The following is a 281896-nucleotide window of genomic DNA, read 5'->3' as shown; positions in this document are numbered from 1 at the left end:
TTCTCATCTTCAACAGCAGTGCAAGCACAGCTGTTTGCTTTCCTCTTTGTTTTTTGTGGTTTTTTTTTTAACCAAACATTGGTGTTTTATGCAATTCTCTATGGTGCATGATTTTGCTCAATTTTTAAACATCTCAGAAAAGGGAGAAAATAATGAGTGGGTAGTAGGACAGGTACAGTGCGGACATTAACAGCATCTGAAAAGCTACATGGTGTTGCAGGAAATGTCCCTGAAGAGTCCAATATCGCCCCAGCTCTGTCCCTTTCCTCCTCCACCGAGGCAGCCCCAGGAGCTGGCCGGCCAGGCATCCCTCAGGATGGGTGTCCTGGGAAGTTCCCCTGGCCAGGCCCTGTCTCCCCACGCAGCTGCTGCCACCTCCCAGCCAGCTCAGGAATCCTTTCAGCTTCTCTCCCGGGGCAGGACCGGCCCAGGGTGGAGAAGGGGCCTGGATCAGCAAGATTCCTGAGACATGTGCTTTAATTGCAGGCTACAGACTGAAGGAGTCTCATTGTGCCCAGCTGGAAACTGGACAGAGCAGGAGAAGGTGAAACAGAGCTGATTGTTCAAATGTTCCCTCACCCTCCTCCAGGAACATTCCTGGTGGAATCTTCCCAGCCGCCTGTTCCCATCTCTCTGGCCGGACCTGCAGGTGTTTGTTTGACAAATGCTTGTGTGACGGCTCTATTTGTGGACTGACTGTGTGTACTCAGGAATCTGGTGGTTGCCTATTGTTCTGTTTAAGTAACATTATTCAAAATACAAATTTGCATTTGTGTTTGTACAGGAGTGATACATGTTGTGGTAGAAACCTTGTCTGCAAGTGCCGAAAAACTAACTCAGGTTGGACTGGGAAAAAAGAAATAAATTTCAGCTCCAATAACCAGCAATGCTTCAGGGATGGCTGGATCCAGAGACTGAAGTGATAAGATCATAACTCTCACCTCCAGCCTCTCCCCTGTGCTGTCCTCTGTGTTAACTCCCTTCTCGGGCACAACCCCCCTTACACGGGGCTAACGGATGCTGGGAGCCCCACACATATATCCCATCGCTCAGCACCCCCAAAAGAAAGAGAGCTTCTCTCTTACAACTGTTTTTCTAAAAAAAGTTATCTCATGGGCTCGCATTGGACATACTTGGGTTAAGTGTCTTTTCTTGAAACAATAGCCGTGGCCAAAGGGATAAAACAGATCTGGCCAGATCAGGACCATGTGCTTATTTCTGCATTGGGGGAGCCGCCTCCCCTCCGAAAGAAACCCCTACGTTGATAGCGGGGTAAGGAGTGATTGCCCACAAGCCACCAGAGGATTGCTACCACAAAAGGAGCAATATGCTCGTTCTGCACAAACAACAGAAACCTGCTACACACTGCAGCAAATCAGAAAATCTCAGAAGAGCGCACAGAAGAAAATAAAGACCAGCCTCTACATCACATTGACAGGCTGCCTCAATAGATCTTCTGGGTTCTCCTTTCAGACGTAAGGGAACTCAGTCAAGCTCAGAAGGTGCTCCAAACCAGCAACATGACCGCTATTTCAGCAAGAACGTGAGAAAGAGAAGAAAAGCAAAGGGGTCTTTGGTGAGACAGTGGGACTAGCTACCCCATGGTTCCTTGCCAACCTCCCACAGGCAGGCAGTCCCCAGGTCCCCACCAACCCCAGAACAAATTTCTGCCTCCTAGAATACCTCCAGTTACCCATCTATCCATTGTCAACTCATTCGTCCATCCACCACCCACCCATTTAATAAGCTCCGAGGTCAGACTGCCTGGTCCTGGGACCTGGTTCAAATCCAGGTCCCAACAATTACCAGCTGGGTGACTCTGGGCAAGTACATAACCAATCCCTGCCTCACTCTCCTCGTTTGTAAGGAGGGGCTAATAACAGTTTCTACTCTCTGACATTCTTGAGGAGAAAATGAGATAAGGCAGATACTAAGTGCTTAGCTGAGGACTGGCTCACCGAAGATTCCCAGTAGGGTTTTCTAGGGTTGGGTTTCTGTTGTTTTCACAACATTTGGTGTTTACCACGAACATTCTCCAGGCTGCCCACAGGTAGCTGAATGGGCTAAGGTCGACCAAGCACTGCCAACTACTTTTCCCTCTTTGCTGCCCTAGGGGCAGGTTCTGGCTACAAAGAACTGTGAGGGCCACCGGAAAATGTCCTCCGGGACTTACTGATAAAAGAAGCTGCCTACCTTTTTTTCTTTTCTTTTCTTTTTTTCTTAGAGAGAGAGGGAGTGCATGCATTGGGGGCGGGGGTCAAGAGGAACAAAGGGAGAGGGAAAGAGAATCCTTAGTGGGCTCCACGTCCAGCACAGAGCCTAACACCAGGCTCAATCTCAGGGCCCTGAGATCATGATCCAAGCCAAAATCAAGACTTGGACACTTAACTGACTGAGCCACCAAGGCGCCCAAAAGCTGTTGTATCCTTAAAAAAAAAAAAAAAAAAAAAAAGGCAGCTCAGGCTTTGCAACTCCTGAAGGTTCTCAAGGCAGTTGTCCAGCCCCGGGATCAGCTATTGCTGACTTACACTTCCTGGCTTACAGCTGGACACCTGAGAAATCACCAAATTGGACCATCGGAGAATCCCATTTTAATGCAGATCTGGGGAGAGGGACAGACAAGTGCCACCCCCCCTTCATATCCTTGGTGGACAGTTTATGGAAATGGACAGGCTTACAGAACACCTTGGGAACCAAGAGAGTGTCCTCAACACTTCCTCCCCCTGGGGTAGAGATGTCCAGAGAGAGGGGCAGATTTGGGAGGTCACTAGCTGGTTCTCCAGATGGAAAACTGCATTTGGATTTCTGGGCCAATACTTGAGATCTTGAAACAATGTCCTAGGCCCTCACAAGTGATGGCTGCAGCTCAGGAAATAGGGGGAGGTCGCGGAGGCCCTGAGACAGCCAGCCTCCTCCGAAGACTTGACACTGAGTCTGAAAAGAGGGGAAAAGAACAGGATCAGGACTTGGCAAGGGCCCCGAGTCAAGGGTCATCTCAGGGCCAGAGGAGGGCCCAGCCCATAGTCAGAGTCAGGAGTCAATCTGTGGTCAGGATCAGGGTTCAACCCACAGTAGGGCCAGGCCCAGCTAGTGACCAGCCTTTGCTTATCAGGCTCTTGGTGGAGGCTGCTCCCTTGCTGGCAGGCATTTCTGGAGGTGCTCCTGACATTCTCCTGGACCCTCTCTGCTAGGTCCATGCCTTTCCTTATTGCCCTCCTCCTCTGAGGCTCCAGGCCCCTGACTCACCGCCCTCCTTCATCCTTGTCCACATCACCCGCCATCACCCAGGGCCCTGTTGCCTTTCCCTGACAATGTCAGCACCTGCTGCCTTGTTTTCTTCTTGTAGTTACGCTTTCTCAGTTGTGACAGATACTCCACTGGCTTCAGCAAAGGAGCCGAATATTTGCACTTACTGAAATGAGCCCTGTGGATGCGACCAGCCTTGGGCACGGATGCACCCAGTCATTGGGGCTTCCTCCATCCCTCTCCCCCGTTGCCCTGATCTCCTTACCTTTATTCTCAAGACCACTTCTCTCCGTACAGCAGGAAGATGGCCTCTGACATTCACCCCCCACCCCTGCAAGCCTATATTGCCTATATTGCTTTGACTCATTCACATCTAAAAAAATGAGATTCTCCTTGCCCAACTTACATAGATCAAACTCACCAAGAGATTTTGATTGGTCCTGCATAGGTCACATGCTCAGTTCTGAGCCAATCACTGTGGCCGGAAGATGAAGCGCTCTTGCTAGCGGCCTCTGGCTCACATACCCATCCCTGATTAGGGTGAGTTCCACCGAAACACAGGGATCCCCGAAGAATGGTGGCTGAACAGACACGCACAAATCCTCACCTTGAGCAACTGGAACTGGAACTAGGAATGACCCACTCCATCGGGAGGCCTCCCAACTCCATGAGCGCCTCCACTCCGATTGCTTCCATCTCCATTCCGCTATAGCAGCCCACGCCCAAGATGACGCCTTGGACATGAACTTCCTTCCCATCCGTCCACCCTTCCTACTCTGTATTCCCTCCACCCCAGCTTCTTGACCCAATCCAGCTTTCTTGACCCCCTTCAGCCTTCCCTAGACTCCCAGCTCATCAGTCCTCCTCCTCACCTTCTTTCCATCCTAGACCCCATGCTCAAACCTTTCAACAGCCATCATCTTACTCTTTCCACCCTCTCTACCCTGTTCAGTCCAAATAGGAGTTCTTCCTTCAGGCTAGTGAGCTCATCACCAGCGACAGTCATGTAATTGCCGTCCATTGTACATATGGATGGCAATGGGGATTACTTAGCATAACACTTCTACAACTTTGATGTGCCCATGGTTCACTTAGGGATCACATTTAAAACGCAGCTGCTGATTTCTTGGGTCTGGAGTGTGCAGTTCTAAGCGGCTCCCAGTTCTAAGCAGCTCCCAAGTGAGGCCATCTGCTGCTGGTCCTCAAAGCACACTTTGAGCAGACAGCTTTTAACAATTCTTTCTTTACTTTGGTGTTCTTCCTACTTCCCTCTGGGGAAGAGCCTCCCCGGGCACTTGTTAAATATAGAGATTATCAGGTCTCTCCCTAGGAATTTCTGATTAAGTAGGCATGAATTGAAGGCCTAGGGACTTCATGATTTTAACACATTCCAAGTGACTCTTATCTCCTTGGGTGATTGGGAAAGACTGCTGTCTCACAGTCATTTGGGTTGAACGTACATTTTGGCTTCCGTGACTTCTCTGGCCTCTACAAGGTCCACACCTTCCCCACTCCCCTCACTTTCAACAGGTGAGTTGTCCCCTACCTCCCAACGAAAACCCAGGTGCGTTGGCATCAGCTCTTCTGCCAATAAGCTTGAGTTATACCCCTTCCTCTCTTTGTTCTTTTCTCTCCAGTCTTGGAGAAAGAGGCACCTTGTCCACCTCAGCCCATCCCACCTGCCTGCCTCAGCCACCTTGCTCTACTGCAGCTCCCTTTCTTGCTTCTCCGCGGTTCTCCTGACCCCTTCGCTGCCTGTGGAAATGGTATTGTCCTAAAACCCCTCTCTATTCACACCCTATCTTCCTCCTCCCTTTACCACCAAGCTCTTTGTGTGTGTGTGTGGGGGGGGTCACATCTATCTATATCCTACAGTGCAGTAATTTTAAAAGTGATATTTTTGCCAGTAAACTTATTTTTTAACACATTTTAAAGAGAATTTTTATTTCTAAATCATTTTAGATTTATAGATAAGTCAAAAAAATAGTACAGAGTTCCAAGACACCCTTCATCCAGCTTCCCCTAATGTTAGTGTCTTGCAGAGCCATGGCACATTTGTCAAAACGAAGAAATGGACATTGGTACCATGCTGTGAGCTAAACTACAAACTGCATCCTATTTCTCCAGTTTTTCCTCTGGTGTCCAAAACCAGTATATTTTTAGTCAGACAAGGCCTTCATTCTTTTAAAAATTAGGTGGCACAAATATGAAGAGAAAAAATCATGGTAACCAAAGCCAACATCTAGACACAGATATATCTAACATTACATTCTTCCCCTGCCATGTTTTATCCACATAAATCTTTAAGATTTTATTTTAATTAAATTTATTTATTTGTTTATTTATTTATTTATAGAGCAGGGAGGGGGCAAAGGGAGAGGGAGAGAGCACATCTCAAGCAGACTCCATGCTGAGCACAGAGCCCAACACAGGGCTTGATCTCACAACCCCGAGATTATGACCTGAGCTGAAGTCAAGAGTCAGAAACTTAACTGACTGAGCCACTCAGCACCCCAAATCTTTTTCTTTTTTAAATATGCTCACACTCCTCTTCAGTGTACTTTTCCCCCTAAATACTGTATTACAAATGGCCCTCCATGTTAGTAATTATAGCTCCAGATTATAATTTTTGTTTTATTGAAATTTTTCTTTTAACTTTTTGATAGGTAGTTAATTCTCATGGTTCAAAATTCAGAAGGTAGAAAAGAGTACTTAGCAAAAATAAAGATCTCCTATTTCCCACTCACCCAATCCTTTCCTCTCCCAGATCATTGCGTAGCTCACAAAATGTCGAAGGCTGGAAGTAAATTCTGTGTTGAATACAGCATTATTTTACTTAGTCCCTTCTGGCTTGATACATAGGCTGTTTCCACTGGTTTATATCATAAATGACACTTTGGGGGTGCCTGGGTGGCTCAGTTGGTTAAGTGTCTGCCTTCAGCTCAGGTCATGATCCTGGGGTCCCGGGATCGAGCCCCACGTAGGACTCTCTGCTCAGACGGGAGCCTGCTTCTCCCTCTCCCTCTGTCTGCTGCTCCCCCTGCTTGTGCTCTCTCTCTTTCAAATCTTTTAAAAAAGTAAATGACACTTAGATTTAACAACCTGATGACTCCACCTATGCCCAGTTGTCCAATTATTTCCTTAGGATAAATTCCTAGTGGAGTGGCCAGGTTGATAGTCGACATTTCAGGGGTGGGGGTGGGGGGTGGTGAGGTCTTTTGATTTCAAATTGCCTTCTACAAAGACTACACACCACTTAACTACACCGAGGCTCGCCCAGGCTATCAGATGGGCCACAGCAGTGTTGTTTTAATCCGCATTTCTTTTGTAAGCAGACAGGTTGGGTTGTGTCTATTGGATATCTAGGTACAGATAAATTTCTTGGAAGATGACCTCAGATGGCCGCCTCCACTTCTTCACTCCCCCGTGACTCTCAAAGTCCTTATAATCTGGGACCCAACTTCATCCCTCCCTCACCAAGATGCTCCAGCAAAGGCTGCCACAGAAGCATCCAACCAAATGGGCCCTTCTCAGCCTCATCCTGTTTATTTTCCCTTTGTCACTGAATAGTACAGACTCAGCCATCCTTTAAAAAAAAATGTGGGGGTGCCTGAGTAGCTCAGTCAGTTAAGCGTCTTCCTTCAGCTCAGGTCATGATCCTGGGATCATGCCCCACATTGGGCTCCCGGCTCAGCTGGGAGCCTGCTTCTCCCTCTGCCTGCTGCTCCCCCCGCTTGTGCTCTCTCACTCTCTTTCTCTCTCTATCAAGTAAATGGATAAAATCTAAAAAAAAAAAAAAAAAAGAATCCATGCGATGATACATACTGTCATGTACCTGCCTCTAAAAAAAAAAAAAGAATTATGGGGGCGCCTGGGTGGCTCCGTCGTTAAGCGTCTGCCTTCGGCTCAGGGCATGATCCTGGAGTCCTGGGATCGAGCCCCACATCAGGCTCCTCTGCTGGGAGCCTGCTTCTTCCCCTCCCACTCCCCTGCCTGGGTTCCCTCTCTCGCTATCTCTCTCTCTCTCTGTCAAATAAATAAATAAAACCTTAAAAAAAATAAAAATAAAAAAAGAATTATGGTTGTTAGATTCAGCCTGTTTTTTTTAATCCAGCTTTGTCTATAGAATTCACAATTCTATGTATCTAATTCAAGTTTTGACAAACATACGGTCATGCCATCACCACCACCATCATGTTAGAATACTTCCATCATTTCAAAAAGTTACCTTGTGCTTCTTTCTAATCAATTCCTCCCCATCTGCAGTCCCTGGCAACCAAAAATTTGTTTTTTATTACATAGTTTTGCCTTTTCTTGAATTGATATATAAGTAGAATCAAATACTGTTTGGGTTTTTGTTTCTGGATTTTTTTTTTCACTTAGCAGAATGCTTTTAAGATTCATCAATGCTATAGTGTATGTCAGTAGTTCATTCCGTTCAAGGTGCATGCATATACCACCCTTGTTTATCCATTCCCAGCTTGATGGGCCTTTGGACTGTTTCCAACTGGGGGCTATTTTTTTTAAGTTTTTTTTATTTTATTTTATTTTTTAGTAATCTCTACACCCAACATGGGGCTCAACCTCACCACCCCGAGATCAAGAGTTACATGCTCTTTTGACTGAGTCAACCAGGCACCCCTGGGGCTATTTTGAATAAAGCCTCTAAGAAAAATCAAACACATGTTTTTCTGTGAACATAAGTTTTTCATTTCTCTTGGACAAATTCCTAGGAGTGGAACACTTTTTGGTATATATACTTCACTTTTTTTTTTTTTCAGATTTTTAAAAATTATTTATTTAACAGAAAGGCAGAGACAGAGCATGAGCAGGGGGCGCAGCAGACAGAGCGAGAAGGAGAAGCAGGCTCCCCACCAAGCAGACAGCCTGACACCTGCTTGACCCCAGGACCCCGAGATCATGGCCTGAGCCAAAGGCAGATGGCCAACTGACAGAACCACCCAGGCGCCTCTATACTTAGCTTAATAAGAAACTGCCAATCTATTTCCCAAAGTGGTCGTACCGTTTTACATTCCCACCAGCGGCGCACGTGACTTCCCATCACTCCACATCTTCACAGCACTTAGAATTGTCCAGCTTTATAACTTCAGCCATCTAATAAAGAGATATCTCATTGTGGTTTGAATGTGCATTTCCCTAATGACTAAAGAATTTGAGCATCTTTTCCACATGCTTATTTGCTACTCATGTATCTTCTTCAGTTAAAATTAAAATAAAAAATTGGCAAGACACGCCCAGGGTTTTAAAAAACTCAAAAAGTATAAAATGGAAGAGTAACCCCCCCCCCCCATATCACTGGTCACGCTATGAAGGCGGCAGCTGAGGAAACAGACACAGGTAACTTTCCTCCAGTTACAAAGCTGAAAATGGTGGCTCTGCGGTATAAACCAAGGCAGTCTGGCTCCAAAGCCACAACCTTCTCCATTTTTTGCATAAATCATAGCACATCCTGTCGTCTTCTGCTTCTGACTTTTTTCACTTCAAATATCTTGGATATTGTTCCACATTCGTACTTACTGATCTCCCTTATTTGTTTTAACAACCCCATACACTCCACTGAAATACTATTTGGTGACTCCCCGCTGATAGACTCTTAGGTTGTTTCCAGTCCTTTGCTACAACAAATAATGCTGCAGTGAATATCCTTGTACACACCTCTCTGAGAGCATGCGTAAGCCTATCTATCCAATGGATTCCTAGGCCAGGCAATGGAATTACTGGGCCAAGTGGTGTATGTCTTTACTCCTTTAGAGTGCCTATTTTCCCACATCCTCTCTCAACACAGAGTGAAACTTTCCCGTTCTCCGAACTGGTAGATTTTTTTTTTTCAAAATGGCTCCTCATTGTTTTATTGCCCATTTCTTTCTCTTATTTTCTTTTATTATTTTTTTCATTATGTGACGTTAGTCACCATACCGTACATCATTTGTTTTTGGTGCCCATTTCTTTCTTTATGAGTGAAGCCAAGTATGTTTCCATGTCTCGAAAATTCAGTCGTATTTCTTTTCCACTGAATCAGAAGTCTTCTTAAAATACCTGGTTGGGGGCACCTGGGTGGCTCAGTTGGTTAAGCATCTAACTTCAGCTCAGGCTGGGCTCTCTGCTTCTCCCTCTCCCTCTGCTGCTGCCCCTGCTTGTGCTCTCTCATGTGCATGCACACTCTCTCTCTCAAATAAATAAATAAAATTAAAAAAACAACTACAAAATGCCTGATGGCATCCCATCCAGTTCCTGGTTTTGCTCTTATTTCTCCAATCTTTCCTTCTTCCCCATTTTCATTCCTGGCTTCCCTTCTGCCATTTTCCCCTCTCCAACTGGCAGTTCTCCATGGTTTTCTCTTTGCTTCTCTTCTCATTTCACTTCATGCTTCTGGACTATCCCGTTCTCGCTCCATTGTAGCAGCCGTCATCCACTCCTTATTTGCTGGTCTAATTCTGTATCTTTATATAATTCTTTGGAAGCTCCAGATGCACACTTCTGGTTGCCTTCTGCCATTTCTACATCAGCACCCTTCAAACACCTCAAAAGTCTTTATGTTCAGGGGCACCTGGGTGGCTTAGTCAGTTGAGCGTCCAACTCTTGGTTTTGGTTCAGGTCAGGATCTCAGGGTCTTGGGATGGAGCCCTGCCTCGGGCTCAGCGCTCAGTGTGGAGTCTGCTTGAGATTCTCTCTCTCCCTCTGCGCCTCTTCACCTTCCCCTCCCTACACTCACGTGTGCACACTCTCCCTGTCTAAAAACAACAAACAAGCAAACAAAACCCTCTATGTTCAAACTCAACTTAGTCCCCTCCCCCGCCCCCAAATATGTTCATCTTCCCAAAATGTCATCTGGCGGCACTTTCATCTACCCAGTTAGTCAGGCGACACTACCTGGAAGTCACTTTGCCCCACCCCCACCCCCACCCGATCCAATCAGTTACCAAGCCCTAAATTATCAGCAGGCTTAAAAAGACAGTTGCCTCAATGCATTGGACCAGAGCCAAAACTTACGCTTCTGAACCTGGGGACAGAGGTCTTCATCAGAGTCTCTTTCAAACCTCCTTTAGCCTACGTTCCTCTTTACTTGGTCCTGGGATAGCCCTGCCATTTAGCCTTTTTCTCAATATCTGGGTAACACCTTTTATTTGGGACGTTTTACTGTGATTAGGTAGAGCTGCCGAGTGCTCCGATTTTTACCTTCTCACAGCAGCCTTAGGCCAGGCCTTACCTACAGAGGCCGCACGCCAGGGAAAACCCAGTTATTCTGCGCCACAACCCACAGAAGTCTGGGAAGGCCCAGGCCCAGGAGGGGGCCCTTCACTTGCTCCAGGCTGATGCATACCCGGGACTCTAACAGATAGCTGAAGCTATGCCTCCAGACTGGGGCAAAAGTTTTGCTTCTCCTATCTTCTCCAAATGCACTCCAGATAATAAAAGCAAGCCTAGATAGGAATCGTTAACATCAATAAAACTTTTACTATATGCCAGACGCCAGCGCTGCTGGGCCACACTCATAACAACCTCATTTAATCCCCACAGGGACGTACGAAACCAGTCGTACCCCCATTTTACAGAAAAGGAAACAGGCTCTGAGAGCTTAAGTAAGTTTCTTTGACTGAGAAGTCCACAGGTTTAGACACTTCCTACACTCTAGGTAGTGGCTCATGGGTGCAGGCCCCAGCCATGGGAAACTCAGCCACAGACATGCTGCTTTCCTTTGGCCTGGTGTTTCTTGTACATCATCGGAGCGTCTGCCCAGTTTTCAGCCCCTGCGCACTCCTTGCCACTGTCAGGCAGTTCCCCTTGCAGATCTCTAGACCTCAGGGCACCAGCCAGGCTAGGAGAGCTCAGTTCTCTCTACCCCAGGAGTTACTTTGCTCCCTGGAGCTGCAATGCAGCCCCACCCACCAGTGTTCCAACATTCCTGCTGATCACCGGCCACCATCTTTGGCCTGGTTCCCTGAAGCTGGCCATTCATCCTTTCAGTGAATATTTACTAAATGATCTGTGACAGGCACTGGGCAGGAGACAAGAACAGTGCCTAGCACCGTGGCTCCTATGTACTTGGCTCCCCATAAAAATTTTTTTTAAATGAATGAATAGGCACTGCCATGCTCCATAGACAACAGGCTACAGGGGAAGACAGATCAGTAAACAGAGTTAGAACCCCAGTGGTGAGTTCTATGACAGGCAGAATACAAGAATTTCTAAGAGCACGGCATAGAGTATCTACTTGGGAAGACTTCCGGGAACATTTCCTGGAGGAAGCGGGGTTTAAACAGAGGCCTGAGGCATGGCTTGGTGAGCCAAGTGAAGGAGGATGAGGCAAAGGGAGCATGAGGTTTATAATGAGGAAAAACTCCACCCCACAGATGGAATATAGGGAAGGACGCCATTTATGGCAGGCCAGAAGTATTCAGGAATTTCTGTAACATACACTGAGCTTCAGCCAGATGGAGGGTAAGGACTGTCAAGCTACGATTCATTCTAGGCAGTTGAAAAGCCCATTCAAGGAGCAGGTGGAAGGGGCCAAAAGATCCCCATGATCCCTGCTAGCTCCAAGTTCACCAGCTGGGGACAGCGGTGGGTGCAGTCTCTGATGATGATGGGGTCGGGGGGGGGGGGGACAGAATTTGATTCTGCTAACACGTCCAGCAATGCCCAAGAGATGTGCTAGAAAAACCGGGTTACCCCCGTACATGGCCCCCACTAAGACCAGCTGGGCTTATTTAAGAAATTGTCATTGTTCCAGTTAAATCTGAAGATCAAAGAGGCCACTTGGCACAAAAGCGAAATCCACAGGGCATCTGTCCTGGGCTGAAGCTCCCTCCCTATCTCCACAGGTTGCTAATGCTTTAACAGGACAAAGTAAAGCTACAGTAAATATAAACTTTTCCCTCCTCTCTTTGTCCAGGCCCAAAATATTCAAACAGACCTTGTAACCCATCTTGACGCCCAGTGTTGAACAAACATAGGCCTTCTATAAGAATGAGCAAACAGGGGATCATGACTTTCCGTCTACAGAGATCAAGCAGGTCAAAAGGATGCTGGTATGAGGGATTAGGGCAAATGTCCCAGGATAAGTCAACCGGATGGCCCAGAGGACAAAATGGAAGGGAGAAAACTTGCTAATTTGTACTCTTAAGATTAGAAGCTGTTGAATCTCTCAAATAATTGCTTTTTTAAGTAGGCTCCATGCCCTATGTGGGGCTTGAACTCACGACCCTGAGATCAAGACCTGAGCAGAGATCAAGAGTCAGATGCTTAACTGACTGAGCCACTCAGGCGTCCCTCAAACAATTCTTAATAAGAAAATAACCCTAGGGCATAAAACTATTCTGGAGATGAAGAATATCCCTACTGAGTTGTTGTTTTGTTTTTTTTTAAAGATTTTATTTATTTATTAGACAGAGATAGAGACAGCCAGCGAGAGAGGGAACACAAGCAGGAGGAGTGGGAGAGGAAGAAGCAGGCTCATAGCGGAGGAGCCTGACGTGGGGCTTGATCCCACAACGCCGGGATCACGCCCTGAGCCGAAGGCAGACGCTTAACCGCTGTGCCACCCAGGCGCCCCCCTACTGAGTTTTAAAAGGACCTAGAGGCAGTTAATGGAAGATTGGACATTGCACAAAATCAAGTCAATGACTCTGAAGAACAGATTAGAGGGCTCTAAAACTCAGAGGGAAAAAAATGAAGGAAAAACAAAAGATAAGCAGATAGGAGAAGAGATTCAAGGAATAAATGTGCATATAATTGAATCCCCAGAAGAACAGAACAGAGGAAAAAGATTCAAGGGAGTGACAGAAATTGTCACTGAACAGGGGAAATATTTGAATCCAGGGAGTAAAATGATTCCTTGACTATTAATTAAAATCGGTGAAAAAATTAATGAAAAATCTCCAAAATCTATATCTTTTAAAAAATTTTTTGGTGAAATTTTTAAAATTTGAAACATACAGAGAAATTCCTGCAAGATCCCAGGCAGAAAAAGCAAGTTACATATGAGTAAGGTTGTCAGCAGACTTCTAAGATTTAGACACCACAGTCATGCTACAGAAACATGCAAGATTGTGATCCATTTATATACTTGTGAAACAGAAAAAAAAAATCTAGGGGCACCTGGGTGTCTCAGTCAGTTAAGCCTCCAATTCTTGGCTTCAGCTCGGTTTATGATCTTGGGGTCCTGAGATCGAGCCCCATGTCGGGCTCTGTGCTCAGTGCGGAGTCTGCTGAGGTTTCTCTCTTCCTCTCCTTCTGCCCCTCCCCTCACTCACTCTCTCTCTCTTGCAAATAAATAAATAAACTTAAAAAGAAAAAAAGAAAAAAAAATCCGGCATACAAGAGTTCAGAAAAGATATCACCTGTATATACCTTTCCAAAACAAGTTTCATAACGAATTTCTCTTGCCTGGGAAACAATACCAAATAAAACTCCCAGGAACAGGAGTGACAACAAAAAAGCACATTAGGAAAAGAGAGATACAGAATGTGGATCTAAGAAAAAGTCAGGGAATTTAAACAATACTGATCAGGATTCAAAACCTTTATTTGTTATCTAATGCCACTTAACAAATTACCCTAGAACTTAGTGACTTAGCAGCATTTGAATTGGTAGATGGCCCTTCCCAAATATGAGGGGACATCATCCAATCCACTGAGGGCCAGAACAGAACAGAGGAAGGAGAATCCAATCACTCTGTCTGACTCTCTGTTGATCTGGAACATTGGACATTGATCTTCTCCTGGGCTTGGACTGGGACTGACACCATGTGATATATATATATATATATATATATATATATATATATATATATATATACACACACACATACATATATTTATATACATATATATCATATATATAATATATATTTATATACATATATATATATCAATACATCAGAGAGAGAGAGAGCACACATGGGTAGGGGGGAGGGGCAGAGGGAGAGGGAGAAGCAGACTCCCCACTGAGCAAAGAGCCTGATGTGGGGCTTGATCCCAGGATCCCAAGATCATGACCTGAGCTGAAGGCAGATGCTTAACCGACTGAGCCTCCAGGCGCCCCAGTAACTTATTCCTAATGAACAGAATGTGGCAGAAGTGATGGCATATGATCCCGAAAGTTACATTATAAAAGACGTTGCTGCTTCTGCCTTGTGCTTTCCTGGATGGCTTGCACTGGGGGCTAGTCAGCTGCTATGTTGTATGGAGATTCAAGCAGCCCCGGGGAGAGGTCCACGCGGGGAGGGCTCAGGCCCCTCACAAACAGTCGGCATGAAGGTGACAGCCATATGAATAAACCAGCCCAGAGATGGATCCTCCAGCCCCAACCAAGTCTTCAGATGACTGCAGCCCCAGCTGACATCTTGACTTCAACTTTGTGAGGAGCCCCGCCCTGGAACCGCCCACTTAAATTCACGATTCATGCAACCTAGGAATACGATCAATGTTTGTGGTGGTTTAAAGCCACTGAGTTTGGGGATAATTTGTCACATGACAATAGCTAGCTAACACTCTTATCACCCTGCGACATGCTCTTCCCCTCCATACTGTGTTTTCAGTGCCAGCCACATGGATGCATACAGTGCAGGTGAGTGCGACATGCTCTTCCCCTCCATACTGTGTTTTCAGTGCCAGCCACATGGGTGCATACAGTGCAGGTGAGTGCGACATGCTCTTCCCCTCCATACTGTGTTTTCAGTGCCAGCCACATGGGTGCATACAGTGCAGGTGAGTGCGACATGCTCTTCCCCTCCATACTGTGTTTTCAGTGCCAGCCACATGGGTGCATACAGTGCAGGTGAGTGCGACATGCTCTTCCCCTCCATACTGTGTTTTCAGTGCCAGCCACATGGACGCGTACAGTGCAGGTGAGTGCGACATGCTCTTCCCCTCCATACTGTGTTTTCAGTGCCAGCCACATGGACGCGTACAGTGCAGGTGAGTGCGACATGCTCTTCCCCTCCATACTGTGTTTTCAGTGCTAGCCACATGGGTGCATACAGTGCAGTTGAGTGCGACGTGCTCTTTCCCTCCATACTGTGTTTTCAGTGCCAGCCACATGGATGCATACAGTGCAGGTGAGTTATCTTGATGGCCGCAACCACATCTTAATCAGCCCTTCTCCTGCCACTGGATGTCTAGGTTGTTTCCAGTGTTTTCTGCCATTACGAACCATGCCCCAATGAACAAACCTGTACATGCTTCCTTGTGCACATGTGGAAAAGCTTTTTAGGCAACAGGCACTAAAATTTTTCTGGAGAGTGCTCATCTGTTTTCCAAAGTCAATATCCCCAGACAGTCTCCCACTCGCAGTGGGTGAGAGCTCCATTTCCCCCCGCATCGCACTGATACGTCAGACTGTTGAACTTGGCTTTGCCACTCTGAGGAGGGAAAAGAATCCCACTGTTTGAATTTGCATTTCTCTCATAAGCAGTGAGCATGCCCGCTCAGAGTCTCACGCTACTTGGCCACCCTCTCCCGGCGTTCGGGAAGCACACCTGGGACCAGAGTCCTCTCCAGCTCTGGGCAGAGAGCTCATCAAATCACCCTCAGGGACCTTCAGCTCCCAAGGGATCTCTCATGAGCCTCCATTTCCTGGGCAAATTCTCTTCTTTGTCACTGGCCTGATGGAATACCTAGAAGTGCCTCAGTCAACCAGCCATTTCCAGGAAAGAAGCAGACTTCAGATAGTGCTCTGGACTCACCCAGTTCCTGGACTGGGGGCTGGTGCACGCCCCCTCTTCCCCTCAGGAAGCGTGGCAGCCAATGACAAGGGGCAGCAGTCAGCCAGGCACTGAGCCAGAGTACAGAGCCTTCCACAAAAAAACACCCAAGAATTCTGCCCTCTGGAGGGTGGCCCAGTAGTGCAAAGGGGACCAGGGAGGGAAGAGACAACAGCAAGCTTCCCAGGGCAAGCATCAGGCACCTGCCAGGGCCCGCGTGCCCCTGCTTATACCCTGAGGACCTGGCCAGTGGGAACAGAGGAACAGGGACCTGGCCTCAGATTTCCCTCAGAGTTGGGCTGTCTTTCTGGGGCCCCAGAACCCTGTCTGCCCTCAGCCTGGTGCACACTACACTAGCTACCCAAGATAGCCCCCCACCGTGCTAGTTCTTTCCACAGCTTCAGGAACACTGTTCGGCATCTGCAGGAAGATACACTCTTTATCAGCATAAAGTCATCGGCAAGAACCTTCACAATTTTCGCACCCACGTGCCCCTGCACAATTATTTACCACCCACTGGCGATTTCCAATTTAAACACATTAATTGTAAGAGGAAGCTTTATATCCCTACCCAGCATCCGTTGCCAAAAAGAAAAGGCAACTGTAGACTATAACAAGAATAAACAATGTTAGTAAGCTCTATTAACACCATCATCTACTCTCTGGAAAACCGGAGAAATGTTACCGACCCACTAGCATCAAATCGAGATCTTTCTCGGTGATTCAAAATTGTTTGATGTCTCCAAGCCACTCTGTGAGAGCAACTGGTAGCTTCTCATCAGAATTTATTTCTATCTTCTACAGCAATAGGGTAGTGGCTGTCCTGGCCCATCTTGTGGTTTAGGGTGGCCTGGGCTCTTCTGAGGAGAATGTGAGCAGATGCCGCTTTCTACCAAAGATTTCTGGGTCTTTAGGTGCCTCTTTCTTGCTCCTTCCCCCTTCCAGCTCACCAGGCTGGTGAAGTCACATGTGGAAGACGACAGAGTCACTGCTCTGAAGGACCTCGGGGAAGAGCTGCCTCCATCCCTGCACGGCCATCAAAGAAATCAACTGAGCAAGAAATGCATTTTTCTTTCATCGGGTCTGTTTGTTGGCCATTTAGCCTGCTACAACCCCGAAACCTACAACCTCTGCTCTCAGTGACACTCATTCCACAAAAGGAAGCAGCGTATTACAATGATTAAGGGTGTGGCACTGGATGGGGCGTCTGGGTGGCTCAGCCAGTTAAGTGTCCGACTCTTGATCTCAGCTCAGGTCTTGATCTCAGGGTCACGAGTACAAGCCCCACGTTAGGCATGGAGACTACTTAAAAAGGAAAAAAAAAAGAGCATGGCATTGGATGTAGGTCACATCTGGGTTTAACAGCTGGCCCTGCTTCTTATAGATGTGTGATTTCAGCATGGTCAACTAGCCTCACTGAGCCTTATGCTGTAAAATGGATTGAACAGGGACGTCTGGGTGGCTCAGTCAGTTAAGTGTCTGCCTTCGGCTCAGGTTATGATCCCACGGTCCTGGGATTGGGCCCTGCATCGGGCTCCTTGTTCAGTGAGCCTGCTTTTCTCTCTGCCTCCCGCTCCCCCTGCTTGTGCTCTCTGACAAAAAAATAAATAAAATCTTTATAATCAATCAATCAGTAAATAAAATGGATCTAACAATCATGTCTATCACATAAAGTTTTTGTAAGAATTAAGTGAGAAAGTGTCTCATGTATTTTATTTCTTCAGCGTACCTCCGTTCTGCTCTGTTTGTACATTTTAAGGTTTCTAGGTGTCCTCTAATGGATGAACACATCTAGTATGATAACGTTTTCCTTTTCCTTTGTTCCCCCCCTTCTTTTCCTAGAAAGCAGTTGTTATATAAACGGTGTGGGTGGCATCTTGGAAGCAAGGAAATATGGTAAATAAAGGTCCCAATAAGTGTCCAATAAAGAGTAGCTATTGTTTTTTATTCTTACATATCCACCAGACAGTGCTTCCAGAATGATTCATTTGACCATTAACCCAGAGGTTGCAAACAGGAGGCCTGTCCACCAAATCTGGCCCAAGGGTGTGTTTTGATTGGCCCATTTCATTTGAAAAAATTGCTGAGCTGTGAAAATGGAAAGGTTTCACAGAGCAAACTGGATTTCTGAATTCTTTTTAAAAACAATTCCGGAAAATCTGACTTCACTGGGCCACATTCTGGAACGCATTGATCAGAAGCCAATTCCCCGCAGTACCCACCACTTCTTACGTGATAACTGGCCGTCTCATTTATTTAGGTACCCCACTTGGCTCCTGCTGGCATTTGACTGTGGGACCCCTGCGATAAATAGCAGTTATTGAGGGACTGACATCTGTTCTTTCGCCAGCTTGGTTGACTTGGGGCGGGGGCAGCATTGGTGCTGCTGAATACTTGATTCAGTGTAATAGACCTGAAGAGTCCAGATACAGCGGGCAGAGCCTTCCATTGTTAGGGGAGACGATGAAGAGGACCTGTTTTCTTAATCGCACGACTGGTGTGGCAGTCCCTTTTAAAAAAGCTTGGTTTTGGGGGCACCTGGGCAGCTCAGTCGGTTAAGCGTCTTTTTTTTTTTTTAAGATTTTATTTATTTATTTGACAGAGAGAGACAGCCAGCGAGAGAGGGAACACAAGCAGGGGGAGTGGGAGAGGAAGAAGCAGGCTCCCAGCGGAGGAGCCTGATGTGGGGCTCGATCCCAGAACGCCGGGATCACACCCTGAGCCAAAGGCAGATGCTTAACGACTGAGCCACCTAGGCGCCCCCAAGAGTCTAACTTTTGATTTCAGCTCAGGTCATGATCTCAGGGTGATGAGATAGAGCCCCTCAATGGGCTCTGTGCGTTTTTTTTTTTTAAAGATTTTTTTATTATTTTTATTTATTAGAGACAGCCAGCGAGAGAGAGAGAGAGAACACAAGCAGGGGGAGTGGGAGAGGAAGAAGCAGGCTCATAGCGGAGGAGCCTGATGTGGGGCTTGATCCCATAACACCGGGATCACGCCCTGAGCCGAAGGCAGACGCTTAACGACTGAGCCACCCAGGCGCCCCTAAGCGTCTAACTTTTGATTTCAGCTCAGGTCATGATCTCAGGGTGGTGAGATCGAGCCCCTCAACGGGCTCTGCGCTGTTTTAAGCTGTGTTTAATATTCTATCTCTCCCTCTGCCCCTCCATCCCCCCAAAGAAATTAAACATTAAAAAAAAGAACTTTTAGTTTTCTTCATTGAAGTATAATAACCTAGAAAAAGAAAAGCACGCACAGCATAACTATGCGACGTGATGGACTGCCACAGACGAACACAACTGTATGAGTAACACCCAGCTCAAGAAAGAGAACATTACCAGTACCCACCAGAAGTCTGCCTTTCTGTCCCCTTTCAGTCACTAACACCCCTCCTCCCCACCCTTTCCCCACCAAGAGTAACTACTACCTTGACTTTTAAAGCCATAGACTGGTTTCTATTTGGCTTCTTTCTTTAAAGGCATAGGCTGTTTCTGTATTTTACGTATATGTAAACATAGAGTGTATACTACACGACCTCTTTGCTCAACATCAGGTTTAAGGTCATACGTGTTGTTGCGTGCATTTGGAGAGGGGTCATTTTCATTGTTGATAGTATTTCCATGGATGAATATACCACAATTTTTTTTATGTGTTCTGTTAATAGGCATTTGGTAAACTCCACTTTGGAGTAATTACAAATGGTGCTGCTATGAATATTCTAACACATGGCACTCATTAAATACAGAAGTAAATACACACACCTATATTTGTACATATGTTTTTTCCTTTGCTGGGTATTTCTGCCGAAAGTGGAATTGCTGGGTCACAGACTGTGCATAAGGCCAGTAGACTAATGTGATTTTCCAAGCGACTGTACCAATTTTACTCCTGCCAGCAGGGTACGAGAGTCCTCGCTGCTCCACATCCTCACCCACAGCTGGTAATTCGTATCTTTCACTTAAGCCAGGCTGGAGGCTCTATAATGATAACTCGCTGTGGTTTTAATGGATATTTCCCTGACGACTAAAGATAGGGAGCACATTTTTTCATGTCCATAGACCATGCAGACACTCTTTTGTGGAGTGACTATTTTTCTGTTGCCTTATTCTTCTCTATTGGGTTATCCATCTTTTTATTATTAATGTGTAGATCTTCTGACTACAATTCCTTTGTCAACATCTTTTTTCCCAGTACTGTTTGCCTTTTCACTCTCTTTATGGTGTTATTTGATGGACAAAAGTTTTTAGTTTCAATGTGGTTCAATTTATTTATTTGGCTTTTTAAATCTTGGGGTGGTGGTGGTGGTACTTTTTGTGTTCTGGCAGACCCTTTCAATTGTCTGTAAATATCCATTTAAAAATATGTAAATATGTCATTTAAATATGTAAGTAGGCATTTAAATGTGTGATTATGTCATTTAAATATGTAGGTCTGTCACTTAAATATGTGGGTGTATGTTATTTGAATATGTAAATACACACAGAGCCAAATGTGTCATGTGAATATGTAAATGTGGCATTTAAATATGTAAATATGTCATTTTTCTGTTGAGATGAGCCCAGTTCCCTGCCTCCCTTACAGATAAAATGAACAGATGACACAGCTCTAACCACTGAGATATAAATATCTTCTGGGAGGGGGAGAGTTCTGGGAAGTTTATGCTCTCCTAATAAAATGAGTCAGCTGTGACTATACCTCCCCATCCCTCCATCTTGTGCCTTGAATGCAAATAGGATGTATGGAGCTGGAGCAGCCATCTTGCCACCATGAGGAAAAGGCCGAGAGAATGGTAATGACATCAACCCAACATCAATGAGCAGCTAAACCAACACTAGTCCCTGCTTTTCTGGACCTCTTGTTATGTGACATAAATAAACTCCTACTTAATCACTTTCTGGGAATTGTAGCCACATTTATTCCTAACTGATAACAACACAGTCCTCTATCTCTCCCTCTAAGCCTTCCCATTACCTCTGCCCAGCTGATCTTTTAAAAATCTGGCTGTGTGGCTGTTCTCCCTCCAATCAGATGCCTTTAGAGCTCTTTATCCTGGCTTTTAAGGACCTTCAAAAGCTGACCACAGCCTCTATCTTGAACTCTGTCTTCTTTTCTTTTCTTTTCTTTTCTTTCTTTCTTTCTTTCTTTCTTTCTTTCTTTCTTTCTTTCTTTCTTAATTTTTTAAAAGATTTTATTTATTAGAGAGAGAGAGCATGAGTGGGGAGCAGAGGCAGAGGGAGAGGGAGAAGCAAACTTCTCAGTGAGCAGGGAGCCCAATGCGGGACTTGATCCCAGGACCCCAAGATCATGACCTGAGCTGAAGGCAGATGCTTAATGGACTGAGCTACCCAGTCACCTCTCCATTCATTTCTGATTCACACAATTCACTACTTCTATTCTTTATTCTCCTTACTCAATCCCACTTTTTCTCCTCTGCCTGGAATGCCAAGAGCAACATCAAAGAGTGCTAAATTCTATAACCCACTGGAATATTATTCATATGTAAAGAGAACCAAGAGACATTTTCAAATATGGAAGAACTCAGGTATTAGAATACTGTGACTCATTCTGGAAAAATTTACTTGAGGACACACAATGCAGCCAACTGGAAGATAAACCAAAATGAAGAACAGATGCATGGGAGAACGTCTAGTGTGAAAGGACTGGTATAACACTATACTCCAATGAACACAGAACCAAGTCTACTACCAAAAACAGTGCAGTAACTGTTACAAAGAAAGAAACATCCCCATGGTAATTATTTAATTGTATTCAACTGGGAATATCACTCCTAAGATATGTCAAACAAAACAGATAATATATTTCATATACAAAGAGTTCTTACAAATCAATAAGAAATATATAAACAAACGAGGACATTCCAGAAAAAAAAAAAAAGACTAAAACATATACCAAAGATGTTCAACCTTATTAATAAATAAGTTTAAGTTAAAAGAAGCAATAATTTTTGTTCAATGTCACCTATTGAATTGGCAAAGAATAAAATCGGGTAAACCCAGTGTTTGTGAGGATGTAGAGGAATGAGCAGCATGATCGGCTGTTGGTGGTTCCATAAATGGGCATGACCTTTGTGGACCAGTCTGCACATTCTCTAATAAAATATAGAACATGCAAAGAAAAGCGCTTCAGACATCACCAGCCCGTGCCCATCAAAGAAAATGACATTTTTAGGGTACCTGGGTGGCTCAGTTCATTAAGCATCTGTCTTCAGCTCAGGTTGCTCTCTTTCTCTCTCTCTCTCAGAAATAAATAAATAAATAAATAATTTTTAAAAATCACATTTTTTAAACGTTCATAATACGATGACTACAATCCCCAGCTTTCCCAGATAGCAGAAAGTGCAGTTTTCCCTCACTTCCATCCTGGGCTCTCCAAGGAATGCTTGGAAGCTTCACTCCCACATCCCCTGCCACTTCCACCAGCTCGTCTCTTGCTCTGAACTACTGTCTACCCAGCACTTTGCCGTTCATCTTCAGCTGTCTGTTCTGTGGTCCCCACACCATTTTAATTACAGACACAGGCTTCACCTTAACTCTAACCTCCTTTCAAAGCCCAACAAAGATGTTTGAACCAAACTTAACTGAATGCTTGCAGAAAAGCAGAAACACAGCCCAGAAGGTGCCTGACACAGCCCCTCCACATAATTGTTCCTGGGGACCCCAAGCCCAAACCCAACGTGGGTGTTTTCTAGGTTCAACAAACTTCCATGGGGTGAGGCGCAGCCCAACCCCCTTCAAACAGATTTCCACTCCTCTCTCTTGAACAGAAGATACTTCTTTTCCTACCATGCACAGTCCTTCAAATGCTTGATTTGTTTTATGATGACAACGTTCTGCTTTACGATCAGAAAAACATATACACACATGATAAAATGGCATAAGAAAAAAAAATCTATCCAGAAATTATAGGTGGATCCAACTAATAAACACAGTCACGATTCTGATGGCCAGAACAGACAGTTCAGTCGAAGAACACCCCTCCTAGAGCACGCCTCGTTCCTGTCTGGGTGTGCCGCATGTTACCCTCAATAAATGTTTGTTGAATGAATAAATTAATGTTGATTCCCCCCCCTTCCCAATCACCTTATGAGATAAAGTCCAGACTCATTTGAATGGATTCCAAGTCTTCACATCCTGGCTTTGAAGTCTCATCATTCTAGTCTTGCCACTCTGCTGTATGCACTGGGTCCTTCCTGTGCCGTCTGAGGCTACTCTCCAGGCTCAGACTGACTCCCACTTCTGCCTGGAAGTCTGACCAGCCTCAGACATCCCTTGCCCCCCCCTGCCTACAGCCACCCCTCCTTCCTTGAGCCATATACCAGCTTACTCTTCATCACACTCATCTTCTGTCTCGGGTCTTTTTCTATACGTGTAAATCTTGTCTTCCTAAGAAGATACATCCCGGGGGGTGGGGGGCGAGGGTGGGGAGAGTCCTCTCCTGCTTCCTTCCTCCCACCCAGTTAGGGTTCAACAAATAGTGATTGATTCCTGAATTCATTATTTGTCTCCTTCTATTCATTGAATCATTGACCGTCTTAGGCTGGATTCCCCAGAAGCAGATCTTGGGACCTGAGATTAGGATTTGTGTGAAGGTGATTTATTAGGACGTGTCCCCAGGGGGTTGGGGGAATGTGTAAGAGAGTAGAGGAGTAGGATGGGGAGGGGAAGGGGGTCAGGCAAGGGTGTATAATCAAGTAAAGTCACACAGAGCTGAAAGGTGGCTCAACCCTCCAGGGGAGCTCTGGGGACAGTGTGGGTCACAGCTACAATTGTCACTTCAGGACAAAGGAGCTGGAGTATCCACCCCCCCTTTGGTCTTTGATTAAGGGCTGTCCCTGGGGCATGAAAACTTTTAAGCATTTCTGGTTCTCTAGAGTATGCAGGAAAAGCCAGTTCTGGCAGCCTCAGGGCAGCCCTCCAACAAAGAGAAAAAGGTACTGGCTGTTGGGACTGAAAAGACATAGGAACCTATAATGCACAAAAACATAAAATCATCCAAGGGGCATGGATGGCAGACCACATCCCCACATTGTGCCAACAGACATCAAGAGAATAGCTATTTACACTCTAGACACTGTACGGAAGTTGGTGAGACAAAGCCTTAGCCCTCAGGGGTCAAGTCTGGAGGTCCTGAAGGGGCGACTGTCACACATGAATCAGTCCTGTCTGGGTTCTGGAGAAGTGTGAGCGCAGAGGCAGGCAGGAGCCCAGAGAGGAGGTAGACGAACTACCCCTTGATTCCCGGGCCTGACTTCAGATCCTAAAGAATCAGTAAGGAGAGAAGAGGGTATTCCTAGCAAAAGGAACAGCGTGTCCAAAGCAGAGAAGCAAAAGGACACGTTTGTTTGGAAAGGGGGAGTAGTTTGCCATGGCTGGAACACAGGGTGTGGGAGAAAGGGAGCACTCTGGGGGCTGGGGTTGTTCAAGAGAGCCAAGCTGAGGGGGAAGAGTTTTTTCACCGTGCAAGGTGGACAGTGAGATTTTAAGATGTCTGGCTATGATTAGAGAGGTGTTTTAGGAAGAGGATGGGTGTATAAACCACATTCGGGACACAGGGTGTTCTAACAGCCCAGCATCCATGACTCCATGCAGAGGATTCCGTTTCGTACTGGTCCAGGACTAGCCGCACCAGACTAGGTGGGTGAATGAGTCGGGTCTGGAGCTGTGTGTCGGGGGAAGAGGGGACTGGAACAACAGACACACAAGAAAGAGCCAGGATATGAAGACACAAAGAAGGGTTTCTGAGGACATCGGCGCCTCTAATCCAGCAGGACACGTAAATATGAATATTCTCTGTTTATGAATATTGGTTAATTTCAGTAAATTCCCTTTTTCTGGCTTAAGCCAGTTTGAGTCAGGTTTTTGTCACATTAAGAGTCCCTACTAAGACAGAATGTATGTTTTATAAACCAAAATACGAACAGACAAACCCTTCCAGATACACAACCAAAAGAACTTCGTAAAATTCTTTTTTACGGCGGGGGGACTCTACCATTTATGTTGAATTTAAAGAGGTCTCAACCTCATGACATAAAACTCTGAAAAATATTGGACAGTTTGGACCAAGCTGAAAGGAATGCCACACACAGCCCTTCTTCCCCACTCCTGAGCTTCCCATAAATGGATTAACGCCCGAAAGTCCTGTCACTTGCTTGTTGGGGAAGAGAGCAGATGCTCAGAGAGGCTTTGAGAAGGACAGAAACATCCCACTTGATATCTGGTCCCTGCGACACTCATCAGTGGCGTTTGGATTAGAAGAGGAAGTCCCTGCAAAGTGGTTCCAGGTCCCCTACCTCATATCTCCCTAAAGGGGGGTGCAGAACAACACTCTGGGCACTTGAGGGGTGTGATTCAGAAAACAGATGGTTTTCTTCTTCTTTTTCTTTTCTTTTTTTGTAAAGTAGGCTACAGGCTCCATACCCAGCGTGGAGCCCAACGCAGGGCTTGAACTCATGACACTGAGATCAAGATTTGAGCTTAGATCAAGAGTTGGATTGGGGCACCTGGGTGGCACAGTCTGTTAAGCAGCTGACTCTTGGTTTCGGCTCATGTCACCATCTTAGGGTCTTGGGACCGAGCCCCACGTTGGGCTCTGCATGCCTGAGACTTTCTCCCTCTCGCTCAGCCCCTCCCCCCTCTAAAAATAAATAGAATATTAAAAAAAAAAAAGAGTTGGATGCTCAATCAACTAAGCCACCCAGGCGCCCCCAGATGATTTTCTAAATACAGGGGACTTTGCCACCCAAATGCCCATGAAGCCATCCACAGCTTTGGAGAATGTCACCAAGATGGTGTTCAGAGGAAGCCATCTAGCCTTAAATGCTTTTATTGATAAACAAGGAATTCTAAAATAACCGAACTATGCATTCAACTCAAGACATTAGGGAAAGTAAAACAAAAATCAAAAGAAAGCAGAAGGAAAAAATGTACAAAATTACAGAAGTTGGGGAAAGGAAAAGGAATAGAACAGAATTGGTAAAATCGGAAGAGCTGTTTATCTAAAAGGACTAGTCAATAAAATGATGCGAGTGTGCGTGGGCACAAACTCCTTCTCTCTGACCTACCCGAGGGGACACCCTCCGCAACAGTGGGGAGCGCACTGTTGAAAAACGCGACAACTTGGATGAATTTCAAAGAGAGTATGCTGAGTGACTAAAGCCAATCTCAAGAGCTTCCTAACTGTATGATTCCCTGTATATGACATTCTAGAAAAGACAAAACTACGTTGATGAAGAACAAATCGGTGGCCACTTCGTGAGTGGAGGGGAAAGACTAGAGAGGGGCTTCTGAGGGAGTTTGCGTGACAGAAGTGTTTTATTTGTGGTAATGGTCACATGAAGATGTGTATATATGTATGTGTGTGTGTATATATATATATATGTGTGTGTGTGTGTGTGTGTGTGTGTGTGTGTGTGTGTTACAATTCATAGATCTGTGTGCCCAAAGAGATGTACTTTCAAAATGTTTTAAAGATTTGTTCATTCATTTTTAGAGAGAAAGAGCAAGCAAGCACAGGGAAAGGGAAAGAGAGAATCTCTCAAGCAGACTCTGCATTGAGCGTGGAGCCCAACATGGGGCTTGATCCCAGAACCCCAAGACCATGACCCAAGCTGGAACCAAGCGTTGGACATCCAACCAACTGAGCCACTCAAGAGTCCCTTTTTATAAATTTTATAAACTTTACTTATATAATTTTTAAAATAAATAAGCAAAGCAGTAGAGTGGGTAGTGCAGTTCTAAACGAAAAGATGAATGGAACTGGAACCAGTCCAGATACACAAGGCTGTAAAAACACAAAAACATGGCCTCCCAGGAGACGGCTTGCACCACAGTGTGAACGCACTTAACACGACTGACCTGTACACTTCAGAACGGTTAAGATGCTAGATTTTATGTTACGTGTATTTTGCCACAATTTTTTAATAGGTGGCCTTACATTGACAAGTGTTAAAGTCGGGAGACAGGTATTGGGGGGATCATGATACCATGATACTACTTTTGCGTAATTTGATATTTTCCACAATAAAAAGTTTTTTTCTTTAAAAACATGGCTTTTCAGATCGGTGGTGAAATGCATTAAAAAAGCACAGAGACATTGACTTTTTGTTTAGGAAAAGTAACATCTCACCTCAAATATTTTAAAAGATTGGTCAGCTTCTGGGGCTCCTGGGTGTTGTAGTTAGTTGAGTGTCTGACTCCTGATTTCGGCTCAGGTCGTGGTTGGGTGGTGGGATCCAGCTCCACGTGCAGCCCCCCACTGGGCTCTGTGCTTGGCAGGGAGTCTGTGTGGGGTTCTGTCTCCCTCTCCCTCTGCCCTTCCTGCTCGTCCTCTTTCTCTCTGTAAAATAAACACATATAAAAATGAAATAAAATAAAATCAGTGGGAAAAAAAGATCAGTTAGCTTTAAAATTTTTTACATAGGAAAAATAAAACCATGAAAACAACTGGAGGGCAGTGGGAGGGGGCAGTCATGTGACCTGGGAGGGAGGAAGGACTTATAAAGCCTAGAAGGAAACCCAGAAAACATAAAAGAGGAAAAAGTGATGGATTTGGTGACAACAATTCAAGCTTACGTATGGTTAAAACACCGTCAACACCAACGTGTTATTAAAAGCTCAGCTGTAAACTGGGAAAAACTACTTCCCCGAGGCCCCGTCACCAATTACGGACTGTGCCTGGCCCCTAGAGGTTTCTGAGTTTGCTTCCTGTGGCAAAAATCTTCTGTTCAAGTCTTTACCTTTGCTTTTCAAGCCCCTAATCTGAGAGATAGGAGCTCATGATAATTAGGGATGAAAACCCCCAAATGTAGCACATGAAGAATGGAGGGAGACACCCCTGTTGCTGTTAATGACGTCAGGTGCAGACCCAGAAGAATAAAAGTGTGTATACTGGGGCTCTCCCAAGGAACGTCCCGCGCCTCAGTTTGTCCATCTGTACATGGGGCTGATGATGGAGCCTGCTCTGCCTGGTGGCCCGCAGCAGGGTCAGAATTAGAGAAACATTAGCTATGCATTTCGATGGGTGGCATATGGGTTTATGGATGACGGTGGTGGTCCCGGTGGGAATTTATTTTCTTCTGTGTTGATTTCTGTGATTCGCACTAGACAATGATGAGGATGACTATTATAATCAAGAAAATGTTACTTACACTTGGTTTTGTTTTTGTTTTTGTTTTTGTTTTTGTTTTTAAAGAGGTGACTCAGAGATGAACTGAATGTCTGGAAGAGAGTTCAAAGAAGGAAAAAACCAGGATGCTTGGGCTAGTTTGTAGTCTTTGGGAGTATGGTTCCCTCCCCGGATTCCTTATCCCAGGTGCATGTAGGGATGAGTAGGGTACCTGCCCCGTCTGCGGAGGTCTCCTCTATGAGGTGTCGGAGACAGAGGGGCCGGCAGCTTGATAGCGCACCAGGTAATGAGTGGCAGGACGCAGGGGAGTATAGAAAGTTACTACCTGAGTAACTAGGGAAGGTCGCCTAGAGGTGACATTTGAATTCACTCTTGAAGGGTGAGGAGGTGTTCCCAAGTAGGGGTGGGGGTGGGGAGGGAGGGTCCCGGAAGAGGAAACAGCATATGAAAACGCACACAGGCACAGGAGAGCATGGCCAAGTTGGGGAGAAGCAAGACATCCAAATGGATTCTTCCAGGAGTCGGGGAGCCGACGGGGCTAGAATGGTGGGGTGAGGGTTGTGAGGGTCTTCGAGGGGTTTTGATTCACCCTACGGTGAAACAAAGCCTGGGATTTATTGGTGCAGAGACACCTTTCGTTCATTCCATTTCACAAATATTTATTGACTGCCTCCTGTATTATTATCCCTTTTCCCAAGTGTTCTGTTGCTCCTGTAACAAACCGCCACAAACTTGGTGGCTTAAAGCGACACAGATTTATTATTTTACAGTTCTGGATGCCAGAAGTCTGAAATGGGTCTCCATGGGCTAAAGCCAGGCCGTGGGCAGGGTTCCGGAGGTATACAGGAGAATTCGTTTCCTTGCCTCCAGCTTCTGGAGGCTGCCTGAGTTTCTTGGTTCGTGCCTTCTTCCATGTTCAAAGCCAGCAACGCCCAGCAGAGTCTTTCTAATGAGGCGATCTCTCTGGTTCTGGACTCTTCTGTTACCCTCTTCCCCATTCGAGGCCACTCATAATTACACTGGGCCCACCCAGGGAATCCAGGATAATCGCCCCCATCTCAAGGTCCATTGATTAGCAACTTTAATTCCGTTCTCAACCTTAATTCCCCCCTGCGACGTGACATAACATATTCACCGGTCCCAGGGATTAAGACGTGAGATCTTTGGAAGCCGTAATTCTGTCTGCCACGCAGACCAGTCATGGGACGCTGTGGAAGAGGACCAACCAAGGACATGGATAGCAGAACGTGTGGATCACAGGGGGCCTTCGACACACACACCCTTAGATTTCCAGCTCGAGCCCCTTGGTTGGAGTTGATGGGAGAAACACTACCGCCTTGGCTCAGATGCCAGTGGAAAGTAAAGCTCAAGTTGGTTTTCTAGTCATTTCTATGGTCTGCTCACGATGCTTTGTTTCCATCTTCTTGTTTGCCAGCTACGCCAAGGTCCCCTCCAGAGTAAGATTCTCATGGTGCTGGGCATAGGGGTGGGGAGGTTTCGGTTTTGGGCAACTACACCACCACCATCTGGTGCTTTCTCATTACACCTGGCTTCTTAAAACCCAGGACAACTGGGAGAGTCCTAATGTGACATTGCTCTTCCCATCCCTCTCCCCCACCCCAGAGTGGGTAAATCTATCCTTTGTTCTGCACAGTGGACAAAACAAAATAGGACACAGAAAACAGGTGGTTTTTAAGGAACATCCAATGTTTGGGACAACTAAGGTGAGAGGGTTAGGGGGTGCCTGTTTCAAGGTGACAGGTCCTGGGTGTCTGATTTCTCATCCTCATGTCACCACTGGTCTCATGATGAGATGTGCCCTCCCGCCGAGGGACCAGAGGAATGTTTTCCACTCTTACCATCCATTTACGCCGGCTTCCAGCTGTATTTTCAACAGGAGGTTTCTGGTTGTGCAATAAGCATCTTAGGATGTAGAAACAGGTCAGGCAGCAGGTAAGGTCAGCTTAAGGTCATTTAAGCTGGTTGCAGGCAACTTCTGGGCTATTTGGTCCACACCAGAGCCCCAGCTATCAAAATAAAGAAATAAACAAATAAAAGTTTTTAGAGATTTTATGAAAAAATAAAAAAAAAGGTAGATTAAAAAAAAAAAACTTTGATACACTCCTTTACCCCACTGCCAATACCCCAGATCCATAATCAAAACCTGTCGCTTTAGTTCCCTAAACGGCCCTAGTATCTGTCCTCTCTCCACCCTCCCTGTTACCACCTACTCCCAGATGCCACCATCCTACCTGGACTCCAGCAAGATCCTCCCAGCCAGTGGCTCCACATCCTTTCTGCCCCTTCCCGACCTGTCGTGTTCACAGCAGCCTAAAGATCTTTTGAAAACACAAAGCTGCTTATGGACCTCCCCCTCCCCCAGTATAATGTTTTTCCACTGTTCTTAATCTAAGACTTCAGTCCTCACAAGGCCTGCAAGACCCTTTATGGTTGAGTTTCTTTCTCGCTTTCTTCTTCTCATTGCTCCACTCATGGAGGCCATCTGGGGGTGCACGCTCCACGCTTCCCGTCACGCCCCCCACTCCAGCGTGCATCTGCTGGCTTCCAGCTCCGGCTTGCTTTTTGCCTGAGTGCCTCCTCTGGTCTCTGAAACTGCTTGCCTACCTGTCTCCCACCCTCAGCGGCCCCCAGATAATGGCTGATGAGAGCGGGGTGTACATGCCCAGGATCGTCACCTGGGTGGATTGTTCTGAGGTGTGTGTGCCCCCAGTGTGTCCCAGCAGGATTAAACCCATGCCCCACAGTGATCCCCAGCTTGAGAGTTGTGATGATTAACTTCACGTGTCTATTATGGCCAGCCAGTGGTACCCAGTTATTCAATTAACTACCAATCGAAGTGTGGCTGTGAAGGTGTTTGGTAGATGTGATTAACAGTTGACTTTTTTTTTTTAAGATTGTATTTATTTATTTGAGAGAGAGAGAGACAGAGAAAGAGAGCACAGGTGGCAGTAGGGGCAGGGGGGAAGCAGACTCCCCACTGAGCAGCAAGCCCAACTTGGGGCTCGACCCTAGGACCCCGGGATCATGACCTGAGCAGACGCTTAACCAACTGAGCCACCCAGGTGCCCCAATCAGTTGACAGCCTAAAATGCAAAAACTGAGGTATCCCAAAAAAGAAATTCTGCCTCGAGCCCGCGGGAACTCCTGCCTGAGTCTCCAGCCTGCCAGCCCACCATACAGAGTTAGGACTCGCTAGCCCCATATTCGTGTGAGTTAATTCCTTCACATGAATATCTTTACATCTATATCCATCTCTATCTATCTATCTATCTATCTATCTATCTATCTATCTATCTATCTATCGTCTATCTGTCTATCATCTGTCATCTATCTCTCTCCTATGGGTTGTATTTATCTGGAGAATAAAAACCGATACAAGAGCGTACCTCGATTGGCTGCCTTCCCTCCTCTGTCTCATTTCCCCATTCCCCTACTCTTCCACCTCCCAAATAAACTACTTGCACCTGAATCCTCTTCCCAGGGTCTGCTTCTGAGGGCAATCACTCTAAGAACCTTCTTCAGTTTCCCGAAGGTGCCATGCAGGGTGACCAACCCATCCCAGTTTGCCCACGGGTTTCCCAGTATTAGTTATGAGGGTCCTGTGTCCCAGGAAGTACCTTCCCTCCTCCACCCATGCCCCCCATCCCTGGATAACTAGAATGCTTTGCCCATGAACTGTCCCACTCTCCAAACTGGAAATCTGGTGCCCACAACCCTCCCTCCCACCGACCCACTCAGCCTCTGATAAGCAGAATGGCCGGTTACCCCACGCCCTGGCTCCCATTGTGATGCCTTTGCACATGCTGTTCCCTCTGCCTGAAAAAACTTCCTCCACGTCTCTGGTTCATTTCTACCCATCATCCTTTCAGGTCTCCCGCACATGTCATCCCCCCAAGGAGACCTTCTCTGATGGCCACCCAGGCCAAATCTCCCTGTGGAGCTGCTCTGAGCACCACGAACTCCCTCACAGGTTTCCTATGGCATCACTTCACATTCATAGAAACAGCACTATCTTATCCACGTCGGTCTCATGCACTAGAGCGTGCACTCCCCTGGAGGAAGCTCTTACGTGAGGGGCAGTCCACTGTGGCCATAAGAGGGAACACAGGAGAGGCTTGGGAAAACAGATTTTATTCTGTCACAGTCCCAGAAAGAGCAGGCATGCCATGCCTCGAAAGGCTAAATGGGGAAGGCTCAGCATGGTCAGGAGACATAGGAGCAAGGGCAAGTCCGGCCAGGAGTGGCTAGTTTGAGTGGCCCTTACCTGTAGGCTTGATTCCTAGTTGCATGTATCTGGCCCTGGGGTGATTAAGGCCGAGGAATACTGCTTCCTGGGCTATATGGGCCGGATAGAGCAGATATGGCTTCAGATTCATTAGTTTGTATCTCAAAGGCATGCTTGGGGCTGAGCCCTTTGCTATGTCTAAGAATTGTCTAGCTCCACGAAGGGCAGTTATCCCCAGCCAGAAAGGCTTTCAAGATATCAAACCATCATAATATACCCCCCCAATATATATATATACATATATATATATATATATATATATATATATATATATGTAATATATATATATATATATATATATATATATATATATGTAATACAAAGTTGTATTGGGGGTTACTCTTCATTGATATTTGGCCCATGGTAGCCATGCAAAAAAATATGTGTTGAATGAATGAATTTCCAGGACAGTAAAAGGTCTAATCCATGTAACTTCCTTCCCGTGGCTCTCCTGTGAAGGGTGTTGATGATCTGGGTGGAGAAATGGAATCAGAAGGAAATACATGGGAAAGACCTCAGGAGGCAGAGGGGAGAGAGACCAGGAGGACAAATTTTTCGAAAATTTTTGCTCTTATACAGGTGATATTTCAGATAAACAAAAGACAGAAATTACTCAATCTGAACAAGAGAGAGAAAACAGACTGGAAAAAAAAAATGGGCAGAGTTCCAGAACTTAAAGGAGAATTAACACCAATTCTACATAATCTCTTCCAAAAAGTAAAAGAGGAGGGAATGCTTCCCGATTATTTTATGAAGTTAGTATTACCCTGATACCAAAACCAGAGAGAGACAGCACAATGAAAGACAACTACCCCTCATGAATACAGATGCCAAAAGAATGCAACAAAAGACCAGCAAAAGACTTCAACAATATGTAAAAATAGATACACGCTATGAACAACTGGGGCTTGTTCCAGAGATGCAGTCCTGGTTCAATATTCAAAAATCCAAGTAACCTACCGTACAAACAGGTTGAAGAAGATTAAAAAATCACATGATTTGTGGAATTGATGTGGAAAAAGCATTTGCAAAATTCAACACCCATTCATGATTTTAAAAAAATCTCAGAAAACGAGGTATACAGGGGAAATTTCTTAACTCGATAAAAGACATCTATAAAAACCTACAGCTCTCATTAAACTTAATGGTGAAATGCTGAATGCTTTCCCCCTGAGACCAGGCAAAGATGTCAGAATCATCGCTGTTGTTCAACATAGTACGTTGTAGACAGTGCAATAGGGCAAGAAAAGGAAATAGATCTCTAAGGGTAACACAAGGGATTTTTGTGGTGATGGAAATGTTCTCTATCTTGGTGGTCAATATCCTAGTTGAGATAGTGTAATATAGTTTTGCAAGATATTACCATCAAGGGAAACCAGGGTTTCTCTGTCTCATTGATTACAACTACATGTGAATCTACGATGATTTCCAAGTTAAAATTTTAACTTAACTCTAAAAAATACTAGTACCTGGGTCCTAGCTCAGACCAGTGGAATTACAGTCTGTGGCTATGGGTCCTAGGCATCGACATTTTTTTTTTTTAAGTTTCTCAGGTGATTCTAATATACAGCCAGGACTGAGAGCCACTGATTTAATGACACGTGATCAATATTTTTCTAGGTCAGATATTTCTATCCCATAATTTTTACTGGCAGCATTGCATTTCAGCATGTACCAGAGTTCGTCTAAACAATACCCTACTATTTGACAAATAGGTTGTTTCCAATGTATTGCTATTATAGATAAATATCCTTCTAGATTAATGTTTGGACACACCTATCATTTCCTTTACTAGCACATGAATGTGTTTAAGGCTTTCTGTCTATCTTGCTAAATTGCCACCCAGAAAGGTTGAACAATACCACTGGTTTATTGTGTATTTTTTCCCAAATACTTGACAATAAAAGGTGGCATCGTCCTTTAAAACCTATGCTAGATGAAAAATGTGTCTTTGATGCTTTAATTTACACTTTGGAGGTTGATTTTTTTTTCATATGTTTATAGTCTGCTTTGTGAATTACCTTTGTGAATTACTGGTTCACATACTTTCCCAGTTTTTCTATCAGAGTATGCCTCTTCTCCTATTTATAAGAGCTCTTACAGAGAGTAATGGAAAGATATTAACCCTTTTCTATCATTTATGCTGCAGGTATTTCCCCCAGTTTTTCAATAGCCACTTAATTGCAATAGTGGTACTTTTTCCCATGAGGAGGCTTGTAATTTTATGTAAACAAATCTATCAGTATTTCCCACAAATGTCCACATGCAAATTTTTTATGGCTTACTAGCAAAAATGTACAGGAAATCTTTTTTAACTAAGAAATTTTATTGAGAAGGATCAAGTTGTTGTTGTTTTTTTAAAGATTTAATTTATTTGACAGAGAGAAAGATAGCCAGTGAGAGAGGGAACACAACAGGGGGAGTGGGAGAGGAAGAAGCAGGCTTCCCAGCAGAGGAGCCCGATGTGGGGCTCGATCCCAGGACTCCAGGATCACGCCCTGAGCCGAAGGCAGATGCCTAACAACTGAGCCACCCAGGTGCCCCAAGATTTTTTTTTTTTTAAGTATGCTCTACACCCAACGTGGGGCTTGAACTCACAACCCTGAGATCAAGAACAGTATGCTCTACTGACTGAGCCAGCCAGGTGCCCCTGAGAAGGATCAAATAATGCTTGATGGAGAATCAGTCCATCTTGCTAAATAGAACACAAGAATTGTCAAAACATCCCCACTGTACAAAGATATGCCAAACAAAACTCCAAAAGAATTCTTATTTCAGAGCAGTAAGGATGCAGATTTGACCAAGAATCCAAAATTCATCTGGAAGACCAAAAAGATAAGCATGGACTAGAACAGTCCAAAGAATAAAAGTTGTGAAAGGGGCTTTGCCCTCTAGTAAAAACTTATTATTAACGACAATAATTAAATGGTGCAGTATTAGCACAGAAATAAAAGTCAGAGTAAGAGAGCAGATGGCCCAGAAACAGACACAAGTAGATTTAGGGATTTATCCTACAATCAAGTTGATGTGAAGACTCAGACAACAAGAACATGGGGTATACACGCCACGGCATCTTATTCAGCCAGGAGAACGAAAGAAACCTGATCCAAGTTCCCACAGTTAGTAATGGGGGCAGCAGTCTTGCCCCGGAGTCTGTCCTTCCTACCACAGGAGGTGGTGTTGAGGCTGGCAGGTCTGTCGTCATCGGGGGGACACGTCTGGGCCCCTGCTCTTGGCCAGGCTGCAAAGCCTGGGAGAACTACAGGACGGCCAGAGCTTCGTGGCAGGCTGGCCCTGGAAGGTTCGTGACCTCCACTTATTAAACCCTTATGGCATATCAGGCATGGGCGCTAGGTGCCTTCCGGACATGACCTCGTTCCATGTTCACGCCCTTTGAGGAAGGTTCTGTTAGTACCCATGTTCACCAGAGGAGGAAGAAGTTGAGGTTCAGAGGGATTAAGGAACTTGTCCAGAATCTCACGGTAGGAAGGGGTGGAACCAGGATAATCGTCCAGATCAGTTCTGCTAGAGCCCGAGTTTCCACACTGTTGCGGTCTTTTACGTTTTTCCTTATCTTCCACCCCTGGTAAACATCTTGTGATCATTGTGGACTTGTTGTGTTTGGTAGGTTCTCTTGCATGAACTTTCTCCCCTTCTATGTTTACCCACGTTCGCGGGGTGATTTTACATGGGGGTCATAAACGGAATCGTGTTGTGCATTTTTAGTGCAGTCTTTTCTATTCTTATTTTCTTGGTGCACCCACCCTCTCTCATCCTCCTCTTCCCTCTGGCCCCTCCCTGGTAATCTATAAAAATCAGCTGTGTGACCTTCTAGAGTTTTCTTCATTCTTATATAATCCTTCTCTCTCTCTTTTCACATACACGTGCACACACACGCACACCCCCTCACCCCACCACCCCGTTTCCAACGGCACCTCTACTTCCCTCATCCTGACTCTCCCGCCTTCCACTTACAAGGACTCTTGTGCTTACATTGAGCTCCCCCCCAGATAATCCAAGATAATCTTTCAAGTTAAGGTCCTTAACTGAATCACATCTCTAAAGTCCTTTTTGCCATGTAAGGTAATAGATTCTGGGAATTAGGATGTAGGCATCCTGGGGAGGGGGAGCCCTTATTCAGTCCACCACACAGAATAAACCGGTAAAAGATAACTCCCCTCTACCCAACTCCCAGGTCTCTACTCCCCACCCCTCTACCCCTGTCCTGTTTCCAGTTTTCTGATGTGTTTTGATTATTTTTTCGCAAATGTTTGCACAACATATACCCCTTTACATACCCCAATTTCTTTCTGCTAACAACATATCCTGGTGATTGTCCCTGTTGCCAGAGCCTCAGCATGCAACTGGGAGAGTTGAGAATTATAAGACTGGAGAGGAAATCCAGTCCGGCAGAATGGGATGTGACAGCCACGAGGCAGACAGCAGGCATGAGAAAACCAGGCCGCGTCAGGGATTCTGACAAGTGGGTGGAGGCCCAGGCCTGGGAACAGTGGCAATACGGGGAATTCCAGGAGGCAGACTGGCTTCAAGGGCTGTGTCATCTGGGAGCCCCAGCTACGGGACTGGTCCAGAGGCGGGTCCAGGGTGTCAGGAGAGGAGCCTGGCAAGATGCAGGAGGAATCCCAGTCCTGGGCAAGTGACCAAAATAGGCATTCAGGAACAGAGAACTCAACAACCATAAAGCAATTCCACAAATATTTATTTAGTGGCTGCAACAAGCCAGGTGCGGAGCTGAATGGCAGCTTACACCGAGGACGAGTCAGGCATGGGCCATCCCCATCTTCCCACAGCTCCTGGTTAGGTGAAGAGATGGCCAGGTGAGAGGCTGTTGCTTTTCACTCTGCTAAGTGCTGTGGTGGGAGGGAAAGAATTCTATGGGAGAATGGGGGTGGGGAGGGCAGAACAATTCACCCAACTGCATTTATCAGGCTAGGCTAACTGCGATAATAAACAACCCCTAAGTCTCAGTGACTCAGTACGATCAAGTTGATTTCTCACTCATGTTACAATTACGTGCTGGTTGGGGAGAGGGCAGGTGGGGCTCTGCTCCACACAGTCATTCAGGGATCCAGGCTCCACTGCCCTCCCATGGGGTGTCAGAGTTCTCCATGGGGTCGCCTGCATCCACCTGGCAGAGGAGGAAAAGAAAGACTGAAGGGAGGAGGGTGACCTAGGAGGTTTTTATTGATTAGGATTTGAATAGGTGTTCAAGCCGTGGCCATGAGTCACAAGGCCCCACTGTCCGCACGGGAGCCTGGGAGATACAGTCCAGCAATGAGCCCAATAAGTAAGAACCCCCCAGTTGAGTGAACACATAGCATTCTGTGCTGCACCAGACTTGGGAAGATAGGGAAAACTCCTGCAGGGCTGGTTTTTAAGCTGATACCTGGTGGGATGTTACATAAGAGCTACAAGATGAAGGGAAGAAATGAAGGAGATGAAGGAGAAATTGAGAAGGGCTGTGTTGCAGACCAGTATCACTGTCAGCAAGAATGCAGAGCCTGGCCGGCTCAGTCAGAGGAGCATGAAACTCTTGATCTCAGGGTCGTGAGTTTGCGTCCCACACCGGGTGCAGAAATTATAAATAAATAAACAAACTTTCGAAAGGAAGGAAGGCAGGCAGGCATAATTCTTATCTTCCTTTAAGAATGCATAGCATTGACAATCATGGCAGGTGGAAGGAAAGAAAGTTCTGCTTGTCTAGAGGGCAGAAGGCAAGCCATGGTGGGGCTGAACCAGGCAGGTCATCATAAGTAGGGTTAAGGAATTTACCCTAAGAGTAATCAAAGCCAGGGAAGGTTTCTCAACTGAGGATCAAGGTGGCATTCTAGAAAAATCTCTCTGGCTTCTGTGTGGAGAAGAGATTGGAAGGGGACCAGAAAAGATACCAGAAGAGCAGCGGTCTGAGGAAAGATGGCAATGTGAGCTACGGGAGTGGCTGTAGGAAGAAGGAGACGGTTCCAGACATGAGGAAGTGAGACTATTAGAATTCATGATGGATTAGATGTGCAACTAAGCAGAAGACTGGAATTGAGGACAAGGGCTGGATTTGCATCTCGGACAAGTGAATGGTCAGTGATTCCATGATTCCATTTGCCCAAGAAGGGCAACCCTGGCTGTTTGGAGGGTTTCTAAACATTGGGCTTGTTGAATTTTCGTGCCTAGGGGACATGTACAGAGGGATCCCTTGCAGGCAATTATCATTGGGTCTTCAGGCCCAATGGAAGAAATGAGCACACTGCATCGTGAAAATCAAGAAAAGAACTAGTTTCATGAAGGTGTGAGTGGTCCACAGGATAAAGGAAGAGCTGAAAACCATCCATCCGTCAGGGAAGTCGGTGACATTCACGACAGCCAGACTGCAGACGACTGATGAGAAGGTGGGGAGCGGGAGGCAGATGTGTGGGCAGCTCAGTCGGGGCATGGCTGAGGAGGGAAGGGATTCAGGACAGTGTCTGATGGGTCTTTGATATGTTAGCCAGCAGGTGCTCTTCATTTTGAGAAGGAAGGAAGGAAGACACCTTTCCTTGATTATCTTGGCCCTTTGTAAGTTCTTTGGAACTAAAACACTATTCTGGGGAAAAGAGTGGTGAACCCCAAATTCATTAATTTAACAAATAACTATTAAACACTTACTGTGTGACAGGCAAGCACCTGCTGGGGTTTAGGCAAACGGAATTACAGCAGTGTCCCCAGCGTCCCCAGATCCCTGTCCTACTGAACTTGCATTCTAATGGGGCAGTACTCCTAAGATCTGTTTCTACTCACAACACTTCTGACACCAAATGGACGGGAGTTTTTTTCCCCTACATCAACCCATTTTCCAAGTCTCTGGACACCTGCTGGCTGTCCTATCATTTAACTCGACTTGGGCACTAGCTACCTGGAATTAGCACAGACCCCACAGGTTAAGGACTCAGTTCCACAAGACTGCCCCACTTCAGATGCCTGTCATAAGTGATGGGTGTCCACAGTGCCCACATTTCTGTCCAATTTGGCTACAAAGTTGGGGATTCCTACAACTATCTGTCAGGTTTGATAACATCCTGGAACAGCTCACAAAACTCAGGGAAACGTTTTATTTCCATTTCCTAGTTTTTTATAAAGGATACAACTCTGACTAGGGCAAGGCATTGGGGGAGAACACTCGGAGCTTCCACGTCCTCTCAGAATGTGCCACCCCCCACCCCAGCATCTCTATGTGTTCACCAGCCCGGAAGCTCTCCAAACCCCATCTTTTGGGGGTTTTTATGGAGGTCCCATTATTTAGGCATGGTTGATTAAATCATTGGCCATTGAAGATTAATTCAATCCCCAGCCCTTGTCTCCTCCCACCAGGTGGAGGGAGGGAATAGGGCAGAGAGTTCCAATCCTCTAATTCCCTGATTGGTTTCCCCTGGCAACCAGCCCTGTTTGCCCACCAAGAGTCACCTCATTAGCATAAACTCAGGTCTGGTTGGAAAAGGCTAATTATGAATAAGAAAAAACACTCTTCTCACCCCATCACACTGGAAATTCCAGTGATGGAGAAGACATAGGAGCAGGGTTGGGAAGAAAAATCTGGTGTTCAGTTTTGGGTGATTATTCATTTGATGATTATTAAACATCCATGCGAGGCTGTCAAGCAGACAGAGAAATGTGTGCTTAGATTTCAGGGAAGATGCTGGAGATATTTATTTGGGAGTCTTCAGCATATAGCTAGCTCATCTTTAGACTTGGGATTGGTTGATATATAAGTTTCTGCTTCCTGGAAGAAGAAGCCAGAAAAAGAAATTACATTGTTACAGGAAAGTAAACAATCTTACCTGTTTCGCATCCAAGCTTGTGGAATGAAGTTCATAACTTCTCCATTAGAACTGGTTGCGGTTCTCTAAACCCATCCAGGCATGACCGAGCTGGAGCCAAGCAGGGTTAGGCTTGCTGGGAGGGCGGAGGAAGGCTGCAGAGCTTCCAGCTCTCTCCAGGCCTTCTGTGTAGCACCTGGAAATCAACAGCCCACTTTGTATCTTCAATAATGATTTGTCTGTCATGCCTGCTAGCATTGTTTTCGCCCTGCTGAGACTTGTCAGTCGAAAAGCCAAAAAGAACGCATCTGGCTGTTAGAGGAGCAAAACATTGCCAAACTAAGGGTATTTAGAACAAGTTTTCCATTGTTGGGGGTCATGGGTAATCAACTACGTCATCAACAAATAATACTAACAACTAATAATTAAGCCCTTCCTATGTGCCCAGCACTCTGCTAAGAGCTTTGTATTCATCGTCGCATTCTAACATTAAACCTGGGAAGTATTATTATATCCCCAGTTTTACATATATAAATAAGCACAGAAAGGTTAAGTGATTTGCATGAGGTCACACAGCAAGTAAATCAAGAAGGAGGAGGCAAACTCAAATGTGTCTGACTCCAAAGTCCTGTGCTTTGGAGGAATAAAAACAGGAAATATCAGAAGCCTCCCATTCCACCACTCTGCATGCAGTGGCTAGAGAAGGTATGCAGGTCTGGGTCCCCCAACACCAGCCTCCTCACTGGCCCTTAGCCCAGTGACTGGCATATCACTGGTGTCCAGAGCTTGCTGAATGAATGAATGATTGAATGAACAAGCACACAAAAGAATGATTAGCATCACCACATTGCATCGTGCTTAGCAATCAGCAAGCCTGTCTCTCCAGCTAGGCTGTGAGCTACTGGACGGAACAGACACATTTGTACATATTCTAACAAACGGCGTCAAACATACTGGGTGGAGTTTATATACAGTTAAAGGCCCTGGACTCTGAAGGCAGCTCGCTCAGTTGCCAACCATGCCCCCTCTTCTATACTCGCTGTGAAACCTTGAGCAACTTAGTCAACCTCTCCGTGCTTTTATTTCCTCCTCTGGAAAATGGGGAGATTAGTAATACCTATACCTTAAAGATATTTATCAAGATTAAACAAGACCTTGGTAATAGTAAGGTGCTCAATAAACATCAGATGTGTGTCTGAGATGCCAGACAGAAAGAAGTCCCTGGTTGTCCCCTGCTGGGGACAGGTACAGTTTGAACCCTGTAGCCTAGAGTAAGTAGCATTTCTGAAGGTGTATTATGTTCCAGGGACTGAGCTAAGCACCTTATATGCAGCATTGCATTTAATCCTTACAACAGGAATACAAGATGGGTACTATTATTATCCTGCACTCCTGATAAGGAAGATGGAGGCTGGGAGAGATTAAATTATTGGCGCAAGAGTCACAAAGCAAGTAAATGTAGATTAAGAAATTGGTATATGCTCCGTAAGGCTAGGAGCCAGGTCTATGGTACCGGAAAAACAGAAACGAACCAAGGCTTTCAATCAGAGGGAAATTCACACAAGGAATGGATTACACAAATGAGCCAACAGCTGAGAAGCCAAGGAGGGGATGGTGCCTGTCTTCACAGCAGGGGCACGGGGAGCAGGTGGCGTCCCTCTCTGGGGCCACTGAAGAAGAGGCACTAGAACCACAGCAGGGGCTGCCAGGTGAGAGGCTAAACAATAGAAGAGACTCACCGAACCTGGGAAGAGGGGAACAGCCTAGCTCCTCCCTTTGTCCCACCATCCCGTCTCCTGCCAGTCCCTCCTTCTGCCTCAACGTAGCTGGAAGTCAGCTGGCCAGTTGGTGGTGGCACCTCAGAAATGTCGTTTGCGAAAGATCAGGGAATGGATCTAAGATCAAACAGGTCGATGACCCACATATTGTCTTGTTTGCCATTCGAACCGCAGCGCCTCGCATGGCGGTCGGCACATAGGAGACACTTCCTACATACGAAGGAAAGACGGAAGGGAGGGGGGAAAGCAGATTGCTCTGAACCCGGAGGCAGCAACCTCAGATGCCTGCAGAATCCAGGCAGCTTACATAAAGGCACGGTGCAAACTGGTTATAGGATTATAGGATTGTGTCAAACTGGGGGGGCGTGCACACCCTTTCTAAATAAGACGGCCCTACAAGGCTGAAAGCTGGCACGCAGGGTCGGTGTTGCCAGATTGGCTGACTTTTCAGGAAAAACTGAAAATCCTCACCTGCCAGTTAAATGCACTTAGTAGATTTTTGTAAATGTCGGCAAAGAAATCAAATCCAGGTGAGCCTGGGACATCTCGTTGGGCCAGAAAGGAAAGGGGAGCTTATCAAAAACTATTTAGGGTCATGGTCAAGTCAAGAGGACACAGGGCCAGCCTGCCAGGGCTCCCACTTGATTGAATTGGGTCATTTTTAAGCATCAAAAAGAAAGAATGAATGAGTGACCCTAGAATGGATCCCGGAACAGAAAAAGGACATTAGTGGAAAAACCGAAGCCTAAATAAAACTCTGGTGTTAGGATAATAGTAATGTATCAGGGCACCTGGGTGCCTCCGTCAATAGAGCATGTGACTCTTGATCTCGGGGCTGTGAGTCTGAGCCCCATGTTGGAAGCAGAGATTACTGAAAAAATAAAATCTTTTTTTTTTTAAAAAGGTAACAGTAATATGTCAATATTGATTTCTCAGTTTTTTCAAAGGAACCATGTAACATTAAGATATTGTTAGGGTACCTGCATAAGAGCATATGGGAACTCTCTGTACTGTCTCTGCAACTTTTCTATAAATCTAAAATTATTCCACAACTCAAATTTATTTAAAAAAAAATAATGAACGCAACTGAATGAAACACCTTGATGGTCTTTTCAAAGATCACTGAGTTCATGATACTGAGAGAGAACAAGAAAGAATTTGTTAGGTGGCTGTTAGATCAAATCTTTACTCTGAAAAACAGGTATTAAAGGGGAAGAAAAATTTTTTTAAGTGGGCTCCACACCCAATACGGGGCTTTAACTCACAGCCTGAGATCAAGACCTGAGATCAAAAGTTGAAAGCTCCACTGACAGAGCCACCCAGGTGCCCCTGAAGGGAAAGACTTTATTCTGCCCTAGTCAGTGAGGGGAGGAAGCTCTTCTTGACAGAATGATGCCTCCTCATAAATGATGAAGGGAGAATAGCACTAGAGTTTTATAACCGCGGATGAAATAATTGACTCAGGCAACATTATCATTAGATGCTGAAACCATGAGGTGAAAGGTTCAAGGAAGGCTGAATAGTCACGTGGTGCCAAATCCTCGGCCCACAGAGCTCTTACTGGTTACAAGTGAAGAAATAACTTTACAATGCAGGGATCGGCTTTTCACCGCCTGAACCCACTAATCAATCTTAGCTTCGCTAATGCGACAGCTGGTGACTCTGAGCCTTCTGGGGTGATGCAACAGGACACACACAGCACCACCTAGGAAGAATTCTTGCCAAAAATGTCTGGCCAAAATCTGATCAGATCTTTAGATCTAGCTTCTAGTGTACTGGAAATACAGGAGCAAGAGGGTCAAGTTAAGTACATCGCAAGAAAGCAATCAGACAAAGCCAAGAAGGGAGGGCGTTCTACCAGTAAGACAATGGACTTCGTTTCTCCAACAAGTCAATGACCTGGAAAAAAGGGAGGAGGAGAGGGAGGAGCGGCGATTCTAGGCTTAAGGAGACTTATGAGATATGGTCAGACATAATTTGTGGACTTTCATTGGGCCTGGTTTGAATCAAGTGTAAAAGACATTTGGGGGAAATGTGGATATGGAGGGATTCGACGAGAGCACAGATTTGGGGTTTGTTTTGTTAGGTGTTACAGTGGTATCGTGGCTCAGTAAAGAAGGGTGTGATTTTTTTTAAAGGACGCATATTGAAATATTCAGGGATGAAATGGCATGTTGACTATAAATACTTTAAAATACTTCAGCCAAAAAAGAAAAAGGAGATAAAGCCAATATGGCAGAATGTTCACAGTTGCTTTATCTAAGTGACGTATATAAGGATGCTCATTATATGAATCTCTCTGCTTTTCTGTATGTTTGAAATTATTCACAATAAAGAACAAAAGACAAGTGTAGGCTGAACAAGCATTCATTTAGCTCACAAATATTTATTGAGCACCTACTATGTAACAAGCACAGATCTAGGCATTGGGGCTATAGTGATTGAAAAATGTTTTAAGTCCTTGCTTGCCTTCCTGGGATTATATCCAGTTGGAGAAGAAAGACAATCAAGAAATCAAGCAGGCAAACTATAACGTATGTCAAAGTAGAATGTATGACAAGTTCTACAGAGAAAAACAAGGGCAAGAAAATAAGGACAAGAAGAACATCGATATTGGGTAGATATCACTATTTTATGTGGGATAATCTAGAAGACCTGTCTGAGGGGTTGACATTTGAGCAGAGACCTAAAAGAACTGAGAAAGAGAGCCACTGGGGTACCTGGTCGAGGAGCAAAGGTTTAAAAGCCGTAGTAATAGCAAGTACATAGGCCCTAAAGTAGGAGCACGCTTCGGGGTATTCAGGAAGCAACAAGGAGGCCAATGAGTGTCACGTGGAATGAAAAGAGCGAGAACAGTAGGAGATGAGCTCAGAGAAGTAGTGACGAGGAAGGAGGGTCGAAATAATGGGGAAACTTACAGGCCATTCCAGCTCTTACTCTGAGCAAGATGGAAAACATGGAAGGAGGGACATGACTGGACTTAGGGGTTTTATTATTTTTTTTTTATGGAACATCTAAACATACAAAAGTAGAGAGAATAGTATATGAACACTCATATACCCATCACACAGTTTCATCACTGATTCATGCTGAGTCATCCATATCTTCCTCTCCACCCGAATAGATTATTTTGAAGTAAATCCCAGACATCTTGTAATTTCATTTGTATATATATATATACATATATATATATGTATATATATATATATCTTTAAAACATAAGGTTCCTTTTAGAAAACCCACAACAAAACCATCATCACACCTAAAAAAATGAGCAATAAATCCTGAATTTTGTAAACTATCTAGCGTTCAATTGTCCCAACTGTCTTACCAATAATTTTCATAGAGTTTATATGAATCAGCATCCAAATAAGAATAAAGAATCACAATTGTTAAAAGAGCTCTTGAATCTATTTTACTCTCTAGGATTCTCCTTCTTTGGTTTCACTTTTATTGAGATACAACGACATACAGCACTGTGTAAGTTTAAAGTGTAATCACAGCACAGCGATTGACATATATAAATCGTGAAATACTTACCACTGTAAATTAGTTAACATCCATCACCTCATATAAACAGATACAGAAAGAAAGAAAGAGAGAGAGAGAGAGAGAGAGAAAGAAAGAAAGAAAAAGAAAGATTTTATTTTCTTGTGATAAGAACTTTTAAGATTTACTCTCTTAGCACCTTTTAAATATACCTATGGCAGTGATAACTATAATCATCACATTGTACATTACATCTCTGGTATTTCTTTATCTTATAATTGGAAGTTTGTACCTTATGACTACCTTCCTCTATTTCCCCTACCCTCCACCCCCTGCCTTGTAATCACAAATCTGATCTCTTTTTCTAGGAGTTTGTTTTGATTTTTGTTTGTTTTTAGATTCCACATATAAGTGAAATCATACAGTTTTTGTCTTTCTCTGTCTGACTTATTTACTTAGCCTAATGCTCTCAAAGTCCATCCATGTTGTTGTAAATGGCAGGATTTCCTTCTTTTTTCACAGCTGAATAATATTCCATTGCACAACTTCTTTATCCATTCATCTGTCAATGGACACTTAGGTTGTTTTCATGTCCTGGCTACTGAAAATGATGCTGCTATGAACATAGGGGTGCAGATGTCCCTTTGATATAATGATTTCATTTCCTTTGGATTTATACCCAGTAGTGAAATTTCTGGATCACATGGTAGTTCTACTTTTAATTTTTTGAGGATCCAGGATTCTCCTTCAAATCTATTTTTCTGTTTTATTTTTCTATTGAAAAAACTGGGTCATTTGTCCTGTAGAGTTTCCTACCATCTGAATTTCGTTGCTTATATCCCCATGGTACTATTTAACATGTTCCTCTGGATTTTTTCATAAATTGGTAGTTATATCCAGAGACCTGATCAGATTCAAATTTACTTTTTTGGGGGGGAGGGGGCAAGATTATTTCATTGATAATGTTGGGCACTTTTGCTAGAAGATGTGTAATGTTTGATTGCCCCTCGTGTCATTATATAAGCAACCAAAAATGATTTTTGCCTACATCTATTAATTCTTTAGAAGTTTCAAAGTGTTGACATTTCATTTTTTCCTTCTTTCATTAGCTGGAATATATATATATTCACATACCTATTCATATATATATATTCATATACATATATATATATGAAAAGTTTCCTACATCAGCTATTTGATTACCCTGCATAGGACAGGCAGAATACATGCCTGGCTCTTTCCCTTTATAAATTTTCAAAATAATGAATTAATTCCCTAGTCCATTCCTTCTCTATTGCCGCGTAACAAATTGCCAACATAGTGGCTTAAAACAATGCACATTTATTATCTCACAGTTTCCGTGGCTGAGGAATCCCAGCCTGGTTAGCTGGGTCCTCTGCTGCAGTCTCTCACCAGGCTGTAATCAAGATGTTGGTGGGTTCTGTGGTCTCACAGAAAGTCTTGACTGGTGTAAAGATTTGGTTCTGAGCTCACGGACTTGGTCGGGGAGGGGATTACACAAGGGTGTTAACACTAAGAGGTGACCTGTGGGGGCCACCCTACGGTTGTCCTGCCACACCCAGCATCCTCCAGAGGTGACTGCTGAGTTTCTTTTGTTTGCTTAGTATGACCTGGATTACTTAAATCTTTTTTTTTTTTTTTTAAGTAGGCTCCACGCCCAACATGGGACTTGAACTCGTGACCCTGAGGTTAAGAGTCTCATGCTCTACTGACTTAGCCAGCCAGGCGCCCCAGTATGACCTCGATTATTAAAGCATAAAAGGATTATTCCTTGCTGCTATGTGGAAACTACAGGGCAGGGGAGCATGCCATAGGAATCCCCACAGCTTCATCGTTTGCTACCCCAATATTAAATAATATGTTTTAAACATCATAATGAGACAGAGACTGTGAGAACAAGCCCCAAGTGAAAAACATTACGCACCTGGAGCACTTTCTGTTGGCTGTTATTGTAAAACCGCATCTCCGACGGAGCGGAACCAGGATGCGGCCATGATGCGGCCCCCTGGCCAAGCGGGACTTAAAACAAGGGACCCTGGCTCCAAAAAGCACCAACGAGCTGCCTGACTTACCTGCCAATATCGACCAATCAAGAACGAGGCCCTTCCAACCAATCAGGACAAGGCTCTTCCAACCAATCAGAAGGAGGCATTCCCCCCCTTCCCCTCATTAGCATATTGGCGGGGAGTGGGATTCTGAGCGGGAACTTTCTCTAAATAAGCGGGGACTCCATGCTGTTGGTGCTGCGTCTTCTTCCAGCTGGAGCCCCAGTAAAGCCTGTGTCTTTGATTTTGGGGTCTGGTCTCGTTTCCGTCATTGTGGGGTCCCCAAATCTGACTCCAGTAACAGTACTATGTAAGAGTAGACATTTGGCTGCTGCCATTTTATTGTTGTTGAAATGGTTATTGTTCCATATGTGATTAAACTCTTAATTTTTAAGGCTACATAATTGCTGACTTTTTAAAAGCTGCCCGGCCTGTTGCCGCCTGTGGCCCCACACTAGCCAGAAGGGTTTTGTCTGTCAGTAGACTGAACCAAATGAAGGTCTCCTGTATTCTTTCCCAGCATGAACTGTGAGTTCAGGCCACTTCAGTAGCAATTAAGTAGCTTCAAAAGTGAATCTGACTCATTAAACACTCAGTTGTCTGAGAGGACTTGGTCCTAAATTGAACCCGCCCCTCCTATTCTTTTTTTTATTTTTTTTAAAAAGATTTTCTTTATTTATTTGTCAGGGAGAAGGCACAAGCAGGGAGAGCTGTGGGCAGAGGGAGTGGCAGGCAGAGGGAGAAGGGGGCTCCCCGCTGAGCAAGGAGCCCTATGCGGGACTCCATCCCAGGACCCTGGGATCATGACCTGAGCCACAGACAGATGCTTAACCCACCCACTGAGCCACCTAGGCGTACCTCCTATCCTTTTTTTTTTTTAAGTGTAAACAATGTTTATTAGGGTTTTTCAAGTTTTTATTTATTTTTTAGGGCTTTTCAAGTTTTCAATTACATGAGTGACATATGAAATACTTTTTTAAAGATTTACTTACTTTATAGAGAGAAAGCGGAAGCAGGAACAGCAGGGAGAGGGGGAGAGAACCTCAAGCAGACTCTGTACCACCACCCCCCCTCCAGAGCCCAACCCAGGACTTGATCCCATGACCCCAAGGTCACTACCTGAGCTGAAACCAAGAGTCGGATCCTCAACCGACTGCGCCACTCAGTAGCAGTGTTTCCTCCCTTTCATTCTAGAGGTAATCATGATGTACTGTATGGTGACTAACATAATATAATTAAAAAAATATTATTAAAAAAAAACAAACATTTCGGCATGTATTCTTGTAGAACTTTGTCTTGCATTTACATAAACATATACGTACTTGTTAAAATGAATTCTGTTGTTTTATATGGTTTCTATGTAAATAATGTTATATTTCAGGCAGTGTTCTGCAACTTGCTTCAATATCTTCAAAAGTGAGTGTGTCTGGGGAGGACAGGCACAGGACAGGGAATATAATCAATGATACTGGAATAGCATTGTATGGTGACAGACGGTAGTGGTGAGCACAGCATAACGTATATGGTTTTCAAATCGCTATATTGTACACCTGAAACTAATGTAACGTGTGTCAATTACACTTCAATAAAAAAAATAATCATTAAAAAAATAAAAGAGCATATAACAAAAAAAAGTGACTCTGACTCATTAAACACCCAATTGTTGGGGAAGACTTGGTCCTAAATTCTCTCACACCCAGCACATTATGTCAGCTACTCCTGAAAAATACACCCAGAACTTAACTACTTCTCACTACCTCCATGTCACTCACCCTAGTCCTTGCTTCAGCTCTTGCCTTCCTATGATCCATTCTCGACAATTCTTATAGAGTGAGTCTTTTCAAATTCTGGTCAGATATAGCCAAAATTACCAAGCAAGGTACTTGAGCAGATATTTGTACACCCATGTTCATTGTAGCATTATTCACAATAGCCAAAATGTGGAAACAATCCAAATGTCCATTAGCAGATGAATGGATAAGCAAAATATGTCATATATACATACAATGGAATATTACTCAGTCTTCAGAAGGAAGAAAGTTCTGGAGCACCTGAGTGGCTCAGTTGGTTAAGTGGCCAACTCTTGATTTTGGCTCAGGTCATGATCTCAGGGTCGTGGGATCAAGCCCCATGTCAGGCTCCATGCTCAGTGGCAGTCTGCTTCTCTCTCTCTCCCTTTGCTTCTCCCATGCTCTCTCACTCTCTCTCTAAGGTAAATAAATAAAATATTTTTTAAGAAAAGGAAGAAAGTTCTGTCACGTGCTACAGCATGGATGAACCTTGAAGACATTATGTTATGTGAAATAAGCCAGACATAAAAGCACACATAGTGTATGATCCCACACACATGAGGTACTTTGAGTGGTCACATTCATAGAGAGAGTAGAATATTGCTTACCAGGGCTGGAGGGACAGGGGCCTGGCTCATTATTGTTTAATAGGTATTGTTTCATGGGTACATTATTGTTTAATGAGTTTCAGTTTTGGAAGATGAAAATATTCTGGAGGTGGGTAGTGATAACGGTCAAGCAACAACATGAACGTTCTTGGTGTCACTGAACTGTACACTTAAAAATGCTTAAAGTGGCAAATTTCATGTACATATATTTTATCACAGTGAAAAAAAATACGTTAAAATTTTTTCACTTAAGTTATATCACCCCGAGCCCTCCAAAGGCCCTCCACCTCAACGATTCAAGACTGAAGTCCCTACACTGGCCCTCCTCCATGTTTTGTCCCCCCTCCTAGCTTCCTCAAAGCCCCTCTTCTCCTAGTTCACTTCCACTGCAGACTGACCTCCTTACTGCTCCTCAGACACATCAGGCTTTTTCTCTGCCTCAGGGCCATTGCACTTACTGTTCCTTCTGCCTGATACATTCTCCCAGATATCTGCAGGGTTAGCTCCCTCACTTCCTGTAGGCTAACCATCCTATTTAAAATTCAACCTCCATCCACTCTCCTTTGGCCTGCATTTTTCTCTCCAGAGCAGTTATTACCATGTAGAAAAAAACTTTATCTTATTTATTGTCTGTCTTCCCTCACTAGCATGTAAGAGTATTAGAGTGTTTTCAAGTCTCCAAACAACCTGACCTTTCTCAGGATTCCTGGATGCAACTGAAAACCTCAATGGCAAAGTTGTGAAGTTTGTTCCCAGATCTTCTTCCTTAGGTCAAGGCCTCCCGGGAGCTGATTAAATTTTTTCTCTGGGCCAGTACAGAGAGAAAAATGGAAAAGTATGTGCTCCAAGCGACCAGGTGAGCCCTGAGCGCCAGTCTGGCTGTGCCCCGTGGGATCTGGTCTCTGTGGTTAGATTTCTGGGAACTAAATGAAAACTGCCAGGCTTGGCAGTGACCAGAGGCTTTTGAGGCTGGATGGAGGGCGAGGCCAAGCAGGGACAGCCGCACTCATATGCCCACAGGGCAGAGACAAGTGGGCAGGCTGGCTGTGCCAACATTGGGCACCATGGGAGTGGTTCCACGGGGAACCAGGGCCCATTCGACTGCCATGCAGCTGCCGGTGGCCCAGGCCAAGCAGCAATGGAAGACCTGTGCCACCAGTCCTCCTGACTGCTTATTTTCCTGAGAATCAGGAAGTTGATTTTTATGTGCTATTTCCTGACTTTTAAACATTGGCTCAAAATTGTTTTAACGCCATGTGGTCTGACAAAACATGTTTGAAAACTGGATCTCCCCCATTCCCCACACACCCCAGTCTAGGACTACCAGTTCACAACTCCACAGTTTAGCAAAAGGTATGAGAACATGGACTTTGGTTGCAGAGGGGCCTGGTTTTTCCACAGTTTGGACAAATTCCTCAACATCTGCAAATCTGTTTCTTTATCTGTAAAATGGGAATGAAAATAGAACCTATCTCATAAGATGGTTTGGGAGGATGAAGGAAACTTAGCCTACATATGCCTGGCAGGTCGCACCACAGTTCAATAATGCTGGTTACAGTAATTGGGTTGGGGGGACAGAGGGCCTGGGGGAATATTGGGGAGAGATAGAGGAACAACAAAAAGGACAGCATGGTGTCAGCTGTGTGTTGTGGTCAGAGGCAGGGGGGCACCGAAGCATGCTATGGCCTGTGGGAAAGAGACTGGAGATCCAGAGACTCACCTTTGATCCATGGCTTCTGATAAAGATTATGCCAACCAAGTCAGAGCTCCTGTGCTCAGGGCCTCCAGACCTGCAGGTGGCGCTGCACCTCTTAGAAGCTCTCTGTCTCAGAGGGTGATACAAGTCCCAAGCCGCCACTTGGCATTCTGTACTTAAATATGGTGCTTGTCTGTTTGAGCCCAACTGTAGGACTTTACATCTGTGCTTGTCTTAGCTTATCTTCTTAGCTTGGGGCTAGACATTCCAGACTGTCAGGATTCAGTAAAAAAGATGTATTAACTGTCCCTCCTGGTACCTTTTGTAGTTTGGAAAACATTTTCACCAGAATCAGCAGTCTTTTGGTTGCGAGTAACAGAAACCCCAACCCAAGACGGCTTGAGAAACAAAGGGAAATCTATAGCTTCAGGCACGTGCAATGTCCAAGGGTAGGGCTAGCTTCAGGTTATGTTTGATGTGGGTCACAAGATGAAACTTGATGTGGGTCACATGATGGACCTAGATGACCTGTCATCTTTCCAGCTGGGATTCATTCTTCTTCAGCCTCTTCACAGCAGCAACCCCACATCTAAACAACTCAGAAGCCAGTGGTCCTCCAAAGGAAAAGTCCCCATATAGATTTTCATTGGCTATGGTTAATCTGACTTGGGTCATGTTTCCTCCCATGAATCAATCAACATCCCAAGAGGAATATAATGTGCTGATCACTGGGCTGGGGTTATATCAATCCCCAACGGGGTGGTGATGAATGAAATGAACATCTCAAAATATTTCAAAATACAGACTAGGGATGAGGAAGGGGTGATGACCCTAGAGTTAAATCAGGTGCAGCTGCCTGAAGTAGAAGGAGTGGATGATCAGTGCCTCACTCCTTCTGAAAAGAAAAAAAAAAATTACCTTATTTTTTATGCAAAGTATTGTTTAAATAGTGGTTATAAAGCACAACATCTAACACCCCATTGATCACCAGGGCTGGCTTGACTGATCTTGGATCACCTTTCCTATCTTATCATCTCCTAGAAGTGCATTAACCTGATTAAAGAAAGCAGAAAGACTGTTCTCCCACAATAGTATATAAATATTTTATATAATGGGGGGTATTGGTACTTAGAGACCTCCCAAACCAGTGATGAATCCATCCAGACATGAATTCATCTAACTGTGCCATAATTCAGCCCACAGGTCTTCAACTAGAAAAAAGTTGTGTGGGGGGGCGCCTGGGTGGCTCAGTCATTAAGCGTCTGCCTTCGGCTCAGGGCGTGATCCCGGCATTCTGGGATCGAGCCCCACATCGGGTTCCTCCGCTGGGAGCCTGCCTCTTCCTCTCCCACTCCCCCTGCTTGTGTTCCCTCTCTCACTGGCTTTCTCTCTCTGTCAAATAAATATATAAAATCTTTTAAAAAGACAGGAAAAGAAAAGAAAAAAGGGTGTGTGTGTGTTTTTTAATTTGGCCAAGTGATCCACAGTTCTAAACACCTGGCAAAAGCCCATGTAGACATTCTCTGACATCCTTAAGACCAGAGCTCCAATCAAGAAAGGGAAAGAAGCAAGTTCAGTCTTCACAAATTCAAGGCAACTCTGAGAGCATAACTCTCTTTGTCCACAATTGCTTATAATACATATCTTAAAATTGGTTAGCCTAACATCAACCAGTCCATAGTTCTTAGACACCCCCAATGCCATCTCCTCCCACACTGGACATCATGACTCAGACGAACACATGTCATCTGTACAAAGCCGCCCACAGCAATACAGTCCTGGAGAAGACACACCCCAATAATGTCCAACACCAGAAACTGGCCAGGAAAACCCAGGGTGTGAACCAAAAGAAAAACCCTCCCAAATGACCTGGATTGGGTTGAACCATATGAAATTGCCATTTTGTAGGTCAAAGAAAGTAAAATATTAACAATTTCATATGGTCACAACTGAATATACTAGGGCAATGGTTTTCAAAGTGTGGTCCCCTGACATATAGGTTTGGGGCAAAGACCCTGTCAAGAGAAACATGAGGTTGAAATTATTTTCATCACAATGCTAAGGTGTTATTTGCCTTTTTCTCCATGTTGACATTTGCATGGACAAAAAGCTGTGTTTGACAAAAGCATTGGTGGGTAAAATTATGTGAAACTATATTTCCTTCATTTATTTCAACTAAAAAACATAATGCAACAGAACAAACCAGAATCCAGCTGTCCTTTATTAATCCAGATATTAAAAGAGATTTGCAAAACTGTTAACCGATGCCATTCTCCCCACTAATATTTTTTTTTGTTATGGAAAATATTTTTCATAAGGGCATTTTAATTATGTTCACATGTAGTGGGTTTAGTATCTCTATATTTCAATGATTAAAATATTTTTTAAGTATCTGTTTTAATTTCTAATGGGGTAAGTATCAATAGATGTAAACTTTGTGAGCAAAAACTCTCTGGGGTCTTCAATAATTTTTAAAAGTGTGAAGGATTCCTGAGACCAAAATCTTTGAAAATTCCTATATGAGGATAATTTACAGAAAAACATGCATGAAACGAAGTGGAAACAATCAGCATAATAAGAAAACACATACAACTGTGGAGAGAGCACCGAGTTCAGAGACCACAGTATTTGTAAGAGAGACCAATTTTTTAATACAGCAAAGTACAAAGAATAATGAACCAATCACCCAGGGTCTCACCACCCATAACTAAAAGTTAACATTTTGTACTATTTGCTTTCAGTCTTTAAAAAAAAATTAATTAAACTTCCCAGCTCAAGGAGAATTCCTTTGGTCCCCATTCCATTTCTGAACTCTAAGGGAACCACTATCATGAATTCCAGTGGTTTTCTTCCAGTATATACAGTTATAAATTCCTTACAGTATTTTTTAAAATTTACTTGAAATAACTCAGACAGTACACATTAATCTGTGGCAGCTAAGTGCGCAGGCTCTGGGTTAAGACTGTCTGGGTTCAGCTCTGATGCTTCCTACTCGTGTGACCTCGAGCACTTACTGTACCTGTCTGTACCACTTTCCTCATCTGTAAAACAGGGATGATACGGGTACCTACCCCATGAGGTTTTTGCGAGTTTTCATAGAAGTGCCTGGAACCACACCTGGCACAGAATTAACACTATGAAAGTGTTTACTCTCTATTATTCCAGTTTTCTTGCTTTTTTCCACTCCCGATTTTGAAGTCTATGAACATCCATATACATAGAGAGACTATGTCCTTGTTAAGTGCTGTATAGTAATCCATCGAATGAACATGCCACATTTTATTTTATTTTTTCTCTACTACAAATGGCAATAATATACTTCTTTCTACTTGTAGAGGTTCACAGATTTATAGTGTCAAAAATCTTCTTGGTTGACAATTTCTTCAGCAGGGCTCAACCTCTAGAAAGCTCGGTCTCTCTGATAGACAGAACAAAGCTCTCCCAAAGATGCCTATGTCCTCATTCCCAGAACTTGTAAATCTGTTAAGTTACATGGCAAAGGGGAAGTAAGATTGCAGACTGAATTAAGTTTGGCAATCAGCTGGCCTAGAAATGGAGAGATTGTCCTATGTTATTCAGGGAGGCCAAATGCAATCACAAGGGTCTCTAGAAATGGAAGAGGGATGCAGAAAGGAGAGAACTAGGGGCGCCTGGGTGGCTCAGTTGGTTAAGCATCTGCCTTCGGCTCAGGTCATGATCTCAGGGTCCTGGGATAGAGCCCCTCAGGCTCTTCACTTAGCAGGAGACTGCTTCTCCTTCTCACTCTCCCTCTGTCCTCTCTCTCTCAAGTAAATAAATAAAATCTAGAAGGAAGGAAGGAAGGAAGGAAGGAAGGAAGGAAGGAAGGAAGGAAGGAAGGAAGGGAGGGAGGGAGGGAAGAAAGAAAGAAAGAAAGAAAGAAAGAAAGAAAGAAAGAAAAAGAAAGAAAGAAAGAAAGAAAGAAAGAAAGAAGAAAGAAGAAAAGAAAAGAAGGAAGGAAGGAGAGAACTAGACAGATGGTATGGGAGAAGGAGGCAGCCCCATATTGCTGGTTCTTAAAATAGAGGGAGGGGCCGCAGGCTAAGGAATGCAGGCAGTATTTACAAGCTAGAAAAGGCAAGGAAATAGATTCTCCCCTAGAGCCTCTAGAAGGAACACAGTCTTCCCAGTTCTTGATTTTAGGGGTGTTGGATCTCTGACCTCCAGAACTGTAAGATAATTTGTGTGTATTAAGCTGATACGTTTGTCGTGGTTTGTTACAGCGAGAGAAAAAGAATCCAGTCTCTCTCAATGGTGGGATGGAGAAGGCTGATTTTTGGAGTTTGCAATGGGTGTGTGAAATGAAAAGCCGCGCGTGGAGGTTATCGGTAGGAAAGTGGCTGAGAGGATCAGCCTTGGAACCTTGACCTGTTAAAGAGAAGAGAGGAGGAGAAGACGTGAGGACTGGAGAAAAGGGGAGGGCCTGGCAGTGAGCAAAGGCTAACGCAGGGGTGTAGTGGGAGTCAAGGGAGGAAGCCCCGAGGCCCCACCGGTTTGGTAGGCAGTTCGAATTTCTAACGCAGAGGCGGGGCCTTCAGGGAATGACTGGGATCTAAGAGTGACCTTGGAGGGAGAGGCTGAGTCAGAGAGAAGGAGAAGGTCAGTGGGAAAAAAGAGGCGAGCTAATTCCATCTCATAGGTCAGCTGAGGTTCAGGAACAGTTCGGGGAAATCAACTGCAGAAGCCTATCCCAGCAAATGGCCTAAAATCGCCACCTTGCCCAGAGGGCAATCTGCCCTGGAGGGGGGTGTGGAAGTGACAGGCGTGCAATTTGCACGCGTGTGTTGCGTCTAGGTACACCGCGGGGTAGGACCGAGTGGTTAGGGTGTATGCGGCATGTGACGTGCACCGGGACAGGGCAATGACAGTGGTTTGTGTGGGGGACACGCGGGGGTGGGGGTCCACCTGCACATATTGTGGTATATGTGGGTGCCTTGGGGGTCCGGACGTACGGAGGGGGAACACGGGGCGCAGGGTGCTGCGGGTACGTGGGTGTGGCACGTGAGTACGCGTAAGTGTGCAGGACCGGAGCTGGGTGGCCGGGTCCCTGGATGGTGCCGGTGCCTTGGCCCGCGGTCGGCGCCGCCAAGCTCCGCCTGCGGGCGCTCCCGGGCTTCCCGCCCCCTCGGCCTGCTCCCTCCCAGTCCCCGTGGCCGCGCGCGCTCCCAGCCCCAGCGCCACAGCCACCCGGCAGCCGCCGCCGTCACCGTCCGGAGACACCGCGGGAAACAGGTATGACGGCGACCCCGGGCGAGCACAGGGGCCGCCCTGCCGTGGCGCCTTCCCCCGCGCTCCGTCGGCCGCGCCTCAGTTTCCCTCGCGGGGGCGCCTGGGCGCTGGCGGCGGCTCCGTGGGGACCCGGCCTCGGGGTGCAAGGGGAGGACTGCGGGATGACAAAAGCCCCCGGAGCCGGAGGCGGGGGAGGGGCAAGTCCCGGGAGGGTCGCGGCGGTGGAGAGGGCCGCGGTGTCCTGAGCGCGGAGGGGCGGGGTGAGCTGTCGTCCAGGAGGGTGACACCCGCGAAACTCGAAAGCGCCAACTCTGGCCCGGTGTCGCCGAGCAGAACGGCCCGACTTGAGCCACACAGCATCCCGGGACGGTGGGCCTCCGTTGGGCTCCCATTTCATAGACGGGGAAACTGAAGGGGGGGGGAGCTTGCCTGCGTCCGGGTGACAATTACGAGCCCAGAAGTCTGAACCCAGAGCCTGCGTCCTGGCCTCTCCTGTCAGCCACCAGAGGGGACCCCGGGGGTGGGTTGGCCCCCCCTTAGTGGCCCCCTGCTGGGGAGGAGGCCAGATCCCAGCGCCCTGCTGCCTCTCCCTCAGAGGGGCTCTGGCCTGGAGGCGTGACCCCTGGCAGGGGACAGTTGGGAACAGTGAGTGTGTGCAGTGGCACGGAGCAGGCCCTCCCCACTGCAGTGTGGAGGGAGAAACTGAGGCACAGACAAGTTTAGGCAGGAAGCAGCAGAGCTTCTCCCATCCATGAGAGGCACAACAGCTCCCTCACCTCACCCCCACCAGGGAGCCAGGTCAGGACAGCCAATGCCCACATTTGTCTCTGACAGCAGAGCCCTCCAAGAGTCTACTGGGGGACTTGTAGAAATGTTCCCTGAGGCCTAAGCATCCCTGTGGCCCCCACCTGGCATCCACCAGTGACTCAACCTACCTACCCACTGAACTGTGATTTCAGGAGGACACAGGGATCCATCCACACCCCCTTTGGCTATATATAACCTTCCAACCCCTGCCCTCCCTGCTCACCGAAGGTAACCACCTTCATAACTTGGGATGTTCCTTCTAGACCTTTCCCACACCTATGCAGTCACATATATGCATACCCACAGAACATACGTAAAATGCATAGTGACGTTGTGGGCAGATATTTAACAGAAATGGTATAATCCATCCATATCCTGCACCCACACCCCCAGTCTCCGGCTATCATTCCTTTGTTATCCATGTTGTGCATATAAATCTAACTTGGTCATAAAAATTCAGGGGCTGTTTTTTAAGATTTATTAATTTTAGAGAGAGAGAGTGGGGGGACAGCCCCACCCCACGGGAGAGGGAGTGCAGAGGGAGAAACTTCAGCAGACTCAGCGCTGAGCTGAAGCCCAGAAGTGGGGCCTGATTCCACTCCCAGCCAAAAGCAAGAGCCTGATGCTTAACCGACTGCACCACCCAGATACTCCCCCTGGGGGGGGGGCTGTTTTTTATTTCAGCTTTTTCTGTAAATTGACATCTCTGGGTTAAGTAAGATTTTTGTTCTTTGTCCTAAACTAACTTCACAGGATCTGAATTTGTGGGACAATGTCCTCTCTTCTCCATTGCACACATGCACGAATGCACACGTGCACACACACTCGTGTACATGCATGCGCACGTGTACGTGCTTCCGTACAGGTCCACACATATACACGCGCACATGTTCACACGTGTGTGTACCACACACACAAGCACACAATGCACAGGTGCACATATGCACACTTCTGTCTGTGGGCAAGGACAAACACGCACCCCCTCTACCTGCCGTCTCTGCTGAGCCACACCACAAGCTCTGCCTGTCCAGGCTCTGGTGGGCAGAGTTCCCAAAAGGGACAGCCTCCAGGGATCCTCTCTGGATGCCCCCAGTGCCGCCCTCCCCTTCTAGTAGGAGCCAGGGTAATTAGGAAACGTGGCTGGCAGACGGGAGTGTCCTGGGTCCTATTTGTGTCCCACACACTTTCCAGGTCCAGTCTGGGGGATGAGTGTGTGCGTGTGCTGGAACACGTGCCAAGACCATCAACACTTTGGTGGAAAGCCTGAAAACAGCCAGCTGGGGAGAGGCTGGAATCAGGTGGTGCTTGCATTACCAGCCCAGGTCCACCGCTTCCTAGCTGGGGCAGTTCCCTCGCCCTGTGTGAGCCACAGCTTTCTCATCTGCACCAGGGGGGATGAGGACAGTGGCAACCACCCAAAACTGTGGAGGGCATCAATGGGATGATGAAACAAAACACTCACTCAGAGCACGTCAGCCCTCGGTAAGCAGGAAGTCTCATCCTGGACAGGGGAGACCTGGAGATGGTCCCTGGGTGGAGGTGACACTCCGAGTCACCACTGGGTCCGTCATACCTTGTGCACACCCCAATTCCAGGCTGATGATCCCGAGAGCTGAGTGGGCTGGAGGATGAGATTCCTGGGTGTTGAGGCCAAGCTCAGCTCAGAGGCATCCAGAAGCATCAGGGCATCTGCAACAGGTGAACTGTGTTCCTGGCCTGGAGCAAGGGTGCAGCCGTGAAGTGAGTCAAGGTCCCCACCTTTGAGATATCAGAGACAGCAGAAGTTGCAGAGGCCCACTCTCTGTTTTACATTTTAGATTACTATCAAATTTTAAAAAGTGGGCGATGCCACATAAAACTCCGTATCTCTGGATCCTCTTGAGAAATCAGAAAAGCAGACAACTCTGGACCCAACATTCGGCTGCCCTCTTCGATGGGATGGGCACCCTCCCCACAGTCCCCACCTGGCCCATCCTCATTTGTAAAGAACAGTATACCACGAAACTTAATAACCTAGACTCACAGCCGGCTTCTACATCTCAGCTCTGCCACGGATCAGTGGTGTGGTCTCGGGAAAATTATTTAGCATTTTTTGTGACTCCCTTTCCTCAAAAGGTTATTTTAGGCATTAAATGAGTCAACAACCTAAGCCTCTTAAAACAGTGTTGTGGCGTGTGGTCCGCAGTGTTGATGATGCTGGTGCTCGTGCTGGTAATGGTGATGTTAGCTGCCCGGTCCCCGTGATAGCATAACTTGTACTCCGAAGTGCACCTGCCATAAATAAATGCTGTGGAAACAAAGGGAGGGAGGAAGAAAGAAAGGAAAGGAATGCTTTGAGCCCCTTTTGCAAATAAGATGCTGCCATCCTAGATATTTTTTCTTCCCAAAGACAGGAAGAGGACAGGTTTTCAGGGAAAGATACAAAGACGAGGGGATTCTAAGGTGGGTTTGGACGGATAGATAGGAGCTTCTGTGGAGCCATAGATGAAGAAGGCTTTGCCCTACAGAGGAGACAGAAGAGGACCTTGAGATCACGATGAGGCTTATGGCACGAAAAGGGATGAACATTTTTTGCATACCTATTATGTGCAGGTGCTCTTAAAATCACCACCCCTGGGGGCCTCACAATGCGCCCAGGAACCAGGTCTGTGATCCCCATTTACTGATGAGTCAGAGGCTCAGGGAGGGTGAGCACTCAGAGAGGGTGGGTCAGTGGCAGAGCTGGGGTCAGACCCCAGATCTGTCTGATCCTAAAGCCCGTGCACCCTCTCTGAGCCTGGTTTCTCCTCGTAAAGTGGAGATAGTCCTACCAAAACCTACTGCACGGGTTTGTTGCGAGGATTAGATGAGAAAATTAATGCACAGACCTCAGCATGCGACCTGGCAGAGAGCAGTTGCTCTGTTATTTTCGTTGGAACAGAGCCTGTGTTTCTCCAGACCTCTCAGCCTCGCTCATACCAGATGGGGGAGCCCAGGGAGCGAATGAATGACCTGGGCCAGCGAATCTCAAAGTGTGGCCCGTGGACCACAGACATGGGCATTGGCATCAGCGGGAGCTGGTAAGAAACTCAGATTCTCAGACCCACCCCAGACCTACTGAACCAGAGACTGGGGCTGGGGCCCTGTATTTTTACAAGATCTGCAGGTGATTCTATGTGTGCTGAAAAAATTCAGGATCACTGGCCTAGAGAAAAACTTCAAATGACACCCTTCAGCCAGATGCATCCACCTCCCGCTAGATGGTGAAAATTTTCTCCGCCGGAAAGGCCAAAGCTGCCGGATGTGTCCTAAGACAGAAGCGTGTCCCCCTCCGCGCCAGCCAGTTCCTGAGGGGCCTAGTGGAGTTTCCGGGGTTTTTATTCTTTGGAACTTGCTCTCCTTTCTTGTCTTGCAGCCTCTAGTCTGACCACCTTGAGGGTCTGGGGCAAGATTTGACTTTCAGAGGAACTGAAAGTGAAGGATACCCCAGGCAGCTGAGGACCCACCCCCTCCCCATAAAAAGCCTGTTATTAGACACCCTTCTGTGCCTGGGGGCCTTGGTGGGCCGTCCCTTCCCCCTGGGCCCCCATGAGAACATACGCCCAGGCAAGAGTCCTGAGGTCCTGAGCAATAGGGAATGATCTCAAGACTCAGCAGAAAGAACCATTAAGGAGGTCCCAGGTCAAGTGACAAGGAAGTAAGTCCAGGCTGGGGACAGTAATATACTGCAGAGGACCTCCAGTAGAGAAGTAGGCCCCCTCCATGTGTCCTTTTCGAAGCCCTGATTAAGAGTTATACGCAACAAATGAATCATCGAACTTTACATCGGAAACCGGGGATGTACTGTATGGTGACTAACATAATATAATAAAAAACCATTAAAAAAAAAAAAGAGTGGAAGGCAGTACTGGGGCACCTGGGTGGCTCAGTCAGTTAAGTGTCTGCCTTCACCTCAGGTCATGCTCTCAGGGTCCTGGGATCAAGCCCCATGTCAGGCTCCCTGCTCAGTGGGCAGTCTTCTTCTCCCTTTTCTTCTGCCCCTCCCCCTACTCATGCACGTTCTCTCTCTCTCAAATAAATAAACTATTTTTAAAAAAGTGGGAGGCAGTATAGCCTAATGGGTGAAAGCGTGGTCTTGCCTTAAAGATCGAAGTTGCTAGGTCTGCCTACTTAAAAATTAGTATTTCCTGGGGCACCTGGGTGGCACAGCGGTTGAGCGGCTGCCTTCGGCTCAGGGCGTGATCCTGGCGTTATGGGATCGAGCCCCACATCAGGCTCCTCCGCTTTGAGCCTGCTTCTTCCTCTCCCACTCCCCCTGCTTGTGTTCCCTCTCTCGCTGGCTGTCTCTTTCTCTGTCAAAATAAATAAATAAAATCTTAAAAAAAAAATTAGTATTTCCTGTATGACCCAAACCAAAAGCACCCATAAGCCTACATATCAAATTAGTTAAAAAAAATATCTGTCCTTTCTATGGCAAAGAGTTAATTTCCTGGATAAAGAGCTCTTGCAAATCAAAGACCAAGCACCCCATCCAAAAATGAAAAAAAGAAGAGTAAAGGATATGATTTGGCTGTTCACATAAAAGAAAGTACGTAAAAAGAAGCATAAATTCAAACAGATGAGAAGGTGCTCAACCAGTGTTCAAAAAAAAAGAACTGCAGAGCCAGACCACCCTGATTCTGTTTTCCACCTGCCAGATCCCTGGGAAATACTCGGTGTTGGAAATGGGGGTGTGGGTAACCAGCACGCTTCAGTTCTGTCGGTGGGAGCACAAATTGGGGCACCCTCGGTGGGGGGAGTTAGGAAAACTGTCGATACTGAATAGGCCCATACCCCAGGGCTCTGCGATTTCACCTGCAGGAATTTACCCAGTGGATATCTTCGCGTTGGGCACCGCATGTTAGAACAAAGATCGTGAGTGTTGTGCGTAAGAGGAAACAATTGGAAAGTAAACACCCATCAGTGGGAACACCACACAAGAAAGAGAATATGATGTAGCCATTCAGAAGAAAGCAGTAGCTCTTTATGAATGGATGTGGAATCATCTCCCAGATATATTGTGAAAAGGAAAATGCAGGATATGGAACAGTATATAGTATTCTACCATCTCTGTACATAGAGTCCCTTTACAAAAGGACAAGATAAGCATATATATGTAGGTATTTGTATATGCGCATTAAACCCTGGGGACACTTGGGAAGCCTGTGATAGTGGTAGACTTTGGGGAGGGAAGCAAGACGTAACTTTTCATTGCATACATTTGGTACTCTTTAGTTTTCCCCCCAAACTTCCATTATATTAGAGCGATAAACTCCAGCCACACAGGTCTTCTTCATCCTTATTTAAAACAAGCATAACATTAGAGAGAAGGTGAACTCCCTTTTTGACCACTCCCCAAATTCTGTATGTTTCCAAATAAAAAATGAATTACTGTTTTTAAAAGTAGGGTCTTTGATCACAAAAGAGCAAGTATTGTATGATTGCACGTACATAAGATACTTAGAAGAGGCAAATTCTAAGTATTTGGAGACAGATTAGAGGTTACCAGGGCTGAGGGGCAGGGGGAGTGGGCGCTAGTGTTTCATTGGGTCTGGGATGGTGCAAAAGTTCTGGAGATGGATAGTGGTGACGGTTGCCTGACAGCAACCTACTTAATGCCACTGAAATGTACACTTAAAAGTGGTTAAAATGGCAGGGGCACCTGGGTGGCTCAGTCAGAAGAGCGTGTGACTCTTGATCTCGGGGTCTTGAGTTCAAGCCCCACGTTGGGTGTAGAGATTACTTAAATAAATAAAAACTTAAGAGAAAATGATTAAAATGGCAAATTTTATGTTGTGTAGTTTGCCCCAATAGAAAAATTTATAGATGACTCAAAAAAAAAATAAGTCAGGGCTTTGATATCAGATTGCTTGGGTTCTAGTCCGTGGTTCCACCACTTCTGAGCTGTGAATAATCAAGTGTGTGTACTTCTCTGAGCCTGAGTTTTCCACCTGCAAATGGGGCTGTCCAGGAGTCATGGTTCACAGGAATCCTGCAAGGATTAAATGACTTTGTCCACACAAAGTGCTTGTTCTTCATCTCAGGGACTATCATAGGAGGTCAGGATGGGGAGAATAGGGAGGCTAGAATCAGCCACTGGACCAAATATCAAGACCAGCAGGTTCAGATGGGGACAGTGTCTAAGGAGTGTGTAAAAGCATCATCCATATTTTTATTTTGCTTTGTATTTGCAAAGCTAAAAAATCCTGTGCTTCCATAAGGTAAATTACAAAATATAAATGCAGAAGAAATCTTCTTAGCTGGTGGGAATACACAAAAGATGCAGTGATTCTTAGCCTGGGCCTGCTAACCTCCAGAGAGCAGAATCCCGGCTCTGTGCTTCTCCACTGTGTGATCTCAGGCAAGTTACTTAACCTCTCTGTGCTTCAGTTTTCTCAACTGGAAACTGGAGATGATAATAAGGATTGTGGGGGCTGGGGAGTCGGGCGCCTCTGGTGCCCCTGCAACAAACAGAGCCCTTTCCTTGCAGACTTCTGGAACAACCCAGGCAGCCTTGCTTCCTCCTGATGTGCCAGGGAGCTCATTCCTGAGCCCAGGTCTGGAAGGAAGACTAAGATCAGGGAAGTCTGGTGCACCCTCCTGCAGCATCTGGCTCTGCGGACATTGGGGCTACAAGACAACCTCCCCAGACCAGCTCCCCCGCCCTCTGCAGGCTGATTCCTGAAATTCCACTGTGGGTCTCTCACCTCTGTCTCCGTGTGGCGTTTGTTGATTTTCCTGGTTGAAAGGCACCACTCCCCACCCCAGGTAGGATCACCTTTGTCCCTCCTCATGGTCTGTGCTGCACTGAGGAGCTGGATGAGGGCTTTGTTTAGTTTGGTGAGAGAGACCACAAAGAACCTTTGCGGTCTGCGTCTGTGGGCCCGAAGGCTGCCTTTCAAGGCTTTAGAGATGGGGCATGGGGGAGCTTGGCACATGGGAGGTGCTCCCTAACGGAAGGAGGGGCCGTGTACTGGGCCAGAGGAGTCCTGGTTTACGCCAGGCTGTTTGGGGAGACAGTTCCTGTCCTCAAAGGTCCTCGAAGCGTGACCACTGAGGTTTACCCAGAGTCCTCGAGAGGCAGTTTGTTTAAGGGTTGAGTTTGGAAGTCAGACAGTTTGGCATTGGAGCTGGGCTGTGTGTGACCTTGAGCTTGATACTTAGCCCCTGAGCCCCAGTACTGGCCTGTGGACTGGGGACAGTAGCAGCTCCCGTGAGGGCTCTCTGTAAGCTAAGTGCACAGCACCTTAGCTCAGGGCCTTCGGGTCCCCCCGTCACCCGCCTCACCCTTCTCACTGCTCCAGTGAACTCCAGAAAGGCTGCACCATTCTGCGGGGCTTCGAGAGTGGAGGAGGGTGGGGCTGTGGGAGGAGAGGCCAGCCCTGAGAGGCCAGGAGGAGCACCTTCAGCTGGAGAACTCAGGGAAAGTTGAAAGATCAGAACTGGGCCTGGCTGTGTGTATCCAGGGAGGGGTGATGTTCAAGTGGAGAGCAGACTGGTTCGTTGCAACTCGCAGGCTGTTGGAACAGAAGCTGGTCTGACGCCTCTGACGCTAGATGACATGGGTGGCAGCCTGGCCCCGGGATGCTGGGCCTGGTGAGCAGGTCTCCCCCCAACACACATACAGAGGGCAGAACCTGGAGGAGTAGCGTGGTGGTTGGGGGGCAGTGGGAGAACAACATCTCCCAGCATTTAGGGAGTGTTTCCTGAATGCTACTACATTCATCCACAGGGATTTAAACTCCTAGAGCGCAAGGTTTTGTCTGTTTTCTTTACTGCTTTGCCACTGCCGCGGCGGGCCAGGCATTGGACCTACAGTGCTGAGCAAGCTACATCTCCCAGCTCCCAGGACCCTCCTCTGAGACTCCCTCTCCATCCTCGTGCGGACTCCCGAACTCCCACTGGGGCCCACCATTGGCTCGACGGGTGGGGCCAACTTCTTGTCGATCTTATGATCTAGTTGGCTGAACACCCCAGCCTAAAGACCGCTCCCCAAAGTCAGACAGCTCTCCAGAGCTTGTTGTTCCCTCGAGGTGTTGCCACTCCATCCAGGAACCATGTTGCTTTGCTTGCCTTACACACGGGGATGAACTGGCTTCAGTTTCTCTTCCAACATGTGTACATTCCATGCCAGGCTCATGCATTATTTCACAGAATTCTTTGAGCAGCCATAAAGGGTAGGTACACATCTTCTTCCCATTTGACCCCTGGAGACACCAGGTCTCTCACTGCATGATCTCATTCTATCTTTGCCACAATCCAGTGAAACAGGATGTATCGTTGTCTGTATTTTGCAGATAAGAAAATGGGCTCAGAGAGGTTAAGTAACTTGCCCAAGGTCACACAGAACTAGCAAATGGTGGGGCTGGGATTCAAACCGAAACAAACGATCTGACCACAGAGCCCACTCCGCTTTCCCTATCCTGCCTCTCCTGGGCTTCCAGGTGTTATTTGAGAAGTGGGTGCGGAGGAGGAGTGGAAATTTTTACTCCATGACTTGGTTCTTGAAGCCCTTGGCTCACCTGCAGCCAAGTGTAAGGTTTCAGCTGTTTGCTTCCCAGGAACTACCCTGGGTCACCGTGCGGGTAAGGATTCAAATCCCTCCCAGCAGAGAGGGGCCGCCCAGAGCCTAGCTTGCGTGTGGCTTTGACTCTTGGAGAAGCAGCCCCTTACCTTCCTGGGCACCCAATTCATAGCCTCTAAATTTCCCTGGAGTCCTGGCTTCCTCCTGCCCAGGGGCTGGGCCTATGTCCCAATGACTCAGTTCCAAAGCTTGGGCCCAAGGCCCAGAACAGCACGCTGGATTTTAGAGGTTTGCAGGAAATGAAGACTTAGCTGGAGAAAGGGGGCCAAGGGCCCTTTCCCCCTTTCTTGTCTTTGATTCATGCCTTTCACCTAGTATTTGAGGAGGAAGATGCTCACTTCATAAACTCCAGTGCAGTGGACCCTACTTTGTGGATTCAGGGCACGGGGAGCTCAGCTGACCCAGCACTCATAGAGTGCTGACATAGGACAGGTACAGCGAGCCACGTTTGGCCTGACTTAGCTCATTTAATCTGCACAGTACCACTATCCAGTAAGTATATCATTGCCGTCACCATTGTTATCACTGTCATCACCTCCTTCATCGTCATCCCTGCCACCATTATCACCTTCATCACTGTCACCATCACCTTCATCACCATCATCTCCATCATCATCATCCCCATCATCCCCATCATCACCTTCATCATCATCCCCATCATCACCTTCAACACCTTCATGACCATCAACATCACCTTCATTACCATCATCATCATCCCCATCATCACCAGCAGCAACATCATGGTCACCCGCATGGCTTCGCAGACCCAAGGCCCAATATGCAGATGGGGAAACAGACCCAGAAGACATGACATATCCATCTCCTAGAAAGACGGTTAAGAGTTTGGGCTCCAAAGTCTGAAAGACCCAAATTTGATTCCTAGTTCTGACACCTAGTTGTGTGACTTTGAGCCAGATATCTAACCTCTCTGAACCTCAGAGTCCTTGTCTGTAAAACGAGGGTGATCACAGTTCCTGCCTCATGGGGTTGTGATGAATGTCACATGAGCTGGTGCAGGTAAGCCTTGGCACAGGTCCTGGCTCAGATCATAAAAGCAAAGCAAACATCGGGAAACACTCTGGTAAGGAGAGAGCTTGAGTGTTTGGCTAGGAGTTCCCAGCAGCCCTGGATGGTGAGGGGCAGGTGCTACCCAGCGTGAGAACGGGCAGTGGAGGGCCAGCTCAGGGCAACCTGGAGGCAGAACTGGAGGAGAATGGAGAAAGGAGGTCCTAGGAGGAACCAGCCACTTCCTGCTTCTGACCCAAAGCCTTCCCCAAAGCTGCCAGCCTGGCCCCTACCATCCATGGTGGCATATCCTGCTGGGCCCTAATCCCTTTTTGAAGATGTAGTTCTAGACTGCAGTAATAGTGAGCATCCAAGGTCAGTCCTGTGCCAAGCAACCGTGAGCATTTCCAAGGCTGCTGTGAACAGCTATGTGGGCTGTGTGCTCCACAACTCCATGGGTATCATTCACGTAGACTACACTATGATTGATGCCACCTAGAGTTGTGCAGTACACAACCTGCACAGCTGTCTGGGGGCAGCTCTCTGAGCCTCCTTCTTCCTGGAGAGGGTGCAGAATCTCTCTTGGGTGCCCCAGGTCTGGCTGCAATTCAAGGCAGAGAAGATTGAGTGGTATCTAGATGCCATTTGAGATACAGAGAGACCACATGTGCTGCCTAAGGCTTGTCCTTGATACGATTGTGTCAGGCATTGTGGTGACTGGTGATGGTGATGGTTATTTCTTTTTAAAAGATTTTATTTATTTATTCGACAGAGATAGAGACAGCCAGTGGGAGAGGGAACACAAGCAGGGGGAGTGGGAGAGGAAGAAGCAGGCTCATAGCAGAGGAGCCTGATGTGGGGCTCGATCCCATAACGCTGGGATCACGCCCTGAGCAGAAGGCAGATGCTCAACCGCTGTGCCACCCAGGCGCCCCGATGGTGATGGTTATTGATTGTCCTTAACATAGATTATTGGGAGCCCGTAAAGCAAAGTGGTTATGAAAGCAGGCTCTGGAGTCAGACAGACATGGGTTCAGTTCTGCTCTGCTACTCTCACTGTGTGACTTTGGGTGAATCATCTGACTTCTCTGTGCCTCAGTCTCCTCATCTAAAAAACAGATATATAAAAAAAATAAAAAACGGGTGTCTAATAACATACATAGGCATGTACTAGTTCTCTGGCACAGAGCTGCTGTGAGGACACAAGATGACGTGGGCCAAGCTCTCCGCACGGTGCCTGCCATGCAGTTAAGTTGGTCACTACATGTTAAAACTCAGTGATGGCACCAGCCGGGGGGTGGGGCTTGGAGTCGCCCATTGGAAGGCAGCTCCCTGAAATCCTGCCAGGGTGATGAAGGATTGGGGGCCCGATCTGAAGTCTGTGGCCCAGAGCCAGACCAAGCCAATACTTGACTGGGCCTTGTCAACACCACCTTTTCATAATCAAGTGCTCCTAAGGTTGCAGAGATTGTGTCGTCGGGGAGATCGTGTGGGAAAATGCCGGGAAGGAGAAGGCCTGCACTCCCGGCCTTCATGCCCTCCATTCATTCCTCTAGCCCAGGGGTCAGCCAACTATGGTCCCAAGACCTGGCTCGGCCCACCATCTGTCTCTGTGCAGCCCGTGACCTAAGAATGGTTTTTTTGTGGTTGAAAAAACCAAGAGAGGGGCACCTGGGTGGCTCAGTCGGTTAAGTGGCTATCTCCTGATTTCGGCTCAGGTCATGATCTCGGGGTCGTGGGATCGCGCCCCACATTAGGGTCCGTGCTCAGCAGGGAGTCTGCTTGTCTCTCTCCCTCCATTCCTCCCCCTACTTATGCATGCTCTCTCTCTCAAATAAATAAAATCTTTAAAAAAGAAAAAAATCAAGAGAAAAGTAATATTCTATCAACGTGCAAATTAAATGAAATTGAAAGTGCAGCATTCATAAATAAAGTGGTGTCGAAACACAGCCGCACTCAACCGTTTCCTCTTACCTCTGGCTGCTTTTGCATTATCGTGGCTGCGCGGGGTAATTGTGACAGACCGTGAGAGCTTGAGCTAGTACTGCCTGGCCCTTTACTGCTGCAGCCTGACCATTCCCTAACTCTTGCTGCACACTGGAATTACTTGGGGAGCTTTTTAAGAGCGCTGGGCTCATGCCCCAGACCAAGGCTCTCAGGCAGTCTGGGGATGGGAATCAGGTGTCAGCGTGTCTCAAAGATCTACAGGTGATTCTGTTATGCAGCCACGTTTGAGAACCTCTGTCCCAGCCCTTCTTGAGTCCCTACTGTGTGTGCGCCCTGTGCCATGCCTGGGAGGCCTGTGAGCACGTTTGCACGCTGGCGCACCATGGGTCTCAGGCTGTGTAACCCACACAGTAATTTTTAAATTAGGCAGTTTCACTTAGGCATCTGGGTTTCCAGACGCTCTTGGAAAATGGGAAGATCTGGGCCTCCTGAGCTCACATTTCCCAATGGCAATAATCAGCTGGATCTGATGTGACTTCATTTTTTGGGGCGTCACCTGCTTGGCCCCTGAAAGCATTTGAGCATGAGATTCCTTGGCTTACCGGTGGGGGACTCTGGCCAGCGCGTCTCAAATTTTAACACGCACGCACGTGCCCTGGGGTCTTGGCAAGTGCAGATTCTGATCCGGTACAGCAAGTGGGGCTGGAATGTTCATCTCTAACAAGCTGCTGGAGAATGCTGATCGGGGGTCCTGGCGCTGTACTTTGAGTAGGAGGCTGAAGGCCTCCAGTCTCAGACTTCAGCATGGCCCAGAGTCTCCTGGGCGGCTGATCAAACCCAGAGATTCTGATTCAGGAGGTCTGGGGTGGGGCGTGACGACTTGCCTTTCTAACCAGTTCCCAGGTGATTCGGCCGCCCCTGGTCTGGGACCAGACTCTAGGAGCCATTGTTCTCAGCTGTGCACTGTGTGGTGACCCATTGGTTCTCACCTGGGGTGAGGGTACTCCGAGGTCCCCCCGATGGCCGGATGTTTGTTCCCTCTGAGGTCAGACTCCTTGACACTCAGCTTTTGCCAAGGGAATAAGGTCTTTGCTGACTTCTTTAGTCAATTGTCTCGTTGACCAGACCCAAGTGGCTTCCTCAAGTTCAAACCCACTATTTAAAGACATAGTGGGGGACCTGGAGACGGGAGAACTTTCTGTCCATGTGTTGCAAACCTCTTCCCCATTCCAAGGCGTTCTGATCTGTGCATCTTACCACAAAGGCCGCCTTCAGGGAGGTCTTGAATTAGATACCACGGGAGGGGGAGCCCTGCTCAAGCAGATCGGAGCCCCAGATATGGGGTATTGGGTGGGCCCAGGCCTTTAGCTCCAGGCCTCTAGCCACAGGCTGTGGCTGCTGTTGCTTCAGGGACATGGGCAGGGCCCTCTCTCTGGTCAGGCTGGGCCCAGTGCCATCCGCCACGACTGCCTTGAACGAGAATGACCACCCAGGCCAGGGCCAGTTCCCTGAAGTCCTTGAACTTGAGAGGGCAGGCAGCCAGATCTGGATGGGTGAGCTTAAGAGGATGAGAGATTATGAATTATTTCACTCGCTTCCTGGACCCTCGAGAACAGGGACTCACTGACTGCAGGAGCTCTTTGCCTCCAGGAGCCAGAAACCCCTGCCTGCTGTCAGGCCCACGCAGAGCCTTCAAGTCCCATAGGACAGGACAGCACCCAGAGTGGCCCCTGCAGAGGGCAGGTGCACTGGGGAGCCTCAGACAGCCGCTGTGCAAACTCCAGCTCTCCACTCACCAGCCCGGCAACCTGGGGCAGTTGGCTGTGCTAAGGATGCTGCGATTCCTTGCAGGACTGACTTGAGGATTACAGGAGAAGGTGTGGGTAAAGTCCAGTGACCATTCCTGGCACACGTTAGGTGCTCAACCAAGGGGAGCTGCTATCATCAACATAATAGTAGATGTTAGTTGTGATCATTTAGTTATGTAAACCGTTCTGCCACTGTCTCCCTCCCATTTTCCTGCAGCCTGGCAGACAGAACCTTGCTTATGCTCAAACAAACAAAAAAAGCACCCATTTGGCAGCAACTGTATTCATTTTTACATTCATTTCCTATTTAAGTGCCTCCTGTGTGCGGCCACGGTTCCAGGTGGGTGCTGTCCAGTATAAATATAACACAAGCCACAAAATCTGAGCTACATAAACAACTTAAAAATTTTCTGAGAGCCATACTTTTTTAAAAAAGAAAAAAGACACAGGTGAAATTAATTTCTATATTTTATCAAGCCCATATATTCCAAGTATTGTCAACATGAACATGTCATCTGTATTTAGAATTACTAATGAGATTTTTAATTTAAAAAATTTTTTTTGAGATTTTATTTATTTATTTGACACAGAGAGAGAGGGGGGCAGGCAGAGGGAGAAGAAGGCTCCCGACTGAGCAGAGAGCCCAGTGTGGGGCTTGATCCCTGGACCCTGGGATCATGAGCTGAGCCAAAGGCAGACTTAACCGAGCCACACAGGCGCCCCTCATTTTTATGATTTAATCTGCACGCCAAACCCAATGATGTAGTACTAGTCTCTGATTGTTTTACAGTTGGGACAGTCAGGGCACAGAGAGAAGTCAGTGCTACAGGGTCCCGCAGCAAGAAAGTGACAGAGCTGGGATTCAAACCCAGGCTCTTAATGACCCCATGCTGGAGGGAAGCGAGGGGAATAAAAGGGAAGCAAGGGGAATAAAAGGAGACATGTAGGTCGGGGCCATATCGTAAGTCATCGTCAAAGCCGGCGGAGAGTTTAGCCCTCCTTGCACAGACACCTGGAGCCCTTGACAGTTTCTGACAGGAATGGGACACAGACAGCTGAGCCTCCAGGAAGTGCGGTCCCAAAATGGAATCATTCATTTACCAAGCGAGGGAAACTCCCCTTCTAGCCCCTGTTCTTTCTAAAGCAGCCTCGCAAATAAGAATGTAACCTTAGCAGCCAACCCCACGTTTTCATCTTTCTTTCCCCTCATAATAGCCAACATTTAGTCAACACCATACCAAGGGCTTTACCAGCATTAATCTCGTAATCCCCACGGAAAAAAAAGCCCAGTGAAGGCAACACTGCCGCTGGCCCCATTTACAGATGAGACAACAGAGGCTCAGAGAGGTGATAGGATGTGTCCAAGACACCACCCAAGTCCATGGCAGGCTCACTCCAAAGCCCACCCTTTTGATAATAATAGAATAATTTATGTGTCCCAAAGGGAACGAGAGAGAGCAGCTATAGAGCAGGACCTACTATGTGAGCCTCAAAATATTATCATATTGACATTACTTTGGGGACTATAGTTGGGAACACTGCATTTTATTCCCAGTGGAATAAGGAACCCCCACCTCCACCTCTACTCCCCGCACCCCTAGCACCTTCCAGGGCTGGGCGGGGACTGCCCACTCCAAGTTGCCTCCAGCCTTGGCAGGGAGAGAAGTAGGGAGCACATGAAACTGACCACATTCTTCCCTGCCAGCTGTCAACACACACCACCCACCCCGGGCAAGTGGCCACCGGCTTGGCTGTGGAGGGGCGGGGCTGTGGGCTCGTGGCCTCACCATTGGCACCCCCAAGTCATCCACCCCTTGGGACGAGGTGACACAGCTCCTGGCAGCCGGCCTGGTGGGAGAGGTGTTTTCTCATGTAACTGTGATCGTACAGGATAAAGGCTGGTGTAGCCAAGTCCTCAGCAATAAGGAAAGCAAACATAGCATTAAGACTCTGTCAACAAGAGTTTGGAAGACAGGAGCCATCCAGGATATGCAGGTTCTGAGGCTGCCACCTCCTCTAAAACCCATCTTTCGCTCACCCCCTCCCCAGGAGGAAAGGAAAGGTCTTCCTGTAGAACTTGGGGAAGAAAGGGTCAGGCTGCCAGAGACCCTGGGCAGATTTTCCTAATGGACAGAACAGCCCCCCCTTTGGGGGTTTATTCAATATTCTTGAATTAAAAAAAAAAAAACTATAAGAAACAATTTTGGAGAAGTTACAAATATTAGAACATAAGCTCAAGTGTACATCCAATCTGAACTTCCTAGCAAGCCTGCAGTGATCCCAACCAATCCAGAATCCCCCTCTCCTAGAGTTCCATCTACATTCTAGGAAGCCCACATTAAAAAAAGAAAAAAAAAAAAAAAAAAAACCTTCCCTAATTCCCAATGCCCTAATTACCACTTTTCCTGACAATCGATCTTTCCACATACACAAGGGTCCGGCTTCTCATTTTTCACCTTCACAAGGGTGCAAGAGTCAGACACATTCGGTAGAACCCGTACTTGGAATTTTGAGTGTGGACCTTGTGCCGGGCTGGTGATCCGCAGTGCGATGGTCTCTCGTGGGGCTGGGCCGGGGCGGTAGCCGCAGCTTCCCGTCAACCACGAGATCCCGAGAGCAAAGAGTCAATATGCTTCAACCATCTACACCCCCACGACCAGCCTGTTTCTCAATTTCAGCATGGTATCCAATCAAGTACACGAGATATTCAACACTTTGTCATAAACCAGGCTCTGTGTTAAACGGCTTTGCCGAATTGCAGGCTCATGTAGGTGTTCCGAGTACCAGTAAGGCAGGCTAGGCTGGACTGTGATATTCAGGAGGTTAGGAGTATGAAATGCATTTTTTTAAACCTTTTTGTTTTGCTTTATTTTTTTTAAAGATTTTATGTATTTATTTATTTGAGAGAGAGAGAAACAGCACGAGAGAGAGCGAGCACGAGCGGCTGTTGGGGCCAGAGGGAGAGGGAGAGGCAGGCTCTCCACTGAGCACGGAGACCAACATGGGGCTCAGTCCCAGGACCCCGAGGTCACGACCCTAGCTGAAGGCAGACACTTAACCCACTGAACCACCCAGGCCCCCCGAAGTGTATTAAATGAATTTTTGACTTAGAATATTTTCAACTTACCACGGGCTTATCAAGACGTATCCCCAGTGTAAGTCAAGAAAGATCTGTAGTTATCATGTCGCCTTTATCAAGTAACATTCTCTCACAAGCCTTTTCCCATGTTGCTACAAAAAAAAAATCATGTTCTCATTTATTATACAAGCAATATATGTTCATTATAAAAACATTGCAAAGCAGATTAAACTAAAAACATTCTTTTTTAATAACCCGGGCTCCTTCCACCCAAACATAATCACTGAAAACATTTTGGTTAATCTTATCCAAACTTTTTTTTCCTGTACACATAGTTACCATAATTAACCATCCTTAACAGCTCTCTAGTCTTTCATTGCGTGCCTGTACGGTAGTCTGTTCCATCCTTCTGCTCTGTTGTACATTTAGGTTTCCTTGCTGTGGGCATCTGTGTCCACACAGAGAAGCCAGGCAGTGAGAGTTTTGTCATTACAAAGGGTAATCCCCTTTGAAGCCCACCTGTGGCACCAGGTCACCAGGTGAGCAAGGAAATGACAAAGGAGGATCAGCAGGTCCTCCAAGATTTAGCATATTGGCCAAAGGCCAGATGAATGCTTGTTTCTCCTTTAAAAGGCCATTCAAGGGGGCGCGTGGGTGGCTCAGTCCGTTAAGGGTCTGCCTTCAGCTCAGGTCATGATCCTAGGATCCCAGGATCCCAGGTCCTGGGATCGAGTCCTGCATTGGGCTCCCCCATCTACTGTCTTAGAGTTTATGGTCTTCTGGTTGGAACGGCAGGACAAGTGTCAAGCTTCTTCTGGGATAGAGACCTTGTAGGAGAAACCTACAGAACGGGTTTTGTAAGAACACCCAACGCCTTGCACCACAGCTGGGGGGCTGTCTTTGAGTTGCAAACTGTGAGGTATTTTATCTAATCTGGTGAGTTTCCAGGCAAAGGAAGAGCCTTGCTGAGTCCGCCTCCCTGTGCAGTGTGGCGTGTGGAGATGGTTTTCAGATGGTGTGCCCACGAACATCTTTCATCTCAGCAGTAATTGTTTATGTTGAGGTGTATTAGAAAACATATATAATTAGTGACATCAGACCTGTGATTTTGTGGACACTCTGGCTTAGGACAAAGCTAAAGTAAGTGTTTAAGTAAAAACAAGAGTGAGTCAATGCTAAGAAAGATGGTGCCCAGGTACAAAGGCGGCACTCAACGCTTGAGCCCTTGTGCTTTGAGGAGTTCTTCCTGGGAACAGAGAGCCAGCCAGCCTTCCTCAGGTCCAGTTCTTGACCTGCCTTTGCTGCTAGAGCCTTCTGTCTTCAGAGACAGCTTTTCAGAGCTTTTTGATTCCTCCAGTGTAAGCTGGATCGAGAACCTGGAAGGTACTGGAAACAAATAGTCAGCACAGACGCATCATCCGAGTCCCTAAAACCCGCAAGCTAGTCTGGTCTGGTCACTTTGGAACATGGAAGTCCTGTCCTGCAACCTCATGGTAACTGCCTCTGATGGTTTTGTCATCCGCACTATAAGTCGAGCGTTTCTTTTGGAAGTGAGATTTTTAAATGGATCTGTGTATTGGAGATTTCTTTGGACTTCGCATTATCACGTTGCCATGTGAAGGGGTCCCAGGGGTCTCCCGACCATTGTTGACGATCTTATTTATGTATGTGGGAGTCTTTAAAAAAAAAAAAAAGGAATGTTTCTAGGCTTTTGACTCTAAGCTCTTGGCTGGAGCTGCTAAAGGGGACTCTTGGGAAGTGGGTGACAGATGGTCACCAGGAAGAAGGTCTCCAGGACTGGTCTGTGCCCTCAGGATGTACTGAAGTTCAAGGTTCCTCATCCTTGGGGCCATTTTCCTCTGTGACCTTTATAACTTTCACCATCAAAAATATGAGTTCCCATATCATTTGCATATCACCATGAAAAGTGGAATGCCGTTTGTGTGGTTGGCATCACAGGGCATACATTTACTTAATGGCTGCCATTTTCTTCCCATATTTGGAAAGCAATCATATTTTTTTCAGTTGCATGGGCCCTTGAAAGAATAGAAGCTTGTAAGAGCTGGTGCATTTAAGTTGCTGTGAACCAGGCATGGTTCTAGGCACCCTTGGAGGTAGGTGTCATACTGTCCCCAGTATTCAGACGAGAAAAGGGAGGCACAGACATGCCATGTAGCTTGCCCAAGTTTGCACAGTGCAGCTGGACTCAAACCCAAAGCTTGGCTCCAGCACCTATGTCCTGAGCCAGCAGCCTGTACAATCATCCCAGGTTCACTGATGGTTGGGGAGGAAAGCAGGTGTAAGCAGCCGTTCTTGGGGCCCTGGATGCCTTGTTACCACCATGAGTGTGGACAAAGCATTTCCTCCCAAATGCCTCTTTCTTTTGGAGGCTGTGATTGGTTTCTGTGTGGTGCCTAAGAGGCACGGGTGTATGGTGTGTGAGCTCTGAGCGGTGGGGTCTCTGGCGCCCTAGGCCTCCACAGAGCTGATGGGGGTGAGGGGTGCAGGGAGGACCTCAGTGATGGCTTCGGGTCTGGAGACCAGACCAGGTTTTCTAAGGACTCTGCTCCTTGCAAGGCGTGGCCCGTGTTCTGTACCAGCAGCAGCTCGAAGTGCTTATCTGACGCCATGACTCATCTTTCATCCCAGGACCAGCCAGACTGGCACAGCAAGGCCACTCGGAGCTGGCGGGTAGACAGGATGGAGGCTGGCATAGGGTTAGGGTGGAGAAGGTGGCAGGCCCTTGCCCCACACGCTTTGCCCACTCCCCAACGCTGGCTTCCATCCAGGGTCACTGCTCTGTTCTGAGCTCTCTTGGGCTGTGTTCAGTGCCTGCAACATCGGCCCACTGGGCTCCTCTCCTTTCCTAACACCCCAGAGCACAAGGTTCATGTCCTAATTGGTCTCTTCAGGAAAGATGGTTTCATTTTGCTTGGGGACACAGGGAGAGTGTCATCTGCAGGACACACATCCCGGAAGGTGTGGGGAGGAAACTGCATGGGGTGGGGTCCCCTGTCCCCCAGTTTGACGCAGCCGGCCTTCCACAGGGAGCCGCAGCCATTCTTTCCCAAGGTGGCTCAGAATTAGCAAGCAGGAAGGGATGCTGTATTCCAGGTCCAGGTTCGGCCTCTCCGCCTGCATCCTTGAGGGCAGGCACTGGCTCTGTGGAGGGTTGGAATGAATCTACACCACCACAAGGTCTGGGTTAAGCAAAGGGATTTATGGGGAAACCCACAAGGCCAAAGTCAGCAGAGCAGAAATGTTTATGATCCTGAGGTTCCCCACCATCATGCAGGGAGGCATGCCAGGGCCAAGGCGCCTGCTGAGGTAGGGAGGGCTCTGGTCCAGAGGAGGGGCCCCCAGCCCCCTGGATCTTCCTTCATATGGGACAAGTGTGGAACGTGGCCTCGTCAGTGGCTGTGTACATGGCTGGCCAGGCTGGATGTAGGTGCAGCTGTTACAGAAGTTGTCTGGAAAGCCACTTGCCAGCCGTTGGAGACTGTGGGGACCACTAGAAATCTGGGGACCGTGGGGTTTCCCTGCCAGGGAAGGACCCAGGCCCGCAAGAAGCCGTCTGAGTGCCACTTCTCCAGTGGGCCATTTCTCTACAAATGACAGGCCTAGCAACCCAGGACAGCAATAATAATTCTGCTCCTTAAAACAACAATGATAACGATAGTAATTACAGTCACCATGTTTCAAGACTCACTATGTGCCAAGCACATGTACTTCCCACGCATTATCTCATTGAATTCTGACAACAACCTAGTAGGCACGGGTACTGTTATCCCCATTTTACAGATGAGAAAATTAAGACTTCGAGGGCCAACCTAATTATTGTCATGGATCGAGGCCCTCCCTTGAGAGACAGCAGAACCAGGCCCTAGCTGGGGTCTGACTGCCCTAACATAGGTCAAACCCTATGCCATCCACCCCCTGATGGGAATCTAAGTCACTTCTGGGTCCTTAACATCCAGCGTTTGCTGGCCTCCCCAGGGCTGTGGGATGCGCTTATCTGTGCCGTCAATGGGGATTCCTCACTGCCCTTTGAGGGTGCTCCCTGCCCTGTGGAATCCATCACCCCATCACAGAGTGAAACTACGGGATACCTACCAACCTGCCCCCGTGTCACCCCCAGATGCCACCCCACAATGTGGAGCAGCGACCCAAGGGTTTGCACCCCACCCACTCCCCAGCAGCCTGTCACTGGGCCCAGGGGGTCGTTTCCAGTTTGGGGGGATTACAGGGTTGCAAGCACTATCATTACAGTGAGCACGCACGTACACACACACACGCGCGCGCGCGCACGCACGCATGAGCACACGCATACCCACACATTGCAGGCATGCACACCTGCATGCACCAAGAGTAGAACCACTGGGTCCCGGCTGTCACATTTTAAATGTTCTAGAGACTACCAAATACTCTCCAAATGACTACACCAGCTCCAACCCCAGTGACATGCAAAGGTGTGCTTTTCCCCAAAGCTTGGCTGATACACCTGGTGTTACAAAACACTTTAATCTCTGTGTATCTAATGCTGCCATACAGAATTTTTTTGACCGAACTCTAATCAGCATAAATTCTCAAATGTAATTGCTCTTTTTAATTTTTTTGGTTCTGTCCCTCTGGGCACGTAGGCTGTATAGAGGCAGGGATTAATTGATTTCTTTACTCGTTGTTTATTGCTAGAACAGTGCTGAGCACACAGTAGGGGCTTAGTAAATATTTATGGACTGAATAAACAAACAGGTGAAACATTGACGCGATCCAAAATACAAAAGATGCAGAAGGAGTAACTCTGATTTCAAAAGCCTCCTTTCCCTTCCTGTGCCCCCCCGCCCCCGCCACCCAGTTCCCCTTCTTGAAGGCAATTCATGTTACTGCTTTCTTCTGTAGCCTCTCCAGCATAGGCTATGTCCACCCCAGTAAATGTCTCTACACTTCTATTTCCCTTTTTTTTTTTTTTTTAACACAAATGCACATAGGCTTTATCTACTGTTCTGCCCTCTCTTTCTCACTTAACGATACACCTTGGGAGTATTCTCTGTCTCTGATCAGCTCAAATAAGACCATTGTGTCTCCTCTCCTGGAGGGGCCACTTTCTTATCCCCTCCATCAGTCACGCTGGTGTGATTTTATGGGAGGACCCCTAGATGTCGGTGTGCCGTAGCCTAGGGCAAATGGGGTGCATATGTACTCATGGAGGAGGCGGCCGGCCCCCCTGCTACGTTGCAAACTTCCTCAGCACCTGCCAGAGCGGGGGCAAGAAGTCAGGTGTCCCATCAACCCTGTCGGTAGAAGTGGCTGGAAGCCAGGTGACCTGGTTTCTGTATCCAGCTCTGCCTCTGACTGGCTTTGACGGTGCGTAAGTCCCTCTGGCTCTAGTTACCCTCTCTGTGAAATGGGCATAATTATGCCTGTCCCAACACACTTAAAAGGAGGGCATGAGGATATACGACAAAATCCTTCAGCCAGGTAGAAAACCACAGAGAATTTTCTAAAGGGTGATATGCAAGATGATTTTAAGTTCCTCTTTTGAGAGGGACTCTTTTTTAAAGAGCGAAATTATTTTAATAGGTATTAGGAAGATACAGCTAACACATCAAACTTATTTCACAAATACGGCATTGCAGTGGACTCATAGTATTGCTTAGGACAAGGCTGAATGTTTTTAAGCAAAAAAAAGTGAGTTCGGGTGATGTTATACGTTAAGTGAATAATGATCCTAGTGCTCCAGCAAGTTAGCAAACAGTGTGAGGGTGGGATGCAAATGGCTGATGTTCGGGAAATACTGAATTAACAAGTGGGGGGAGAAATAAAATCAAACTTACAGATACTTATATGGAGCCTGTTTTAAGGATGTCTTTCTACTTAATACAAACATATAGGACACAGTAAATCAGGTGCCAATAAACTTTTTCTGTAAAGGGCCTACTAGTTAATAGTTTACGTTTTGCTGGCCCTATATATAGTCTTTTTTTTTTTTTAACAACTCTTCAGAAACATAAAAACCATTCTTAGCCTCAGGTTCCATATAAAAACGGGCCTTGGGCTAGATTTTGAGCTGAAATTTGCAGATTCTTGCAGTAAATTAAGGAGCTTATGGAACATCATAGCTGCTAGGGCCCCCAATACAGGTAAAACAACCTGAATGGGACCCACGTATTAGTGACTCTTGTTTATTCATTTATTTTAAGATTTTACTTATTTGAGAGAGTGTGTGAGCAGGGGGAGGAGCAGAAGGACAAACAGACTCCCTGCTGAGCATGAAGCCTGACACAGGGCTCGAGCCCACAACCCTGAGATCATGACCTGAGCCAAAGGCAGACACTTTACCGACTGAGCCAGCCAGGCACCCTGACTCTTATTTATTAATAACATTAATGTTCTACTTACCTTCCCCCTTTTCCAGTGTTGTAATGAACTCATGGATTTTTATGCATTTAATATGTTTCAATTAATTGCATTTTTTAGAAGGTGCTCAAATTCTCCCATCTTTGCCAGTAAGGACCCCTTCAAGGAGTCCTTTTGACTGACCCCAGTAGTCTCTGAGACCTTCCTTTGCTTTCTGGTATAAAATATCCCAGGCTCAGCCTGTACGTTTGCTGCACCAAAACTGCCATCAGCCATTTCTCCCAGAAGCCCTGGTTCCTTTTCGTCGGAATGGTATTTAGAGACCAAAATCTGGGCGCCTGGAATGCACCTAATATTTGCATTTATAAATAGAAACGATGCCCAGGGTATGTCCTGGCCCCTGGAGAGATTCCAACTGCTCCCCTAAAAGACCCTTTTCACCGTCTCCAGCCCGGTACATTGAACCCCATCCATGACTCCGATCCTGGCCAGGTGTTCAAGAACAATGAGTCAGTCATGTTCTGGGGCTGCCTGCCCTAGTGGAGGCAGAAACATGAAAGATTTCAATAACCAGAGTCAAATCCATTTTCAGGCCAACCTGCAATTAACTATGAAAATCCAGCTACCCAGAACTCTTATTCCCTGATAACCTTGGATAATTGAGGTTTTACTGCAAAAAATAAGTGCAGGGGATTTTAATAAGAGCATCTGACCTACAATTTACAGGGGTCATAAAGTCAGATGTCCACATAAGCCAAAGCAGGGAATTTTAAAAATGAGTAAAGATGAGCTGAGGAAAAGAAAATAGAGAATGGGGGGGGGGATATGGGGTGGGCCAGGAAGCACATGCTCCATCTTAAGGAGGGAAGGGCTGCCACTATTCAGTTCGGGTAAAATGTTGCCACATGGGGACAACAGTCAGATATTTGTGATTTTTCAAAACATAAAAATCTAGATTTTTTAAGATATGAACTCTCATAATTGTGAAACAGCAATGGATTTAAGTGTTTCATTAGAACTTTAAATATGTTATATACAGTACCTCACCTCCATTTTAAATATAGTGTTTGAGGGACACCTGGGTGGCTCAGTCAGTTAAGCATCTGCCTTCTGCTCAGGTCATGATCCCGGGGTCCTGGGATCAAGTCCCATATCAGGCTTCTTGCTCAGCGGGGAGTCTGCTTCTCCCTCTGCCTGCCGCTCCCCCTGCTTGTGCTCTCTTTCTCTCTCTGTCAAATAAATAAATAAAATCTTTAAATATATATATACATAGTGTTTGAAAAAAAAGCAATGTTTGGTGAGTTTTTACAAATGTATACATCCAACTCACCACCTTCTCACCCAGGACAGAGAATAGTTTCAATTCCCAAAAGTTCGCTTGTGTGCTTTTCTAGTCAATCCAGTATTTACCCCAGACCCAGGAATCACCGATCTGCTTTCTGTCCCTAGAGATTAGTATGTCTTTTCTAGGGCTTCATAAAAATGGAATCAGATGGTATGTACTCTTCTATGTCGTGCTTTTTAAACTCAGCATATTTCCTTTTTTTCTATCCACCCGTGTTGGTGTATGGATCAATAGTCAGTTCCTTTTTACTGGTGACTAGTATCCCATTGTATGGATGTGCCACAATTTATTTATTCACCTGCCGGTGGCTGTTTGACTTCTTTCCAGTTTGGGGTTATTAATGAATAAGCCTGCTATGAATAAATATGTGCAAGTCTTTGTGTGAACGTGTTTACATTCTCTTGGATGATTAAAAGTGAAATTGGTGGGTCATACGATAAATGTCCATTTAGCTTTCTGAGAAACTGCCGAACTGTACCATTTTGCATCCCAACCAGTTGGGGAGGAGAGGTCTAAATGGCTCCATGTTCTCGCTAACACTGGGAATTGTCCGTCCTTCTAGGGGGTGGGAAATGGGGTCTCCCTGCGGTTTTGATTTACATTTCCCCATGACTAATTATGTTAACCATCTTTGCATGTGCTTATGGGCCATTCATGTATCTTCTTGTACGAAGCGTCTTTTCAAATGTTTTGTGCATTACTTTGTTAGGTTGTTTGTCTTCTTATTCGTTGTTAAGAATTCTTTATTCTGCGTACAAATTCTTTGTCAGACATACTACTTCAAGTGTTTTCTCCTAGAGTCCTGCTCTTTCGTTTTTTTAACAGTGTGTTTTGAAGAGCAGATTATTTTACTGTTTTAATAAAATACAACTTACAGGGTTTTTTTTTTCTTTCATGATTCATGATGTCAGTGTCCTATCTAAAAGAGCTTTGCCTACCCTAAGATTGCACAGATTTTCTCCTACACTTTGGATGTTTTATAGTTTTAGCTCTCGTGTTGAGGTCTCTGATCCATTTCAAGTTAATTTTTGTATGATGTGGGGTAGGAGTTGAGGTTCACTTTTTCTTACATGGACCTCCATTCACTCCAGCATCTCTTGTTGAAAAGACAATCCTTTCTGCATTGAGTCAGCTTGGCACTCTGTAAATCTATGTCCTTACTCTCTCTTCTATTCCATTGATCAAGATGTCCATCATGACACCAATATCACACTGTTCTGATTATTGTACTTTATGCTACGTCTTGATATCAGATAGTGTATGCCCTTCAACTTTGTTCTTCCTTTTCAAAACTGGGTTTTTTTCCCTATCGTAGTTCTTTTGCTTTTTCATATAAACTGGAGAATCAGCTTGTCAATTTCTGCAGAAAGTCGATGGTATTTTGATTAGGATTGAATCAATTCCAGAGATTAATTTAGGGTTGACATCTTAACAATATTGAGTCTTATGACCCATGAACATGGTATACCTTTCCATTAGGTTTTCTTTAATTTGAGTAATATTTTTTTTCTTTTTCTTTTTTTTGAGAGAGGGGGTGGGGAAGAGCAGAGGGAGAGAGAGAATTGTAAGCAGGCTCCACAGCCAGCTGAGAGCTTGACATGGGGCTTGATCTCACAACCCTGAGATCATGACCTGAGCTGAAATCAAGAGTCGGACCCTTAACTGAATGAGCCCCTCAAGCGCCCCTTAATTTGAGTAATATTTTTTTAAAACCACTAAGGATGACAAGACAATTAAATGGGGGAAAAGAATAGTCTTGCTGTTGGGACAAGTGGGTATCCACATGCCAAAGAATGAATTTGAACCTCACCCCGCTGACAAAAATTAATTCAAACTAGGGGCACCTGACTGGCTCAGTTGGAGGAGTGTGTGACTCATGATCTCTGGGTTGTGAGTTTGAGCCCCACATTGGGTGTAGAGATTACTTAAATAAATAAAACTTTTAAAAAATTAATTCAAATTGGATCAAAGACCTAAATAGAAGAGGTAAAATTATAAAACCCTTAGAATAAATCAAAGGAATAAATCTTTATGACCTTGGATTATGCAGTGGATTCTTAGAGATGACACCAAAGCATGAGCAATCAAAGAAACAGACAAATTGGGCAGCATCAAAATTAAAAACTTTTGTGCTTTAAAGGAGGTAAAAAGATAGCCTCAGAATTGAATATTTTTGCAAATCCTATATCCACTAGAGGACTTCCATGGAATATATAAATAATTCGTACCACCTAATAATAAAAACACAACCCAATTAAAATATGATCAAAGCACCTGAATAGATATTTTTCTAAAGATATATTGGCCATATAGTGGCTATATTGGCCAAGAGCACGTGAAAAGATGGGCAACATCATTGGCTGTCAGGAAAATGCAAATAAAACTAGAATAAGATGTCCCTTCACCCCCACTAGGATGGCTAGAATGATTTTTTTTTTTTTTAGTGAATGATAACAAATGTTGGAAGAGGATGTGGAGAAATTGGAATCCTCGTACACTGCTAGTGGAATCTGAAAATAGTGCAGGCACTTCCGAAAACAGTGTGTCAGTTCTTCAAAAGGTGAAAACAAAGAATTACCATACGATTCAGTAGGTATATCCACTTGTAGGTATCTACCCAAGAGACATGAAAACGTATGTCCACACAAAGACGTGTACAGGATTGCTTATAGCAGTATTACTCCAAATAGCCAAAAACTTAAAACAATATTGATGTCCATCAACTGATGCATGGATAAATAAAATGTGGTATATTCCATAATATGGAATATTCTTTGGCAATAAAAAGAAATGAAGTACGGATCCATGCTACAACATGGATGAACCTGAAAGGCATAATGCTAAGAGAAAAAGACCAGTCACAAAAGACCACGTTAGGTTTGGTTCCATTTATATGAAATGTCCTGAAGAGGCAAATCTATCGACACAGACTGACCTTGGGGCTGGGAAGGGTGGAGGGAGAAATGAGGAGTGACCCTAATGGATACAGAGTTTTTCTTGGGGGGAGGGAGATGAAAATGCTTTAAAATGTATTGGGATGGTGGAGCAACTCTGTGAATATACTAAAATCCACCGAATTCTACACTCTAAATGGATGAGTGATAGGGTATGTGAATTATAGCTCCACAAAGTTATTTCTAAATGAGAATAATAAAAATGAATACTGTGCCCACAATAAAAACCACTTTTGCAAACCCAAGACAGCTCCTAGGTCGCACGAGTTGCAACGTTTCATTCAGAAGGTTCAGAAGAACGGACCATAGGAAGAGCATTTGTGTGTCCCTTTGTCAAGATAATAGGTAAAGACATGCACCTGTGTTCCCAGTTGTCCTCTCACCAAGAGACTGAGTCAAATCTCAGGACAAACTTGTCTCCGAAAGCAAGTGTGTGTTTCCCCTTATAAGAAATCGGTTGTACACAACATTCATTGTTGTATTTGAGGCCAGGAACGTTTACCAACAGTTCGGGCCAAGGTGTTGACGCAGTCTGGGACTCTCTGAAGCATGACCGCCGCTTCCGAGTCCATGAGCGGACCCGATCTCCCCTTGGCTTGTTCGGATTGGTTTGAGCCGTAAGCGGAGTTAAAGCTTTCTGCACAAGCTGTGTATACATTCCAAACACAGACCATCTATCACCTTGGGGGTGAAATCTGATGGGAACAACATAAAATTGTTTGCAGCACTGATTGAGTTTTACTTGGTTAATGGCCCAAAGGACCAAACGAGGTAGGAGATAAGCCGGTATATTCCACAGACTTCTGTCGTTCATTACTTCTCTCACAGTGTTTGCTGCGTGGCGTACTATTGTTCACTGGATCTTTTTCCTTAAACACATTTCCCGTTTTGTTTTTTAACTTAAGTGTATTTGTGAGCGGAAAGCGAAGGCCAGTATCTCTTACCATGAATAGGAGATCCTTCTTAAAAAGAAACCCCATCAGGGCACCTGGGTGGCCCAGTCGGTTAAGTATCTGCCTTCAGCTCAGGTCATGATCTCAGGGTCCTGGGATCCTGGGGTTGAGTCCCGCGTCAGATGAACCTGAAAGACATAATGAGCTGAGCTCAGCTCCCTGCTGAGCAGGGAGCCTGTTTCTCCCTCTGCCCCTCCCCCCCTGCTCGTGCTCTCTCTCTCTCAAATAAATAAATAAAATCTTTACAAAAAAAGAAACCCAGTGAAAACAGAATGATGTGAATTCCATCTAGATACTATTGCCTGGTAAATTCTGAGCCTGGGGCCTCATTGTTAGTCTGGGAAACTAGCAGGGGTTAAATAGATGCTTAGGACCTGTCTGTACCAAGCCGACTTTCTCCTTGGCTGAACCAGAATGATTAAATGAGAATGGCAAAGGGGAGACATCAGAAAGGCCCTTTGTCTGGTTCTTCTGTGGCAGTTTATTGACGTCTCATGTGCTGCTCACCTATTAGGCCTTGGGGTGCTAGACTATAAAGACAGACAAAGCCCCAGTTCTTCCCAAATTTATAGTTGTGGATAATAATGTCTAAGAATGAAATAACAGACGCACCACCTTGCAGTTTCCCGATCATGGTAGTACTTTGATGGTGCCCTTAGAGTTGTTATTACTATGATCATTATAACTTTATTTTCCCAGAGTAGGGAATGGGCCCTCTAGGGAAAGATGGGGGTTGGGTTAATCTGTGAACGTCCATCTTAGAGCCATGATGGCCTGAGCAGGCACACGGAGCTTGATTTCCATCAGAGAGCAGAGGCCTTGGAGGGGAAAGCCTTTAATGCTTTGGCCAGGAAGGTGGGAGATATTATTGTGTCAGAAAACTAGGTCAGCAGTGAACATGCTTGAGCAAGTTTAAGATCTCTGTTTAGATATGAAGGTCTGGCATTATCCATTTGGCCATTCGGTGGAGTTTCCAGGCACTGTGCTGGGCTTGTCAGGAATACAGAGCTGCTACTCTCAAAGGGCTTATGATCTCTTAGGAATGAGAGGCCATAGGCCGAAATAGGTATGACACAGAGTAGAATGAGGTGAATTTCTTTCTTTGTTCAGATTCCAATGGTTGCAAATGACAGACACCCAATTTGCATCAGCATAAGAAAGAAAGAAAATGTATTGGTTCTTGTATCTGCTGAGTCCAGGAATAAATGGCTTCAGGAAGTGGCTGGATCCAGGTGTTCAAGGGTTGTCAGAAATCACTCTCTCCATCTTGCGGCCCTGCTTTCCTCTGTGTTGGCTTTAATTCTCAGGCAGTCTCCCTACTTGTGGTACCAAATACCACCGGCTTAGGGGTCTTTGTTAAAAAACGGGTCTCTGCCTCAATTATACCAGCATAAAGTCACGGAATTGAATCTCAACAATCCCCGCTGGGGTTAATGCGAGTACCCCTCAGACTAGGGGCTGAGTCAACCTGGCAGCTCAAACCAACTGAGACTGGGGGAGGGTCAGTTCCCCTGAGGACACACAGAGCCACCCTGAGAGGAGGGTGAGGGTCCCTCCAGCCAGGGAGTCAGGACAGCTGCAAGAAGGAGGTGGCCTTTGGCCAACTGTGGCTCCTGGGATGGAGCTGGGGTGCTCCAGCAGCAAGTTCTTTCTCTGTCTCAGGAGAAGGGGAGAAGAAACAGGTACTGTCGAGAAGCCAGCATGGGCCAGGCTCTGTGACATGTATCTGGGGTCCTCTTCAAAAGGACCCTGTCTTCTCATGCAGGTGAGAAACAGAGTCTCAGAAAGAAGGGTGAGACATTCCTCAACAACCCACAGCTAGCCCCCAAGGCGTCTGGACCCAGCCTCGCCCCTTCCAGCCCATGTCTTTCCAGATGGCTGATCAGACGGCATCATGCCTCCATGCCTCCCAATCCTGAACATGGCCCACAAGGTCCTGCTCACCTCTCCAGGCTCCCTCCTCCCACCCAGAGCCCCTGCTCCTGCCATCCCCCCCCCCAGCCCCCCTCCACTCCTCTTTACCTAGTTAACTCTGTGTTCTTTAACTCAGCTTCTCCGGGGAGTCTCAGAACTGGGGTGGGGGTGGGGGGTGCCAGGCATTCACCCACACGCTACATATTTTCATTCGGTCTTCACAACAACCTGTGAGGGAGAGGCGTTATAATCCCCACTTACAGACCAGGGCACTGAGGCACCGGGACAGTGATGGGCTCAAAGTCACACAGTTAGAAAGTGGCGGGGCTGAGATTCAAAGCAGCCATTTCAGCTCCAGAGTCCTGGCTTTTCCCCACCGCCCTTTACTGCCTCTGCGACCTCAGAGCCCAGGGTCCCAACCCTTCCTACCATGTTTCGTAACTACGCGTTTTGGATGGATTATTTGATGAACATCTGTCTCGCCTGCCAATAGCTTGTAATAAAGGTACCTGATGGGGCGCCTGGGTAGCTCTGTCGATTAAGCGTTGGACTCTTGATTTCGGCTCAGGTCATGGTCTCAGGGTTGTGAGATCGAGCTCCACGTCGATCTGAAGCCTGCTTGAGATTCTCTCTCCCACTCCCCCATGCCCTCTCTCTCTAAAAAATTAATTAAAAATAAAATAGAGGGGCACCTGGGTGGCTCAGTCGTTAAGCATCTGCCTTCAGCTGAGGGCGTGATCCCAGAGTCCTGGGATCGAGCCCCACATCCGGCTCCATCCTCCACTGGGAGCCTGCTTCTTCCTTTCCCACTCCCCCTGCTTGTGTTCCCTCTCGCTGGCTGTCTCTCTCTCTCTGTCAAATAAATAAATAAAATCGTTTAAATAAATAAATAAATAAATAAATAAATAAATAAATAAATAAATAATAAAATAGATAAAAAATAATAAAATAAAATTAGACAAAGGGAGCTGACGTAGTGGGCATGTAGTCTGAGCTAGGCACTGTGTTTAGCATGTTTGCACATCACCTCGTTTCACCCTCTCAGCAATTCTGTAACTGAGGTACAGTGATCCCCATTCTACAGATGGAATACCTAAGGAGTTGAGAATTTAAGGAAATTGTCCACTAGGCTAAAAATTCCCAGAGTGCAGAACCCTTGTTTGTTTTGCCCATCATTGAGTCCAGAGGGACTAATTCAGTAGCTGGCATACAGTAGGCATTCAGTAAATGCTTTTTGGTTGGTTGGATGGGTGGAGGATAGATGGCAGGAAGGGAAGGAGGGAGAGAAGGGGGAGAGGGAGGGAAGGACGGAAGGAAGGGATGGGGAAGGAGGACAGGGAGAGAAGGGGGAGAAGCAGGGAGGGACGGGAGGGGAGGGAGGGCTAGGAAAGTGGGGGGGAGGAAGGGAAAGGAGCAGGGAGCAAGCAGGGGAGGGAAGGATGAGCTGCAGGACCAGGACCGGTGCTGGATCTGACTTGCGGGTGTCTCCGCACAGGCGCCACGATGCACATGAAGAAGTACCTGGTAAAGTGCCTGCACCGGCTGCAGAAGGGCCCGGGCTACACGTACAAGGAGCTGCTGGTGTGGTACTGTAACAACACCAACACCCATGGCCCCAAGCGCATCATCTGCGAGGGGCCCAAGAAGAAGGCCATGTGGTTCCTGATCACGCTGCTCTTCACCTCCCTGGTCTGCTGGCAGTGGAGCGTCTTCATCAAGACCTACTTGAGCTGGGAGGTCAGCGTGTCCCTCTCCGTCGGCTTCAAGACCATGGACTTCCCCGCTGTCACCATCTGCAATGCCAGCCCTTTCCAGTAGGTGGTCCCTGGAGTGCTAGGCTGGCTCTCCCTGCCTCCCTCCCTCTCTCCCACCCCCTTCCTAACTCCCCCCACTTCCTCTCACCTCTCCTACACTCCCTCCCTCCCTCTTTCCCTGCCCCTCCCTCCCTCCCTCCCCCCTCTCCCTTCCTGCCCCATCTTTCCCTCCCTCCTTCTCTCCCCCTTCCTGCCTCCCCCCTTTTTGTCGCTCTCCCTCCTTCTCCCCTTCACTCTCTCCTTCCTTCCCTTCTCTCCGTATTCCTTTTCTTTCCTTCCTTCTTCCCCTTCCCTCTTTTTTCTCCTTCTCTCTTTCTTTCCCTGTTTGCATCATCCCTTTGTAGCAAGTACCCTTCACAATTCATAAACTTCCTAGGCTTAAAGAGGACTAGGGACGCCCAGCTGGCTCAGTCTAGAGCATGAAACTCTTGATCACGGAGTTGTAAGTTTGAATTAATTATAATCATGATGATAAAAAAATATATAGGAATGGTACATCAAGTGCTAATGAATTGCCAGGCAGTATGTGGAGTGCTTTTCGGTTAATTTACGTAATTCTAATCCACACAACCACCCTAGGGGTGGGCACGACTGTATTAACTCCAATTTATGGAGATTCAGATAAGTGAGGAACTTGCCCAGAGACACACAGCGAACAACTGTGGCATCGGAACCCAGACCTGATCTGACTCCAGAATTGCCACCGTTCAACCACATAATGGCACGGCCCCTGAAAGGGACACGTTGGGGACCCGACCTAGCCAGAGTTGAGGAGAGGCAGGGGGTTAGAGGAGAACACCCCAAGGCATGAGCAGAAGAGAGCTAGGCGGGATGCAGAGTGGCCCAAGTGCAGGACAGCTGCTGAGGCCCTGTGACGAGGGGACGAGACAGAGTCTGGTGCTTTCAAGGAACTGCAGGGAGGGCCGGTGTGGGTGAGTCACAGGGAACATTCTTGTCCAAAAGAAAGTCCTGGAAGGGAATTCATACTTCCTGATTATATTTCCAGGGATCAGAAAGTCCCTTCTTTCTAGTTATCGGGCTCCAGAGAACCCGTAGTCATCACAGTACATCACCCTGGCCAGGCACAGTTCTTGCTACTGTGGCCACCTTACCTCACTGAATCCTCCCGACAGCCCTCCAGGGTAAATAGTTTAATCCCCCCATCTTGTAGATGAGAGAACAGAGCCTCGGAGACGGTAACTTGCCCCAAGGTCACACGGATAGCAAGTAGCATCCCAGGATTCGAACCCAGACTGCAGGCCATGACCCACCTCGCTTGACAGCAGCTGTGGAGATCTGGGCTATCCTAGCGGCCCCCACCCCACAGCCCACCGCCCTCCCTGAGCCCTCCTCTTGCTGCGTACACACAGGTGGCTGGTTTCATGGTCTGGGGACAGGAGGTGTCCACAGCTGAAGCCAACATCAGCTCGGGCCGCTCTACCCCTTTGTACCAGGACATGGGTCTGTGGCCTGGCTTTGACACTCACTCCTGTAGGCTGTCCTCCAGCCAGAGCTGATGCACATGGCCCTGGTGACCGTCCTGTGTGGCAGGGCCTTGGATAAATCAGGTCCGGAGCGACGGGGGTACAGGGCCTGGTGGGGACACTCCTTGGTATGGACACATTTCTGCCAGACTGACCAGTCACCATTTCCAATACGGGGGCCTCCAGGGGCTGAGAGAAGCTGCTGGAGCCCAGCCCCACACTCCCACCCACCTTCTCCCTCCTGAAACTAGCTCCTGTTCCCAAAGTCGCTATTGGAGAGTTGGAACTGGGAGCTGTTAAGAGTCTTCCTCATTACAATATGAACTTCATAAGGATAGGGACCCCACGTGTCTTGTTCACTATTATATCCTCTGTGCTTTGCACAGTGCCCAGCACTTAGTAGGCGCTCACTGCATACTCGGTGGATAAAGAAGTGAGCGGGTAGGTGGAAGAAGGCATGGATGCCTGGGTGGGTGGGTAGAGAGGGGCTTGGGCGGAACACTCTCCTCGCACGTGGTGGCTGGCAGCCACGCTGGGGCAGGGAGGGGTGTCCCCGACTGCGCCTGCCCTCTGCCCCTCAGCTGCCCTTGCCCCCCTGACTGGCCCCCTCCCCACCCAGGTATTCCAAAGTCAAGCATTTGCTGCAGGATCTGGATGAGCTCATGGAAGCAGTCCTGGAGAGAATCCTGGCTCCGGAGCAGAGCTACAGCAATGCCACAAGGACTCTGAACTTCACCATCTGGAACGACACGCCGCTGGTTCTGATTGATGAGCGGAACCCACACCACCCGGTGGTCCTTGATCTCTTTGGGGACGTCCACAATGGCTCAGCGAGCAGCAGCCCAGCTCCAGGAAGGACCTGCACTGCCCAGGGGTGCAAAGTGGCCATGAGACTAGTAAGTGGGCACCAGGCAGGCATCGAGCAATGGGCCCTACCCAGGGAGGCTGATGGGAGTTCCTTTCCTTTAATAATCTGGGTCTTGCTGGGGGGAAAGGCAGGCTGGAAGCCAGTGCCCATTTTGTCTGTTTAGAAAGCTTTCTTTTTTAAATAGAAAGAGCTGGTCTATTAGTCAAGACACTATTGGATGCCAGTGACCCAGGTCACACTAGCTTAAGCAAAACAAGGAATTCACTGGCTCATATACTGAGAACTCCAGGGGTAGAATGGGTTCAGGTATGGCTGGATCCAGGCATTCAAATGTTCTCATCAGGACTCTACCGCTCTCTATTTTTGTTCAGTTTTTCTCCCAGTTGACCTCACTCTCTGGTAGCCTCTCTCCAAGCAGAGGGTCAGAGGGTCTTGGCAATGCCAGACATACACCCCATCAGCTCAGCACTCTCCCCTGAGAAACAGAACTCCTGTTCTCCCATAGCCCCAGCAAAAGTCCTGGGTCACATGCTCACCTCTCAGCCAATCACCGTGCACTGGAGAATGGGCTCTCATGATTGGCCAGTCCTCGGTCATGTGTCCTAGAGCTGGGGTGATGTCAGTCTATACCACGTGGACCCAGTGAGGGCGGAAAGGGTGCTTTCCTGAAGAAGGAATTTAGTGTTACTATCAAAAGACGAGGGGCATAAATATCAGGCAGGTGAAAACCCACAGGTGTGCAATGCCATCTGATGCCAGAGCATAACTGCCCTGCACCAGGATGCTGGGATGCCCGCCAGCCGGCCAGTGGGAAGAGGCTTCCTTGTCTGTGCCTCTAAGTCTAGGGAGCTCCCTAACTTACAGATCCCTGGCCCCCACTCCTGGGGAAGCTGAACAGGCCTAGAAATCTGTATAGTTAACAGCCTCCCTAGATTCGGATGGTTACCCTTGGCTGGGGACCCGGGCTGCGGCCATACACTCCCCAGGAGGAAGCCCCTGACTTCCACTGAGTCAGGGCTCCCCCTATGTCTCTGCAAAACCAGCAAACAGTCTGAGGCTCCAGAGGCCCCGTGCCAGCTCTGACCCAGTGCCCTACTGGTTTTTGGTGCAGTTACCCGGCTTCCTGTGTCCGGCTCCTCACCTGTGAAGCAGGCTTGTTCCCGCTGGCTGTCCCAGCTCTCGGGGTCAGGCCCTGTGTGTGCACGCGCGGTGCATGCTGCATGGGTGTGTGTGCATGCCCAGTGCATGCTGTGTGTGTGTGTGTGTACTCGGGTGCATGCGTGTGTAGTGGGGAGGAGGGTCTGCTGGCCTCAGTTTCCTCATGATGATGGAGTAGGATTACTGTACAAATCGAATGCAGTAATAGAAAATCCTCAGAACAGAGCCTGGGACAGAGTGAGTGTTAAGTGTTATCGTCATCTCCCTAAGGAGAGAGGAAGAGAACTCCAGGAATGGGCCTGAGGACAGTGCCCCAGGCCGGCCCTGGGGAGGGCAGTCTCAGAATGTGGAGAAGCTCCTCCCGGCCTCCTGGGTTCCAGAAGGAAGGCCCACTAGAGGGCTGAAAGAGGCAGAGTGGCTGAGGCCAGATTCCCAGGGCTGCGGTAGGGCTGTCTGCATGGTGACCTGGGCATCATGGTAGGCCGGCTGTGGTAAAGTGGAGGGGGGCCCTGCACCCCTCACAGGGGCGAGGCTGACAAGGCCCAGGTCCTTCCCCTGCTGAGGGGGAGGGAGCCTTGAGCCTTGAGTCCTTCATGGTCCACACAGCCTCCAGGGAGCTGCCTCTGGAAGTCTGTGAGGAGGCCAGCAAAGGAGTCAGGGAAGTTGGAGGGTCCGGGTGCGTCTGTCTGTCTGTGTGGCCACAGGAGCATGAATATGGATCAGCTAGGTATGTGGGCGGGGAAGAAGGTCTGGATATGAGTGTGTGTGGCTGTGACCATGACATCGTATGGCTGTGGATGTCAGGAAGTGGGCATGTCTATGTGTACGTGTGTGCGTGTGTGTATTTGCTCATGCATAAGGCTAGTACAGGGGTGGCCAGCGACCGTGTGTGAGACCTTGTGACCGAGCAGCCGTGTATGAGGGGACAGCCCCTGAGCCCTGCAAGCGTGAGTGTGAACACATTCTCCACCGCACCGAGGTGCGGCCCAGGGAAGGGCAGCTGGCCCTTGGGGAGGGTGGCAGGGGGCCCTGCCAGCATGTCCTGCGCCCACCAGAACCCCTCTCGGCCTCCGCAGTGCAGCCTCAACGGGACCGTGTGCACTTTCCGGAACTTCACCAGCGCCACCCAGGCCGTGACAGAGTGGTACCTCCTGCAGGCCACCAACATCTTCTCTCAGGTGCCCACTCACGAACTGGTGGAGATGGGCTACCCCGCCGAGCGGCTGATCCTGGCCTGCCTGTTCGGGCCCGAGCCCTGCAGCTACAGGTGAGAGCCGCTCCGGGCCAGCCTGGCCTGCCCCCCACCCCCACCGTCACAGCCCTGAGCCGCCACAGACCTGTGCCTCGGTGTCTCCAGGCAGATTTCCTGGAGGCAGAGCCTGAGAAGGGATGTGTGGAGGGCCCATGACAAACGAGGGAATCACTTTAGGACACGTCTGTAAAGGAAAGCGGGATGAGGAAGGAGGAAAGAGCTCAATGAGGCCGTGGTCTCTGGCGACGTCTAGGCATGATCCCTGGGGCATCGGGAGCATCAGCCACACCACAGGATTGTCCTCCTGAGGGGCCAGCCTTTTGTCCCTGCAGCATCAGTGCCTCACAGGCCATGGGCCACCCTAGGAGGATGGGCTGAGGTCCCCTCACTTCCCAGGCAAGGGGGCTGCAGAGGGGGCAGCTGTGAGCTGTTCGCCTCCAACACCCAGTGGCTGAGGGGTCTGGGCGGGCACCCCGGCACCTCCGGCCCTGGTTCTCATCCCGGACCGTCCACCGCCTCGGCTTCCCGGGAGGAGAGCTGAGTTGGCTCAGCTCAGAGCTTAGAAGGGAGCGTTCTCTGGCATCCCTGACAACCCCCAAGGTTGAGAGGATGGCAGAGTGAGAATAACGTTCACCCCAAAAGCCTGTGCAGCTCTTACGACAGGTTGCCAGCCTCTCCCCCACCCCTTCACCACCCTTGCTGCTGTCACACCCAGCCCCGGGCCCTAGCGTCTCTGGCGCAGGACCACGGCCTGGAAGCTGGGCCCAGGCAAAGCTGCTCCGGCCGCAGGGCCTCCAGGACTCATGGCCAGAGCTCTGGGTGTGCAGGGCCCACATGTGCTGGCATCCTGTTAGTCCGGGGCTCCACGGTCTCGCACTTTGGGGCCCTGGAGATGTCCACGGGGTCCTGCCACTTCTCATGAGTAACAGGCTTCCGGTGTCACCCTCCAGGGGACGGTGCCTGAGCCCTGCGCTCTCTCTACCCATGAGCCTTCAGGAAGCTCTACTGAGTCTGCTTAACGCCACGGGGACCCTCTGTCCCCCCAAAGGCACAGCAGCAGGCATTCTGCAGGCAGTTTCAGGGAATCCAGGGCCCCCTGAGCCGGCAGAGGTGCACACCCCGCCGTGTGGTGTGAACTGGAAAGGTGTGGCCCGCAGGCGGAAGAGTACAGGCCGGTGCTCCTGCTGACAGGACGCGTCCAGCCCGTGGCATTGGCGTGGCTGGCTGCTGGCTGCATGCCAACCCCTCACTCTCAGCCAGTGGCCTTTGCTCAGCGCACCCCTGGCCCGCCACTCCTGGCAGCCCTCCCAGAAGGCTGCAGGTAGCCGGTGGACTGGCGTGTCGCATCCGCACGGTCACCTTTGCCTTCTCACTAGAGAGAGAGGTCAGACTCTGCCTTCAAGCATGGGGCCCATCTGCTCAGTGAGAAGAGCTTTGGGCGGTGGGTGAGGTGGGAAAGGGGAGGGGTCTGTTAGGGTCTGCGGGGATCTACCGTCAGGTCCCTGGGCCTTGAGCGGGGTCCTGGTGTTGCAAGATCAGTGTTGTGCACAGAGCATGGCTTCATCGTGGGCAGCTCCCACGCTGGCACCCTCCACAAAGCAGGTCCCACTGGGTCACCGGGACTGAGAATGAGGAATGAGTGGTCCCCTAAAGAGAAGCAGAGGAGCTGTTAGCAGAGAAGGGGCAACAGATGGCTCTGGGGCAGGCAAAACACCCAGCATCGGCCATGCCACTTCTGTGGTGTGGCTGTGGCTGGGGAGTAACTATAGTGAGGGGGTCAAGGTTAGACCACTGGGTTCAAATCCTTGCTCTATCTTACAAGCCGCGTGACCCTAAACAAGTTTAACCTCAATGGGCCTCGGTTTTCCTCTTCTGTGAAATGGGGTAATAACATGCCTACTCTGCGGGGCTATTTTGAGTATTGGATGAGGTGATATGTGACAGTAGTGCTGGCCTCAATAAATAATAGTTATTATTGTCATTAAACCCACATTTGATCAGGAACTCATTATTCAATAATAATGCTAACATTTATTGAGCCCTGCTGGTGTGTCAGATTAGTACTTCACAGGTATAAAATTAATTTAACCCTGGCCGCAAGCCCATGAGAAAGGTACTCTTATGTCACTGCATTTCACAGGATGCAACCAAGGCCCAGAGAGGTTAAGCAACGTCTCTGAGGTCACACAGCTAGTGAGTGGCAGAGCTGGCAGTCTGGGCCATCAGAAAACCAGATCATCATCTTCCCTCCCCACCCACCTTTCCCAAGCCTGTTCTTTGTCACCTGCTTCCCTGAGTCAGCGTCAGACGCGGTGCCAGAGGACACGTGCCTCTCTCTGCCCTCCCGACGCCAGGCTCCAAACACTATGTCCCCGCTTCCTCACTGTCCTTCTGGCTCCATCCTCTCTCCCTCAAATGTGGCACATGCTCAAGAAACAGCCACTGTAATTAGGAAAAAAAGAAGCCACATTTGGACCCTGATGACAAACATCCTGGATTTGAATGCCAGCTCTGCGTGGGTCACGCTTCTTGGCCTCTCTGGGCCTCAGTATTCTCATCTGGAAAATGGGGATTGTGACATGGCCTCATAGGGCTATTGTGGGGATGGAAGGACATAGATGGTGTGTTATACATATAAGATGGATTTGGGGGAAGAATGGCACAAAGGTGAGGTGTCCTCCTCATCACAGCATATGTCGGGAGGGACACCACCCAGCATGTTGACCTTCCTCACTTGGTTAAGGGACTGAGGGGGGCAGGCCTCTTTATTGCAAGATGCCTGCCTTCCCTTCCTTGCGGAACAAGTCGCGAAGTTGAGCCCTGATGTCCTGGAGACAGGAATATAGACCATTTAGAATTATGTGGGGAAGAGTTCCCTTTTCTCCGTTCGTTCATGTTACTCAGTCATTTATACCAGCACCAGCTTGTGTATATTTGTGTTGTAACCCCATCCCACGTTATTTATTTTCTTACTCAAATTCTTCCAGCTTTGGCCAGTAGCAGCTCCTCATGTGGGGCTCCTGTGTCTCTTGGACACATCCCCATCTCTCTCTCTCTCTCTTTTTTTTTTGACTACTTCTTTACTTTCTGGCACTGTAAGATGCCCCAGCCTTAGAAGCAGCCGTTTCTCTGAGGAGCTCTGGTTCCTTTTATTGGAGAATGGGATTTAGAAACCAAGATCTAGGCACATATAAGCCAGCAGCAGCTTATTATTATTGCTTCAGGGACCGGCTCGCTAGCTTCCTCCCTGGGAAGCCTTTCCCGACCCCTGCCACACAGTACCACCGCTGTTATACTGCTTCCTGCCAGGATGCTCTGCCTCAGTCTTTTCCAGAGGTTTGCGCCGGTCTCGGGCCAGAGGCCTTACGCCCATCTGGGGAAGGTGCTTTGGGAAAATGCCTGGCTCTGGAGCAAGAGTCGGCGGGTGCTGGGAGCAGCCTCTCCAGGTAAAGAGCGTGATCAACAAGCAAACAGTTGGCACACACGCAAGACAGAGAGAGAGCACAGCCCTGGGCAGGAGAGGATCGGGCCGCGCCCTGAACGGCCTCCTCCTGCTGGGCTGCAGATGTCCGAGAAGGTTTCTTGGGAACAGTGTGTCCCCACACGCCTGGGGCGGGGTCTCTCCCTCCAGAACAGTGCCCGGCTTTAGCTGGTTTGCCCTGCTCTGGCCACAGCCCTGATTCTCCACGGATGTAGACTCCCGAGCACCCGCCCAGAGCTATTTCTTCCCTCCGGGCCTTTGCCTGCACTGTGCTCCCGGCCTCCTGTGCCCTTTCTCCTTTCTGGCCCCTAGGCTGCTCGCCTGCCTCTTAGCCACCCTTAAAAGTCTCAGCTCAGGCCTCCCCTCCTTCAAGAACTCTTCCATGACCCACACTCCCCTCCACACACACCTCTGGGAGAATGAGGTGTCACTCCTCCAAGCTTATCTCTGTTGATCCACTTATCACATATTATAATTTACCCAACAAATATTTACTGAGTGTCTGTCTACTGCGGGCCAGGCTCAGAGGACAGCATGGGGAGCGTGGCTGCCAGCACTTGCTGAGTATTTCAATATGCTCGCCATCCAACCGTCGCCTTCGTCCTGTCGTCCTGTAGGGCAGGTGCTCTTACCATCCCGACGTTACAGGTGGGGCCCAGCCAGGCTCAGAGAGCCCAAGCTCACCAGCTACTCAGTGACAAAGCCGAAATTAGAATCTAGGCAGGCTGGCTCCCAGGCGTGGGATCTTAGCCTCTAAATGCTTCCTTCCTCAAGACAGACAGCGGCCCTCCCTCGGCTTACCTTCTAAAGCAGCAGGCAGCTGATAAGCAAGCAGTTAACTAAGGAAGATAATTTCCGATTTTGACACATGCTATCAGGGAATAAGCAGGCAGAACTGATCAAGTAACCGGGTAGGGAAGTGATTTTGCCTGCAGAGTGCAGGGGTGAGGGGGGGGGTCTCACAGCAGGTGAATCCTGAAGGATGAGGAGAAGCCCCTTACTTGGCCAGCTGGTCAGAGAATATTCCGGGCACCCAGGGGCCTTGAATTTGGAAACATCTCGGAGTGCTGCTGGTGTGTAACAGACAAGGGGGAGAAGAGCAACGTAGGGCGTTTGCATTTTCTTCTGTGAGCAGCAAGGAGCCTCTGGAGGGTTCGAGCAGGGGTGTACCCTGGAATCACAGTTCAAACCATCGCCCTTACCACTGTGCAGAGGGGAAGTAGAGGCCCCTGCAGGAAGTACGCAGGGCCGGGCACTGGTGGCTTGAACCCTGTTACAGGGGGATCCTCAGTGACGGAGAGAGGTAGACAAGCCAGAGGCACATTCTGGAAGGGGAGCATTGACAGAACGCTGCTCCGCGTGCCTCACCACACCAGGTCCCGCTGCCACACGGTGAATATCCAGGGCAGGACTCTCTTGTTCACCTCAGTTGTCCCCCACCCAGCACCTGCCTCAGTAAACACTGGCGAAGAAATGTGATTTCTTCCTGATTTCCCTTTCATTATTGAGGACACCGAAAGCCAGACATGGAGTAAGCCACTCATATCTGCCCAGGGTCAGCTCCCAGCTTGGATGTCACAGCCTGCCCCCCAGGGATCCACCTCATTCTGCCAATGCAGGGGAATGGGGGGCAAAGGTGGAGGGAATGGCTTCCTAATCTCAACATTGGGGCAAATAACAACTGACCTCGCCGGGTTCCTCTGAGGACCAAATGAGAGAATGTACGCAGAACTATGCAGCACCAGGTGGGCCCCTAAAAGTTGCATGGTCAATGTTTCGAAATCCAGGGTTTAGAAGACAATATTGCATTTCAGTGGGTGTTTCTGCACTCAGCCCCCTTCCTTTATGTTTTTAATAAAACAAGAAAAACAAAATAAAACCATGCGAAGACTTTGTAAAGCTATTCCTTACAGAGACCCGAGGACACACCTATAGGCAGAATAGAGCACGATGAGCTCCCGTGGACGTGCCATCCCAATCCCACAGCCACGACTCTCTTCCCCTCTGTCCATACTGCAAGCAAAGCCCAGACTCCAGGGTCTTTCACCTGTAAAGAGCTCAGAATGTATCCTCAAGAGAGAAAGACTTTTTTTAAAAAAAAACCAAACCGCAATGCCATTATTCCACCTAAAAAAAAATTAACAATAATTCTTCAATACCATCAACTAATTCCAATCATGTCCATACTCATTCATGTCCTACCTTTTTGCTCGTATGCGTGTGTGAATCAGGATCCAATTAAAGGCAGCATGTTGTGATTGCGACCCAAGTCTTTAAAGTTTCTGTTCATCTGTAGGTTGTCTCCCCTTTCCTCTCTCACAGGGTGTTTGTTGAAGGAACTGGGGTGTTTATTCTGTTGCATTCCCCAAGGTCTGGATTTTGCAGGATGACTTTTCTTTGGTGTCTTTGAACCTGTTCCTCTGTCTCCAGTATTTCCTGTAAATGCTGGTTACAGACAGATGCTTGGTCCTGTTCGGGGAGGATTTTTATGTTTTATTAGCAAAGCCACCTCCTCGGCAGCCTGTGGTTTTCCATCAGGAGACAAGCAGCATTGGCCACCACCAGTGGGTGTTGCCCAAAGCCATTCATTCATCCGGGGTGCGAAATGTTGATCAATTCAGTGCCTCTCCAAGGATTAGCTGGGTCAAACCAGAACTGTTTTAACAGCTATATGACAAGAAAAAAAACAAAGTCAGATGGAGGGAGCCATAGATTAGAAGAAACTTGGAAGACCTATCAACCAATCACATATTAACCTCATTTGGATCCCAATTTAAACAAATAAATTGTAAATGTAAGAGACGGTTAGAACTTTGAACTGAATATTTAACAATATTAAGGAATTCTTGTTAGTTATGTTTAACATGGTAATAGCAGTATTTAAAAAAGAGTTCTTACTTTTCAAGATACACCTGGAAATGTTTATAAACAAAATCATGAAGTCTGAGATTTGCTGGAGAATAACATGGAAGGGAGATGGGACCGGGTAGAGATGAAGCATTCGTTAGTGGCCCTGCCGTGATGATTCTTGAAGCTGGTGGTGGAGTTCACTGTCTTGACTTTTTTGTGTTTGAAATGTTCCATATCCAAAAAAGTCCTTTTTTAAACTGAATTCTTTGAAACTACAGGATACCATTGCTCCCATCACGAGCATCTTTATGGAAGCATTTCTTGTGGTGGTTAACTTATTTCCTTAGGAAACATTTACAGGACATAAGAGAGGACCCTGCATAGGGTCCCACACTCCTTGTTATAAAGCTGTGTCTTTCCTCGGCCTCTGGGGGGACCCTCTCCTGATTCATCCCCTCTCTGACCTGCCATGTCAGCCACTTCCCTCTCTGTGTGTGTTCCTGGCTTCCCCAGTGCACCTGGCTGGGTTCTGTGGCTCCCCTCCACCCTGCGTCCTGGACAGCAGTCTGTCAGGGAGGCACCGGCTGGAGTGGGCCTGCTCTCTGGCTGATGGTGTTTCTTTTAGGAACTTCACATCCATCTTCCAACCGGATTATGGCAACTGCTACATCTTCAACTGGGGCATGACAGAGAAGGCACTCCCTTCGGCCAACCCTGGAGCTGAGTTCGGTAAGTCTCGGTTCATCCTGGGGCCAGAGCCATGGGGCTTGAAATCCCCACCACGTGGGGCTAAAAGACCCGGTAACCATGAGCTGTGGGGGGGCAGGTCTGGGGTTAGACAGGAGGTGGCCCAAGGAGGGGCGGCCACTGTTGGGTCTGTGTGCGGGGAGCCATTCCATTGTCCCTGCAAAATGAACGACCCCTCTTAAAAATTTAAAAAGAAAGGAAGAGTTTTATTTGAGCCCAAGTTAGGAGAGCTGCTGGGGATACACAGTCTTCACAAGGAAGAAAGTGCTCCAGGAATGGAATGTTTGGAGCAGGATTATGTATGGTTTTTACAGAAAGGATTACAAATCATCATGACCAAGGCCGTTCCGGAAAGTTACAGACTTTATCTTATGTTTTTAGTACGTGCAGGGCTGTATGACTTTAATTTTATAGGAACCAGGGTTTGTTTGTTTTTTCCTTATGTTTGGAATGCTCCTGTTTGGTTATTTGTTTTAACAAAGGAGATGTACAGTGTGTGCTGCTCGGGGTGGAAATAGAGCCTCTGAGGTTTTGACGGGGTCATTTTGACCGTGGTAAATATTAAACTACAGTTTCTCTGGGAGCCCAGAAGCAGGGCCCATGAATGTCAGAAGTTGAAAATCTCCTCTAGCACCCTTCCAGAGCTCCCATAAACACCTGGGCTAGGGACCAGTGCTCCCGTTATGCTGCTGAGCAAGGTGAGGATTCAGAAGCAGTACAGCTCAGGGATCGAAGCCCAAGCTCCTGGGCCCGGGGGGAAACCCCAGCTCCACCACAGACCCCCCGGTGAGCCTGAGCTCAAGACTGAACTTCCGGAAGCCTTGGTTTCCCCGTTCAAAGACAGTATACGGGAGCCTAAGACAGCCTATCACGTACTCCTCACGGATCACTGTGACATAATTCCATCACCCGCTTAGCACCGTGGTTAGCAAGTCATACGTGCTCAGTATATGCCAAATATTCTTGGAAGGCTTAAAGAACTTCCCCAAGAGCACATAGCTGACCTGTGGCAGAGCTCATACTCTTACTGAGCCTCATTGCAACATGGTTCTTGAGCGAGACAGAGAGGGGGTGAAGGAGTAAACAGAAGCTGGAAGCGGTTGATGACAGAGGCCACCGTGTTGGCCTATCTCTGGGGAAAGACTCATGGTGGCCTCGGATGGCTTCGGAGATCCTTCCTCCACTTCCCCATCAGCTTCTGACCTTCCCAGCCTCCAGGAGGCAGGCTGTCATTCTAAGTCTCAGGGCTATTAGTCAAGAGAGGCCCAGAGAGGATGCTGACCGCCCCTCACCCAGCCCCTGTGCCCCTGAGATCACCGTGTATCACAGAGGTGCCAGTGAACTCACTTCACAGGGGCAGATGATTAGGACCAAGGAGCTCAGCTGCCTGTGTTAGAACCCCGACAATGCTCCTTCCTTGCTGGGTGACCCTGGATAAGTCCTTCCACCTCTCTGTGCCTGTTTGCTCACCTGTAAAATGGGGATTATAATAATACCTTTGCTCTCGTGAGCACCAGTGAGATCATGTATAATAAAGCACTTGGCCCAGCACTCAGCACATAGCGGGTGCCTGATCGATGCCAACCTGTTGTCCTAGCCACTCAGCATAGCCCTATGGTACATAAGATACAGGGTCTAGTCTCTGCCTTCAAGAAGGAAACCACCCAGTGGGGAAGGAAGACAGACAATAAGAGTCATATAAGTGAGGCACGTACTTGGGAGAAAATTTCCAGAGCTAGGAGACCTAGTCTTGGTAATCAGGAAAGGCTTCTGGAAGGAACAACAGGAGGTTCTAGGTGAGGGGTGAAGGCAGTCACATAATTCCAGAGTAGGGGAATAGCATTCTTGAGGGAACAGCATTTGCGAAGGCCCAGCAGCAGGAAGGAGCATGGAAGCCAGCAAAGATTGAATGAAGAGAGTGAGGACCCATGTGATTTGGGTGGGGCAGTCCTGCACCCCTGCCACATGGAAAAGCAATTTTGGGGCTGGGGAAGACAGGGTGGCTTGGGCTAGGAAGGGGGCCTTGGAGAAGGCAAGAAGTCTCAATTTTCTCAAGGTGGAGCCAGCTTCCTGGGTGGGCCCTAGAGGTCTCCTTGGCTGGGTGGGGAGAGGGCCTGGACAGGTGGATAAGTGGGAACGAATTCAGGCAGCCCTTGGCCCCACCTTCCCACAGGCCTGAAGCTGATCCTGGACATAGGCCAGGAAGACTATGTGCCCTTCCTCACGTCCACGGCTGGTGCCCGGCTGCTGCTCCACGAGCAGAGGTCCTACCCCTTCATCAAAGATGAGGGCATCTACGCCATGTCAGGGACAGAGACATCCATCGGGGTGCTGGTGGTATGGCCGCAGCCCAAGGGCAGCCTGAGGGGGCTAAGGGTGGAAGCCCACCTACCCAGGGCTGACCTGGCCCTCCCTCGTGGTCCATTCCCACCTCGTCTTCTGGCTGGAACCTCCAGCAGGGCCACCATGCTGTGGGGGAAAGAAGGGCACACTCTGACACCTACTGGGGCCTATGGCATCCCCACTAACCCCTGTGCTTGCTGGGAGGGAGGTACAAAGGGGCTTCCTAGGGGGGACCAGGGCCTCCAGGAGCAACCTCTCTGGACACAGGACAAGCTGGAGCGCAAGGGAGAGCCCTACAGCCAGTGCACCATGAACGGCTCCGACGTTCCCGTGCAAAACCTCTACAGCGACTACAACACGACTTACTCTATCCAGGTAGGAAGACAGTGCGGGCCTCGGGAACTGGAGACCCTGGCAGTCCACATCTACCAGGCCCAAGGCCTCAGGGCTCTGGTGGAACTGATCCTGGCAGGACTGGCTGTACTGGATTTCTGTGGGTGACCGCAGGGTGGTTTGTGGGTTTTGTGGCCTTTGGAGCTATAGAGCCAGTCCCATGCCTGGATGCCCACCAGGGCCTGGGGCCGGCCACTGCGCATCCCCGCTCGGCAGCTATGCCCTTGGATCTCACTCTGGGGTCTCCCAAAAAGAACCCTTGTGTGGGAGAGATGCTGTGCTAAGGGCTGGCACGTGTTATATCATCCTTCGATCCTGTCTACACCCCAAGGGGCAATAATAGCATTTATTAATATACTAATAATAGCATGTTATTATTATTAACTTATTTAAGTACTAATATACGGAGAGGAGCAGGCTCATTATGTGCTAGGCAGGCACCGTTGCAGGTGCTTTACATACACTGATTCATTTAATCCTCACAACGATGCTAAGATGTAGATAATATTACTAGGAATGAGGAAATCGGGGTGTATAGTCCCCAGTACAAAGGCCTCATCAACTTACCTGAGAAGTCCCTCTTTGTATCCGGCCTCGAACCCCCTTGCTGCAACTGGGGCTTCCCTCTCACCATGACCTCCAGGGCAGCCCGGGGGGCCCCGTCCCAAGACCCAGCCGCAGTGAAGAGGACTGTCTAAAGCCTCCGCGCAGGTGACAAACGACCCCTGGCTGACACTTCTTCCCCAGCCCAGGAGGCCTTTGCAGATATGGCAACTGAGGCACGACGAGGGGGAAGTCTAGGGCCCGCCTCTGTGCCTGTGAGCCCTGAGCATGGTGTGGGCTTCCCTTTTGTCTCCGTTCCTGGAAATCCGACCCTCCCCCCTGTGCCCACCCTCCTGCCCACTCTGTCCAGCTGACCTGTGCACCCTACACCCTGACCCATTAATGAGAACTGCCAGCCCTGTTAAGGAGAACTATCGAAGAGTGGCTGTAGTATTTGGACCAAGCCAGCCCTCCCCACATCCTGTGTAGGGCCCCTGCAAGGTGGCAGGGCCATCTTCAGAGAGCTGGGTCTGGCGGAAGTCCCTCCACGGGGACCAGGGACTGAGAAGGACAGCCACACCCTGGCTGTGGGTGTCAGGAGGCGCAGCTCCTTAGCAGGAGGGACCCCTCCCCTGACTCCCCAGCTCCCTGGGCCTCGGCATTACCTCCCCCCAGGCCCCTACCCCTGGAGCTGGGCTGGGGCATGGAAGTCACAGCCGTCTTCTCCTGCCCTCCTACTGCAGGCCTGTATTCGCTCCTGCTTCCAAGAGCACATGATCCAGAACTGCAGCTGTGGCCACTACCTGTACCCGCTGCCCCATGGGGAGAGATACTGCAACAACTGGGAGTTCCCAGACTGGGGTGAGCGTGGATCCCGGGTGGGCACTGGTGCCCCGGCTAGCTGGGGCTCTGACTGCAAAGCCCGGGGCACAGCTCCATGTCCTCAGCAGGGCCGGGGATGTGGCCAGGCCTGCGCCTCCGCAGTCCGCAGCTCCCCTCCTCCCCCAGGCTCCCCTCCCTCCTGTGTATGTGTGCCACGTAAATGCCTGCCCATGTGTGAGCTTGGCATGCAGCTGCTGACGAGGGCACTTGTGTGTGTGTGTGTGTGTGTGTGTGTGTGTGCGCGCGCGCACGGGAGAGGGCATTTGTATGTTCGTGTCTTAATGCACAGGAGCACTGGGACCGAGTCTGCACTTGTGTTCACACATGGGCGTGGATTGCTTCCAGTGTTTGCATCTGTGCATCCTGGCTCGTGTGCCCACATATGTGTGTGTCTGCATGCACCCACAATGCTACACGTAGGAGCCTCAGCATGCGTGTCCGTGTGTGTGTGTAAGCTCACAGGGTCTCCCTGTGGGGTGCTGGGTGGGAAGGGAGACTGAGGTGGCCTCCAAGAGTCTGAGGCCTGAAGCCACAGGAGGAGGAGCCCCGGCGTCCAAACATGATGGATGTTGTCGGAAGCAGAGAGAGTCCCATCACCTCGTAAAAACAATGAAATATGTAGCCAAGAAAACTATCCCTTTCGACCACCCATCCCTTCATGCATGACCCCATCACCCTGCCCGTCGGCCCTGAGGGGAGATGACAGAAGGAAAGCTGCTTTCATCCTGCTGAATCTAGGATGTTTGGGGCAAGGCTCCCCCAGGCCAGACTGGGGCGAAATGGCTGGACGTGGGGGGCAGGGTGGGAAGGGATGACCCTCCATGGCAGGAGAGGTGGGACAGAGACAGCGCCCCCACCCACCGAACCACCAGCCTTGGGGGGCCATGGCCAGGAGGGCAGGGGGCAGCCTGAGGCTCAAAGGGAGAGAGGAAAACATCTAGAAACCCCGTCTCCAAGTCTCTCCCCCTCTCCCTCCCACCCCCGTCCCGTTCAGCCTACTGTTACTCACACCTGAGCATGAGCGTGGCCCAGAGGGAGACCTGCATCAACATGTGCAAGGAGTCCTGCAAGTAAGTGGGGGGCAATGAGACTGGGGGCAGGGGTGGGGAGGCAAGGAGACTTGAGGGGCAGGGGTGGGGGGAGTGGGGACTCGGGGGGACTAGAGGGGCACGGAAACTCGGGGGGGCAGGGGTGGGGGGATGGGGGCATGGGGACTGGAGAGCAGGGGTGAAGGGTGTAGAGACTGGGGGGCAGGGGTGGGGGCACAGACACTTGGGGGGCAGGGGTGGGGGGTGGTGCTGGCAGCGACAGCGACAGCCACAGAGCTGTCATCTCTCTTCCAGTGACACCCAGTACAAGATGACCATCTCCATGGCCGACTGGCCTTCTGAGGCCTCTGAGGTGAGGTGGTGGAGTAGCCAAGCTCCTGGCCACCCACCTTTGGGCTGGGGGACAGGTCTGGGCACAGGTCTGCAGTCTGTTTGTCCCTCCACCCGTGTCTCCCAAGGCGCTATGCTGGGGACACAGCAGTGAAGGAGACAGGCACAGCCCTTTGCTCTTGGGGAGCTTACATTCTAGTGGGGGAGACAGACAATATACAGAAGTTAGATCATTTTAAAGTGTGATAATGGTAGGATGAGTGGAGAGTAACCAGGGAAAACCACTCTAGACAGAGTGGTCAGAAAAGACCTCCTTGCAGAGGGGACATCTGAGTGAAAGCTGCAGGATGAGCTGAGCCAGCCTGGGCAGGGCTGGGGAGAGGGTCTGGGCAGAGGAAGAGCACATGCAAGGGCCAGAGGTGGGAAAGACCCGGCGCAGGATGGCTGGGCCTCTGGGGGAAGTGCCTGGAGCCCAGAGTGCCTTCTCCCCACAGCAGCACCCAGTGTGCACTATTACCTTCCTCCTCTCTGTGCCAACACATGGTCAGTCCTGGGGGCTTCGGGAAGCTTCAGGGCTGTGGTCTGTCCCCAGCTGGTAGCAGAGCCCAGGATTAGGAGGGGGTGCTGCAGGTGCCATGTTTTTCAGCTGCCTTCTTGGATTCCAGGATTGGATTTTCCACGTCCTGTCTCAGGAGCGGGACCAAAGCACCAATATCACCTTGAGCAGGTGAGCCCAGAGTCTGGGTGGGGCTGGGGAATGCAGAAAATGGGAGGAACCAGAGCCTCAAGGGAGGGGTTTGGATATAGGACAGGTACTCAGACACCTCACACTGGTCAGATCCAGGAGGAGGCCTAAAGGAGGAGGCACTGGGAATGAGAGAGAAGCCAGCAAATGGAATTCAGGGTCTACCACTTCCCAAAGGAGAGCCTGTTCTTCCATATGTCACCTGTCCATCCACCCATCTACCCATCCACCCACCCACCCATCCATCAACCTTCTACCCATCCATCCATCCACCCACCCACCTATCCGTCCATCCATCCACCCACCCACCCATTCACCCACCCACAATCTATCCATCCATCCATCCATCCATCCATCCATCCATCCATCCATCCTTCAGCCCTCTAATTTTCCTCCCATCCATCTATATCCATTCACCCATCCAGCCATTCATCCCCCACATCGTCCACTCATCCATTCTTCCACTCATCCATCCATCCACTTATCCTCCACCCATTCCTCCATCTCTCCATCCATCAAACACAAACACAAATGGAGCACAGAAAAGACACAGGCCCATACTCTTGGGAAGCTCCAGTTTGGAGGACAGAAATATGCTAACAGGGCTTATGGTGATGAGAGTCTGTATAAGGCCCTTCTTTGGGAGCACAGCAGGGAAGAAGCTATCTACCTGAGAGATAAGGGAGTTCTGTAAAGAGAGGTGACACTTGAGCTAACTCTCCAAGGAGGAGCAGGAACTGTTCAAATAAGAAGAGGCAAAGATGTCCAGGCAGAAGACTGGAGGTGTGAGAGAGCATAGCTTTTCTGAGGACTATTGGGTGCAAAGGGAAAGCCCACTTGCCCAACTCTCTGTGCCCCAGGTCCCGTAATAAAGGAGCAAGGCTTAGGACTTTATACAGAGCCTACTGTGTATGGGCTGGGCTCCCCAGAGGTGGGAGAGGGGAGATCAGAACCAGTCCTCGGGGCCCCCAGGAAGGATGCTGGGCAGAAATGCTCTTTGTGGCCCCAAGGCCCAGAGGGGCCAGGGAGGGCCACACTTTGGGGTTTGCTTGGACCTCACCCCTCCTGGGAGTGGACATGTGAGAAGCTCAAGCCAGAGGACTGGGGAAGCCCCTTGGCTGCCTTTCCTGTGAGTGTGTGTGTGTGTATGTATGTGTGTGTCCTGGGAAGGGGGCACCAGCCCTTCTTACTGCTCCTACAGGAAGGGAGTTGTCAAGCTCAACATCTACTTCCAAGAATTCAACTATCGCACCATTGAGGAGTCGGCAGCCAATAACGTTAGTCTGGGGATTCCTGACACTCCTGACCTGCTGTCCCTCCACCCTGCACCCTGAGGGTGGGGAGGGTCCGGAGCCCAACAGGGGAATTAGGAGGGTCCCTGAGTCCCACATGGTTTCCCTGGGTTGAGATGGCCACCCTGTCCCCCTTCCTGGCCAACAGGCCCCCCTCCCACAAAGCCGTGAGGTAGGGCTCAAGGCAGGAATCTGTGGCCTGACCCCCACCCCCACCAGGCTGTCTACCCCTTATTCCCCACAGATCGTTTGGCTGCTCTCAAATCTGGGCGGCCAGTTTGGCTTCTGGATGGGGGGCTCGGTGCTGTGCCTCATCGAATTCGGAGAGATTGTCATCGATTTTGTGTGGATCACCATCATCAAGCTGGTGGCCTTTGCCAAGAGCCTGCGGCAGAAGCGGGTCCAGGCTCGCTATGCTGGCCCACCGCCCACCGTGGCTGAGCTCGTGGAGGCTCACACCAACTTTGGCTTCCAGCCCGATGTGGCCAGGCCTGGCCCCGAGCCCGGGACCTACCCTGATGAGCAGACCCTGCCCATCCCGGGCACCCCACCTCCCAACTATGACTCCCTCCGTCTGCAACCACTGGACGTCATCGAGTCTGACAGCGAGGGCGATGCCATCTAGACCCGGGGAGCCTGAAACTCAGACCCAAGAAGCCGAGATCATGGCCCCGGGCTTCACTTCAGGGTGCTCTCTCCAAATGGCGAGGACGATGGGTATCCGAGGCCAGAGTCTGTGTTCCTCTACAGAGACACCAGCAGCTCCTGGACAGTCCCAGGCCGAGGGCTCTGTAGGGTCACGCTGTGGGTACAGATGTGGGAAATGTGTACTCATTTGGTTCCTGCCCACACCCCCAACATGACCTGATCCTTGGCTGGGACGTCTCCAGCCTGACTCCAGAGACCCTGCATCACTGTCCCAGTGAGAGTGCCAGTCACCGTCTGCTCCAGAGACAAACAGCCGGGCATGCTGTGCTGTCTGCCCCCAGACTCTTTTCCGTCCTAACCTTGGCTGACCTCTGCGAATGGGTTTAGTGAGGGCAGCAACTGTGGAGAGCAGGAAGAGCATCAGACCCAGGGGCGGGGTGGGGGGTGGGGGGACCTGCTGCCAGGTGACCTGTGATTTGTTCTAGAAAATAAAAGTAGAACACATAGAGCTGAGCTTTGTTCTTTGTCGGATGGGCAGTTGGAATACGCTGGTGCATCTCCAGGAGTTGGAGGGCAACTGTACTGGCTTGAAAGTGAGGGCCTGGCCAAAGAAAGGCTCCCATGCAGGTGATTTTTTTTTTTTTTAATTTATTCAACAGAGATAGAGACAGACAGCGAGAGAGGGAACACAAGCAGGGGGAGTGAGAGAGGAAGAAGCAGGCTCATAGCAGAGGAGCCTGATGTGGGGCTCGATCCCATAACGCCGGGATCACGCCCTGAGCCGAAGGCAGACGCTTAACCACTATGCCACCCAGGCGCCCCACACGCAGGTGATTTTTAAAGTCCTTTTTGCGTTGTTCCCCGAAGCAGTGGACTTGCGACTTATTCAGTGCCATCCACCGGACTTCTTTGGGTTACAAGGATAGAGAGAAAGAGAGTACGGCTCAAGCTGGCTTAAGTGAAAGATCTCAAGCAGCTCAAATGGTGTCTCTCGGTCTCTGTTTCCCAAGCAGGCTCCCCTCACAATGAAACGCCGTCTGCGAGTCCAAACTCCCTGTGTCTCCCTAGCAAACAGCTAGAACAGACCTCTTTCCCAGTTGTCTCGGCAAGTTCACAGGCTGACTCTCCTTGGTCACTGACTGGGTCACATACTTATCTCTGAACCAATCAGTGTGACTGGCTGCTTGGATTGGTCAGACCCTGCCCATACCTGAGGCCAGGTGGCCCCCAGCAGAATCACATGGTGGGGACATGGCTCCAAGGATTGCCAGGTAAAATACGGGCCCCCAAGTTAAATATGGATTTCAGTAAACAAGGAATTGATTTTTTTAGTATAAGTACATCTGCGTAATATTTGGGACAGGGGCGCCCGGGTGGCTCTGTCGGTTAAGTGTCCTACTCTTGATTTTGGCTCAGGTCATGATCTCAGGGTCGTGAGATCCAGCCCCATGAGAGGCTCCATGCTCGGTGTGGAGTCTGCTTCAGATTCTCTCTGCTTCTCCCTCTGCCCTTCCCCTGTCTGTGCATACCTGCGTGCTCTCTCTAAAGAAATAAAAATGTTTTAAAAATTAAAAAATATATTTGGGGGGCGCCTGGGTGGCGCAGTCGTTAAGCATCTGCCTTCAGCTCAGGGCGTGATCCTGGCGTTATGGGATCGAGCCCCACATCAGGCTCCTCCACTATGAGCCTGCTTCTTCCTCTCCCACTCCCCCTGCTTGTGTTCCCTCTCTCGCTGGCTGTCTCTATCTCTGTTAAATAAATTAATAAAATCTTTAAAATATATATATATATATATATATATATATATATATATATTTGGGACATATTATACTAATAAAATCATTTGTTGTTTTTCTGAAATTCAAATTTAACTGAGTGTCCTGTATTTTTAATTGCTAAGTATGGGAACCCTGATGGCTCTCCAAAGAGAGACCAGGGAGCTGTTACCAAAGAATGGGGCCTGTCAGGTACAGAGAGCTGACCACGTGCCTGCCCTGGTCTAGAAGGAGCTCTGGCTGTACAGCCTGGACCTCTGAGGGCCCAGCCCTGCCGGTGGAGAACACCTGGGTCCTTGGGTGGGAAGGCAAACAAGCGGCCTCCCATTAAGTGCCCACAGTGGCACCTGTGGAGGAAGGTGGTGCCACAGACTTGGTGCCACTCCAGGCAAAGGCAGCATGGGGAGGGATTGTGTGGGGAGGGCCTGGGGGAAGAGGGTTTTCCAGCTTGGGGCCAGGCGGGTCTGCAGGCTGGAGTCCCATTCTTGGTGGTTACCACACTAACTCCCATGACTACTACTTTTATTATTAGCGATAGTTGTCATCACACTATTATTATTTGTTGTTGTTATCAAACAATGGCTACATTGTATCAAACACTTACCACACGCCAGGCACCAGGCCAAGTACTTTGAAAGTCTTTTTCCAATTAATTCTCAGAATGACTGGGAAGTATTACCATCCCATCTTCAGGGTAAGTAAATTGAGACTCAGAGAAGTGAAGTCAGATGCTCCAGATCATTCTTCCAGTAAGTGACAAAGGTAAAACTCCAGTCTCATCCCCTTGCTGCTGGTGGTCATAAGAATACCTGTCCCTTACAGAAGCCCGGAGCTTTCACATCCACGGTCTCATCGGAAGCTTCGGGGCAGGCAGAGCAATGATTATTCTCAAGCTCCTTTTGCCCGCTCTTTGGTCACACTAATTCCAGCTGTTTTAAGCTAAAAAAGGGAATCTACTGATTCTTGTGATGAAAGTCCAGGGATTTCAGGTAGGGCTGTATCCAGGGGTTCACCCAGATCTGGTGATTTCTCCAGCTCCTGGCTTTCTTTTCTTCCATGTTGGTGTCCTCTCTAACAGGTTCCCTCCTAGTGCTGCTCTTCCCCTCACAGTTGCAGGCTCCATTCTCTCAGCTTAGCAACCATCTATTGAGAAGAAAGCTCCTCCCTCACAGTGTCCCAGCAAAAGCCCTGAGAATGAGGGTCATTGAATCAGCCTGGCCCACACATTCATCCTGAACTCTGAGAGGTTCTGTTCAGAGACATCTTGAAGCAGGAGTGGGAAGGGGGCTCTCTGCCCCCAAAGCTGCGTGTGGACATGTGAGACCAGTTCCAGGCTGACAGGAAGCATTGGCTGCCATCCCTGCTGTAAGAGGAACACTGAGGACCAGTGTGAAGATATCTGAAAGCAGGCTCTGAGTCAGACAGACAGGTTCCCCTCATCCCTCCAGATACGGAAGAGAGGAGCTCTGTCCTGTTTCTACCCTAGGGCCATTAGAGCCTGTTAGGGCTGAAGAATTAGACTGGTAGGACCCAGGTTGCCCAGAAAATAGCATTCTGGAGTGCCCATGTTTTACTGCAAAAGGAAAGGTAGGTTACAGACGCTGGAGACTAAGAGATGAACATTGTACACTTGTTATGTGCCTTACCCCCGCTGTACCTCACCAGCTCTTCAACTAACCCTGATTAGGCTCCCGGTTTTCACAAGAGGAAATTAGGCTCAGAGAGGTGAGGCGACTTCCCCAAGGTCACACAGTTGGGAGGTGGCGAAGCCAGGAATCGGACAGGTCTCCTGGACACTGGCACAAAGGTCACCCCAAAAAGGTTTCCACTTTCCATAGCACATTCTGCCTTCCAGGTTTCCAGCTCTCACTTCTTCAAGGCAGGATCCAGGCTCAATCCCTGCCAGGGACAGTCCGTGATTCACCACATGAGAAACCAAAATATTTTTCTTGGTGCGGGTTCTTTCAGGGTCAGCAAAACTGGTTCCAAGGATGTGGGGACAGAACGTGTGGGAACCCCTGGATGACAGGGCCAGCATGACACTGGCCCCGGCAGCCTGCAGGGGCTGGTTCCCGAGAGGCCATGGGTGCTGCGGTGCCACTCTGGGGGGCCAGCATGAGCCGGCTGTCCTGGCCGGGATTAGGTGTCGTGTGCTCGCCTCCAGCCCTGAGGTCAGGAGCATGGGCGCCATGGGCACCGGTGACTCCAGGCAAGCCCCTAAACCTGCCACACCTCAGTTCCTTTGTGTATAAGATGGGGATAATCCCTGAGGTCGTTGAGAGGCACCAGAGAGAGAAATAAGGCTTACGCAGCAACGGGAACACACGACACATCAGTTCCAATAAAGGACTCTGACAGACGGGTGCGCCCCCCTTCTCTGTTGCTAACGGAAACCCAGCCTGTTCATGGCACCAGTGCACCCAGCCCAGGCAATAAATCCTGCCTGGTCTATGCCAGGGTTTCCATGCTGGAGGGGAGTCTGGCCCTCGGGCAAGGTCTGGAGAATTTTCTGGCTGTCCCAGCGGGGGAATGCCACCAGCATCTAGTGGACAGAGGTCAGGGATGCTGCTGAATGTCCTACAACCATCCTGCCCAAGACGATAGGAGTGCAGAGGTTGAGAACCCTGGCTGGAGGCAGTCCTGTTCCCTACGCTCCCAGCCTTGCTTGCAGCTGGGAGGATGCCTGGTGACCAAGAACTGGCCAGGGAGACCGAGGAGAAAGCCACGGAGGCCTTTGGGGAGGCCTTTGCCTCCAGGGTGGAGGGGACAGTGCCCCCTCTGCTTCGTCCCCCCTGAATGCCGTGTGATGCCTGCAGCTGCAAGAGTCGCCCCACCGGGAGGAAGCAGCCAGCACATGCGGAAAAAGTCAAGATCACAGGGAGGCGGGGTCCTGGTCCTGACTCCTCCAGCCACTGAGTCAGTGCCCACAGCTGGGACCATGGGACTTCTTCATCTGGAGAAAGCTCAACTCCTATTTGCTTGAGTCACTCGAATTACATTATTCTGTTCACCTTAACAGATAGAGAAGCTACTGGCAAAAAACCTGGTAAGAGTCCACATCATCCCGTGAGTTTTCAAATAAGACAAAGTAAAAGCCCAAGTCCTCATCACAGCTGACAGGCTGGTCTGTGATCTGGCCCCCAACTCCCCTCTGACCTCATTTCCTACTTCCATGCTGCTGACCTTGGACGTGCCCCAGGGCCTGGTCCACACTGGCCCCTCACTGCCATGCACAGCTCTGATCTGTGGATCTAGGGGCTGCTCTCCACCCTGATACCACCATCCGACATCATCTTCTTTGTTGGTTTCTCTGGTGATTCTCCCCCTCCTTCCCGGCCCATGTCCCAGTGCGTGGAGCACAGATCATGGGAGGCACCCAAATATTCACTGAGCAAAGGAAAGAAAACAGCCTTCTTTCATTTCACGGTATTTATCAGTTCCATTTTCAAGATCAGATCATTTAAAAATCATCTGAAAATTCTGCTCTAATAAATAATATGCCTCTAATTTACACCCCTCCCCTTTTTTCAATTATACAAATAAACCAAGTCTTTTTGAAATGAATCCTGCCCAATCCCTGGCAGAATTTTTGAGCAAATCCATTCTGGAGAGCTGCTGTGACCCCCCGAGCCCCAGCCCTGGGCCTCTTCTCAACCAGGTGCGGGGGTGGGGGGGGCGGTCAGTAGTCCACGTTGCGCATGTTAGCCACTGTGGTGGCCAGGCGGCGGGGCAGGCCTTTGCTGACTTGCCTGTAATCCTCAGGTTTGGTCTTCAAGAGTGTCACGATGTTCTGAAGGGTGCGGGATGGCTGCAGGCCCAGGGCATCCATCACGTTGATCAGGTAGTCTGTAGGGACAGGGAGCAGACAGACACAGCTCAACAGACTGAGCACCAAGCACGACAGAGAAAGAGAGACATGCACCCCGAGCCCCCAAAATGCCGGGTTTCTGTTCTGCCCCAAGCAGCCAGGGCTCTACTCTGAGGGGTTTTCCAAAAGGATTAAACCTACTGTTGGCTTGGGAGCACCTGGGTGGCTCAACGGGTTGAGCGTCTGACTCTTGATTTCAGCTCAGGTCATGATCTCAGGGTCATGAGATCAAGCCCTGCATCAGACTCCACGCTCAGCACAGAGTCTGCCTGGGATTCTTTCTCCCTCTCCCTCTGCCCCTACTCCCTGCTCACATGCGTGCTCTCTCTCTCTCAAATTAATTAATTAATTAATAAACAAAATCGTAAAAAAAAGAAAGACAGAAAAAGAAACACCTGTCAGCTTGGCCCAAATCTAGGAATTCTAATTGAATAAAGGACTAGCCGTCCCCCACCACCCACTGCACACTCAGCTCTGCAGCTGGACCAGCTCACCCCACCCAAAGCTCTACACTGGGACTCCTGAGTTATTGGCCACACTCCCCAGTGGGCCCCACTGACCACGTGGAGACTGCAAGGAGTCAGGGGACACATGGGCTTACATGAGCAGCAGCTAAGACCTCCCAGCACAACCCCCCCATGAAGACAAGGACGGTGTTTGAGCAGGTCCCCACATTTCCCATTTCACCCCTTGGGGTCCTAGTTAGAGACAGATTCCCGAGCCCACCCCAGACCACATCGGTGAGAATCTCCAAGAGAGGGTTCAGGTGACCCTGTCAGCCCCACGACTCTAGCCACCAGGCAAGCCTGGGCGACACCGGCAGAGTACAGAAGGCGAAAACTGGTGTCCAAGGTCAGGGTGGACTTGGTGAACCCCTCCTCTCTGAGTCCCTGCGTCCGTCCGTTGATGCTGCATTGTCAAGAGGATGAAATGGGCCAAAGGCCACGGGAGCACCCGATGTGTCACAGGTGATAAATGAGTGTTGCCCTGACTTCCTCCTTCCTGGGCAGGTCCAAGCCAGACCTGAGGGGAACGCTCCACAGCATCCTCTGGCTCCGCCTTCATCCTGCCCTCAAGGGCGGCAGACGGCGCCTCACAGCAGGCCCCTGCTGACCTCTGTCCACGGCCCAGTTAATCTCTCCTGGCAGATGGCACTGTGGCTCCGGACAAGGCTGGCATCTTCCCTCGTGTCTTCTGGAGGCCCGGCTCAGGGCAGGGCCCACAGGAGGTGCCTACTCTGCCCTGGCGGGCTGGCTGACTCACGTCCAACTCAGGCTGAATGGCTTCCCAGGAAGGGTGCCAGCAGGTGGCCAGGCACTTGTCGCCTGCACGGGTTTATCCATAAAACTGAGCTTTGCTCAACTAGGAGCCGGGAGCTGCAAACTGACAGCCCACGGTCTTCTATGACATTTTCTGTTTGGCTAGCACAGTGCTTTTGGGTTTTGTTTTAATGTTTCATTTGTCATTAAGGTGGCAACAACCTCCCCACTCTCTATGGTGTGACCACCTGGCACCTTCCCCGCTCCTGGCCACACTCCCCACCGTGGAAGATCAGTAAGCCCAGGGACCGGCTAAAGCTCCAAGGGCCATGGCTGGCACATAACGGCTGCTCGGTCAGTGCTGAACGGGGACTGGATGTTCAGGGGCAGCTGAACAGAGAGGGAGAAATAATATGGACAACCGGAATCTAAGGGCAATGCCCTCATCTTGCTCCTTCCGATTGGTTCTGTCCTCAGTGCTCCTGCCTATACTAACAGACACCACCTCTGAGCCCCGAATCTCCTCATTCTTCCTCCCTGAACATGGCCCAGTGACGTGGTGAAAAGCTGGCTTTCCTCTGTGACTGCTGAGAGCTGACTGTGGAGTGAAGTCAGGACCCCTGGATTCCAGGCCTGGCTCCATCACTAGTGGTCCTGAGCACCTCACTTCTATTTCTTCTGTAGCAAAATAAAAGCCTGGTTTGGCCCTGTGGTCGTCCAGGTCACAGAGCTGTTTGGGTCCCCAGGGAGCTGATTTCTGAGGCTCCTACCACCTTCTCCCCTGGTCACCTCAAGAGCTGCTTCAGGTAAAGAGCAGGCAGGTCAATAGAATGATACCAAGACACTGGGGAGACTCCCCTGCCACCTGCCCACAGCACCCACAACTTCAGAGCCCCATCAGTGGGGCGGGTGCCGGCAGGAGCAGGTGGGCACGCAGCCCTCTGACCTGGGAGGCACGCAGTTACCATGTGTGGCCTTGTTATTCAGCTACCTTGGGCCTCCGTGTCCTTACCAGCATGGGGGTGGGGGGGACCTCCATCATGCACCAACCTCACAGGGGCTCTGAAGGTGGCCTAAGATGTGGGTACGAGGGCTTGGCTCAGTGCCTGGCATACCTGGTGCACTGTGGCAGCTTAATCAGCATTGGTTCGGGTGGTTATACAGATGCAGAAGGCAAGGCAGCAAAGGCGAGTCTGTATCATGCACTTCAACCCACCTCATGGAAGCCCCCCTTAGTGGCTCTCGGCTGCGGCAGCCAATCGGAATCCCCCAAGATGTTTTTCAAAATACAGATGTCCAGCCTTCAACCCGAACTTCCAGGTCAGAATCTCTGGGGGCGAGGCCTAGAGAATCTGCATGTTTAACAAGCTCCGTAGCCACGCCCAGAGCTGGAGGGTGGGGGGCACCGACAGATGCAATGGGCCACAGCCGTCCCTCCCACCGCCTGTCCTGGGGCACCCACCGATGTCGGTGGCCAGCTGCTTGGTGGAGTGCGGGGTCAGCTCGGGGATCTGCAGGATCACGTCACAGTAGGTCTGCATCGTGGCTCTGGCGATGGAGCCTAGCCAGTTGTCAGCCATGTTGTCCAGCTCAGGCAATTCATCCCCTGGAAAGGGAGAGAAGGTCACCAGAGACAACAAATGTGCTCGGGAAAATCCCACCTCCAGCAGCTTTTACCCTTCAGGCGGCCAGGCCCATGACGGGTGCCGTATGCCCACACACGCCAGGGAGCCAAGGTCCTGGTGGGCAACACAGAGACAGAGAACAATCACGCCATAGGCCAACTGGTATCGATGGAGTACGACAAGGATTCAGGAGTGGAGGCAGTCAGGTGAGGGAGAGCGATCTCTGCATGCCCAAAGCAGGGGGATTCGTAGCCTGGGAGGGAGGGCAGGAGGGGGACCCCATGAGAGGGCAGGCGGCCCATGCCAGCTGAGAAGGTGGGCAAGCTGGCACAGCCTACAGGGGACAGACAGATGGTAATGGTCAACACCCAAGCTGCACGTCAGAAGTGAAACCCAGCCCAGGGCCACCCACCATGGACAAGCTGGGTGCTACCCGGCCTCTCAGAGCCCGACTCTGCGGGGCTGCAGTGGGAACCATGGGAGGCCTCGGCCTGGGCCTCAAGCATGAAGCGTGTGACACGCTCTTAGTGCCGCATGCATGGTAACTCTCAGTGTCACATCACCTGTGGGGGGGAGGAGTCCGTATACAGAGCAGGACTGGGGGATCAGGGCTGGGTCGCAGAGGGTGCCCTGAGAATCATGGGGACCCATGTCGGAGCAAATAAGCAATGACTGTAGGTCCCCAGCAAGGTTGCGAGAGCCAGTCAGGCTGGGGCGGGGTGATGCAGGGAGATGGGGCCGCCATCCTGGCCAGACAGGCCTTGAACTCTGGGGGCAAGGGAGTCGCCTGACATTAAAACAACAACAAAAGTATGGGGATGAGCAGTGAAAAAGAATGCATTTAGGAGGAAACAAGCAAAATGCTACTCTAGCACTACCAATCATCATCATCCAACACACAGCTACACGGCAAATACCGTCCGCACAGGCGCAATGGAAATCCATCGTGTTCAACGATGGGATGCCACCATTTATTCTTTTTAAAATTGTGACCTTGTTTTACATGCAGCATCTGTACAACAAACACAAACTAGAAAGTTAAAAACCAAAAACAGGATGAACATAACTGAGCCCAAGGCTAAGAACGCGTAGTCTAGGGCCTCCACCCTGGAAATGGACCGCTGACCTGGCGGTCCAGTGCCCAGAAATGCGGCCAGGCAGGGCGGCTGGTCCGGGGGATACACCTCCTTCCCCGAGACCTTGGCCCAGAAAAAGATGAACGTACCAGGCCGGAGCACAAAACCCCCAGCCTCAAGGGCTGTCAGACAGAAGTGAAAGCAGACGGCAGGAGGCGGGATGAAAGGAACAGGACAGTGAGCAAGGGGCTGAGGCTGGGGTGGCACTGCAGGGTGGGGGACCGAGGGCGGTGGGCACTTGCTTGTTAACCGCACGAGTCCCATCTACCAAGGCCCTGCCGGGTCCGCGCTGCCCTGGGCACCGGTGCCAGTGCCGGTCTGGGAGGTCCTACCCTAACGGCACCCTCCGGCTGGGGGACAGACAAGGCCCCTCCACATGGCCACATCAGTGCTGCAGCCAGGGCATCACCAAAGACTGACAGGAGCCCAGAAGCGGGAGCTCTTACCCGGGCTTCTCGAGCACGAGGGACAGTTTGCTGGACACACAGGAGGAGAAAGGGCAGTCCGGCAGACAGCACAAACACTGGTTTACAGAAGCACCCAGAAAAAACAGGGCATGTGGGAGACGGTCCTGCTTCCGATGTACATGTGCACACAGATCTGCAGAGAGAGGTGCACCGGACAACCGTGCCGTGGACGCTAGCCGGACTCTCCGGGCAGGAGATTCTTATTCAGAAAAATTCTTAATTTTTGAAAATTAAGAAAAAAAAAATCCTTCTGAGTGGCTGGAGTGACAGCACGTGGGGGCAGGAGACGGGGCTGTGCGCCTTGACTGGGTGGGATTAAGAAGGGTCTCCAACCCCAGGCCAGGGAGGAGCTGGATCTCATTCGTAGGTTCCAGGGGCTCTGGGGGGTTTTTAAGCAGCCAGGAATAATTAGTCAGAGGGCGAGGACAAGAAGCAAGAGATGGGAGCAAACTACACAAAATGCAGGAGAGAAAAGAAATCTCAAGAAGGAGGGGTGTTGAAAGGCCAGGAAGATGAAGTGTGGGGCTCAGCTTTTGCGTCTGATTGTGGGAATGGTCTCGCCCCAACCTTCCTGGGCCTCCCCACAGGGCCACTCTGTGCCAGGGTCCACCAGGCTGCCCCCTCTGCCCGTAACCCCAGCCACAGAGAAGGGAGCCTCCACAGGGCCCAGCACCACACCTAGGCAGCACCTCTGCCCTGCATCCAGCAGGTGCTAGCCACCCCCGGGGGACCCCGCACCACTGCGGCCCAAACTCAGCACCCCACCGAGGGAGGGGACGTGGTAGGCAAAGAGATCGCAGTTTTCCTGCAAATGCCCCTGCTGTCACACCCGCTGTGTGGGTGACCTCTGGACACATCACTTCAAAGTTCCTCAACATTCCATTTCCTTGTGGGAAAAAGACTCGCAAAGATTTTTAAAACTCCCTTCTAATCACACTGCTTAAGAAAAGCCATTTATCTAAGTCCCAAAGTTCCTACTGGCCGCTCACCATCTAATTCTTAAAATAGGCAAATGTTAACATGCTAGAAATCCCCTGGGTAATTCTTCCCAATTTTCTGTATGTTTGAAATTTTTCATAATATGATGTTGAAAGGGAGGGGGTTAAAAAAAAAAAAAAAAGGAAACACCTAGATGGGCTTGTTGCTTTCCACCATTACAATATTACTTTATGGCTGGAAGTTTTCCCTTCTGACAATGCCCAAAGCAACGGCCCAGCACAGAGTAAGCAACTAACACTTTTGCAAGTGAATGAATGACTGAAAACAATGGCAGTTTAAACCTGCATGTATTTATTAGTAGTGGGACAATAGGCTTTACGCTCTCCCTGGTGTGCTGTAACAGACACACACAGACCGTCTTCTTGCCCAAGAATTTGAATTTGAACATAATCCGCATCGATAAGAGATACCTGATGGGGAGCCTGGCTGGCTCAGTCAGTTGGGTGTCCAACTCTTGGACACGTGATGGTGTTATTTTTTTGTGGAATAATATGATGCCTGGGATTTGACTTAAATACTCTTGAAAAAAATGAGAGGAACATAAGAAACAAGAAGCCATTCTGGAAGCCAGACGAGGAGTATCTGGGACTCCATTGTACTGGTCTCACGCCCCGGGTGTGCGTGTGTCTGTGTGCAGGCATGAGTGTGTGTGCACGTGTGTGCATGTGTGTGCGTGCAGGCATGTGTGTGCGTGTGCACATGTGCGTCAAACTCCAAAAATCCAAACTGTATAATTTAAGCTGCTTTCCTCTGTGCTTGCCAATATTAAGTGTAAACATACATATATGTGTATATATATATATAAATCTGTATATATTTTCCATATAGTCAGTGTGATAGGTTATAAAATGGCATACGGTCAGGGCGGCTCGGTGGCTCCGGCAGTTAAGCGTATGACTCTTGATCTCAGGGTCATGAGTTCAAGCCCTGTGCTGGGCTCCACGATGGGTGTGGAGCCTATTTAAAAAAAAAAAAAAAAAGGCATATACTACTTTGCTTTGGAGCCATTTGAGGATTACTAAAGTTACACATTTCTTCCTGTTTTTAAGGTTATTTGAATGCCTTCATGTTATTTACTTATTTTTCCATGGGGTGTCGTCTTTTTCTTACTGATTTGTGGGCACCTCAATAAAACAAGAATATTAACTACCACCTATCAGCCGTGTTGCTATTTTGTTCCAGTCTGTCATATTCATCTTTCAATTTCCTTTAGTTTCTGGCTTTCATTTCAAAGAGTCTTCCCTTCCCTACCCCCTGAGTTCCTATTCACTCGTACTGTAGCTTAGCAGGCTTTACATGCTAAATGGGAAATTTGTAGAGACTTATCCTTTCTTCCAAAAATTATGAGTTCCCTTAATGCGTATAACCCTGTGAAACTCACAGAGATTTTATTTGTATCATCTTCACAAATGATTTATGGAAATTTGACAACCATGCCTATTCTCTGTGGGATAAAAAGCCCAATATATTGATTCGATCAAGTGTGTTGATTATACCGAACAATTCCTCTTTTATCCTCATTAATTTTCCTTTTTGATTTGTCAAAGCCTAAAAGAGAGGTGCACGATATTCTGCCTCTCAAAATTATAAAATTTTAGGATTACAACACCAAACAGTTTAATGGGATAGGATAACCAAGTTGGCAAAAAATATATCAATAAATCACTTTCCTTTTGTGTAATTTCCGTATTTAGTTTTGTTTAATTTTCCATATTTCAGTTTATTTTAATTTCAATTTTTATAGTTCATATATCCTAATAATAAAAACTTTTGTCATACGGACAACATAACCAATAAAATGTAATATATACCTAAATATAAAATTGATTTTTATTTTACATTTAAAAACAAAAGCAGTAATCCAGCTTTAATTACAACTTGGATTTCAAATGCTTATCAAATGTAATAAAATATGTTTGGATGATCTAGCCAAAAAAAAAACAACAAAAAACCTCTCATTCTATGTCTGGCAGCTTCCCGTTCATACCCCGCAGTGCTGCGTTATCTGACATGCGAGTGTTCCTGTCACAGGCTCACCGTGGGATCTGCCTTTTATCAACGTAACGAGTCTCTTTGGCCCCATTCGTTATCTTTCGCTCTGATGCAACGTCATTGTCCAGCTTTCTTCTTGTTTGAATGATTACATGGGATGCCCTTTAGCATCCCTCTATTTTTCACTTTTTGATGTGATTTTATTCTCAATGTGGTACCTTCTCGTAAGCTTCTGAAATCTTTTCTAAACCACGTGATTTTTCTGTTTGCTCAGCCTTACAAAGGGAGGCCTATAATATCCCATATTAGGAATAAGAGGATTTTTTATCAGAAAGTATGTGGTCCCTGTTCAAACCTGTCAGGGCCCAGATAATGGGAAAAAGGAATAGTTTTAATTACTGTATTTTCACCTTGTCAGTTTAGAGATCCAGGAGCCTTGGGAGAGCTGGGAACAAGCTATGGCCAGAGGCATGTGGACAGGAAATGTCACCTCTATGGTGAAGAGTTTATGTTTGTCCTAACGAGCAAAACTGTTCTTAGGGGTGCCGCTTTACTCGGCATGTAGTCCACAGAGAGGGGACTCACACTCGCCCGGTGGGACCCTTGCCCCGAGAGCTCGCTTCCAGCTCCAGTGAGTATGTGTGACCCTGGGCCCTCCTGCCCCTGCCTCCCCAGCTGAGGGGCACTGGTGGAGTTCCTCCCCAGTGACGCTCCGCACACGGTGAGACAGGCAGGACGCCCCTTCCCTAATCCACTCTGCCCTGCAGAAGTTCCTCAGAGGATATAACAGGTGGACCCCACGTTTGCACAGGGCTACAGCGAGCCCCCTCCAGGCTCTCAGGCAGGCCTCTCTCACCTTGCTCAGGAGGAAAGGGCAGCTTCCCAGCGTGCAGGGCCAGCTCCAAGGCAGAGTCCTCCTGAGTCACAAAAGGCTCAAGATTCAGGGGGAGGGACATGATATACTGCCCGATCTGAAACAGAAGAAAGCACTTTCAGCCCTACATTGCCACATACAGGTCATTATTTCTGCAATACGTTCGTGTGAAGGCAAGCGGGACCGACAAAAAAGCACAAGGCCTGGGGCAACCGCAACTCTGATCTTTCCAGCATGTGCTAATACTGCTATGACGGGACCTTACAAAAATCAATGGCGATGTGCATGTACATCGCAGACTCATCCGCACGGTAATGGCCCCACTACTCCTGGAATGCACTCAAGGCAATCTCTACCTCAGGTGAGGTCATGGACACCAACAAGCAATTGTGCAAATAAATATAAATTATGACTATTCATGGATGCAAAACCACGAAGATGCTGTCAACAGGTGCACGGCCAAGCAAGAATCCGAATGCTGTCTTCTGAACTTGGCTGTGGGTCTCGCCTTTAGAAGTGATCTAACTAAGAGAAGCAACGAATTTTGTTGGGAAGAAACGCCATTTATAATTATAAATTAATTTGGAGGGAAAACTGTACTGTTTTCATAATACAAACTCTAGAAATAAAGACAAACAATGCCTTCTTGGCTGGTGGGGAATCACGAAAGACGGGATTACAAGACATTTGGGATGAGCCCACAAATACTACAACGTTTGTCACGTGTTTGTCGGATGCGCAGGACTGTCATCACGGGTATATTTCAGATGCCAATTTCTATTAAAACTCCTGTTTTGTGTTTTAAGGTAAGTACATGTTTTTGCTTTAAAATAAGGTTGATTTTCAGACTATGACAATATATTGCTTTTGTTTTTGTTTTTGTTAAAAAAAGGTCTTTGAGCCTGTTGTTGTTGTTTTGGTTCTTATTATTCCATACATTTAAACTTAGAGTTGATACTGATTCTGTAAACTAAAAGTCCAAGGATTATCCAAGTAAGATCTTCCCCTCTTGGCCTCACACACACCTACATGGTGGCAGACTCCCCAAAAGCTCCCAGCCCAGAGGGAGATCCCAAACATTTCCAAACACTGAATGTGGGCTGGCTGTAGGAAAGTCCCAACATCCTCTGGTCCATCATGCTAACGAAACAGGGTTAGTCTGCTCTCCTTTTAAGGAAGCACACGGATGGTAAGATAAATTAAACCAGGATTTTTTCTTTGCACTTACTCAGTATAATCTCTTAGTCAAATTAGGCACATGGGCCATTTTCCTCACTAGTAACAACTGCCACCATACACTGCAGCTTGAAAATGGCAACGAACGCATCATTTTCCCAGAAGGCTGGAGGAAGAAAAGGATGCTGGGTTCTGGGCTCAGGATCTCTCCATTCTAATTCCTGAACACCTACTATGTGCAAGGACCCTGGGCACACTCCTGTGTTTGGTACAGCTTTCATATCTGGGGCCATAACCTTCTGGCTAAATCCACACACCTAGTTTTACCTGCAATGAAGCGTCAGGACCAATATACCTTGCATCTACGTTGTTCTTCATTTTTCCAAGCATTTTCTCCTATTGCGCCCCTCTATAATGCCCATGCAGCTCTGTTAGGATGGCATTCGCAGATGAGGCAAAGTGTCATTTAGGTGCAAAATTTCAATAATCTGACATCTCGAATTTCAACTGGCTGGTTGAGTTTGTGCAGAATGCTGTGGTTTCTAGACAAGTTCCACGACTCCAGGTCTCCCTCGAGAGTTCTGTCCACATTCAACTTTCGGCAATGTGGAAAGGGATGCTTAAAAGCGCACCTGAGGATATCTGCCTACTATTCCCACATATTTGGTAAATTCTCCTTGATGTCCGGTTTGGGTAAGCTCAGTGACACAGGAAAAATGAAGAGCTTTGTGGCCAGATGGACTTGGGTTTGAGTTCTGGCTCTACTGCTGTGTGACCTTCCTGGTGCCATCATCTCTGACAGGAGGATGATCTCATACTTACTTCAAAGGGCTGTGCTAAGGATGAAATTAATGCTGTGTGACACACACATAAAGTGCCTGGCATCCTAACAGAGCGGCCGCGGGAAAAACGGCCCCTCTCGCATTGCCCAGAACCTCATTGCCTGCCCGTGAAATGCTACCGCCAACCAGCTCATGTTGTTGTCAAGAAAACATCCTGTGTAGACCACGCACGATGTCACGGCACTGAAAAAGCCTTGCACTGTCCTTGAACACAGTGTGTATCCTGTAAGTGCTCATTCCCTGAGTTCAGGTCCTCAGCCCCCAGGTACAATCCTTAACTCATGGGGGGTCACGGCAGGTGGAAAAGGGCCCTGGCCTGGAAACAAAACTGGGCCCCCCCTATTCCTCCAACATCTCCATTTCCTCAACTGTAAAATCATTCAATAACTTCTCAAGTCCCTTCCAGCAACATCATTTCCTCAATCCACTTAGACTGTAACACATAGTGTCTCAGTTTTAAAATAAGATGATTCCCCTTGGTTGTAAGAACCAACCCACATCTTAATAGTTTCATCAGTACAGGTGTATGAGGTAATGCCCCGGGAAACAGGAGGAAAGTGATTGCCATTTCGAATTCCACACTGCTCCCAAAGAACAGAGAGAACAATGCCATCCCTCATGCCACTGCCAATGGGATCACCAGACACTCCCGACTGTCCAATAGTTACTGTTAAAATTCCTTTGTTTCTCTTATAATAGAGTCATAACTTACGAAGCAGTGGGCTCTAAAGTGACAGCCTTAGGCAGAAGAAATTGCTTATCTCAGAGTCCCCCCAGAGAATGCCCGAAATCTCCCGCAACGGGAGGTACCCGTGCCTGCAGTACATTGCTCCTGCCTCATGCTTAAGAGCAGGCGAGCTAGACTGCAGGAAGGAGCGACAGTGCAGGGGACTGTCGACTCGCAGGGGTGAGCAGAGAAGGAGGAAAGGACTCCAGGTGCCCTGCTCCCCCATAGGGTTTATTCTGTTCTTTGTTAACATGGAGCCTCTAGAACTACAATTCTTAAGAGATTTCTTGCCTGCTGTGAAATTACACGTGAAAGCACTCCACGCAGGGCCTGGTGCAGAGCAGGAGTCACTAAAACGTTCGCTGAATTTGAATTCAGAACTGCATACACACCGTTCCTCTGAAAAGTCGTAGAGAAGAATTTGGCTGCCTGCTTCCTGCCCTCCCAAGTCAGAATCTCCTACGTGCACTCACGCTGGGATGCCCTTAGGTACCGGCCACACCTCCCATCGGAAGAGAGGGAGAGGGCTACAGACGTGTTAGGTTTTGAACTCAGATTGTGTTTTGTCAGCTGATTGAATAAGCCTTTCCTTAAGTCCTGGACATGGAAGGAAACTACCCAAAAGCAAAGGTTCAGGCCGCACCAACATGGTAATGATTACTTTCCCCGAAGGGCCAGAATCCAAAGACAAGGCAGTGTCTGCAAGGCTACAACTGCCCCGGAGAAAAGCACCCAGAAGCTCTTACGTTGCTGATGTACTCCAGAGGCGTGAGGCTGAAGGTGGGCAGGTCGTCGGTCAGGGTCTCGCCAATGCCTGCCGTGTTCCAGCTCTAGGGCGGGAAGGAGAGAAAGCGATCAAGGCCACAGAAGCCAGGAGGCCCGGGAAAGCACCCCACACGGGAAAATACTCGAAAAATACAGCCTTCCTAGAGGTATCTTTGCTCAGAGATGGCTCTGGAAATCGTGACTATTCCACAGACCAGGGATTGCTCTTCAAGTCATCACCCTGAAGCCTGCTACCGAGAAAATCATCCCCTCTCCCTCCACATTCCCGCAGACCCATCAAACGGGAGCTCCCGCCTTCTCAACAGAACTGTTTGGTGTGAACGGATCCCGTCTATTGCTCCTGCTCAGACTATGAAGCGAAGAGCTGGATACCCTGTGGTCTGAGTTTCTCTGCTCGGGAGGGCACACCGGGTTAAGAGCTCCTGGGTGCAGCCAGCCCCACTAAGTCCTGGGTCTTCAGCACTCTGAAGAGAGTAGGACTGCCCCAAATCCTCCACAGAGACCTCACGTAAACCCCTATCTTGGGAGGGAGCACTGGGAAGCCCTTTCTGGCTGCAGAAATATCTAAACCACGTTCATCCGTACTACTTTCATATTCACCCATACTACTTTACTGCTTTTATTTCTATCTGCCTTCTGGATCTATTTCTCAACTGAGAGCTCAGAGGGAAAGAGATGGGAAGGAACCTCCAAACCCCACCAGCTGCCCCTTTGTCCTCTCTGCGATCCCTCTGTCTTGGGAGATACTCTGCCTTCCAACATTTAAAATAGGAATGTCAGGACGCCTGGGTGGCTCAGTCAGTTAAGAGTCTGCCTTCGGCTCAGGTCATGATCCTGGGGTCCAGGGATCGAGTCCCACATCGGACTCCCTGCTCAGCGGGGAGTCTGCTTCTCCCTCTGCCTGCCACTCCCCATGCTTGTGCTCACTCTCTCTTTCTCTGACAAATAAATACACAAAATCTTTAAAAAAAAAAAAGTAAAAAATAAAATGTGAATGTCTTTGGTACCACTGTGTGAGCTTTCCCAGCGGTCTCTGCAGAGTCAGGTAAACTGTCAGCATGTACACGGTTACAGAGTTCAGCCTGGCACACCTTCACACAGAAATCTAGTTTCTTAATTCCAACCTGAGTCACCCTAAAGCCAGCCTGGAAAACAAGGCCCTTTCTGGCTGCACTCCTGGAGTGACTCCCAGGTCACGCTGTAGCAGCTCTCTGCAGCCACCCGATGCCTTGATCCTTTAAGCAACGTTCTGGGAACGTAATGACCACGTCCACCCCTGGGCTCCCAGCCCAGCCTAAGCCTCAGCTGCCCTCCCCATGTTCCCCAGCACCAGCTCAATTCTAATTTTCTTTGCTTGAGACAAGTTCTTTCCTTCCCCACCTCTGCCCCTAGTTTTCTAAACTCCTTGTTCTTGCTTGAGGATCCTCCTCTGTTTCAAAATAGCCTGCTTTTCATCCATTAACTCCCACCCCATGGGACCACCCACGTGTATTGAGTGCCCATGATGTGCAGAGCCTTGTGCCCTGCTTGGTGGAGAGCAAAGAAATGCAAGACTTGGTCCTTGCTCTCCAGAAGCACCTTGGGAAACCAAGACCCCATGACACACTCCCATGCCATCTACCCCAACATGGTCCACACGCACATGTGCACAGGCTTCCACTTGGGAGTTCTCCATGGCAGAGGCAAGATTTGATACCATAAGAGTTCAGATGAGCAAGGGCTCAGGGTGATTACAGGAGGAGTGGGCTGCAGGATACCTGAGGTACAGAGTGGGAAGACCGGAATGAGAATGCATAGCTTTCAGACAGTGGGCTAAGAAGGGGCTTTATTTTCAACAAATAAATTGCAAGGGGCATCTGGGTGGCTCAGATGGTCAAGCGTCTGCCTTCGGCTCAGGTCATGATCCCAGGGTCCTGGGACCGAGCCTTGCATTGGGTTCCCTGCTCAGCGGGGAACCTGCTTCTCCCTCTCCCCTACTGTTCCCCCTGTTTCCCCTGCTTGTGCTCTCTCGCTCCCTCTGTCAAATAAATAAATAAAATCTTAAAAAACAAAAACAAATAAATTGCAAGAGAGTGAGAAAGAGGAGGGGAGGGGAGGGGAGGGGAAGGGAGGGGAGGAAGGGAGGGAGACGGAAGGAAGGGAATGGAAAGGTAACCTGTAGCTCATAAAAGACACATTGCCCAATCCCAATGTGCAGAATAAACCCGGATCCTGATTCAAACAGTAAAATTATAACTTTTATGACAACTGGAAATTTGAACACTGATTAATGATATTAAGGAATCATTTCTAACTTAGAAGTGATTTGGGTCCTGTGATTATTTTTAACGTTGTTAAACTTTAGACAAGGGATATATATACGAGACAGACAGGAGCTGATCGTGTCAAAGAGAGGTGATGACGACATGGGGTTCATTATACTCATCTCTCCACTCTTGCATATGTGCCAAAACTTCCCTAATAAACTTTTTAAAGACAGACTATTCTACTGGGCCTGGGGGGCCAGGCAAGGGGGCTAAGTGGGGCAGACAAAATCAGAGTGGTGCTTTACGAAGACTGACGCAGCAACTCGGGAGGACTGAGGGTGGGGAGGCAGATAAAAAGCTGAAGGAACGGCTGGAAGAGGAGGAGAAGCCCAACGAGGACAGGGCCATGGAAATGGACGGGAGACCTCTTTAAAATGAAGGGAAAATGCCACAAGGTGGTGAAGTCATTGGCAAAGAGAGCTATGGTGAAGGGGTAGGGACGTGAAGGCCGGGGAGGCAGAGGGGTGGGAAAGGGATGGTGCCTGTGAGAACAGGAGCGACACTTCAGGGCCGGGCTGCAGGGAAATGGCAGCGTCCCCAGCAGGGGACGAGCACTGCAGGCCGGAGGCCCTGGAAAGGCTCCATGGGGAGGCAGGAGGAGAGTGGTGAGGCAGAGGGCGGAGGGGCAGAACAGCCACAGTGGAACGTGGTTTGCAAGAAGGGTGGGTGGACAGTGGACAAACTAGGGAGGCACTTAGCAAGTAGGGCGACAGGGAAATGCTGCAGGGTATTTTTTAATTGTTCAAAATTTATTGAAAAGTTCCTTCCTAAGGGCTTTTCTCTCCCATCTGTCACCAGATAATATGGGCAAACATCAACAGGCGATTCTGAAATGGAATATAGTGTTGGTTTATATTCTTCAAATGTGAAAGGGTAATACAATTTACTGGCAAACATTAAAAGCAAACACTGAATGACCAGGGTTTAATTTTCAAATCCTTACGGCCAAAGTGTTTGCCTTTGTGTTGTATGCTTTCCTCCTGGCAACTCTGGGAGAGCTCCTCCTAATCTCTGGGCTGCTTGTCTCCAGTCCCTGGGTCACGGCGAGGCCTGAGTGAGGAGGCGAGATTCAAGCAACCAAGAGCCCAGCCACAGAGGGAAGGTGGGGGTGGAAGAGCAGCGAGAAGAGCTGAGCTTCCAGACAGAAGATCCAGATGTTAGGATCTGGGGGGGGGGGCATGGGTGAGACAGGTGAAGGTGATCAAGGGCACACTTCTCGTGAGGAGCACTGAGTCGGGTACAGAATTGTTGAATCACTATATTGTACACCTGACACATAACACTGTATGTTAATTATACTGAAGTAAAAAAGAGGTTAAAAAAAAAAAAGATCCTGTTTCTTAACATCTCCATGAATCACTTGTTTTATCTCACAATACACATGAAATCGTTTCAAAACAACTACAGTGACGTTACTACTAGCAATAAAATGGACGAAGTTAAAAAAAATTTTTTTTAAGCTCTAAGAAAAGAAAAATAATAAAGCAACCAGCTCTGGAGGTTTGGGGGGGGGGGTAAAAAGAATGCTAACCCCTCATCTTCCAGAGCAGCTCCATTAGGAGCGGCAGCTACGGAAAATGGAAGTGTGACTGACCAAAGACAGTGACCCCGGTCTCTTCGTGGTTTTCATGATCCTTTTTGTGTGACTTTGCAGAGATCTTCTGGGTGCCGATACCTTTTCTGTGGAAGAACCTATTATCTCATGTTCCACGGTTCCTTTCGTTTCACTTCCTTTCTCTCTCTTTTCTAGTCAAGGTCAAATCCATGTTATATTGTATACATGGGGGGTTTTTAAAAAACAGCACGTGTAGCCCAGTTCCATTTCCTCTATGGATCTATCTGTCTTTTGGTGCCTGTCCAGCCTCCGATGCAGGGCAGGAAGAGGTGTCTGGGGGATGAGCACCACGCGTTCGCATGGATTTCTACGTGTGGGATTCTGAAGGGATTTATTGCTTTTTTCATTGTACTTTCTTGTACTGCCTGAATTTCTGAAAATGAATATGTGCAATTTTTACTTTAAAAAACTGTCATTCCAGGCGCCTGGGTGGCTTAGTCACTGAAGCGTCTGCCTTCGGCTCAGGTCATGATCCCAGAGTCACGGGATCGAGGCCCACATCAGGCTCCCCACTCAGTGGGGAGTCTGCTTCTCCCTCTTCTCCCTCTCCCTCTGCCCCTACTCCCTCTCTCTCACTCTCTCAAATAAATAAAATTTTTAAAAAACCTGTCATTCCTCTTAAAAAATGAGAATCACAGAGAAGAAGAAAACCAGCACTCATTAAGCATCTACTCTGTGGCAGCTGCAGGGCTAAGTTCTATCATCTGCGAAATGCCATATAATCCTCACAACCTGCACGGTCAGAATCAGTGTGTCCCCATCTAATGAGATGAGGCTTACGCAGGAAGCCGCGTGATCAGATGGGACCATGTCAGGGACATTGCTTCTGCTGCGCTGTGACAGGGCGGCTCTCCTCCAGTTTCACCCCCCTCTTCCACCACCCCCCCCACCAGAAACACAGAATCTAACTGTGGTGGATCCCACGGCATTCTGCGGGAAAATCATAAAAAATGAAAATCACGAATTTCAGGGGTAGAAAGAACTTTGAAATCATGTAATCTAACCCCATTGTTTCATGGATGGGGGTTCTGAGATCCAGAGAGATCCACAGACTCGACCCAGGTCATACAGTAAAGAAGTGAGCAGCCCCTAAGTCCCGGTCTCGTATGCTTTCCCAAAGGCAACAGGAAGCAAAGAACTTGTAATCATGCCCTTCGAGCTCTTGTTGCTTCCTCAAAGGATCTCCTGGTTATTAAAGGCCCATAACTAGATCTTTCTCAAAATCTTGTCCCAGAAATCCAAACGGCAGTGAAGAGACCAGACCCACGTGAGTCAGAGCCCGTAGAGAAGGAAGTGAGTGATGGGTAACCCCTTGAAAAGAGTCAGGACAAGAGAAAAGGGTGCAAGGTGAGGGAAGGGAGGCACTCCAGGAATAGCCAGAGAGAAAAGGCATCAAGGACAGAAAACAGCAAAACCCCTCAAACCCCCGTCAAGATCACCAGATCAGATGTGGTAAGACACTCTCCTGGGCGAACTTCCAGAACCAATGCTCAGGAAAAGAATGCAATCTCACAGGACAATTAGCTCCTCTGACCTGCCCCAACCTATCCAGTGGCACATAATCTCCCTTGCTTCTCCCTGAGAGGGCACAGCTACACTGTGCTGAATGGTGAAAGTTAATCAAGCAATAATAATCATCCCAGGAAGCAGGAGGAAAATAAGGCATCACAGTGACTCCAATTAAGATAAGAAATTCTTGCTAAGCAGTGAGTTGCAAGGGAACAGTGAGTCTGTACGGTGGGACTTTCAGCCAGGAGAGTTAGAGTGCTTCCTCCTAAAGCTCCTGGGGGGGGGGGGGGCGGAGTGCCCAATACTCAAAAGTGCTCAGGAAGGAGGCAGCGCCCAGGGAGATGTCTGCGGTCGGTGGGAAACTCACGTCCATCTTGGAAACGAGTAGCAGCTGCTGTTTGATGCGTAGGAAAACGGAATCGAAAGCCAGCTGGTGGGCCTGCTGGTTAAGCCGAGTCAGGGCCGTGCGAGATGCAGACAGCAGGTTATGGTTACTTGACCCTTTCTCCTAAGACGAGAAAATGCAAAAGGCTGTTAAGGCCTGGCTCTAACCAAGGTTATCAGCTAGTTCAACATTTTGAAAAGCCACTGGAAGACAGTGAAGGGGTGGGTCCGTATAGTAGTGGTTCCCAAGCCTGGCTGTGCCCCAGCACCCCCGGCAGAACATGCTGGATTACAGGTGCACACGCTCTGCCTTAGAGCTACTGAACCAGAGTCCAGCAGGGTTCTGGACCTTGGGAAGTGATGTTCTTAACTCACTTTTCCATGTAATTCTGATGCATCTGCTAACACAAGCTCATGGACTGGCAGTTTAGGAAAAATTAACTGGTGACTATCCCTCAGGGATAGAGGCAGAGTGAGAAAATGATCAGAAGTGTCAGGTATAACAAGAGTGAGGGACAGGAGCCCGACTCCCAGCGAGGTCAGCTCAGTTACACTTGGCCGTACAGCACAGTGCACACAACCTGTATGAGCCCCAAGGAATTCCAAACAGCCTGAGAAAATACAGACATGGAAAATGTAACCTTAGTTTTGCTATTATAAACGAACCGATTACAACAAACTAGACCAGATCAGCAATAAAGATAAACAGAGTTGCTTTAACCTAATCACGGAAGCATGGATGAATGAAGCTGCACAACCGTTTTAAGAAGTGTTTGTCAAGCTCCAATGCAGCCAGTTGGCGGGCCAAAGTGCACAGCGATGGGGAGACCGTGTGAGGGCAAGGGTGAAGCCTCAGACACGTCCAGAGGCTCACTGTGCCGTCACCCCCAGAGCTCGAGGCCCATCAGGACACCCTGAGATTGCATTCGGTGCCATGGAACGGCAATGTCTCCTCTGCCTATCACCAAGACAGGCGGGGGGACGGTTCTGGAAAGGACGCTGCAGCCCTCTTAGGATCCTGACGCCACTCGCAGGTTGTTGTGTGGTTCATTCCATGTGTTGGGAGAGTCCCTGGACCCCCAAGAAGTCCAAAGCTCAAAGTCAAGGGCAGCATTGTGATAGGCATGCTAAGAGCTTAAGCCAGAAGGGAACGCTTATTCCCAGATCCTCCTGCTGCCATGAGGAGGATCGACTTCCCCCATGGCAGGGTTGGGGGCTCACCTATGGGTTCTGCCCTCTAGCGGGCAGTCCACATTCTGGTCCCCTCTCTGCCATTCCGTAACAGGGCCCTGTCCTTGCACTGGGGCCAGGGGCTACCGAGCCCCACCCATCCTCCCGGCAAACCTGACTCTGGAGGGAAGTACAGCAAGCCCATCCGGCCACACATCTAAAGTCATGCTCTCCAACCTGGCTTTCATCAGTAATAAAGCTCCACTTCTCCAACTCCTACTCCTATATGTCTATTTGTTCCAACCCAGTTCAGTTTATTAGCTCCTTAAAACGCGACATAAATGAGAAGAGCCAGTGGGGCGCATTGCAGACTGCGGCCCACAGCACAGAGAAGCCTGGATTGGGGAAAGGATGACAAGAATGCCATCAGTCTGGTCTCATACCTTGAGGGTATAAAGTATTTCCATTAAACTGGCATATTCAGCAGGATTATCTTTCTGGAGGTAATTATATTCTTGCCATGGGTTCTTGGCAGAGCTCTTCTTGTCTGTCAAGATGCTATCCTGAAACCCAGCCAGGCTCCGAGGACTGTAGGAGTCAGAGAGATATTTGCCAGCTGTAGACAAAATCCTGAAATGAAAGTGATGACCATTATGCCCCGAGCTATTTGTACAGAACTTTCCTCTGGGAGCATTCAGTTTGCTCCTTCCTAAATCCCAGGATATCCTTATGAGGCAGAGTGATTTTGGGTCCACTTTCTAAGAAAATGAAGACATCCTTCATCGCTAAGGAACGAGCCAGACCTTGGGGGGCACAAGAGACACCAGGTGTTTTTAGTTCCTATTTAACACTCAGTCTGACAGAATCTGCCACCGTCCTAACATGACATACAGCCTACAACGGGGCAGTCATCAGTTTCCTACGACCTGGGATACTGTGCATTTTCTGTGCGGCCCTTTCTCGCTCTGTGAGCATCCCTGTTTGGAACAAAGCCATGGGAAGCCACCAGCGCCTCAGCCACAATGGCACTAGACACGGGGCGAGAGCTGGTCCCGGGAGAGTGGCGGCAGCAGCTCAAAGCACGCCTCTCACCACAGGACTCACCGTCACACAACTGGGCCGGTGTGGTGTTTGTGCTCACCCACCCCATGAAGTTTACTTTTGTGGTTCAGGCGCCACAGGGAGATCTACTGAGAGAAGCAAGAACTGTCCCATTTCTCTGAGGAAGAAAAATGCCTGGAGGAGGTTCTAGGTGACGACCAATCTCTAGGGCTTGAATCTCTATCTTCTTTCTCCAACAAGGGAGGCCTTCCCTGATGCATGCTGCAAATGCTCCGCTGTTTTCTCTGAGTCCAGCTTGACCGTCCAGCGTCCACGTTTGAATGTGCACAGAACCATAGGAACATATGCAACCAGGGGGACAGACATTCTATTACATCCCAAGTGTGGCTGACTCCCTGACCCCTCCTTGACCATAACTGCCCATGAAAAAGAATCGCCTTGGACCTGGCAGCTTTTAGATTGAACTCACTTTTTAAAAAAACAAGTCCAGTGAGCCTGTCAAGGAACGTGTGTACCTGCAAACAAACGGTGGGGCCAGCGCCTTCCTCGGGAACCACTGCAGACACAAGCAGCCACCTGCCTCTGCCACTAAGTTACAGTTTTCCCCACTGTGTAAGCCTCCAGGTGACTTCGGCTGGGTCTTTTGTCTGCCAACCTGTGGCCTGTCCCTGCCACCCTTACTTCCAAGTCTTCACTATTTGTGAGGACCAAATAGGGTGTTCTTCCCCTCTGAATTCCTAGTACCGAGCATAGGGTCTGGCCCATGGCGGGTGACCCTGGGTTTGTCGAGCAGGAAATTGAGAGCTGTCTTCTGGGAAATCAGCTCCCCCGGCAAGTCATGGCCATACGTGCCTCCACTCTGTCAGCTAGGGGGAGACTAGCACCAGTCTGCCATCCACACAGAAGAAAAACAGGTATGTCAGGAATGTTTCAAGTATTAGAGATTACCGTTTAAAATGTCAGAATAGTGTGCTCTAAAATAAGAACCAGGGCCCCTGGCGGCTCAGTCGGATAAGCATCTGCCTTCAGCTCAGGCCATGATCCCAGGGCCCTGGGATCCAGCCTCATGTTGGGCTCCCTGCTCAGCAGGGAGTCTGCTTCTCCCACTCCCCCCGCTTCTGCTCTCTCCCTCGCTCTCTCTCTCTTAAATAAAATCTTTTAAAAAATAAACAAAATAAGAACCAATTCTAAAAAAAAAAAAAAAAGTCAGAATACAGCTCTAACCCCAAGGAAAGAACCGTATCTTTTCCTCCCCAGCCTCCTCTTCATCCAGGCAGACACCATGAGATGAACTAATCATCAGACTCAGATCTCTTAGGATGTGCGTCTACTAGTACTGTGAACTGAACCTTACTGAAATGAACAGCTGATTTCTTCTCACCCACAAAGAAACGTTTTCTCATCACTGGAATGGACCGTAAGTAGGTCTTGGGGATGGCAGATAATTAAACAGTCCTCACCCTCAAGAAGCTCAGAAATTAATGGGGGAGTCCGACCTGCACCAGTGTGCTAATGGCTGTACGGGGAGACAGCAGTGAGTACGCACAGAGAAGGGAGAGACTAACGTCACATTTCCATCCACTTCCTTAACTATCTCCTTTCATGGAAGGTTGTCACCCACTTCTTTACAAGCCATGGAAACTTGCAAATTTATATTGGATCCCCCAAACCTGATTTTCCCACTGAACTGTCCCGCTAAGACCTTATCCCACTGAAAACTCCGCTGCGCCAAAAATCAGTGATGGGTGCCGTGAAAGTATAGAGGGGCCGTGCCTATCTCCCTGTATCTCGCCCGACCTGCCCAGTGCACCAGAAAGCCCTCCAGTAGCACTCAGCCCATAAGTCACAAAATGATCCCTTTCTGCAAGGTGATCTTAACAGTCCCAAAGCCAAAGTCACTCTTGTTGCTGAAGCAATCAGGAGTGTTCTGAACTACTGCCTTTGCGACCTTAGGGGGTGGCAGTGGTGGGGGGGGGAGGTGTGGTCCTTGGGCCAAGTCTGGCTTCCACAGGGGAGATTAAGGGGAGATTGACAGGCAGATAAGATAAGCTTTATAGGCAGCTGCCACACCCGTGGCCTCCCTGATGGGAACACAGATGGTGACTGTCGCTCTTTTCCCTTTCCAGGCTCAGGGCTTCCAGAATGATGTCACCTCTTAAAGAGGCTCCCCTGGATACGCCCAGCTCTCATCTCACGCCAAAGCTCGGGTCAGAACTTTCAGCTTCTCTGGGCTGCAACATGCAGATGGAGAGGCGCATCCTCTATCTACCACGGCCCTGTTCAGCTTCCTAACCAGATCCCGCTTTTGCTTTTAGAATGTAAATTTTGCCTTCATTAAAAGATGAAGGAAAGCCTGTATGTCCTGATACGAAAGGTGTCTGCTGTACACATGCAGAGAAACCCAGGTCCAGGGTGGAACAATAATTTGTGAGATAGAGAGTATGGGTAGTGTGTGGGTGACACACTCTGGATGGCTCAGCTGATGTCCATGTTCAAATCACTGCCTGGTGGTCCTGTGACCTCAGACGCAGCTATTTCCACAGATCATTTCTTTTACTTAAGTTACTACCTGTGCCTCAATGCCTCGATGCCTCAATGTCCCTTCGTCTGTAGAAATGCAGACGAATAGTACTTACCTCTTTGGCCGCTGGGAGGATTAATGACTTAATTCCTGTGAAGTCCTTAATATCAGAGCTCAATAAATATAATGGTGGGGACAGATGTTAATAATGTTTCTTCTAGAGAGGATTTTGAGGGTGAGTGGTTTCCATTTTTATTTCGTATACTCATGAACTGTTTTCATTTTTGCAATGAGGTGGGGCCAGGCTATAATTACTACCGAAATTAAGAAAATAAGAAGCTTCGGGGCACCTGGGTGGCACAGCAGTTAAGCGTCTGCCTTCGGCTCAGGGCATGATCCCGGCGATATGGGATCAAGCCCCATATCAGGCTCCTCTGCAATGAGCCTGCTTCTTCCTCTCCCGCTCCCCCTGCTTGTGTTCCCTCTCTCGCTGGCTGTCTCTATCTCTGTCAAATAAATAAATAAAATCTTTAAAAAAAAAAAAAAAAAGAAAAGAAAATAAGAAGCTGCATGCCTATCTTTTAAACACATAGATGTTACACCTTCAGCTCTTCCCAGGAGTCCTCTGAAAACTCAGACCCACTCGCCCTCCACCTCACGCTCCCCTCACCCAGTGTGCGGGTGTGCATGTCAGCATTAGTGTGTGCGGGGGGCGGGGGGTGGTCTATGTTCACGGCGTTTATACTATTTACACACACTCCACTATGTGCCTGTGGTGCTTGGGTTCTATTCGGTCCAGGAAGTCACATCATTTCTGTGCTGGACTGCTTGGGATTTCCGCAGCTGCCCGTTCTACCCCATGGCGACACACTGCCCAGAACGAGAACCACTGTGGGAGATCATGAACTTGAAGACAGTCCGTGGGCACAGAAATGAAAGAAGACAGAAAGGGGCAAGAAGAAGCCCCAGGGGCCTTCGCCACCTCCTATAATGCTGTTTGTATGGAGAAACTCAGAGTCCCGATAATTAACTTACTAACAAGCAGGAGGAACCCAGCCCATTTATAATTTGGAGACAACATGTACTGTCTCCTCATTTGGGCTGCAACTTCCGTATCTAACGAAAACTTTGTGACCACTGCCAAGCAGCTCAGAGCCTTGCCCTTTCTAGGTGCTCAGTAAATGTTTAATGATGACAGTAATGACACTTTGTATCTAGGTACAGACAGTCCTCGAGCCCGTATGACTTTCAGATTTGACTGTATGTTGTCATCGCTGTGCTGTGCACTGTATCCGGTTCTTCCCCAGCCAGGATCCCAGGGACTCACCCAAAGCTCTGGCCTACCTGTTTGCTAGCTGCTGCTCGAAGTCCCCACATTGCCGCAAGAGCTCGCCACAGGTGGCTATTATCCTAAACAAAACAAAAAGCACTTCAAGTTCAAGTAGCTGGAATGTTGACATTTACAGGACAAACATTGTCTCATTCATAAACATTCTAAGTATTCACTCCTTTTGGGGGTGCTGGGTTCTGGAGAAGCGGTTAACCATTGGACAGTCTACCTAATCAGTAATTCACGGAGAAGGTAAATGCGACTCTCTTCTAACATCCTCAAGTCACAGGCCTCTCTGCTGGGAATCACAGTTCTGTCCCACAGGTCTCAGATAATCTTACATTTCCTAAATACTGAGGTGCTTTGGGCTTTTGTCCTTAAGAAAATGGGTTGGAAATACTTCATATCTAAAATTAAAAACCAGGGCACCTGGCTGGCTCAGTCGGAAGAGCACGTTGACTCTTGATCTTGGGGTCATGAGTTCGAGCCCCACAAGGGGTGTAGAGATAAGTAAAATAAATTTAAAAACTTAAAAAAATAAAATAAAATTTAGATACCAACAATACATTTAAAAAATCATCCACCACGATCAAGTGGGATTTATTCCAGGGATGCAACAGTGGTTCAATATTTGCAAATCAGTCAACCTGATACACTGCATCAACAAGAGAAAGGATAAAAATCATATGATCATCTCAATAGATGCAGAAAAAGCATCTGACAAAGTACAACACCATTCATGACAAAAACTCTCAACAAAGTAGGTGTAAAGGGAACATACCTCAACATAATAAAGGCCATATATGAAAAACCCACAGCTAATATCATCCTCAATGGGGAAAAACTGAGAGCTTTTCCCATAAGGATCAAGACAAGGATGACCACTCTCACCACTTTTATTCAACATAGCACTGGAAATCCAGCCATAGCAATCAGACAACAAAAGCAAACAGAAGGCATCCAAACTGGTAAGGAAAAGGTAAACCTTTCACTATTTGCAGATGACATGATACAATACAGAGAAAGCCCTAAAGACTCCACCAAAAAAACTACTAGAACTGATCAATGAATTCAATAAAGTCATAGGATACAAAATCAATGTACAGAACTCTGTTGCATTTTTTACACTAATAATGAAGAAGCAGAAAGAGAAATTAAGAAAACAATCCCATTTACAACTGCACCAAAAATAAAACACCTAGGAATAAACTTAACCAAAGAGAAGGAAAGACCTGTACTCTGAAAACTATAAAACACTGATGAAAGAAACTGAAGATGATACAAATGGAAAGATGTTCTATGCTCATGGTTGGAGGAACCAATATTGTTAAATTGTCCACACTACCCAAAGCAATCTACAGATTTAATGCAACCCTTATCAAAATACCAACAGCATTTTTGATAGAACTAGAACAAATAATCTTAAAATCTGTATGGAACCACAAAACACCCTGAAAATAGCCAAAGCAATCCTGAGAAAGATGAATAAAGCTGGAGGGATCGCAATCCCAGATTTCAAGATATACCGGAGTAATCAAAACAGTATGGTACTGGCACAATAACAGTAACAATCAACAGAACAGAATAAGAGAGCTCAGAAATAAACCCACACATATATGGTCAATTAATCTATGACAAAGGAGGCAAGAATATACAAGGGGGAAAAGACAGAATAAATAAGCCTCTTCAACAAATGGTGTTGGGAAAACTGGACAGCCACATGCAAAACAATGAAACCAGACCACTTCCTTCCACCATACACAAAAATAAACTCAAAATGGATTAAAGCTTAAATGTGAGACCCGAAATCATAAAACTTCCAGGAGGAAAAATATGCAGTATTTCTTTGACATTGGCCATAAAAACATTTTTCTAAATATGTCTCCTCAGGCAAGGGAAACAAAAGTGAAATTAAACTATTGGGACTACACCACCAAAATAAAAAGCTTTTGTTTTTTGCAAAGGAAACCATCAACAAAACAAAACGGCAATCTACTGAATGGGAGAAGATGTTTCCAAATGATATATCCGATAAGGGGTTAACATCCAGAATATATAAAGAACATATACAACTCAACACCAAAAAAAAATGAAATAATCCAATTAAAAAATGAGCAGAGGTCTTAGCAGACATTTTTCCAAAGACAGACTGGGGCACCTGAGTGGCGCAGTCGTTAAGTGTCTGCCTTCGGCTCAGGGCGTGATCCCGGCGTTATGGGATCGAGCCCCACATCAGGCTCCTCCGCTAGGAACCTGCTTCTTCCTCTCCCACTCCCCCTGCTTGTGTTCCCTCTCTCGCTGGCTGTCTCTGTCAAATAAATAAATAAAATCTTAAAAAAAAAAAAAAAAGGCAGACAAATGGTCAATAGGTTCATGAAAAGATGCTCAACATCACTCATCATCAGGGAAATGCGAATCAAAACCACAATGAGCTATCACCTCACACCTGTCAGAATGGCTATAATCAAAAATATAAGAAATAATAAGTATTGGGGCACCAGGGTGGCTCGGTCAGTTAAGCATCCAACTCTTGATTTTGGCTCAGGTCATGATCTCAGGGTCGTGAAATAGAGCCCCACATTGAGCTCTGTGCTGAGCATGGAGCCTGCTTAAGATTATCTCTCTCCCTCTCCTTCTGCCCCTTTCCTCCCACTCATGCTCATTCTCTCTCCCTCTCGGAAAGAAGGAAGGAAGGAAAGAAGGAAGGAAGGAAGGAAGGAAGGAAGGAAGGAAGGAAGGAAGGAAGGAAGGAAGAAATATTGGTGAGGATGTGGAGAAAAAGGAACCCTTGTGCACTGTTGGTGGGAATGCAAACTGGTGCAGCCACTGTGGAAAACAGTACGGAGCTTCCTCAAAAAATTAAAAACAGAATTACCATATGCTCTAGTAATGTCCTACTGGCTATTTATCCAAAGAAAACAAAAACACTAATTCAAATACCCACCCCTATGTTGATTGCAACATTATTATTTACAACAGCCAAGATATGGAAGCAACCATATGTCCATCCGTAAATGAATGGATAGAGTATGTGGTATATATATACGACGGACTATTATTCAGCCATAAAAAAGAATGAGATCTTGTCATTTGCGAGCACATGGATGGACCTAGAGGATATTATTCTTAGTGAAATAAGTCAGAGAAAGACACACACCATACGATTTCATTCATGTGTAGAATTTAAGAAACAAAAAAGAGACAGACTTATTTAACTACAAAGAACAAACTGATGATTGCCAGGGGGAGGTGGGTGGAGGGATGGATGAAATAGATAAAGGCGATTAAAAAAATTAAATTAGGGGTGCCTGGGTGGCTCAGTTGTTAAGCATCTGCCTTCAGCTCAAGTTATGATCCCAGGGTCCTGGGATCGAGCCCCGCATCGGGCTCCCTGCTCAGCGGGAAGCCTGCTTCTCCCTCTCCCACTCCCCTTGCTTGTGTTCCCTCTCTCGGTATGTCTCTCTCTGTCAAATAAACAAAAATCTTTAAAAAAAATTATATTAAAATTTAAAAACCAAAATTCATTACTTAGTATTTGTTAGATGTCTACTATCCCCAAGGCAAAGAAAACTGTTTTTATACTATAAGTATCTCTCTCTGATCCCATGAAAGGCAGATGAAGAGTAATCCATTTGGCTCCTCAGAGATAAACCCGAATGACCATCATACCTGAATTTAATAATCTTTTAATTTTCAAGTAATTTTATGCTAGGCCTCAAACTTCAGTGATGAAGTCCTTCAACACCAAACTATAAATGTCAGGACAAATCCAAGGATTAAAAACATCTTAACTTTAGTTAATTTTTAACTTCTCTAAAAGTGCCTATCCATAACCAGGGTATCTGGGCATTCCATCATAAGAAAGGTTTATGAGAAAATGAAATATTCCACTTTTCACTTGCCTCAGGTGAAACAGAATAACCTGGTACATAATATTTTCTGGTATACCAAGCCACCACAGATGAGAGGGGATACAGTCAGCATCTAGAACATTAAATTTCATCCAAAAATAAAAAATAAAAGTCCAGATCAGAGCCCATGAGGAGATTATCCAAATGGCCCTGGGAGGAACTGGATCTGCTCTGATTAAAGACAGCTTTCATGGGTGCCTGGGTGGCTCAGTCAGTTGGGCGTCTGACTCTTGATTTCGGCCCAAGTCATGATCTCGGGGTCGTGGGATCGAGCCTGGAGTCAGACTCCGTGCTCAGTGTGGAATGTGCTTGTCCTTCCCCCTTCCCCTCTGTCCCTTCCCTCTCTCTCTCACTCTCTCTAAAAACAAATAAATATAATCCTTAAAAAAAGAGAGAGAGAGAGAGAGAGAAAGCTCTCAGCAGGTCTGGATGCGCTCTGGAGTGGACCACCACATTGAGAACCCCAAGTGTCACGGGCACCCTGAGCACACAACCTAGACCAGGGGTCAGGCAAGCGCGTGAAGGGCAACCTTTGGCTTCAGAATGTACTACCATGAAGAGTGGTTTTAAGGAAAAGAAATTCTGAGTTGTTTTTTTATCTCAGCCTAAGAGTAGAGTGGCTACCCCACATGGTAGCAGGAGAACAGTGGCACAAGAAAACGTATGGCCAGTCTGGCGGGGGCTTCAGCGACCAGCCCCAGGGAGACGATGCGAACCCACTGCTTCTAGGGCTTCCAATGTTTAGGTGATGTGAGAAATCTGGATTATGTTAAATCTGGTTTATAAATGTTGACAACTAACCCCAAATTTTATAAATGATGTGATCAAAAAACCACGTCCCTAGGTCAGATCTGGCCAGGCCAGAGGTCTGCGCTTTCTGGCTGGACCTTTTCAAGGGCCAAACCTTCTCAGGCCACTGCTGATTACAAACCCACCAGGGCTCAGGGCTTGGGGCAACAGGGGTCTCTCTATTGGCCTACGGGTCACAGGGCCTACCCCAGAATCTGGCCGTCAACCACCACTTGGGAGAGTGACCTCAACACCTGTTACGGAACTCTAACATGGTCCTTTTCAGGCCAGATAATGTTGCCTTACTACACTTACCACTAAGTGTAGTGGTATGGTGCTTAGATCTAAAAATAGGATCTGGGGTCCCTGGCTGGCTCAGTCAGTGGAACGTGTGACTCTTAATCTCAGGCTTATGGGTTCGAGACCCATGTTGGGTGTACAGATTACTTAAAAAAAAAAAAAAAGAAAGAAAAAAATCTTTTAAAAATTTTAAAAAATAGTAAAAATTGGATTCAGTCAGCTGTGTATTTTCTAAAATATAAGCTCTAAGTTATTTTAGGCCTGAAAAATTACAGGCTAAGGGGGAAAAAAAATCTCAAACCAAATATAAAAAAAAATGTAAGTCACCAAAGGAGATGAGGAGTGCACAAAGTTAAAATGAGAGGGGTCTTTCTGGGTTGCTGCTATTGTTGTTTTTAACTGGCTTGTTTTTAGAGTTTAGAGTTTTTGCTTTAAAAAAAAAAGGCAGTGAGAAAATAATAATGAACCCCTTACAAACACATTTATCATTTTTACATATTATATGATGCATGTTTCTGCTTACTACATGGGGGGCACACATTTAAGTTACAGCCCTCGTTTTTACCTGATGGAGTTCTGAAAAGCTGTCCAATCTTCCTGAAAAAGCGAGTTGGGAGGAATATCATCGAGCTTGCACTTCTTTCGTATTGACTGGAGAGTACTGGTGAAATCAGACACATACCTATGGGGAAAGAAAAAAACAACAGGGATGTGATCATAAACTCCTCGGCTCTAAAGACACCTGGAATTACACGGCTTTGGACAAAGGCTAAGGACCTCAAGAGCGTCTTTAGAGTCTCCCACCGAGGAGTCAGACGACTTGTAAACTCTGACCTCAGAAGGGTCTTTTCTGTATGGCAGGACCATCTTTCTTACCTGGAAGGGCGGCTTTAAGAGATGCTCAAGATGAGAGAGAAGGGGAAAGCCACTAAGAGGAAGGCTCTGGTGACCTACCAGGTGAGAGGTGGTGCTAGTAAATGACTCCCTGGCCCAAAGAACTGTCATGACACGTCACAGTCCCACTATGATACCCGACCGTCACCTAGCACACAGTAAGGCAGCTCGCCGATACCCAGGGTACTATTGCAGGATTCTTGACCCTCCCTCACCAATTTAGATTAAACAGCCAAGCTCCATGGCAGGCAGGTGCCCGACTTGAATGGCACAGGATGTGAAACTGGATTTGAAGCTGAAGCCCCTCCCCCTCAGGCTGCTGTCTGCTCCCCCAGTTCCCCAGCTGCTTTCCTCCACAGCACCCAGCACAAGTACAAGCCCATTGCTTCTTTCATGTATGTGTTTAATGTATGTGCTGTCACTAGGTTAGAAGCTACGGGAGCACAGGGTCTACCTCCTTGCAACTCATAACAGTGTCCCCAGGAATTAGCACAGAGCTAGGCACAAAAGAGACACCAGCAAACAGTTTCTGGATGAATCCAAGACTTGCACTGGGGCCCTGAGACAGTGTCTGGATGTCTTTGGGCCTGTTTCCTCATCTTTAAAATGGACTTAATTAATGGTGTCTTCTATACTGCCTCAAGGAGTTGCCATGATCAAATAAATGACATAGGGATTTCTGGGTGGCTCAGTCGGTTAAGCGTCGGACTCTTGGTTTTGACCCAGGCCATAATCTCAGGGTCATGAGGTTAAGCCTCGAGTCAGGCTCTGTGCGCAGTGTGGGCTTGGTTGTCCCTCTCCCTCCTCTCGTGCATGCTCGCTCTTGCTTGCAAATAAATAAATAAAATCTTTAAAAACTAAATGAACGAATATATACAAAAGTTCTCTGAAAAGTATAAAATGAAAGCTGATGTGAGATGGTGTTGTTTCTAAGGATGTACAGTTCTTGGAACATGAACGAATATCGCACGTCCTTGGGAGGATATGGTGAGGAGGACACGGGTGAGCAGGGGTCGTGTTCTCTGGAAACCAAGAGGCTCCCTGAAAACCTAGGACATCTGTGTGCAACACAAGAAGCCTGACCTCTCTCCCTTCCCAAATCACTAGCTCTAAGTGAGGAAAGTAGGATGTGCCCCCCAGGACACAGCCTTGAAGAGTAAGCTTGTGCATGGAAAGGAAGGCCAAAGAACCAAGCAGCAGAAACGGCTTCAGACTGCTCTGCTCCGCTAACTACAAATGACACTGCTGCTCCCCTGACACAGGCCTCCGGCTTGATAGCTGAGAACTACGAAACCCAAATCCCACTAATGGTACCATCCCTTTGCACCAAGAGAGGTGACAGCTTTCTTGGGGGAATCGGTCCTTGGGGGAGGGGCAGGGGCCTCAAGGACCACCTGACGGGGATGTTGGGGAATGTAATCATGGTTCAGCGTCACATTAAACAACAGGGCCACCACCCTGCAACTATGACAAATGTGTCTGAGAAGAGTGTGCGCCCCAGCTGTGCACCTGCTCTGCAGCAGCTCACGAAAGCGCTCCCGGGACTCGGGGCAGGCGGCAGAGCACGGGAGGTGGGAGGGGCCTGTCCAGCCACAGTGTGTATCAGTCACATTTTCATCACATTTGTCCCCAGACCTTCCAATTCTCTCTCATGATAACCATTTCTGTGTGTCTCTACCACGTAAGAGTCACTGTGTTGGGGGCTTTAGTTACCTGCTTTCATGTAATAGCCATGACTGCCATGGGGAGATCCTCATCACTTGACTCCAAAAGACACCAGGACGCCAAGAGGTCCCAAGCAGTAAGCATCAGAGCCGGGACTGAGGCCAGGGGGCTCCAACCCCAGAGCCCACACTCCCAGCATAGCTGGAAAGCCCAATTCTGAAATCCCTTCTCACCTGCCATACCCTACGGGCTCACACTAGTTCAAGTTAGGCCAGTCCCCTCCTGCCTCCCTGCGTGTTCCGTGCTGCCGTCCCTCATGCCCTCCCCATGACTGAACGGTGTCCCATCTCAACCCCGCTCGGGTGAGCTTCACACTGATTGCCCTCATTTTACAGAGAGCAGCTGCTGGGGTAGCTTCCAAATCTTCCCTTCGCGAGGTGACCTACTTTCACCACATCCCCTCTGTACAGTTTGAATTCTTAATATAGATCTGTGTTATTTTTTTAAATGAAGTAATCAAAATAACCAAGAGAAGAACTATAAGGAAAAATATCACTCAAAAGAGCTGAGAAGGGCAGGGGACAAGAGAGGTACAGCCTTATATACACTGGTTCCTCAAGATACAATAGTTAAGGTTGATAAAAAATCTTTAAAGTACAGAGGGAAGAGCTTAATGTCTTCTTTTGAAGGACTGAAAGCAAAATGTTCAAAAGTGGGTATTTCTGAGCGGAAGGACTAAGGGTGGGCAGGAAGGGAGGAAGACTTTCACTTTTTTATACCTTTATGTATTTTTAAAAAATTAATGCATTATTTTTGTTATTTCATAATAAAATTTTTAGATCTCAATAAAAAAATTCTTTCCATCCACAAAATTTCCTGGTTGGTGGCGGAGACAGAAGTGGCCCATTCTGAGACTTATTGCTCATACTTCTCTTTCTACGGGAACGCATCTGGTCACACCCCCGTCTGAGAGCAGCGCCTGTGTCCTTGGCGGCCCTACTGCCTACACTGTGAGCTGCCCTCTGATGGTACTGACTGCCTGCTGCGGTGACCGAGAGCTCTGGCTCCATGGACCTCACAGCTCGCAAGGGCGTGCCCAGTATTTCTGGAATGACAAGAGCTCCCTAAACTTACTATAGAAAAACAACATTCTGTTCACTTAAAAAAAAAAAAAAATTCTTGTAGGGCACCTGGGTGGCTCAGTTGGTTAAGCGTCTGACTCTTGATTTCAGCTCAGGTCATGATCTCAGGGTCATGAGATCAAGCCCCACGTTAGGCTCCATGCTGAGTGTGGAGCCTGCTTAAGATTCTCTCTCTCTTTCCCTCTGCTGCCCCTCACCCCACCCCAAGCTCGCACACACTCTCTCTCTAAAACAAAATACAAAATAAAAACAAATTTCTTGAGACTGAGGGCAACCCCAATCTAGAACAAGCTACCAAGGGAAGGTCTCTGGAGAGCCTAAGCTTGTATCCGTCTATAAGCTGGCAACTGGAGCTCGGACCTCCCGAGGGCTGTGGCGCCCAACTTCACAGGTCGGAAACTCCAGCCTTAGGCTGCTTGCTCGCTCTTCCTTTTTTTAACTAAATGTAACTTCGTGTCCTCTTCTTTCCTGTCTTTCTTTCAACAGCTCTGTTGCGATGTAATTTACACACCACACAATTCACCCATTTAAAAAGCACAATTCAATGGTTTTTCGTGTAGTCACAGAGCTGTGTGACCTTCACCACAATCAACTTTAGAACATTTTCATGATGTACGAAAAGCCCTGTACCTTTTGGTAGTCATCCCCCGTCTCCTCCAAATGCCCACCTCTCCTCAGCCCTAGGCAACCATCAGTCTATTTTCTACCGATTTGCCTGTTTTGGACACTTCATAGACATAGAATCATGTAACACGGGGTCTTTTACGACTGACTTCCTTCACTTATTTAGCAAGTGTATATTTTTCTCATTTTATATTTTTCATTACCTAAGGAATGTGTGAACGTATGCTCCTTTTTTAAAAGTCAGAGGACAACAAATAAAGCTCAATTCCCTATGAACACCACCCTAGTCCTTCCCCATTTCCCCAGAGATAACCGCTGTTTTGAGTTTGTGGCCTAACCTTCCACATATCAGGGCTCAGCACTTTTTCTGTTAAGGTCCAGATATTTTAGGCTTCATGAAGCCCAAGATCTGTCCTAACTATTGAATTCTACCTTCATAGACCATAGGTAAGTGAAGGGGCATGACTGCATTCCAATAAAACTTGATTTACAAAAACTGAGAGCAGGCCAGATCTGGCTCACGAGCTAGAGTTTGTCGACCTCTATTCTACAGGAATATATAACGCATGTTAGAGCATAAAAAAAGATCCAGAACAGGGATTGGTAGTTCTGGCTTTTTTGTAAATAAAGTTTTCCCGGGATACAGCCACACCCATTCATTTATGTGTCATCTACAAAAGTCTCTATTGACCACAAGGCCCACTAAGCCTAAAATGCTTACCATCTGGCCCTCTGCAGAAAAAGCTTGCTGAACCCTGCAATGGAAAACATACCCTATTTTTTGTATGTTCTTTTTACATATTGTATTAGACTCTACATAATATTCTGCAATTTCTTTTCCTTTTTTTCACATGCTATGTTTTTGAGATCCATCAATGTGGATATGTGTAGGTCTAATTAAGGCTGTAACTGCCAAATAGAGTTCCCTTGTATGAATATACCGTATCTTGTGCAGCCATTGTCAAATTCACGGACACTCAGGTTGCTTCAAATGTTCCACTATCACTAATGATGCTGCAAGGAATATCCTTAAGATTGCCCCCTTGGGGGGGGGACGCCTGGGTGGCTCAGTCAGTTAAGCGTCTGCCTTCGGGTGAAGTCATGATCCCAGGGTCCTGAGATCGAGCCCCGCTTCGGGCTTCCTGCTCAGTGGTGAGCGTGCTTGTCCCTCTCCTCCCGGCTCGTGCTCTCTCTTGCTATCTCTGTCTCTCTCTCAAAATAAATCTTTTTTAAAAATTGAAAGGAAAAAAAAAGATTACCCCCCCTCAGGCTCAGGTACACATGCTTCTCCAGGACTCACAGGAGGAACACAGAACACATGCATTTTTAACTGGGGCAGAGAGCACCTTCCCGTGGGACCAGCCCCGTCCCCACACCCCAGCCTTACTTGGCAAAGAGGGATTTCAGTGCTGCCAGCAAGCCACAGGTCCCCAGGCCGTTGGTGAATCGGACGCATCTGTCCACGGCTGCAGAAGCCAGACCAAAAAGCTTGTTCACAGAGTGGCTCAGTTCCTGCACACAGTCAATGACTTCGCCATGTTCCTGATAAGCAAATATGGACAAACGAGAGCCGCCTCAGACTCGAGAACAGATGAACAGACGTTAAGATGGGCAAGACCTCCAAACCTCTTTGCCTTTGGTCAGGCGGCGAAATGCAGCCCCAAGCTTGGAGAGCCCTTCCAGAGCCTGACCCAATGGGGGGACACCTACATGGCCAGTGAGATCACACACACCAACCCCTGGCACAAAAGCCTCCCATTTTTTATCTCTTTCCTCTTTTTCTGTGATTAAGATGCCATCTCCCCGCTGGCTCTAAAGCTAGAATTCAAATTCTCTGTATCAAACACTCCATAAGAATGTAGGGAAATGAAAATGTTTCCTTCAGGGGCAAGAATGTAAGTGAAGCATAACGGACTTTCTAGGCACATCCCTAGAAAACGGACAAATGGCAGGAGGCAGCAGAGTTTAACTAGTGTGAGATCTGCTCTTGAATGTCAACTCGCGTCACGCTAGATCACCTTAATATTGGCAACGGGAATGCCTTCCCTTGCCCTCGGGGGCCTGCCCAAGTGAACCTGCCGCTGGAGCACCGCCCCTGAAGGCTCGGCTCCTGTGCCCATCTGCATGTGTTCCTTAGACAGAAGGCTGCCATAATAAGAATTCATTAAGTCAGGGAGACCATCAACTTATCCCTCAAAGATTGAAGTCTCTCATTCTGCTAGACCTTTATTTGAGATTTTAAATAGAAAATCGGTAGCATATCTCTGGTCTCGTTTTACACTTGGATTGCGAGAGTCCACGAGGTACTTAGAGCCTGTTTTTTGCAGACCTGTTCCCACTCTTTGCACCTTCTCTGGTGCGCCCCCACCCCCCCTCCGTGGCTGGCAATGGCGGTACTGGGACATTACCAACGGCACCGCACTGATCTGGATGAGGACGTTCTTCTCTTCCAGGTCACCATATTTCAGCTGGTAGGGTTTGTACGGACCATACACAGCCTCCACCAGTTCCGTGACCTTCACCAGGTTGTGCTCACCTTGAAGGAATCAAAAATTAAAATCAATAATGAACAAAAGAGGCCAAAATGGCTGGAAAACAAAGGGGAATGGTACTCTACTGGAACTTCTCCGGTGTCACCTTAGGGGTGACTGCATTTTGTTAATCTGCTTTGGTTGCTCGTGGAAGCTCAGCAATCACTTCAGTAAATATTCTGATGAATCTGGGCTCTGTGTATAATTTGTCTAGAGCACTGTTAAAGACGCCAACTCCCTTCGTCCCACAACCCACCATGGCGAAGAACCCCTTCAACTGAGAACTCTGGTCAAGGCCAAGTTCCAGAAGTGCTACAGTGAAAAGGCTCTGCAGGAAGAACACTTTTCCAGGACTTTAGAGATAGGACATCTCACCTACTAGGCATTCCAAGGACATCTCACCTACTAGGCATTCCAAAAATTCCAATATTCGACTACATAGAAAAAACACAAAGCATGTTTGTATCAGAAATCGACATGTGCATACTCTAGGACACAGCAATTCAGCTTCTAGGCTGAACACTTACAGCCAAGTGATTTCAGCATCCATTGATAATCCTTGTCTGAATAAATGTTTACACTGCTGACCATAAAATGGTGATATCCTAATCCTCTCGTTCCTTCTACATCTATTGCAGGCCTTCTCTTATAAAGAAGAGATTTTCTTTTCTTGTTCTCTTTAATATAATAATCCCTGAGAACTTGTGTTCTTTTTACATTCATTGTGTTATGATCCGTTATTGTCATTATTCATTCTGATGCTCAAAGTGCTTTGAATTTGGTCAGTGGGTGCCCTTCAGGCTGCCTCCTGTAATCTTTCTGACACATCCCTAATCAGTCTTTGAGTGCGTCAGCTGGAATCCAAAATCTTTTCTTCAGCCTGCAAGGACCCACGCGGGCTGACCTCAGGCGAAAGAGGGAGGCAGTGAAGAGCGAAGGCTCTTCTATCCAAGCTCCCCTGCCTCCTACTTACGTGACTGTGTGCAATGACAGAATTTTGGATGCCTGTTTCCTCAACTATAAATTGAGCTTAATAGTGGCGTCAATCTTTATAAGGCCTTAGTGGAGATTACATAAAATCTGTGGCTAGCATGCGGTAACACTTAATAAAAGCCAGCTCTTTTTACTTATTACTGCCCCAGCCTTTCCTCCTTCATAATTCCCTTGGCCTCTAGCTTTCTCTCAGTTCCTCAGAAGCACCAGGCTCCCTTCTGGTCACGTGCCCATGCTTCTGTCTGGAAGGACCCTGTTCTCCCTTATCTTCCTGCATCTGGTCACCTCCCATTTTTCTTCCAGGACTCACTCAGCTCAATTCACCGGGCTTGATCAGCTTTGTTTGCTCATATATGCTCCTAGAACCACTCTGCTTTTCTTCAAAGGACTCATCTCATTTTGTAATTATACACCCATTACTAGGATCATTAGGTTATCTCCCATCGGAACAGACGTCGTGTGACAGCAGGGGCTGTGTCTGGTTTTGCTCTGCATAGTAACCTTAGCATCCAGCATTCCAGTACTCGTCCATTTGTAGTCAAATGAATAAATTAAACACATCGTGACCTATCCATAAAGCAGTCATGAAAAAGAACTGCACGTCTACATATACAAAACACACACACAGTTGGGAACCAGAGATGCAACTGGGAAGGCAGAAGGTAAAAAATCCGTGGTGGTGGATCTGATTTGGAACAATATGTATAAACTGGAAATACGTATTTCCTACCTGTGTCCAACAAAAGGGCCTGGAAGCCCAGCAACAACAAGTACCCTCGGTGTCCAGACCTTGCTCTAAATACCATTTCCCGCTAGAAGAAACCAGGCTCCTGGGGAAAACACAGGTCTGAGGCAGGGAAGGTATGTGTTCCTGGTATAGTTTGTGCCAAACAGCCAGAAAGCGCTCAAAGACTGATGGGGACATGTCAAAAAGATCCAGGAGGCAGCCTGAAGGGGAAACCACTGACCAAATTTGAGATAATTCAAGCATCAAAATGAATAGTGGCAATAATAAATCATAACACAATGAGTAAAAAAAGAATCCATGAATTCAGAGTGATAGGAAAGTGAGGACAGGGGGCACCAGGCCGGCTCAGTCAGAGGAGCATGAGACTCTTGATCTCAGGGTTGTGAGTTCGAGCACCACATGGGGTGTAGAGATGACTTAAATAAATAAAACTTTTTTTAAAAAGGGAGGAAAGAAAGGGAAATCTCTTCTTCATAAAAGGCCTGCAAATAGATGTAGAAGGAGTGAGAGAATTAGGAAATCATCATTTTATAATCAGCGGTGTAAAAGTTTATTCAGGTAAGGATTATCAACCCATGTAAAGTCACTGGGTAAATGCTTTTTGAGGATCAGTATATTCCTATGGGCTCAAAGCATCACCCCATGGATTACTTATTTTTTAAAAGATTTTGTTTATCTATTTATTTGAGAGACAGAGAGTGAGAGAGAGAGCACGAGCAGTGAGGAACAGAGGGAGAAGCAGACTCCCTGCTGAACAAGAAGCCAGATGTGGGGCTCTATCCTGGGACCCTGGAATCATGACCTGAGCCAAAGGCAGACACTTAACCCAGGCGCCCCAAGGATTACTTATTAATTACGAAGAGGAAGAGGTACCTTTATAAGGGAGAGATCTAGTGGATACATCTACCAAGTGATTAATCCAACCATCACCAGTGATTGGACATTATGTGTCTCCTGATGTGATGCCACAGGAAATATGCACCATCATCAGGGTAGCATTCTTTCCAAAATATTTCATTTAAATTTAATCTTGAGGAATCAATCGGACAGTTCCGGAATATGGGACATTCTATTAGAAAATTACCCTGTATTCTTCAAAGAGGTCAGTGTCATGAAAGACACTGAGATGAGATGACTGTTACAGATTAAGAGATTAAAGAGACAAGACGACAAGATACAATGTGCATCAACTGATCTTAATGGGAGGCAGAGGTGGGGAGGCAGCTATAAAGACTTTTGTGGAAAAAAAAACAACTTGTGGAACAAATGGAAAAATTCATATATTAGGTGACATTATTGAGTCCATGTTAAATTTGCAGGGTTGATAACAGTAACAAAATATTCTATTAAAAACATATTTAAGGAGGGGCACCTGGGTGACTCAGTCAGTTAAGTGCCTGCCTTTGCTTGGGTCATGATCCCAGGGTCCTGGGATCAAGCCCCAGGTCAGGCTCCCTCCTCAGCGGAGAGTCTGCTTCTCCCTCTGACCTCCCCCCACAGCTCGTGCTCTCTCTCAAATAGATAAATTTTTTTTAAAGATTTTATTTCTTTTAGAGATAGAGAGAGAAGGAGAGGGAGAAAGGCGGAAGGAGCACAGGGGGAGGGACAAGCAGATTCCCTGATGAGCAGAGAGCCTGACGTGGGGCTCAGTCTCATGACCCCGAGATCACGGCCCGTGCCAAAATCAAGACTCCGACGCTTAGCCGAGCCACCCATGTGCCCCGATAAATAAAATCTTTTTAAAAATATTTAAGGGGCAGCTACATGGCTCAGGCAGTTAAGCGTCTACCTCGGGCTGTCATGATTCCAGGGTCCTAAGATCAAATCCCAGGTCAGGCTCCCTGCTCAGCAGGGTGTCTGCTTCCCCCTTCCCCTCTGTCCCTTCCCCACTGCCCCCCCAGCTCGGCTCTCTCTCGCTCTCGCTCTGTCTCAAATAAATAAATAAAATCTTTAAAAAATATATTTAAGGATACTTAAAGACGCTCTCATTCATACAGAATCCACACAAGTATATAACACAAAATACTGTTTCTAGACAGAAGATGGAGAATGATCTTCTTCCTTCTTTGTGTTTTCTGGGTTTTTCTATAATGAATACCTATTGTTTATTACTTATAAAATCAACTTAAATTACCTTAAAAATTTAGGTTTTCTATTGAATAATCTTTTATATATTTCTAATTATGCCATGTACATGCATTAATTACTAAAACGCATTAATTACTAAAACAGAAACAATGTTAAAGGTAAAATATAAAGTTAGAAAATATATCTGCAACATACTTAGCAAACAATGGGAAAAAAATCCTTACTACATAAGGATATTTTGGGAAAAGATACCAAATTTTTAACAGTGGTTATATATATACATACATATGTATATATGTATTTCCATTTGTGGAATATGTGTATTTATATCTGAATTACCGGGAGAAAATATAACAGAAGGCTGCCAAAGGCTCTGAGTGCTGAGGTGGTGAATCATTTTTATTCTTCTGTTATTTTTATTTTTGTGTGTTTTCGAAGTATTTTTAGATTTACAAAAAATACTTTTTTGAAAGCCTCAATAGGAATCCTTAAAAATCTAAATTTCTGTGTCTGGCTAACAAAACACTTCTACGTCTGACTCTTTGGAGGGTGGTTCTCCCTTCTTCAAGAATGTTCTTCACCAGTGGGAGGAAGGCAACCTGCCCTTCTGCCCTTTGCCCTACCTTCATTCTACTCTGCTCTAGCAGGTAGCATGTCCTACACTCTAGCCACTTGGACACCGCATCCTGGTCCCCTGGAAGCTATCCACATCCCCCAGCCTCTCCCACAACCAAGACCTGCCGAGTGAGTGAGCCAAAACACCTATGAATCATCCGGAACTCGAACAATAAACACACTCCCTGGAATGTACAAAGTAATTATACGCAAATGTAATTAAAGAGAATAACTATTAAATAAACCAAGTTAGTGACACATAGCAGCCAAATGGCAGAACAAAGCTTCCTGAAGCGATTTCCTGATTTGACAGCAGCATGCGTCACGAGATCTGTGCTACTTAAAAGTTTATGACGCTTTTTAACGTACAGGGGACACAGGTAACATACCACTGCTGTGTTCCTAAATGGGAATTAGGAGTGCTTTGCTCCCAGATACAGCTGGGGAATGCCAGTTTCCCCCATAACCACCCAGCCTCCCTGCCCTTAAAAACTTGCTGAAGCCCCATCAAAAAGCTCCTCTAACCTATTTGTTCTCTTCAACTTACTTTTTGGGTTGAGTTGTCTGAGGTTTTATGATGCCTCAAAGGGTAGAGGACTCTACCCTCCCAAAGTAAGCTGCTGCCAATTCAAGGCCACCGATGTCCAGCTACCTCTTTTATATTCTAAGCCCCGACCGAAGTGCCCATCACTTCCCCAGAGCATGCAAAGCCCCTAGGTAGCACTGGGCTTGGTCAATACATTAGGCAATGACCATTTCCATAATGGCAATGTTTTCACGGAAAAGGCTTCTATATTTGCTGAGAAGGAAAACGAGGACCCCTTCCTATTCTGTAAAATCAGTCATCTGAAAAGACAGACAAACCCAGGCCCCAGAAGCTTCAAAAAGAGCAAGTGAAGACAAGCCAGAAGGAATGTTTACGTGGGTGGGGGAGCTGCGCCATCTCCAACCCCTTGGCAAAGTGGGCAGTGGCGTCATAGAACTCTAGCAGCTTGAGGAGCTCCAGCTCAGGCCCTGCCCTCTCCACGCTGGAGCTGAGGCAGTCGGGCAGAGGGGGAAGCAAGGCCCCCAGAGTCTGAATCAGCAGCACGGTTACCACCTCGTGGGGGTTCTTGAAAACCTGCAGTGGGAGAGAGGTATCTGCGTTAGCACACAGGACCAAAGAGGAGCATACCTTTTAGAAAAGCAGTCTCCTGGACTGCTCTCAGAGGAATCCTTCCAACAGCTGGAAAGTGGCCTGGTCAAGAGCTGTAAGCCCCAAGTGGTCCTTACCCCAAACTCAAACAAGCTCAGAAAGCCAAGTAACTGGCAGAACTCACAACTTGTCTAGAACAATCGGCTACTTCACGTCTGTTACTGGCCCCAAATCTATCACACGTAGTATTTATTTAGATGGCCACCGAAAACTGGCCGGCGAGGACTGTAAGGATGACAGTGCAGAAACTGAGAGTGTGTGGGAGGTGGGGAACAAAATGGAATTAAAGAAGAGCAATTCACCAAGTCAGGGTTGGAGAACATTTAGGCAGATTTGCAGACCAGCCCACAGCCATCTCTCCCCTTGACACAGATCTTCGGTAGAGATGGAGTTTTCTTTTATTCTAAGGACCACCAGGAAGAGTGTATCCAGGGCCTTTTAGATTATAGATCCACTTATTCACTAAGAGTCTTTTTTTTTTTCTGTTTCATATACTACTGATCTCTTGGACAAAACTGGAAAAATGTACACAGTACATTTAGAAAGGGGTTCTCACAGACACCCCTGCATTGATCAAATGCTTTTTTTATCATAACATAACTTAAATATGCACAAACATGAAAACAAGATATAAGGCCATTCTTAGGTAACTCTAAGGCCAAAAAAAGTGTAAAAGTTTAAAAACTATAAAATCAATAAACTCAAATTTTTATGAGAAAATATCCTGAGAGAATGAAAATGAAAACACAACTTTCCCAAAAGCAACAGGATATAGCAAAAGCAACACTAAGAGGGAAATTTATAGCTTCAAACCCATACATTAAAAAGGAAGAAATATCTCAAATCAATAACCTAACTGTACACATTAAGGAATAAGAAAAAGAAGAAACTAAACCCAAAGCAAGCAGAAGGAAGGGAATAATAAAGATTAGAGCAGAGGTAAATGAAATAAAGAATAGAAAGTTAATTTTAAAAATCAACAAAACTAGTTGGTTCTTTGAAAAGATCAACAAAATTGACAAACCTGTTATCTAGACTGACAAAAAAAGAGAAGACTTGAATTACTAAAATCAGATACAAAGGGAGGTATATTTATTACCAATTTCACAAAAATAAAAGGGATTATAAGAGGATTTGATGAACAATTAAATGCCAACAAATTAAATAACTTATATGAAACAGACAAATTCCTAGAAACACAATTTACCAAAACAGACAAATTCCTAGAAACACAATTTACCAAAACTGGCTGAAGAAGAAACAGAAAATCTGAATAGTCCTATAACTAACTAGGAAGGAGGAAGAATTAGTAATCAAAAACAGTGTTGGGGCGCCTGGGTGGCACAGCGGTTAAGCGTCTGCCTTCGGCTCAGGGCGTGATCCCGGCGTTATGGGATCGAGCCCCACATCAGGCTCTTCCGCTGTGAGCCTGCTTCTTCCTCTCCCAGTCCCCCCGCTTGTGTTCCCTCTCTCGCTGGCTGTCTCTATCTCTGTCGAATAAATAAGTAAAATCTTTAAAAAAAAAAAACAAAAACAGTGTTGCTATTCAAAATTCATATGTTGAAGTCCAAACCCCCAGTATCCCAGAATGTGACTATCTTTGGACCTAGGAGCTTTAAAGAGGCAATTATGGTAAAATGGGTCATCTGGGTGGACCCTTATCCAATCTGACTAGTGTCTTCATAACAAGAGGAGATCAGGACACAGACATCCATAGAAAGAAGACATAGGTAGAAGACTGCCACCAGCAAGCCAAGAGAGGTCTCAGAAGAAACCAACCCTGCCAATACCTTGACCTTGGACTTCTAGCCCCTGGAACCATAAGAAAATGAACTCCTATTGTTTAAACCATCCAGTCTGTGATATTTAGTTATGGCAGTCCTGGCAAACTAATACAAAACGCTTCTAACTCATTCTATGAAGCCAGCATTAACCTGATACCAAAGCCAACCAGATACTAAAAGAAAATAACAGACCATTTCCCTTACAAATACATAATCAACAATACCCAACAAAATAATAGTAAACTAAGTTCAGCAACCATATTAAGAGGATTATACACCATAACCAAGTGGGGTGGATTTCCAAAATGAAGAGTGGTTCAATGTACAGAAATTAATCAATGTAATACACTACATTAACAGAATGAAGGGAAGAAAACACATGACCATTTCGGTTAATGCAGAAAAAAGCATTTGATAAAATTCAACACCCTTTATGTTAAAAAAATAAAATAAAACAAAAAACTCAGTAAGCTAGGAATAGAAAAGAACTTCCTCAACATGATAAAGGTCACATAAGAAAAACAGCTATCATACTCAATGGTGAAAGACTGAAAGCTTTCCCCCTAAGGCCAGGAACAAGACAAGTATGCTATTTTATTCAAAATAGCATTGGAAGTTCTAACCAGAACAACAGGACAAGAAAAAGAAATAAAAGGCATCTAAATTAAAAAGGAAGAAAAAAATGACCTGTGTTCATAAACTATATATGATCTTATATATAGAAAACCCTAAAGAATTCTCTTTCTCTCTCTCTCTCCACACACACACACACACACACACACACACAGCATTAATAAACAAATTTAGCAAAGCTACAGGATATAAAATCAACAAGCAAAACTCAGTTGCATTTCCATACACTAGCAACGAACAACCCAAAAAGGAAATTAAGAAAACAATACCATTTATAACAGCATCAAAAAGAATAAAATACTTAGGAATAAACATAACCAATAAACATAACTAAAGGACCTTTATGCTGAAAACAACTGAAAAACTGCTGAAGAAATTAAAGAAGACACAAATAAATGGCAAGACCATCCTGTGTTCATGGATTGGAAGACTTAATTCTGTTGGAGCACCCGGATGGCTCAGTTGGTTAAACGTCTGCCTTCAGCTCAGGTTATGATCCCAGGGTCCTGGGACTGAGTCCCACATCAGGCTCCTCGCTCAGGGGCGAGCCTGCTTCTCCCTCTCCCTCTGCCTGCCACTCCCCCTGCTTGTGCTCTCTAACAAATAAATAAATAAAATCTTAAGAAAAAAGAAAAAGAAGAATGACACTGGCTAACTCACACTTCCAGATTTCAAAACTTACTACAAAGGTACTCTAATCAAAACAGCGTGGCACAGGCATAAGGATAGACACATAGTTCAATGGGACAGAGAGCCTAGAAATAAACCGTCACATACATGGTCAAATAATTTTCAACAGGAGTGCCATTCAACGGGTAAGGGACAGACTTTTCAACAAATGGTGCTCTGAAAACTGGATGTCCATACGCAAAAGAAAAACACTGGAACCTTACTTTGCACCATTACAAAACATTAACTAAAAATTAATCAGACCCAAACATTAAGAGTGAAGTATAAAAATCTTAGAAAAAACATTTGTTCGGCTGCCTGGTTGGCTCAGTCGGTTAAGCACATGCTCTTGGTTTTGGCTCAGGACATTATTTCAGGGTTGTGACTCTGAGCCCCGCATTGGGCTCTGCACTCAGCAGAGATTCTGCTTGAGATTCTCTCCCTCTCCATCTGTCCCTCGCCTGCCTGCTTTATCTCTCCAAAATAAATAAATAAAATTTTCAAAAAAAAGGGAAAAGAAAAGAAAAAAACAGTGGGGAAAATTGTGACCTTGGCTGTGGCAACAGTTTCTACGAGTGACACCAAAAGCACAGGCAACAAGAGAAAAACAGAAAAATTGGGCTACATCACAGTTAAAAACCTGTGCATCAAGGAACTCTGCAAACAGACTGAAAAGACAACCCATGGGATGGGAGGAAATACTTACGGATCATATATCTAATAAGGGATTAATATCCCGAATACAGATCGAATTCAAAACATAAAGCCAAAAACCCAACTCAAAACTGGGCAAAGGACTTTAACAGATGTTTCTCCAAAGAAGATAATACAAATGGCTGATAAACAAATGAAAAGATGCTCAGCGTCATTAGTCATTAGGAAAACACAAATCAAAACCACAATGAGGTACCACTTCACATCCATTAGGATGGCTATTATTAAAAAAAAAAAAAAAAAGAAAGAAAAGAAAAGAAAGGAGGGGCGCCCGGGTGGCTCAGTTGGTTAAGGTCTGCCTTTAGCTCAGGCCATGATATCAGGGTCCTGGGATCGAGCCTTGCGTTAGGCTCCCTGCTCAGCAGGAAGTCTGCTTCTCCCTCTCCCTCTGCCCCTCAACCCCAAACAAGTGCTCTCACACTCTCTCTCTCCCTCAAATAAAATGTTTAATAAAAAGATAAATAAACGAATAAAAGGAAAAGAAAATAAGAAGTAGTAGCGCAGATGTGGAGAAACTGGAACCTTCACACATTTGCTGGTGGGAGGGTAAAAGGGTACAGCTGCTGTGGAAAACACTCTGGCTGTTCCTCAAAAGGTTAAACAAGATGATATGATCCAGCAATTCCATTCCTAGGTGTACATCCCTGAAGAACTGAAAACAGGGACACAAACAGGTATTTGCACACCCATGTTGACGGCAGCATTATTCACAACAGCCAAAAGGTGGGAGCAATCCAAGTGTTTATCAACAGATGAACGGATAAACAGAATGTGGTAGCTACATATAATGGAATATTATTCAGCCATAAAAGAGGAATGGGAAATTCCAGTATCTGCTACAACATAGATAATCCTTGAAAACATTTTGCTAAGTGGAATAAGCCAGACACAAAGGACAGATACTGTATGATTCCGCTTCTAAGAGGGATCTAGAAAAGGAAAATATAGAGAGACAGAACAGACTCCAGGGCATGGGGGAGAAGGGACTGGGGAGTTACTGCTTAACGGGCACACGGTCTCTGTTTGGGATGATTAAAAAGTTCTAGAAACAGAAAGTGGTCGTAGTTAATCAACACTGTGAATATACTCAATGCTGCTTAACTGTACACTTAAAAATGGTAAATTTTATGTTATGTATATTTCACAATAAAAAAAAGTCATTTCAACATTAAAACCAGTAAAATTCAAAATAATAGGACAGATGAAGATGGCGCCCTGCAACTAAACTTTTTCATCATTAATTTGCTCTAAAGGCACAGGTTCTTTTGAGCTCAGCGTGCCTCTACTGCTTTGCGGTGTGTGATGAGGATTCTTGCCCTGCTTCTATCTCTAGGCAAACTACCGACTACTAGGGAAATATCAAGTTGGCTACGGCATGAAACAGAATGCACCTGGTTCCACTGCATACATCACGTAAGTACTGAGTTTGTCCCCAACAGAACAGGGACATCGACGTGGTTATCAATATGAATGCACCCACTCAATCACACAGCAGTCATTGGTCCTACGGCAGTCATGCACATAATCTAAAATATGTGGTGGGTATTTTTTTTTAGATTACCAAAATAATAGAGAATTGACAAAACTTCAGTGAACACCTGTTTACTTTGATAAACATCCCTGCTAGAGTCTGAGAGAAAGGAACAGAGGAAAGAACCAAACAAGCCAACGAAGAATGAAACAACCAAACTATAGAAACCTCCCCGATGTGTATTCCTTGAGCAACAGTCTTCCAACAGGGCATTTAAATGTCCCAAACTGGAATTCATTACTGTCCCCCTGACCTTCCCAGACCTGCTTCCGTCAACTTCCATATGTCTGACAGTAGCATCCCGCCTCCGGCACAACGAAAATCTCCCCTCTGACTTTTCCGTTATCAGTAACTAGGCCTTAACAACCGTCCGCTCTTCTTGAACCAGATGCCTTTTACGGCATTACCATCACCGTGCGAGGCCAGAAAAAGCCCCCTGCCTCGTCGCCAATCTTTCCTCATCAGATCACTCCCCACACCACCTCCAAATTCGTTATTTCTTAAACGTAATTTTAAAGACTTATTTACATTTTAAGTATTTAAATATTGCAAGATTCATCAATTATTAGCATCCTGCTACATCTGCTTTATTTCTCTGACACAGGTCTCATGGTAGGCACCTCAGCATGTGCCTCTTAAAAAGGGGACCATCCTGGGGCACCTGGCTGGCTCAGTCGGTGGAGCACGCAACTCCTTATCTCGGGGCTGCAGATTCAAGCCCCATGTTGGGTGTACAGATTACTTAAAAATAAATTCTTTAAAAACAACAACCACCACCACAACAAAAACGGGGGCATCCTCTTACATCACAACACTACAACTCATCAAACTTAATCTTGAAATAATACCTTTATGGTCCAAGTTCAAATTTCCCCAACCGTCCCTATAACGTCCCTGATGGCTTTTTTGTTATCATGCAGACTCCAATCAAGGATCATGCAGTTACATTTAGTTGTCATTCTTTTTTGGTCTCCTTTAATCTAAAATCAACTCAACTTTTTTTCTTTCACCACACTGACAATTTTGAAGAATCTGGAACAAGTGTTTCACAAAATGGCCTTGCATTTGAATTTGTCTGCCTATTTCCTCATGATAGCATTAGAGTTAAGCCTTCCGGGCAGGGAAACTACATAGGTGACGTTTTGACACCAAAATCATTCTTAAAACAGCAATGTCAGCATTCAGTCTGTAGCTCCAGACTCTCACTATCTTCCAGTGAAAGCCATGCTCCTGTCTTGAATTCACAGTTCCTCCACTGTATGGTTCCACTAGCCACACACATAACCCTCCGGTCTCCGGCCAACACAGTCCCTTCACTATCACCAAACATGCTAATGTCAGAGAAGCATCAAGACCTTCAGATACCACTCAGCCAACGTCTTCATCTGACAGAAGAAACCTTTTGCTGCAAAAAAGGAAAGGACCCAAGGAGGAAAGGAAAATGAGCCTTGTCTAGAAAAAGGAATCCTGACTCCTCACCATGTCTTGTGAGGAAGGACTACACAGTGAGGATACCCTTCACTCTTATCTCCTGCTACAGTGACCCGGGGCAGGGGAAGAATTAAACTAAGTAACTGTTCTAAGGAGCTCTAACCAGTAGGTCAGCTGAAACTATAAAGGCAGGTCCTAGACCTTCAGTGGCCTTTTTTTGAAGTGTTTCAATAAAACACACTGGTTCTCTTAAACTCAGAGGTGTCCCCCAGTCCTTTGAAGTGATGTGGCAAAAGGATTCTCTGGCCATCGGCCAAAGAACCACCACAAAGTTCATAGACTGGAAAAAGGAACTTATCAACTAGGGCTACAGAATCAGCCTAAAGAGTCCACCTGAAAACAATCTGACCTGACCTTATACTATAGACAAAGACCAATTCAAAAGGGACCACAGGCCTTACTATAAAAACTAAACAAGTTTCTGGAAGAAAACACAGACGAGCATCTTTGCAATTTGGGGTTTACTTATAAAACAATAACCATGAAAGAAAAAACGGGTAAATTAGGCCTCATCAAAATCAATACCTCTGTTTAGGCCACAGACCAGAAGGAAGTATCTACAAAATATGTCTGGCAAAGGACTTTTATCTGAACTATGCAAAGAACTCTGACAACTCAATAATAAAAAGGCAAATAAACCAATTTTCTGTAATGGGCAGAAGATCTGAACAGACACCTCACAAAGGAAGATATAAGCACACTGAAAAGGTGCTCACCATCCTTAGTCATCAGGAAAGTACAAACTAAAACCACAATGAGATACTACAACACACCCAACCAGAATGGCTAACTTAAGAAAGACTGACATCACCTAACGTTGGCAAAGATGTGGGGCAATCAGGACTCTTGCACCCTTGTTGTGGAAGTATAAAAAGTACAACCACTTTGAAAAAATGTCTGGCAGTTTCTTATAAATCTAAACATACACCTGCCCGATGACCCAGCAATTCCACTCCTAGGTATTTACCCAAGAGATATGAACACGTGTGTCCACAAAAAGACTTAGAGAACAATGCTCATTAGCAGCTTTATTCATAATAACTCCAAACTGGAAATATCCCAAGTGTCCCTCAATATAAGAATGAATAAACAAACTGTGGTCTATTCATGCCACGTAACAGTATTTAGCAATAAAAAGGAACAAAGTACTGATTCACACAACGTGAATAAATCTCACAAACACGCTGAATCAAAGAAGCCTTACGGAAAGGACATACACCGTATAATTCCATCTACAGAAAATTCAAAAACAGGCTAAACTAATTTATGGTAGGAAAAAATCAGAACAGTGGTTGCCTTCAGGGGTGTTGGTATAAAGACTGACTAGGAAGGAGCAAGAGAGAACTTTCTAGGGTTCTCTGTATCTTAACAGAGATTAGGCTACACAGAATTTGTCAAAAAATCAATCAATTGGCCTATTTAAGACGATCGTGTTTCACAATTTTACCTCAAAAAAACAAGGCAAATAAATATTGAACTCTAGTTATGAATACACGTTTAGAAGTAAATGATGTTCGCAACTTCCTTTGAAATGAATCAAAAAATAAGACCAATACGGGGCGCCTGGTGGCACAGCGGTTAAGCGTCTGCCTTCGGCTCAGGGCGTGATCCCGGCGTTATGGGATCGAGCCCCACATCAGGCTCCTCTGCTATGAGCCTGCTTCTTCCTCTCCCACTCCCCCTGCTTGTGTTCCCTCTCTCGCTGGCTGTCTCTCTCTGTCAAATAAATAAATAAAATCTCTAAAAAAAAAATAATAAGACCAATAAATGGACAGATACATGGGAAGATGGATAGATTTATGATAAAGCAAACACAGCAAAATATTCATCGCAGAGCACACGAAGTGGGTACACGGGCGGGCATTCACCATACGATTCTTTCAACTCTTTTATATGTTGGAAATTTTTCATATTAAAATACTGGGGGGGTAAATCGGAAGGGGACATATTTACTGTGGTGTCTTTGGTTTTCTTTTGCACTATACTGAGCTTCAGGAGATGACGGCCTCTTATCATGCTTACAGCCCAAAAGGAAATGGGCCATGGACCAAAAGTAAACACCAGCACAAACTCACATCTTACAAAATTAGAATGAGGCCCGAACAGAAGTCTGAGAAATCTAAATCCTTTTTTCTGAGATGATGAAGGGCATTTGCACGTGGCCATGAACTGGTTTTGTCCTCACAACACGAGAGACAGCAGAAGAGGCAAGGACACAGAAATGAATGGGCATCGACAGGATTGCGCAGAACCGACGATTACATAAAAGCCGCAGAACGTCTGCAAGAGGCTGGGTTTTATCTTGTCGTGACCCAACTCTGAGTTCGGTGGACTCTGGGAGAAAGCAACGAGGATGGAGCAGAGCACTTTAACCACCGGGGGTGATGTGACCCTGTACGGGGGATTCTCTCCAGCTACAGTCGAGCTCATTCCAATGGGGGACAGATGCACACCGCAAGAGGAACTCACAACTCATTGTGAAGGCAAACAGCCAAAAACAAGCCACACCATCAACAGGCCCAGTAAGTCACAGCCTCTTCTGTCCTCAAAGAAGGAAAGACGATCTGGGGCACGTCCCGACATCAAGACACAGGAATGGCGGTTCGTACCCTGGATGGTGGAAAATGCCATGCCGAGAGGCTTTGGGAAAATCAGTGATGGCAAGTGTCCAATGGAAATGAAGTTCCTCCGTCTCGTCGGTCCCCTAAGTCAGAGGGCACCTTTCAAACTGTACTCTTCCTCCAACTCTGGGCGTACTGTGTGAACAAGGGAAACTAATCCTAGGCCAGGTACGTTTTACCTGAAGCTAAGATAAAAACAATCTTGTTCAGTCAAACACCACCTGACCAAGGGCCTCCCGCTTCTAGATCAAGAGATAATGGCCTTCAGGAATGCCACAGGCTCCCTGGCTGAATAACGTGCAATGCTGTCACATTAGATTCTATTTAAGATACAGAGAAGCACGATAAGAGTTTTAAGGAGACCTAAAGATTTTACTGCCTTGCGTTTCAAGACTTATCTTTAACTCCTTTGGTGAGGGCAGCAAATAGGAAGATGTTCAAAGCAGTGCTTGAAGCAGGGGAGACACCACTCCCAGGGCAGTCACCCATTCCCTGGGACCCAAGAGAGCTGTTACCTGCATTGCCCACTGGATTTGTGTGTGCCAAGCCCCGAGCAAGGCGTCATAGAACCCAGTGAGCTGTCGGTCCAGGGGGAGGTCACTCTGGCACAGTTCTTGCCAGGCTGCTAAAAGCTGCGCCTGCAGAGACAGAACAGAGGGGACTTCACTGAGTAAACACGACATGCCGCCTCCTAAAGCCGCCCTGCCACCCCAGCGAGGCAAGCCATGCCCTGCTGCCTGCTCCCGGGGTCACCGGGCACCCCCTGATGACCATTCGCTGCAAACAAAGGCGGGGAAACAAGACTTCACCATCACCTGCTCGGATCATCAACCAGAATGTGAATCCATTGCCCTCCAAGTGCTCCCTTCTCCTCTCCCCTCGCCCCCAAAGCCGGCAAGGTCCTTCCGCCGGGCATGCTACAGTCTTCGGGAAAGACCTTAAGGTGTGAGTGCATGTGCACTTGAGCTGCATGGCCTAACACCGCTGCTTAAAGCACACGAGTGCTGGACCTGGAGGAATTCAGGCAGCCCGGAAAGCAGTCAGGTTTCACCTCATGTCAACAACTCTAGAAAACAAATTCTTCACGCTTGCTGAGGGCATAATAAGGCCTAAGACACGACTCTCCCTTGAAAGACAAAAATGGGAGAAATTGAAACAACTTGTCAGTCTGTAAGTGAAATCCAGCTATCAACCCACAAGAGGCGGAAAACAGAAGGCTTGTGTTTTCCAAGTGGCAAGCAAATGAATAAACAGGCTGGACTTAGAACGCCCCCTACTGGCAAATCAGAAGAAAAAGGCCAGAGGGCAAAGAGGCAGGTGTTTCCCCCCTGGAGCAGGCAATTGGAGCTCTGCAGGGCCTCAGAGCATTCCACAAACTTAAGCACCCCCAGCTCCTCACCTTGTGGCATTTGTAGTAGTAGGCGAGCAGCTGGGGCATCCGGTCGATTTCAGTAAACACCTTCACAAACACTCTGGACTGATCTAAAGGAGAACAACATCAAACAAGTCCGCCTTGGTACCAGGCTTCCTGTTGTAGACCAGAGAAAGAATTCACCTGGCTCAATGTGGATATATGTAAGCTCGCCTTCCAAACTGCCTACCTACACAATGAATTAACTCAGGCATAGAGACTACAGATACGAAAAATAAGTCAAGCATAAGGGCAGAATATGTGACTCAGACCCTGCAAGCCTTGGCTTGTTTAGCTAGTGCATCAATAACCATCAGCGACGGAGCTCAGATTATACATCAGCAAAGTCATTGTTCCACGGGAACACTGAAATGAGTTCGAATCAGGGATGGGACGGGGGTGGGGGTGGGAGGGGGTCGGTGGGTAGGAGCTAAGCCTGGGCTGCAAAACTGAAGGAGACTCTCACTTTCAGGGTTGTGCAAGGGCAGGGCGAGAGCCTCCTTACATTTTGTGCTTTAGGCAATTCACCTGACTCACCTCCTCCTGGCCCAGACTAGAATCATAAAATGTCAGCGACAGAAAGGTATCTGAAAAACCATCAACTGAACTCATTTCACAGGGGAGGAAAGTGCAGCCCAGAGAGCTTTAGTCACTTGCAGGCCAACGGCAGGACTGCTCAACCACAGCACAGATTGAACCACATGCAACTACTGCTCTTTAACCATTCTGACCCTACAAAAGCAGCAATCTCATATGACTCAATGTAATATTTATATGAACTAAAAAATCCTGACACAGCAGACCTTCTGCCAGCTGCCGAGAACAAATCATGCTCTTTACTGCCCCAGGGCCTTTGCACTTACTAGGTCTGGGATGATCTTTCTGGCTCTCTGTGTGGCTCTCCTCTTATCACGAGGGCCTTTCCCAATCAGCCTGCCTAAATTAGGTTCCTCCTGTTATTTATTCCCTATCACAGCTTTCCCTTTGTAGAACTAATTAAAATCTGAATTATTCTATTTAGTTACTTGTAAAACAGTTTATTATCTTTCTCACCCTCGGAAATACAAGCTCTATGAGGTTGTGATCTTTCCTGTCTTGTCTCACTATTCCAAATTAGCACAGCACATGGCAGACACTCAAAAAAATGTAGTAAATTTATGACTGGTTTTTTTAAGATTTTTATTTATTTGACAGAGAGAGAGCTGAAGCAGGCAGAGCAGCAGACAGCGTGAGAGGGAGAAGCAGTCTCCCCACTGAGCCCAGAGCCTGACCTGGGGCTTGATCCCAGGACCCTGAGATCATGACCTGAGCTGAAAGCAAATGCTTAACTGACTGAGCTACCCAGGTGTCCCAATTAATGACTGCTTTAAATAGCACTGTTTTTCAGCAATATAAATAGCATATTCGTATGGAAAACAAGAAGAAAAAACTGCCTATCACACTCTGTTAAACACTGTCAACATTTTGGTGTATATTCAAAGAACGCTTTTTGATAGAAACTGCTATAACGTTTACTAGTCTAAAAATATAATCACAACTTAAAAAATTTCAACCCCACAGAGAACTTGTTATTTCTTGAAACAAATAATAAAGCAGAATTTGGCGATACAGCCAACCCAGTTAGTAAAAGCGCTAGAAAACTTAAAGGTGACATGGGAGTCTCTGCCCTTCCAGAGGGTTTCAAGTTTTTCAAGGTTAATACATTAAATTAAACACAAATTTGTAAAACTGGGAGGAGTTCCCGATTCAGACGAGAGAGAAAGAAACAGGAAACCTACTTTGGCAACTACAATAAAGACTTCCAGGCTCCAAACAATACCACGGACTCAATGCAAAGGCACTGCTGAGCCCCTGCCTGGTGAACAGCCACCTGCTGGGTGCTGTGGGGTCTGGGCGTAGACACACTGTTTCACAACCACACCCCACTGCCCTTCTTCTGACAGCTCTGGTTGTTCGGGAGATCAGGGACCTGCCTCCCATTCTCCCATTTTTTTTTTTGGCAAAGCAACACATTTAGTTTATATTACCTAATAATACCATTAGCACTTTCCTACAGCTGCTAGTGATTGCATATACATAAGACAGAGCAAATGTCAATTGTCTTAATCAAAGAACAGTATCATCTATTACTTTGGTTTTGTTTCCAGTTTTACTGAAACGACATCAGTGTATGAGTTTAAGGCATACATCATGCTACACATATTGTAAAATGATAACAACAGATTCAGCTAACATCCATTTTCTCATACAGACACGGTGAAAAGAAAAGAAAAGAAAAGAAAAGAAAGAAGAATAAAGGGAAAAAAATTCTTCTAGTGATGAATATCTGTCAGGATTTATTCTCTTAACACCTGCCTTGGTATATCCTATAGAAACATTAGCTACAGGGGCGCCTGGGTGGCACAGCGGTTAAGCGTCTGCCTTCGGCTCAGGGCGTGATCCCGGAGTTCTGGGATCGAGCCCCACATCAGGCTCCTCCGCTGTGAGCCTGCTTCTTCCTCTCCCACTCCCCCTGCTTGTGTTCCCTCTCTCGCTTGCTGTCTCTATCTCTGTCAAATAAATAAATAAAATCTTTAAAAAAAAAAAAAAAGAAACATTAGCTACAACCATGTTGTACATTACATCCCTGGTACTTTTTACAACTGAAGTTTGTACCTTTTGACCATTTTCCATTTAAATGTTTCTAGTGAAGCTGACTCTACTCCAGGATCCAGAGAATGGCCAGCCAGAGCCTCAAATCCACCTCATCAAAGTAATTGGTTCTGAGGTGCAAAGGCCTGCCCATCAATGCAATCAAGATTAATCCTGGGATCTCTTCTTTTTTTTTTTTTTAAGATTTTATTTATTTATTTGACAGAGAGAGAGATAGCCAGCGAGAGAGGGAACACAAGCAGGAGGAATGGGAGAGGAAGAAGCAGGCTCATAGCGGAGAAGCCTGATGTGGGGCTCGATCCCAGGACTCTGGGATCACGCCCTGAGCCGAAGGCAGACGCTTAATGACTGAGCCACCCAGGCTCAGTCTCTTAAGCTGTGAGGATAGAAGCGTGGAAGTGCATGGGCCACCACATGAAAAGTGCACCTGGAAGTAACTAACGCCAACATATAGAGAGACAGAGCCAAGAAATGACAAGAGAGACTGGGTCCTAATAATCACACAGTTTGTGCCTGGATTAACGAGACCTACTCTGGAACTTCTCAGTTCCATAAGCAATATATTCTGTCTCTCTCTCTCTCTTTCATTTAGGCCTGTTTGAATTGGGTTTCTGTCACTTGCAACAAAAGAATCCCAAACTGATACAGGCCTCATGTGAATAAGATGGGGTCCCTAGTCTCTATGCCATCCACCCACAGTGTTAACATAGGACCAATGGATTGTTATTATTTCAAATTAACAACTGATTTTGGATTATAAGTAAGACAATATAACAGCACTGATGGGAAATTTCGTTTACATTGCTTCTGCACATGATTTCATATTCTATTTGGACATAAGGAAGTACTTCTCACACAGTGCCCTGCACATAGGAAGTATGTCATAATTATCTGTGAAATGAAATAAATATATGGGAAGAAATGCTCTTAAATCTCATCCTAAAATATTTCCCCCACTGCACCCATCTGTACCACTTCACCCTGGTTCCATCTAGGTATAGACACGGACAACACCCCCAGGCATGTGACTGAGAGGGCTACCCTTCACCCTTCCCCCACTCTCTGTCATTCATTTTTCCTGAAGAAAGAGAATACCTGCTTGAATGTATCAATAAATATAAACAGAGGTGAGGATACTATCAAAGGCCTTCGATATACAACATAGGTAACAACATAAGAAAATTGCACTGTGGAGAAGCTAGCTGTCACCCTTTTACATTCACACTTCTTCCAAAGCATCTCCACTTATATAACCTCACTTCAACCTCAGTGCAACCCTACGAGGCCAGAAGATGGAGAAATTGGCAACAGAATAAATAAGCCCGTCAAGATCATACAACCAGATGTGCCAAGACCGTCTCTCGGTCAGGTTCCATCATCTAACTCCCGTGACTTGTCCAAAATGACAACTGACAGATGCAACAGTTTAAACCTCAGACCCAGCCAAGAATTCCAGGAGCTGTCCTGATCCAGTTCAGAGAAGAGGGGACAGTTACAGAAGGAACGTCTCTGGGGAAAAGGGGAAAGGAACTCCGAATGCCTTACTCCCATTTTGGAAAAAAATGAAGGCCAGTGGATGGTAGCAAGAATGAGAGGGAATTAAAAAGGCAACCAGAAAGTTAAAGATGAAGTGAAGCTGAAGAGGAAAGGAATTAAAATCATAGTGCCGAACCGGACTCTGCAAAAATGAACGGAGCTTATAAAGTTGTGATAACACAAACACTATTTATTAGTTCAATTAAAAACAATGGTATACAAGGAGAATGGAGAGGGGAGAGAGGAGTGGTATGAAAGCGAAATACCTACCTATGACAATAGGAAGTCAATAGACAATGCCTAAAATTAATATACAAGGAAATAAAATAATAAATGTATTATGCAAAGGGGCACCTGGGTGGCTCAGTCGGTTAAGCACCCGACTCTTGATTTTGGCTCAGGTCATGATCTTAGGGTCATGGGATCAAGCCCTGCGTTGGGCTCTGTGCTCAGCGGGGAGTTTGCTTTAGATTCTCTCTCACCCTCTTCCTCTGCACAGCTGCCCCCCTCCCGCCCCCAACCATGCACGCATGTGCGTGTTTTCTCTCTCTTGGAAATAAATCTTTAAAAATAAGTTAATAGGGGGCGCCTGGGTGGCACAGCGGTTAAGCGTCTGCCTTCGGCTCAGGGCGTGATCCTGGCGTTATGGGATCGAGCCCCACATCAGGCTCTTCCGCTATGAGCCTGCTTCTTCCTCTCCCACTCCCCCTGCTTGTGTTCCCTCTCTCGCTGGCTGCCTCTATCTCTGTCAAATAAATAAATAAAATCTTTAAAAAAAAAATAAAAATAAGTTAATAAATGTATTATGCAAAAATATAAAGTCAAATGCCGGAGAAAACAGCTCTGAGAATTAAAAGTGCTCTCCTGGGATCAGGACTGGGGAATAAAGTGGTAGAGGGAAAAAATGTTCTTCTCCCCAGTAAGACCTCCAGTACTGTTTAACTTTTTCATCACGGTTGGTGAGGGGAACAAATTTTAACTGAATTCAAGAAATGGAAAAATGAAACCGATGAAGTCACTTGTTGGTCTGGACTTCCAATTTGTAGTGTAGCTCCATCCGGTGAGCTAGATGGCTTTTTAGAAACGCGGCTGCTGCTCTCATTCAAACAGAACCTTCGAGAGTTCCCGACTGATCTCTTAGGACTTATTCCATTTGGGTTACTGTGAGAGCCAGGAAAACTTGAATGGGGGTCTAAGAGAAAGGAGTAATGTTCACGGAGTGCCTCCCTTGGAACCAGGAGCGTAGGACTCGTTGGTGCAATTTCCGTACTCCTTTTACTAAGAAGGAAACTGAGGTCTCATTGCTCAGAGGCAGCAGCCCAAAGATTTCAAAATTGGCTTGTCCATCTCCCAGGTCCACACTCCTTCCACTCGGCCACAGCCCTCAGCAGATTTACTAATAAACTGCTAATAGCCATGAAATTCTTCCCCGGATAGAAACTCCTCAGTCTGTTCAAGGCAAACTATGCTCTGTCCCCAGCTCTCCTGTCCAGCCTCATCTGACCATTTCCCAATGTTCACTCCATTGAAATGGGCTTACCTGTTACTCCCACAACTGCCCCTGAGTTTTCCCATTTCTATACCACTCCTATGTATGTTGTTCCTTTGCCGGAAAACATTCCTCCCCACCTATCAAAATCCTATGCCCATGAGAAAATGCTCATGCTGCAGTGCTCACAGGGGGGAAAAACAAGGTACAAAATTGTATATACTCAATGGATAGTCCTGCCTTAAAAGATACAGGTGCACACTCACAGGAAAAAACTAGAAGAAAATATTAAGTCATCTCTGGGTGCTGAGTTCACTGGTAAATCATCTTCATTTTTATATTTGTGTATATCTTTCTAATTCTCAATAACCTGTATTACTTTTATAATCAGAAACAATTAAACATTTTTTAAAAATTCATCTCTCTTTCAAAGATCTGCACATTTATTAGCTCTTTCAGAAAAGCTTCCTTGATTTTCTATCATCGTTTCCCTTCATCCTGGGGACGGCTAAGGCAGCTTTCACATTCCATCTTGTAAATCATTTTATTATTTGTGTACTTGTTCTTTCCTGGCCTCACCCTCACCAAGCTGTAAGGTCCCTGAAGGACGGCAACCTTATCTTATTCATCCTTGCATTCCCTGCTTTTCCTCACATAATCAGTATTTTAAAATAATATTTAAAAGGGAGTTATCCTTTCGGAATGCCTACTTTGAATTACACCAGATAGGAATTGTACAAAAGCAAACAAACTCAACCCCTTAAATGTTCCCATATTTGGTGGCTTGAGGAATAAGTAAATAATTTGGTAAACATCAGCATGCCACACATAGCAATGTACTCTAAGAGCCAAATTCTGGTATTAATATCAAGTAGTTTCTTACATATTTTCCCAAGAGCAGAAGAAAGGACTGAATGGGAGCACCTGCTTCCAGGCTCACAGCTGAGAAGCCAGGGCGACAGCCTTAGGACAGTCGTTCAGCTGCACCATCTCTGGCACTCATCTGCCCCCTTGTGGCCAAAACTCAGATGCTACCATCTCAGAAAGACGTTAAAAGAGAAGAAAAAAAATTTTTAACTGCACAAACAGGTACCCAACTTTTTATACCTGTTGAGAAGGAAAATCTGTGAGCGCAACTACTGCGATGATAACCCAGCTAGGCTTTGGAAATCTGTTGGCAGATCTCACTTTGATGGGCAGGAATCCATGAGCTGGAAGATGTCTATTTGTCCTAAGATGCTTATTATTTTCCCATGATCCCTTAGATGAAGGAATCTTCCTGCTACATGTAAAACTGCTACAAAAAGTTGCTTCAGGGACGCCTGGATGGCTCAGTCGGTTAAGCATCTGCCTTCGGCTCAGTTCATGATCCCAGGGTCCTAGGATCGAGTCCCGCATCAGGCTCCCTGCTCAACAGGGAGTCTGCTTCTCCCTCTGCCTGCCACTCCCCCTGCTTGTTCTCTCTCTCTCTCTCTCAAATAAATAAATAAATAAAACCTTTTTTTAAAAAGTTACTTCAATGTAACCAAATTATTGGTTGGTTGTGTAGACTAAAATAGGCATGTGAGCTTGGAGACTGTCACTATAAGCAGAGAGATGGAAAGGGATAAGGTGTTGGGGAGGTACTAATTTAGTGGTGATTCCCCCCCCTTTTTTTTTTAAGATTTTATTTATTTATTCGACAGAGAGACAGCCAGCGAGAGAGGGAGCACAAGCAGGGGGAGTGGGAGAGGAAGAAGCAGGCTCATAGCAGAGGAGCCTGATGTGGGGCTCAATCCCATAACGCCAGGATCACGCCCTGAGCCGAAGGCAGACGCTTAACCGCTGTGCCACCCAGGCACCCCTCCCCCCCTTTTTTAAGTAGGTCCACGGAACTTAAGACCCTGAGATAAAGAGCTGGATGCTTAGCCAACTGAGCCACCCAGGCACTTCCAGAGATTTCCCTTTAAAAACTGTTTGATAGGGGCACCTGGGTGGCTCAGTCGGTTAAGTGTCCGCCTTCAGCTCAGGTCATGATCCCAGAGTCCTGGGATCAAGCCCTGCATCGGACTCTCTGCTCAGTGGGGAGCCTGCTTCTCCCTCACCCTCTCCCGCTCCCCCTGTTTGTGCTCACACGCTCTCTCTCTCTGTCAAATAAATAAATAACCTTAAAAAAAAATAAAAATAAAAACTGTTAGATAAAAAAGCACCTTGGCCTTCCAGGAAAGATATCTGATGAAAGAGCACATTATTTTGGGTGGGGGGGAAAGCTTCCTGATGCTCACCAAAAATCACCACCAGGAGAAAAATACAATACCATTTCGTCCGTGCTGAAGCCGGGGAAATATCTGTACTACAGAACTTCAGAGAAAGTAATCAGATACCCAGTCACTTTGGCCCAAGCTGAGTGGGGATGACAGGAGCACTGGGACTACCGGCAGGGAGCGGCTGAGCATGGCAGGACAAGGTGGAGACAGGGAGCAAAGAGGAGGTCTGGTCCAGGCAAGGGGAGAAGGCTTATCTCCGCTTCAGCCCAGCAGCAGCTAAAAAAAGCAATTTCCCCCTTCCGAATCCATCCTGCCTACAGAGAGTGAGTCTAGAATCAAGCCTGATTTAAATCTGTGAACAAAAGCAGTCAAATATAGTTTGCCCTCACCACCAAGGCCCATAATCTTGACCCAAAGGGCATCATTCAAACCTGATTTCAGTAGCGAACCCCTCCAGAAGGAAAGGAAAAGCACTCAAATTCACAGAGGCACCACCTCCCCACCTCCATTGCTAATTTCTTCTCCAACACCACCTAACCAGAGGTGCACCCCAACCACATCCACGAGCTCCGTGGGTCTGTAGCTGCAACACATTCATGAGAAAATGGGAGGAACAAAGCTGCCAGATGGTGACTTTCCGCAGCCCAACTCCAGTCCTGGATCCCATCTCCAAACAGACGACTGACAAATGGGTATGTTATGGAGTGAAAAAGCTGGAAATGAGTCCTGAATCCGTTCTCTTTAGGCCACTGAAGAGCACAACACAGAACGCAGCCTTTAATTCAAGGGCAAGAAAAGAGTTCTCAACATAGCCCAGGTAAACAAGGAGGGGCTTCTTTGGAGATCGCACGTTAGTTTCCAGTAAAGAGCAAGCCCAGAAAAAAGCAGCCACGTATAAATATGACTAAGCAGAAACAAAAACAAACCAAGAAAACCCCACAATAGGACCTGTGCAAAAGTAACACAGGGAGGGGAAAAAAGAGAAGGAACAGAGCGTGCAGAAGGTCCATCATGAGAGCACTTCAAGAACAAGCAGAGAGAGGATAATAAGGAAGTCGAGGACTTTACCACCACCATAAACCAATTAGACCCAACACATACACACACATACACACACACACACACACACACACACACACACACACACAGAGAACACTCCACCCAACAACAGCAGAATACATATTTTTCTCAAGTGCCCATGAAACATTCTCCAGGATAGATCATATCTGAGGCCAGAAGACAAGTATAACTAAGACGGAAATCATATATCCTTTCCAATCATAATGAAATAAAACTAGAAATCAAAAGAAGAAAAAACTATGGGAAAATTCACAAATATGTGGAGATTAAACAACAGTCTTAAACAACCAATGGGTCAAAGAAGATACCATAAGGGAAATGAGGAATTATCTTGAGACAAATGAAAATAAAAACACAACATACCAAAACGTCCAGGATGCCACACAAGCAGCACTAAGGGCTCATTTATAGCTGTAAATACCTACCTTAAAAAAGAAGAAAGATCTCAAGCCAACAACCTAAACTCTATATCCTCAAGAACTAGGAAAAAAAAAAGAACAAACTAAACCAAAAGGTAGCAGAAGGGAAGAAATAATAAAGATCAGAGCAGAGATCAATGTAATAAAGCAAAAGAAAAAAGAAAAATCAACAAAACCAAGAGTTCGTTCTTTGAAAAGATGAACAAAATTGGCAAACTTTTACTTAGATTCACTACGAAAAAGAGAGAAGGTATTTCAAATAAAGTCAGAAATGAAAGGAAGGACACTACTACTGATCTTACAGAAATAAAAAGGATTGTAAGAAAATACTACGGGGGGGGGGCGCCTGAATTGCTCAGTTGGTGGAGTGTCAAACTCCTGATCTCAGGTCTTGATCTCAGAGTTCTGAGTTCAAGTCCTGTGTTGGGCATGGAGCCTACTTAAAAAAAAAAAAATAGGGGCGCCTGGGTGGCGCAGTCGTTAAGCGTCTGCCTTCGGCTCAGGGCGTGATCCCAGCGTTCTGGGATCGAGCCCCACATCAGGCTCCTCTGCTGGGAGCCTGCTTCTTCCTCTCCCACTCCCCCTGCTTGTGTTCCCTCTCTCGCTGGCTGTCTCTGTCAAATAAATAAATAAAATCTTAAAAAAAAAAAATAGGGGTGCCTGGGTGGCTCAGTTGGTTAAACGTGTGACTTCAGCTCACATTATGGCCTCCATGTCCTGGGAGCGAGCCCCATGTCAGGCTCTGTGCTCAGCAGGGTGTCTGCTTCTCCCTCTCCCTCTCCCAAAGCTTGTGCTCCTACTCTCTTTCTCTCTCAAATAAATAAATATTTTTTAAGTAAATAAATTAAAAATAAAATAAATAAATAAGTACTATGGACAATTATACACCAACAAATTGGATTAACTAGATGTAATGAACAAATTCTTAGACACACACAATCTACCAAGACTGAATCATGAAGAAATAAGAAATCTAAATGGATCTAAAACTAGTAAGGAGATTGAATCAGTATCCAAAACCTTTCAACAAAGAAAAGCACACCAAATGGCTGGTGAATATACTAGACATTTAAAGAAAAATTATTACCAATACTTCTCAAACTCTTCCAAAACACTGAAGGGAGGGAAACACTTTCTAACTCATTCTATGAGGCCAGCATTACGCCAATCCAAAGCCAGACAAAGACAATACAAGAAACCTACAGATCAATATCCCTGATGGTTTTTTTTTTTTTTGAGAGAGAGAGAGAGAGCACACGTGCACTCAAGCAGCGGTGGAGTGCTCAAGCAGACTCCACACCCAGCACAGAGCCCAACACGGGGCTCAATCTCATGATCCTGAGATCATGACCAGAGCAGAAATCAAAAGTCACACACTTAACCAACTGAGCCACCCAGGTGCCACATCCCTGATGAATACTGATGCAAAAATCCTTGACGAAATACTAGCAAACCAAAATCAGCAGCACATTAAAAGGATAATACTCTACAGCCAAGTAGAATCTATTGCTGAGATGCAAGGATGGTTCAAGATATGAAAATCAGTCAATGTAATATACCATATTAACAGACTGATGGACAAAATTCACATGATCATCTCAAATAATGAAGAAAAGAATTTGATAAAATTCAACACTTTTCATGATATAACTCAACAAACTAGGAATAGAAGCAAACTATGTCAATGTAATAGAGGCCGTACATGAAAAGCCCCCAGCTGACATAATTAATACTCAATGGTGAAAAGCTATTTCAAACTCTTCCTCTGAGATCAGGAACAAGACAAAAATGCCTGCTTTTGCCACCTTTATTCACCTTAGTGCTGGAAGTCTTAGCCAGACCAATGAGGCATGAAAGAGAAATTAAAAGCATTCTAAGAGAAAAGCAAGAAGTAAAATTATCTTTGCTTGCAGATGATATGATATTATAATCAGAAAACCCTAAAGATTCCACAAAAATACCTATTAGAACTAATAAGTGAATTTGGCAAAGTTGTAGGATACAAAATCAACACACAAAAATCAGTTGTGTTGGGGTGCCTGGGTGGCTCAGATGGTTGGATGTCTGCCTTCAGTTCAGGTCATGATCTCCAGGTCCTGGGATCAAGCCCCACATTGGGCTCCCAGCTCAGCATGGAGTCTGCTTCTTCCTCTCCCTCTGCTTCTCCCCCTGCTTGTGCTCTCTGTCTCTGTCTCTCTCTCTCTCAAATGAATAAATAAAATCTTTTAAAAAAAAAAATCAGTTGTTTTTCTATATACTGACAATGAACAATCTGAGGAGGAAATTTTAAAAAATTTTCATTTACAGTAGCATCAAAAAGATAAAATACTTAGGAATAAATGTAACAAGGACCTGAAAGACTTGTACTCTGAAAACAAAAAAACACTGCTGAAAGAAATTAAAGAAGACACAAATAAATGAAAAAACATCCCATGTTCATCGACTGGAATACTTAATACTGTTAAGATGGCAAAACTACCCAAAGCCATCTACAGATTCAATGCAATCCCTATCAAAATCCCAATGGTGTCTGCTGGAGAAACAGAAAAACCCATCCTAGAATTTATATGGCATTTCAAGGGACCCCCAAATAGACAAAACAATCTTGAAAAAGAAGAGTAACATTGGTGGTCTCACACTTCATGATTTCAAAACATACTACATGATTTCAAAACAAAGCTACAATAATCAAAACAATGTGTGTGTGGGGGGGGTAACAGTGTGGTACTGGCATAAGGATAGACATGACCAACAGAAGAGAATAGAGAGCCCAGAAATAAACCTTCGCATATACAGTCACATGACTTTCAACAAGGGTGTCAAGGCCATTCAATGGGGAAAGGACAACAAATGATGCTCAGAAAACTGGATATCCACATGCAAAAGTAAGAAGCTGGACCCTTACACCATATACAAAAATTAACTTAAAATGGATCAAAGAGCTACATGTAAGAGCTAAAACTATCAACTCTTAGAAGAAAATGGGATAAGTTTCATGACATTGGATTTGGCAATAGTTTCTTACTTACGACCCCAAAAACACAAGCAATAAAATTAAACACAGATATATTAGACTACATCAAAATTTAAGACTTGTGCATCAAAGGACACTATAAATAGAATGAAAAGACAACCCACAGAATGCAAGTATACAAATCATATATCTGATCAGGGATTAATATCTGGACTATATAACAAACTCCTATAATTCAACAATAAAAAATAAATAACCTGATTTTAAAAAGGGCAAAGGACTTGGGACACCTGGGTGGCTCAGTCAGTTAAGCATCTGTCTTCGGCTCTGGTCACGATCCCAGCGTCCTGCGATCGAGCCCCGCATCGGGTTCCCTGCTCAGTGGGGCACCTGCTTCTCCCTCTCCCTGTGCCCCTCCACCCAACTCGTGCTCTCTCTTGCTATCTCTCTCTCAAATAAATAAATAAAATCTTTAGGAAGAAAGGAAGGGAGGGAGGGAGGGAAGGAGGGAGGAAAGAAAAAGGATGCTATTGGTGAAACGGAAAACAATCTTTTGGAAAAATAAAAAAAGACTACGGTGAGAGTCAATAAAGAGCTAAAATAGACCAGAGAGAACACGACATAAAGGGAGGGGGAAACAGAGACCTGATGGACAGACAGTTGATGTTCTCAAAAATGGAAAACAAATGGAATAGAAAAAAAATTTTTAAGAAAGAAATTTTCTAGAAATGGAGAAAGACATGAATCAGCAAATAAAAAGAGCTCACATTATGTTCCAGAAAAATATTTTTCCCAAACTGAAAAATAATCTAGTGAAGTAACTAAACCATACGGTAAAAGAAAGAATCTTTTAAGCCAGAAGTCAGCAAATGATGAGCCAGCAGGCCAAATCACCACCTGGTTTTGTCATAAAATTTTACTGGAACACAGAGAAGCCCACTCATTTACACACAGGCTTTCACACTACAACTGCAGAGTTAAGTATTGGTGACAGAGAGCACATGGCCCAGACAGCCCAAAATATTTACTACCCGGCCCTTTACAGAAAGTGCTTGCTAACACCTGTTTTAACTATTCAAGGAAAAGAAACAAACAACAAAAAAAAAAAAAAAAAAGAAGGAAGGAAGGAAGGAAGGAAGGAAGGAAGGAAGGAGGCCAGTCTCATGTTTATCAGCCAAATACAGTTGGCAGAAGACGCAGAAGCAAGGTTTCCAGAATTCTAAAGGAAAAACAGTGTGATCCAAAAATTCCAAATGCAGCCATTTTCTTCTATGTGTAAAAGCAACAGAAAGACATTCTTTCCTACATAAACACTGAGGCTGTACATATAATCCCTATGCCCTTCCTGAGGCAAAAAAAAATCTACTTGAAAACAAAATGCTGGTCATGAAGAGAAGCCTCAAAAAATTAATAAATGGGGAACACGTGGGCTGAAAAGTCTAAAAAGTGAGCACTGAATCCATTTAAACAAGACCCTGAGCATAAATAACCAATTATTAGTTAGAAAACAGTTATGTAGGGGCGCCTGGGTGGCACAGTTGTTAAGCGTCTGCCTTCGGCTCAGGGCATGATCCCGGCGTTATGGGATCGAGCCCCACATCAGGCTCCTCGGCTAGGAGCCTGCTTCTTCCTCTCCCACTCCCCCTGCTTGTGTTCCCTCTCTCTCTCTGGCTGTGTCTCTCTGTCAAATTAATAATAAATAAAATCTTTAAAAAAAAAAAAAGAAAAGAAAAAAGAAAACAGTTACGTAAAGATAAAATATCAAATATGAAAATTTTCTAATATTTAAAAGTTTAGAGAAAAGCCACATGATAAAACAATGAATAATTTCAAAATTAATAATGAATAATTAGATAGTATAGCATGACTTGCAATCTTCTAGACTGGGCAGGGAAGAGGGACAATGGAAAGCAGAAAGAGTTAAAGCACACGACCTGGGGGAGGAAGATAGTGTTTCATTCAGGAGGCTGATAAATTGAAAAAGAAATCTAGTTTAGTATAATTTGAAATCCTAAATCACTAGAAAAACTCAAAACTTATATATATCTTTCAAATCATCTGTGAGGAAAAAACACAAAGAAAAGAGAAACATAAGGTAGAAAATATAGAGACATAAAAGACTGAGAATTTCTGGAATAAAATAAAAACCTAAATGGGATAAAGTCATTTATTAAAAAGCACAAGGATTAGATCAAAAATCAAAATTCAACAATGTGCCATCTCCAATAGCCAAGTCTAAAATAAAACATCTCAGAAAGTTTGAAGGTTAAAAAAAAATGGGTAAAGCCATATTAAAGCAAGTACAAACGAAAAAGGCAGAAGTTATAATATTCACACCCAAGTTGAACTACAAATAGAAAGCATTCTATCTGAGCTATGGCAATATTTGATAAAAATGTTCCTTAAAAGGGCACCTGGGTGGCTCAGTCATTAAGCGTCTGCCTTCGGCTTAGGTCATGATCCCAGGGTCCTGGGACTGAGCCTCACGTTGGGCTCCCTGCTCAGCCGGGAGCCTGCTTCTCCCCCTGCCTCTCTTAACCCCCTCGTTCTCTCTCTGTCTCTGTGCCTCTCTCAAATGAATAAATAAAATCTTTAAAAACAAAACCTAACAGAGTAATAAGGAAGACTGAAGCTTCCCAACCATTTCTATGAAGCCAACACAACCCTGATAGCAAAACCTCACACAGATATTTACTAAATGGATCTCTATGAAAAAGTTCTATATAAAATGCCAGCAAATATCCAGTAAGACTTTAACATGCACACACATGTGTGTGCACCCACAGAGACATCCCATAAACATGTGGGGCTTGTTCGTGAGTTGCAAGAATAATACAGTATTAGAAATGCTATCAATAGGATTTCCCACGTTAGTAGGTCAGAGGAAATAAAAATCATATTTGACAAGGGTCAAAACTCATCAAACAGTATGCCTAAGATGTGTGCATTTCTCTAAAAGTAAATTTTACCTCCAAAAAAGGGAATCATAAACCAATCCTGAACTCTAGTTATTGATATGAATGCAGAAGCATTTAAGGGTGAAGTATGCCGACATCTGTAAGTTATTCTGCAATGCATCCCAAACAGAACCTGGATGGACAGAGATGGATGGGTGGGTAGATATGTGACAAAACAAATGTGGTAAAACGCTAAACTAGGATCTAGATGGTGTGTTTGTCATGTGCTTAGCTCAACTATTCTATATGCTCAAAAACATTTATATAAATTATTGCAAAAAGGAAACCCCCATAAAGTTACAACTTAACTGCCAAACTACATAATTTAATCCACAGTAAGACACTCAAAAGGTTGAAGACTTGGAAAGCCTTACCTTTGTGAGGAGGTGTGCACAGAGATGAGAGAGGGCCCACACTTACCTACAGACTGAGAGGTGAACGCCGCTACAATCTGCGGAGAGGCCAGGGCCTCCAGCCTGTTCTTCAGTGCCTCCAAGTGCACACATTTTTCCGAGTAGTCTGGTGTATCAACAAGCATCATTAAGCTGTTCTGCATACCTGTCAGCTTGGCAGAAATCACAGCTATGTCCTATAAAAGACCAGAATAGAGGATATTTATTTTAAAAGACCACAGGTCCTCCAGGGGCGCCTGGGTGGCTCAGTCAGTTAAGCATCTGCCTTCAGCTCAGGTCATGATCTCAGGGTCCTAGGATTGAGCCCCACATCAGGCTCCCTACTCAGTGGGGAGCCTGCTTCTCCCTTTTCCCTGCTTGTACTCTCCCTCTCTTTCTCTCGAATAAATAAATAAAATCTTAAAAGGAAGAAAAAGAAAAAGAAACGTTTTTTAAAAGAATTAAGAATGCAGTAATTATGTCTCATTTCAGTACTCAATAGGTGTCTACGACGTGTCAGACACTGTATTAGATGTTTGAGACACAAAGAAGATCACACTGCAGCCCCTGAATTCACAACACATAGGGACAGAAAGATCAGGACACATTGTAAGGAGCACGGCTCAGGTGCTACCAGGGCACAGGGGAGGGAGCAACTGAGTTTGCCTGTGAGAGGCCAGGAGCCAGCAGGGATGGGTGGCTGCTGCAATGGTCTAGGAGAAAGACAATGGGAAGTGTGACCAGAGTGGTGGCAGAGGCATCCAAAGAACAAACAACTACAGAGAAAGATGGGAGAGATGGGGAAGAGGGAGCGGTTAAGGACTGCTGAGGTTTCTAGCCTAGAACCTTGCTTGGAAGTGCCGCCATGAACCAAGACAGGGAGACCAAAGGGAAGAGCAAATGGGGAGTGGTTCTAGATAGAAATAATGAATTCAGTTCACGGTGCCTAGGGGGAGTCCAGCAGGATGCATGTGGTCTTGTGGGCAGCTGGTTCTGAATATCAGGATAGTTGGGAAGGGCAAAAGCTTTCTAACATTTAGCTAGTGAATACTAGTAGTGTGCTGACTGCAATCACAGACTATTTAAGTCCATTCCCTCTCAGGCATGTGCCAGGAATCCAGAAAGATTTGCAACTCACATCTGTGAGGCCCACATTGATTACCTTGTCATGAGCCCAGAGGGGGCTCTGAAATGGAATGGGAAGAAGTATGGCTCTCCTGTACTTCAAGATAAAGATAACCGATAGAAAATAATAGATTGTGGAGTGCAAAAAGTGCAGAGCAGCATTCACAACATACTACCATGTAGGGGCACAAAAGGGCAGGGATCATATCTATGTATGTGTGTGTATCTGGAAGGACAGGCATAAAGGTGTGAAGAGAGTCTGTACGTGGAAGGGCAATGAGGGGATCAGGGGTGTCAGGGTTACAAGAAAAACATTCTTCACCATTTATTCCTGTTTACTAATTTTTTCCCCTCGTGCAATAAGCACTTTTTAAAAAACCTGTGAGAGTTTTGAAAACTAGCAAAAAGGGGGGCACCTGGGTGGCTTAGTTGGTTAAGCACCTGCCTTCAGCTCAGATCATGATCCCGGGGTCCCAGGATCAAGCCCCACATTGGGCTCCCTGCTCAGCCGGGAGTCTTCTTCTCCCACTCCCTGCTCATGCTCTCACTATCTCTCTCTCTCTCTCAAATAAATAAATAAAATCTTAAAAAAAAAAAGGAACAAAAGAAAGGAAAACCAGCAAAAGAGACAATAAAAGAATTCATTGTACTTAACAACTGAAAAAGAGTTTTTCATGAGACATCACCTAACCTCATCCTGATAACCAGGTATCAAAAGCATTGCAATTTCCCAGAGTTGGCAGCCCCAGAGGGTCCCAGGGCGTGGAAGGCTTCCTGCCTGTGTTCCACACTCATGCCATCCATTTTCTCTGCCTTTTTCACTGAAGTTTCTCCCGAACTCTCTGTGATGAGAAGACCTTCAGTCAAGCGGGAGATACCAACTCCAGAAGTTGGAAAGACCCAGAGAAATTGCAGGTCTTCTCACCCTTTGCCTGTGCATTTACGCTTCCACGCACTGCTTCTTCCCAACCCTTGGGGTTTCAAGGAAACGACTTTCTCATTTGTTTCCCCAAACCTCAAGCGCCTGCCCACCCACCTGCAGACCTCCCCGAAACTGAAGACCTACCTGAGTCTTAAAGGTCTCCTCGATATCGGCACTCAGCGTGCTCCACTTGTCTGCCTCCTGGAGAGACTCCGCTGCAAGCTGCATTCTGGACTTGACCTGGTCGATTTCCACCAATACCTAGAAGAGAAATGAGAGGTCAAAAACTAAGGAAGTGGCAGTTCCTTTATCTCAACCCTCCACCGGTGACTTGAAACATAAGCACCATGGCACACTCCTGTCTTTAGGGGAGCTTCCGGGAATGTCTTCCAAAAGCAAGAATCAGCATTTGGGACAGGAGCTAAAATACCTGCATCGATTGAGATGTATCCTGTTCAAACTTCTTAATGTCCTCCTTGACAAGAATCATTTGTTCTTTCAGAAAAGACGCCTCCTGTTTGAGGGCTTCCACATCGCGGAGCACTTTGGGCATGTTCTGAAGCGCCTGGTGACTTGTTTCTGTAGCAAGAACCCAAGAACAAAAGGTGAAAACTGGACCAGTCACCAGTGAACAAGATGAATAGATCAGAGGACAGGAAGGGAATTTCCCCCAAAGCACCCCCAACCACGCAGTTTTCTGAGCCTGTGGAAGATGGGGAGTGGAGAGGAGGTGGGCTGGGAGGTGGGCTCTGTCAGGACCATGTCCTCCCCAGTCTGATTGGTGTGGGCCATGTGATTTGACAAGAAATGAACCATCAACCTGACCCAACATCAACACTTTTCCACCACTGAGTTAAATTGAAACTCCCTTTGTGAGGAGAGAAAATGAAAGAATCTGGCACCGGGTAAATGCCAGCTACATCCCAGGTGATCTACAAACATTCTATCTCTTTATGTCTCCAGGAATCATGTGTCTGGCCCCAGTGTCTGCATTCCATGGTCTTTTCAAAATAGAGTCCACAGATGACCTGCGTCAACTGGGCCACAGTTAAATGCAGGTCCTCAGGCACCTGCCAGGGTTTCTCATTTAACCAGTCTGGTAGGAGATCGGATGACATTAAGAAAGCTGCATGTTTTAACAGACATCCCAAACGTAGAATAGTGCTTGCACATCTTTGCACACTGTAATGTGTTACGTGGAATTGGGAGAGTTCATAGCATACCCCTCTAACCCTTTCAAGGGCAATTCATCTGGGAATCAATAAGCCCAGCGTCTTCTGCTCTACCAGTGCGATGAATAGAACCTTAACATCTTGAAGAAGTATTTCAGGAACCTGTTCGTCCAGCTGTGCCATTAAATAACAATCTGTTTCCAGCACTGACCCCAGGTAGTTCTAAGACTAAGAAAACAAAGACGGAACAGGGATTTCTTCTGCAGAAACACTGACTTTAAACAATGCTGACTTTTAACAACATTGTTATGGCCCCAGCCTTCCGCTTGCTAAACCTCAAAGTCACTCTTCGGCTCTTGTGTACCTCTTTTTCCTTCTCCACAACCCTCTCCTCACCCCCCTATTTTGTCCACTCTTTTTTCCATTTTAAAACTATGATTGGAGTGGTTGCCTCTGGGAGGGTAAGGGCCAGAGTTCACTGTGAAGGGGAATGGGGGCACTTTCTTGGGTGACTGTAACATTCTTTTTTTTTTTTTTTCCTAACATTCTCCTTGACAGAGGTTTGAGCTATCCCAGCTGTATACATTTGTCAAAGCTCATTACACTCATCAGATAAGATCTGTGCATTTCAACTTATGTAAATTTTATTTCGTAAAAAAAAAAAGAGAGAGAGAGCTGTAAACAAGCACTGAATTCTATTATGTTTAGGGTACCAACTGAAATGTACACGGGTAAAGTATACCGATGTCTACAACTCATTTTAAAATAAATAAAAAAATAAGATGGATGAATGGAGAGAGGGACAGGTAAATGGATAGATTTGTGACAGAGCAGGAATAGTAAAGTGTTAATTGTAGAATCTAGGTAGTGGGCATATGGATGTTCATTACAAATTCCCTTGATGTTACTGTATGTTTGGGACCTCCAACCATATCTGTTCACTTCAAGAACCTGCAATAATTCTTGACGTCCTCCCCCACTCATCCAACGTTCCAATCCATCAGCAAGTTCTTCCCATTCTTCCTCCTAAAAATATCTTAAATCTACCCATTTCTCGCCATGCCCACTGCCATAACTCCAGCTGAAGCCACCATGCCGACAGTCCACTGTTCTGGACAGGTGCCCTCCGAATGGAGACAAAAATCAAACCATGTCCCTCCCCTGCTTAAAAATCCTCTGGTACCTTCCCTTTACGCTCATTTTAAATCAAAACCAAATTCTTTAATGTGACATTAAAATTCCTGTATGATCTGGTCCCTGTTTTGGGTTTTTTTCCCCCCGCCCCCCACTTGGCTTGTTAACCTATCCAACCTAGGGCTGGGTCTTGTTTGACACCGTATCCCTGGCACCTGGAAAATAGTTTGTGCCCAATAAATATTTATTGACTGAATGAATGAACAAATCAATCCTCCAATTTGGAGCCCTCAACATCCCCTCCTTGAGCCTCTGCAATAACCTCTCTTCACTGCAGACTTGAGCCCTTGTCTCACCTTCCATAAAAATAAAGCTTTAAACATCTAAAGGCTTCCTACTGCCTAACGGACAAAATCCCAACTCCTTAGGATGACCAAAAAGGGAACACCTGGGTGGCTCAGTCGGTTAAGTGTCCCACTCTTGATTTCGGCTCAGGTCATAATCTCAGGGTAGTGGGATCGGGCCTGTTTAAGATTCTCTCTCTCTCCCTCTGTCCCTCCTTTTCTCCGGGAACGCGCAGGCACGCGTGCGCGCGCGTGTGTGCATGTGTGTGTGTAAAGAATAAAATAAAATAAAAGCCAAAAAGGCCTTTCACAGTTTGATCCTACTCTACTTTTCTGTCTTATCTCCAGAAGTTCCCCCCTAAAAGTGATCCTGTCATAATAATACTACTAATTAATGACTAGTGTTTGTTGATGTTACTGATGGAGCTCTGTTTGAACTTCTCACTCTGCTGTGGACTGGCTAGGCCTTTTTTATACCCACATGCCTCTGCATGTGCTGTTTTCTCTCCCTTTCATACCAGAGAGGTAGCAAGGTATAATGACTAAGAGCCTGAGCTCTTAGTTACTTCACTCAGCCGGAGTCTCTACAACTATAAAGTGCGAATCATAACTGTGCCCACATCTAAGGATTAATGCCAGGTTTAAATTGGATAAGTAGGCTGAAAAGGGGCAACAGTAACATTTTAGCCAGGACAGTTCTTCATTGTGTAGGACTATCCCAAGCATGCAGGACACTAAGCATCTCTGGGTATTTCCACTAACCGTCCACCATCGTGACATTCCTCCATTGCAAAGACAAAAAACACTCCCAACAACTTCCAGATACTCAGGGGATGGTGAGGGTGGAAAGAGGCAACATTACCACCCCTGGTTTGAGAACCACTTAGTCAATACACATAAAGCATTTAAAAGAGTGGCTGACACATATCAAGGACTCAAATATTGCTATCGTATTATTATTAACGTCCACCCCCTCTCTGCCCTATGGTCTTCCTTCAAGACCTGACACAGGGAAAACCCTTTATGATTCTCCCAGACTAGAGGTAATTGCACACTTCTTCCAGCTCTCAAAGTTCTTGGTCCTACTTGCAAGAAAGCCACCCCTCATTGTAATTTAACTGTTTAGTATCTTCCCCACAAGGCAGCAGGCTCCTGAAAGGTAAACTTTTTGCCCATGGCCCATTTCTCTGCACAGGTATAGCAGATGCTCAATAATGAGTAGTAGATGCAAAAAAAAGAACCTGCAGCGATATAAAGCTCCCCTCCCCCCAACATCAGCCTTTTCTTAAACACTGGACCCATCTATAAAATGAAGTTCTATTTTCTGGGTCATAAGCTTCCCTGTGGGACCCGTCTCTCCCACGGAGCCTAGCAAAGAGATTGGCGTGCAGTATGCATCTAATGAACATACGGTGGATACAAATCGAGTCGAGGAGTTAATGAAAAGGTTGCTGGTGTGTATTCTTTTTTTTATAATTAACTATCTTTAAAAGATGGTTCAAGTCTGCATTCGGGCCAGCCCATCTTCCTCACGGACGTGAAGGTCCGCTAAAACAATGTTTCCCGGATTTGTGTCATTCCCACACGCCTTTGATATGCTTTTGCCAAATATAAGGAGCAGGTGACGATTAGTTACTATTGTTGACATTCACTCTGGGACTTAAGTTTTAAAAGGAAACTTGATGGCACGGCCAGGGGTGGAAGAGCAAGCCCCAGCCTCGGCAAGCGTTAGACAAGAGGCATTGAGCTGAGACCGGCCGCCGGCTGCCCCCGAAAGGGCTGCAAGGAGGGTCGGGCCGGGCTCGCCTTCCCGCCGCGGACGCCCGCCGTCCCACGCCCGTCCCGGCAGCTCGGCCTCACCCTCCACGGCGTGGTTCACCTCCTGGATGAACAGCTGCAGCTTCATCACCAGAGTGGCCGCGTGGCCATCCGCCTTCCCGGCCGCCGCCTCCTTGGAGCCGGTCCTGAAGGCCGCGTTGATCCACTCCTTCACGTCGAAGTCTTCCGCCAGGAACTTGGAGAAGTCCATGGCCGCACCGCCTCTCAGCCCCGGCGTCCAGGCCTGAAGAGCTGGCTCGGGCGAAAACGAGGCTGCGGAGGCGGGCGGCCCTGCGAGAGCACCGGGGCTGGCCTGGAGGGAGGCAGGCGGAACCCACAGCACCCACTAAATTCGCCCCTCTGCGGCCTCACTGTCAACTCCCTGAAGCAGAAGGCTCGGAATGGCCCTCGCCGCGCGCCGTACTTCTTCCGGAAGTAGGTGGCCGTTACCATAGCAATTGCCGGCGTTCCGGTCGCTCTGGAGAGCTGGGCCCTGGAGAAAGGCCCCGGGCGGAGAGCAGCGGGCGGGTGCGAGCGTCCTGCTGCTTTTGCTAACTTAAGTGCGTGCCGAGCGCTTAAGTATGTGCTTACTCTAAAGCCCTTACGTGCATTAGCGCACTTAGACTTTACAGTCCTACGAGTGCCGTTATTCTCCCCAAGGTAAAGATGAAGAATTAGAGGCAGCTGAGCAACTGGTTCAGAGTCGTGTCTCTAGAAAGTGGGACTGTGGGGTTTTAAACTCGGGCAAGCGGGCCACTGGAGCCTGAACTCTTTACGACGCTTTACTGCCTTCCTACAGAAAGCACATGAATCTACGTGATCTGGCCTCAGCCCTTCCTATAGCCACATTGGCCTCCTGTCCTTTCCAGAAACACACCGCGCGGGGATTGGAACTCACCGGTTGCACCTGTTTTCTCTAGCCTCGTGACGCCTCGGAAAAGGCAGGGCCTCCTTTTTCATAGTGTCATGGGAACCAAAATTTTTAAAAAAATCTTTTGTGTATAATTTTGCCATTTACCCTTCTCACCTCAGGCATACTCTGACTCAATGCATACGGTAGTTCTTGAAGACTATATCTAAGAACGTAAATCCACAAATCAGGAAAGCTATTATACTATTCTTGGTAGGAGCATTGGAAGCCTTAAGTTCCTCTACAAAATGCCCCTGCCCTCCCCGATGAACATTTAAAAAATAGCTTCACTAATAATTTACAGGATATAAAATTCGCGCATTTTAAGTATACGATTCAATGATTCTTAGTAAATTTATCGAGTTGGTCTATCTCCACAGAACACTTCCATCAGCCAAAAAAGTGCCTTCCTCCTCATTTGCACTTAATCTCTGCTCCCACACCAGGCCCTAGGAAATCATTAGTCTACTGTCTCTATAAATTTATCTTTTCTGGACATTTCAGGTACATGGAATCATAAACATGTAGTGTTCCATCTGACTTCTTTCGCTGAGCATGTTTTTGAGGTCCATTTGTGTCGTACCTGTATCCGTTTGTTCCTTTATGTTGCTGAATAGTATTCCATTGTGTGGATATGCCATTCACCAACTGATGGACATTTATGCTGTTTCTACTTTAAAGTCATGAATAATGCTGCTATAAATGTTCGCCACATGCCTTTGTGTAGACAAGTTTTCATTACTTTTGGATATATTCCTAGGAGTGGAATTGCTAAGTTACAAGATACATTTATGTTAAACTTTTTAAGAAAACTGTCAAACTTACAGAGTGCCTATACCATTTTACATTACCATCAATAATGTGTGAGGGCTCCAGCTTCTCTATACCCTCACCAGTATCTGGTATGTAATAGTCACTGTTGCTTTAGTCTGCATTTCCCTAATAACCAATGATTTTGAACATCTTTTCCTGTTCTTATTAGCCATTGTTACATCTTCTTTGGTGAAACATCTATTCAAATATTTCACACAATTTCAAATGGGGTTGTCTTCATATTATTGAGCTGTTAAATTCTTTACATATTCTGAATTCCCTTTTTAAAATGGTTCACAACTATTTTCTCCCAATCTGTATCTGTTCATTTTAATGGTGTCTTTTGAGGTGCAAGTTTTTAATTTTGATAAATTCTATTATCACTTGTTCTTTTTTATGGATCCTACTTTTGGTCTTGTATCTAAGAAATCTTTGCCTAACCCAAAATCATGAAGAATTTCTCCTAAATTTTCTTCTAGAAGTTTTAAAGTATTCACTCATACATCTATGTCCATGATCCAGTTTGAGTTCATTTTTTGTGTATGGTGTGAGGTAAAGGCCTAAGTTTATTTTTTAAAGATTTAATAACCTCTATACCCAACGTGGGGCTCAAAGTTACAACCCCAAGATCAAGCACCACATGCTCTGACGAGCCAGCCAGCCATCTAATTTTTTTATATGAACATATACATTTATCCCAGGATGATTTAGACTTTCCTTTCTCCACTGAATTGCCTTAAGATCTTTGTCAAAAATCAAGTGACATAGATGTAAGGATTTCTGGACTCTTAATTCTGTTCCGTTATCTATACTCCTATTGCACCAATACCAAATTGTCTTGATAACTGTATAGTAAGTTTGGAAGTCTGATAGTGTCAGTCCTCCCACTTTGTTATCTTAAAAAATTGTTCTGTAGGGTGCCTGGGTGGCTCAGTCAGTTAAGCATCTGCCTTCAGCTCAGGTCATGATCCCAGGGTCCTGGGATCCAGCCTCGTGTAGGGCTCCCTGCTCCTCGGGGAATATTCTTCTCCCTCTGCTCCCCCCTCCTCCAATAAGCTCTCTCAAATACATAAAATATTAAAAATAAAAAATTGTTTTGCTACTCCAGACCCTTTGCGTGTCTATATACCTCTTATGACCCGCTTATCAATTTCTACACAAAAATGCTGCTGGAATAGGGATTTTATTGAACTTACAGATCATTTTGAAAATTGGCATCTTGACAATATGGAGTCTTCCAATCCATGACTGTGAAATGCCTTTCTGTTTATTTAGATCAGGATTTTCAACCTTGGTGTTATTCACATTTGTGGCCAGATAATTTTTTATTGTTCAGGCTGTCCCTATGCATTGTACAGTGTTTGGCTGCATCGCTGGCCTCCACCCACTAGATGCCAAAAGCATCCCTTCCTCTAAGTTGTGACAACTAAAAATGCCTTTGGGGGCGCCTGGGTGGCGCAGTCATTAAGCGTCTGCCTTCGGCTCAGGGCGTGATCCCGGCGTTCTGGGATTGAGTCCCACATCAGGCTCCTCTGCTGGGAGCCTGCTTCTTCCTCTCCCACTCCCCCTGCTTGTGTTCCCTCTCTCGCTGGCTCTGTCAAATAAAATCTTTAAAAATAAAATAAAATAAAATAAAAATGCCTTCACACATTGTCAAGTATCCCTCAGTGGGAACCACCAGCCCTGGTTGAGAACCTCTAATTTAGATCTTAATTTCTCTCAGCAATACCTTTTTTTTGTACATTGTAAATATCTTGTACTTTTGTTAAATTTATTCCAAAGTATTGCATTCATTTTAATGCTATTGTGAATTAATTTCATTTCACATGTTCTTGTTATAGGAATACAGTTGATTTTTGCATATCTTGTAACTTTTGAACATTTATCAGTTCTAGTTATTTATGTGTGCATGTCCTGGAATTTGTCTATGTACAAGTTCATAACATCTGTGAATGTTTTTTTCTTCCCTCTACTAACTGCACTGCTTAGACCCAGTGCAGTATTGAGCCGAAATGGCAAGAGCAGCCATCCTGACTTGCTCCAGATCTTCAGCATCTTTTTCAGTCCAATCTTTTTCTATTCCTAGTTTGTTAAAATGTTGGATTTTACATATTTTGTACCTATATTATGTGGTTTTGCCTTTTATTCTACTCATATGTTATATAGTAATTAACATTTGGATGTAAACTGATCTTGCATTCCTAGGATAAATTCTACTTGGTCATGGTGTAGAATGTTACCAGATTTGCTTTGATACTATTTTGTTCAGGACTTTTGTGTCAATGTCCATGGGGGAAAACTGGTCCGTAATACTGTTTTTGTGATCTTTCTCTAATTTTGGTTTAAGGGCAATGCTGGTTTTAGAATCATTTGGGAAGTGATCCTTCCTTCTCTAGCTTTGGCGTTTGAGAAGAATTGGGAAAGCCTCTTCTTTAAATATTTGGCAGAATGTAATGTGAAGCAATCTGGGCCTGGACATTTCTTCTTGAGAAGTATTAATTCAACTTCTTGTTATAGACCTATTCAGATGTTCTATTTCTTCTTAAATCAGTTGGTAATTCGGGCCTTTCTAGAAACATGTCCATTTCACCTAAGTTGGCATAAAACTGTTCATAATATTCCTTTATAATCCTTTCCAATTTCTGTAGAATCAGTAGTGATGTGTCCTCTTTCCTGAGTTTGGTAATTTGTCTTTTGTTGGTCAGTCTCCTATCTTGAACCATAAAATGTTCCTAGTAATGGAAATCACTCATGGCAGAGCAATAAGACTGAAGTCATCTAGGTACCTGACATCATATGGACTGCATACAAACCCTGATCTCACTACCTCCAAGGTTCTTGAATTTGAGAGAATTATGGTTGACTTGTCTCTCCATGAGTTAGGCATGAAATCCTCCTAATCCCTAGTCCCTCAGAATGTGACTTTATCAATAGCATCACTGTAGATGCAACTAGTTGTCATACTGAAGTAGGACTGGCCCTTAATCCAATATGACCAATGCAAGATGGTCACGTGAAGACACACGGGGAGACCACCACATGACTACAAAGGTAGAGATAGGAGTTACGCAGCTGCAAGCCTAAGAATGCCAAAGATCATTGCAAATCACCAAAATTATCTGACAGGTTTCGGAGTGAACATGGCCTGATTTCAGACTTCTCCAGAACTGCCAGATTTCTGTTGTCTTAAGTCACCCAATTTACTATACATTGTTGCAGTCGTCCCAAGAAGCCAATACAGAGACATAAATATTTTCTGTTTAAGCAACTGTTACTTTGAACTTATCCATTTCTTACAGCTGATACTAATCTTGACTTATGGAGGGGATGGTCAGATTCTATCAAAACCATCAACCTTTTTTGTAGCCTTGACAAACATTAGGTTTTTAGTATTGTTAGCAAAATTTTACTGGTTTCCATGAGAACAGGAAAGGTCGTGAAATGAATTAAGTGACAAAATGGAAGTCACCACAGTTACAGTAATAAATAAATCTCAGATAAGGTGATTTGAGAAACAATAGCACCTACATTTATAGAGTCCCTATTGAGTCTGGTATTTTCTTGACCTCATTAAACCTGCATCTAAACCTATGAGGTAGATTTTTAACGTCTTTACAATTTGAGAATATAAAAACTGAGGCCCAGATGTGTTGAGTGTCCAGCCCAAGATGCACAGATGGCAAAAAACTAGAAACCGAACCTGACTCCAAAGCCTATACTTGTTGCACTCTACAATGCTGGGCTGACAGAAGTAGGGCAGGAGGGAGTGGGTTGCTAGAGAAGATGTAAGCGTATCTGGGCCCATGGAAATGGAGCCAGTGGGAGGGAGAGACTGGAAATACACAAACTACCAGGAAATTCATGTGCCGGTTTTAATACACAGGACTTTTAACATATAACTGATTGATCCCATCTGCTGTCAGGAGAGTGGAGAGCAGGGGCTATTCTTTTTCCTACCGAACAGTGGCATGGCATTATCTCCAAGCTACATCATAACCTTAAAAGAAAAATAAAAACACTCCAGTTCATCTGAACACGCCCAGAATATCTCCAAGGACAGATGAGAACTAGTAACACTGTCTCCTAGAAGAGTAATCAGATGGAAGACTTTCTACCTTTTAATTTGTAAAAAAAACATTAAGCATAAAAGTGTTTTTTTTTTTCAGCCTAGAAACTTCCGAAAATGCAGATAAAATTTAAAGAAAACCCATTTACAGGGCGCCTGGGTGGCACAGTCAGCTAAGCGTCCAACTCTTTTGGTTTTGGCTCAGGTCACAATCTCAGGGTTGTGAGACTGAGCCCTGCATCAAGCTCCAGTGTGGAGTCTGCTTAAGCCTCTCTTCTCCCTCTCCCCCACCATGTTCTTTCTCTAAAATAAGTCTTTAAAAAATTCATTTGCAAATCTAGGATCCAAAGATTAGCAGTTATTATATATGCACACATACACCTAGATTGCTTGGTTTTAAAATTAGGGTCATGATATAAAAGCATGTTTTTGTTTTTTCCCATTTAGCAATAGTTCAAGGGCAGTTTTTCTCCAATTGGTTGCCAGAGTATCTTATGATAGCTAATTTACTACAAATCCAGTTTTCTTCCTTGGCCAAACCCCAATTTCATACAGTGTGGCACTGTATGCAAATATGACAATTTCTCAGCCTTCTTTGCCCAGTGGCAATGTCACTGAACAGCCAATAAGATGTGAATCCAAGTAACACATGAAACTTATGGGAAACCTTAAGAATGTCAGTTTTCCCTTATTCCTTCCTCCCCTTCCTTCCTATGGCTTAGAATGTCAGCATCTCAAGCCATTACCATGTAACATGCATATCCTTGGGTGATGACTTAGGGCCAGCTGGAGCCTGGATCCCTAATGACTTTGTGATGCTTTTATCAGCAATGGTTCTGGACTAAGTCTGGCCTTTTTAAGTAGAAAATAAACCTTTGTGTTTAGGCCACTGTTAATATTTCCTTATTAGACATGCTGCTGGCCTTTTCAATATTTGAAAGACAGCCAGCATAAGTTGGGGGGGGCAGAGGGAGCGGAAGAAGCAGGCTCCCTGCTGAGCAGGGAGACCGACACGGGGCTCAACCCCAGGACCCCGGGATTATGACGTGAGCCAAAGGCAGACACTTGACTCAGCCTCCCAGGTACCCATGGTCATTTATTATTAGGAATAAACAACGAATAATCTAGAATGTCTTTTTCTACATGTTGAGATGACAAAGTAGTCCAGATGAGCTACTCATGTGGTTAACTGCATTTCCAGAAAATGCTTTGTACAATGTATTCTTTCAGTATGTCACTGGCTTTAAAGCTAATATTTTGCATGTGCATTCAAAAACGAGAACAGACCAAGTTATCTGCTTCAGATTTTGATGTCAGGGTTATAAATTTTAGAATGCACAGCTTTGTACAAAATTAACTGTCTTATAGGAAATGTGTTCAATCTTAGTTTCTAAGTGTTCTGTTACAGACTTCATCTTTTGACTAGGCTTGGGGATGTGTTTCAAAATGGCTAGAATTCTAGTGACTACATTTAGGAGTAGTTTCTAATTACTATTAACTTTTTGTTACCTTTCTATCCTTCATGTTTACTGTCTCAATATTAATTTGAGACTCACCAAAATTTTAAATATTTGCTTTTTATTTTAGGAGATAAACTTTATAGTTATGGGCAAGTCAACTCTGTTCATGTGCTGGAAGGAAACCTGTGGACAGGCTAACAGCAAACAGTGAATGAAATAAGTCTTAGCTAATTGAGTGCCATGCAGTATTATAATCACTTTACATGTATTAACTTTTCAATTCTCAAAAAAAATTTGTTATCCACTTCACAGAGGAGGAATCTAAAGAAGGTAAGTTACTTACCCAAGGTCACACAGCTTCTTGGAGGCAGTAGTGAAGCTAAAGAGCTGAATTACAACTAAGGGCTGTGACTTAATTATTTCCAACTGTTTGGGGCTTCATACGACTGCAAACGTTAAAATCCTATGTATCTGGGGCCTGTAACACTGCAGTGTGATTTTACAATTTTAACTTTTAAAATCAAAGTGTTACCTCTAGAAGTGGGATGAGGTATTCAAGAATAAAAATCAGAAGGAACAGAATGTTCATTTTTTAAAATGCAAGCTTTTTCAGAATGAACGTGGTGTACCGGGAATGCATAGGGCAAGGGGAAAAAAGGCCCAGGTTTTTCTCATTCCAGCTGACATGAAATGTGATGAGAACTCTGGACCTTATGTGCCTCAACTATATAAAGGCTTGGCTCATCTCACGTGAGGACATTTCCTTTGTCCTACCTGGCTTCACCTCTTCACAGATGAAAAATGCCAGGCCATATCTTTATTTAAAACAAACAAACAAAAAAACCCCACAAACCCTCCCCCCCAAAACCATGGCTACCATTCCAGGACACTTTCCTGTTTTCTTCAAAAGAAAAAACAAAACACCTAGTCGATAGAATTTTATATTTTGGGGCTGGGTCGGCATCGTCCACCTTGGATATGAAGATTTTGATTCGTAAACACTGTAGTAATCAAGCACTACTTATATTTTAGAATATCACCTTTGCTTTCTACCCTGAATGTTTGTTCTCTCAATCTAGTCGTTTTGAACTCACGATCCTGAGATGAAGACCGAGCTGAGATCAAGAGTTGAACGCTGAGCCCCCCTGGCGTCCCTACACAATTTTTTTCCCCACCATTTTTAATAACGTTCGTGTTCTTTTGGTTTATTTGGTTCGTGTTCTTTTGGTCATTAAGTCATTTACCCTGTTTTCAACATCTACCATCTTCATAGCGCATTTATGCTCACAGTGGCTCACAAATAAAATCAGGGTTCTAGCCTGGTCTTAAATTCATTGAAGAGATAAAGGGAGACGAGCTGCCTCCTAATGTCATGAAAAAACACGGCGTCATCAAGACATGAAAGGACTTTCTTGTGGCTGTAGCAAACTGCTTGTTCTTGGTGGTTGCCAGAAGGGTAGAGAGCACACAAAGTTGGAAAAGGGCAATGAATAATTAAGCATTCAACTTGATTGCATCAACTTTTAGGGGATTAGGAAGCCATTCAGGATTTCTCAAATGGTCAAGGGGCCAGATCTGTTAGATAATTCTGGTGGTGGCAAGTATAATGGTTTAGAAAACTGAGAGGCAGATTTACTGCACCATCCTGCCTCCCCTCCCCAAACCAGGGCAGTAACCATGTGAATGCAGGGAAGGGCGAGATGTCATCATTTAGAAATAGACTAGATGAGACAAAAACAAATGAGTGGCTCTAGAAGGAACAGGAATCAAGGATCCATGACAGCTCAGGCAGGTGCTTTCAATAAAAGAAAATGTAAGGAGAAGGGGCGGGGGGTGGGGGAGGAGGAGGAGGCTGGGTTCCATTCTAAGCTTTCAGAGCTGAGACAATAGTGAAACCTACAGATAACGACTTACGAATATGGATCTGGAGGTAGAAGCTTGAGATAGAGGTCTAGGACCCATCTAGTTGTTAGCTGCCCAGATGTGCTTAGAAGAGTCCTAAGGACTAAACCCTGGGGCAATGCCACATTTAAGGGATAGAGGAAGAGAACAGTCACAGAGCTAAGTCAAGAGATAGGGCTGAGCAGGATCCTGGAAGAGGAATTCAGGATAAGGGACAAATACTGATCATCAGTGCCAGATCCCCACCCAGTAACATCACGGATTTGTCTCCCCACTAGAACAGAAGTCCACGAGGGCAGGAACTTTCTGCTGTTGTATCTGCAGTGCTTACAGAAGTGCGGAGTTCCTAGTAGCTGCTCCATAACTGCTTGTGGAAGGAATGGAATGATACGGGTCAGGCCTTCAGTAGCCATTGAACTTGATTAGAAGGCATTGATGACAGACACCAGGGCCACTTTTAGGGACCCCCACCCCACACCCCTACCCTGTCCAACTCCACCAAAGCACCACTGGGAGCCTGGAAGACAGAAGATTGAGACACACACAAGTTCACCATTGAACCAGGCGGTAAAAATCTCGTAACTCTCATTCACCCACTTTGATCGAAGTTCTGCACAGGCAGACATTATCATTATGATGGGTTCCTCTAGAAGACTTTATGAGATTAGCTAGAGCCCATAAAAGCTATACAGAGCAGTTGAACATGCAAGAAATTTTAAATTAAAATGAACCTTATGGGAATTATGCCAAACAAAGAAGTTACCCCTCACTTCTCGGTTTTACGAGCTTTCACATTTGCTTAAAAATTAGCATAGCTAGATGATCCTTTACAGCTCCCATCCCCACCAATCAGTGTTGGTGGAGCTCTAACTATACATAGAAGTTCAAAGATCAACCTGCAAAGTACCAGATTTTGTGATAAAGAGCCCCAAACAGAGTCTTGTGGTTCCTGAGGTAGAATCTCGCCCCAACAGGTGAGCGGCTCGGATTCTGAAGTCCTAATCAGGTCCTAACACAAGGCTCAGCTTGCTTCCCCCACTGACCAGCAAAGCAGGACCACAGAAGACTCCTCGCACAGCAGGCGCTAAGAATGGGTGATGAACCTGAGTTCTCCCCTCACACCACACATGTAACAAGAATCCACCTCTCTTCCAGCTTTGTCAGACCCGCAGGGCCTCCCCCTCACTGAAGCCACTCTTCAGCTTCCACAGCAAGAAGTCTTCCTCAACAGGCAACAGGGCCCTTCCGGCTTAGCGCCTCTGAATGCACCAGGCTCTGCATCTCCTGCTTACTCAAGACTCCACAAAGCGTATTTGCTACACGGGTATTTATTCAAGGACTTTCTATATTCAGTCACCACTGAAACCACTGCTAAGCTCTTTTCATATCTATTTGTGTCACAGTTCTTCATGTTGGACGGTGAAGTCAGCAGGCCAGGGAGAGCCTGTCAGTTGTGATTGATAATGACTGGCATGGCGTCACCATCAAAGAGCTCTGAGAGTAGATGCTCGTGGAGGAGGATGAGAATGGAGAGGAGGGTCCTGAGGAAGGGCCCAGACAGGCTGCCCCACCCACAGAACCTGAGGCCTGCATGGGCCTGGGATCTGCTTTCCCCTCTGCCCTGGAAGGTCCTCTCTGGGTGATTCTAAGGCACAGTGGTGAAGGACATGATTGGCCCACCCAGTGTGGTCCTCTGCTCTAGTGGCAGCCCCCTCGCTTGGCAAACAGTGCAACAAGCATTCCATTTAGAAGAGCTTCTCAAACACATGCAAGCAGCATTCTCTAATGGAAACGGAGACAAGGTCTTTCTTGGAAGAGAGTGCCCCAGAAGATACTCTCCGCCCCAAGACCAACCAGGTCCCTTTTAAGGTCCCTGAGAACAGCAGCCTGGGAGCAACCAAGACTTTCAAAGGCTGACAAGGCACAGAGTGGATGAATGAAAAGATAACAATACATGGAAAAAACAAAACACAACACAACTTTGGCTTATAAAACCTCCAACCTGAGGTGGGGACATCCGTGTCCACCAACATGCAGAAACAGATGATTGTAGCAGATGGTTGTCAGAAATGCTTTAGCATTTCCCACACTGTCCACACCCCAAGCCCTACTCTACCCTCCCCCACAACCCCCTATAACACACACACACACACACACACACACACACACACACACACACACACACAAATAGTATCTGCAGAGTAAGTCAGAGGTTGGGATCCAGAGCCTGACGTCAGGATAGAACTCTTGGCACTCCGCACTAAATCACCATGATTAGTCCTATCTAGACAGCAAAATTCACATTGGCCTAAGCTTGAATGGCAGGGTCTGTCCTGTGAAAAGTTAGGCTGCACCCAAGACTGCCAGATCTGGAAAGTCTTTCACTTCTCCTACTTCGCTGAAAGGCTGTCCACCCTGGTTGAATGTCAGCTTATACCGTAACCTGATGGGCTCCTGGGCAAAGACAGAAAACATTAAATTAGTGGGGAGAGACACAGACCAGCGAACGCAGTGTAAGAGCTTTTACCCACCCTGTAGTCACCAAGGAATAGCATATCATGTTAACTCCATGCCAGCAAGGGCTTGAAACAACTGTATGACAGGAACACCTGGCCAGGACCCTCTGGGACAAAAAAATCAAGGAAGCCAGCCATACATCCTGAGAGAACTCCCACACTTTTGCAGTCCTGAGGTGGACCACAACTCAGAGACCGGCTAAGGAGGACAGGCAGACCTCACCCTTTCAGAGGACTCATGGTACTAGGGGGAGTTTCTGTCACTCTCTTAGTTCCCAGCTATGGCAACCCAGTCACAGATCTTCCAATGAGCCCTGAAGAAAACAGACTCAGCAAGGAATATCCCACCACCACTCCCAACCACATACTTTAGAGCAAGACCTAAATAAACCTCTTGCAACCTACCACGTTGCCTCCCTACAGTCGAGGGGCCACCCATTCCCCTGCTATCAAAGTTACCAGAACATACTTTGTGTGGATTGTCAAGCAACAGCATCTGGGAGATCACAGCCGGAGGCGTCAACGGACTGAACGCAGGGAGCTTGGAGCTGGACGCCGGCTGCAGCTTCACTCTCATGGACTATGGAGGGGGCAGGGTAGAAAAATCCAGTATCTAACTTGTTCCTAATAAAGTACAGCTTTAAAGAGGGAGTTTAGGTAAACAGGAAAACTTGACCTCCACCCACCAAATAATTAAAGGGTCCAAAAGTCCTTCCCTTCCATAAATAGAGGTTGAGTTCTGAGAGGCAGCATGAAAAGCTAGAGCCTACCTTGGGCTGAATTTTAATTCGCTTCTTACCAGCTCTCAGATCTTAGGCAAAATACTTAACCTTTCTGAGCCTTGGACTAGAAGTTTACAAAGTAGAGATAACAATAACACATGTCCCACAAGACTACCATGAGGATGAGAGAATGCATATTTTTACTTATGCCTACTTTGAATCTTTCCTTTCAGGACATCCTTTCCCTGTTCATTGTGATGCTGATAAGGCTGTTAATTAGTGGGCCCTACTTCCCTTGAAAAGGAATGGACGTAATATCTATATTGGTCAGAGCACCACATTATCCCTGGACATAAGTTACTGGTCCCAGATATCCAAATAAATGCCAACAGGGCCAAATCAGTATGCATGCCTCATGCCAGGCGGAAGCTTCCTTCTGAGAGAAAACAGGGTTCGGGAGGGTAAGGACTATGTAACTCTGGAGCTGCTGGTAGCCATTTCCATGCTCTGTGGAGTCTGCTGGAGAACAGGCTCCAAAGAAGAAAGCAAAGTCAACAGGTGGAAAGAGACAGATTCTTAAGGAAACATTTTAAGAACTTATCTGCATCCAGCCACATTTGAAGTCAGATATTCAGAAATCCCCAGTTCAACAAGCCAATAAAATTCCCATTTGATCTTAAACTCCTTTGAAGAGTGTGTCTCTTATACCTAACTAAAAGGTCACGTCCTGGTAAAGGACCTGGTGCTCAAAAATGCTAGCTTTACTGAAAAATTCGAAGGAGCTGGCCAGCAGACGACTCACCTTCGGCACAGCCACTTGAAACATGATGTCCCAGACAGGCTGGGTGGCAGTGCTCATCATGGTCAACAGCAACACCTGCACCTCGGGGTGGCCAGGGGCCCCCGTCTGGGAAAAGTGGAGCAGAATTCGGAATCCATTCCGGTCATACACGATAAGAGGTGGCAAGCTGCCTGGAAGAGAAGAACCCAACCAAAAGGGTTAGCATGACCACAAGGCCGCCAGCAGCCACGTCTGAAAGAGACGTGTGTTATCATCCGACACTGCTTCTTCTCCAGCCAGCACGGCTCCCGGACTAACCACCTCGGACCCAACCTTTCGGCGCCGCCATAATCCAGCCCTCACTACTTCTAGCTGGACTCCTAAGGCCCCTCAGACTGATCGCTCCCTCACCACCAACCATCCGATGCACATCACCAGTTCTTTGTTCTTTTAAGGATTCTATTTATTTGAGACAGAGCGAAAGCAAGAGAGAGAGAGAGAGAGATGGAACACGAGGGCGGGGGACAGAGGGAGCGGGGGAAGTAGGCAGCTCTCCACTCAGCAGAGAGCCCAACTTGGGGCTCGATCCCAGGACCCTGAGATCATGACCTGAGTTGAAAAAGACGCTTAACTGACTGAGCCACCCAGGCGTCCCAGCACATTACCAGTTAAAAAAAGAATTTCTTTTTTTTGAGGGAGCAGGATATGAGGATATCATAAAGAATGAAATAAGAGACACCATTAATTCTATCCAGAAATAAGCACTGCTAACATTTGGGCCTATTTCCTTCTGGTCTCTTTTATATGACTACATACACACATACCTCTATAGCATTTAATTTTACAAAATTATAAAGACACAGATCTCTTCAAGTCAACAGGTTTAATGACATTCCAATGGAAATCCTAAAAGAATTGTTTTAATTCAGCTAAGAAATGATTTTAAGGCAAATGGGGGGGTCGAGGGGTAGGAGACTATCCATTTTAGAAGGAGGAAGACGAGCTATTTGCATCAATAAATACTCATAAGTACACAACTAAGCAAAGAGGTAGAAAACAAAGCATGCAGAAAAGACCTAATAGGAGAATTCAATAGGTTAGAACATCTATTTCAAAATCAGTGACTGATTCAATAAGCGGCAGAAAACTATCTCATCTGTCAAAAAATTTTTAATGCAGATCCTCAGCTCATGCCAAACATCACTTAGCAAAATGTACGTTCAATAGTTTAACAATGAGACTGTCAAAGATTTAAAAGTCAGAAAACACTCTTTAGGTACAGTGGTGAGGTTATGGGGAAACAGGCAACCTTTCTGAAGGGATCCTGGTAAGCCAGAACAAAATTTTAAATGTCTACACCCAGCATTTCTAAGAATATATCCTGATGAAATATCAGGAAAGTTTAAAAACACGAGTGTCCAGAGATGTTCACCATAGCAGTTTTTTAACAGCAAACAACTAGAAACAAATTATCCTTCAGAAAAGAATTGAATTGAGGCACCTGGGTGGCTCAGTCAGTTAAGTGACTTGATTTCAGCTCAGGTCATAATCTTGGGGTCGTGAGATCAAGCCCAGTGTTGGGTTCCATACTGAGTGTGGAGCTCGCTTAAGAGTCTCCCCTTCCTTCTCCCCGGGGCCCCTCCCCCACTAAAGCACGCACCACCCCAAAAAAAATTTTTTTTAATTAAAAAAATAAAAAATAAAGAAAGGACGGGGCGCCTGGGTGGCTCAGTTGTTAAGCATCTGCCTTCGGCTCAGGGCATGATCCCAGGGTCCTGGGATCGAGCCCCACATCGGACTCCCTACTCCGGTGGGAAACCTGCTTCTTCCTCTCCCACTTCCCCTGCTTGTGTTCCCTCTCTCTCTGGCTGTCTCTCTCTCTGTCAAATAAATAAATAAAATCTTTAAAAAAATAAAAAATAAAAAATAAAAGAAAGGAATTGAATAAATGAATGACAGTACCATGATTACATGACATATAGAGACATTTAAAAAGTATAGGTTTCGAAGAACAATTCACAGCATGAAAAAATGCTATGGCTTATACTAATAATGCAATAAATGCATAAAATTAATGCAATAAAAATGCAAAATATTCTAAATATACTACGGTGCCAATTTATTAAAAAAATATATATATGCACATGGCTAAGACAAGAAAACACATTAAGACATTATAGAACTTCCATCTCTGGGTGAATGATATAGATGATTTTAATTTTCTGCTTTTTTCCTAAAATTTCTACTTTGAGGGGCACCTGGGTTCCTCAGTCAGTTAAGCACCCCACTCTTGATTTCGGCACGGGTCATGATCTCAGAGTTATGGGATCGAGACCAGCAACAGGCTCTGTGCTGAGCGTGGGGTCTGCTTGGGATTCTCTCTCCCTACTCCCTCTGCCCCTGTGCCCACACACTCTCTCTCTCAAATAAAATCTTTAAGAAAAAAAATAAAATTTCTACGTTAAATTTTTTCAATATTGTACTTTTGTGATAATTTCAGATTTATAAAATGTTACAAAAACACAAGTCCCATATACCCTTCACCCAGCTTCCTCAAACGTTAACATTTTACATAACCACAGTACGATGATCAAAACCAGGAAATTAACACTGAACATGTATTATTTTTAAGTTCAAGTAATTGTCACAAACGGCTCCTACTGCGTACTTACTGTTTAAATTCCTCTGCCTGGCTCCAGGGCTCCTTGCAACATGACATCAGCACACCAAGCCACAGGAGAGCCATGTGCCCAGAGAAAAGGGCCTGCACCATACATCTAAGGACCCCAGGTGTCTCCTGCTCACATACCAGTGTGCCAACCGTATGTGGTCACCTTCCTTCCTAAGGAGGGAACCTCTGCTCTCCTGCTCTAATGAGGACCCCCAACGGAAGACGGCCACCAGCCAAGTTCTTCCTTTCCATCTAACCCCACCTCTTCAGAGTTATTTCCATCTAATCCCACCTCTTCAGAGTTATTTCTGCCACACTGGACATTCCCTTCTTGAATTCCAAACGAGTGAGCATCACATCCATAAACAGACTCAAACCCCTAATTAAAGTCTGCCTGCCAATATCCTTCACGTTTAGTGTTAACCCCAAGACAGAAAGCCTTATAAATAGTAGGTAGAGACTGTGAAGCCACCTCCTTACCCTCTGCCCCCAGGCAAAGTCTCTACCACTCAGCTTCCCCAATTTAAGAGCCATCCCCTACCAATCCAGAGCAGATAAAGCTGGGTATTTAACAGCAAGGCGGGGGGAGGGGGGAGGTAAAACTGTACTTACTGGGCTTAACAGACTCCAAAGGGACAAACACTTGAGCCAGAGGTGTATTCTGGGAGGATGGGGAAGAAGCCAATGGCCCAGCTTCCCAGGACCAACCTGGAGAGGACTTAGTGCCGGGGGGCACTTCCTTAGGGATGCTCTTCTGTGGAACATAATTCCTGCAGAGAAATGGAAAAAACATCAAGACTAGAAAAGTTTATAGACAATTCCAGAAATCTGATTAGACTTTCTGAAGAATGAGATGAAGAAGGGGGAGAAAAACAAATACATACATGTGCACGTGTGCGTGTATTTTAGAGGTATAGGACTTCAGATGGGTAATTTCACCTGTGCCTCAGTTTTCTCATCTGTAAAATGGAAATCATCTAACATCTACCTCATGGGGTTGTTATTAGAATTAAATGAGAAAATGTATGAAAAGCATTGAGGGAACTGTGCACACATAAAAACCTAATAAACTAGAGCTATTATTAAGGTAATCAAGGTTGTAGTTGTCAGGCAGCCTCTGACAAGTTGCTCAGTCAGGTTAAGTTTCCCGTCATGGTCACCAGAGTGGCAGGAGTTAGGAAGATGATAACACCAATTACAGGACCACTTCATTCACACTTCATGATTTTGTCCATTTGGAATGTAAATTGAAAACATTTTTTAAGTAGGTGCCACACCCAGCAAGGAGCCTAACTCGGGGCGTGAACTCACAACCCTGAGATCAAGACCTGAGCTGAGACCAAGAGTCGGATGCTTAACCAACTGAGCCACCCAGGCGCTCCAAAACCATTTTCAATACAAACTGCAAACTGCGTTGCAGACAGAGAAACCCACCCAGATCAGGAAGATTACCAGCCCCCTACTGAGTGGTTAGGAAGAGTAAATGGAAAGACACCTCCCCTGGGTGCAAACAAGAATGACCTCCCAGCGCGTCTCCGAGTCCACCAGAGCCCTGTGTCTCCTCCACAGCCATGGAGACACTCGGGCCGTCTATGGGAAGGCAAACCACTCCACCCTTTCCAGAGGCAAAGCAGATCTCCATACATGTTCAGATTCACACCCTAGAGCACTTCTACTTTTAGGAATCTGTACTACAAAAACGCTCTAAGTGCCTCTGAACGGAAAGCTATATAAATACCGAGAAAAAGGCAATGACTAAATATACAAGTATCACACGCACATGGGTTACTATACAACTATCAGAATGAGACAAATTTATGTGAACCGATATGCACGTGTATCAAAGATGCGATATGAAAAAACCCCACTGGAAAAAACCCCCGTCTGTAAATTATGACACCCACGTGTGTAAAAAAATAAACACATTACTACACACAGAGAGAAAAGCAAAGAAAGAACATTCAACATTATCTTTAGGAAGTGATAACTGGGCCTTTATATATTCTCTATTTCTCTAGTGATCAAATTTTGCTTAACTTCATTGTAATCAAGAAAGGGAAAAAAAAAAAGCCTGTGAACACCAAAATCATCACCTACTGCTGCTATTCCTTAAACCAACCCGTTTGCAGAACTCCTAACCAAAGCAGGTCTTTTCCTCTGACTTAGGAGGAGGAGTCAAAGGAGAAGAAGAGAAGCACATATGGAACCTCTGGTAGGAAGGAAGAAGCCCCTCCAGGGAGAGAGGTCTCTGGCTGTCTCCAAGTGTCGCCCCGTGTTCCTGCACACTAACACGGCCCCTCCGCCCGGCCACCACGCAAGGAGCAGGAAGCACGCACATGAGCCCCTTTTCCACTTTCCTTGCCCACAAGACTCACAGAGGCCCTGGACATGGCTGTGGGGAGAGCAGATCCAGCAAGTTCCTTTCTGCAGAAGAGCTCTGAACACCACCACCTGGCAGCGTGCTGGCGGGGGGAGTCCTCTTTTCCTTACAGCAATTCTGACTGGCAACCTGTCAAACCAGGAATGGCTAAAATAAGGCCAGGGTATGAATGACCAGGAGCCATGGTGACACCATGACTGACACAGGCTTACTGCATTTCCTGGGGCAGGAGGAGAAAAAGGGCAAGAGAACACAGGACTCCTGATCTGACCTTCAGTAAGCGGGAGCCTGGATACCACTGAAGAGAGGAGGGGTACAAGGAGAGGGAAAAATGTCTTCTCTGGGAGTTCAAGCCAGACAGTACAGATAAGGAAGAGGCTTTGGCTCTTCAAGTCCACAGTCACCACCAGGCTATGCTACAGCCCCTTCCCCCACCCAGGCAGCGCTGCCCTCATGAATGTAGGTTTGAGGGACCTCCCTTCCAGGACCTAGGAAGGGCTTCCTTACCTTGTTGGTAACTGGAGCATCAGTGAGTCCTATAAGGAAGAAACAGAAAGATGCACACCAGTAACTCTACCTGACATGAGCCGGAGATCGATACCATGTTCACCCTTTCTAGAACATTTAGAAAGCCTAGGCACAGCAAATTACCCAAAGTCCTTCAACTCATCCATGGCAAATCTGAGAGACTGAATGCAAAGAGGACTTCTCTGAACTTCCCAGGACAGTAGTGCCCCTTATCCATTAGGGGATATGTTCTAAGACCCCTGGCGGATGACTGAAAAGGCAGATAGTAGCAATCCCTCCATATACTATGTCTTTCCCCCCACACGTACATATCTATAATTAAGTTTACTTTATAAATTAGACACAATAACAGATAATAAAAATAACAATATATTATAGGAAGAGTTACGTGAATGTGGTCTCTCTCTCAAAATATATTATACTATACTCACCCTTTGTCTTCTTGTGATGGGAGATGATAAAATGCCTACGTGATGAGATGAAGTGAGGTGAATGACGTAGGCATGGGACACAGCCCTGGGCTACTACTGACTTTCTGACCATAGGTCAGAAGGAGGATCATCTGCTTCTGGACCGCAATTCACTGAAACCGCGGACGAGGGGAGACTACTGTATACCCAGCTCCCTCTGAAAACAGGCATATTCTCCCCAAGTGGAACCAGCTTACTCGCTCTCCCTGGGAGTCAGGGCCATTCTGTGCCTGCTCCCCCTAAACGCCCACCCTCACCTAAGGCTGCCAGGTCCTGGTGAAGCAAAGACGGTGCTACAGTCCCGGCCTGCTCAGATCCATTGTCCACCTCCAAGTCAATCAGAGGGCAGCTCTTCATGTAGCCTGCTGGTTGCTGAAAGACTAGAGAACAGTCAGGAAAATAAGTCAGGATACGAGCAAAATCTCCACTTAATGCCTGTCAGCTTCCCACAGGCCACCTCCCAATCAGAAGACCTCACATCACCCCCTCGATGCACCTCCGCTGAACACCTTGATGTATAGCCTGAGCTGGCATCTGGAATAGGAGGCAGCCAAAGGACTGCCTTCCTACCCCAGCAATCAGTATCCTCCGCGAGGGGCCCACTCAGCCTGGCCCAGCAACATGGCTGACCTTCTGACAACGGCTCATCGCAATCGCTGGAGCACTTGATAAAAACACTAACCCCCAGGCCAAGCTCTAAGCAGTCTTGATTCAAAAGGTCCAAGCTAGGGACCTAAGAATCTGCATTTCAACTAGTATTCCAGATGATTCTGATGCAGTTAGCCTGCTAGGCACCACCAAAACAGTTTTGTGGTTTTTTTGTTGTTTTTTTTGTTTTTTTTTGGTCTCTAGCTCCTCCAAGTAAGAATTCATCAGAAGAGGAATCAAAACCTGGGTGCAGGGGCGCCTGGGTGGCACAGCGGTTAAGCGTCTGCCTCGGCTCAGGGCGTGATCCCGGTATTCTGGGATCGAGCCCCACGTCAGGCTCCTCTGCTGGGAGCCTGCTTCTTCCTCTCCCACTCCCCCTGCTTGTGTTCCCTCTCTTGCTGGCTGTCTCTATCTCTGTCGGATAAATAAATAAAATCTTTAAAAAAAATAAAAAATAAATAAAAAAAAAAAACCTGGGTGCAATACAGCCATCTGCTCCTGTGGATAGCCAGAGCTGGGGTCCCGCCTGCCAGTCAGATCGTGATGGCACATGTGGCAGAGGCCAGCTACAGAAATCCAACCCTCATGGGGAAGGGAACAGAGGGAAAGGCCTCTTATTTCCACACCATAACACAGAATATTCTGAAGATCCATTTCTTCTCCGGGATTTGTAGGATGTCCAGGCAGAAAGCAAGGAGACGCTTCTTTCCACATACCTCTGGAGACAGGTAGGTCTCCTACTGAGCTGGTCACTGTGTTCCCAAAGATGACTCGGCCCTCCATCACCTGTTTATACAGCAGAACTCCCTGGGTGAGGAGGTCATTTGCCTGGAGAATCTCCGCTGAAGGAGGAGAGAAAAATGAGAACCGCCCTGGTTTAGCTACCAACAATCTAGTTTTTTTTAAGCCATTCCAGAAAGCAGCGGTCACACGGCTCTACCAGGTTCAGTATACCCACGCCTCCTGCCCCCAGATCATGTGATCAGGCCCCTAGCAGAACTCGTTATTCAGTCCCAGAACCCCAACACGTCTAGTTCTCAAGATGCAGGAGGAACCAAATTTCTTCAGCTTTGTTCCCAGTACCTTCCAACATAACGGCCAACACTTGAAACACGGCTCCTTCAACTAAGGAACTAAAACTTTAATATTAATTAACTACTTTAATATTAATTAACTTAAAATAAAAACAGTTTTGTCAATGTGGATGTGAATATTAAGAGTTTTTTTGCAGGGGGTAGCGGGGGAGGCACCTGGGTGGCTCAGGCAGTTAAGCATCTGCCTTTGTCTCAGGTCATGATCCCAGGGTCCTGGGACCGACCCCCACGTCAGGCTTCCCTGCTCAGTAGGGAGCCTGCTTCTCCCTCTCCCTCTCACCTCTGCCCCACTTATGCTCACTCTCCCTCAAATAAATAAATAAAATCTTTGGGGAAAAAAGCTTTTTGGTACTTTAGTCACTTATTGCAAAGCCTTTAAGTGTGCAGGGAACAAATTGGTACATGAATGTACATTTTCACCTGTAAATTTCATAAAATCTAAATATAGATAGGTATTCCTGATGAAAACTTGGCATCCAAATTGAAATGTTATGTAAGTATAAAATACACACTGGATTTCAAAAATGTCACAAGCATTTCAGTCTGGTTTATCTGCAAAACAGTATCTCCTGAGACAGAGCTAGGAGAGAAAGACACAGAACTGGCAACGGGGCTGGGGCTATATAGAATATCAGGCCAAAGTGCTAGATTGCTTCTCAGGAAAGACCAAATACTTCCTGCCAATTTTTTTTTTTTTTAAAGATTTTATTTATTTGAGAGAAAGAGCACAAGCAGGGGAAGCAGCAGAGGGAGAGGGAGAAGCAAGCTCCCCACTGAGCAGGGAGCCCAATGCAGGGCTCAATCCCAGGACTCTAGGATCATGACCTGAGCTGAAGGCAGACTCTTAACCGACTGAGCCACCAGGCACCCCCTGCCAATTTTCTTAACTGTGGACAGAAGTTGCAACATGGGGTTGAATTCACCTGGCAAAATTTTATTTGGCATGACGAGTTGCTTCAAAATTTTAATTTGATTGTTTTTGAGCTCACTGCAATCAGAGAAAATGATGGGTCCAGACAGTAATCACAAGGAGATCAGAAACCAGGGGCCTCTTGAACACCACCCATGAAGTGTTCTTGCTCCCCCCATCTGTACCCCAACTGATCCTGAATCTGATAAAGTCCATGATGCAATTTATAAGAAATAGCAGGAATTTATAAGTAGTATCAGATACGGAAACACATTAAATACCAAGGGGCATACCATCAGAACCTTGAGGCCTAGAGAAACTATCTTAGAGAAGCTAACCATTAAAAAAAAAGACTACAAAATACCACCAATTACAAAGTATGGCTTTTCTGAGTCTGATTCAGAACTTAAAAAAAGGGCGGAGGAGGATTAGCAAGAGATGTTTAGAGAAGAGAAATGCCCAGGAATATCTAAACTGACTATTTGATTACCTTGAAATGTATGGAATTTGCTTCAAAGGGAATGAACAACGGGGGTAGACAGCAGTACACATGCAACAAGAGGAAGAAAGATGGGCCATGAGCTGGTAATTGTTACCAACAGGTGAAGGGCACATAGGATTTATCCCACTCTTTCCCTGAACATGTCCTGAAATTTTCCATAACAAAAAGTATAAAATGTTTTAATCCCTGTGCACAGGTATTAAAATCCCCCACTGTCGCTACCATAATCCCTGCCGTTCCTCCTCAGCCTGCCTCACTCAGGTTGGTGACCCAGCCCCTGACGGCACTTAGCTTGGTGAAACCTTCGAGATGCAACAGTTCCCCAGACTTCTGTGGACATTAGTCTTCCTGTCAGCATCTCCCTCGCACCCAACCTCCACGGCACATTTCCACCCCTCTCAACGCTTTCAGACCTGCTGATGATTGCTTGCTCAAGCCCAAACTGTCCTGGGAATCCATTCTAAGCCAACATGGGGCACGCCCCTCCGAAGCTCAATTGCCACAAAATCTAAAGCCATGCTGTCTGGTCTCTGACACCACCGTAGCCCAGCAGGAAGCGGCACGTGTTCTGCCTTCCGATGTTGTGGCTGTGCCTGGAGAAGAACTGCCTTACCGAGCGCGTCGTCGTCGTCCGTGGTGTCGCTTGCCAGCCGGAACAGGGTGGGCCGCAGCTTCTCACAGCGCTCGTACACAACCTAGGAACACAGAGCCTGGTTTCACAGCAAGGCCCCAGGTGCCTCCAATAAGCATACAGCAGAGTCTGGGGCTTCTGGAATTCTCCTTAGTCCATCCCAAATGCATGACTGCAGGTTTGAAATGATACGGCCATTACAGTGTCAGAAAAAGTTTGGGCTACAGTTACCTGAACTTTTAAAATAGTTAAAAAAGTGACAGAACGCCTAAGAATCCATCTTCTGAGTGTGTACGGTATTTTCTCTTCTCCACGCTCCTCTCCTTGCTCCCTGGAAGAGCTTTAATAATGGGGTAACCCCACATGGAAGCCTGAAGCGACTGCCCTGCTTTAAAACTAACAGCCAAATTCTCCATCCAACTGTTGTCTGACGCCAGTCTTCCTTTTCCAGCAACACTCCCTGATTCCCACTGCAGGTTCTCCCAGGACTGAACCTCAGTCCGCACAGTAACATCCAGGAAATCTCACTGTCCTCATCCCAGGGAGTGCTCTGGACAACTTCACCCTCCACATACTAGGTGTTGAGGAGGACACATAGCTTCTGCACCTCTTAGGCTTCCTTCCTTGCAAGGAAGCCCAATTAGCTGAACACTCCGGTCCTCCCTGACGACAGTGCTCCCTGCCCGCTTCTGCAGGGCTGGTGAAATGACATATCTGATAGGGGAGTCCGGGAGAGGAAGCAGGAAAGAGCCCCTTCCTGCCACTTTGCTCTTGAGAGCTACCTGCCTATACGGAAGCCCACATTCGGCTCTGCTCCTACTGGCTCTAAGTTTTGGAGAAGGAAGCCCCTTTTGGGGAGAACAATGGGGTGCCAGCACTATTTTGAAGAAGGTAAACCTGCCTGATTCAGCTTCAGTCTTAGGAAGCCACTTGTTAATATTGATTCGCCATTATAAAGATGAAGTTTTACTTCCTGCCATGTCTCTCCGGTCTCTTAGCTGGTTATCCTCTGGGGTGAGGGAAAGTCGTGCTATTTAGAAGCCCAGCAGGCCAACCTTGCCCAGGGGCTCTGGCACAAACTCACCACAGGGAACTGGCGTTGGAGCGTCTGCCTGGCCCAAGCCCACTAACCCTTCTGAGTACTGTCCCCTCCGGCTGCAGAAGGCCAGCACACTCTCTGGAACTCTATCCAATCCTAGCTATACAGGAGCCTCGCTGGACAGATTTTTTTCTCAGGAATTTGGACTTAGGAAAGCTACTTGCTTCTGCTAACCCTGTGAAATGGAAGGACAGGGAAACTAAGGAGCTAAACTAAGAAACTAAGGCCGTCTCTCCTGTGTAGAGAAGCAGAAAAGCTGGAATGCAGACAGAGAAGACAAATGCAGCTGGCAGAAGGAGGGAGAACAGCAGAGCTCCGAGGACGGACTCAGAAAGGTTGGCTCTGACAGCATTCCAGTCCCACCACCATCTGTCTGCACCGGGTGGCAGTAGCACAGCTAGGATGCCGAAAGCAACTGCAACAGAAGAAAATAGGTAAACTGAACTTCAAAATTTAAGGAGAAAGTCTGACAAAGGACTGGTATCTGGGATATATAAAGAACCCTTCACAACTCAAAAATTAAGAGACAACCCAATTTAAAACTGGGCTAAGGATCTGAACAGACATTTCTTCAGACAAGAGGCCAAGACACACGGGAAAGAAAGCTCAACTTAAGTCACCAGGGAAATACATTTCAAAACCACAGTGAGATACCACTTTACACCCACTACGATAGCTATTATCAAACAGGCAGGCAGTAACCAGTGTTGGCAGGACATGGGAAACTGGAACCCTCACATATTGCTGGTGGGACTGTAAAATGGCACAATGATTTGGCAAACAGCTTGGCAGTTGCTCAGGAAGTTAAATGGAGCCACCAGATGATCCAGCAACTCCAGTTCTAGGTATCTACACTCAAGAAAATCAAAAGCTTACGTTTCACACACAAAAAACTTGCATACGAAGGTTCATGGAATCATTTATAATAGCCAAAGTGGAAACCCAAATGCCCAACTGATGAACCAACAAAACATGAGGCAGCCATACAATGGAAGGTTACTCAGCCAGAAAAAGGAATGAAGTTTTGATACACGCTACAAGATGGAGAAATCTTCCAAAGATTAAGTGAAAGCAGCCAGACTCAAGACCACATGTTGTAGGATTCAATTAACACGGTGTCCGAAGAGGCAAATCTGCAGATACAGAACATAGATCAGTGGTCGCCAGGAGCTGGTGGGAGAGGTGGTGGTACAGAGTGCCTGTTAACGGGCACGGGAATTCTTTAAGGCCTGATTAAATTCTTCTAGTTAGTGTTGATGGCTGCTTTTAGGCTATGTAATTCTCACTAAAGGTGTTAAAAAAAAGATCTTGAGATATGTAGGCTGTGGGGGAATTGGAATTCTCGTGTAATGCTGTTAGGTACATAAAATGACACAACCACTTTTAAGAAACTGGCCAACTATTTCCCAAAGTAAACTATACACTTAGCATGTGACCCAGCAATCCCACACCTAGGCATGTACCCAAGAAAAGTGTATGTTCACACAAAATCTTGTACAGAACTAGACAACTGTTTATAACAGCTTAATTCACAATCACCCAAAGCCGGAAACAACACACTATCTATCAAAAGATGGATATACATATTGTAATACACACAACGAACACCACTCAGCAATAAAAAGGAAACTATTGACACACATGCCATGAATGGACCTCAATTATGCCAAGAGGGAGAAGCCAGAAAGAAGGAAACAAAACGGAATTATTCCATTCATACAAAAGTCTAGGAAGTATCAACTAATCAGAACAGAGAGCAAGGCAGGGCGCCTGCATGGCTCAGTTGGTTAAGCAACTGCTTTCGGCTCAGGTCATGATCCCATGGTCGTGGGGATCAAGCCCCACATTGGGCTCCCTGCTCAGCGGGAAGCCTGTTTCTCCCTCTCCTGCTCCCCCTGCTTGTTCTCTCCCTCTGTGTGTCAAATACATAAAATCTTAAAAAAGGAAAGAAAAAAAAAAGAACAGAGAGTAAGGCAATGGTTGCTTGGGGATGGGGGGACAGGGAGGAAAGGAGCGGAGGGATAACCTAGGGGCATGAGGAAATTCTGAGGGAAGAGGGACAGGTTTACTATCTGGATTGTGATGTTGGCTTCATGGACACACATGTCAAAACACATCAAATACGCTTGAAATGTGTGCAATTTCTAATGTGTCAAGTACACTCAATTCTACTTGAATTCACTTATTTTCTAAAACCAGTACCTGCAAGTCCTCCTGGTCTGGTGGGGCGTGCCCCGGCCGGCGGTACACGCTCAGCATCTCCCGCAGCACCTTCACGTGGCTCCGCACCTCCTCCACGGCACTGACTCTCTTGGACACCTTCTCTGACTTTTCTTGTTCCTTTCGGAAGAGAGGGGATGGAGGTGAGGGAGCAGAAGCCCTGGAGAATGCCTGAGCGAGGGATGGGAAAGACACACTGCGCTGGCGAGCTCAGGGAAGTCGCCGCAACACCGAGTGGGCCTGAGTGTTCACTCAGTGGGCGAAGAAAACGCTCTGAGTCCAGAATTCCTGACAAAGGCAAAGCAGTCCAGGGACCAGGCGATCCACTGCTTCCTACTACCAGCTTTAATCCCTCTGAAAACCAGATTCCCACACTGGACTCTGTCACTGTGACAGAAACTGGGGCCTATGAAATGCTTTGGGGTCCTGCATAAAGTACTTGGGAAATACACAGCATGATTTCTGCTTCCAGTCACCATCCTGCTGCCCTTCAGGGAGCCCGCGGCTGTGCCCCCGTTCTCGGCCTAGAGGCCATCCCTTCCCCCGGCCAACTGTGCACCCACGCCCGCAAGCACATACACATGTCAAATGCTTGTTCTGCAGAGCCCAGGAGAAAAATGCCCACCTCCTTGACCAAGTTCTTGATCAGCCTATTTGCAGCCTGAAGGTCCTCCGGGTGGTTGCTCTTCAGAAGCCTCGTCAGAAGCTGCAGAGTGAACAAGAAGAGCAGGTGAGACTACCTCCCCACTGTGTCAAATGGCCCAGAGCGGTGGTGGCGGCAGCAGCAGTGATAACAGAATACGGGTAACAGCTCCTCACTTTTTATGCCTTCTCTTACCAAGTCCTCACACTGAGGCCATGGAGGTATTAGGACTCTCCCCATATACCACTGGTTTTCAATGGGGTAGGAAGGTGGAGGAGACATCCCCCAGCAGACATCTGGCAAAGACTGGAGACGTTTCTGGTTGTCACAACGGGGAGTGCTACCGGCATCTAGTGGGTAGAGGCCGGGATACTATAAACTCCCTACAGTCAATAGGACAGCCCCCAACAAGAAAATTATCTGGCTCAAAATGTCACTAATGCTGAGGCTGTCCTCATAATGCCAGGCACCCTCCGATGTGACACATCTCGGTGATCTAGCACAACGCCGTGCACGTGGGAGTCACTCAGTCTCCACTGATGGCAGTAAAGATGGCTATACTGAAGCCCAGAGTGTCTCGGTAGCTTGCCCCAGGTGACAGGATTCTCTCTTTCTCCAAAGACCATGCCAACCCTCCTCTTCCCACCCTTTGCCACTGTAAGGCACCAGCAGGAGAGGAGCCTGAGAGAAAGGCAGCCCAGAACCTAACGCAGTCCTGCTTGTTCTAACCACTGGGCCACTGCAGCTCTGGGTCCGAGAGAAGGGTGCAGCCGAGGGGTGCAGTTAGAGGCAGAGGGCCCCCAAGCCAGACTCCTATACCACTTGGAGCTTCCCTGGTACTCATTTCTCAGACCCTGTGAGTGACTGAGAACAGCAACATCCAAAAGCACGGCCACCACCAGTGCTCAAGGGCCCTGTCCCCATTCAGAGGCACTCTACAGCTACCTCTAGGTCTTTGTCCCTCTCCTTCCTGATGTCTGAGGAGCAATAATTATGAGAGACAGTGGCAGATGGAATACAGGTAGGATCAAGCTTATTGGAACTAAAAAAAAAAAAAAAAATCTGAGCCAATATACAACCAATTCTTTCCACCATCTTCCCTTATTACCACACATATGCTGGATAACGACCGACCACCCATCTTGCCCACTTGGGTTATTCTTTTGCACCTTCTTTCCCTCGGGAACGCTTGTCAGATAAGGTGGAGGGTACAAAGAACATGGCATTTACTATTTGGCCTATCCATGAAGAGAACATCCACACCTTATGCTACCTGACTCCAAGAGCCTGCTCCAGAGAGAACTCACTAACACACCTCTCCACAATCCCCCACACTTTGGTTCAGGGATCAGAGCACATTCCAGGGGATACTTCAGGAGAGTCCCTAAAAGAAGGGGTCTGATGAGATTCCAGGTCAGCCACCAAGGTCAGGGAGGTGCTCCTTACCTTGGACTTTTCTTCATCGGCATCGAAGATAGAGCTCTTGGGCCAGGGAGAAGGTGGAGGCAAAATTTTATCCACTGGTAGTTTAGGGTCTTGCTTGACAATTCCTGAAACACACAATTCGTGAAGTTAAGATACAGTTCTGGGTACCCATTGTCTTCAGTAGGATGCAGCATCAAGTCCAGGAACTCCCAGTTTCTGATGTCCCACTGGGAAAACACTATCAATGACCTTAAAGGGATAGACCCAGGGTATGACCAAGGCTCTGCATCCTCCCTCAGGAGACTCCAAGGAACCAGCACAAAGACAGGGACATCAGAACCAACTGAGATCAGCACCAGACCCTAGGGCTCGTGGGCCATGGGCCTTGCGCTATAAAAACACTGATCATCGCATGCAGGTATGTAACCTCCCAGGGCCCAGAAATTACTATAGGATCCACGACCCTCCCAATAACAATGAGTGCATGTGATGGCGGAAATAGTGCATCCTGAATCCAGGTTCCTTCTTCTACAGAGCTCTACAGGCACCCAGCTCCACACAGGACCCAGAGAGGCATGAACTGCATCACTCCAACCCCGACAACATGACACTGGACAACCTACAAAGCTACAACTTTTCCAGAATCCATCAGAGAGTGGAGATCACAGGGCAAGAACCACCTGAAATCTAAGGAGAGGCAGGGCCTCCAAGGAAAGATGGAAGGCAACACCAAGGCGAATAATTCAGATAAACTTGTTTCTAAATTGTTTACAGGCCAGTGTGAGCTAGTGAGGGAACATAGAACCTCCGAGGCCCACATCGCAAGAGGAACAGGCTCTTCACAGGGCCTCACCAGGCACTCACGGAGAGACACGGGAAAGGCCTGACATCCCACTTCCATCCTTCTTTCCCCTTCCAGAACAGACACCTTCAACTGCTGGGAAAGGCCAACAAACCCTGCAGTCCTCCAAGCAGCGAGCAGCGGTGGAAACCGACTGCAGCTTTGGAACAGAAAACAAAGCCTTGTGCCCCTGACACCCAGAGACACAGTGCCCACCAATAACTGAGGCTTAGAACAGAGAACAACGGCTCCCTGCCCCCACCAGACTAACTGGCACTGGGTAACAACTCGTAACAATCAACTATTTAGGAAAGAATCCGGAATAAGACCCTATCTGAGGTGCAGGGCAAAAAAGGAAGACCTAACGCTGAGAAGGAGCGGACACTGAGAAAACCTCGAGCAAATCAGCTCCCACACTCAATACAAACCAATACCGCAGGAATTTAAAATCTGGTACAGTGAGTGAGGGTAACTAGAGCGACAGCATTCCCAAACCCAGCTCAACTCCTGCTACAAGAAGGGAAGGTCTGCCCATTTCCAAGGATCAGAAAGTATTTGTCTCAGGGGCGCATTGGTGGCTCAGTCAGTTAAGCGTCCGCCTTCAGCTCAAAGTCACGATCCCAGGGTCCTGGGCTCAAACCCCACGCTGGGCTCCCTGCTCAGCGGGGAGTCTGCTTCTCCCTCTCCCCCTCCCACTCACTCATGCGCACGCACTCTCTCTCTCAAATAAGTGAATAAAATAAAAAAAAAAAAACACAAAAAACAAAATCTTTAAAAAATCATTTGTCTCAGTCTCTACTGTCCTACACAAGATGTCCAGCTTTCACCGAAAAAAACACAAAGCACACAAAAAAAACAAGAACAGCTGCCGTGAAGACAAAATGCAATGTAAGCCATGGAGTCCGACCTTGTTTCTTCAGCATCTGGTAAGCATCTCGGATCTTGATATCCTCTGGAAACCAGACGGTCCAACTAAAGAGTATTTCGATGACTCTTCCTTTGACTTTTTCTGTGGTCCAGGACCCTAGGTACTGAAAAAAGAAAGGAAAGAATTATAGAGCTGGAAAGGACTTAGCCAGCACACGCTACCACGGAAGAGCTGGCCACCGAGGTACCAGGAAGTGAGCTGCCCAAGGCTGGTGGACACAAGAGGCAATAGAGGCCAAACCATCTGGCCCTCAGCCCCAGGGTGCCTTTTGGGCTTCCAGGGGTCAACCTTCACAGCTACTCAATGAAGCCCACCATCTATTGGGCTACGTTAGAGCCACAGGGGACACTCATTTTTTGAATGACACAACGATTACTAAGATATATTTGGTCTCTGTCCCTAGTTCCTGGCACAGTTTCAAAAAACCCTTGGAATTTCCTGAGTTGTAAGAATATCTTTTGTTATTCACCATGAGCCCCCTCGGACCACATGTAAGTTTACATTCACCATTCATGGTGGGCACTTAGTTCCAAGGGAGAGACTGACCACTTCAGAAAAACCCACCATGAGATGACAGGGCTGGAACTTTCAGCCCAATTCCCAGGAGGGGCGGGGACTAGAGATGGAGTTCAATCCTAGCTACTGATTTAATCAAAATGCTACTTAACTTCAGATAAAAACTCTCAAGGAGCTTCAGAGTGCTTCCTGGTTAGAACATATGGATGTCCTGGGAGGGTGGTGTGGAAGCTCTGTCCCCATTTCCCCCAAGACCCTGGTCTATGGATCTCTTCCATCTACATCCTTTATAACAAAAGGATAAAGCAAATATAGTGCTTTCCTATCTTTTGTGAGTCTTTCTATTGAATTACGAAACCTGGTGGAGGGAGTCAGAGGAATCCCTGAATTTGTAGTTGGTCAGAGAGCAGGAAGTAGCCTGGGGACATCTGAGACCCTGGCTGGCATCTGATGTAGGCACAGTCTAGGTAGGACTGAGCCCTTCACGTGTAGGGTCTGTAATAACTCTGGGTGGTTAGTGGCAGAACTGAAATGAATTAAACTGTAGGACCTACAGTTGATATCAGAGAATTGCTGAGAAGTAGCAAAGAAGGGCTCCATCCATGTTAGGTACCCAAGAACAGTGTTGCTAAGACAGGGGTCAGGAGAAAAGGTGCAGAGGACAGGCAAGAAGGGACATAAAACTTAAAGCCACACCTGGTATCTCTTGCCATTGCCACCAAAAAAACATGTCCTCAGGCTTGAGTTCCTCACCCCTTGGCCATCTTTAAAAGGAGAATGTGAAAATGCTGATAACCAAAGGCAGGGCTCAGTGATGAACACAACCAGCATCCCCGACCTTGGAGAGTGCTGACCACATCGAAAAAGATGTGACCACCAGCTGACCTGTGAGCTGGACTTGGGCGAACTAAGGTGTCTCACCCCCTCCACCGTCCTTGGAATGTGGACACAGCCATGAGACAGTGATATGGTGTGGAGAACACCTACACAGTACCTCTCACTGAACCCCCTTAAGACCTCTATATAAACTCTGAAGATGTGGCAGGGGTGGAGATCTACTTGCTTTGCTGTCACTCAGGACAAGCATCACATCTAAGTTAAATTTCAGATCATACCTGGGAAGCTCCTAAAAAGGTTACGAACCAACAAAGAGGAAAGCTTCACATGCAGGACATCCCTTCTCAGCTCTGTTGTAAAGTAGACACCAGCCGGCAGGCTCTGTTGGGAGCAGGCCTACTTCTGAACCAAGAAGGGGCACAGGGTTTGAAGGCTGGGGGTAGGTACAGTAGACAAGCCCAGGCTGCTCACCTTCGGGGACAACACTTTGATCAGCTCATTCAGGAAGCGAAATTTGGCCACCTCGTTGTGGAACTTCTCCCCACAGTGGTTCACACACATCTCCAGCACCTGCACGGACACGGGAGCCCATGAGAAAAGGAAAACCATGGGCTTCAGGGCTCATCTCACAGCTGATGAGCATCTGCTGGAACCATGGCTCGTGTTTCCTCAGGACGACAAAGACACTAAAGTTTGAGGAAGGGTGACATTTTCAGATTAAGAAAAAAGGCTACCTGCCTGATCTTGCTGTAACTGCCAGGTTCGTACCAGGAGAAAGTTCAGTGGGGTGTACCCTGACGTCACCCACCTTTTAAGGAGACCAAGTGGGCAGGAGACACTGGCTAGAGAATCCTGTCCTCCTCAGAGGCAGAGACCTGATATGTACCACACAAGGACTGTTAAGCCACAGGATACTTGCTGGCACTCAAGGGGCAAGATGGGCCTCCACACATTCGGTCCACGCTATTGTTTAACATTTCAAATTAGTCACAAACATCAAAAAACTCAGAGAATGGACATAAAAATCTGGATTTCTGATTTCTCCTGGAAAAAAGTTCTAGCAAAACCGGGCCCAACCTCATGCCTGGCGTAGCCAGCTGGTCCTGTGCCACAGCTGCTCTCTGCACACCGGCCTTGCGCTCTCGGGGGTTTCCGTCTTCAGCCAGCAGCTCGCTTGTTTATGGGACCAGTCAGCCCCGCTACATGTGGCACCTGAACTCGTCAGCCCTGATTTCAGGAAGATGAAGGGAAAGAAAACCTTTTCCTTCCCCCAAAGCAGACTCAATGCTGCTCTCTTGAAACAGACCTAGGATGGGGCAACCTAAGAACAGAACTCACTATCGAACGATCTCCACCACGTGAAATGGGCCTGGGGTTCAGCGTCTCTAGCTGCACGGCAGGAAAGCTCAAGCGAAGGGGCGAGCCAAACTCACCGTTAAGGCATAAAGAGCTTCTTTCTCTTGTGGAGACTGGATCTTGTGGGCCAGCAGCCAAGGCGCGTGGGTTGGGCTAAGGGAAAACAGAGAGACCCGGGCTGTGGGTGGAGAGGAAGAAACCAACTGGTGTGGCTGAGTACACTCCGTCAAGTCGCCGCTCTTCCAGAAGCACGGGTACCAAAGCAGAGGTGGAGTGACAGGCACATGGCCCACACACCTGCCTTGAAGGAGGCAACCCCCACCCACCCTTGTCGCAGCCACAGCACCTGACATCCTCCTCCCCGCAGCCAACCCACCCCTAGAACTCCAAGCTGAGCACTCAGGCCCAGACCTGTGTGCATCCAGGTCATGAGCAGCAGACCCTGTCTGTCGGATGACAAATGCTTAGTAAACACTGGAGTAGGAAGTGTGATCAAACTTTTCACTCATTTCAAGATGCTGACTATGCAGCATCATGTAGATTAAACATGTGGATGATGATTCTTTAGTTCCTATCCAGATGCTTTGGAAACAGAAACCAAACAAAAAGACAAAACAAAAACAGAACCAGAAACCCACAAAGTCTCACCCTTTTCCTGCATTTTCTTAAGAAAGATCACATTTAAATTATGGAGAATACACTAATCTCTTTTGCATTGCTACATAACCTAGCTACATTCTATCCCTAACATTTAGGGGTCTCCTCGGCATTAGTTGCTTAGAACACTGCAATTTTTTCCCGTTTGCTATTTCCAGAAAAATAATGTTCTCAGATCATGGAGGAAAAAAAAAAAAAAGAAAGAAAGAAAGAAAGAAAGAAAGTGAGGCTTTCTTTCTCTTAGGTAAAAGAGACGCAAGAGACAGAAGCATGCACTTGAGATATCCCGAGTCAAGTGTGTGAAGGTCACCTTACCCATTGGGATCAGTGTTCACCTGGTCACAGAAATTCTGGATAGCGGACCAATCCTGTTCTGACACGCTTGGGTCTGTGGCTTTATCTGTTAAGGAAATAAAAATAAAGAATGAAAAGAAATATACACCCCCCCCCCCCCCCGCTTCACAAATAAAGTGGCAGCCAAGGACAGTGCTAGCACAGCTCCAGGGGATCAGACCCAGCAAGCAGACAGCTGAAAGGGACAGGACAGCATCTGGCACATGCTATGGCCTCCGTGAAGATTTACTGACTGAACGAACAAGCAAGCTTTGTCCTGCAGGAGACTCCCCTTCCAGAGCAGCAGTTGGCCCACGTGCGCCTCCTTCATGCCCTGTCGGGACTTCCCCACTTGGCCGCTGCAGTGAGGATGAGAGGGGGACAGCATCCGGGAGGCTACTTCTAACTTTCTTAGCTATGTGATGGTAAGATTAGAACGTACCACAAGGCTCTAGGTGGCTCCACTTGGTCATCTCACCATCTCCTCAAAAACAATACCCTTAAGTCTAACCCTCAGCTTACTGAGATCCTCTCTGACCGTTCTATATATGAAGCTTCTCCATGTATCATGGCTTGTGAGCTCTAACAAAAGGACCTCCTTGCGTTCACTCCTCAAAATGCTGTTCCTTTCCATCAACTTCCACATTCCTGGGGACCCCAGATCCAATCATGCTATGGTCCCCCCATGAAATCTGAGGACACTAAGCATTGAAAGGATGGGAGCACAGCTAGAGATACCAGCAGAAGGGGGATTATCAGAAAGCCTAACATAAGACCATGCTCCACTGAGGGGAGGGGTGATCTTTGACCTTCCTGGTGCTAGATGACAGGAGCTTCCTCTCTTACTGCTGCTGCCTAGAATTCCTGTCCAGCCATCCAAGAAGGGTGTCCATCCTACATGTCCTGCCCCAGACTAAACCAGGCCCTGCTCTCTCACAAAGGAGCTGCTGGGAGGCTTCTGTCCTACGCTTTCCTAAACCCCATCCCCAACTCCTTGCTGTCCAGCTTTTGGGGGCCTACCTACTCTCCTCTAGTGAAAGACCTTCCTGAAGGGTCCTGACAGAGAAGCTTGTTCAAGGTCTGCAACAGGCCGATTCTAGGGTCCTGTTTCTGATATTATTCCTTATGCCTGCACATCTACTACTCTCCTCTCAAAATCCTACCCATTCTTCAAGGCCCATCTGAATTTCCACCTTCTCCCAAAACCTCCTCCCACTGCTCCAGCCCCTGCGATTCTCCTCTCTTCGGATTACTGAAGAGTACAAGGTCAAACGGAGTTTAACCTTTCCTGACTGCAGTCACACTTCTGTCATGTGGAAGTCATGTGTCTCCCCAGCTCAAAAGTGAGATTCAAAAAGCCAACTCCATTCTAAGTGAAAAAAGACAAGGGAGAACAAAGGAATCAGACCATCACTGCCCACATTCCCTCACCTGTTCCTCCTCAAAGCTATTTTCTATGCTGATCTCGAAAATCCTATCCATCCTTTGAGCCCCAATTCAAATGCCACTTCTTCATAAAGACTTCCTTGATCTGTCTCCCACCCCCGCAAAACAGAAGCCTCTCTTCCTTCTCAGAAGGCCCACATTCTACCTGCCCCTCTCTCTTAGGATGGAGACCGCTAGCTCCAATCCTGACTAGCTACATGTCCTTGGGCTCTCAGCACCTCAGTTCCCTCCACTATAAAGGAAAACAGTACCTTCTTCACAGGACACTCCTAAGGTTTGTAAGATAGTGTCTAAAGTGCCTGATACAGCAGCAAATATTAAAGTAGTCAATAAAGGACAATTAATCTTATTGTTCATTATAATACACAGTCTCTGCCTTTTACTTTAAAAACACGCACATGTGACTTATTGCACCTAAAGGGAATAAAACTCTAGAAGGCAAAAGCCATATATTCCCTGCAGTGCTTAGTACAATGCCTTCCTCAAAGGCACAAAATAATTACTCATGAAATACATTATTTAAAGCAGTGATTCTCAGAGATCCTAAGAAGGTCTGACTCATCTAAAATAATTCTGCCCGATTTCAGCTTCCTGAAGTTTTAGTTCACTACCAGGTCAAGGTTGATGCCTCTGGGTATTCAGAAACTCAATCCATGACTGGACCTAGAGCCAAGATGGGCAGAATCCAGCCTTCTCCTCCTGCACCCCTTTCCCCCGACACCAAATGAAAAGAGTAAGACAGGCACCAGCTTTTCCAAAGAAAGGAAGAAGACACTTTATGAGGTCAGGCCATGTTCCAAACCCTTAACCAAGGCAAAGCAGCAAGAGCTATAAAGTTATTTGTATCATGAGGATTTCCTCAAAGCTTATCCAAGCCCCCATAAAGCAATAATAGTATTATGTGCCCTTTTTTTTTTTTGGTAAAGACGTTACTATGTACCAGCCACCAGGCTGAGTGTTTCCCAAGCCTCCCTTCCGTCCAGTCCTCAGAAGGGAGATTGCCACTATCCTCTCATCATTTTAGAGGCAAAGAAACCTGCCCAGCCACAAAAGCTAGAAAACAGCAACAAAACTGCAATCCCAGGTCTGCCCCAAGCCAGGGCCCAAACATTTCTCTCAGTTCCTTGACAGAGACAAGGGAACTAGTTTCTTTGCCTTTCTCTCCACCCAGCTCCCAAAGTAGGAAGACCAGTCTGGTTCACCTTCACATCCTCCAGAATGTCACTGGCACAAATATCTATTAAATGAATGAATGATTCACCTTTTGCTATGCAGAGCCTGGCCAGTTGGTTGGACCTATTTCTGACTCCAGGAGAGGGCTAGCCCAGTTCGGAAATAACTGGGTCTCCCACAACATAATGCCGGCCTGCCAGGCTGTTTCAGAGGCCTCCTGTGGCTCCAGGGAAAATAACTCCCAAAGGTCCAGCAGCTGGATCTGATCACGCCGTAGCATGGACCCAGGGTGCAGGACACCCATGTGCCCCAAGGAGTGGTGGGCGGCCAGCAGGTCATGGCCAGGGAAAGACTCAAAGAAGCCCTTCTCCGCTACTAGGGGCTGCCCCAGGCATTAAGGTGCTTTCTTTAGCTGGCACTTGAGCAGGACAAATAACACCCCGGTCATGTATCTGCTTTATAAAAGCAGCGTTCCTATGCATTTCAAGCCTGCTACAGGGTGAGAGGTATTAAGAAAACAGCTGAGACCTCCAGCAGCAAGTGACATGGCTTATCTAAGAGTGACTAAATCCAAAGCCAAATCATCTCACACCAGCTGCCAAAGAACCACGAGAGTCCTGACTCTGGCACCAGGAGCAGCCTACGCTGGTCAGAGGGAACCCTGAGCCTGTGGGGAAACAGTCATCGCAAGGAACATTTAGAATTCAATCCTTCGGGAAGTACCCACTGACCCCTACAGTCCAGCAGTCCTTCAATTAAGTCCACGATGGAAGCCCAAGACCCACCATAAGAATGTCCTATGCTAGGCTCCAAGATGAATGAGCTCAGCCCTCAAGAAGCCGGGAGCGTATAAATAGATTGCAATTTGACCACCCCCGATCCCCGACAGAGGCACAAAAGTGGGGCTGGAAGGAAGACAGGACATATCACCTGGGAGTAGGTCCAGGTGGAAGGAAGACAGGGCTTTGCCGAGCACCCCAGTGTAAGCATGTAAGATGGCCCAGAGCCCCTGGCAGCACTACCATGGCTACAGTCCCAGGGACCAAGGGGACCCAGCACTGCTTTTAACAGCACAGGACTGGCAACGACCTCAAAGGCTCACCAACAGGGAACTGGTTACATCAATTATAGTATACCCATACAGTGGACATAGGTTCTCAGTAACAAGAACGAGGCAGCTCTCTACTCAGTCCTGAGAAACCACAATTGAGTTTGGGGGTGAGGGGTTGCAGAGTGCACAGGAGCTGCTATTTGCATTTTTTAAAGCATGAACTTCTGGTAATAACTTCCTTCCCCCCAAAATATTATTAAATTCTAGGTAGTTAACATATAGCATAATATTGGTTTCAGGAGAGTTCAGTGATTCATCACTTCGGTTCCTTCAGCTACACTCCTGTTCTTGCCACACCATCAACCCCTCTACCTCCTTGGCCTTCCATTGTACCAACTCCACTGTGCCCCACATCCCAGCAAATCCAGTTTAAACTGTAGTTCGCCTCCTCTGATCCTACTAGGGATGGAGAATCACACAACCACAAAGACTACAAGAAACAATTCTGATGTCCAGTCAACACTCCGAAGTTCAAACTCAGAGGATCACAAGTGTGAAGGGGAAAGTGATCCTGCCGTTTTCCCCAAGGGGACATTTGGCAATATCTGGACACGCTTTTAGTTTTATGTGGGCATTTTGGTGTGTGCTATTGGCATCTAGTGGGTTGAAGCCAGGGATTCTACTAAACATCCTGTAATGCACAAGACAGACCCCCTCACAACACAGAATTATCAGACCAATATGTCAACAGCGTCAAGGTTGAGAGTTCTTACTCTCAAGCTTCCAGGTGGGCTCCCTTTTGTCTCTCCTACCAGCCGTTCCCAAACTTCCCCACTTCCTTCCTCAAGCCCCCAGTTCCACCTCAGCCCCTGACACTCAGGAGGGAATGGTGGCAGTCACATGGACCCTCATTTGCATGTGTAATCATCTTTATCTCCTTCCCCAAACATTCGGAGAAACAAAAGGTGCCCTTCCTCTCTGCGAAGCCAAGTCACCCCTTTCTGCTCTGGCTCTGACCTTCAGCCTCTTCAAGCCCCTTGCCAATGGCTCCAGCATTGGGCTTGAAATTTAAGGATAGTTCCCCAAAGGAACAGCAACAGAAAGAGGGGCTTACAGGTGCCCCTCTCCTGATGAGATCTCCTTTACACCTAAATTCCCTCTAGCTACCCTCCCTCCTTCCTTTCACAAACACACACACACACACACAAAAACACTGGTGACCACGGGCTACATGCTCCCTACACCAAACTTTGTTTCAGAGTAATTGTTGCCAACTCTTCAAAACTCAAGAGATTTCACATAAAAATATAGGTTCTCGCTTTACCTGAAAAACAAAGATCTAGCACCTTTGGGACCACAACCACCTAAAACAGTGGGGGCTGAAGAACCCCCCTCCTTGGGCAGTCAGGTTCCCTGTTATCTCCTGCACCCGGTCAGCTGACAGCTGTCCTCTCACCCAGTCCACCTGACTCTTCTTGGCAACTCAAGTCTAGGCCTGTTCTCCACAATCTAATCAACCGCCTTCCGTCCCCACCACTTCACTCAAAGATACCTCATCAGTAACCTTTTAGTTGCCAAATTCAAAGTTCCCCCTTCTCCTGCCTCACCCTACTCCATCTTTCTGCAGCAAAGCTGCCCACCAACTACGCTCCTCCTTTGAGATGGGTGGCTCCCACCCTCCCAGCTTTCTCCTGCCCGTGTCAGCTCTGCCTTCCGTGTCAGGGGGCTTTTCCCACCTGCTTCCTAAATGCTGAGGTTCTCCATGCTCTATCTGCAAACCTCCACTCTTCTTAATATCCACCGCCTGCCTGGACAAGCTCTCTGCCAGCGAACTGAAGATTCCCACACTGACCTCCAGCTCCCACCCTTTCTGCAGCTGACCACCTGCCTAGAGAGGGTCTTTTTGGCTGTGCCATTTGTACCTCAAACTCCACAACTCAACCATCTCTTCCTTCGTAAACTAAGTCCTCCTCACAGGTGAGGCATTTCTAACCAACCAGTTACCCGAGTCCGAAACCTGGGATCCATCCTAGGTTCCTCCTAGTCTCCATTCGAATGCATCAAGGCTGCTGGTTGTGCCTGCTAATTATTTTTTACTGTCAGCCCCTAAGCACTACCAAAACAGTTTTTTATTTACTCTCCCTGCCTGGCCTCCCCTCCCTAACCAATTTGGCTCCATATGGCTGCAGGTGAGGCTTTTAATAGGTGTACTTGATCAGATGCTCCCGCTGAAAACTCCACCCCCACCCCTCCACAGGATAAAATATAAATTCTTTTCTGCAGCATCCAAGCCCCTCAAAGATCTGCAGCATCCAAGCCCCAATTAGCCCTGCAGCCTCTTTTCCAGCCTCTTTGTTCTCTACGCTTTACACTCCAGCAGTACCCACTACTGGTTCCCAGAACGCTCCCAGTTTTTTGCACATGGTTTCCTGTGCCTAAGATGTTGTCACCTCCACTGTCCACTCAAATGCTATGTCTGCTGTGACAAGCCCCAGGTAAACCGATCAACTCCTATCACATGTTAAGGAAACATGGCCCTCACCCCCAATTTGCCTTAATTATAGCAAGGTGCCCTTGGACCCACTAAACAAGGTCTTTGTGATCAAGGACCCTGTGTTATGCATCTCGGGATATCCAACACCTAGCAGAGCCCAATACAAGGCGCATAGTCTGTACCCTCCTTGAATTTCAATTCCTCATCAGTTACCCCTACCCGCTAGGACTGTCGTGAAGCTTACCTTACACCTAAGTACGGCCAGAGTAAACATACACAAAAGGTATAAAAGGCTTGTTTTGACATTAACAACAGCAGCCTGACAGAGATCTGTGCCAGCTCCAGAGAGACCGCAAGAGGCTGCCTGGCTTGCACGAGCCTCCTTCAGTGTAAATGTCCTTTTCTCCAAAACGGGGTTAATAATAGAAGCTGCCTCTTGGGGTCGTAATGAGGATTAACAATGGCTGAAATGCTCCTAGCACAGTGCTTGACACAAAACAAAAGCTCCACAAACGCGAGCCATTACGTGAATCAAATCTGTGTGCTACAACGACAGTGGAGGTGGGCAGTGCCGGGGCGCAGAGCACCGAGGCTCGGGTCCGCCGCCCGGCAAACTCCTGGGGCTCCTCGGTGGAGCCCAGGGGGATCCCCGCACCCACGCCCGGCCCAGCCCCCACCCCGCGGCCACCTGCCCGCCGCCGCCGCGTCAGAAGAAAGGCCTGGGGAGGCGGGAAGCCAGGCCTCACGTGTGGCGCTGGGCCCCCGCCGAGGGGCGCCCCGCTACTCACTGAGCCACAGCTCCAGCGCCGCTGCCGGCCCCGGGGGCCCCTCGGCTGACTCAGCCCCCGCTGCGGCCCCGGCCCCCGCTGCCACTGTCGCCGCCGCCATGACCCCGGCCCCCGCTGCTCAAGCTGCAGCCGCCCCTGCCCTCTAGCCGCCGCCGTCCGGCGCGCTCCGGGGCTGCCGACGCGGCAGGCGAGGGTTGGCACGTGACGGGGCGGAGTCTGGTGCGGCTCCGCCCAGCAGCCAGGCCCCGCCTCCGAGCGGGCCCTGAGGCATAGGGGCTCTGCCTCGCAGAGTCGCCTCGCCTCCGCGGAGCCTGGCTTTGCCCAGTCTACTTCTAGACCAGCAACTGGGTCAAAGCCCATCAAGCCAACTTCCCGAGGCCTGCGTGTTCTTGTCCTTCTGGAGTAGGCTCAGGATGCCCAGTTAAATTTGAATTTCAGATAAACTAGGAATGGTTTTGGGGGTGGGTATTTTTATCCAGGAGGGTCTTCCCCCCTTCTCTGAAGTGACACACCCGCTTTCCATGATTACTGCCTTATTTTCTCCGTTACACATTACACCATCGATCTACTAAATATTGCTTATTGTGTTAAAGGAAAATTTTTCCCCAAAAAAAGTCATGATTCTCATACATATTGAAATGAAGACGTGTTAAATATTTTAACTCGTTAATTAAATGAGGAGAATTGAGCAGACGTGATAAGTCATTCAAAAGAAAAAAAAAGGTTGGGGGCACCAGGCACTCTCAGCCAGTAGGGCAGGAGATTCTTGATCTTGGAGTTGGAAGTTCAAGCCCCACACTGCATATAGAGATTTTTCAAAATCTTAAAAAAAGGGAAAAGGCAAATGTATATATATAAAGAAATGTTGGAACACATGGACAAATGGACACAAAACTAGCTTTTCCAATAGCAGTGGGGGCTGTCCATCCAACTTGCAGAATAATTTGCATAACTATCAGCCATCTATGAGTAACCACTTGGAAGGAGGTCTGTGAGACAATGAAAAGGCCATGCTATCTTGACAATACATAATTTTCCTTCAAAGCACGAATCGTCTATATTCCATTGCCTGTTTCCCCCCACTAATAAAAGCAAAAACTTTGCTCTGTACACCTCTATATCCTCAGTACCTAGAATAGTGCCTGGCACACTAGAGCCACTAATTAATTGTTGAATGGCCAAACAAACCCTACCAGCAATTAGAGGTAGCTATAGGGCTTTAGGTCTCACCTCTGAACGAGGACTTCAACCAGTTTCATCTCGACCTCAGTCTGTACTTTCTAGTTAAGTTCCTTCCAGCTTATCTCTTAACTGTGGCAAAAGGCTACATGGGGAAAGCAGCCTGTGATGGGAACTGAAACTACCCCCTCACGATGTAAGGACTGTCCTGAGCCAGCAAGACCCTGCCTGTGATTGACCCTAAGACACTGATGACCTGACCTTCACTGCCCATCTTTATCCCACATGTTCCTTATATAAATCTGGAAGCATTTTCAGCACTTTGGAGACGGGCTTTGAGATGTTAGTCTGCTCTCTTTCCTGTGCTGGCGTCACTGAAATAAATCCTTTTCTTGCTTCACCACCACTGTCTCTCTGCCTTTGGATACTGTCAGTTGTGAGGAACCAAACCTGATCTGTTTGCGACCCTCAGAGCCAGGGGCTCTTACACGAGTAACATCCCTGCCCCAAGTAAACACACAATCGAAGTGAAGTAACCACGATTGTGGCTATCTCAGTTTCAAAATAAGTCTAGCCACAGACGTCTCCGTCTGACAGACTGCTGCCCAAAGCACCCTTCTACATAGAAACTGTCATGAAAGGGTTCTGAACCACAAGTGACTGAAGTGCTTACTGTCTGCCAGCCTCTGCAACAAACCTTTCACGGTTGTTACCCGTCTTGGTCAACTTGCGCTGCTGTAACAGAATACCCAGACTTGGTGGCCTAAACAACAAGACATTTTCCCACAGGTCTGGAAGCTGGGAAGTCCAAGATAAAGTGTTGCAGATTGGGTCCCTGGTAAGACCCCAATTCCTGGTTTGCAGAGGACTGCCATCTTGCTGTGTGCTTCCAAGGGGGCTGGTAGGTAGGGAGAAAGAGAGCATGCACTGTGGTCTCTTCTCTTATAAAGATACTAATCTCTTCATGAGGGCGCCACCCTTGTGACCACATCTGAACCGAATTAACTCCCAAAGTCCCACCTCCAAATACCATCGCATAGGGGCTTAGAGCTTCAACATATGAACTTCAGCAGACAGCTTCCACCCAGAACATTATTCATATAGGGGTAATTTTGTTTTTCAAAGAAACTGCATCATCTATAGCGTACCCTTTTGTGTTCTCTTTTTTTGGTTCTTTGGGAATTATGCTACATCTCTGTTAACTGTAGATAACTGAAAGCAATTAAAAATTATTCTTGTCTACAGGCACGCAAATGAATTTTCCTGGGAGGATACAACTGGCTCCATGTGGAAAAACCAGTTTGTCTCCATTTGCACGTTCATTTCAATATTCCTGATCTATAAATGTGTCTGTACTGTGGATTCTCCTTTGAACTGGTTGTAACATCTCCTCAGTGTCTTCACTAATGAGTCAAATAAAATCTGTAACACATGTTCATCTCTTGAAAATTCTAAACAGCTGGGTTACTAGAGCTGGGTTTCCTCATTGCAACAAATGTCTGGAGGAGACTGGAGACTGCACCCTATAGAGCGGTATAAGCTCTCCATTGACCAGGGACCGTCCATCACTTCCTAGATAATTCTTACACCTGGCTTACCTTACTGATTTTAAGCAACCACACTCATTCAACATTTTGACTTGCGGATCAGTTTTCCAATGGGCCTTTGTTAGGATCACCTGGAGGGCTTGTTAAAACGCATCATGCAGGGCCCAACCCACACAGTTCCTAATTCTGTAGGACTGGGGGAAGCCCAAGAATATGTCTTTCTCATTAGTCTCCAGGCAATGCTGAGGCCGCTGGCCTAGGGACCACAACAGAAAGATACAAAGATAAGTGGGCAGTAAGGAAGTGGATTGGGAGTTCAGGGCAGCCAGTGGGTTCAAACACCATCGAACTTCTGGCACTTTATAGATGAAAAATAATTATTGGTGGAACCAGAATCTTCTGGCTCTCCCTATCTAGCTCTAAGCACCAAATGGGAGCTAATTGTACCTTGAGTCCTTTCTTTTGTATGCCCTGTTACCTCAGCCTGGAAGGACCTCCCTCTGCTGTCAAACTACCTCAGTGTGGGGCTGCCAGATTTAGCCAATAAAAATAGAGGAAGCCCAGTTAAATCTGAATTTCAGACACACAAATAATTTCTTAACACAAGTATATCCCAAATATTGTCTGGGACATACTTATACTAAAACAATTACTATTTATCTGAAATTGAAATCAAAAGGCAAAACCCAACGCCTTCTAAAGAAAGTGTTCCCCGACTGGCTCCCCCCGCCCACCACCCAGGGATTCCATATCCCTGTAGCAATTTCATTGCCTCTCCACCATCAGCTCCACACCTGTATTACTGTAATTGTCAGTCTCACGTGGGACTCTCATCTCTTTGAGGTGGGGGACCTTCTCTTTTTTTTAAAGTTTAACAAATAAATGTAAATACACGGGGCACCTGGGTGGCTCAGTCGGTTAAGCACCTGCCTTTGGCTAGGTCATGATCCCAGGGTCCTGGGATCAAGCCCCACATCAGGCTCCCTACTCAGCGAGTAGCCTGCTTCTCTCTCTCCCCCTGCTCATGCTCTCCCTCTAGCTATCTCTGTCTCAAGTAAAAATAAATAAAAATCTTTTTTAAAAAAAAATGTAAATACATACATAAATATATAAATGAGGGTGAGAAACACCTGTGGATTGAGCGTCTATAATTTTTTTAAGATTTTATTTATTTCAGAGAGTGAGCAAAAGAAACAGAGTGAGAGCGCGCATGAGCAGGTGAAAAGGGGGGCAGAGGGAGAAGCAAACTCCCCTCTGAGCAGGGAGCCCGATGTGGGACTCCATCCCAGGACCCTGGGATCACGACCTGAGCCAAAGGCAGATGCTTAACCGACTGAGCCCCCCAGGTGCCCCTGAGTGTCTATGATTAATGAGCCTTTATTATTCCTCTGCACATCCCCAGGCCTCAGAGGGCCTGGCACATAATAGGTATTTGTCAAATGAATGAATAAAGACAGGAGTGAATGGTCTCAGTTTAGAAGGGTTCTCCAGGTGATGAAAGCCTCCCCTCCTTGGCTGGGCTGTCCTACTGCCATCAGGATTGGGGGAGTGGTGGGAGGGGGCAGAGCTAAGGGGGGCTCTGGCCTAGAGGGAAAGGCCATGACCCTAACATTTGGCCCAGCTATGAAGGATAAGTTGGGAGATCCCCCAGGCCATGATAATGAGCATGAGTGCCAAGAAAAACGTATACTGCCTTCTAAATTAAAAAAACACGTTCATATCCGGTGATTCACTAATGAAAATAGTTACCACCAGTGATGTGAAGTTCCTGAACACTGCAGAGCAGCATTCTCGCTAAACATAGTGACTTCGGTGAGGCCAGCACCCGTGCGCTTGACTGCTCACCCTGACCATCCAATCCAATCAGAGGTGGATCTGGTCTTCGACTCCAGTGTCTCTGGGCAGCCACTATGTGTAGCAGAGCTGTTCTCAGCACCAGAGGTACGACGCTGAAGACAGGAGCCCCCATTCTCCTGGACTTTACTATCTGACACCAGCAAGTAACTGCCGAACTCCTTCCATACACAATTACTTATGCAATCAATTCCAATTGTGTGCTCAGGACAAGAGGGTGCTGATGATGAAAGACAACAGGAAGACCTCCTGGGAAGAAGTCAGAGGCTTCCCTGACGTGAGAGTGGAGCTTGAGATCTGACGGCTAGGAAGGAGGTGCCCAGGCAAAGCCAGAGAAGAGCGGGTGGACAGGTCTTCCAGTCACAGAGAACAGTAGTATGAAGGCAGGAAGGAGACGTGCCTGGGGACCTCAGGAAGGCGTATGTGGTTGGAGGCCAGGCAAGAGGGCACGTGAGGGGCTGTAAAGCGTGAAGTGCAGCTGGGGAGACAGACCAGGGTCAGGCTGTGATGAGGAAGCGTGGCTTCATCCGGACAACAAGCCTCCTTCATGCCTCATTTTCCGATCATCTCCTATCAGGGCTCCCTGCTTCTCGTCCGGTTCTGCTCAAATCTCTCAGCAGCAAAGCTACCAGGACGAGCTTTCAAATCATCCACAAATCCGATCATGATGCTTCCCTGCTCAAAACATTTCAATGGCTCCTCACCTTCCACCTCCTGAAGACTTAACTCCTGTCTTCACTGACGGAACCGCAGTTTGTTCAAGTGCCCAAGGCTCCCCTACCCAGCCATGTACCTCAGGGAAGAGCTGGCTCTGCCTGAGCTTTGACTGATCTATGAGGATGCCTCCCCCACTTCCCCAAAAGTTCAAGAATGGGGAAGTGAACCAGGGAAGGGTGCTTGGAGAAATGTTTCTTTGCATTTAGGGAGAGAGCTGCAAAAAGCCACTATCTCTGACAGCACATGAAGGAGGAAGTGCAGAGAGGCCCAACCACTTTAGCCAAGCCAATTGTCAGCACAGGAAACCAACCTAAGGCCATTGGCTGGGGCCAATACGGTAGAGATGGAAATGGGAAGACCCGGGGTCCTTACTGACGTCACTGAACGTTTAATTAACCAACCTGAGAGCCTGCCTTACCCCCTGAACTTCCTGTTACCGTGAAATACTAAATCTTATTTTAAGCTGGTTTTGAATCTGGGTTGTTTTGTTGTTGTTATTTGCATCAGATGGCACCCTGATATCCTTAACCTGGCAAAGAAGGGCCATTTGGGCAGGCACCTGGGTGGCTCAGTTGGTTAAATGTCTGCCTTCGGCTCAGGTCACGATCCCAGGGTCCTGGCATTGAGCCCCATTTGGGGAGGGGGGTGCGGGTGGGTGGTGGTGGTGGTCCCTGTTCAGCGGGGAGCCTGCCTCTCCCTCTGCCCCTCCCCCAGCTCATACACTTTCTCTGTCAAATAAATAAAAAGCTTAAAAAAAAAAAGAAGGGCCATTTGGAATTTCCCTCTGCCTGGTTTCTCAGCCACTTTTACACTCCCCCAACTCCTACCCTTAGTTCCAATCATGCTCACCTTTGTGAAGTTCTCCTTTCCTCTTTCTACGTGGAATACCCTTCCAACCCCCACAGACCTGGGAAACTCCTACTCATCCCTTAGAACCCTGTTCAAAGGTCACTTCATCTGTAAAGCCTTCTGGTACCCCTGAACAGATTGAAAGCCTCCCTCTCTGGACCCTATCACCCAGACGATCCTCACTTTCTAAGTATTCATCACTCTTGGTCCCTGGGAAGGTAGGAATTTTGTCATATGACAAATATATTAACTGATGAATAGATGACTTCCATTTGTCCCCACTCTCCACTTCAGAGTCTTTGTCCAAAGTCTGTCTCACAGAGGGACGCCTGGCTGGCTCAGTCAGTACAGCATGTGACTCTTAATCTTGGGGTTGTGGGTTCAGACCCCACACAGGGTATAGAGATTACTTAGAAATAAAATCTTAAAAAAAAAAAAAAAGGGGCTATGTGTCACAGATAGCTGGATTCAAAGCAAATTACAGGCCGCGGACCAGCCTGCTAACCACAATTGCAAATCTTGCAAAGCGATGCTGGGAAACTATTAGAATTTGGCAGTTAGACCAGCTGATGACTGCCACTTCTGAATTCACTGGTCTGACTGATGGGGCCCTTATTTCTTCCATAAGATCTTCACTTGATTCCCTACTATGTGTCAGGCAATAGACCAGGCACCATGGTTATAACCAAGAATGAGACAAACTACCTGTCTTAATCTTACATTCTTTAGAGTAAGGGAGGCAGGAAATACATACAAGCATGCTGTATAACTCGTATAGTAGTAGTATGTAGAAACAAATAAAGTAGGATAAAGGCAATGGGAATGAAATTCCAAACTTTGTTACAAGAACGATCATTTCTAGAAAAGATCCTCTCTGACACTAACAGAGAATGCGCTGAGGGGAAGGAACCACTCTCCCTACTCAGTACAGTGGGCCCCCCTGCAGCCACGATCCTATTGCGTGACTCTGTCCCACTGGCCACAGTCGACTGGACCACGGTAGACAGCTGACCCAAGTGAGGCCCATCAGATTCCTTCTGGGAATCTGGACATGGAATACTGGTTATCTAACTGGTAGTGTAGGATAAGAGAAAGGATTTGGATTTAAGGCTGGGGCAGTTGTTGGCCAAGTATAGAGAGAAAGAGAAAGCCGGCCTGGAGAGGGAAGACGAGGGGAGTGGACCCAGCTAAATGCTAGAGACTGTGGTCTCAGAGGGATAAAAGTGGGGTTCTTGGGTTCCAGTGGGTTTGCAGGTACTGATTCCAGTCTCTTGAAAGGTCCAGCTGGAAGTCCTCCTGTTTGGATCAGTCAGAGTCCTACCTCTTCCAATAAATTCCTTTTGCAGTTCAAATTAGTCTGAGTGTGCGGGCACCTGGGTGGCTCAGTTAAGCATCTGCCTTCAGCTCAGGTCCTGGGATCGAGCTTTGTGTTGGGCTCCCAGCTCAGCAGGGAGTCTGCTTCTCCCTCTCACCCTGCTCCTTCTCTCTCTCAAATAAATAAATGAAATCTTAAAAAAAAAAAAAAAAGTTAGTCTCAGTGTTTCTATGCTTTGCAATCAAGATCACCCTTCTAAGAATGAAAATACTGGTGGTGGTGATGATGGTAAGAGATAACACTGGTTAAGTGCCAGGCATTGTTTTAAAAATTTTCCACATAATATCTATTTTAATCCTTATACAATCTTTGAGACAGGAACCCTTGCCAGCCCCATTTTACAGATGAGGTAACTGAAGTACTGAAGTCACATGCTGAGTAGGTGGTAGAACTGGCTTTTGAGTCTAGCTAGCTGGCCTCCACGGCCTTTACCACTTCACTGTGCTCTCAGAAGTGCTGGGGGATGGGGCGCCTGGGTGGCACAGCGGTTAAGCGTCTGCCTTCGGCTCAGGGCGTGATCCTGGAGTCCTGGGATCGAGCCCCACGTCAGGCTCCTCTGCTGTGAGCCTGCTTCTTCCTCTCCCACTCCCCCTGCTTGTGTTCCCTCTCTCACTGACTGTCTCTATCTCTATCAAATATATAAATAAAATCTTAAAAAAAAAAAAAAAAAGAAGTGCTGGGGGATGGACTTGAGGTTATTTCCAATGCGTGGAGTCCCTTCACACACACCCACGGTACTGAGCAAAGCCCCCAGTCTGAAGACACAGCTCCCTCCAACTGAGGAAGTGGCAGCAGCTTTATCAACTCACGAGCCAGTTTCTCATAACCGTGCTTTGTGCTGTAGAAGCAGAGACCCTGATGTCACTCTGTAGCTAAGAGTTGGCTTGGACTCTGGGTTGTCATAAGACTGAGTTTAAATTCTTGCTTTGCCTCATACTATAACCTCAGGACAGTTCATTAACTCTTCTGAGGCTCAGTTTCCCTACTTATAACACAAATAAGAACACCTCTCTCATGGGGTTGTGGAAATCGAATGGGGATGGACCACTACAATGTTTCTCATTTGGAGGCTGGCTGCCACATGGGGAAAGTCTAGAAGCCCCAGTAGGGTCTTTAAAAAAAAAAATGTTTATTTTATTTATTCTTTTTCCAGTCTTTATAGACAGCCACCATCTTCCTTCCACTTTAGCCATTCCTGTTTACCCCATTAAGAACATCTATTTCGGGGCGCCTGGCTGGCTCAGTTGGAAGAGCATGCGACTCTTGATCTTGTGAATTCGAGCCCCATTTTGGGCACAGAAATTAAATAAAAAAATAAATAAAAAGAGCGTCTTATTTCAGAAACCTGTACACAAAGACTTACAAAAATGGACAGAAGAAGAGATGGATATGAAGAAAAAGGTGTAAAACAGGCAGGGCGAAGGTCTCCAGTCCAAGGACAAGGCCTGGAGAACTGGAAAAGAGAAAGAGATGACCTTTAGAGAAGGTGACATAAGATGCCCCAAGTGCAAGGACATAGAACAGTATGAAATGCAGTGCTCACCCTTGGCAGACGGTCACTTCTCCTCTTACAAGCCCCAGAAGGTGTGCTGTCCAGTTCAGCCCTGTGTGCGCCAGCCATTCTTCCCTGCTCCACATCCCAATGGGGCCCAAGGACCAAGACCCATGTGTCCAGGGAGCTGCCATGCTGTTAGGGGCTGACCTGCATCCCCTCAACACTCATGCTGAAGCCCTAACCCCCAGGACCTCAGAAGGGGACTGGATGTGGAGACAGGACCCCTAAAGGGGTTTGATAAAGTTACAACTGGGCCATTAGGGTGGGCCTTACTCCAACCTGACCCATGTCCTTATAAGAGGAGATGTGAACACCCAGAGAGATGCCAAGGACACACACCGAAGAAAGACCATGTGAGGACACAGAGAGAAGGTGGCCGTGGGCAAGGTAAGGAGAGAAGCCTTTGGGAAGCCGCATCTGCTGATACCTTGAGCTTGGACTTCCAGACTCCCGAATTTTGAGAAAACAATCTTCTGTTGTTTCAGCCACCTGTCTGGCAGTCTGAGCTGAACGCAAACCAGCCCCTAACCTGCGCCATGTAACGTGCTGTCCGAACCAGACACGAGGTGAGAAGAAGCCATAAATGTACTGTGTGCATCCGGAGACTTTCCACTCGGGTTCCTTCCACCGGTGGGCTCTAGGCCCCTCTGTTTCCTTCTGAAGGCAGTTTCCAGGACCGTCCAGGTTCCTAGGGACACCTCCACTGTCCTGCACATCTTCTCTCTAGCTGGAAAGCACCTTCTGTATTCGTTCCCGCACTTCCTTCGCTCCCAAGGACACCATCATCTCAGCTACAGGGGGGCCTTGCTAAGAATAAAAAGAGAAAACATTGCCTCATCGCCTTGAGCTGCCTAAAGAGCGAACGTCTAGCCTTGGTCCGCAGGCGCTTTGCCCCAGCCAACCCCAGTGCTGCCGCCTGCAGCCCAAGGGGCACAGTTAGCCTTCTATTGTCTTTACTTTCTGTGGCTGAGGCTGGCTGCCAGGAGCCGTGTTCCCGTGCTGATCCATCAACCGCCCCCATCAACCGCCAGCTCCATGCAGGTAGGGAGTGTGTTTCATTCACTGCTGTGCCCACTGTACCCGACATGGTGCCTGCACACAGTAGGTATTCCATAAATACTATTTGCTGAATGACTGAATGAAGGGAACAATCGTGTTTCATCTTTGTACCCCCAAACCAGAGCTTAGTGCTGGCCAGTGAATGTCAGCTGAATGGATGAATAAGGGGCTCCAGGGAACAGTCCGGCCCATCTGCCCACTTACCACCTGTCCGCTGAGGGCCATTCGGAGGAGCCGCATCACAGTACTGTGTTTGGTCCCTTCCAGACCTTCGGATACCTTCTTCAGTTCTCTATTCAGCATATCCCGAGTTAAGGTCGTACTGGGTCCTCCTAAAAGCCTAGGAAAGAGGGGCACCTGGCTGGCTCAGCTGGAAGAGCACGTGACTCTTAATCTCAGGGTCGTGAGTTCAAGCCCCATGTTGGGTGCAGAGATTACTAAAAAAGAAAATAAATAGTGGCGCCTGGGTATCTTAGTCGGTTAAACATCCGACACTTGATCTCAGCTCAGGTTTTGATCTTGGGGTTGTGAGTTCAATCCCCACATTGGGCTCCACGCTGGGCATGAAACCTACTTAAAAATAAATAAATAAATTAATTAAATAAATAAATAAATTAATTAATTAATTAAAAATAATAATAATAAAATAAATACATAACCTTAAAAAAATAAACAAAAGCCTAAAAGAGAGCCAGTCTATGGGGGCAAGTGGCAAGTAGGTGAGATGGAGAATTTGATAAGATTAATGGTCAGCTGTGACTGTTTAAGCCAGTATTCAAGCCTGCTTAGGGGAGAAGGGAGGGAAGGAAGATCTACTACCCCCTTCCCATCCAAGTTGAGGAAGAAAAACCACCAAGAGACCACATACACAGATAACCCAAGCACAACATAGGAAGACTTCATAATAAGAGTATTTACAAATTTCTTTCTCAGTGTTATGTGATCTCTATGCCTCAGTTTTCTCATCTGTAAAGCAGGGATAATAACACAGTCTCCACCTCACAGGGCTCTGCTGGGGCTAACTTAAAACTTGTCAGGCACTGAGTACACTGCCTGAACAGTCAGTACTCCAAAGTATTAGATCTCGTATTTCATTAAAAGATTAAATATTAGCTGACATTTATCATATCCAAGAGCTCAAAGACACTGCAAGAGAATCTAAAAACAACTTAGGAACAGGTTAGACATAGGATGGAAGAAGGAAGCCCTCTGGGAAATTACCTGAAATGCAGTGGACAGAAGACTGTTTGGGGGGTGGGGGGAAATGTAGCACAGGACAGGAAGAAAGATATCAGGAGACCCCAGCTCCCATAATAGCACTGCCACCAACTTGCTACCAACATTCTTTTTTTTTTTTTCAATTTTTAGGGCAGCAACCACGCTCTTGCACTCCCCCTTGCCTCCATTCTGGGACACAGCAAGATTTAGGCCTATCAGGTCGGCACATCCATGCTGGCCTTTATGAACTCCCCAGTGAAGTCACAGATGCCACCTTCCCAGTGGCCGGGAACCGCATCTTGCACAGCTGCATGAAGAGGTAGGTGACCCCGGCTTGCATGCACTCCCAGAAGGCCTTGTACTCAGCAGGCTGCTGCACTTGGACATGATGAAGTAGGGGAAGGAGGCCAGGGTGAAGCAGTTCCCAAAGTGGAAGAGGGTCACAGTGCCTGCTGCCCGGGGCCACCAGAGCACAGGTCTTGGTGTTAGCCGGCCTGGGGGCCCCTTCTTGTTACAACCATTCTTTGCTCATAAGTTGAAGCACTTAAGACCTAAAATCCAACAAGCCAGCCACTGCTCGCTGCTTTCCTGGCAGGCCAGCTGAGATTCTCTCTCACAAGTGCGCTCGAGTTTCAAGAGACTCCCCAGTCAGTTAGAGCTGGACTTGCCAAAAAATAGTAATAACAACTCTGAGTTGGAGCAAAGGACAGGAGCAGGGTGGGGTCGGTCTATTTTACCGCCCCTTCCCAGTTCCCTTCAGCTACTATGGAGACTCCAAACCAGAAATGCTGCGGAGGGGCTGGGGCTGGAGAGCTTCACCGGTGTGGATGAGCCACGATGCCGACTGTGATGCTGCCTGGGCGCTTTGTGAGAGGGCTATTGGCCCCGGGGCATTTAGAAGTAATGTGAAGAGACTGCCTCTTTGTACTGACAGATTCCCTCCCTAACCCTAGTATTTGAGCAACCGAGTTTCAATGGGAGGCAAAAGTAACCATTCTTATTGCATCGTTACCTGGGCCACATGATGACTGTTGTTTCCAAAATCCAGAAAATATAAAATGCAATGTGGGAAAAAACAGGTACTCTCCTCCACGTCACTGTGGGGAAGCAGGCTGCCAAGGATCTGGTGGAAGTGACAGGCCCCAGGTGGCCAACAATGGCAGCTCAGGACACATTAGAGCTGGCCCAGAGCTTGGCGTGGGCACAGAAGGGACTTCGAGAAATCTGGCGTCTCCAGAACGCTTGGGTGTCGGTTTTCCTGCCTTGAATGGGAGCCCCAGACTGTCTCTGAAATCTAACCCCGTGGCAGGTATGGGAAGTTAAGGCAATAGCCCCGGTGAATCAGAACTAAGAGCCCCTATGTTGGAATGCCCTAAATTAAGGGAGTATTGATAATAATGGCTCTTGGGAATTTACCCTGGAGATACACTTGCAAACCTGCTTAATGATGTCTATACTTGGCTATTCACTGTGGCATTGTTTGTAACGGCAAAATTTGGAAGCAGTCCAAATGTCTATCAATTGGAGATGAATTAAATAAGTTACGGTAAAGTGGTTTCATAATGGGATAGGTGCAGCTGTAGAAGAGAATGAGAACGCTCTCTAGGCACTGGGCAGATCCGCAGCTATCTTAAGTGAGACAGACAAACAAACCAAAGACACGGAACAGTGTTACTGATTTTTGTGTAAAAAAAAAAAAAAAAAGGACCATTTAGATTTAATTAAGAACAGTAGTAACGTACGGAGTGTTCTACAACTGGGCGGATGGGGAACAGGATAAAAATGGGTTTCCCAATTATCTACCTTTTTATTTTTTTTTTATTTTTTTTATTTTTAAAGATTTTATTTATTTATTTGACAGAGAGAGAGACAGCCAGCGAGAGAGGGAACACAAGCAGGGGGAGTGGGAGAGGAAGAAGCAGGCTCCCAGCGGAGGAGCCTGATGTGGGGCTCGATCCCAGAACCCCGGGATCACGCCCTGAGCCGAAGGCAGACGCTTAACGACTGAGCCACCCAGGCGCCCCAGCCAATTATCTACCTTTTTAAATACTTTCGAGGCTCTAAACCCAGGTTTGAGAGACTTGAATGTGTTTATAATCAAAATGTTAAATTCAAAATTTAAGAACTCCTCAGAATGGCGCCATATACACATACTGTTGAATACTCTGACATTATACAAAGGAAACTGCTAAGTGTGGTGCATTTCTGTTGGGGGCTGGAGTAGAACAGAAAACACACTTTTTTGCGAGAGACCTTCTTGTACCATTTGTATGATACTGTATCATTTGCCATGTACTTGTTTTCTTATCACTTCCAAATGTGTATTATAACAATATATTGAGGTTTCTAAGTATCAGCCACTGTCCAAGCACTTTGTACAGAGGAACATATGGCCTTGTAGGCCCAGCCTGCCTGGGTTTGAATCCCCGCTCCTCTAACTAATGATTTTAGACAAGTTACTTAGCCTCTCTGTGTCTCGATTTTCTCATCTACAAAATGGGGATATAACATTTTAACCTGATACTTCATTAGGTTGCTGTGAATTTAAGTGTGTATACACACACACACACACACACCCCACACACACGTACGATGTATACATACCTAACGTACAGAATATACAAAACAGCCCACTGCAGGCATGTGCACAGCAAATACTTATTACCTACTTTAATCTTCAAATAAAGGTGGGAGGAGGTAAGTAAAAAGGACATTGTGGGTTTTGCTGCCCAGCGTCCATCGGCCTTTCTCCTGATACCCCAAATCTCCTTGGGGAATCCCCTGGCTCCCAGTTTCAGCCCATGTGCCCCAGCTGGGGGTCCATTTAGAGCCCAGGAGATAAGCTAACCATGCTGGTTGGCACGTCACACTCCGCAGGCTTTGATGACTGGTTCAGAAAACGAGGCTAACGGAGCTCTGTCGGAGCTCATCTCAAGACACAGCTGAGGCTTTGTGGGGTTGGGGCAGTCTTACAACCAGAGCACAGATTATGAGAGAGGCTGTCAGCAGTCCCTTCTTATTCTTTCTCCCTTTCTGGATAAAATCTTTAGCCAGTCTCATGGCTACCAAGTTAAAAAAAATCTACATTTTCCAGACTCCCCTGTAGCTTGGTGTGGCCACCAAGACAGGTATTCTAGCCATCAGGATACAGGTGGAAACGAATGTGTAACTCTTAAGTCAGGTCCATAAGGGGAAGGAGCTTCCTACCCATCCCTCTTTCCTCCTTCCTCTTCTGGCTAAATTGTGGATAATCTGTGAGCCACTCTGCACTGTGTGGACAAGAGCAAAATCGAGGGACAGCAAAACCCTTGAGAACTGGGAAAAGCTCTTCAGCCCTGGACAGCCACTCCCATGTGGGTAAGTACTGTGGCTTCTGTTGTCTGGTAGAGAGTCCCACCCTCCACCCACCCAATGTGGGGTCCCTGCAGAAAAAGGAGCCGGCGTGGAGAAGTGTGGCTCAGAAAGTCAAAGGAACAGAGAGATAAAGTAGATCTTGGTGACACATTTTTGGCTCCTGCATGAGGCTGGGCCTACGCCAGCTTTGGTTGTTTTTCTGTTCCTGTCACGGTAAGAACTAGAGCGTCATCTCTACCTTAGAGACGAGGAAACGGGAGTTCAAAGAGCTGAAGTTGGCCACAGCGACGCGGTGTGGGCAGAACAACTGGGTAAGTGGCAGTATTGGGAGGGAACCCTGGGGGACCCAACCCCAAAGCCTAAATATGCTCCCCCTTCTGGGGAAGGTCTGGGCTCCTCTGGGGAAGGCCCCTGCCAAACAAAGCCAGTCAGCGCTCATTTTACCCAGACCCTCTTGCCAGCCATGGGGTGGTGCAGGGTTCCCACAGCCAGCCCTGGGGGAAGAGGGTCCCAGGAGGGAGAGGGAAGTCAGGTGCGGAGCCTTGAGCTTGGCCTGTAGGAACTCACCCCAGCACGCGCTTTGCAATCACATCCACCTTCTCCGAGATGGTGCCCAGCTGCGCTCGGCTCACTGCAGGGCGAGTCCACAGGTACGAGTGTGCTGGGGAGACCAGATCCTGCAGGCGGCAAACGTGACCCTGGGCGGGGGGGGGAAGAGGCAGTCACTGGATGGGCTGTGGACAGGGCTCGGACACACCAGGACAGGGAGTAATGGCGGCGCCATCCACTCCCGCAGTCTCCCGGAGCCCCCTGAGGCCACACCTGTCTCAGCAGGATGATCCTCTCCACGTAGGCTGGGTCCAGCACCTCCTTGTCTTGCAGCTGGCTCCCGAATGTCTCTTCCACCAGGGCCTGCAGCTTCCCCACCAGCCGACGCCTCTGGGTCTCGCTGCTCACCAGACGACAGAGGTGCAGCCTGTAAGAGAAGCCAAGGGACCGTCCTGACGTGGCATTGCCAGCCCACCCAAACCCTCTCTCCCCAGGGAAGTGGGGGCGGGGGTGGAAGAATGACACATTATGTGAGCTGCCCCCCCCCCACAGCCTAGAAACAGAATATACAGGAAAGGGATCTAGCCAAGGTCTGCAGCAGCCTGAGAGCCCCTAAGCAACCCAGAGAGATATCCTGTTTTCAGTGTTTCTAAAATTGTAGCTAACATTTTAAACTAAGAAGAGATCACATAAAAATAGAGATTTCTGGCTTCTCTCGGGAAATCTGAAGATCTGGCTGCAAAGGGCCTGCATTCCGCAGGCTTTGATGGCTAGCACAGAGTGGAGGCCACCCAGCTTACAGGCACAGTATGCTCCAGTCTGCCAGGCCCTCTGCTCCCCAGTGCCTCTCCTGGCCTGCTACCCTCCCCTGTGCTGCCGGCCTGGCCTCTACAGACACCTGAGTTTACAAGGCAGACTCTGCAAGGGTCTGCCTACTGACACAGCTTAAAGCATGGGGCTCTGGCACAAAGAGGCTGAGGTTAAGAATACGGATTTCTAGGATTTGAAGCCAGGGGACAGCTCAGAGGACAGAGCTGCTTGAATTCAGGGCTCACAGTTAAGAAGTTCAGGTTTTCTTATCAGTTCAACTGTTCTCCTTTCCAGAATTCTTCTAACTGCCCTGTTCCCTCTCTTTGGAAGCAGCATAGCCTCGAAGTAGGCCCTGTCAGTCCTCAGTCCCCTCCCTAGGCTGCCCTTACCCTGTCCCCAGCAATGTCAGAGGGACCCAAGAAGGAGAGGTACAGGGCCGAGGACCAATCTGTAGGGGCTTGGCCCTTGTCCCTGGCGTGGAAGGCAGGCAGCAGCGGTGGGTGAGTATCTCCTGGGCTCTGGAACCGGACAGGCCTGCAGATCAGACCAGCCCTGTGAGATGTCTGCAGCAAGTTACATGAACAGTCAGAGCCTCGGGATGCTCATTGATCATGCGGGGATGATGGGGGGTGTGGGGGGGGGCCTCCATCACAGGGTGCTGTGCAGGTTAAACGAGGGACCATCTGTAGAGCACAGAGCACAAGGTAGCTGGAGACGGGCAGGGAGTCAGAACAAAGCCTCCCATACATCAGCAGTGGAAGGAGGAGACCCTCTGGGAAGCTATCTACAGCACACAACTGTCCAAAAAACATAATGATTTTCTTAAAAAGGAATTAATACCACATGCTGAAACTGTTCCTAGGACTGCCGCAGCAGTGAGATGAGACAGTAGAAAGAAAGCAATCAAGAGACCCTAGTGGCCAAGCTTGAGATGACACGTGTCAGGTCCAGGGCCTGGGAGGCAGTAAGTGCTAGACAGACGGTAATTACTGTTACTACTCGCGTCACACCTCTAGTACTGCTGTGACAACTCCTATTACTACCTTTACTACTAGCACGGAAATAATCAGCAGTGGCTGGATACTAAAAACATCTAAACATGACAGCTTGGGCTGCATTAAACCCGTGGGTGTCAGTTCCAACACTGCATCTCCTCCCTGATTCACGGTGAGCAAAGCCCACCTCTACCTTCTTCTGGCTGCCCTCATGCTTCAGGGGGGACTGGAACGGGTCACCAAATATCTCCACATCCTGTCCCCATTTCCCTGAGATACTGGTTTCCCTACACTCAGTAAGGTAGGGTACAAGTTGCATTTGCTCTTGAATGCCCCATTCGAGAGATGCCTGCTGTTTACTGTGTGAACTTGGGCTAGCTATGGAACTGTCTGGGTTTCTGTGTATGCAAAACAGAATGGAGTCAGGCCACTGACCTCAGAGGTCTATGGGAGAAATAAATGAAGTAACGTGTTTAAGACACCTGCAGTCAATGTGAACTCTGGGCTCACACAAGTAAAGCACAGAAAGGAGCCTGTCCCCAGACCGGGGCTCAGGAGATGGCATCAAGGAGTCCCTTGTCCCTTAAGTACACATCTGTCCGCTGGCTTTACCACTGAGGCCCTTAGGTGTATATCTCAACAGTGATCTGAACCTAACTGGATTTAGAGGCGTGATGAAGAACTGCATGAAATGTACAACAGGCGCCACGAGACAGTGCTCATTCACTGTTGGCTGCAGAAGTAGGGGATGATTCCGAGATGAAGATGCCCCTTCTCCAGGCCGTGGTTAACAGAATCCAAGCCAGGGATGCCGGGACAATAATGACAAAAACAGCACCTACCATTTACTGAACACTTTCTACATGCCAGGGGCTGTGCAAAGTACTCTGATGCAACATTTAATTTCATTGAACTCTGAAGACAATTGCACAAGGTGGGTACTGTTATTAGCCCCATGTTCGAGAAGAGGAAATAGAGGCTCCAGGAGGTTAGGTGACTTACATGCTCTGTGTCAGGTCACAGAACCTTAGACGCCTGAGCCCACAGTCAAATCAGGTCCGTGTGACCCTCCGCCCTGGGGATGCATCTTCAGCAAGAAAGCCCTTTTCTACCAGTGCCCCACACCCCCAGGCTCCCCACTCACCTGTTGAATTCTGGGAGCTTCTCCAGGTCCAACAGGGCTGAGTGGCAGGTGATCCGGGTCAGGTCAAACTGTGTTATCAACTCTGGCAAGGTCCTGCCCATCTGGTTCTCTGCAAGTAGGCATGCCCAGCCTCAGCCCCTGCCTCTCCTTTCAATCACAACAGAGGCTGGATGAGCACGTCCTGGGTTCCCCATTCCATACCAACCAACAGGATTCAACTTCTAGCTCTTTCATAGATCAAGGGCCCGAATGAGCCTTCATTTGCAGAAAGGATTCTGCACTCAGAAAAAACAAGTTTGAAAACAATCAGGCTAAATGACCCTCACAATGACTCGAGCTGCAGGAATAGCATGCTCACAGTCTGGCTGTGCCCAGAGATTCTGATTCCACTGGTTTGGGACGCGGCCTGAGCATCAGTACGTTTTACGAGCCTCCCGGGTGATTCCAAGGCGCAGGCAGTGCTAAGAACTGCTGTGTTGGGAGCCCCTCCTCCTGAGCAGCAGCCCCGTCCCATACAGTCAGTGGGCATTGTGGTCAGGCCTGGGCCTCAAGGGAGCCTCTGCCATGTCTCTTACAGGCTGTGTGACTTTGTTAAGTCACTCAAACCCCTCCGAGCCTCTCCATCATCTTAGAAACAGCAGGGATAATAAATACCTCTTAAGGATACTTTAAAGAGTAAACCAGGTAAAAGCAGAATAAACAGTAAGCAGACGATCACTGCCACATTTTCAGAAATCCCCTCCACCAAGAGGTCATCCTAATTTGGTACTTCTTTAACCTCTGGGCTCTAAGTCTTGGGCCAAGGATAAAGGCACAGCTGGAATAAACTAGGCTCATAGTAATCTCAGTAATATTGTTGGAACCCATACTTGCCACAGTGGTAGTCACATAATTGTCATGATTATAAGGTCTATAATTTCCATGCTTACTGCAGGGCAGATACTTTGCTGGGTGCCTCATACTCATGAGCTCAGTGCATCCTAACCCTAAGAGGAAAACGCTTATCTCCATTTTACAGACGAGGAGGGTGAGGCTCAAAGACCATAATAAGCTCCTTAAGAGCACTGTTGTAGTCCCAGCCTTGGACACAATTTCTGGCTCAATAAACACAAGAATGAACTTGGGCAAGACTGCAGGTGGCACAGCCGGGGCTGAAGACTGGGTGGGCCTGAACCAAAGCCCTGCTCCTCACTGCTATGGTCCCACGGGGACCTCCCAGGTGGGTGGGTACCTGCAAACCCGGAGCCACAGTTAGTGATGATATCAAGCAAGGCATCTGGCAGGAAGTCAGCAGCTGCAAAATGCTCCAGGAAAATGTCCCCTTGCCTCTTGGACAGCTTGCTGCCATCCCTGTTGAGGAGCAGGGGCAGGTGGGCAAAGTGAGGTGGCTGCCAGCCCAGGGCCTGGTAGAGGAGCAGATGCTTGGAGGTGGAGACCAGCCACTCGGAGCCCCGCAACACGTGGCTGATGCCCATGTGGTGGTCGTCCACCACGCAGGCCAGGTGGTAGGTGGGGAAGCCATCGCTCTTCAGGATGACCGGGTCCCCCTCCACATGCGCCACCTCATGCCGATTCCAGCCATACACCAGGTCCTGGAAGGCCGGCGCTTCCCCCTCCAGGCGGAAGCGGATGGCAGGTTTGGGGCCTTTGGCTAGCTTCTGGGCCACCTGCCCATGGCTCAAGTTCCGGCACCGATTGTCATACCTGTTGGGAAACAGAGCAGCATAGCAACTGGGGTACCAAAGACAGATGGGTTCCGTCTTCATCTCTGATAATTAGATGACCTTGGCAAGTCATTTACTTCTCTAGCTCTTTTTCCAGTCTCAACCAGGGATAAGAAGAGGGATATATCAATAAACCAAGTGAGATAACAGCATGGCAAGACACTTAATGCCTACCTGCCAGCCTGTCCCTCTTCTTCGTTAGCAAGGAAATGGCAAAATGCCGAGTCCCAGGGGTTGAATCACAGCTGGTATAGCCGATCATGCAATCTCTTTACCTTATGCCAGCAACTGGCCCAGGTAGGACCACTCTCCTCACTGAGACTCAAAGAAAAGTCTGCTTGGGGGCAGGGGAGAGTTAGGGTCCTGGGAAAGATTTTCTCTCCAATTGAGAGTGAAAGAGCCACCAGAGGAAAACCCCCCGTTTTATACCCTGCCTTCTCCTGTGCTCTTCAGCTGTTGTCCTAGGAGGACAGAATGCTTGGAGCCACCGCAGCCACTTGCAATGGATGTGGGGTGGGGCAAGGGAGGCAGGGAGGAGCCAAAACAGAGCCCTGATGTCTTGAAGCTGCTGGTTTTATCCTTGGGTCTCTCATCCCCAGACTTTCTTTCCTTTTTTTTTTTTTTTTTTTGCAATAAGATGGGTTTTACTAAGCATGGAGACAGGACCCATGGGCAGAAAGAGCTGCTGCCTCACCTCCAGATTTCTGCAGAGTACATGGTAAATGTCTCTGGGATTATGCCCTGGCTACTCCAAATATGGTCTGTTAACCACCCCCCCACCACCCAGCAGCAGCCCCACCAGGGAGCCGGTCCGAAATGCGCCATCTCAGGCCCCACCCCAGACCTGGTGGATCTGAATCTGCATGTTAACTAGATCCCCAGGTGAGCTGCCTGCACATGAAAGTACGAGAAGCTCTGGCTTGTCCCCCATTTTTGAAATTCTTTATTTTTTTTTAAGTAAACTCTACCCCCAACATGGGGCTTGAACTCACAACCCTGAGATGAAGAGTCGCATGCTCCACCGACTAAGCCAGCCCCTGGTTTGGCCCTTTCCCACAGGGCATTCCATTACTTGCTCCCCAAAGCATCCTGATACCAAATGTAAAGCTTGAAAACATACTCCTTAACACAGAGCTAAGTGTTCAATTAGTAAATGGCTGGGTGAATTCCACGACAGAACTTGACCATAATTTTAAAAAAAGAACCTTCTGCCAACAGACAAGTGGACTGTTTATAATAAAAGAACAATTCTGCAATGAATGTCAAGACCTCATACAAACATCCAGCCCTTGTCCAAACAGTTCGTTTAAACTGGAACACAGGGCGGCACTTGGCTGGCTCGGTCAGAAGACCATATGACTCTTGATCTCGAGGTTGTGAATTCAAGCCCCACGTTGGGCATACAGATTGTTTAAATAAACTTTTAAAAAGTTTTTAAAATTCTTTAAAAATAGGGGCACTTGTATGGCTCAGCTGGTTAAGCATCTCTCGATTTCGGCTCAGGTCGTGATCTCAAGGTCATGAGACTGAGCCCCACACTGGGCTTCGTGCTCATCGTGGAGCCTGCTTGGGATTCTCTCTCCCCCACTGCCCGTTCACCCAGCCCCCATGTTCACACAACCGCGCTCTCTCTCTCAAAAAAACCCAAAAAAACAAAAAAAAAAACAAAAAAATAAATAAAATTCTTTAAAAATAAATAAATAAATAACTGGAACCCAGACGTCCTAACACCACTGCTGATAGGAAGCAAGGTGGTCAGGGCCACAGGGCAGTGTCTATCAAAGCTCCAAACTGGCCCTGCATTTCCACATCTAGGAAGGTCTCCAACAAACGCCCCGCACATGTGTACAATGAGGTATGTCAATGTGATCCACCCCAGCTCTTTTGCTGTAACTACAGATTAGAAATGGCAGAAAGATTCATTAGTAAGAAACTGGTTAAGGGCTGGTCCATTTGTACCATGGAATATTGTGCAAGTCTAAGAAAAATCTATGGGCCAGTACAGACTTGGTCTCCTCAAGACGGTAAGTGGGAACGGTAGGTTGCGTAGTCTGCATATTGCGTGGGGCTGCTGGAATGGTGGAGAAGAGAAACAATACACATTTCTCGGGGTCTGCGCTGAATGTCTCTGGAGGAGACCTAAGAAGATTCTAACAGCATTTATCTATGATGAGGGAAATCGAGTGGCCAGAGTCAAGGTTAGGAAAGATCTTTCTATATATATCTCTCTGGACCTAAAAACATTTTACTTCATCAGAACAACCAATAATTGAAATGACATGTTAGTACTGCCCCAGAGCCATTGTGCCAGGCAGCTCCGACGTGGCCCCAGTGATCCCTGCCTCCGGGGTTTCTGCCCCCAGGGCATCCCCTCCCTGGAGCGTGGGCTGGACCCAGTGGCTTCCTTCTTATGAACAGAATGCAGCAGAAGTGATGAGATGTCACTTCCTCGATTTGGTTATGAAAAGACTCTGGCTTCTGTCTTGCTTGTTTGCTTTTGCTTTCCATCTGGCTCACTCACAGCGAAGACAGCTGCTGTGCTGGGAGCTGCCCTGTGCACAGGCCCGCGTGGCAAGGAGCTGGTGTCTCCAGGCAACAGCCAGTGTGGCCCGAGGTCTGCCAACAGCCTCATGAGAGAAATGGAAGCCGATCTTCCACAAACCAAGCCTGAAGAAAACCACAAACCTGGCCAAAACCTTGACTGCAGCTTTGCGTGAGGCCCTGAGCCGAGGGAGCCGGCTAGGCCATGTCCAGGCTGCTGACCCACAGAGGCCGTGCGGTGACCACAGTCTGGGGGTGATTTGTTATGGAGCAACAGCCCAGGGACACATGTAACTTTAGGGATGCAGCCTCGATAGGCCGGGGCTCTCACCGGGGCGTCTGGTGGTTCCTCAGGGCCTCCTTCTTCAGGAGCTCCAGCCGCTGTGGTGAACAGAAGCAGGGGTAAGCGGCGCCGGACTCCAGCAGCGCTTCTGTGGCCTGGGCGTAGAGCTCGAGCCGCTGGGATTGCTGGTAGGGCCCAGCAGGACCTCCCCGGCGGGGGCTCTCATCAGGCGGGATACCTGCGACACAGCAAGAGACCATGATCACCAAATATTAAAAACGAAGATAATCACAACACTGGTTCCCGGGCACTGTTTATGTGCTGTTGGTACACAGTAAAGTTTGTAATCCTCACAACATTCCTCAAGCTCATTACTATTTCGATTTCCCTTTTACAAGTAAGTTGAAAGAGAGGCTAAGGGCCCAAGGTCATGGGGCCTGACGGAGAAAGAGTCAGGGAGGTGTGCTGCCTCTGCAGCCCACGCTCTCGACGGCACTTCCTCTCCACCCACCCCTTCCCCGGCGAGTGGGGGGAAGCCCAGGTCTGGAACAGCTGGCTCAGGAGAACAAAGCATGGTTCAGGGCACAGTCTGTCAGGCCCTGGCTGGACTCCGGGTCCTGCGCCTGGGTAGCTGTGACACGGGATCCTGAAGATGTGTGAGAGCTGCAGGGCCAAGCACCTGCCAGGCTGTTTTTACGTTCTGTGATCTCCACTAAGCCTCAGAACTGCCCTACCACGCAGATGTCATCCTGACGCCCATTCAGTAAGGACACTGAGGCACAGACGGGCTCCGTTCCCTCACTTGGCCAAGGACAAGGGGTGCAACTGCATTGGAACCCAGGCTAGCAGGCCCCAGAATCCAGCCTTTAACCACTCATCGTACTGCCTCAGCATCCGCTCCTGCGAAGCGGAGCTGACGGTCCACGTGCGGGGCAGCAGCGAGAACTGGACACATCAGCACTTACACAGCACTCAGCGTGAGGCTCACCGGCAGAACCGCCACACTGGGTGCTGTGAAATGAAATGTGACCTGTTCTAAGTCACAGCCCCAACCCAAGGTCCCTTTTCCTCAGGTCACAAAGGACAGATGTAACCAATAAACACTTCCCCTACAGACAGAAGGGACACAGGTGAGCCGGATGGTGGTGTTTCTGCCCTCAAATCGCTTTCCAGTGAGTTAGGAAGGTAGGGACATGATTAATCCTGCATACCCAACATTAATACAGGCTCTGCAGGCAGACAGGCCTGGGTTCGCACGCACTGGCCTGCTCCGAGGCCTTGAGCAAGTCACCTTTCAGAGCTTCCATTTCTTTGTTGCAAGTAAGAACTCTCCTGGGCGTCACCATGACGTCAGCACGATACAACACAGGTGAAGTGCTCAGTGCACTGTCCCCTAAGTGCTAGGCCCTCAGCCAGTTTGGGCTGTGATCATGATCCTTCAGCTCCCTCTCCCACTGGGTCTCTATTTCTTCATTTGTCAGAAAAGACAGTGGCTCAGGTACATTTGGGAGCCCCTTCCTGGCCAAACCTTAACACGTTCAGCACTTGAAACACCCCAGGGTTTAAGGGTGATCCCACTAGGGGAACTGAAAATGTATGTTCACGTATAAACTAGTATAGAAGTGTTCATAGCAGTTCCATTCACTGGAGTCAAAAAAGTGGGGCACCCGGGTAGCTCAGTCAGTGACGCGTCCGACTCTTCATTTCGGCTCAGGTCATGATCTCAGGGTCCTGAAATCAAGCCCCACATCAGGGTCCATGCTCAGCAGGGAGTCTGCTTGAGATTCTCTCTTTCCCTCTGCCCCTCCCTAAAATAAATAAATCTTAAAAAAAAAAAAAAAGACTCAAAAAAGTGGAAAGAATCCAAATGCCCATCCACTGATGAACGGAAGGTGGTATCTCCATCTAGTGAACAGTATTTGGTCACAAAATGGGATGAACTATTGACACATGTTACAGCACAGAACCCCTCTGCTAAGTAAAAGACAGTCACTAAAGGTACATATTATCCGATTCCATTTATCTGAGATGTCTGCAATAGGCACACCACACAGACAGAAAGTAGACTAGCAACTGCCAGGGGCTAGAAGGAAGCAGGAATAGGAAGTAACTGCTGATAGGTACAGGGTTTTGTTTCGGGAGAACAGAAATGTTCTGAAATTGGATGGTGGTGATGGCTGGCATCATAGTGAATACACTAAAAACCACTGATTTGTACACTTTGAAATGGTGAATTACCTATCAGGTGAATTATATGTCAATTACCAAAAAAAAAAAAAAAAAAAAAAACCCACAAAACCAAAAACCAAAAACCAAAACACACAGGATGACTCCTGAAGCAGGAAGCTATAGAAGTCAGCTGCCCCTCTGCCTCACCACAGAGCTGGTGGGGGGAATTCTGCTAAGGGGCCGCAGGCCGCATTCACACGGCCTCAACAGGGGCTCCGACGGTGGGACTTCTTCATCACTGTACCGCTCGTGCCTAGTCCAGTGCCTGACAGTAGCAGGCCCTCCCGGAAATCCAAGTGCTCAGCCTGGCCTGCCTGGCACTATGTGGTTTAGCTCTGGCCAACCCGTCTTCACATCTGCAGTCCCTCTGCTTTGGGTCACTGTGCTTGGGACACGCCGGCATCTTCGCTGCTTCTCTAACACATCCTACACTTTCCTGCAGCAGGGCCTTCCTATCTCCTCTTCCCTCTGCTTTTGAACAGCCTTCGCCCAGGTAACCACGGGGCTGGCCCTTCACTGTGCAATCTGCTTTCAGGTCACCTCCTCTGAGAAGACCACCTTGTCTGAAAGAGGATCCTTCCCTGCCAGTTCTCTAACCTGTCACCCTTGTCTCCACAGCACTCATCAATGCGTAATGTTACAGGGAGAATGAACGAATCTGTTCATCTGTCCTCCCCTACTTACTGGGCACTGGGTCTCTGTTCAATGGTGGAACAGGACCTTCATTACAGTAAGTGATCTTCGTGAATCACTTCCTTTATCCAACTAATCTTGACTAAGCATCTGCTATAATGTTCCATGACAGAAGGTACAAATGAAATCAGTTTTTGCCCTTTGGGAACCCAAAGTCTCGTTAATAACCTACCTGAGATTAAGATACACATCTCATAAAAGTCTTGGTATTTTGGTATTTTTCCTTGGGGAGCTTAACTGGTTATACCTGTCCTGACAGGTAGGCGACTGTTGACCCAGGGAACACGCATTCCTCCTTGTCTTTGAGGAGTTTAGGAGGCCTCTGGATTAAACGTCCCACAAGACTGACTTTAGAGGCTACACACATTTTGTTTGGCTCACACAATGTGGTTTAAAAAAAAAAAAATCTGGGCTCAAATTTAACAATGGGAAGTATTCATAAAAAAAAAATAGTAATGAAAACCTGGATTTCTGGCTCCTATGGGAAGTGAGATTGAACATGGGTTCCCACATGGGAACTGGGGGCTGGAGCTTTCTCCTGCTCACTACAGGCCTAGTCTCTCCAGTTCCCTCTTATTCTTGGCCTGTGTTTCCCGTCTGCTCCCAAGAGGACCTGACCTGAGATTCTAAGGTAAGAACAGGAACCTCAAAACGGCCTTGGAGCCTTTCCTCAGGGAGCTTCATCATGTTTTGGGAAGGCACGTGCCACCAGAGGCAGCACAAATGTACCCATCTCTCCACAAAGTCCTCGTTCTCCATCTTGGGGCCCATGAGAAGACCTACAGGTTCCTTTCCCTGCTCTCTCTTTCCCCTTGGAGAAGGGTCCTTCCCTGGCCTGCCTCACCTGCCCACTCCAGCATGTCCTCAATATTGTCCGCTGCCCCAGGCACAAGGCGGGTCTGATCCGTGTCCTCCAGCCTGAGGATGAAGCTCCCTTGGTGCTTCTTGGCAAAGATATAGTTGTACAAGGCAGTGCGGAGACCGCCCAGGTGCAAGAAGCCTGGGAAAAGAAGAGAACAGCTCAGACAAGACAAGGAAGATGAATGGACATGCCTTGGCCAAGAGGCAAACAAGCCCTGCTTGTAACAGGATGCCCCAGGGAGTATCAAAGCTCAAGAAACAGCTACCCCGTCCCCTCTTTCCAGCCAGGACCCAGAGAGACGGCCACAGAGGATGGGAATGGTCCGTTCATTTAGCCCCTTATCCTGGAAGCAGAAGACCACCCACGTTTTAGAGCGTATAATGTTGTAAAAAAGACTCCAACTCTCCCCAGCTGCACCCACTGTTCTATTTTGAGATTTGCCTCAAGGCCAAGTTTTCACCCAAATGAGGCCAAGCAGAGGATTATCCACGCAAGCCATATCACACATGCACTTAATGGGTGCAAATTCAGGGATGTGCTTGGGTAGAAAAAAAAGGTATTACAAACTGAAGATACCATACAATTACATTTTGCATATACTCTCTGATTTTCACCTGAAGTTTTGGCTTTAAACACTACCCAAAAGTAATACTTGATTCCACTATATTTCTCTTCACCTGAGTTCAAACTCCTAAGATTTTACCTTTCCATCATTCCTAACAGCTTAAAATGAAGCATTTTCCCATTTCCGCTTATCCTGTCTTCTTTGGTCCAGGCCACGGCCCTGTCCCCACGATAAGCTTCTCTACATCTACAGGAACAGGACGCAGCACAGGACACAAAAAGCTCTTCTGTAGTCAGGCAGACTCCCGTTCAACACTGACTGTGACTTTCTGCTATTTATCGCAAGGCCACCACAAAACCAGTAGTCCCCAAGATGGAAGACGGGGGTCCAGTAATTGAAAGCAAGATCTCTTAAATCAAATAAATCTGGATTTAAATTCTGCATCCATTTACTGGTTGCTATCTATCCCTTGGGCACTCTACTTCACTTGTCTGAGCTTCAATTTCATTGTGAGAGATTAAAAACAAAAAATAGAAACCTCCCTTACAGAGTTGTTGGGAGACTAAATGTTGATCAAACTACAGCTTTCCATTAATTTTAGCAATTAGTGATCTCAGTTGCTTGGTAATTCTTTTATCTGTCTATAGTCAACAGCCTTTTCCACATGCAAATCAGCAAGGAAAATGAGAACTATAATCATAATAGAGAATATTGTTTATTAAGCTCTAGGAGTACCAGACCTTGCTAAGTGCCTCAGCTGCATTAGCTCAAACCCATGAGGCAGGTACCATCACTAGCCCTGTTTGACAGAGGGTAAAACTCTGAAGCTCAGAAAGGTTATGCAATTTGCCCATGTCAAACCGCTGAGAAGTGGCAAAGCCCATAATCTGGACCAAGCCAATCTCAGGCCTTGGCACCTGCCTACTAAGAGTGCTCTGCAAAGCAAGGTGCAGGCCAGTACTGGTCTGCAAAATGTTGCCAGTTCACAACAAGTACAGAAATCGAGAATAAATGTTTAGAAACTTAACAGCAATTTGACAGAGTAATTTTTTATCTGATGAATCTAATAAAAATAAGCTCACGTTTTGTATGCTTTTAATATTTTTCCTTTTTACTAACTCATTTATATTGGTTCTAAAAAAATATTTATAATCAATTGGGAATTAAAAACCAGTCCTGTCACAATGGTTTGAGAAGCCCACTCTGCACTCTACTGCCTGCCAGGAAAGATCCTGTCACTCTGTGTAGCTGGGATCTTGCCACAAAGGAAGTCTTACATGTGGACCCTAAGGTTCAGAATGAGAGAGGCATGCTCAGTGTGGAGAGGGCAGAAGGTGGTCTCCCTGAGAAAAAAACCTGGGGAACTAGGGGGAAGGCCATGACAAGATCTCCACTAGGGTAAACAATGAGCCCCTGCCTCACTCTCTGGCTTGCTGAGCGCCAATACCACTAACCACAGGGCCTTTCCTTTGTACCTGCAAGTTCTTGTGCCCTTAAGGTTCCTCCTACAGGCTTCAGGGTGGCTAGCTTGTCTTTTGGTTCTCAGCTCAAACGATACGTCCTAAATAAGATCTTCTAGAGCTTCCTACCTAAACCCCAGCTCCCTACTCCGCTTCATTTCTCACATGACACATGTGACTGTCTAAAGGTACCGTTACTTTTACACGTTGTTTGTCGCGGCCACTACAGTGTATGCTTCTTGAGAATAGGAGCCATACGTTCCCGATGACCACTATATCCCAACGCCTAGAACGGTATCTAGTACACAGTTTGTATTCGATAATTTATTGAATACACGAATCAGAGACCTAAAGAGATGGTACACAAAGAACTTCCTGGCTATGTGAATAATTTCCGCTCGTGGACCTGCTTCTGCCTCTGTAAAATGGGGTCGCGCTGCCCGCCCAGGCTGACTCCACCGGAAGGGATTCGTTCGGGAACATTCGGGGGGCGGGCACGGGACGGTGGACATCGACCTGCAGCGTCACGTCCGCCAAGGTTACCTGTGGGACTGGGGGCGAACCGCACTCGCACCGCAGCCCCGGGATCGGTGCCCAGGCTAGCCTCGCGCCGTCCCACGGGGCGGCCCAAGGCCGCAGGGCGCCTCGCCGACTGCAGCAGCCTCTTCAGGAGCACCGCCATGTGGGATGGAAGCGCACACGTGGGCTTCCCCGTGCATCACTTCCGGGGGGCCTCTCCCAGCCAATCCGTTTCTGCCACAGAGGGCGCAGCCCCGCCCCTTAAAGGCGCAGGCCTCCTAACTAGCAAGCCCACGCTCCCCCCTCCCCCCCGAGCGGCTGCGGCCCCACTCGGCCTCTAGGGGGCAGAGCCTACTGAGCGGCCGATTTCCCGGACCCGCCCCCTTCGGCTCCCGAAAGCTAAAGCGTGGCAGGGGCCGGGCCGGGGAAGAGGAGGAGGCGGGTCTCCATAGAAACGTCCACCTGTTTCCGGCCAGGCTGTGAGAGATTAGGGGCTGCTGCGGGGGCCAATCTCAGCTAACTCGCTTTTTCCCGGCGGCCTCTGCGGGAGCGGTGGGTGTTGTACACAATCATCATGGCGGCGGCCGGGGCCCCGGATGGTGAGTGTGGCGGGGGTGGCGAGTGCCCGGGTTGGGCCCAGGTGAAGCTGGCCTCCGGGAGGGATGCGGCCCGGTTCGATGGGGAGTAGCCTGGTACGGGAGCGGGGGTCCGGCGGCACCCGAGCAGGGTTCGGTCCCAGGCCCAGTCTGCGGCGAGCGCCCACCCCGTAACCCCCTTGCAGGCATGGAGGAGCCTGGCATGGACACGGAGGCCGAGACGGTGGCGACCGAGGGCCCCGCGCGGCCCCTGAACTGCGTGGAGGCCGAAGCCGCGGCGGGAGCGGCGGCCGAGGACTCCTGCGCGGAGCGAGGTAGCCTGCAGCCGGCCCCGGCCCAGCCCCCTGGGGACCCTGCGGCCCAGGCCTCGGTTAGCAACGGCGAGGACGCGGGCGGCGGCGCGGGCAGGGAGCTGGTGGACCTGAAGATCATCTGGAATAAGACTAAGCACGACGTGAAGTTCCCCCTGGATAGCACAGGCTCCGAGCTAAAACAGAAGATTCACTCGATTACAGGTAATCGCCGTGGTACTGTCAGCGACAGGCAGCCTTCCCCACCCCGCCTGCAGATCCCTGGTGCTCGCACAGTGCCAGGCACCGCACTGGCCACTCTTTGCATCCGCTCCCTCAGGGCTTAGAATAGTTTTCCGGAGTAAGTACTAGTATGCCCATTATTCAGATGGGGAAAATGAGACCCAAGATGATAGAGCTAGAAAGTGGTTGAGCTGAGATTCAGGCCCAGGTCTGACTCTTAGGCCCAGGCTTCTAATCAGTGCTGTCCCAGACATCTCTAATGAAAATCATCTGAGGCACGTGTTAAATTTACGGCTCCTAAGCTCTTTTCCCTGCAGAGTTTGATTCCCTGGATCTGGAATGTGGCCAGGAATTTATTTTTAGCAAATATCTTGGGTAATCCTCATAAGGGAAATTTAGGAAACGTTTCTGTTGACTATCATGCTGGCCCCTTCACAGGTCCTCATATTTAGATTTAGTCTTGTCTTGTTTACAGCAGTTCACCAACCGAAATGATTTTTTTTTAAAAGCTTTCTCCATGTAGCCTGTGAGCGCATGGTAAAAACAAGAACTTTATCCTTATTGGTTTCTGTATCACTGAGGCCTGTGGATTCTCAGTATTTGCGTGACTGGGGGTTTGAGGAACAACTTGGAATGAGTGAGAGCTAACATTATTGAACGATTACCATTAATGCCAGATACTGCTCTAAATGTTCTGTTTGTTTTATTCCTTAATCCTTCAAAGAAGTCTATGCAGAAGGAAATGCTACCATCATAATTATAAAATTTTGGAAACAGGCTTAGAGAGGTTGTGAGTTGCCTGAGCGCACAAAGGTGCTAGAGCAGTATTCATTTCTGGGTCTGTTGCCAAACGGCTCTGGTCCAGGTACATTTTTCATCGCTTCCTTTCACTGTCTCCTTTTCCCAAGGTCTCCCTCCTGCCATGCAGAAAGTCATGTATAAGGGACTTGTTCCTGAGGATAAGACGTTGAGAGAAATAAAAGTGACCAGTGGAGCCAAGATCATGGTGGTTGGCTCCACGATAAATGATGTTTTAGCCGTAAACACACCCAAAGATGCTGCCCAGCAGGATGCAAAGGCCGAAGAGAACAAGAAGGAGCCACTCTGCAGGCAGAAAGTGAGTCCGTCGTGTCATTGCTAGTCCTGGGAAGTTTGAGGCTTTGTCCTCTGGAGCCTCGGCTGGTTATATTCTCCCTAGAATAAGCTCCTTTTCGGACAGGGCCCATGATGGAAATTTATGGCAGCAGTTGGGTGCGGCTGGCTGTTGAGTGGAGGTGACAACTACCTGAGATTTGCAACTTTGTCTCATCTGGCGGGTCAGTGTGTCTCAAGTCTATTTACTTAAGGATAAGGCCTTTGTAAGGGCAGACTTCAGACCAGGTATTGAATCAGATGTGCGTTTCTCTCCTCTATTTAGTGCCAGAGAAAAATGCCACCAGCAGAATTAACCCCCCATTTTGTACAAGTGTTTGTACATTTGTTTTTGGTTTGTGGCTTCCCCCAAGTCAACAAGCCATTTCTGGATAGCCATAGAACTCAGCAGCTTTCAGAGGTTCCTCTAAAACTGACTTTTTCAGGAAGCCAAATGAAGCTGACTAGGAACATAACTACACCAGCTTTGGGGTTTTTTTTTTTCCCTCTTGGTCCGTGAAATGGCCTGATTTTTTATGTCCTGTTACTCATTTTGGATGGAAGAGATCCAGGCTTGTCTTGTGCTCATTGTAGCCATTAAAATTCTTTCTGTAATTAGGAAAAGTGAGAGGATTTCACTACAGAGGGAATTGGTTGGAAGAACCATCACTTGCAACCTTACCACCCAGCAAGCCCCACTCATTGTCATGGAGCCTCTTGACCATGGCTAGCAGCTTTCCAGGAAAATAGATATTCTCAACTTAACCTGTGTCCCGAGTAGAGTAGACCAATTTGGGGGTTTTTTGGCTTGTTGTTTTGTTTTGTTTTTCTTGTTTTTTCTTTTGTTTTTTTAGAGTAGACCAGTTTGAACCAAGGTCAGTTTTAGTGACCTGAGGCACTAAGGCATATGGCTGATAGTGTGAGAAGGATACAGTTTTGTGTTACAGGTCCATAACCTTCTATGTGTGCTTCCAATACCTGACCAGGCATCAAAACTTGGTCAGAATTAGTGTGAATGTCCATGTTTTGGTATAGAAACATTCATATGTTTGAATGACAAGGTATTGCTCTAGATCTTACAGAGGATAATGTGTAACGTGTTTTTAAAGCATATTGCTTTTATAAAATCCGTAAGACTTGGGTTTTATAAAAGTCTAAAACACCTGCTTATAGGGTTTTAGAGGGGGAATTGTAAATCTATATTAACATCTAAAAGGTATTTATTTGGACACTTTCACCCCCAAATATGGGGTCAAAATGTAACCAATTGACTTCCATTTACCTGTTACCTCTGCCACATATATGAAATTGTCAAATGTGAGCATGTCAGAAGTGAGTGAGTATTCCCACTGGTCACACCCTTGGAGCATTACACGCTTCTTAAACATAGGTTTTGAGTTACTAATGGTAGCTTAACAGCCTTAAAACTGTCTTCCACAGTACAGGGAAAATTCTTCCAAAAGATGGTTTTGTGAGGTATGAGTCGAATTAAGCTGTTAATCTCTGCTGTTTTGTTTTGTTTTTTTTTTCATTGATGCTAGTTTTGAGGTCTTAATGTGGCCTAATGGGAGGGACCCGTTCTCCTGGCTTTTTATCGGCTTGCTTGGGAGTCTGGGGCTGATCCATATGGGGACCCTTTGCTAGCAGTCTGGCAGTATTGAGTTTATCCCTGCCAGAGGGTTTCTGCCATGCCAGGGAGGGTTTAAAGTGGCTCATGACCACGTGGTGCTTAAATTTGGTGGTGTTGTTTCCCTTCAACCACTTGCTGCTCCGTAGTTTCAGCTTTACCAAATAGTGACCAAAGAGTGGCCTATAAAGCCACAGGTGGAGAGCAGACAAGCTGGGGCATTTGGGCTGTTCAAGAGCTGTTTTAGGGAGCCATGAGCCTAATGAGAACCCTTAACAAGCTGCCTCAAACCCAGGATGGGGGGTGCAGCCTCAGAGACTTGTTAATATCAGGCTGTGGAGTAATCGGCTTTTGTTTTGGAAATATGTCTCTCGTGGCCTTCTGTGTAGCTGGGGTTGAGGGTGGGACAATGGGGGAAGACATCTACAGTAGTCTGAGTTTCCATTTGTTGAAAAAATGCCCCTTGTAGGGAGTTAGCTGATCACCAGCATCGTCATAAGTTTCCTTGGGAGTTTAAGTTGACAGACATGGCTGTCATTTCATAGCTACCGGGAGAACAAGACCCTTCGCGGTTCTCTTCAGCGCAATGTTTATTCCTTTTAGTGGCGATTTTTTTGGTCAGAGGAGGGGATAGTTTATTCGAATTAGCAGTCTGGAAACCTTAATTGCTCTAGAACTTTGATGTCTAACACAGCAGCCACATAAAGTTTATTAAAATTCAGTAAAATTAAGAATTTAGTTCCTCAGTTATATTAGCCACCTTTCAAGTGCTTCCTGGACCCAAGTGTCTCATGGCTGCTGTTTCAGACAGCACAGTTGTAGGACATGTCTGTCATCAGAGATATCGCTGCTGGACAGCACTGCTCTTAAATGTCAAAGGACCCATAATCTGTACACACTGAAAGGTTTTGAACCAAATGAAGGCTTTTTTCCTGTTTTTCGGGAAGGTAGTAACATGACTAAAACGCGGTCAGGTGTTTCATTTATCATCTCTTCTGACTTACGTTCTAGCAACACAGGAAAGTGTTGGATAAAGGAAAACCCGAAGATGTGATGCCATCTGTTAAGGGTGCCCAGGTAAGCCAGACTCCTTTGTGAGGGTTCCAAAAACGCGCCAGGCCCACCTTCTGCCTTCCTGAGCTTCTTGTGATCGCGTCCTCACATCCTGACCCTTGTCCTTCCTTGTCTGTCTTTGTTCCTGGTCCCCGTCTCTCACTGTGCTCCTGTGCCTCCAGGAGCGCCTGCCATCAGTACCCTTATCCGGCATGTACAACAAATCCGGAGGCAAAGTGAGACTCACCTTCAAGCTGGAACAAGATCAGCTGTGGATCGGCACTAAAGGTGGGCTCCTGCTCTCGGACCCTTCCCTGCTCGCTGCCCCGGGCACCCAGCGCTCGGTCTTGGGCGCGACTGTGTTCCTCCTGAAATCTCTCTCTTCACTGTGCTTTGCGTGCCCCTGGCTTTTTGTCTTTGCTTTTAGATGCTCACCTTCTGTTTGGACCCTTTCCCCTCATTCTTTTTAGTCTTTATGTCAGGGCCAGTCCCTCAACAGTGGCTCTTCCCTTGCACCGAAAACCAGAGGTCCCAGATGTGTAGCCTGAGGGCCAGGTCTGGCCCCCAGACCAGGGTTTTTTGGATTTATACAGGTTCTGTAAAAATCAAAGAGATTTCACTTGATCTGATGTGGGGGTTTTTGGGCTTCTCTTGAAAAAAAAATTAATAAAAATCAAAAGATCTAGGCATTCTGGACCTGCATTCTCACATGGCAGCAATCAGCTGGAACCAGGTAGTAGGTTCAGATGAGCCATGCCACAGTCCTCACTGTCCGTGTACCTCTTATGGAGCCAGCTTTGTTCATGTAATGTCACCTGTCTGGCCCCTGGAGGTCAGAGCTTGTCCCTGTACTGGGTGTGTTTTCCTAGTACCGTGGACCCGCCCCTCCCTCCCTGTTTGTGCTCTGCCTGCCTCTGCCTACCCCTGCCTGTGCCTGGTGGGGCAGGCTTGCTGCTTGCTGTTGGCTGGAAATTGTCTCTGACTCTCCTCCCCCTCTGTTCCCCCGGATGGTTCAAAGTCTGTCAGTTACACTCCAGAATTATCTGTGTCCCTTTTTTTGCCACTCTGTTGTGCCAGTTAAGACTCCTAGCATCTTTAAACTTGTTTGTTAAAGCAAGTTAACTTATTTCCCTGCCCTGTCTGTGTTCTGTTCCGTCCTACCCATCTTCCTCCCTGGTTCCCATGCTCAGAAACCTTTGGCCTGGAAGAGCCAAGTTCAGATGGCTAAACGTAGTGTCCAGTGTTGTCACATTTTGGACCTAGCCTCCTGTCCAGCTTGCCCCGTTACACGCTGTGGGCTTCAGCTGTACCAGCCTGCAATTTCCACCGTGCTCTGCACAGCCCCACGTCTTTGCTCCTGCCGGGCCCTTACCTGGAATGCCTTCTTCCCATTTCTCGTTGTTAATAAAATCTCCCAAGGCCCTACTTAAATGTCCTCTCCTAACGAAGCCTTCCCCAATGCCTCCCCCACCCTCCAAATGAATTGCTGCCGCTTCTGTTCATAGAGCGCTCCGTTTACATCCTCAGAGCACTCATTACTCTCTGACTTGTCTGTCCCCGTTAGATTCCCGGAGGGAACCGAACATGCCTAATTCATCTGGTTCTGGCCAGCACTGTAGGTATTCAGTGTTCGAGGTAAATGCTAAAGAGAGGTATAGAGGGTCCCATCACGTGAGTTTGACTGGTTTCAGGGACAGGCCATTCGGTAGGACTCTGCTTCAAGCGGGACCACAGAGTTACGGGAAGTAATCAGCGGGGCGATGGGGCGTGAGGCATTTTCTCATTCCAAATGCCAACACAGGCGTTCCTGTCTGTCACTCTGTGCTGGTCCTTAAAGTGAACAAAGACTGAAATGCCAAAAGTGCAGGAGTTTTCTCATGATTTTATGATAACTTGCTCTATCTCCTTCCTTTCCCCCTCGACGCTAACTGCATGGTTAGAGCAAGCGTTACAGAACTCGGAAGGGCTTCCCTGGTCTTCCCACGGGCCTTCGGACCGTTTCTTGGGTCACACGGTCAGCGCTTATCCACCATGAGCTGCCCTGCCTCTGTTGGACCCTTCCTTGGCCGCGACTTTGCGGGCGATTTTGCTTAGTTCTCCGTCGTTGCGCTGACTTCCCTAATTCCTACCTCTTCCACTTGCGCTTTCTCTTCTGGGCAGTCTTATGGAAGGCAGAAGTCACCTGCGGGCCGGGAGGATAGGGGGAGGCCGGCAAGGGCTACGTCTGTAAGTGCTTGCTGGTTCCTCGGGGAACGTTTCCGTGTTAGGAGGTCGTATAGGAAGCACGTCCTCACCGCAGGCCCGAAGTGGAACCTCCTGTACCCGGGGTGGAGGTTTTTCTCTCAGCTCAGAGGAGCTGTTGCTTTCCCGATTTGGCACGAAGGCAGTCCTCGAAAGAATCTTGATGGGTGGGGGTTTCAGAGCTAGCGGAAGCCTCCTCTCTCAGCAGCCTTATGAAAGCGTGGCCAAGAGTCCTGTCTGTACGGGCGGCAGGGCTGAGATTTTCATTCTCACGCAGACCACTGTAGCGATGTGTGTCAGGCAGTGTTCCCACTGGCCCAGGAGTCTTGTCATCTGAGTGTCCTGAGCACCCTCCCAGCAGGACAGCCTGTTCTGGGAGTTGGCCACCAGCCACTGGCTTCATCTTTCTGCTGGCGTGAGGCTGCTGCGGGCTGACCATCTCGGCAGCTGGTTGGCCTCTTGCTTGGTGCGGTGTTTCACGGAGTGACACTCAAGGGCTCCTGCTTGCAGCTTCAGCTGTCTCCGTGGTAGCGTGTGGAGGAGGTGGCCCTCGCAGCCTCAGGCCCAGCAGCGAGCAGAACCAGCTTCAGGCAGGAAATGTGGATGGGCAAAGCCGCCAGGGGGAGCGCGTGCCCTGTGCGTAGGGGCGTCCAGCCTGATCGAGCTCATTGCTGTCAGTCAGGAATGTGGGCCCAGGATCGAGTTTTCAAGAGAAGCCAGAAATGTATCTTTTTGTGTGAAATCTCGGGACGTTTCAAGGTGGCTGGTGTTTTAAAAAGTTCCGATCTTAAAAACAGCTGCCGGTCAGGTCCTGCCTGTGGGTCACTGTTTTAGAGCCACTGGAAGTCACAACCCAAATGGACACCTTCACGTCCGTTCTCCCCACCCCCAATATTTCAGACACCAAGGCCCACGGAATGGAATTAAAATGTCTCCAATCACTAGCTGGAGTAGAACCCAGGCCTCTAAATTCTGGGTCTGTTTTGTCAACTCATCCATTGGCATATTCTCTCTTTTCCCGATTTTTCCTTCTGCAAAGGCTGTCATGGGTTTTTTCCGACTTGATTTAACCTTGCTGGGAACTTCCCCGTCCCCGCTGTGTCTGCTGCTCCTGGAGGGTGGGTCCTTGTTGCGCAGGCACTGCGCCCCCTCCCGCCTTCATGCCCTGCCCTGTGGCACTGGCCTCACTTCCTGCAGGCTCCTCTCACTCCTGCCATCCCTCACTGCCGCCTCTTTCTTACCTGCCACCCTTGAACTTGCTGCAAAATGTCTTCTGACCCCTGTGATAAGTGAGACCTTGAAGGTTGATCACAAGAGGTTGTAAATGTTTTAAGAGCACTTCCTCAGGTGTGTGTATGTGGAGGGTTTGGGGGCTGGGAGAGGGAAGGGGTGGGGGGTGGGCAAGTGAGGAGGAGGATGGGATAGAAACTAGTTGAAACCCCCAAGCACTCCCTGCCTGTGGGAACCAGAGGGGCATACTGTTGCCTCTATTCTTGGTCTTCTTGACTGCCCCTCCCCCAGGTGCCAAAGACCTTAGCCAGCGCTGGGCTCGGGCACGAAGGCTGCAGCGGAGATCCTCGGGTGTTTATAAGTTGCCAGACTTAAAAAAAATAACACCAGGAAAGCGCTGTCTCTGCTCTCAGAGACCTTTAATATATGCCATGGCAAGTCCCGTTCCCCGTTTGCTCCCAAGAAGGTCCCAACTGCCAAGCAGAGCTCTGAGTGCACTGGTCAGAAGACCCTGTCCCATTGTCCTTAGAGCGTGGGAGACTTCAGACTACAGTAGATCCCAGAGCCACCAGCCCTGATGAGGGACTGCTGAGTCACAGGAGTGGACAGGAGGGCCTTTGAGTAATCACTGTAATCCCTCTCAACTAGAGCGGACTGAGAAATTGCCCATGGGCTCCATTAAAAATGTGGTCAGTGAACCTATCGAAGGACACGAAGACTACCACATGATGGTAAGTAGCCTGGCGTGGTTTAGCCTCTCACTGCACTCCTGCTTCTGCTCATCTGGCAGGGAACGGAGTTTTAACTGAGCTTTCTTAACCGAAGAAGCAAACTCGATATTCAGAAGACGCACAGTTTTAAGACCTTCACGTTTTCTTTATCTCCTTAGAACTCAATCCATGACCTATTCCTAAGTTTATTTTTGCAGTGCCCACCCCCCCATAAGTTTAAAGGGGATATGTTTTTATATCTTTACCTTCCTCTTATTTGTAATATTTTTGTCTTTAGATCAGGAAAATAAACACAAAGAGGAGGATTGGCTTGTGGGTTTTCATTTTAACTTGTCCTGTGTGTAAAACAAAATCTCCCACTAGCCCTGGCATTTGTGAGGACACAGGCGGTCCCTTCTGTGGTGGGCAGCAGCCATTGAGTGGCCGAGGACGCCGTGGGGAGGACAGAGTCTGTGGTCCTCATTCCACATGGAGGTTCACTCTCAAGAGAGCAGGCTGGTCTTTCCCGAGAGAGAACGTTCGGAGGCATTCCCCAGCTTTGTGCAGAACAAAGGCGAGAATTCAGTGATGCGGGCCACGGAGCAAAGTGCAGTGCTCAGGCAGACCCCTGAATTCTCCCAGCACTGTTAGGAGGGGCCGCTTTAGAAGTCAAGTTTAGTTGCCTCAAGTGCGTTACTCTGACAGGAACCTGACCGTGGTGGGGCGGAGGCAGGGCTGCCTGCCATTCTCCATCCGAGGAGGCAGATTCTTTAGCATCCAGCCAACAGCGCGGTAGCTGTGCCAGCCCCATTCCTGGGATGAGGAACAGCTAGTGGTTGGCCTGTATATCGGGGTTTCAGAGGTCCCCTGCAGAGAGGGAGGCATTGGAAGATCCCAGGGAAAAGGGGGTCTGGTGTTATGGAAGTTCTCTCTGGGTAGATGGCAGGTCCCCTGGCTCGAGGGAAAGTCAGGCATGTCCCGTCTCTTGCCCTGTTGGTGTCTGTCCGCTCAGAGGCACTGAAGCCAGGTCCCTGGGTTGGGGTTGCAGTCCTGGGGCCGCAGGGCTCCCGGGTGTCCTGGGAGTGACGACGTCACTGGGGCTGCTTGTAGGCCCTTTGGCGGCCTTTCCACCCCTCGTCCTTAAAGGATTGCAGACGGATTTGTTCTGCCTAGTTGGTTAATTTTTCCCATTTACGGAGTCGGCTTCTAGATGTTTTCAGCTGGGCCCCTTCACTCCCTTTGAAACATTCATCTTACCCGTGTTGCTCTGTCGCATTCTCAGCCCCACTTTTCAAGCAGCCCAGTGAGTGGGATTCCTGGCAAGTTGAGGGGGCCATTTCAGACATCCTTTACAAAATGGATGGCTAATGCTTTAATATTCAGTTCAAATGTTTATTTCTTTCTCGGGTCATTTCTGGCAGAGGAATGCTGCTAGTCCCTTCTCTCCGCTAAACGCCACAAAGTGGCACCTTGACCTCTAAGTGAAAGTACTCCGCTCATTTTGCAGATGCCATTTCAGTTGCTAGGTTAATGGTGTCATAGTTCACATTAGAGAGGGATGACTGTGCTTTTCATTCTTAGGGAAATGTTTATGCAGAAGAGAACAGAGAAGACTATAGCAAACCCATATATCCATCACCAAGAAATGACTGTTGTAAATACTTTGTGAATTGCTTTAAACCTTTTTTTCTTTTTAATAAAAGAAAATCTACCAACAGTGAATACGTCCCCATTGTCTTCCCCTCCCCCATTACCATGATTTCTCATGTGGCTCCTTCCCAGCTCTCTGCTTTTGTGTTCGTATAAATCCATGAACAAGATGCAGTACTGTTCTGTGTTTTTCAGTTTTCATAAACGGTACCATGGTATGTATCGTTCTGCAACCTACTGTTTTTGGTTCGACATTGTGATCTGTCTGTATTAACCGTAGATTCAGTTCATACCTTTGAAAAATAATCCCGCATTCGTACGAATAGGCCACGTCACTTTTAATTTCGCGTTCCCTTACTGATGGATATGTAGGTTGTTTCCAGGTTGTTACCAGTTGTGACGGTGCTGCTGTGAACATTCAGATCTGTTTCTTTGTGCATGTGTGACAGTGTTTCTAGGGCAGTGGTTCTCAAACTGCTCTCTGGATCAGTAGTACGACATCGCCTGGGATCTTGTTAGAAACGCAGATTCTCAGGCCCCAGCCCTCCCAGATCAGACGCTCTCGGGGATGGAGCCCAACTAGCCTGTTCTAACAAGACTTCCAGATGGTTCTGATGCACACGCAAGTTTGGGAGCCACTGCTTTAGGGTCGGCTATGCTTAACTCTCCCACCACCTTTTGGGGGGGGGAGGTGGGATGGAGAATGCTCCCCGTGTGCACAGTGTTTCCCCTTCCCTTAGTTAATTCACATCTCAGCCCTCCCCCTTGTTTGTCGTGCTGCCTGCTCAGTCGCCCGACCTCTGAAGTACCGCTTGGTTTTCCTTTTTCCCTTCCAGGCGTTTCAGTTGGGCCCCACGGAAGCCTCTTACTACTGGGTGTACTGGGTCCCAACTCAATATGTGGATGCAATCAAAGACACTGTGCTGGGGAAGTGGCAGTATTTTTGAAAGCACTTTCACCTCTGGCCCAGGAGACTGACCCAAAGTGAAGGACATTGCTGGGAGAGGCCTGCAGCATCCCTGGATTTCAGAGTTCTGGGACTTTGTTCAAAAGCAAACAAACAAAAAAACCTATATCCACTCTAAGGTGATGTGGTGACTGAAGCCAGAGGTGATGTACTTTCACCATTAGCTTAATTTTAACTTAAAATCACCGGTTCCCTTTTCTGGCAGTCAGCTTCATACCATTTTTAAAGTCCATACGGTGGAAATCAATAAATCTGAGTTCCGAGCACGTTGTGTGGAATACTCTTCAGTGCGTTTGAGAGTAGATCTACCAATTTTGTTTAGAAAGGAATGATCAAAAGCTTGCTGGTTTCCTTTTTAATTTTTTTTTAAAGCGATTTCAACAAATATTTTCATAAATCTTCGGTTGCAAACATTTGGACTGCGTTGTGATGAACTGGGTTTTGGTTTTTCTCATATAAAATTGTATGCAAAATGAGGGGGGGTTAGTAAGCCATATTTTTCTGTCCATGGATTCAGATTTAATTCTTTTTCCCTTTTTTATGTTCTCACTTCCTAGATTTGAATTTTTGTTTTAAAAACCCAAAGATGTCAGTTCCTGTTTTTGTACCTCATCAGTGCTTCCTCTCCTGGCCTCCCTCCCGCCATTGCTGCTGCTGGAGAATGCGTGGCGGGAGAGGACGAGCTGTTTGGTCTAGGGCAGGGAGCTCTCGCGCTTGCTGTGCTGTGTGTCGAGCAGCGGAGTATCTCACATTGACTCCCGTCTAAACGTCTTGCCCCTTGGGCCCCGGTCTCTGGGGAGTTCCACACTGCTGGTGTCCTGGTTTTCCGGCACCCTCGCTGATTTGGCTTCGAGGCCCAGCCTGGCCTGGGTGTGCCTGGGCTGCACTGCCCAAAAGCCACAGCTCCCAGGCCGACAAAGGCCTCTTCGAGGAGGAGCTGGATGGAAGACCGTTTCTACAGCCATATAGCCACAGGCCCAGATCCTTCTTTCTTTTGAAGTTCCGAGAAATTCTTAAGCAGTCCAACGATTATTTCAATTATGCTTCTCCATTTGGTCTTTCTGCTCATGCATTATGTTCAAGTGTCCTTCATCCCAGGTTCAGAGATGCTGCCTTTCTCAATAAAAAGACATGTTGACCTAGTGGGTTGGCCGATGTACTTAAACATCGAAAAATGGGATAAATAGCTTTTGTGATTAGCTCACCCTCTTCTGGTTTTAGCCCTTATGTTCTTGGTACACGTGAGCTTCTGTTGTCTCCTTATGGCTCGATCGACTCGGACACGAGGGCGAGTCTCTTGGTGAATGATACCCTTTGTGCTCTTTGCTGTTACTCTGCTGGCTGTCTTTGCAATTCTCCTCTCCCTGGCTGCAGGCTCTCATAGTAAGGTTTGGCGAGAGATTTTCCAAACTTCACATTCTGGATGATTCTAGGCTGTTCCCCCTCATTCTGTGAAATGTAATTAGCATGTGTTCGCCTAAGATGACTATTCCTTGTGAGCCAGTTGATGATACTCTCCGCCCTTCCCTTCCAAGCTGTAGTTCAGGAATCCAGCCCATGTAGACAGACTTGTGCTTTTCACGGAGTAGCCCTTGCCCAGTTATGCATCTGGGCTGGGAACTCTACTCTTGCTTTTGTGGGGGGCATATGTACCTGTGTGAAGTGTAGCACCCAAGAAACTGCCTGTTTGTCATCCCTTGAAGAAGGAGTAGTCACTGCAGCTTTTCTGTCCTCGTTGGCCTGCAGTTCCTGGAGAAAAAGGGCTTCTTTGCTACTTGTCAGAGCCTCCCTCTGCAGTGGACGGGTCTGTGGAGGAAACAATGCTGTAGCAAGCAGAGGGTCCTCTCGGTCTGAACACTGCCCTTGTTGGCCAGCGCCCCTGTCCTGGAGACGTGTCCTGACAGTGCCACACACCCACCTTTGTTCTCGCAAAGCAGGTGTCTCCGTCCCCAGACTGGCCTCACAGTGCTGCTCTCAGAGGCCCTTCCCACCAGGTCCCCTCGTTTGCCCTCTTCAGTGGCTGCCCTCGCTGTCTGCCCCCCCTTCATCCCAGTGAGAGCGTTGTGTCCCCTTGTCTCCCTGCTCCCCAAGGGCCAAACCGCTTCTCACTCAGGCTGCTGTCATTTCTAGACAGGACCAAAGCCTGCGTGAGCCTTTTTATTTTTCGTAAAATGGTGCTTTTTTCCTTACTTCAAGATACTATATGTAAATAATAATGTCAACGACATCTTTTCGTACAGAGCCGTTGGAGTATTGCTTTACAGAGCTCAGTAAATTTGCTAGAACGATCTCGAGCTCTGGCTCCGGACCCTGTCTGCATGGAGACCTTGCTGGGAGCCCTCGGGAGAGCAGAGGTGAATAGCACCAGAAGCCACTGGGAAAAGTATTTGACTTAGGTCCATGTCTGGGTCACAGCAGTATTCACGGTTTTTCCCTCGGTCCCGTGAGCAGTCTCTTCTTAACCTTGTTTACGGTCTAGAATGTTCTGACTAAAATCTGTGTTAGCACATTGAAGTCCTCGTCCCCCTCAGTGGCATCACAGTGTTCATTTGTCCTCAGGATTGTTTCTGTGCAGTTCCTTCACTGTGGCAGAGGCGGCATCAGGAGGAGCTGGTCCCAAGGAGGGGCGCGGCGTGCAGGGAGCCAGGCTCGTCATCTCTTCCCTGTGGGGCGCTTCTTGGAGCCTCCCAAGGGGCTGCCTTCTCCTCCAGGCTTTATGCTGGCCGACCTCCGCAGGGCTTTGCTCACAGACGGCAGGCTTTTCTTCCCTCACTGAGACCACTTGGCAGAGCAGTGACAGGGTCACGCTGGCCAGGCCCGAGGCCCTCACAACTCTGTTTCTGTCAGTCTGGTCCTCTGAAAAGCCAACATGCGAGCTGCTAGAACTCTCTAGTATGAAGTATTTTAATTGAAGCTGGGCCTTTTGCAAGTAGCGTTCGCTCTTTGTAGATGAGATTGAACTGAGCTAAGAATGCTCTCGACGCAGTGGGGGCCGGTGAGGCCTTGGTAGGCTCCTTAGTTGCTGTTCTGTCTTACGAGGGCCAAAGAGACCAGCTCTGCCACTTTGCCATGTCTCAGAGGAGTTGCCATATTTCAGCCAGAAAGGACTTGCTTTCCTCTTTTTTTTACTTTAACCATGTGCCTGGAGGAGCCGTCCTGGGCTCTTGCACTTGGCCCACCCTTTCTTTGCTGGGGCAGCGAAGGGGAAGGGATAGACTCCACGTGCCAGGGCCGTGCAAGGGCAGGCTTTCTTTCCACCCCATCTTCTGAGGGAGACCTTTCTCTTGCTCCTTGCTGCTCTCTTCATGCCTGTTGTCTTGGAAAACAATTGTCCCTTTGTCTGAAGGCTTTGTGAGGAAGTCCTCTCCAGTGAGGATTGGCACCTGTTTCCTTCCTAATAGGGCCGGATGGCCTCTCTGAAGTTACAGGTGGTCAGGAGCCCTCCGAAGTGCGGAACATCTGGCACCTCGACCTGCCAGGCTGGGTGGTTCTACTGCTTTCTCAACTTCTGAAAACCTCTTTCCTTTTCTTTCTTAAAGAGTTCTGCAGAATTATTTGACAATATACGTAAGTACCCTGTTTCCTTGTGGTGTGCGCTCTGTTCTGGTTTGTTTTTAAATCAAATGCCTGTTTGGGAGGAGATGAACGTATTTAGTCTATTAGATCTGCGCTGCTGGATTTTTTTTTTTAAAGTGTAACCTTGACTAGCTGTCTTATTGTTTATCCTGTAAGATTAGTCTATCAATTAAAGTTTGATAATTAATTGCGTCTCTTTTTCCTTCCAGTTTTTCATGCGCCTGATCCATACTGGGGATTGACCAATATTTGGGACTGGGACTGGGCCTGGGGCCGTTTTGTTTGTTCTGTTTTTCTTTTGCCAGCTCTGGTCTGCTGTATTACTACTGTCTTACTTATTTGGCTTTAAGTATATCCAAATGTGTTCCTGTGTAAAACAATTGATACAGCGATTTTGGTTTATTTCCTGTGTTAGCGAAAATGACCAACTGGTCGGACACGCTCGGGTTAGGGCAGCCCTCCTTGCATGCTCTGGCCTCCAGGCATCAGAGGAAAGCTGCCTCCCTGTCCTTATGCCTTGTGTGACTTCTCCTGGCCACTCAGCCTTCGAGGACATGTTTAGTAAACCCCTGAGATGGAGGCGCAGCTCCTGCGGCAAGACCCAGGGCGGTGGGGAGGGGGGATCTATTTCACAAAACGGACAAAAACAGTCCTTGGCATGAAGAGTCATGTTTGTCAACCAGTTTGTCAACAACTGGTTTGATCCAGTACTACCCACGGGGCCCTCTCCTTCTCTGCCCACTTCGTAAATGTTCCTGAAGGTTCTGGTCTCCTTGCCCTTCCCTGGCTCCCCCCCCCCCCCCCCGCCATTTTCCTAGTATCTCAATCCCAAAGCGATGCTGTCAGGTCCTTGAGGATCTGTTCTATGGGAGAGAGGGGTGGACTGTGCCATGTGCTGTACAGGGGCTGATGCCCACGTGGAGAATCTTCTTTCTTACAGAGTGTGCTGCTGGATTTTATCCCCGTTTTGAAGAGTTATTTCAGGCACCTTCAAACCAATAGGATGATCGTCTGTCCTCAGATGGAGAATGAGATAAACTCCAGCCTGAATTTCTTACCGTACCTTCTGGGCAGATAGTTACTACTGTGGAGAGAATGCCAGCTAACAGAACCCTTTCTACGGTGGGGATCCCACAAACCAGACAGTCATTAGTGCAGGAGGCAATGACTTCCTCCTACTCTTGCTCAAGAGGTGCTCTGGTCAGCCCATCCGTGCTGTGGGAAGATGACATGCTTCCCACCCATGAGCCCTCTGCCAACGCTACTTGGCTCCTTTGAGCCAGAATTAACCCCTTTGGCTTTCCCTAGCTTATCAAGGCTAATTTTGATCCGAAGCCTTGTTAGCCTTACTCTCCTGATAGAAACTTTCCTCCTGTTCACCCCATTTTATAACTCTGAAGTCTCAAGTTTCTTGCTTCTGTTTTACCCCTCTCCCCCTTATCTAATTTTAATCCCTCGCTGTTTTCCCTTTTTTGTTTTGGACATTTTCAGACCTACAGTTGGAATATGCTACAGTGACCACCGCGTACTTTTACCTACCTTTCACCAGTTAAAATATTAACCACACATGCCTAGTTTCTTCCCCAGACACAATGCACTTTATTTTACCAGAACATTTGACGGACATGTAGACATTGTGGTACTGAGCACTCATCTCAGAATGAGACTGTCATACCTTATCACAACAGCATTGTCTCACCCAAGAAGACTCCTGTTGATTCAGTAATACCTGATACACAGACCAAAATATCTTCTAGAGCTAGTTTTTCCCAGCTTGTAGTCCTTATGTTTTTAAAGATTGATTGATTGATTGATTTGAAAGGATGAGCCAGACGGAGAGGGAGACTTTTTTTTTTTTTTTTAATTTTATTTATTTATTTGACAGAGAGACAGCCAGCAAGAGGGAACACAAGCAGGGGGAGTGGGAGAGGGAGACGCAGGCTTCCAGCAGAGGAGCCTGATGTGGGGCTCGATCCCAGAACGCCGGGATCACGCCCTGAGCCGAAGGCAGACACTTAACGACTACGCCACCCAGGCGCCCGGAGAGGGAGACTCTTAAGCAGACTCCCTGCTGAGTATGGAGCCCAACGTGGGGCTTGATCCCAGGACCCTGAGATCATGATCTGAGCCACAATCAAGATGCTTAACCAACTAAGCCACCCAGGCGACCCTGTTTTTAAATCTTTATCCCAATCTTGTGGTTTTTCAATACCGTTTCAGCTTTTCTGTTGTTGCTAATCTTGGTTTTTCTCTCCCACTGGAAAGTAATTTCCCCCATACATATCTTTTATCTTAAATTTTCACTGTGACCCCCTGATCTCGTCTTCCTTTCTTGTCCTGAGTCTTGCTCTTTATGTCGTGGGCATGTCATGGTTGGTCAGAGCCATGGTTCTAGAGGAGGCATAGTCAGGGAACTAGCACCTCATGGGGCAGAATCCTCTTACCCACTGATCACTCTGGCTCCCTTCCCACATCTACGTCTAGGACTTACGGACTCCAGGGCTTCAGGACTCAGAACTTTTGGTTTTTGGTGACAATCTTGATTCACATGACGTGGGCAAAGTGATTTGGCTCGTGTAACCGGAAAATCAAGAGTTTCAGACCTAACCCAGTGCAGGTGCTCCAGTCAGCTCACTCCTGACTCGGCTTTGCCACATTGAGCTCCTAATTGCCTTGCTGCCCCTGCCCTCCCCAAACACACAAGCATGGTAACCTTAGCGTCTAAGGCATGTCCTAGTTGACTTCCATTCGTTGTTGAGTACGGGACTTGCCACTCCAAAGTAGAAAACAGAGCAGCTTTGGCAGACACCCCGCAGGGTTGTGACCTCTTGCTAGATGCCAAGCCAGTGCTACCTGGTGAGGGACTTGCTGCACACACTGCCTTCAGGTGCTGTGACGTCAGCTCCTTCATCAAGTCCTAACCGTGTGCCAGGCGCGGGGTCAAATTATGCTCGTGCGTTGTTGCCAGCCCTTCACCACATCCCTCGTTGCCCCCGCTCTACCTGTCAGAGGAAAAGGGCGCAGAGCCAGGGTTGCGTGCCTGCCAGAGTCTAACCGTTCAGAGATTTCGCCTGTAGCTAGCCTGCGCTCTAGATAGCAACTTATTGTTGAGAACCGGGAAAAAAACTCGGCTACTTTGTTTTGTTTCGTAGATGTCTTCTTTCCCTGGTTTAACTGTGTGTGTTAAGGGCACTAACTTGTGTTTATAAGTTCTGTTTTTAAACTTTGAACCCTGACCTTTGTGTATTAATTGGTTACTATGTTAAAAAATGAAAACTAACACATGTACTTACTAAAAAAATTTCAGGTGGTGGTTAATTCTCTCACTCGCTTCTCCGCTCTGATCCATCCTTGACGAAGGCAAAATTCACACATGTAAGGATCCATCCCAGGAACTGAGGGTCAGTCATTCTCACTTCAAGTCCTAAAGGCTGAAAGCTTAACTCAGTGGGGACTTCGCAGCTGGAGGGAACCAGCAGGAAGCACCTCGCAAACGGACTCCAGCCCTGTGGCTCCAGTCTGGTGTTTTTCTTGAGCTCTTGCTGGTTATCTGACATTTGCTTGGGTATCCCACAAACAAATCCAAGACAGTCCCCAACTGAAATTCTGTCGCCTTTCAGTCTGATCCTCCTCCATTCCCTACTTCAGACAGCACCTTGGGCAGCACCCAAGCCATACACTTGAGATCCTAGGCTCACTGCCTTCTTCATCTGACTAAGTGCTGCCATTTTTATTCCCAGAATATCTTTCCAGTCCATCCCTCCTCATCCCAACTCCCAAATCTGCATTTTTCTCACGGGCTTTTCCAGTAACCACCAAATCCATCTCCTCAGCCCACCCTTTGCATACCTACCAGTGTCTGAGGCCAAATATATCTGTGTCTCCCCTGTAGAAGCTGCTGACACATTCCTGAAGCAGACTAAAGCCCTCCTTTGTGACTTGATCCCAGCCTGTGAGTTCATGCTGTAGCAGCGTGCACACTGAGCAAACTGACGACCCACCTCCTGTCTTGGTGTACGTCGCTCTCCTGCCTGCCTGGCTAGCTCCTGCAGAACCTTAGGAACTCTGCTCAGGCCTCACTCCCTGCCAGTGTCTTTCCCAAATGCGAGCGCCTCTGCTCAGTTTTCACATACTTATAAAAATTTTTAATATATTTTTAAAATTTTTTTTTAAGATTTGAAAGAGGGCACACATGCAATCGCATGCATGTACAAGCGGGGAGCAGGAGAGGGAGAAGCGGGGAGCAGGAGAGGGAGAAGCAGGCTCCCTGCTGAGCAGGAAGCCCAATGCAGAGCTCGATCCCAGGACCCTCCTGGGATCATGACCTGAGCTGAACGCAGACACTTAACCGGCTGAGCCACCCAGGTGCCCCTTAATTTTTTTTTGCAGATTTATTTTAGAGCGAGCGAGCGGTGAGGAGGGGCAGAGGGAGAAGGAGAGAATGTCAAGCATACTCCCCGCTGAGCATAGAACCCCACATGGGGCTTGATCCCAGGACCCTGAGATCATGACCTGAGCCAAAATCAAAGGTTGGACGCTTAACTGACTGAGCCACCCAGGGACCCCAGTATTTATTTTAAAAATACTGATTAACAAAAATAAGCCAGTGTATTTCTGCCGTATCATGGCACTCATCACTAACATTTTGGTATGTGTTTTATAGAAAGATGGGATCATGCTGTTTATAAGGTTTTTATTTAAACACTGATCTTTCCATGTCACTGTGTAAAATTGTTTCTGTTTAGCCAATCTTATGTTTGGCTATCCACCTGTATGCCATCAGTATACTCTTTGTTATGTGCATCATGAAGTTTATCCCTTTTTAGTCTGGCAACTTTTAAACCAAACGCTGGAAGGAATATTCAGGGAACACGCATATGTGTGCACATGCCTGTCACCTGGCCGCCAGTTGTTAACATTGTGTTGTTTCCACTGTTCTTTTTTCTTTTCTTTTGCTGAACCATCTGAAAGTTAGCCAGAGACATCTTGATGCTTTACTCCAAGATGTCAGGGTGTCTTTGTCCCCTGAGAATAAGGTCTGCTCCATAATGCTGTTATCAGACCTGAGAAATCCAGCTTGTTATGTCACCTACATACAGTCCAGTTCTCAAAACATTCTTTTCCCCCAGTCCTTTCACATACCATGAAGTTGACATACCTCTGGTCCCTTTTAATTTAGAATAGTTGCCCTGTCCTTTTTTCCCCATGACAGACATGGTCGTAAAGTCCCACCCTCTGGATTCATTTCCTACAGTCAGATTCAGGTTGAACAATTGCAGCCACACCCGGCGGTGACGTCCGTCTCAGTCCATGAGGTCGGGGAGGAGTGGTGCTTCCTGCGTTGCCTCTGACGCCGGTAGGACGCAGCACACGGATTGTAAGTCTCCCTCACACACTGTGAGCTCCTGGCAAGCGGAGATGTGTGCCCGCTCTGCGGTGGGCGTGGAATGGCTGCACACACTGAATGTGCGTGCTTGCCCTTGGGGGGACACAGAAGACGACGAGTGGTGTGGCAGAACTGGAGACGGGACAGGAAGCCAGTTGTGACTGGCCTCACAGCTACTCCAGGTACCAAGGGAGGGGCCTGCGACAGAGGCACAGATCCTCAAAGGCATCAGTAGGAGGCCATTAAAACCAAGGTGTTGGTTAAACATTTGACATTGACTCAGGTCACGATCTCGTGGTCCTGGGATCGAACCCTGCGTCGGGCTCTGTGCTCAGTGCAGAGTCTGCTGCTCTCTCTCCCTTTGCCCCTCCCCCCAACTCGTGCTCGCTCTCAAATATAATTCTTACAAAAAAAAAAAAAAACCAACAAATGCACATAATCTCATTTATTGTTTTAATTCATACACCCTTTGGAATGCTACATTGGTTAGTTCACTGCTTATCTGTGGTGGCACACAAGTCTGTCAAAGATTTTTCCAGCAAGTTCTTAGAATAGAAAGATCTTTGCGGTTGCTTAATACCCAGATCCTAAAGTAGCATCTCCAGCAAGTTATCTGTCAGGGTGTCTTTGTCGGCGTACTCGGTGAATTGTTCCCCTTATTCTGGCTCCTTTGGGACTTCCCACAGCTACAGAGGATGTGAGTGGGTATCTCTGCAGGTGTGTGGTTAAGACGGCAGCAAAGCAGTCAGTTCAGGGCCAGCACCGCTGAACTGCAGGACCTTCAGCGCAAACAACCACGGATGAGTTTTTCAGCAAAATGTGCAGCTGCCAAGGGGTTGAAAGGACCAGAAGAACAGCTTACCCCAGACGTTCATCCTGATCACAGCCACCGGGGCCTGTTTTGTTCCCTCGTGGCTCTGCAGCGCCCAGGAAGCACTCAAGCTATTTGCGGATTAAATGCTGCTGTAAAAGATTAAGGATGCTCCTTATGCACCAGTTTGGCATCTTCCAAGAACTTGTCTTAAGATACATATATCAGGTGCAGTATAACAATGAGTGCTTCCTGTTACTGAAAAAGGAGGTACGTCTGCCTGATATGCCTCGAGCGACACAGCAGGACCTGGCAGCATCGGGTGTCCCCAGGAAGGAACCCAGGCCCAGATGGAGTCAAGCCCTCCTACCACCCCATCCCGCAGCCCTGGGATTCTCTGCCAGCTGAGGGTCACTCATAGTCTCTGCACTTCTGTGTCACTACTTCCTATTTACCACAAGCCCTTGATTCCCTCCCTCCTACAAACTAGAAGTTTCGGTAAAAGTAGAGCCATTATTTTGACAGGTCTCAAAGGAAATCTTAAGAGCCGGGTAACTGCCTGCTCCAGCCCTCACACAGGACCTCCCGCAGTGCTAAGAATAAAAGGAGCAGGGGTGCCTGGGTGGCTCAGTCAGGTCCTGGGATCGAGCCCCACATCGGGCTCCCTGCTCTGCTGGGAGCCTGCTTCTTCCTCTCCCACTCCTCCTGCTTGTGTTCCCTCTCTCGCTGGCTGTCTCTCTATCAAATAAATAAATAAAATCTTAAAAAAAAAAAAGAATAAAAGGAGCAGTGCGGCTACTTACTGATGTAGGACAAAGGGACCCATGTCCAACTGACCTTCCAGGAGCAAAGAGAACTTTTCTATCCTCCAAAAGTATTAAATTCTATTAATTTGGAAAGAGATCATAGGAC

At 47.2% G+C, this 281896-nt stretch overlaps 5 protein-coding genes and 2 long non-coding RNA genes across 14 annotated transcripts; 2 read left to right on the top strand and 5 right to left on the bottom strand.

The window, feature by feature from the left end:
* The first annotated feature begins 56667 nt into the window (after positions 1–56667).
* On the top strand, positions 56668–110203 carry SCNN1B (sodium channel epithelial 1 subunit beta). Of its 2 annotated transcripts, XM_045776419.2 has the most exons (14): positions 56841–56902; positions 64215–64492; positions 89166–89484; positions 91588–91864; positions 94071–94261; positions 101203–101306; positions 103498–103661; positions 103935–104042; positions 105347–105464; positions 106480–106555; positions 106829–106886; positions 107530–107591; positions 108811–108886; positions 109146–110203. In XM_045776419.2, exons 3-14 carry the CDS (start codon positions 89174–89176, stop codon positions 109524–109526), a joined length of 1926 nt encoding a protein of 641 aa, XP_045632375.1. In that variant the 5' UTR covers positions 56841–56902; positions 64215–64492; positions 89166–89173; the 3' UTR covers positions 109527–110203. The 2 variants fall into 2 exon arrangements, with proteins under 2 accessions (XP_045632376.2, XP_045632375.1); XM_045776420.2 differs by lacking the exon at positions 64215–64492 and having other exon boundaries at positions 56668–56902.
* Positions 85753–88632, bottom strand: LOC123778805 (uncharacterized). The gene is made up of 3 exons (XR_015727622.1): positions 88180–88632; positions 87779–87898; positions 85753–85884 (listed from the first exon to the last, which is right to left on the bottom strand). It is a non-coding gene; the product is annotated as an uncharacterized LOC123778805 (long non-coding RNA).
* On the bottom strand, positions 95353–101203 carry LOC148110507 (uncharacterized). The gene is made up of 3 exons (XR_015727623.1): positions 99657–101203; positions 96531–96688; positions 95353–95893 (listed from the first exon to the last, which is right to left on the bottom strand). It is a non-coding gene; the product is annotated as an uncharacterized LOC148110507 (long non-coding RNA).
* Positions 110204–111378: 1175 nt separating the features above from the next.
* COG7 (component of oligomeric golgi complex 7) lies at positions 111379–190012 on the bottom strand. The gene is made up of 17 exons (XM_045776416.2): positions 189624–190012; positions 185544–185692; positions 185258–185374; positions 183095–183263; positions 167310–167392; positions 166426–166548; positions 156194–156392; positions 150706–150833; positions 149685–149839; positions 144538–144654; positions 138987–139052; positions 134503–134689; positions 132873–133013; positions 127036–127119; positions 123527–123641; positions 117914–118057; positions 111379–115170 (listed from the first exon to the last, which is right to left on the bottom strand). The coding sequence occupies exons 1-17, from the start codon at positions 189790–189792 to the stop codon at positions 115004–115006; spliced, it is 2313 nt and encodes a 770-aa protein (XP_045632372.1). The 5' UTR covers positions 189793–190012; the 3' UTR covers positions 111379–115003.
* Positions 190013–195162: 5150 nt separating this feature from the next.
* Positions 195163–240021, bottom strand: GGA2 (golgi associated, gamma adaptin ear containing, ARF binding protein 2). 2 transcript variants are annotated; one of them, XM_045776406.2, is made up of 17 exons: positions 239896–240021; positions 223423–223507; positions 222528–222603; positions 221566–221664; positions 219721–219844; positions 217994–218097; positions 216530–216610; positions 215887–216024; positions 212568–212649; positions 210165–210290; positions 209058–209180; positions 208310–208338; positions 207798–207931; positions 206035–206192; positions 202773–202942; positions 201718–201828; positions 195163–201186 (listed from the first exon to the last, which is right to left on the bottom strand). In XM_045776406.2, the coding sequence occupies exons 4-17, from the start codon at positions 221653–221655 to the stop codon at positions 201076–201078; spliced, it is 1581 nt and encodes a 526-aa protein (XP_045632362.2). In that variant the 5' UTR covers positions 221656–221664; positions 222528–222603; positions 223423–223507; positions 239896–240021; the 3' UTR covers positions 195163–201075. The 2 variants fall into 2 exon arrangements, with proteins under 2 accessions (XP_045632362.2, XP_045632361.2); XM_045776405.2 differs by lacking the exon at positions 239896–240021 and adding an exon at positions 230393–230548.
* Positions 232100–259655, bottom strand: EARS2 (glutamyl-tRNA synthetase 2, mitochondrial). 3 transcript variants are annotated; one of them, XR_015727612.1, is made up of 10 exons: positions 259498–259655; positions 256912–257067; positions 253194–253383; positions 249829–250301; positions 248598–248706; positions 245922–246075; positions 245667–245797; positions 240732–240867; positions 239457–240275; positions 232100–239366 (listed from the first exon to the last, which is right to left on the bottom strand). XR_015727612.1 is itself a non-coding variant. In XM_045776407.2 (9 exons), exons 1-9 carry the CDS (start codon positions 259634–259636, stop codon positions 240192–240194), a joined length of 1572 nt encoding a protein of 523 aa, XP_045632363.1. In that variant the 5' UTR covers positions 259637–259655; the 3' UTR covers positions 232100–240191. The 3 variants fall into 3 exon arrangements, 1 of the variants encoding a protein (XP_045632363.1); XR_015727614.1 differs by having other exon boundaries at positions 239896–240275; XM_045776407.2 differs by having other exon boundaries at positions 232100–240275.
* A 217-nt stretch (positions 259656–259872) lies between these two features.
* On the top strand, positions 259873–274974 carry UBFD1 (ubiquitin family domain containing 1). 4 transcript variants are annotated; one of them, XM_045776449.2, is made up of 8 exons: positions 259876–260072; positions 260255–260584; positions 261511–261719; positions 264372–264437; positions 264596–264701; positions 265978–266048; positions 268533–268615; positions 270176–270316. In XM_045776449.2, the coding sequence occupies exons 1-7, from the start codon at positions 260048–260050 to the stop codon at positions 268611–268613; spliced, it is 888 nt and encodes a 295-aa protein (XP_045632405.1). In that variant the 5' UTR covers positions 259876–260047; the 3' UTR covers positions 268614–268615; positions 270176–270316. The 4 variants fall into 4 exon arrangements, with proteins under 4 accessions (XP_045632401.1, XP_045632405.1, XP_045632403.1 ...); XM_045776447.2 differs by lacking the exon at positions 270176–270316 and adding an exon at positions 271081–274974 and having other exon boundaries at positions 259878–260072; XM_045776445.2 differs by lacking the exon at positions 265978–266048 and having other exon boundaries at positions 259873–260072; positions 270176–271071.
* Positions 274975–281896: the final 6922 nt, after the last annotated feature.

This window comes from Ursus americanus, chromosome 2, assembly GCF_024610735.1.
Source record: "Ursus americanus isolate L20-20 chromosome 2, mUrsAme1.1.p, whole genome shotgun sequence".
Taxonomy (NCBI): Eukaryota; Metazoa; Chordata; class Mammalia; order Carnivora; family Ursidae; genus Ursus; species Ursus americanus.
Note: the sequence above shows the minus strand (reverse complement) of the source record. Positions and strands in the feature narration are given on the sequence as shown.

What these genes read in the sequence shown, in the direction of transcription:
- SCNN1B (XM_045776420.2), top strand. Translation starts at nt 56,722, where the DNA reads ATGGTGCCGGTGCCTTGGCCCGCGGTCGGCGCCGCCAAGCTCCGCCTG. An exon ending in GGCCTTCTGAGGCCTCTGAG is followed by an intron (nt 106,887 to 107,529) that starts GTGAGGTGGTGG and finishes CTTGGATTCCAG; the next exon opens with GATTGGATTTTCCACGTCCT. An exon ending in ACCAATATCACCTTGAGCAG is followed by an intron (nt 107,592 to 108,810) that starts GTGAGCCCAGAG and finishes CTGCTCCTACAG; the next exon opens with GAAGGGAGTTGTCAAGCTCA.
- COG7 (XM_045776416.2), bottom strand. Translation starts at nt 189,792, where the DNA reads ATGGACTTCTCCAAGTTCCTGGCGGAAGACTTCGACGTGAAGGAGTGG. An exon ending in GGTGAACCACGCCGTGGAGG is followed by an intron (nt 185,693 to 189,623) that starts GTGAGGCCGAGC and finishes TTCTTGCTACAG; the next exon opens with AAACAAGTCACCAGGCGCTT. An exon ending in AAATCCAGTGGGCAATGCAG is followed by an intron (nt 156,393 to 166,425) that starts GTAACAGCTCTC and finishes CTCCCACTGCAG; the next exon opens with GTTTTCAAGAACCCCCACGA.
- GGA2 (XM_045776405.2), bottom strand. Translation starts at nt 230,492, where the DNA reads ATGGCGGCGGCGACAGTGGCAGCGGGGGCCGGGGCCGCAGCGGGGGCT. An exon ending in GTGAACACTGATCCCAATGG is followed by an intron (nt 222,604 to 223,422) that starts GTAAGGTGACCT and finishes GTTTTCCCTTAG; the next exon opens with CCCAACCCACGCGCCTTGGC. An exon ending in TTCAAGTGGCTGTGCCGAAG is followed by an intron (nt 201,829 to 202,772) that starts GTGAGTCGTCTG and finishes CCCCCTCCATAG; the next exon opens with TCCATGAGAGTGAAGCTGCA.
- EARS2 (XM_045776407.2), bottom strand. Translation starts at nt 259,636, where the DNA reads ATGGCGGTGCTCCTGAAGAGGCTGCTGCAGTCGGCGAGGCGCCCTGCG. An exon ending in GTTCGCCCCCAGTCCCACAG is followed by an intron (nt 257,068 to 259,497) that starts GTAACCTTGGCG and finishes TTCTTTTCCCAG; the next exon opens with GCTTCTTGCACCTGGGCGGT. An exon ending in GGATCATCCTGCTGAGACAG is followed by an intron (nt 245,798 to 245,921) that starts GTGTGGCCTCAG and finishes CCCCCCGCCCAG; the next exon opens with GGTCACGTTTGCCGCCTGCA.
- UBFD1 (XM_045776445.2), top strand. Translation starts at nt 260,048, where the DNA reads ATGGCGGCGGCCGGGGCCCCGGATG. An exon ending in GAAGATTCACTCGATTACAG is followed by an intron (nt 260,585 to 261,510) that starts GTAATCGCCGTG and finishes CCTTTTCCCAAG; the next exon opens with GTCTCCCTCCTGCCATGCAG. An exon ending in CATCTGTTAAGGGTGCCCAG is followed by an intron (nt 264,438 to 264,595) that starts GTAAGCCAGACT and finishes CTGTGCCTCCAG; the next exon opens with GAGCGCCTGCCATCAGTACC.